Raw genomic sequence first — 281,630 nt, 5'->3', positions numbered from 1 at the left:
TTTCCTTCAGAAACAAATGAAGCAAGGAGAAAGTGCAGTAATCTGTGTCAACCTGAGCCACAGGATCAGCCAGACCCAGTTTAATATCCCTTGTGACCCCAGAGTTTTCAAGGTGTGTGTTAGAGCCACAGTTTGAACACGGGCTGTGCTGGCAGCTGCTCTCACCTCCAGCAGATCCTGTGTCACCCTGGGGCTGCTCAGGGGTCCTGGCAGTGCTCAGGGCTGTGACAAGAGCATTGTCACCCTGGGGCTGCTCAGGGGTCCTGGCAGTGCTCAGGGCTGTGACAAGAGCATTGTCACCCTGGGGCTGCTCAGGGGTCCTGGCAGTGCTCAGGGCTGTGACAAGAGCATTGTCACCCTGGGGCTGCTCAGGGGTCCTGGCAGTGCTCAGGGCTGTGACAAGAGCATTGTCACCCTGGGGCTGCTCAGGGGTCCTGGCAGTGCTCAGGGCTGTGACAAGAGCATTGTCACCCTGGCCTCCTCTCCTGGCAGCCTGAGGGAGAGCCTGGCCCTGTCTGGGAGATTAAATACAGGAAATAGCTTTCCTTTTTTGAGAATGCCCTGCTAAACTACCTGGTTGAAAGACTCTTCTGCTTTTATTGAATTGTTTTTGTGACTGTTAAAACCACTGTTCATTTCAGGATCATGGGAATTCCTTCACGTACACGGGGAGTGGGGGCCGAGACCTCTCTGGGAACAAGCGCACGGCGGAGCAGTCCTGTGATCAGAAACTCACCAACATGAACAGGTTGGCAGCGTTTGTGCTCCATTCTGCTTCAGCACCTCAGCCTGTCAGCACGAGGGATTGGGATTGTTTGGGCTGTTTGCATCCAAGGAAGCTGGAAAAGGCTCCAGGCTGGGTCTGTGGGCTGTGGTTCAGATCAGCTGTACAATGGGAACCTCCTTCAGAGCACTGTGATGGGGCAGAACTGGGAGTGGTGTCGGTGTCACGTGCAATACTGGCTGAAACTTGAGGGACAGAGCAGTCAGTTGGTGTAGGAGCTCTCCTGCTCTCTCCTGGAGACATTTGTGGCCCCTGGTCACCTTGGGAGACCAGAACATTTGTAATTCTGAGCTGTAACTCTCAGTGATGAGCCTGGACTTGAGTGGAGGAAGCGATCTGGGCTGGTCGTGGGGGTAATGCCGTGAACAATGAGGAGGCCCTGAGTGCAGAGGTGTCACTGTCACACGGCTCACATGGCAGACATCAACTCTGGCCTCTCTTGCAGAGCCCTGGCTCTGAACTGCAGTGCCCCCATCAACGACAAGCAGGGGGCTGAGGCCAAGGACTGGCGGGCGGGGAAGCCGGTGCGGGTGGTCAGGAACGTCAAGGGAGGCAAGCACAGCAAGTACGCTCCTCTGGAGGGCAACAGATACGACGGCATCTACAAGGTGAGGAGGGCTGGGCTGGGCTGGGCTGGCTGGGCTAGGGCTGGGTGGTGGCCAAGGGGCTTGCAGAGTGTGATGGACTTGCTCTGGCTTTTGCAGGTTGTGAAATACTGGCCCGAGACAGGGAAATCTGGGTTTCTGGTGTGGCGATACCTGCTTAGGAGGGACGATGAAGAACCTGCTCCTTGGACCAAAGAGGGAAAGGACAGGATGAAAAAGCTTGGCCTGACAATGCAGGTACTGCCTTGGGATATCACCTGGACTCTGAACTCGATGGAGAGCAGGGATTTTTCTGTTACATGTTCTTACTGAGGATGATCCTTAGTTAAAAATGGAGACCGAGAGGCACATAAATGCTTCTGGTCTGCTGGGTTGTTTGTTTTTATACATCAGGAGACTAAAATGACAAAACTCACTTCTATTTTTTTAGTATGGAATTTCTATAGGCTGTGAAGTGCTTCCCCATAGCAGGGATCTGTTGCTTAAAACAGATTAAAACTGCCCCTGGAACAGTTCTCCAGAGGTCACTCTTGGACCTGTCTTGGTCTGCAAGTCTGACCCCGTGTGTTTGCATTGGATGCTCTTTGTTTTGTTTCCTGCAGTATCCTGAAGGATATTTGGAAGCTGTTGCAAACAAAGATAAGGAGAAAGAAAATAGTGGAGATGATGAGTTTGATACCCCAGGGAAAGGGAAGAGGAAAAGGAAATCAGCAGGTTTGTGGAGTAGGCAAGTGGATATAGAAAGCCCTGGAGGTTTTTGTACATTTTACTTACTCTTTTCTGGTGTTTTTTTGGCCGGTTTTTAAAAAAATCTTTGTCTTTTCTTTCAGATGGGGAGGAAAAACTCATCACCTCTCCAGCAGGGACTCCAAAGAAAACGAAAGTTGAGCCATACAAGCTGACATCCCAGCAGAAATCTCTTATAAAAAGTGACGAAGCCAATGAAAAACTGTGGAATGAAGTCCTAGAGGCTCTCAAAGACGGACCGGTACACTGGGCTTTCCCCCACCTGTAGCTGGGCTGTCCCCAGACAAATCCTTGGCCGAGTTAAGGAGCAGCCTCAGACCTAAAATGATCTTATTTTAGAGTAAACACCCCCAGCAGGTTTAATGGGACAGATTTCAGATGATAAGATTTGTTGAGACTCTTTTTTATGATCAAATAATCCCTTGCATTGACTGTTGGGGGGTTGGGTTAATTTAGGTGTCTTTCAGCACTAAGTGGAGTCATTCACTTTGCAGAAATTCCTGAGTAAAGTGGAGGAGGCCTTTCTGTGTATCTGCTGTCAGGAGGTCGTGTTCCGGCCGGTCACCACCGTGTGCCAGCACAACGTCTGCAAGGTGGGCTGGGCTCTGCTGGGCTGGGCTCTGCTGGGCTGGGCTGGGCTCTGCTGGGCTGGGCTGGGCTCTGCAGGGCTGTGCTGGGCTCTGCAGGGCTGGGCTGGGCTCTGCAGGGCTGGGCTGGGCTCTGCAGGGCTCTGCAGGGCTGGGCTCTGCAGGGCTGGGCTGGGCTCTGCTGGGCTCTGCTGGGCTGGGCTGGGCTCTGCTGGGCTCTGCAGGGCTGGGCTGGGCTCTGCTGGGCTGGGCTGGGCTCTGCTGGGCTGGGCTGGGCTCTGCTGGGCTGGGCTGGGCTCTGCTGGGCTGGGCTGGGCTCTGCAGGGCTGGGCTGGGCTCTGCAGGGCTCTGCAGGGCTGGGCTGGGCTCTGCAGGGCTGGGCTGGGCTGGGCTGGGCTGGGCTATTGGGAAGGAATCGTTCCCTGTGAGGGTGGACAGGCCCTGGAGAGGAATTCCCAGAGCAGCTGTGGCAGCCCCTGGATCCCTGGCAGTGCCCCATTCCGGGTTGGATGGGGTTTGGAGCAGCCTGGGACAGTGGCAGTGTCCCTGCCGTGGCAGGGGTGGCACTGGGTGGGCTTTAAGGTCTCTCCATCCCAGCCCAGGCTGGAATTCCCTGATCTCTGCTGTGTCCAGCAGGAATGTTCCCAGTGGCAGTGCAGTGCTCCTGTTCCCCCGGGGCCGTTCCCCAGAGCCCAGCCCCTGTCCCTGAGCCCGCTGGTTTCTGTCCCCAGGACTGCCTGGACAGGTCGTTCAAGGCGTCGGTGTTCAGCTGCCCCGCGTGTCGCTACGAGCTGGGCCGCAGTTACAGCATGGAGGTGAACGAGGCCCTGCAGAGCGTCCTGGCCCAGCTCTTCCCCGGCTACGGCAGCGGCCGGTGATCCCCCAAAGCACTTCTCCCTCCCTCCCTCCTACCCTGGGCTTAATTTAAAACAAAAAAAGGTAGTCTGTGTTCCCCCAGCCCCCGCAAACATGGTTTTAAGTCTTCCTTGTTTTTAAAAACAAACTGTAAACTCCAAGGATTATCCTTCTGTATGTTCGTGGATTTTGTTTTTGTTCTCTATGTTGAACTTTGCTTTTTTTTTTTTTTTTTTTTTCATCCCCTCAAACCTGCCATTCATCAGCACAGAATTATTTGTTTTTAATGGACTGAAAGTGCTTCCGGTGAGGCTGCTAATGATGAGGAAAGTTCTCAGAGTGCCCCTGTGTCCCCTTTATTTTTATTTTTTATTCCAAAAATGGCTTGGTTGCTAGAACAATCTTCACTGTCTGGGGATTTGGCCATCAAGGTAGACTTGTGCATCACCTTGGCAGCATTTTGATACTCAATTTGTACAAGATGGTTCCTGGCTTTGTGTACCACAAGTGGGTTTTTGCTATTTTTTGTAAGAACTGGGTTTTATACATTTGACAGAAAGCCATTTCCTGCTAATTTTGTATCTCAGAACCAGAAGGCTGCTTGCTTAGAGCCAAGTGGTTGGAGCAATATGAAGTACTACCTCACTGGACTTCTCTTAGGGAAGGACTTGTTCAGCCAGGCGCTGTCCCCTATCCCGAAATGCCATTGTGGAATATCCTAAAGCCATTCTTAAGTGCCTTTTGTCCTTTGCTGGAAGACTGGGCTCTGAATCACCATCAATGTCTCCTTTTTTTCATAAGCACTGAATTGTTGGGACTTGCCAGCCGGATTCTTTGGGAGCGTGGATCACTGTAGCTGTGTGTGATTAGTGGGGATTTGCAGAGGATCAGGTTTCCTAGTCATAGCTATATTGGGGAGTTTGTTCTTTTTTACGCTGCATTTCTACCTGGAAATGAAAAATAACCAATTCTGGCTTTGTAATGAACTGTTTTATATTGGCCATCCCTGGAGAAGGCTCCCTTGGTCTCCCTCTAACATGACCAAAGTTTGCAGTTCCATACCTCAGCAAGACAGGGATGTTTTAAATCACACTTTTCTGCAGACAGACTGGAACAAATGTGCCTACTTTTGGTTTCCTCAGCTCTTACCCTTTGGAAAGTGATTATGTTAATATTTTAGGGAAAAAGACCCCACAACATTTTATAGTTTTTTTTCAGTGAATTTGTCAATTTTTTGTATAATGTGCAAGTCGATGTTCTCAAAATAAATATCTTTTCAAATTAATTGTTGACTGTTCTCCTTCACTTCTTTTGATCCTAAGTGGGTTTCCAGACCCAGTTCCTTGTGCAGGAATTTGATTTTATGTCCCATTAGCCCCTGTCCCCGGTGTCCCCCCAATCCCCGGTGTCCCCCCTGTCGCCCCAATCCCCCCCAATCTCCGCTGTCCCCCCAATCCCCGGTGTCCCCCCTGTCCCCCCAATCCCCCCAATCCCCCCTGTCCCCCTCAGTCCCCGCTGTCCCCCCTGTCCCCGCTGTCCCCCGGTCCCGCCCGGCCGTGAGGGGGCGCGCGCGCTCGCCTCTCCGCCATTGGCGCAGCGCGGCCGCAGCGCCCCCGCCCCGCGCTGTGCGGCTCCTCACGTCCTCACCGCCCCGCCCCGCGCTCGACGGGCACCGCGCGCAGCCAATCAGCGCCCGCCCGGTGCGCGCCTCGCCCAATGGCCGCTGGGGGCGGGCCGCCGGCAGTCGATGGCTGCGTGCGATTGGCGGAAAGCGCTTGAGCGACGGGAGCGCTCCCCGCTGCCCCGCCCGTCGCTGGGCGGGCCGCCGCTCCGCGCCACGGGCCAATCAGAGCCCGCGCTCGCCTTGTTATTCGGCGAGCGGCCTCGCCATTGGCTGGACCCGCCGTCCGTCCCCGGCGGGGCGGCCAATGGGCGCAAAGGCGGTGCCGCTCGCGACCAATGGGCGCGGCGGGGAGGCGGGCGCAGGTGGTGGCCGCGGGGCGCTGCGCTCGCCTGGGCGCCCCCCCTTCGCTGCGCCCCCCGCGCCGCCGAGGGCCCCGCGCGCAGGTACGGCCGGACCGCGCCCCCGACCCCGGCCCCGGCCCCGGCCCCGGGCCCGGCCCGAGCGGGCCCCGCCGCCCCCGCGCCCGGCACCCCGCACTGCGCCCCCCGCGGGGCGCCGGGCCCGCTCCCACCGCCGCTCCCGGCCCGAGCCCCGTCCCCGCCGCTCCCGGCGCGGCCCCGGCGCTGCCGCTCCCTTCCGGCCCCGCGGCCGCAGCCTCTGCGCCGCCGCTCCCGCAGGCCGGGCCGGGCCGGGCCCCGCCGCGCTTTGTGTGGGTGGGACCCCCGAGCCCCCCGGGCCGCTCGGGGTGCGCGGGCCGAGGGCGGCCCCGGCTCCCTGGAGCCCCGCAGCCCCCGGGGATTCACCGGCACCGCGGGGCTTTGGGCCACAGGCGTGGGCAAATGGCGATCCCGGGGCTCGGCTCGGGGCCGTGGGCTGGGGGCGAGCAGAAGATGCCGCTGGCTCCGCGATTCGCTGCGGGCGCTCCGTGCTGGGAAGAGCGGGGGCAGGAGCGTGACACCGGCGAGGGGTTTGACGGTTTCATCTCTGCTCTCCTCCTCCGGAGACTGACAAAGTCTGGGGACGAACCGAAGCTCTTTTCTTCCGGTTTTCTTTAAATCCTTGCGTTACTTGTCCGTGTGTGCGGTGCTGTCGGCAGGAGCGGGACCCCCGGCGGGGCCGGGAGCTGCAGGGTTTGTGTGTCCAGGCACAGTTCGGTGACTTGCCCGGGTTCCAGCTGCAGGGTTTGTGTGTCCAGGCACAGTTCGGTGACTTGCCCGGGTTCCAGATGCAGGGTTTGTGTGTCCAGGCACACTTGGGTGACTTGCCCGGGTTCCAGCTGCAGGGTTTGTGTGTCCAGGCACAGTTCGGTGACTTGCCCGGGTTCCAGCTGCAGGGTTTGTGTGTCCAGGCACACTTGGGTGACTTGTCCGGGTTCCAGCTGCTCCTGTTTGCAGGAACCTGGAAGATGGATGGGATGTGGTGGAAGGGGAACTCTTCAGAGGGGCTGCAGAGGGGCAGGGGCTGAGCTCTGCTCTGGGACAGGACCCAGGAAGGGCTGGAGCTGTGCCAGGGCTTGGGATGGAGCTCAGGGAAAGGTTTTTCCCCGGGGGTGTTGGACACTGAATTCCCCCAGGAACAGTCCCGGCCGTGCCAGAGCTGCAGGAGCTCCCGGGGATGCTCAGGGTGGGATTGCTGGGGCTCTGTGCAGGGCCGGGAGCTGCACTGGATCATCCCTCCCAGTTCAGGACATTCTGTGATCCATCCCAAGCTGGCTCTTGGCTTTCCTGGAGCTCTTGGTTTGGAGCTGTTTGGGAGCCAGGGGTGTTGCAGAAAGGCTGCTGTGGACCCCTTGCCCTGAGCAGTGAAAGTCAGCAGTGAGGTTCATTTCCACCTCGCTCCCTCTGTGTTTGACTGGAGCTGCTGCAGGGGCTGTGCTGCTGCTCTGGGACATCGGATGTAAATCTGTGTTACAGCAAGCTTGACCCTCCCAAAACAGTTTCCTTTAAGAAAAAGAGTTAATTTTAAAGAACTCTGTCCGTCTGAAACCTGATCGCATTTCACCCACAACATTGCTTCTTTCCTGGGAACTTTTGCTTTTTTCTCCTCAGTTTCCTTTTCCTGTTTCATTGAAATTCACAGGCAGGGAAACCTTAAGCCTAGAATTGCAAACTTACAGTTACATTTCAGCAATTGCATCAGGTAACTGTTGGAGCTCTTGGTAATTGCTCTGTGACAGCAAGTTCCCAATTCTTGGGTTTCCCTGTAACAAGAGAAGAAGTTGGGGCAGGTTGTCCAACTCCTGCAGGGGCAGAAGGAATCCTAAAGGAATCCTGAAGGAATCCTGAAGGAATCCTAAAGGAATCCTAAAGGAATCCTAAAGGAATCCACGGCTGTTCCTGTCTCATGAGAGGCAGGAGTTCCTCCCATGCAAAGGAGATGTAGGTGGATTTAAAGTAATTCCTTGTTCCAGAGCTGATATTCATGGATGAAACATTCTCTGGAGCATCTTTTGACAGGAAAATTCTGTCTAACACTCTGTGGTGGATTGTTCTTTCTCCTTTTTATTCTGGTTGGAAAGAGATAATTCCCTTAACTGGTCCAGTGGAACCAGAATATATATGGTCTTATGTATAAACATTATGTATAAAATATGTAATATATATATATATGTATATTCAAAAGGACATAAATATATATATATAAGATATATAGGAGTCAGAACACTTTGGTAAAGACCCAAAGCACACAGGTCTCATGTTCCAAGTTTGCCTTTAGGATGAATGTGGGCTATTACAAATAAAACCTCACACACATGAGGGGTTTCATCAGCTTTTGAGGGGAAGTCAACAGCAAAATTCACTTTCAGGGAGAGTTCCAGGCATTTCCTGTAGAGAATCCTGGCTGTTGGCCCATGGGAAATGTTCACCTGTCACCCTGAGCTGTGGGGACAGGGCTGCTCTCACCTGTCATGCACCAGAGGAAGGTTTAGCAGATAAAGTGAGAGTTCCACAGCTCTGCAGGTGTTTTGGATCACCCAAAATGCAGACAGCTCGAGCTATTTCCATATAAAAGGTCGCAAGAAATCTGATGTGAGTTGGGAAAACCAGTTTGGCCAGCCCTGCTGGAAAGGCATGGGAGCTCTGTGGGCACTTTACATTTATGCAGGGTTGTGTTTTATTTCCTCCTGGGATGTCCAGCTGCACTACAACAAACAATGTCAGCATCAGGAGGCTCTGATTCACCTTGCCAGTCTAAATCTCATGTTTGAGAGCAGGGAATCCACCTGAGAGCAGAAATAATCACTGTGAACTGCAGGCTGAGCCACCCAGGCAGCAGGGAGGGAAAGCTCTTGGCAGTCAGGAGAAACTTGGTGTTCCTTAATTAATTCTGGGCAGTCAGGAGGACCCGGGACTGGTGATTTCCCCCGTTCCTGACTCATTCAGTGCTCGGGGTGTGCTGTGGGGAAGGGTTTGCAGTGCCTGTGCTGCTCCACGTTCCTTCACTGGAGCATCTGTTAATAGCAAAGATGGATGACAGCTAAATATGTCACCACAAGTGAGGGATTTGCTTAATGGGTTTGGATGCCACCGGGATCCTCCGGGGCTGCACAAGGCGCTGCTGGAAATAATTATTTGTCATCTGGTAGAGAATTCAAGAGGGTTTGTCCGTTTGCAGGAGCAGCTGAAATCTTGGGGTACTGCAAAATGTTGGCAGAAATCCTTTCATTTCACCCTGGTTGGGGGATATTAATGTCTTATCTCTGTGGGATGAGAAAGGTGATTTTCCATTTCCAGTGTTCTCCACTAAACTGATCGTGGCTTAATAAGATTTCCTCTTGTTAACCTTTGTTCTGGACCAAATATGTTCTGTCTTGTCACAACTTGGGGATAAAGTAATTTGCTACCATGGCTTAATTAAGGTACTTATTTTCATTTATATTTTCATTGGGTAAATCACTCTCCTTTATAAATGAAGCAGTTCCTCAGTTATGTTCTTAATGGATTCCACAGGAGAACACATTTGTATTCTGCCCTTCCTTGGGCTGTGCGTGCCTCAATCATGGCAGAAGTGACCAGAAGCTTCATTATTTTTATATTTCTTTGCTGTTTCATGAAGTTCATGAACAAGCCACAGTTCCCAGATCCTTAGAGATTACAAGAGTGTCCTTTAGTTCCCAAATCTGTTAGAAAGCCTGCTTTTGAATATGGCCCAAGAAGTGAATGTTGGAAGTTGGTGGGGGGTTAAGGTGATTTCTGAGGTTTTTCTGATATTCCTTCACAATTTTGGATACACCCCCAGGGCAGTGGAGAGGCCTTTGGTGAGGTTTTGGTGCAGATAAGAAGTTTTTGTGAAGTTTCCCATATTTGATCTCGGTTCAGTTGGCAGAAGAAGCTGCTTTTCCTGGGAGGGTGTGTCAGGTTTGGAGCTGCAGCTTCCAGAGGGACCTGGATAAAACAGAGCTGGGAGAGATTCAAATTGTCTCGTTTCACCTTGAAGCTTTGGGTTTAATTTAGGATTTAGATTGGCACTGCTCGAGCTGCAGGTTTGGCTGAGAGGTGTGGAATGGGTGTGAGCTGAGAGAGGCCTGGGGGGCTGAGGTTCAGGGGGTACCTGGCTGAGTGAGTTGGGGCTCTGGGGGTCCCTGGCCAGGTGAGTTGGGGTTCAGGGGGTCCCTGGCCAGGTGTGTCAGGGCTCAGGGGGTCCCTGGCCAGGTGTGTCAGGGCTCTGGGGGTACCTGGCCAGGTGTGTCAGGGCTCTGGGGGTACCTGGCCAGGTGAGTTGGGGCTCTGGGGGTACCTGGCCAGGTTATTGGGGTTCAGGGGGTACCTGGCCAGGTGAGTCAGGGTTCAGGGGGTCCCTGGCCAGGTGAGTTGGGGTTCAGGGGGTACCTGGCCAGGTGAGTCAGGGCTCTGGGGGTACCTGGCCAGGTGAGTTGGGGCTCAGGGGGTCCCTGGCCAGGTGTGTCAGGGTTCAGGGGGTACCTGGCCAGGTGAGTTGGGGTTCAGGGGGTCCCTGGCCAGGTGAGTTGGGGCTCTGGGGGTCCCTGGCCAGGTGAGTTGGGGCTCTGGGGGTCCCTGGTCAGGTGAGTTGGGGTTCAGGGGGTACCTGGCCAGGTGTGTCAGGGCTCTGGGGGTCCCTGGCCAGGTGAGTTGGGGTTCAGGGGGTCCCTGGCCAGGTGTGTCAGGGCTCTGGGGGTCCCTGGCCAGGTGAGTTGGGGCTCTGGGGGTCCCTGGTCAGGTGTGTCAGGGCTCAGGGGGTCCCTGGCCAGGTGTGTCAGGGTTCAGGGGGTACCTGGCCAGGTGTGTCAGGGCTCTGGGGGTACCTGGCCAGGTGAGTCAGGGCTCTGGGGGTCCCTGGCCAGGTGAGTCAGGGCTCTGGGGGTCCCTGGCCAGGTGAGTTGGGGTTCAGGGAGTCCCTGGCCAGGTGAGTTGGGGCTCTGGGGGTACCTGGCCAGGTGTGTCAGGGCTCTGGGGGTCCCTGGCCAGGTGTGTCAGGGTTCAGGGAGTCCCTGGCCAGGTGTGTCAGGGCTCTGGGGGTACCTGGCCAGGTGTGTCAGGGTTCAGGGGGTACCTGGCCAGGTGTGTCAGGGTTCAGGGGGTCCCTGGCCAGGTGAGTCAGGGCTCAGGGGGTCCCTGGCCAGGTGTGTCAGGGCTCAGGGCTGCAGGGCCATGCCAGGCTCACCCTGTCCCTGCTCCTCAGGATCCCCAGGATGTGCTGGCAGCTGGAACTGGGTCAGTGTGTCACACCCAGCCCGGGCACACACCCAGCCCAGGGCTTCCTTTCCCAAGGGCCTCAGCCAGCCCCAGCCACTGAGATTTTTGTTATAAAAATCCAAAGGAGCTTAGAGAAGTCGAGCAAATTACTGAGAACTGCAGGCTTTTCGTTCTGGCAGGGCTGTGGAAGGAAAACTGGGAATTAGTCCTTATTCAGGTGTGAATGTGAAGCAGGAATCACCTTTTGGGAAAGCACTGCACTGCTCGAGGTTCCTGGTTGCTTTGCAAGGTTTCTGATGCCATTTCCCATAATACAAGAGACTGTGGGATGCTTATTTTAACACTTGTGGTGCTGCTGCCTTGGATTGAGGTGCCATGGGTTAAAACTTGGAATGCTTGTTTAGATCCAATGGCTCAGCCCACATGAGGTGCCTTTTTTAATGCTTATTTCTCAAGTTGTTTTTGAAACACTCCTGAAGCCTTGCAGTAAATGCAGGGAAGATAATAAAATGCAGCAGAGAGAACTCGTGCATGCAGCAAACGGAGGCTCCTGCAGTCCTTGGCCAGGCTGGGCCTCAGCTCTGGTTTGAGAATGGATTTGTGAGGTTGAGTTTATCTTGTCTGTTCAGTCAAACTTGAGTTTTTGAGGCTCTGATCTGGATTTAGTCAGAAATAACCATTACATGTTAACTACCTTGCCTCAGGCAATAATAAACTGTTTTAAAGTCATCCAGATTTATTGCTCTTAAATGTAACCACTTTTTCTTTTAAATACTGTTTGTGACTAAATAATTTTGTTGTTAGAGAAATGTGTGAGCAACTGTGCACTTCTACAGCAAAGAGGGTGTTTTGAGGGAAAATTTTATTTTCCCTTAATGAGCTACATATGCTGCTTGATTTTGAGTACAGGGGGATCTGGAATTGCGGAGGAGCCTTGTGGAGTGTAAAATTTAATAGAAAATAACTCTCAGTTTGTCAGATCCCAGGCACTGTAGATCTCCATCCCTGTGCTGGATGGGATTGTTGTCTCTGTTCCTCCTTCCCAAATATTTCCTCTGTTATGTTTACTTAGCCTTTATGGAGAATATACAAAACTCAAAGCAATTTGAATGTTAAAAATGTAATGAATATATAAATGTTTTGGGGGGAAAGGTGTTAGTTTAAATCCTCGCTGTAATTGTACAGTTGTTTAAAACTGGGCTGAGCAGCAGCAAACTTCAAAGTTTACACTTTGTGTGTCTAAATGTTGGAATCTGATTCTTGGGAAGGAAGGAAAGTTGTCTCAGATATCCTTACAGCACATAACCATTATAGCTGGAATATATATAGCTTTTAGTAGTCTATTTTATACACAGACCTGATGTCTTGTGAGAGTTTGTCTTTGGTTCTGCTCAGAAACCTTGGATGGAGCCTGATCCGTGAGAACTGATGGAAATGAGAGTCATTGTTGGCTTAGTGAGAAAGGAAGTAGATGGAAATAGAAGAATCTGCCCTCTGTGTTCCAGCCTGATTCATCCAAAAATGCCATTTCAGATAAACACACGAGGTTTCCATGAATGTTTGTGCCTTAGGAGTAAAACAATGAGTTAAGAGCAAGTTTGAAGGAGCTGCTGTGGTCCAGGTCACCCCTGGCTCCAGCAGAGGAGGAGCTGCCAGCAGAGCAGTGGGAGCTGCTTGGGAACCCCAAACCTTTCCTGCAGGAAGGATTCCCAGTCCTGCCAGGGCTGGAACAAGCTCCAGGCATTCATCTCAGCTGGGGGCTTGGACCTTTTCTCTGCTGTACAAAGGTTTCAGTCAACAGGTGCAGGATTTCAGTCACAAAAGTGTCTTGGTTCACATCAGTTTTGGAAGGGAAAAGTCTCATGTAAAAGTCACTGAAATTAAAACTCAGTTCTTTGTGTGCACCGGGATCGTCCCTCTGGAGACAAGGTTTAGAGCTTCCTCACAATGGTTGGAAATTAGAAGGTTTTCATAATATTTCAGTTACTCTCTTACAAAGAAACAGAATGTATCCAGCTGAGAAAAATACCTTCACTCTTCTTTTCAGGAGCTAATGGGGGCTCTGCCTGCAGAATCCTCCTCCTCAGCATGGAGAGAGGGGTTTGTTCCCATCTCATCCTCACCCGCAGCACTGCTGGGGCTGGAAGGGGCTCTCGGTGTTCTCAGAGCAGCCTCTGAGTCTCTGGATTCTGCTCTGGAACCTTCCCCTGGTCTGGGAGCTCGTTAGGGCACTGCTTAATTGAGGCCATCTCCTGAAAACCCCGGATGGAGCTGCAGGCCTGTCCTGCTGCCTTGGCTGAGTGTCCTGAGTGATCCCAGGAGCTGGGACAGAGGTGGCCACGAGCCCTGGGCCAGAGGTGGCCACGAGCCCTGGGCCAGAGGTGGCCACGAGCCCGGGAACAGAGGTGGCCATGAGCCCTGGGCCAGAGGTGGCCACGAGCCCGGGAACAGAGGTGACCATGAGCCCTGGGCCAGAGGTGGCCACGAGCCCTGGGGTGACCCTGCCTCCTGGCACTGCTCTCCCAAAGCAGTCACTGCTGCCATGTGGGGAGCCCTTGGCAAGGAAATTCTTTTCTCCCCAAGTTTTTCCTGTGGCCTGGCTGTTCCCAGCTCTTGGGGCCAGTGGGGGAAGCTGCCACATCTCACTGAGGTCCTGGATCTGATTCCCCCTTCCCACCAGCTCTGTGGCCATTTCATTGTAATATCTTAATTTATTTGATTAGCTGAATGTACATTATCTGGGGTAGGTGTTGAAATGTTCTGTAGATGGGACTGCACATGGAAAAATCTTGTGCTTTGCTGTCTCTGGACTAAAGAAATTCAGAGTGCCAGGTGATGCTGCTTGTATTGAGGCAGTAGACCTTTTAATTAATTAATTAAGCTTTGGAAGAAGTAGTTTTATCCTTTAATTAATTGATTAAGCTATGCATGAAGTAGTTTTTGATCTCCCTTCCTTACTGGAGTGTGTATTTTCACTCTTTGCTGAGTTTATTGACTGAAAATTGGAATTTTGTGAGAGAATCTTGAGGCAAAGATGGGATAAAGCTTGGCTTTGGCTGTTTGTTTTTCCCCCTGGTTGTGGGTAAAGCTGCAGATCCTGGGCAGGCTGTGTGGAGCAGATGGTGCTGGCAGGGCTCCTCCTCAGGACGGAATTCGGGCTCCTCTCCCGAGCCAGCTCCTTCCCTCGGCCCTGCCATTTCCAGACCCCGCTCAGGAATAGCTGCAGGATTCCCAGCAAGGCTGGGGCAGAGTTTGGGATGTTTTCTGTCCCTGTCCCACTTCCAGCAGCCCCTTTCCCTCTGGCTCAGCCCCGTTTTGGGGGTACAGAGCAAACCCCTGGCAGATGGACCCCAGCTCATCCCAGGGATTCCCTCCTTGAGTTCCTGCTGAACATTTGTGTAGGGAAGAGTTCCCAGGGGCAGGGATCAATCTGCTGCTTCTCCTCCAGTGCTGACCCTGAAACAGCCATTTTTGTTCTCAAAAGGCAATTTTTGTTCCTTGCTTGGCAAGGTTGGGAATCTCCTTGGGCAGGGCCACCCTGAGGATGGAGGGGTTGCTTAAACGGCCCTTTTGTTTCCAAGCTGCAACAATTTCTCTTGGAAATTGGAAGTATCTTGGGGTGAAAGGGGTGAAATGGTATTTTTCTCCCTCAATTGGTTTTGCTCTGGGATTTCCTGCAATACTGGGATTCATAATTTGATTTTATTCTGGACTGGGTTCTGCATCTCTGGCTTGGGAAGGGCTTTTCTGACTGTGAAAAGCTGTGATTTTATGCATAAAATTCCTTTAAAGACTCCTTGGGGAAGGATATAAGACTTGCAGATCCTTGTTTTGAAACAAATTTGCATAAAAGTTACTGTGTAAAATTCTAATGTTTTCTGGTTTCTTAAATTTCACTCAAAACCGTTCATGTGCCTTTGAAATGGAAAGTTTTACCCAGTTAAAATGAAACCTTGGTGCCCTGGGTGTGGGATCTGTCCGCTGGAGTGTGTGCTGCTGGTTTTATTTCCAGGATTAATTCCCTGGGGCGAGTTCTGTGCCACACTCCCCCCTTCCAGCACAGATCCAGGAGTGCTCCCTGCTTTACTTTGTGTTTTCCTAACGCTGTGAGTGCTTCCAGGAGCATCTGCAGTTCTTCTTGGCTGCTCTGAGATCAGTTTAAATGCACAAATGCTTTTCTTGGATGTAAAAGTCTCGCTGGAGCCGTTTCCTGCAGCTCCATCCTCCCGCAGCCCAGCACTGCCATCTGCAGCTGAAACTCCACTAAAACCTTTTACTGCCCTTACAGATTTCCAGCATTACCTTAAAAAAGCCCATTTAAAAAATTGTGATTTCATCCTGAATAGTTGGAGAATTTGTTCTGGATGTTTTGGAATTGTGCATCTGTATTTCTTGTAAGACTTGCCTGACACTTTATTGTATTTATGTACATTGCAAATACAAAACCATAATGAAGCTACGTTAAAAAAACCCCTTAATTTTATAATTTTTAATGTAGTCTAGCACATGAAAAAAAACAAACCCAAACTGGGTAAAGCTGTTGGGTTTGAACTTAAGCAGAAAATGGAGCATTCTGGTGGAACACTTGCAGGGTGGCAGGTTGTACACACTGACAGTGCTGAAGGTGGTGAGAAGTTGTTATTTTTGTGACACCATCCTGATGAGGCACCACTTTCTGTGGTGACCTGGGGGGAGATGTCAAGCCCGTGCTCTGTATTTAGCCCCTGTCTGAGCTCTCGGGTGATCCTGCTGTCAGGAGTTCCTGACTAAGTGGATTTTTGGTTGGAAGCTCCTCATATCCATGTTAGAGGGTAGTTCCTACAAACAAAAATCAAACATCTCTCCAGGCTCTCAGTGGAACTCATTAGAGCTGGGAGTTAAAACCAAGATTTTAACCAGTATCTTTCTCTGCCCCTTTCCTTGCCGTGTCCCCTCTCAGGACTGGAACTATGGGGTCGGAAAACCCGAGCCCGCAGAACCCTGGCTGCAAGATCATGACCTTCCGACCCTCCCTGGAGGAGTTCCGCGACTTCGGGAGGTTCATCGCCTTCATGGAGTCCCAGGGAGCCCACAGGGCTGGGCTGGCCAAGGTGGGGATGGACAGGGATGGACAGGGATGGACAGGGTGGGGATGGACAGGGATGGACAGGGTGGGGGGATGGACAGGGCTGGGCTGGCCAAGGTGGGGATGGACAGGGCAGGGCAGGGTGGGGATGGACAGGGCTGGGCAGGGTGGGGGGATGGACAGGGATGGGCAGGGTGGGGATGGACAGTGATGGACAGGGTGAGGGGGGAACAGGGCTGGGCTGGCCAAGGTGGGGATGGACAGGGCAGGGCAGGGTGGGGATGGACAGGGCTGGGCAGGGTGGGGGGATGGACAGGGATGGGCAGGGTGGGGATGGACAGGGCAGGGCTGGCCAAGGTGGGGATGGACAGGGATGGACAGGGTGAGGGGATGGACAGGGCTGGCCAAGGTGGGGATGGACAGAGCTGGGCAGGGTGGGGATGGACAGGGCAGGGCTGGCCGAGGTGGGGATGGACAGGGATGGGCAGGGATGGACAGAGTGAGGGGATGGACAGGGCTGGCCAAGGTGGGGATGGACAGGGATGGACAGGGTGAGGGGATGGACAGTGATGGGCAGGGTGAGGGGGGAACAGGGCTGGGCTGGCCAAGGTGGGGATGGACAGGGATGGGCAGGGTGAGGGGATGGACAGGGTGAGGGGGATGGACAGGGTGAGGGGATGGACAGGGCTGGGCTGGCCAAGGTGGGGATGGACAGGGCAGGGCTGGCCAAGGTGGGGATGGACAGGGCTGGGGTGGACAGGGTGAGGGGATAGACAGGGTGAGGGGATGGACAGGGCAGGGGGGGACAGGGTGGGGATGGACGGGGATGGACAGGGATGGGGTGGACAGGGTGAGGGGATGGACAGGGCAGGGGGGGACAGGGTGGGGATGGACGGGGATGGACAGGGATGGGGTGGACAGGGTGGGGATGGACAGGGATGGGCAGGGTGAGGGGATGGACAGGGTGAGGGGATGGACAGGGTGAGGGGATGGACAGGGATGGGGTGGGCAGGGTGGGGATGGACAGGGATGGGCAGGGTGGGGATGGACAGGGATGGGCAGGGTGGGGATGGACAGGGATGGGCAGGGTGAGGGGATGGACAGGGCAAGGGTGGACAGGGTGGGAGGATGGACAGAGCAGGGGGGGACAGGGTGAGGGGCTGCTGGTGGGGTGGAGCTGCCTTCTGAGCCCTTTGTGCTCAGGAGTTGAGCTGGTTTGGTTATGGAGAGAGGGAAGGAAGGAGCTGCAGAGCTTTTGTAGAGCCATGGAATGTCCTGAGTTGGGAGGGACCCAGGGATGATCCAGTGCAGCTCCTGGGCCTGCACAGACACCCCAACAATCCCTGGGAGCTCCTGCAGCTCTGGCAGCCTCGGGGCCAGGACCATTCCCTGGGGAGCCTGGGCAGTGCCAGCACCCTCTGGTTATGAGAGCTTCTCATGTGAAGCTTCTGGATTCCAGTACCTGACACAGAACTGCTTGGAGAACTCCAGGACTAAGTGATTAGAAAGGGTGTTTCTGTGGCCATGTCACCACAGGCTGATGAGATCATTTATTCTGACAAGGACTTGTTAGGAGTGGTATTTAGCTGGCCTTAATAAAGCACAGTGGAGGAATAAAGCTGTTAGGCATGAAATAATTCTGATTTCTTCTAAAACATAGGTCAATTACTGGGTTTATTGCTGCTCTAAAGAGAGCTGGCTATTGATGAAGAGCTCTCTGTGGAATGTTTCCTTGTCCACTCAAGTGTACAAGCAATTACCTTGCAGGACTCTGCTAGGGAGATTATTTTAATAAAGCTTGTTGGTGACTTCCAGATGTTGTAAAGAAATTACTTTACTTGTAGGCTTAAGTTGAGCATTGCAGGTCAGCTGTGTGTCCCCTGCAGCTGCAGTTCAGAGCCCTGGAAGGGGAGTGGAGCCCATCCAAAGCCCACAGCTCCAGTGTGTAACAATTCCACAGCTTCTGCTCTCCCCCATTGCAGGTGATCCCCCCCAAGGAGTGGAAGCCGCGGCGGACGTACGATGACATCGATGACATGGTGATCCCAGCTCCCATCCAGCAGGTGGTCACGGGCCAGTCAGGGCTCTTCACCCAGTACAACATCCAGAAGAAGCCCATGACCGTGGGCGAGTACCGGCGCCTGGCCAACAGCGAGAAGTGCGTGCCTGGGGGGCTTCCAGCTGGGGAGGGGCTCCTGGGGAGCTTTTCCTTCCAGAAACTCGCTCACTAGGAGATGCAGCCATGTGAAATGTGAAGCATTTTGGGGGAAACTGCTTCTCCTTGAGTCTCAAACAAGTTTGTAGCTTGGTGGGTTTTGGTGTATCTCAGATCTTTTTCTGGGAGCTGGTGTAGAGATTGTTCGAGGTCAGTATTTGGCTGAGAATCTTCCTGAAAGGAATGGCTTGGGACCAAAAAAGGATCTTGGCTGTTCTGGAACAGGTGTTCTGTGGTTGGGGTAGAAACCCAAACAGCTTGGAGTGCTTGGGCTGATACTGGTGACACAGGTGTCAGAGGGACTCTGCAGGACACTGGGGTCAGCTGGGCTGTGCCACCTGCAGTTCCATCCTGTTCCCAGAGTCTGGAGTTTCCCAGAGTTCTGGAGGACCCTGGGGTTTTATCAGTACTGAGTTTATGCAGTCCTGGCTTCAAGCTGAAGGAGGGTGGATTTAGATGGGATCTTGGGAAGGAATTCCTGGCTGGGAGGGGGACAGGCCCTGGCACAGGTGCCCAGAGCAGCTGGGGCTGCCCCTGGATGGGCTTTAAGGTCCCTTCCAACCCAAACCATTCCAGGATAATCAGCTTTGGAGCTTTTCTGGCCCCTGAGAGCTGCAGCTGCCCCCAGCGCCCTGTGGGATAGCATCAGCTGGCGTTTCCATGGGGTGGGGACGTGGTGCAGCACAGCCTGCCCCGGGAGGGTTTGTGCAGAGCTGGAGAAGGCAGAAAATTCTGTGAGCTGAAGGTGAAGTGCACCCTCAGCAGCTGCTGTGCTGCTGTTGTCAGGACTCCTGACATCCCTGTGTTCCCTGGCAGGTACTGCACCCCTCGCCACCAGGACTTTGAGGACCTGGAGCGCAAGTACTGGAAGAACCTCACCTTTGTGTCCCCCATTTATGGGGCTGATATCAGTGGCTCCCTGTATGATGCAGTAAGTGCAGTGCTTCTCCTTTATTCGTATCAGACACGGACACTGACTTCCTTATTGCACTTTTCTCATTAAGGAGCAGTAATTCACAATCTCATTGATGTAGCCACCCTAAAAAAACCCCAATACCTTTGGTTTTTTCCCCTCATTACAAAAGTGGGACTAAACTTCCCCTGAGATTCAGGACAATAGTCAGTGGAAGCTGGCTTTTAGTAGAAAAATGGGGAAAAGTGTGATTTAAACAAATTCTTATGCAGAATTCTTATTCTGTGGCAAAAAAATGTCTATACCTTGGGTTTTGTTTCTTTTTTAAGGGAATAAAATGGAGATTTCTGCTGAAGCTCCTTAGAAAGCCAGAAAAAACGAGCATTTCAAGGAAATGGTGCTTCATCAAAAATAGTTTTGATTCTTAACATGTATAAATTATTTGCATTTGGATTTTAAATTATTTGCATTTGGGTTTTTTCTCTGTAGGCAGCTCCATTAGGATACAATGCACCTGCACACTGAATTATTTTACAATTCAAATTGTTTAAGCTTTTCCATGGTGAAATTTTCCAGGTGAAATTTCATCCTCTGCTTCAAGTAATTCTGTAATGATAAAGGTTTCTCTGTTCTTACTCCTTTTAGCCAGATAACTTACATCTCTTCCTCTGTAGTTTTCTTTTGAGTGGAAGGTGGCCTTTTTTTGAGTACTCTCTGATTATGTGTGAATGTAGAGTGTCTTTTTATTATCAGTATGGTTTAATATGGGATTAATTAGAATAAGCAGAGATACGAGGTGCTGAGAGCCATGGACATGGCAGGGGTGCAGAGGATTTGGTGCTTGGCTGGGAGTGTCACATCTTTTCCCTGCTGTGCTCAGGGTGGGACACAGCCAGGCACAGACACAGCTGTTCTCCAGATGTTCTCCCTGTTCCTACCTGCAGCACTGAGCTGAGGTAGGAGGTTCTGCCCCTTTGGCCACACTGAGGTGTTTCTGCTCAGGGGAAGAACTTCTGAGAGGAGTGTGTTTTACCCTGAGTTTATGCTCTGTTCCTTACCAGAATAGTTAATTAATGCTGGGGTGTTGCAAGAGCCTCTTCAGAGTTCTGGAGCTCCCTCCTGCCTGTGGAGCCTTTGAGAGGAGCAAATAAACCTTCCTGGGAGCTGAGGGTGTCCAGTCAATGAGGGAACTCTTACCTGCACTGGGAAGGAGCTGACTGCTCCTGACACTGCCAGTACAAACCATTTCTGCTGGATTCCAGGACGTGGATGAGTGGAACATTGGCAATCTGAACACCCTCCTGGACATGGTGGAACACGAGTGTGGCATCATCATCGAGGGTGTGAACACTCCCTACCTCTACTTCGGCATGTGGAAGACAACTTTTGCTTGGCATACAGAGGACATGGATCTCTACAGCATCAACTATTTGCATTTTGGGGAGCCCAAATCCTGGTAAGTGAGGGCTCTTAGGCACCACTGAAATATCCTTTCCCCAGCTCTACCAAATTCCATCAGGTTTACCTAATCTCTCAGTTCCCATTTTTTCTCTCCTCTTCCCTCCTACTCTACATTTAAAAGCAATTTCACTTTCTTTCATGCTGGCTTGCTCAGAGGCCTAATTCCTGACTTTCAGCAGGATTAGGGAGACTTGTTGACATCACGATTAAAACCAGATTTCAACACTTGGGGATTTTTGCAAACTAATGCACAGGAGAGCAAATGGGGATGGGAATGTGTGGATGCTTGAGAGGCACTGTAATAGTGAAACACTGTTGTTCTTGCACTGTGCTCTAGGCAGGAAACATCTGTTACTTTCAAATTTCCATGATTTAAATACATAAATACGTTCACAGCTCCAGGGACAAGTTCAGTGAAAAGGTTACTTTTCCGTGGTCATTTTTTGGCATGGTGGTAAAGCATTTTTCAACTCTGTTGATGCATAGACTGGCTGGAAGTAACTCTCCACAAAAGCAGTAGATAGTTAAAGATGAAATAAAGAATGTAGGAAGTCTGGAATGAATTACCAAGAGCCAATATGCTTCTTTTTTAAGCAATTTAAAAGCATAAGTGCAGAGACTCAGCAACCCAGGGGAGCTTTGCCGAGGATTTTGATGTGACTAATAAATATTGACATTTGCGTGCAAATTAGAGCAGAAATGTCACAGGGAGGCTCTGCTGTCACCATGCCCTGGCAGTGGCAGATGAGATCCTCCCAGCTCCCGGGGCTGTGGCTCCCTGGGGACTCCGAGTGGCTCTGGTGGTGCTGCCTGTGGCACATAAAAGCCCCCAGGAGCTGGGAGGCTGTAAATGGATGGCTCCAGTGCTCTTTTCCAGTCCTGGAAAGGGGTGGAGGGAGGGGCTGGCTGTGAAACATGAATGGGAATTTTAAAAACCTTTCCAACATGTCATGAAATCTGTTTCCCAACATTCCTGATCCTTGGGCTCACCGTCTGAGGCAGATGCACGAGGATTCCCTTGTGATACCTCCGTAAAACAAGGCTGAGCTTCAGAAATGTATTTCTGGCTTGGCTGGGATGTGACTGATCTTCCCCAGAGTGCTGGGGCACTGACCAGGGAATGCTCACAGCCCCAAGGCTGCCACAGCTCCAGGAGCGTTTGGACACTGCTCTGGGACAGGGTGGGGTTGTTGGGGTGTCCTGGGCTGATGATCCTGTGGGTTTGCAGCTCAGAGTATTCCATGGTTCAGTTTGGATCCTGTCAGTTTTTCCTCCAGAATCCCTTCATTCCAACCCATTTTCCTGGTCCCATGTCCAGCAGATGGTGCCACAGCCCATGGGAAGCTCCTCATCCCCTTTGCTCAGAGAGCTCAGGGACCCCAGCACAGCCCCAGCAGGAGCTCAGGGACCCCAGCACAGCCCCAGCAGGAGCTCAGGGACCCCAGCACAGCCCCAGCAGGAGCTCAGGGACCCCAGCAGGAGCTCAGGGACCCCAGCACAGCCCCAGCAGGAGCTCAGGGACCCCAGCACAGCCCCAGCAGGAGCTCAGGGACCCCAGCAGGAGCTCAGGGACCCCAGCACAGCCCCAGCAGGAGCTCAGGGACCCCAGCACAGCCCCAGCAGTGGCTCAGGGACCCCAGCACAGTCCCAGCAGGAGCTCAGGGACCCCAGCACGGTCCCAGCAGGAGCTCAGGGACCCCAGCACAGCCCCAGCAGGAGCTCAGGGACCCCAGCACGGTCCCAGCAGGACTGGGCTGCTCCAGGAGGGGTGGGAGCAGCTGGCCTGAGGTTTGGGTGGGGTTGTGCCATCCTTTCTCCAGCCATCCTGTGTTGTGGGAGTCACTCGTTCTCTAAAGCTGCCCAGCTGGGGGAGAATGAGTGTTTTGAAGACAGGCCATGTTTGGAGCAGGAGCTTGTCCCTTTCAGTGGAGTTTCCATAGGTAGGTGGCAGTGTGTGACACAGAATGTGACAGGATGCCACTGCTGCTTTGGCAGCGCCTCCCTGCTCTTCCCTTGAGCCTCAGGCAGGAGTTTGCCACTTCCCAAGGCACTCCTCCCTGGTTCTGCACTGTGACAGCTCCTCCTAAGGAGTTCTCAGGCTCTCCTCTGAACAAGCCTTGGCTGCAGACAGTAAATGTGAATGCTCTGGAGCAGGTCTGGAACTTTGCAGGTACCTGAGCTGTTGTGGGAGTGACTGCAGGCAGCGCAGAGCTCAGCTGGGGGAGCTCTTGGACTGCACTGCTGCAATTCTGTGCTCAGGGATGGCTGAAATCTTCACTCTGTTTTGCTGGCACCACCTCTGTGGAAATTTCCCAGCTTCCTTCATCCTTTTTATAGACTCCGTGGCTCTGACAGTGATCATCTTGGAAGCACCTCAGGGAATAGCAGGAGTGTGGAGAGTTACAAAGTCTACCAGTTTGGGGTTGAGCTCTAAAATAAGAGGCAGAGTTATTGTTTGGCTGTCAGAGATATTTATTCAGTGGAACCAAGGACTCTGTATATTGGTAGTATCTGCTTCAAAACTGCCTGTTAAAAACCGTAACTCTTTCTTTGTGTCTCCCATAAATTATCTTGATATGCTTCTCTCCAGGCTGTGGGAAGGGTGAGGAGCCACCAGCCCTGCTGTCTTCTGAAGGGAGGGGAGAAAGGAGCTGCTTCCCTCACAAACCTCATTTGATTGGGTTTTAGGAAAAATCTGTGTTTATTTCACAGAATCCCAGCATTATTTGGGTTGGGAGGGGCCTCTGGAGACTCCCCAGTCCAAGGTGGGGTCACCTGGAGCAGGTGACTCAGGAAGGTGTCCCGGTGGGTTTGGGATGTCTCCAGAGAGGGAAACTCCATGGGCAGCTGTCCCAGAGCTCTGCCAGCCTCCATGGAAAGAAATTCTTCCTCAGGTTGGGGTGGGACACCATCCTCTGCCAGCCCCTGGGGATGTTGGTGTGGATTGATGAGGTGTTGGTGTGGATTGGTGGGGTCCTCTCTCAGTTTTCCCTGAGGCCCTGGGCTGGATTTTCCCTCTGTTCCCAGGCACAAGCTCTGCTCCTCAGCCTGTTCTCACCCTGTGGCTGTTCCCAGCTGCAGGATCAGTCTGACAGCTTGAGGAGGGAGCTGTGGGCACGTCCCATGCAGCACCCCTGGAATTGGGAGCAGTTGTGTAACCTCGTGTGAAGCCCCTCAGGCAGGGAGCTGCCAGATCCAGCCTTTCACTGGTTTTTTTTTTCTCAAATTACAGTAAAATATCCCTCTCGCGTTAGGAATTTAATTGCCACCTTTTCATAGTCTCAAACTTCTGAAAAAACCAAAATGTATTTAATTCTGCAGCCCCATATTAAACCTCTCGTGGTAGGAATTTTTGCTGTATCAATTATACATATTATGTATAATTACCTCATACACTCCTGTGTGAGATCTAAAATTGAGCATATTGTCAAACGGTGCAAGCAGAAACTGATTTTATAATGACAGAAGCAACAAAGCTGAGTGCCAGGCCTCATTCTTCATGGTTATTATGGCATTTTATTGAGGAATGGATGTGGCTCAGCCTTTGAAATTCCAAAGGAATATTTTTAGATGCTGAGGTGCTCCTCCAGCATTTCCTTTTATCTCCATAAAGATGTGCAATCCCTACCTGGAGGCTTCCTGGGGTGGGGCAGTGCTGCAGGAAACCTTGAACCTCAGTATTGTGAATTTTCCAATACACTTTAGGAGTGGAACATCTTTTTTTGTCAAGTGACTTGACTGGGTAATAAAGTTATTTGGTAATAAAGTTATTTTCCTTGGATATTTTGTGAGTGATCTTGCTGTACAGCAACAGTATTTAATTTACCCTCTCTGAGTGCTGCTGGGATGTTACACTCCTCCTTCTCTCAGAAACCGCAGGTGTTAAACCTGACTGACACTGAGGAAGGTAATTGATTTTTATAAAATGTCCCTTTTCCCTTATCATGATGGATGTTTAATCCCCTTTAATTAAAACAGGGAGCCAGCTTTAGCTTTTAAGTTATATCATCTCCTCTCCAAAACACTCCCTCGCTGGAAGTGGATCATGCCTAATCTGTTTGACTTTGATATCACAAAGTACACTTTATGCCAGAACAGCAGTTTATGTGGAATTAAGGACAAATTACTAAAGGAACTTTAAAATAATATGATTAGTTGGAAGCAGTGGTCACAGATACAATTACATTCTAGGAACACTTCTGGAATTCTGTCTTGTGAAAGTCTGAGGACTGCAAACCTGAGAGTCCATGGAGTTACCCCAAACCTTTTTTGGTTAAAATATTTTCAAATTTCTGCTTTCTTCCCTCCAGGTGCCCCAGTGAGGCTCCCTGGGTGGGGCATCAGGCAAGGAGGGCAGATCCTCCTCGTGGCTGTCCCTGCACCCCTGGCGTGTCCAGGGCCAGGCTGGGACAGGGGGTGTCCCTGCCCATGGCAGGGGTGCCACTGGCTGGGCTTTAAGGTCCCTTCCAAGCTCGTGGCTTTCTTGTACCAGCTGCAGTTCTGCAGTTTGTGGTGGTGCTGCTGTCAGCAGGGACAGCTCAGCTTTCCCTGCAGGTCTGTGAGGGGGAGATTGAGCCCAAGGAGCTCCCTGGGGAGGGCATTCCCAAAGGATCCTCTCTGGCCTTGGCCAGGAGCTCCTCCAGGAGCAGCAGCAGGTCTGAAGTGCTGAGGATCCTCTCTCTTGTCTGCAGGAACTGCAGCTTTCTTTGCTCAGCTCTTGTCCTCTCCTCCCCTCAGGACAGGAGACGTTAATCCCTGGAAAACTGCCTTGGAGGGGGAAAATGACCTGATACAGTCACGGAGCTGAACTCTCCCAGCTTCTCTGCTCATTTTCCGTGCAGGATGCTGCCCCTTGCTGCCTCTCCCCGTGAGGCTCTGCTCTGTCCCCCTGCTTTAACACCCTCCCAGGTGCTGTAACCCCACTGCAAGCAGCTGCTTTAGTGTTTGGTACAGAACTGTGTGGCTGCATTGACTCTTCATCATTTATTGCCTCCTGCTGTTCCCTCCTCTCAGGGGGCACTGCCCAGGCTGCTGGGGTCACTGCAGGGATCAGAGGGCACTGCAAGTGTTGGTTTTTGGGGTCTCAGTAGCCCTGGCACCCTGGAGATCCTGAGATTCCTTAGGCTGCATTAGCTGGAATCACAGCTGAGATTTGCCCTTGAGGGAGCTGATGCTCCACACTGAGAATTTTAATTTTTCTGAGTTTTGCTTTTCCTGTTTCTCGGTGTTAGGGAATTCAGGAGAAGATTCTGCCTTTCCTCCCTCAATCCCCAAGGTCTGCATCATCTTCCATGGGAAGTGTGTGAGGTGTCCTTGCTCCTGAAAGTGTTCCAGGCCTGGCAGCAGAGGTTTGGAGGCTTTTTGGGTGGAGTGGGGAGAAAGGAGAAGCAGGGAAGGCCATTTGGCCATGATGGCAGCTCCTCACAGCTCCCAGATTTCCTTCCTGCCTCTGCTGTCCCATGTAATCTCTTTTACAGCTCTGCAGTTTTGGATGGAGAAAGAGCAGAATTTATGGTGATGGTTGATTTATAGATTAACTGCAACACCATTTGCTCTCAGGCAGATTTGGCAGAGCAAGACCCTTTTCTGTTGATAAAAGGGAGAGAGAAAGGAACAGGGATATTCATTAAAAGGGATAAAAGGAAAGTGAGATAAAGTATGGCCAGGCAGAACAGCTTTTCACTCTCCTGACTCTTCTAAAATGAAGGTGAAATCTGCTTTGGAATGGGCTTTCTGCACTAAGAATCCATGTGCATGTGGGTTTGCTGGGAGGTGTGTTGGGATGCAGAGCTGTATCCCCCTGTAATTCCCTGATAACTGAGAGCAGCGAGTCATTAACAGCCCTGCAGTCATTAGTTAATCAGCACAAACCACTACCCAGCTCCCCAGCCCTTCTTCCTGGAGCTGGGGGAGAGGGATGAGGGGATGGTGCTCACTGCTGCTTTGCTTTCAGAATCCATGGGGTCAGCACGTGGTCCTGAACAAGCTCTGGCTTGGATTATCTTCCCAATCAGGTGCTGCAATTGGAACAGTGGAGATTTCTCTTTTTAATAGACTCAGGTTTCTGTGGTCTTTCATTAGGCTGTTGTAGACAGATTATGAAAAGGTCATTTTTCTGCTGCAGAGGAGGCACAGAATTTGGGGAGTTAGGACTCAAGTATTGCCTTTCTTCATTCACCCTCATCTAACTGAGAGAAAAAGCCATGAAGGTCAACCCAGACCCTGGGATTGATGGAATCAGCTGTGGGACTTGTGTGAGGAGGGACAGATGGATTGGTCTCAGCCACAGCCCCCCTTTCACAGCTCCGTGCTGTGTTTGTGCTTCCCCCCCAGAGCCCTCTCTGGTTTTTATTCTCACCCAAACCCACTGCAGAAGGCATGGAATTATTCTGTGCTCTGCTGCCATTTCAGTTTCAGTCTGTGCATTTTATGTCTGTCTTTACTGAGCCTGTTCTATTGGTTGAAATCAGAAATCTCAGAGGCTGAGGTTCATCTGTGAGCTGCTGTCCCTGACCAGGCAAAGAGAGGAGACCCTTCCCAGCTGTGCTTGCTCTTGGCACTTTCCAGAAGGATGCTGGCAGGAGGAGGTGCTGATCTGGGGTCACCCCCATTCCACAGCAGCATCTGGGGTGGCTCCTGCCCTGGTCCCTGCAGCTCAGGAGGTGCTGCCAGCCCAGGAGCCCCAGCTGTGCTGCCAGGAGCAGCTCTTGGATCCAGGAAGGCTCTTGCTCCAACCCATCCCTGCCTTCTGAAGGTGTCTGCTCAGAGCTCAGGCCTGCTTTGAAATGAAGATCTATGGAAGTCTGACAGGATCACAGATTGGTTTAATAACAGAGGCTTTTGAGCAGAGCACTGAGACTGGAGGGGAGGGAGATGTTCTTCCATGCTCCATCTCACTCCTTCAGCCTGATCTGACTCGGCCCCCTGGGACAATGAGCTTGCAGATTCCAGCCTGGCACAGAGCTGGCAGCAGGGCTGGGGAAGGCCAGAGGAATCAGGAGTGGTGCTGCAGAGCTTTGTCTTTATTCACATTTTGTTAACACGTTGGCAGAAATCAGCGGGGAGGTTTTTTTTTTCTTTACTCAGCAGAGAAAATTGTCGAGGGGTGATGCCAAGTGCAGCACAAGTGAGGTTTAAAATAAGAGGAGCCCGTAGTAATGACAGCACTTAAACAGCACTGGTGCTGTCTGAGAGCTGTGCACTCCTTAACCCCTTCATGCTCCAAGGAATAAATGTGCTGGCTTTGCATCCCCTTGGTTCCCAGCTGCCCCATCAGCCACACAGAGGGGATCAAACAGAAGAAATAAAGGAAACTTTACAAACTGTGTCAGTGATCTTTATCAAATCTCAGCTACAACACTTGTGGCTTTGATGCTGACAAGAACACAGCTCTCACTTCAAAGCAGCTGTAGTTGGGAACGCTGCAGTTTGATGGATGGGGAGCATTAAACCTTTGGAATGCTGGATTTTTTTCTCCTCAGAAAAGAAAAGTGTGTGTGTAGAGGCATTGCACCTCTAGCACAAGGGGTTTCCTAGTCTAAGAATATCTTTCATTACTCATGAGCAAATTTCTTTTGTTCTGCTGTAGGCAATTATCCGTGTTTTTCTCAGGAATACGTGTTGCTGTGCCCGGTGAGGGAGGCAGCTCACACAGGTCACTTGGTACAAGGCACAGATAGCTCTGATCTCCCCTGGTTACCATTTTCCCCTTGTTTCTGGAGCTGAAATGAGCTATTATTTTAGAATACAGGCTCTTTGAACCATAATCTTTGCTTTTCTTTCTCTTTGTATGGTATCCACTATAAAAACAACCAGTAATTAATAATCTGATTGCCAGTTTAGGGAAATAAATCTGATGTGAACAGGTTCTTCCAAACAAATAACGGGGAATGGCAAGGGGATGAATCTTGTAGTCATTCATCTCTGTTGAATTGTGTACTAATTATCTTCTTGGCTAAACTGAATGAGTAAATGACTTCATAATGTTTTTCCCCAAACACCTTTTCTTAGTGAAATGGCTCCTTCATGCTGCTCATTCACTGCAGGCTGAGGCAGGCTTTGGGTTATTTTTACACGTGGAGGGAGAGACACTCCAGTGTGCTCTGCAATTTTGGGCTTTGTGCCTGGCACTTGTGCTGTGGAGCTGACTGGACTGGGGCACTGAGAGTCCTTCCAAGAGCAGATGGTTGTTCACATTAAACTCTCTGCTTTAAAAAAAAAAAAATAAAAAAAATTAAAATTGCATTTGGAGTTCTGGAAAAATCTCTTTGTGTTCGTTGAGCTGGGGGTTAGTGAATCACTGAAAGTAGCCCATTGTGCTAATCTGGGAGCTCAGTTGTACCTCTTGAAAATTCATATTGCTTTAAAATCAGAATTTTAAAAAGCTCCTGTCTAATGTCACTTCTGGAAACTAATGGCTCTTTAATCCTATTTCTAGCTCAAGGCAACTGTAAGGGTTGAAGAGTCTTTTAGAAGTACATGATTGGCACAAGTTAGGCTCGACTCTAATCTTCCAGGACTCAGTCCCCAGGGATTTGATCCCAGCTTCAGAGTGACCTGAGATATTCTGCTCATCCTCACTGGCAAACAAATGGAGAGTTTGCAATCCCAACTTCGGTTTCTTTGGGGAGGGAGGGAGTTCTTCATCCTGCTGCTGTTCCACTGGCAGCAGAATCGCTGCCATTTCTCCATATTGTGGCTACTGAGGAAGGTCTGTGTGTGAGAATTGATTTTCTGCAGTGAAATGGGTCCTGTGGGTGGGTGCTGGCTGTGTGTGGTGGGTGCTGGCTGTGTTTGGTGGGTGCTGGCTGTGTGTGGTGGGTGCTGGCTGTGTTTGGTGGGTGCTGGCTGTGTTTGGTGGGTGCTGGCTGTGTGTGGTGGGTGCAGGCTGTGTGTGATGGGTGCTGGCTGTGTGTGGTGGGTGCTGGCTGTGTTTGGTGGGTGCTGGCTGTGTTTTGGTGGGTGCTGGGTGTGTTTGGTGGGTGCTGGCTGTGTGTGGTGGGTGCAGGCTGTGTTTGGTGGGTGCTGGCTGTGTTTGGTGGGTGCTGGCTGTGTGTGGTGGGTGCTGGCTGTGTTTGGTGGTGCTCAGACCCTTCCTGAGCAGGTTTGCCCTGATTTTCTCTCTGTGCTGGTTCCCCAAGGGTTGCAGTGAGCAGCTGTGGGAGGCAGGTGGGTTTTGGTGCTGTCAATACCTATTTGCTCCTAATTACGGCTTTTGGAGTTGATACTCCCGGCTTCAGGTGTTTATCTCTCACCCTGGGTGTATTTCAATAAAAATGTCATTATTTGAAATCGTTGCCACTGCTGGTTGAAGATACTGAATTCCATCACCCATTGTCCTGTGAAGTGATCTGTTCAAGATAAAACCTCAGGCCCTTGATAAAGGTTCTTTCCCAGGAGCAAGGAGCTCTCTGATCCCTGTGTGATCTTATCTCCAGGCACTGTTTGCCTTCCTGATGGAAGGAGGCAGCAGAAGGGACAGGAGAGGGAGGCCAGAGATTCTCCCTTCCTAACCAGGATGTTGAGAAGGGAAACAGGAGATTTCCATCCCATTCAGTGTGGGCCAGCCTCAGATTTGATGAGGAGAAGAAAGGGAGTTGATTTCAGTATTTTAAGGAATTGTTGGGAGAGAGGGATGAAGGGAGGTTAATTATGGAGGAGGGCAGAGGTGACAGTACTACCAGCAAAGGAACAACCAGTTCTTCTTGTTGAAATATCTCTTTTCTTTTCTCATACAGGCAAAACAGCTTAAAAATAGTGTTGGGCAGCAGGAGTTGGACTGTGATCCCTGTGGGTCCCTTCCAGCTCAGGATATTCTGGGAGCTTGTAGCGTTCTGCCCACTTTTACCCTGAGCTTTGCTCTGACACACTGAGGAGATGTTGTTTAATGTTTTACCTTGTAGAAAAATGAGGCCTCAGGAGCAGGATCTGAAGCTTGCAGGGAGGGGCCAGCCTGTGCTAATGCTGTTCTTAATGGTTCTGCTGGTGATAAATATTCCTGATGGACCAGGGGCTTTTCTTTGGAGGCTTTGCTGCTGTCATGGGGGCTAAAGATGTTGAAGGTCAGGGTTCAGATTCTGGGTTTATGGGCACCCTTTGCCTTACAGAGACTGGAATAGCAGCTTTTCATTCTGCCTGTCGTGGCTGAGAGCAGGTTGGCATTTGAATCTTAAAGGGTCACTGTTCTTGGCACAATTAAATCTGCTTTGAAGACAGATAACTCACCCCAGCTTGACACGTTGGCCTGGGTGTTTTAAATGTGCTGCTCCCGTTCTGTTTCTGTTCCTTATTCCATAATTATGGTGTGTTAAACTGTGTGGGGCCTGCTTGGGCAGACCTTGTGCAGACACTGTGAAATTGAGTTTCTTACCTTCTCCCAGGAACGGCACTGGAGTGACATTTCCAAAGTCTCGTGGTTGAACCTGCCCCTGCCCGTGGAGCCCAGACTCCCAGAGAGTGGGGAGTGGGATTTGGTGAAATAATCACTGCTTAATTGCTCTGTGTTGGTGCAAGAGACTGGAAATGAGGTGCAGAACAAGGTGTAACTCAAAAACTCTGGGAGCAACAGCTGGAACAGGAAAAGGTCCTGGAAGCTTTGAGGGATGTTGGGTGGAGGGACAGGATGGTCTGGTCCTCTGCCAAAGGCAGGGATGGCTTCAGGTGAGAAAAATTCCTCTCAAATAAGGAGAAGACAGCTGGGAGCAGGCCTTTGCTGTGGATGGAGTTTTAGTTCTTTGGCCACTGGAAGCCAAAACTGAGCTGACTCCCTTTGAGAAGCAGCAGTGAGGGGAGAGCCTGGGACTGGGAGGTCCCTGAGGAGCAGCAGGATCTGGGAGCTGCCCAAATGAATTCCTTGTTACATCATTCCCTGGTGGCCTCCAAAGGGGTCCCTGCATCCCAGGATGGCCTGAATGCTCCTTTTTACTGACACACTTGTTTAATTCTTAATTCACAAGACATTTGCTTATTTATTCTCATTGTTCCTGATAATAATTCTAAGCCATTAGAGGGGAAAATTGTATTCAGAAATGCTGTTTCACACTTTATTTGTTTGATGATTTAGAGCGATAGAAAATAGCACATTTGCTGGCTTTTATAGTCTGATAATTATCCACATCCATCAAGCCCCATTCCAGGGGAATAAACAAAACACCAAGAAAATTACTCTATTAATGATATCCTATGATGGCAAATAGGACAGACCTCTCTTCTGTGTTAAGGGTAGAGAGGGAGCTGTCCAGTTAAACTCATGTTGGGAAGGAATTCCTGGCTGGGAGGGGGACAGGCCCTGGCAGAGGTGCCCAGAGCAGCTGGGGCTGCCCCTGGATCCCTGGCAGTGCCCAGGGCCAGGCTGGACAGGGCTGGGAGCTCCTGGGACAGTGGGAGCTGTCCCTGCCATGGCTGGGGTGGAAATGGATATTTAGGATCTCTTCCAACCCAAAACACTTTGGGATTCCATGAGTCCATATTAGCAAAAGCAAGGCACCACTCCAGGAAGATCATTCTCTAATACATTTATAGCTCTGGGGCAAAACCTTTTGGACCTGTGATCCTGACTCAAGAACTCAGAAAATGGAAGTAGAGGTCAGAAATGCTGGAATTAAGTTTCGTGAAATAAATTTGGAAGCTGAGAGTCTTTCCCACAGAACAGCAAGTTCTAGATGTGTACAAGTAGCACTTGATCCACTTCAGGGATTTTCTGTTGTTTTGGTGGAAAGTAGAAAAAGGTAATTTAAAAGGCTCAGTATATTACTTTCAGGTTGTTGACTTGGGGGTAAGATGACATTTGAGTCACAAACTATAACTTTTTGTATCTTGAGCTGGTTTTTCTTGCCCTGTTGTGTAAATCCTGTGTTCCCTGGCAGAGCAGCAGCACATTTTTCCTGCTGTAATCCCCAAACTGCTGAGTGGCAGGGTTTGGGGTGAAGCCTGGCCCTTTGTCTTGGTCACCCTGGGCAAGTTTTGGAGCACAGACTGGAGGGGGCTTTGCAAGCCCAGTTCCCTGGGAGTTTGATTTCTCTTCTTGCAGCTGTGGGTTTGTCTCTGTGGCCATGAATGTCCCTTTGCCTGGGGACAGATCCAGGTCGGTGTTCCAGCACTGGGGGCTGTTGAAGTCATGCCTGTAGAAAAGGAAATTCTTGGATATTTTTTACCGTGCCCAGAGCTGTGGGTTGCCTGTGGAATTGAGGTTTTGCAGCTGAGCTGAGCCCCAGGGATGGTGACAAATTGAGGGACACCAGAGCTTCTGTCCCTCCTCACACGAGCAGGGGTCGGTGGCAGCGGTGGCACCCAGAGCCAGCCCTTCCTGCCTCTTCATTGCTCACTGACTGCCCCCTTGGGCTGCAGAATTTTTCATCTTTCCCTCGTTCTTCTGCCTTGTAATCAATCATTTTGTGTGTAGATGGAGCTCAGTCTGTGCTGTACATGCAGGAGCCTTCTGTTTCTCTTCCTGGTTTTAAATAGCAGCCCAAATTCTGTCTTTATTGCCTATCTTCATGTAAATCAGTCAGATCTGTGAGCAGAACTTAAATCAGAATTTGACCTACTTTTAATTCTCTTCTGCAGTTAATATTTTGAATTCCTAAGAATAAATGCAGAGGGATGTGTAGGCTCTGCTTCCTAAAGGCTGGCCCAAAGAAAAAAGTTAATTTCTAAAATTGGAGTCAGCTATTACCATTCTGTGCTGGGGTATTTTGATTTGTATATTATTACATATAGTTCTTTTTTATAAGCTGGAAATTCCTCCTCTCTGGCTGGTTTCTATCCAAGCAATTCTTTTTTCTTTGTCTCTCCATGGGCTGTTCTCTAAAGCCTCGCTTGGCTTTTTGCAGGCTGCAGTTTCAGATAACACAATAACCATGTTCCAATGTATTAAACTTTTAACATCCTCCAGATTCAATTAATCTTATCTTTACAACTCCCAATTACAGGCACTAATTAAGTGAAGGTTGCATTGTAGACTGGGGATATTACATTAATCATCAGCAGCCTTGTAGCCATAAATTAGTTCTTTCCCAATCCTTCAGCATTTTTCCCAGAAGGAATGGAATGTCTCATTTCCCTGTTTTAAGGGACATTAATCCCACAAAGGAGCTTTGGATCGGGATTAGTTTTATCACATTTATGTAAGTGATGAATGGTCTTTGTAAAATAAAAGCCACTAGCTTTGTCCCAGACAAATGAAATTGAATTGTTTGATAATTATGCAATTTAAGGCACTGTCAAACTTTGGTCAGGGGATGTTGTGAGTCCATAGCTGCATTTATTATTTTACAAGATTAGGTGCTACATGGTATTTGGCCTTAAATTTTTTTTAAGCCATCAGTTGAAATCAGCTTAGTGCCTAAACCCTGCAGGCCCTGGGTGAGATTTGTGTGCTGTCATCCCCTCCAGGCCAGCCCAGGTGTGCTGGATTTCCTGGCACAGCTTGGGCCTTGGAGCTGCTTCTCCCCAGTCCTGCTCTGACACTTGAAAATGCAGAATTTGTCTGGCTGAAATCCCCCAGAATCAGGAGCATTGGGAGCCCCCAGCCCAGTGCTGCAATATCCTGATCCCAGCGTGGGGTAAGAGACAGGGTGGCTTTGGCATCTTTATTGGAAATAGCAAAAATAATGTATTTTTTATTATTCACTTTGAAGAGAAGTTATAGCTGGCAATAAATGCCATTCCCACAAATGTAAATTCTCAGAATTCTCTGTCACAAAAATCGGGGAGAGCCATATTTAATTTGCTGCAGAATGTAACCAATGATTTACAGATTTCCATTGGCAATATTATTGTGTGTCATCATGTTAAACACATTTAAATGTATCCTGGTATTCAGTTCCCCTCTTATAACCTGAACAAATAAATCTCTGTCACCTGGGCTTTGCTCCTGAGAATACTGGGAACCTCAAAGCACTGAGAGAACTAACAGCTTTTGGGAAGAAAAAGCCATTGAAGCTTCCCTGGTGTTTGTACGTGCTGGGCACACCCAGCCCTGTGTCTGACACCTGTGGGACACTGGATTGTTTTTCCAGAATTATGTTCAATAATTTGCACTAAAAAAAAAAAAATTCCAATCAAATTCTTTTGCACTTTGTTGACCCCTACTCTAAGAAATTGTTCTCTACACCTTTTAATGATGTTTTCATCAGCAGACCCTGCATTTTCAGGGTCACCTCATCAAGAAAATTGTTGAATACTTTAAATACTTTAATTCGATTTTTTCACATCAGACACTGAAATCCAGCAGGGACATAAGGATTGAGCCATGACTCCTCGAGCTGTGCTGAAGAATATTTACTTTTTTGAATAAATGAAAGCTGTTTACACAGAAGGTTTATTCTTTTCCAAAGCACACAGACCCTCCTTCACACCTTTTCAGCCCATCCATTTCTTGCTTATTGTTTAGCACAGTTTTATTTTGCAGATATTTTTCCCCATGGAGAACACACCTGCTGTTCCCTGCACTCAGTTAATCCTGAGCTTTCCAGTGCTGTATCACTTTGTCTTCTCGATTTTCCTTCTACCTTGTGAGATCTTGTGATGCTGTTTGAGAAAGTGGCAGGAAAATCACACACCTCATGTAACATGTCTAAGGACTCGTAGTAAATGCTGTTTTTTTCCCTTGGACTGTGTGTTACTGATGTCTCTCAGACACAGAGAATTTTGGTTTTATTGCCAGCCATTGTGTGCTGTGCTGAGGGTGATCACCCCACTTGTTGCCAGCCTTTTCCTTTCAGTGTTTCACACCAAGAGCTGATGTTTTGATTTCTGTTTCCTCCTGCCAGGTATGCCATTCCCCCGGAGCACGGCAAGAGGCTGGAACGCCTGGCCAAAGGTGAGCTCTGCCCTGGGGCTGGCTCCTGCTGCTCCTGCTCAGCCAGAGAACTCAGCACAGGATTCTGCTTCCCACTCCTCCCTCCGAGCCTTGGACTCCTGGCACAGCGTGACCTCAACTAAAATTCCATGAAAAAAACCTTGAATTTTGAGGCATTGAGGCCAAACCCTCATGTCTGGGCAATGGGTTTAATCCACAAGGATTTGGGTTGGAAAGGACCCTAAAAATCCTTCCATGGCACCTGCCATGGGCAGGGCACCTTCCCCTGGAGCAGGAAAGCTCCCAGGGATGGGGCAGCCACAGCCTGATCCAGTGTCTCACCACCCTCACAACAGACATTTTCTGAACCTAATATTCCTGATACTGAACCTAAATTTCCCCTCTTCCAATTTGTACCCATTGCTCCTTCACCCTATAAATACATTCTGTATTTGCTGGCTTTCCTTTTATTTTAGCTTCATCCTCTATTTTTTAGTGCCATAAAGTTCATCTTAAAAAGAAACAAAAAAAAAACCAAAACAAAGAAAGGGAGGGAAAAAGAAAAGGAAAATGGAGGTGGGGAAGGCAGAGTTACTTTGAGCTGTGGCAAACTCCCACCTCTCAAGCTTCAGGGAAGATGTCTGGCTGCAGAAGTGGATGTGTTTTAATTTGTTGGTGTTGTTTCTATTTTTGTTCACTTGCAAATGTTCAAGGAGCTGCCCAGCTAAAAAAAGCTGCTGGCCCAGAATAATTAACTCCAAATCTCCATGGTTCATCTCCAGTGAGGCAACTGGAATGGTTTAAATCTGGTGGTGAAGGTAGGAGCAGGCAGGGAAATCTGGAAGACTTGGATGCAAAAGAAAAGAAGTTTTAATGCTGATTTCTCAGAAAAGAGGCAAATTCCTGTACTGCCTTTTCCTGCTGAGCATGCTCCAGGGTGTCAGGGGGAGCAACTGATTGTGTGGGGAAAATGCAGAATAACTGGGGATGAGTGTCCTGGGGCTTGGTGCTGCTGTTTTCCTGGGCACTGAGCTCCGTGATCCCTAAATACAAATAACTCTGGAAATGGCTGCTCAGAAATGTTGCATTTCAAAGCTACAGCTCAGTCATTTGCCAGGTTTTAATAGATGAAAGAAGTAATTTTTATAAGAAGTCAATCAATCAGATGACTTGTGCTCTGCAGACTCTGAAATACCACTCCAAGTCTGACAGGAGCAATAATAAGTTTCTTGCTGTTTGTAACTAATTTTTACGGATGATCAATTTTGAGGCACGGAGATGGTTTGTGCTGCAAAACCAGGGGCAAATTATCAATGATCTGGTCTTTATTTTAGTTTCCTGTCTCTGGAAGCTGGGTGAGTGATGATTTAACTCTGCAAAGAGCCAAAATTGCTGCCTGGCCATTCCCCTGTCCTGTGCATCAGTGGGGAGAAGTTTACTATGGAGAAATGAGTGTGCAATTAATATGGAAAATGAATAGCTGAGCTGTAAATGGGCTCACTGGGAGAGCCATGGAGCCCATGGAGAGAATGTTAATGTGTTGCCATGTTATTGGTGCTAATCACTTAAAATGTGCTTCTTTATTAGTGGCTTTAATGAGAGCCACTTAAACTGTGCATTAAAAAGAGGAACTGCAGAGAGGGACGACAGACTGGGTAGCAGACAGTCATAATTTTAATTGAAATGCTTTTAGTACAAAAATATAAGAAAACCTGGAATCCAGTAATCCTTTTGACTTTCTGAAACCCCTTCCATTATGTCTCATCAATTACTTTTGGTTCCAGAGCTTGGGTTATTTGTTTTCCTGAACTGTGATGGGTTTGAGTCCCTCTAAACACACAATCTGTCATGGAATCTGCCACTTGGAGGGAAAGCCAGGTTACACTGGCTGAGCTGCCACTGAGGGGTTTGGTCAGTGTTTACCACTGTTTTATTTTTCTGATTATTATTTGTGATTTGTTTCAGTAACTCAGTGTGGACCTTGGGTGGAATTTAACACTTAATGGTGTTGAGGTGCTGACTGGGTCAGGTCCTGCTGCCTCTGCCACTTGTTGGTGACCAGTGTGAACGTGTCCCTCGTGCCACTGCCTGGGATGGAGATATTTCCTTCCCTTTCACTGAAAATTAACATTTTTTCCCTTTAGGTAGTGCTATGTAGGGCAGGATGATCTGGAGTTTGACAGTTTGTATTGTTTTCCCAAGAACAGTCCTGTAGTGATGCTCCTCTCTGAATGTCTCCACAGGATTTTTCCCAGGAAGCTCTCAGGGATGTGATGCTTTCCTCCGGCACAAGATGACCCTCATTTCTCCCTCCATCCTGAAGAAGTATGGCATTCCCTTTGACAGGGTAGGTGCAGGGATGCAGGAGAGCCTGCAGGCTCTGGGGAGCTCAGCTCCTCTCTCCTGGGGAGTGGATTCAGCAGAGCCTGGGGGGAGCTGGCTTCCTTTCCAAGGGCATATTGAGTGCCTGCCTGCAGAAAGGAGGCTTTGGGGTTTGGCTGAGACACTGGAGGGAGGAGAAGCTGTCAGTGAACAATCTCTGGCAATTAGGGAGCCTCTCAGGTAGAGAGGGGTGAGCTAATTAGGGTGTTCTGGCTCATCAGGTGCAGCAAAACCCACTGGAGATTGGGAAACACTTCTTTATTTTCTTGTGGATCCAGCATGACCCAAAGAGGAGCTGGCTGTGCTGGTTCCCTGTTGTGTAAGTGTTGGTGCTGCTCTAAGCCTGGAAGGATCCCTGCAGCTCTTAAGCCCTGATTTGAAAAGAGGGGTCATGTTTATTTGGTATGATCGTTTTAATGTGCTTATTCTTAAAGTCTTGTGGCAAGAAGTAAATCTCCTCAGGCGAGTGTGGTTACAGGGATTTGTATCTGTGCAGAATCACTCAAACTGCTGCTGCTGCTGCTGCTGGGAGCTCCCAGAGCTGCCTGTGCATGTGGGAAGTGTCAGAGGCCTGCTCCAAACTGCTTTCATGGAGCTGTGGAGTGGGAAGGGACCTTAAATCCCAGGCAGCCCCACCCCTGCCATGGCAGGGACACCTTCCACAGTCCCAGGCTGCTCCAAGCCCTGTCCTGAAACAGTGGCTGTTGGAAGAGGATCACTGTTATTCACAGGCAGGGAACAAGTGCCACTTCTCCTCAGGAATAGAGATAGGATCCCTACATCTGAATTCTTGGCAGATTTCAATGAAGTTGAAATGGGCAGCATTTATAAATCTCTATAATGCTGTTCTGGAAAAAAAGAAACAGATCAATACTAGGGCTTTTTAATAATTAAAAATGTGTATTTCTGTAATCTCCTATTGATTTCTCCATTTATTCCTCAAGAGCTTGCAGAAGTCAGTAAATTTGGGGCTTTCTTCATGAGTGGCAGTTTGTGCTGGCTTTCCTTCAATAGTTATTACTTTTCTGCATGGCCTATCCATCATCTGGAGTGTTTTCTAATTTATTGTGGGATAATGTTGACAGCAGTGCCATGGATGATGTGGGCTTGAAATGGAGACACCGGGATGTGCTTTCAGTGACAGAAACATGATCTGTTCATCTTGTGAAGGCAGCAGAGTGGCACTGCTGGGGTGTGTGGAGGGGATGGATGCAGGCTGGACTTGAGCACCTCCTCCTGGGATGCTGCAGGAGCCTCGAGTGTATCACAGCAGCTTTTATTCCCTCTTTGCTAAAATAATGACATCAGCAAGTTGAGATGTTGGCCCAGCTGAGGGGGAGATGTTTGAACTTGTGTCTGTTTACATTTTGCATTTGGCCCCATCCTTGTGTTTGGAAGTGCAGTCCCTGGAGCCTCTGTGGGCTCAGAGCTGGGAGTTCTGGCTGTGGGAAGGAATCCAGCTGGAATTCTTGGCCTGTGACAGCTCTGAGAGGTCTGTCAGCACTGCTGGCTTGGAAAGACAGGGAAGGTCAAGCTTTGCCTCTCCATACCCTGTGGAGGGGAGGTGCTGCTGCACGAGGGGCAGCTGGGCTGGGAGTTGCTCCTGTGCTTCAGGCCATGCTCTTAACAATTCAACTTCTTTTTTTCCCAATGGTTTTTCTGCACAAGATATAAAAAGAGGGCTTTTTCAGAAGCATCAAGATTGATTTGCCTCTGGTTCCAGCTGTGATCTGTAGAGTTCAGTTCTTGTTAATAATGTCTGTAATGCTTATTGTTGTTTTAATTTTATTAAAGTTGGGTCACAGGATGGTTCATGTTGAAAGGGACCTTAAAGCCCACCCAGTGCCACCCCTGCCATGGCAGGGACACTGCCACTGTCCCAGGCTGCTCCAGCCCAGCCTGGCCCTGGACACTTGCAGGATCCAGGGGCAGCCACAGCTGCTCTGGGCAGTTCCCCAGGCAGACAGAAGATGGGCTGTAAGCTTTAGGATGTTTCACTTTTGGGTGAACAGGTGTGAGTGAGGCTGATAAATGTGAGTGGGGAAATAAATACAGGGAGGGCAGGAGGTGCTTCAGAAGGACCCTGCCATGCAGAGGGAATGTTAGAAGGGAAATCCAGGGCTCTAGGCTGCTCTGGCACGGGTGTGGGGATGAAGGTTTGGAGCTGCCATGAGCCAAAGTGGTCACATCAAAGATTTATTGATCTTTTGGAAAGTTGGAGCCTGAGACCCTTCTGTAGCTGGAGCCTGCAGGTGTAAATAGTTCAGATCATGCCCTTCCATCTGCTGTTCTGAGCTTTTCCCTTAAGAGAAATTCTTGAGGATTCCTGCAGTTCACCAGGAACGTTCCAGGCTCAGCCAAGAGCTGGCAATGGCTGCTCTGCCGACCCTCCAGTGGAAAGAGATTTAATCAGTGGGGTTTCTTAATGGGTCTCTGTTCTCAAGCTGCTGCATTAAGTGACCTGTGGGGTGTCTCCTCCTTTTGCCTTTGTTTTTCAGATCACCCAGGAAGCTGGGGAGTTTATGATCACATTTCCTTATGGTTACCACGCTGGCTTCAATCACGGCTTCAACTGCGCCGAGTCCACCAACTTCGCCACGCTGCGCTGGATCGACTACGGCAAGATGGCAACACAGGTGAGTGAGCTGGGGCTGAACACAGAGCCCTGGGGCTGAACACAGAGCCCTGGGGCTCAACACCCAGCCCTGGGGCTGAACACAGATCCCTGGGGCTGAACACAGAGCCCTGGGGCTGAACACCGAGCTCTGGGGCTGAACACCGAGCTCTGGGGCTGAACAGGGATCCCTGGGGCTGAACACAGAGCCCTGGGGCTGAACACAGATCCCTGGGGCTGAACACAGAGCCCTGGGGCTGAACACAGATCCCTGGGGCTGAACACAGAGCCCTGGGGCTGAACACCGAGCCCTGGGGCTGAACACAGAGCCCTGGGGCTGAACACCGAGCCCTGGGGCTGAACACAGAGCCCTGGGGCTGAACACAGAGCCCTGGGGCTGAACAGGGATCCCTGGGGCTGAACGCAGAGCCCTGGGGCTGAACACAGAGCTCTGGGGCTGAACAGGGATCCCTGGGGCTGAACAGGGATCCCTGGGGCTGAACACAGAGCCCTGGGGCTGAACACAGAGCTCTGGGGCTGAACACAGAGCCCTGGGGCTGAACACAGAGCCCTGGGGCTGAACACAGAGCCCTGGGGCTGAACACAGAGCCCTGGGGCTGGACACAGAGCTCTGGGGCTGGACACAGAGCCCTGGGGCTGAACACAGAGCCCTGGGGCTGAACACAGAGCCCTGGGGCTGAACACAGAGCTCTGGGGCTGAACACAGAGCCAGGGGCTGAACACAGAGCCAGGGGCTGAACACAGAGCCCTGGGGCTGAACACGGATCCCTGGGGCTGAACACGGATCCCTGGGGCTGGACACAGAGCCCTGGGGCTGAACACAGAGCCCTGGGGCTGAACGCAGAGCCCTGGGGCTGAACACAGAGCCCTGGGGCTGAACAAGGAGCCCTGGAGCTGAACACGGAGCCCTGGGGCTGAACACAGAGCCCTGGGGCTGAACCCAGAGCCCTGGGGCTGAACACAGAGCCCTGGGGCTGAACAAGGAGCCCTGGGGCTGAACACAGAGCTTTGGGGCTGAACACAGAGCCCTGGGGCTGAACACGGATCCCTGGGGCTGAACACAGAGCCCTGGGGCTGAACACAGAGCCCTGGGGCTGAACAGGGATCCCTGGGGCTGAACACAGAGCTCTGGGGCTGAACACAGAGCCAGGGGCTGAACACAGAGCCCTGGGCTCTGCCTGCTCCTCCTGCCTCAGCACAGCGTGGAAAACGCCTCTGCTTTGGGATGTGCCCTCTCACTGTCCCACACTGCTGGCTCTGCCTCTTGATCATTTGTTTTATTCTGAGGGTGTAGGAATGGCTTCCTCAAGTGTTACATTCACCTTGTGAACAGCTTGTTTTGGGGTTGGTAAGTTGGAATGAGTTTTCTGGTGCATCCAGAGTGTGTTTCACGGTGAATAAGGTGACTGATGTAACTGAGCACAACTCATTAGGTACACACTGGAGGGGAAGGAATAAGCTGGAAATACTTTTAAGCTTTAATAACACTATGGTAATAACACTCTGAAAATACCCAAATTCCTCCAATCTGTGCACTCAGTTAAGTTTGGAGAGTTACATTTGTGTGGTTATTTCTCATTAGGGCAGATTCCTGGTGTGCTTTGGTTTGTGACAGCACTCGTGCTCTCCTGGCTTGAAGTCTGCAGAATAACTGCAGCAAAGCTCATTCAGTAGAATCTGGGAAGTTTTGCCATGGGCAGGGACTCCTTCCACTGTCCCAGGTTGCTCCTGGCCTTGGACACTGCCAGGGATGGGTCAGACATTTGCATTTGTTAAAGGGATGGTAAGAAAAACCTTAAACTGTAAGAGGCCTCAAATCAGTGTCAGGTGTCTGAAACTCAAAAATAGCCAAGCAACCTTGGTTTAAAAATGTAAAAAATGGTGTTTGTCTGCTGTGACCTTGTAAAGCAGGTTTATGTGTAGTGAGTGGTCATGGTATTCCACCCCAGAAAATGGGGTTTATCATGGAAATTCAGACAGACCCTTAACTACAACAGAGCCAGCAGGCACCACTCGAATATTAAAAGCAATTTTGGGTTCAGCCATGTGTTCACAAACAAGTGACATTTGGGAAGTGCAGTTTTAGATGGAGCCTCCATGCTTACATTGTTAAGCAGCGTAGCGTGAAATTACTGAACAAGCAGCAGCAGAGCTCGGAGCAGATCTGGGGACACAAAGTGGAAGTGTGGAAGGAGATGCCCAATTTATTCCCATTGCACTCCATGGCACTTGTCTGTTCTGAGCTTCCTGGTTAATATTGCTCTAAAGCACGTGTTAATTAACCCTGGGATGCCTGACTGGGGGTCCCAGCTGAGGGGGGAGTTTGTTACACCCTGAGGCCAAAGCTTTCTTCAGATCTCACTTGAGGTTAAGCAGGGACCTAAGGAATGATCAGCTGAGGGTGTGCACTGGAGCTGCCTGCACCTTTTAGTTAACTACTGCAGCTTTCCTCTATTTAAAAAATGGCTTTATTGATTTATCTGCTCCCATGCACACTTAGATTATCCTTGCTCACGTGCAGGCAGGTTTGGGGTTTTTTCCTTACCATATACTCATTTATAAAAGTTCTTGGGAAGTGTGGGCAAGGCTCTGCAGGCTCCTGCTCTTCCTGCAGTGACCCTGAGAGTGATTCCCTCCTTTCCTTGTCCTGCCAGCACTCAGGAGAATGGGGACAAGGGAAGGTTCATAATTAGCCAGTTGTAATGTTCTCCTGGACATCATCCTGAGGAGGAGATTTGGATTCTGCTGTGCTGAGAGCTGTGTGTCAGTGGTGCAGTGCAAGGGAGGAAGGTAAGGGTTCACCTGGAGAGCAGAGCTGTGCTAATTGCCTGCCAGATGGGTGCAATGTTCTGCAGCCCACAGAGAACCTGCCTGGGCTGTAAAAAACACAGAATAACCAGCCTGGAGTGTAAAGATCAGCTTCTGAGACACCAGTCCTGCTCCAGTTGTAGAACAAGTGTCAGGATTAGCAAAAAAAGTAGCAATGGCTGCAGAGTAGTGTGGGAAACTACCAGTGGGTAAATCCACTTGTATCTATAAATTAGTAACCAGGATGGACAGATCCTTAAAAATTCCAATGGAAACTGGTTTGGTGAATACCAAGTGAATAATCTAAGCTGTCCTGTCTGGTTCAAAGCTTTTTGAGAACGTGGTGTGAGGTTTTGGAGTCTTTCTCTCCTTGGCTTTTTAGTTAGAACAGGTGCTTTTGTCCCTTGGGTCTGATTTTCTGATCCTCCTTTTAATTGCTCCTCCAGCCCCAGTGCTGAGTGAGGTTTGTGACAGACAAATTTCACGTTGTCTTTCATGATGTGCAGAATTCTTCAGGGCTGGATCTCTGTGCTCTCAGCAAGTGTCAGACTCAGAGGAAGGTCTGACCTCCTCCTTCATGGCATTAATGCCGTGGTGCTGCCCCACTGGGAGGGGATGTGTCCCCTCCAGCTGGACACTGTGCCCAGAAGTGCAGGAAATAACAGCTTTTAACTGTTCTGCCATTTATTGCTGATGTAAATGTCTCCATCTGTCCTGGAGGAGCCTCGTGCTGCAGCTCCCTCCCAGCCAAGGTGACCTTGAGCCCAGGCTCCGCTCTCCTCTTGCACCTGATCCTGGGGAAAGCTGAGCAGCAGAGCCTTGTTCAGGGATGGGAGAGAGCTCCAGCTCCTGGGGCTGGAGGGACAATCCCTGTGCTGTCAGCAGCTCTTCCCCAGGGCCTGCAGGGGATTCAGCCCCTTTGCAGAGCTCTGCCCTGTTTGGAGTGGGTGTCACTGGCACAGGACACAGAGACCCCCGAGAAGGGAGTTCAGAGGGGCTTCCACAGCGTTGGAGATCCTGGCACAATGTTTCAGAGTCAGCTGTAATCCAAATATTTGCTTTGGACTGCAGCATTCCTGATTCAGTGCTACAGCTGAGGAGGGATGGGTTTATTTGTCTGTACTACAGTTAATGTTTGCCTGCATAGGCAGAGCTTAGAAATTCAGGAGAAATATTTCCCTTTGTTCTCTGTAGTTGGAGTTCCTCAGTCATTTGTCTTCCATTTGTCATTTTTTTTTTTTTTTTTTGGTTTGGTTGTTGAAAAAAGCTGCTGAGTGAAAGGCAGGAAATTATAATTTCCATTCCTTACCATCTTTTTTTTTTTTTTTTTTTTAATTTCTTTTTATTTTGCACTATGAGCCTGCAGTTCCTGCCTGCATTCCTGTTTTTTTTTGTTTCTGAAAACCCTTGCATGCCCCCACCAGAGGATTTTAACAGCTGTGTCTTTGCCCAAACAACCCTTTTAAACCAGGGGTTTCAGGAAAGTGCCCTCCTGTAGCTGAGGTGGTCTGTGAGCCTCCTGCTCTTCAGAGACCCTTTCAGAGTGTAGAGTTTTAGCAGAAATTCAAATCCCAGCCCAGCTTTTCTGTTTCTTTGGCAAACTGAACTGAAAATAAGTGGATAGGAGGGGAGCAATTTCTGCACTTTGAGTTAAGTGCAGCCACTCCTGGAGAAGGTCTGGGTTCCTGCTGGCTGCCACTTTCATTCCTCCCTTTATCTCCTGTTTACTCCAGAGAAGCTGCTGGAATTCTCTCTCCCAACATCAAACGGAGTCAGGCTGCCCTTCCTGGCCAAACCCTGCACTTTGGGCTCTGAAATAATCAACCTTCACCTCATCCCAGGCTGGGGAGGGGGACACAAAGAAAACCCCTCCCTTTGGATTTTCCTGCTGTGCCATGAGAAGGGACCTTTTGGATCCCAGCCTAGGATCCCTTTCGTGGTTTGCTGCTTCCAGACCTTCTGCTCACTCATTTTTTCTGTACTGTATGAATAATATAGAAATAATCTCAAATTTCTACTTGGAATATCTGTGATTTAACGTTGTCTGGCATATAATTTTCCTGGTAAAACTGAAGCTTTGTTCTTACTATTCACATTTTAGTAGATTTTTCCCTTCAATATGTCCGTATTTCCCAAGAAAATAAAACTCGTGAGGTTTTTGCAGAAACCTGTTTGGTAATACTGCAAAATTGGTCCCAAAAATAATGCAAAGCAGAATTGTATTTTTGCATTACTTTGTGTCTATGCCTCAACTGACTCTAATTAGACCTTTTAAGCTCGGAACACATAAAAAAATCTATTATGAAATAGCATTGCCATAGTTTATTTTTGTCAGACGTTCAAAATTGCTCTTTTACTCTAATTAGACCTTTTAAGCTTAGAATACATTAAAGAAATCTATTATTGAATAACATTTCCATGGTTTATTTTCGTCAGACAGATTCAAAGTTGCTCTTGTACAAATTCTTCCACCTTTCTTCATACTTATTTTCTTGTATTATTTGTAAGCACCCCTAATGCCCTGCTCTTGATTCTGTGCAAGAAAAAGGAACTTTGACAGTTCTTTTTTGTGCTGAGGTGGAAAGGGGGTGGTTATTCTTTGGAAACTGCCTGGAAGCTTTGTTTTATCAGCTCTTTTCCGAGCTCCTCTCCTGAAGTTCTGGCTGGGAGGTTCTTGGCACGATTTTTGTTAATGAAGGAAGAAGGCTGGGGGTTGAGAATCAGTCCCTGGATTTGGGATTTCCTGGATCCCAGTGCTGGGGGTGCTGCTGGATGGGGTGGCTCAATGTCCCTGGGGGTGGATCGGTGCCAGCAGCTCCTCTGGCTGCTGGGATGGGTTATTCTGTTTGTTTAGGCTGGGACAGTCCCAGAGCGTTCCTGTCACCCAGAAATGCTGGGTGTGACCCAGTGGGGTGACCCTGCCTCCCCCTGGCCCCGCTCCTGCACCCCAGGAACCCTCAGGGAGCTTTTTGGGAGCAGGCAGGGAGGAATCCAGCCCTGCAGCCAGGGACAGGGGGAGTCCATGGAAATCTTCCCTGATTGTTTTGTTTGTGAAGCTCTGGGAGGGGTTTCCAGTGCGTTTCCTAATGAACTGGTTTGTTGTTGATGCTGGTAATTACTCTGCAAACGGGGGGGGGGTCAAAGCTCATCTTTCCCACAAGCTTCCAACCACCAGCCATTAAACACACAAGCTATGCAGTTTTGGACTTTTTCCAGTTTTTTCTCCTTCTCCTCAAAGCTGAGCTCCTCACTGACTCACAGAATTGCAGCCATTCATCTTTCAGGAACATACTGGGACTGGCTGAGTGGAAGGAAAAGGAAGCTGGAGCCCCAAACTGGTTTTTTTCTGGATCCCAGTAGCACATCTGTAACATGGGAACAAAGTGGATTGCTGCTGCTGCTCAGAAGCATTGATTATTCTGTGATCAATACATTGATTATATCTTTGTTTCTGCCAGAAGCTGAAACTCTGGGGATGTGCAGGGGAAGGTGCAGGGTGCTGTGTTCCTGGAACAGCAAGAGTTCCTCTGCTGCCTTTCACAGAACCACCCCTCTTTCCCAGGAACTTGTTTTTAGGCTTCATTGTTATGGAAAAGCAGGTAGAAAAGCAAATATTTTGGTCTGGCATTTAAAAGCTGGAAGAATTTCAGTTTTGAGCACGTTGGGTTTTGTGATGGATAAATTTCCATTAAGGCTCAGCTGAGCCTTACCAGCTGATTTCATCTGAATATGAAGGGTTTTTCCCCTGAAAACAGAGGTGCCACTTAAAATCTGTAATTTTGGTGGCTATTTCTGCATAAGGAAAGGCTTATTTTCCATTAACCTTTCCTGTGTGATGGAACTGCTGAGGTTCAGTTCAGTGTTAATCGTTGGGAATTGAGGGAAATATCCTCACAAAACTGTTGCTGAAGGTTGAAGTTGAATCAGTCTGCACTTTTCCATAAATCATTTGATTTTATGACTTCAAGGACACAGTCATTTTATTTGACTGTTATTTTATATAGACTTATTTGTGTTTTTATGTTTAAAAATATTGCAAATAAGATAATGGTTGTACATTCAATAGCCACAAATTCCCCCCATCAGTCTTGGAGTTAGAATTGATGGGACAGGGCTCCTGGTGTGGTCACATATTTTACCACAGGCTCCAAATTAGAGTTGCAGATAATAAAATAATAAGGAAAGGAAGAATGTTGGGGTTTAAAGCTGGAAAAAAGCTTAATTGTGCATTTCCTTTCCATATGCTTATAGTTAATAAAGCCATTAACTTATGGGAAAGGAGAGGTGAGGCTGGGAAAAGCCTTCAGAAGGTGGAATAAGTGAAGTTCCTGCAGATTTGGTGAATATGGAAACTCCTCTCTTGTTGCTCTTTCGGGTCTCAGCTCCCCTGTAACCGAAGGCAAAGAACTGACCCTAAAGCTGTTGATTTTTGGTTTGTTTTTTCCACTGCCATTTTCAGGACTTGCAGTGGGTCCCTGGGGATCCCAGTTATGAATATTCCGTTGTTTATTCCGTGTTTGAGCTGTGGCTGTGCCAGCCCTGCTGCTCCCAGGAGGGGCTGGCAGCCAGACTGGGAATGAGGGAGGGAGAGGGGAAGGTGCTGGATGAGATCTCAGAGTCCTGGAATTTCTCACCTGTCATTTGGACAGGTTTGTGTTGCAAATTCAGCCCCGTGTTTGGGTGATCATGTCACCCTGAAATCCTTCCCAGGGCTGCTGATCCACAGGAATTCTGTGAATTCCCAACCTGGAGTTTTGTGGTTCGGTTTTGTCTCACATAAAGGAAATGAGGTTTCATATCTCCCTAGTGCTGGTGTTTTAGTGTTGACATGTTCATTTCTATAAAGTTTAATAATAGTAGAATACAAAAGTGTTAGAATTTGAGGGAATTTGGGAGGATATATTCTGCAGAAATGGTGGGGGTGTGGGTGTAATGTCTTTTAGGAAATACATGTGTTTATGACCACAGTGAGGTGCTTTGAAGGAAATTCAGCTCTGTGTACATGGAGGGGGGAAGGCAGGGTGTGGGACTGGAGGTCATTGCCAGGGAACAACCTTGCTGCTTTTTGTCCTGCTGGAGTGGAGCAGAGCAGGGAATTTACTGCAAAGGCAATTTCTTACCCTTCTCTACCCTCACTCCCCTCCTGCTCTCCCCCATTCTCCCTCTCCAGCTCTGTCACACACAGGAACATTCCCTTTTCCAGCTGTACTGGAAGCATCAGCAGGATCTCACTGCTGGCTGAGGGGAGGGTATGGAAAAATGTCCTGGCCATGCTGGGAATGTGGCTGTGACACAGCTGCAGCAGCTGAGGAAATATCACTGCACGGTCCGGAAGGAGCCCCAGAGGAAAGAGGCTTTGTAAATTATTCATGCTGGCTGGTGTGAAAGCAATAGAATGAAATTAAAATTGAAATATAAACATACATCATGGTAGATTTGTGGACAGAAAGGAGCTTGGCTGGTGCAGACTGTGGGATGTGGGAGATGGAGGCCAGTGCTGAGCCCCAGCCCAGGAGCATCCCTGGAGCTCAGCGTGGGCTCCTCCAGCTCTGGCCAGGGCTGCAGCTGGGGGATGCTCTGCAGCTGCTGGTGCTTGGAAACTGCTCTGGAGACCTCTGGCCACGGGTGCCTCGGGCTTTGCTGGCAGATTTGAGGGCGTGGATGTGTCTGTGCTGCACCTCTTGGGTCCAGGGCAGAGCTGGGGATGCTCTTCTGTGTTCCTCTTTGTAGCTCTGCACAGGAGCTTTTAAACTTTGTTAAGGCAAATCTGCTCAGTCCCTCAGGCCAGGATTGATGGAGATGCCGTGGGAAGCTCCAGCCTGGGCTGGGATGGGAAGCTTGGGTGCCATCTGTGTTCTGTGGTGCTGTGGCCAAATTGCATTTCCAGCCTTTCTGGCCTCAGCTGCTTCTCATTAAATGGAGTTTTCCTGAAAGTGCCTGTCCATAACTGCTCCTGCACACCCGGGTTACCAACACTGCCCCAGTCCTTGCACAGGGAGAAACAGGAGCTGGAGGATGTGGGATGGTGGAGAACTGTACACAAGGACTCTTCTCTCTCCCTCTCTCAGTGATTTCTCAACTATGGCCATAAATTATTAGTGATGGTGGTGAAAAGGGAAGGGAGAAAAGGGAGAAAGCAGGTTTAATTTAATGCATTTCTGCCAAAAGAATGGATAGAATGGTTTTGAAAAGGTGTGAAAACCAGTCCTGCAAAGTGGCTCCAATTACCTCAGCCTCAGTTTCGAGTTGAAAAGCAATTTAGTGCAAGCAAAGCTTTGCACCTTAGAGCAGAGCCCCTGAGAGAGCTGTGGCTGCAGCCCCCAGAGGCACCTCAGGGGTTCCTGGGTCCTTTTCCATCCTCTACCTTCTTTTGATTAAGTTTATAGAGGCTGACTCTTTGAGACTGGTATCAGTGCCCAGGGTGAGAATCCCCTTGCTGCACTCAGTGTGTGGATTCATCACAGCAGAGGGATTCATCCAAGGAAAAGCACCTGGGAGTCCTCTCTGTGCAATAGCAGGGGTGTAACTCCAGGTTAGTTTTAATGAGCATATGCCAGTTGGAATGAGTAAAGCACATTTTCTCCCCTTGAATGGTTTGCATGCAGGTTGTAGTTACTGCGGGTTTTTTATTTCTTCCCTTTTGTGCAGGATTGCTGTGCTGTGTCAGGATGTGGCATTATGAAGTTTAACTGCCCTGTGCTCTGGGTCAGGCTTTGGTTCCTGTAAGGCTTTTCTGAGTTATGAAATGGCACCAGTAATATCTTTTCAGCCTGGAAAACTCTGCCAGAGAGAGTGTGAAGGAGGGAACGTGGGCTGGAGGGCAGACTCTGAGCTGGGCTGGAGCAGACAGAGTAATTGTGTGTAATGCCTGCAGCACAGGAGCCGAGCACTGCCAGTCCCAGGAAGCTTTGGCCTCTTGGGGGGCTTAGAGGGGGAACAAATCCTCGGGAACAGTTTTCCAGTACCCTTGGAGAGTGGCAGCTGCTTTTCCAGGAGCAGGTAGAGCCGAGGCAGACCCTTGCAGAGGGTGTGAGGCAGCTGTGGGTGGTTTGTGTGGGGCAGGGGAGCTGATGTGTGCGGGGTCTCTTGCAGTGCACGTGCCGCAAGGACATGGTGAAGATCTCCATGGACGTGTTCGTGCGGGTGCTGCAGCCCGAGCGCTACGAGCTCTGGAAGCAGGGCAAGGACATCGCTGTCCTGGACCACATGAAGCCCACGGCCCTCAGCAGCCCCGAGCTCGATGCCTGGAACGAGACCAAGGCAGACCTGAAGGCGAAACTGCTGCGCAGGTAAAGACAGAGAGTGCCTGAGCCCTGAGCTGGAGTTTCACTGGGAGCTTGTAAATGCTACAGTCCTTCCCTGGAGACACTTCAAACTCTTCTTCCTTTCTTCTTTCCATACAGTTCCTCGTGCCATTTGTCTGGGGTAATGTGTCCCTCACGGTTCTGTTTCCTTCCCATGTTATAAAAGCACACACCTTTCAAAGTGGGACACTTTGTGCCCCCTCACATCTCATCTCTTATCCTGGAAGACCAAAAAGTCTGTAGTGAACGTTTAGAGCTCCACTGATCAGAAAGCAGGAGTTAAAGAAAGCCCATTGGTCGCAAAGGGGATTTTATGCATGCCTTTCTGTGCTTCCTTTGATCTTTTTATTAATTTTCTACAAGTCTGTGATTTTTGTGTGTTACAGCATGCTTGAATTGAAAATTTGGCATGCTAACCTTTTCCTGTTGGAATCTTGCTTTATAGGATAGGAGATGAGGAAGAGGACAACAAACACCGGTATGTGACTTCCCTCAGCAACTTCAGTCACTTCATTCTTTTTCCTGGCAAGTTTCTTAAAATAGCAACTCTGGGACTCTTTTCCTCTGTCACTGAGTTTTTTGTGAAAGCCCCCAGGAAATCTTTGGGCCTCAAGGTTCCTCAGACTTCATCTTGGTTTGGGTTTCTGTGATCTTCTTCCATCACTGGACAGCCCCAACTGTCTCATGGCTCTTCTGGTTTTCACTCTTGAGTTTCTCTCCTGGGCTGGCAGGGATGTGTGGTGGTCACTGGGTGTGGGGAAAGGGATCTGGTCACTGATGAAAGTGCTGCTGCATTTTTGTGGCTGTTCAGGGCTCCTGGTGTGGCTGATGTTTGCACAGTGTAAGGTACTGTACGAACACCAAGGATTATTTTCCCTCCCTGAGCCTATTACCCAGCAGAGAAGCCTCTCTCAGCCTGAGCCTATTGCAAAAGATCCAGGTACTTTTTTTGCTTATCTGTTCAGTGTTTCCTGGATTATTCCAGCATTATCCTGAAGCAGTTTTGAAGCTGTTCAATACTCCTTAGCAGTACTTTCTCCTGTGCTTTTGTCTTTCCAAGACATCGTTTTACTTGAAGCCTGACTTTTCTCAGCAGGATGGAGGGATGGGATTCACCTCTGCCCAAACCTTCACAGCTGTAGCTACTTAATTTAAGTCACTTTGTGGTCTGTTCTTCAAAGAGTACAAATGCTGCTTTTTTGTCAGCTCTCTTGGAAAAATGGTGCTTTTAAACTCTGCAGAGAGGTGTTATTTCTTCTCTAAGGTCAGTCAGACTTGGTTACCTTAAAAAACCCGACTTGGTTTACTTTATGGCTTCAGCAAGAGAGTGTTTTAGTCCAGTCCCCACCAGCCCATTTCTGGTATGTGAATTCTGTCAGACACAGAGCAGCTTCACTTCTGGAAGTGCTCAGCCTTCAGCCTGTAGTTGTGGAATCACTTTCTTGAAATGCTGAGCTTTCTGCCTCTCTCCCCCACAGCCCAAGTGAGAAGAGCGCTGCAAAACAGATCTTTTTTACTCTCCTGCAAGTATAAAGCTCTGTGCTGTAATTTTTGCTTGGCATTTCCACACCACAGGAATAAAACACACTTTGCTAGAACCAGCTTGTAACACTTGACTCTACTCCTCCTTCAGCTACGGAATGTTCCAGCTGCAGTGGCAAAGTCTTACAGCTTTATCTTCACCTCCCACCCTACGTTCCCCTCCCAGGGAAGGTGTTCTTGGAATATGGGTGAAGAGCAGAGCTGATCCTTCTGGGTTCAGTCCCTGTTCCTGCTAATGATGTCCTGCAGGTGTGAAGGCACCAGCTCTTCTTGGAGGGCCACCATCTGCTCAGAGTCTGGCAATTAGAGGTCCCTGTGCATATGGATCAACTTGCTTTTCTATTCATCATTCATCTCAGGTTGAATTTCTTTCTCCCTTCTTTGTCAGTTTAGGGGCTAATTAAGGGCTCTTAACTCTGTTGTGCTCCAAATCTAATTAGCAGCTGAGTTTTCTGGGCTCTGAGGATGGGGAGATGCTTTTTGGCTTTTCTAGACTTCAGGACTGATGAGTGAAGTGTGTTTTAGTCTTTGTCACACGATGGTGGATGCGAGGCCATGAGGAAAATGCTGCTTTCTACCAAGGAAGTGCCTACGTGCTAAAAATGGGGTAAAATCACAACTTTCTGAATCAGTCCTTTTGGAAAAGGAGAGCTTGTTAGATTTAAGCCTGAAATTCAGGAGCAATTGTACAGATTCTGTAAAGCCCTGTGCTGGGGCTGGCTGGGATGGAGTTCCTGGGATTTGGGGCTGCACCTGTGCTCAGGAGGCTTTGGAGTTTGGCTGTTGCTTGCACAGTGTCAAGGCTTTATCTTGTCCCAGTCTGGCCCAGTGGGACCCTGGGGCTGGGTGAGAGGTGGGGAGGGGACCCAGCTGGCCCTGAGTGGCAAAGAGGAAATTCTGTGCCGTAAAATGTTATGGGGAGCAATAAAAACTGGGAGAGAGGAGGAAGGAGGAGTTTGGCTTCTGAGGTGCTGCTTTTGGGGACTGCCTGGGGAGGTGGTGAGTGGATTTCCTGGGCTTCTTTCTCTCTTTTTCTTATTCTTTCCTCCACCTATTAAACTGCATTTGTCTTGACTTACAAGTTTCTGACTCTTGTTCTTCCAATTTTCCCTCCCTGTCCCTCTTGAGCAGTGGGGAGTGTCTGTGAGGGTACTTGGCTTCCTACAGTTCCCAACCCAAAAATCTTGTCCTGGCTTCTGAATTTCCATTTCTCTTTGCATTGTGGCTCCTGTAATCTTTGACTTAGTAGCATTGACTTTAAAAAGAATGAACAGCGTTGCTATTGCCTCGTTAGTATTTGTCTCTTCTTATTAATATGCATATTTTTTTGTTAGATTTCTTCAAGGCCTTGGACCTTCTGAATTTACTGCTGAAAAATCACAGACTGCCTATTGATTTTGCTCTGAGCATTCATTATAGTGTGTTTTTGGGAACTGGCAGTGCTGGGTAATGTCTCAGAGCTGGAAGATGATGTTTTGCAGACTTCCAGCAGTTTGCCAAAGGGAGGCATGGACAGAATGAAAAAAAATAATGGAATGGAGGCAGAGGATGAAAGAGAGATTTAAACAAGTTTTCATCTGTATTTTGAAATACAAGCAAAATAGATTGAAAACACAATTAAAATCACTTTAACTGCAGCTTGTGAGCTTACATTAGTAATGGTAGGAAAAAGCTCTTCAGGAAACCCAGACAATTAATGGCTGCTGAATGGATCTTAAATGTTGTGTTATGCAAGGTTCATCTGTTCCCTTTCAGATATCTCTTTTGCCCTGTAGCTATTTTAGCTACCTTGTGTTTTCTCTCCAAAGAAGATCCTTTTGTTTTGTATTCAGCTTTTTAAGTCAGTGATGGTTTTCTGTGTTGAAGGCTGTTCTTTTATGTCAAATCACACTTCTGTACTTCCAGGTCTCACAGAAAAAGGAGTCAACCCAGAAGACACAAAACAGAGGATCAGAAGTCTCTTGGGGATGTCATGGCTATTGAAACTGCCTTGGAAGATGTGAAAGTGAAAGAGGAGCTGAAAAGGGGGCCGGATCTGGAGGAAGAGGAGAGAAGCAAAGGGATGGAGGGAGAAGGTGAGGCCAGGCCAGTGAGGAGCTGGGGCGAGCTCTAGAGCACCTCTGTGAATAACTTGTCTGCTGCTGTTTATTTCTGTTGAAATATCAGCAGAGTTTTCCCCAATATTAAATCTCTGTTCACTGAAATATGTCATCATTCACAGCAGCAATTGATTTTTCCCTCTCTTTAAGGATTCAATCCAAATAGCTTTTTTGGCAGGGCTTGAAAATTCTATAGGCCCGAACTATTACAGGATTGTAAAAACATATATTATGTGAGGAATATTTTGAATTATTTCATAGAGAAACAAATAAATGTATTTTTGTGTCCTGCTCTGAAAAAGAATGATTTGTGCACTGCCTTGTGCAATTCATCTTTCCTCTTCCCCTCCCTTTGTTCCCATTTTTCAGAGACTGAATGCAGAGAGCCTCAGTTTGGGTGGGGTCCACAGCTGCTGCACGAGTCCCACTTGGGTTTCTTCAAGTTTAGCTGGAGCAGGAAAGCTTTTCAGCTTCCTCTGCATGAAATATAAAACCTTTGCTGAAAATAAAACCAGGCCATGACAACTCCCTGTCCTTTGGGATTCCTTCTGCACATCCAGACACCCTTTGTGCAGGGAGCTCTTTCTGTGGCACCTTTTTCTTGGCTGTGTAGAAAAGGTTGGAGTTCTTGCTGAGAAAAAGCTGCTTTTTCCCCCCTAATGTGTGGTTAAGTGGTTTTTGTGTCTGTGATGCACTCACCCCCTCTTGGAGGCTTCTCCAGCACTGCTTACAGGGAATTAATTTACATCTATTGTATGTATCCATTATTTGTTTAGCATTTGGAGAAACTGATGCTGCCAACTGTTTAGAGAACCTCGATAATGATCTTAAAGGAAATCTGTGGAAGCTCTGGGAGGAGAATTGAGGGCTTTGTTCAGTCTCTCAGCTAGGCAGTGTATTTTCTCTTTTCATGGGAAATAAGGAGTTGGAGAACCATTGTTGCACAGTGCAGATACTTAATTTCTATTGCCCTAAGCTTGAGAGCATCAGCAGTGTGTTAAATTGTCTGCTCTTAGCTCTCGTACAAGTTTAACACTTGATGCTTGTAATAAATGGCCCGAAAATGCTGATTTTTCTTCAGAGAGGAGAGATAAGTGACAAGGACAGATCTGAGATCATTAGAATGGCCAAGGAATAATAAAAACTCTGTTCTAGCTGAATGGCTTCCAAATCATACACTTCCAGTACTTCTTAAGAGCACTGTGACTGTTGGCTCAGGAGGGAAAAGCTTATTTTCAGCACCATTGCAGAAGTGCCACTGGAGCAAACTCCAGCTTGGTGTGGCTGCTCACAAATATTCAGCTTTCCTACTGCAGTACAGCAATTAAATCCCAATGGCTTCTCTACTTTTCCACATCCTGCTGTCTGCATTGCCTCTCACCAGTGTCTTAGGGTTTCATCTTGAAGAAGAAAACAGCATCTGTTTGGATGGTCCTGCTCCCACCACCTCCTGCACTTCCTTTTTTTTATTTCCCTGGTTTTAATTTGACTTTATTTTCTATTACACCAGAAGAGATGACCTTGAGAAGGAGAAAAAATGAGATTTCAAAGTAGTCATGGTTCCAAAGTAAACCTTGTGCTTTGTGTTGGTTATTTGGACAAGCTGAGTATTTATAACTTGAGGTTTTCAGGATTTCTGACCCAGATCCCTTACGGTGTTTACTTTCGGTTTTTATGACTCAGCTTTATATTCATTATTTATTATGTTGCTATTAATATATTTAGAATTCTTAGCAGGTTGTCTTGGGACGTTAGGGAGGAGCGTGCTGAGGCTTTGCCCTTGCCTGGGCGTGCTGAGCAAATCCTGCAGTGAGTCCACGGCTGTTCCCTGTGGGGCTGTGCCCGGGAAGGGAACTGCAGAGTGCCACCTCCAGGGCTGGGGGCTCCAGAACTCCCTGGGCAGCCCCTTCCAAGGCCTCACCAGCCTTTCCAGGGAGAAATTCCTGCTGCTGTCCGTGCTGAGCCTCCCCTGGCCCAGCCTGAGGCCGTTCCCTCTCCTCCTGTCCCTGTTCCCTGGCAGCAGAGCCCGGACCCCCGGCTGTCCCCTCCTGCCAGGGACTTGTGCAGAGCCAGAAATTCCCCCTGAGCCTCCTTTGCTCCTTCTGAGCCTCCTTTGCTCCTTCTGAGCCTCCTTTGCTCCTTCTGAGCCCCTTTCCCAGCTCCCTCAGCTGCTCCTCAGTTTCCTGAGCTGTGCTGAGGGTTGGGTGTCCCTGTGTCCCCTGTGTCCCCCTGCCATCCTGCAGAGCGAGGACAGGAAAGACATTCCTCTCTTAACCTACCTGTGCATTTGTGCCTTCAGATCCTTTTCCTTCCTGGAAGTGTTCAGGATAGCCAGATAGGCTGTTGGAATTTTGCCTCCCTTTCTCCTGGCTTCTGATTCCATAGATTCACTTGCAAACTTGTTTGTTCATCTTAATGCAAAAACTTTCAAGCACAGTTCTCTGTGCCAGCTGCTGTCAAATTACCCTTTAGAAGTCAATAAAGCTGGTGAATGGCATTTGTGGTGCTGTTGGGGAGAGAATTCTTGGAGTGTATAGAGAGTAAATATGATCTGGTTTTGTGCAACTGGGGAGAAATCCAATTTGCCTTTCATTCAATATGTTTGTTTCTCTAAGGAAATTCAATATTCCTTTCTCTGTGATAGAACAAACCAGTTTATCTGAGGGACTGCCTACACGAGTACAACTATAATTATTTGAGCTGGACTTGTTCCCATTTTTATAAGTTAGTGTAAATAAAGTCATCAGACTTCTGGGAAATGCTGGGGTTAAGGTGATCCCTAGGGGATTTCAGCAGGGACTCTGGCACTTTATCCTGTTGTGGGATTATTCACCCTTCTTCATGCAGAAAGCTCTAATATGTGATGGCTATTGTGATTTTCCATTCACGGGTTGGCCTGGGTGGGTTGGGGTTGGTGAAAGTTCTTCAGTGGGGTGAGCAGGCTGTGTCTGATCATCCCCCTCAGGGGAGAGCAGGAATTTTAATCTCTGCTGTGAAATGGGAGTGTGTGGATCCCTTCCCAGGGAAGAGAGGTGGGGAAGACTTTTACAGGCCAGTGGTGCCTCTGGTGACAATCCTGAGATGTTTATCTGCTCAAGAAGTGTTGTCACATCCATGAGGGCTGTGCAGATAAACTGAGTGACAGTGAGCTGGGAGAAACAAGGACATGGCTGTGAGTAAAGGATATCTCAGGATCCAGCTGAGCTCCGTGCTGCACCTGATTTATGCTTTAAAAGCATTTTTGTAAAAAGCTTGATAGCAGAAATCTTTGGGCAATAATGATTCAGGTATCTTCGTTCAGTTCTTCATTTCCTGGGGCTGTTGGGTGCATTGACACACAGTAATACCCAGATAAGAGCTGTGCTTGCAAACAGGGAGCAGCAAACTACTGATACAGAATGGGGGGCTCCAAACTCTTTTGATTGCACCTCCTTATCAGCAAAAAAATTCTCAGCACGCCTCCTGATGTATGTCTTTATTTATATACACATTTATTCATCTATAGCACAGGAATACACATGTACACGTGCATTTTTGTGCTAATACACCCATTATGAATATACAGAAAAACAGGGATTAGAAAAGGCATAAAGATAAAAAAAAATAGTTTGAAATATTTATTTTATTAATGGTACAAAAATATTTCATTCCTGCACCCCAGTGGATGGTTTTGTGCTCCTGACTTTGGAGGACAAAAGACTTGAAACACAGAGTCAGGGCTAATGTGACATATTACAGGTTTTTGGCACACTGTCCAGTTTCTTAGGGATTTAGATATTTTCCCTCCAGGAAACGTTGTTTTTAGCAGCCTTTGTGCTCCAGTCAGGAATTCAATAGTCCACAGAAATGACACAAGTATTTTCTTTCTGAAGCGGCTTCTCGAGGTGAGTGCTGAGGCCCAGCTGGAAGTGCGAGCCCGGCTCCGGGCCGGGAGCCGTGAGGGGAGCCCCGGATCCCCGGGAGCCGTGAGGGGAGCCCCGGTTCCCCGGGAGCCGTGAGGGGAGCCCCGGTTCTCCGGGAGCCGTGAGGGGATCCCCGGGAGCCGTGAGGGGAGCCCCGGATCCCCGGGAGCCGTGAGGGGATCCCTGGTTCCCCGGGAGCCGTGAGGGGAGCCCCGGATCCCCGGGAGCCGTGAGGGGAGCCCCGGTTCCCCGGGAGCCGTGAGGGGATCCCCGGGAGCCGTGAGGGGAGCCCCGGAGCCCCGGGAGCCGTGAGGGGAGCCCCGGTTCCCCGGGAGCCGTGAGGGGAGCCCCGGAGCCCCGGGAGCCGTGAGGGGAGCCCCGGTTCCCCGGGAGCCGTGAGGGGAGCCCCGGTTCCCCGGGAGCCGTGAGGGGAGCCCCGGTTCCCCGGGAGCCGTGAGGGGAGCCCCGGAGCCCCGGGAGCCGTGAGGGGAGCCCCGGTTCCCCGGGAGCTGTGAGGGGAGCCCCGGGAGCCGTGAGGGGAGCCCCGGAGCCCCGGGAGCCGTGTCTGGGGGCTCAGTGTCGCCTTTCTCTCCAGCAGGGGAGGGCAAGGCCAAGGCGCGGCCCCCGAAGGCCAAGGGCGAGCGGAAGAAGAAGCAGCAGCCGTTCCCCCCGCAGCCGCCTGTGCTGCCCGGGCCGGGCCCTCAGCAGCCTGCCCAGGCCGGGCCGGGCCCAGCGCGGCCGCCCCCGGCCCCGCTGAACGTGGTGCAGCCCTCGGAGGCCGCCGAGGAGGAGGACTTCAAACCGCGGCCCATCATCCCCATGCTGTACGTGGTGCCCCGCAGCAAGAAGGTGGTGTTCGACAAGGAGCACATGTCCTGCCAGCAGGCCTTCGAGCAGTTTGCCACGCAGAAAGGGCTGGGCTGGCGTGAGCAGGGCCCGCTCCAGAGCCCCGGCAAGGACGGGGCCAGCGTCGAGGCGGAGCGCGCGGAGCTCACTGCGGAGGTCAGTGCTCGAAGCTCGGAGATCACCGTGGAGCTCGGTGTTCAGAGCTCAGTGCTCGGAGCTCACCGCGGAGCTCGGTGTTCAGAGCTTGGAGCTCAGTGCTCGGTGCTCGGAGCTCACCGCGGAGCTTGGTGTTCGGAGCTCGGTGCTCGGAGCTCACCGCGGAGCTCGGTGCTCGGTGCTCGGAGCTCAGTGCTCGGAGCTTGGGGCTCAGTGCTCGGTGTTCGGAGCTCAGTGCTCGGTGCTCGGAGCTCACCGCGGAGCTCGGTGCTCGGAGCTTGGGGCTCAGTGCTCGGAGCTCGGAGCTCACCGCGGAGCTCGGTATTCGGAGCTCAGTGCTCGGTGCTCGGAGCTCACCGCGGAGCTTGGTGTTCGGAGCTCGGAGCTCGGAGCTCACCGCGGAGCTCGGTGCTCGGAGCTTGGGGCTCAGTGCTCGGAGCTCGGAGCTCACCGCTGCTGGCGGCAGGCAGCCCCAGGCCAGGCTGGGCTGGACGATGTTAGCCTGGCCTGCAGCTGGGTTGGAACTGGATGGTCTTTCGGGTCTCTTCCAAGCCAAACCAGTCTGGGATTCCGTGATTCACAATTTCCGTGGAGTTCCCAGCTGTGCATGTGATTGAGCAGGTTTTTCACGAGCTGATGGAATTGGCAGCTTGCAGATGTTCTGAGGCTGTCCTGATTTGAAGAATACTCAGTAGTTTACCCAACTTCTTAAGAGTTAGTGTTGGCTTTTATCTGCTGCAGGAATTGGCTCGGAAGGCTTCAGTAGTTCAGCCAAAAGGCAGAGGAAAGTTTGCCGTGTGAATCCAAGAGCTCTCTAAGACAGGGGCTCTGCCTCTCTTGTCCTGTTCCCTCCTTGGGGGTGCCCATCCAGCTTGCTGTGCTTCCTTCCAGGCTGCTTCTGCCTTCTCCAAGATGAAGATGGAGATCAAGAAGAGCCGCCGGCACCCGCTGGGCAAGCCCCCGACGCGCTCCCCGCTGTCCGTGGTCAAACAGGAGACCTCGAGTGACGAGGGTGAGTGAGCAGCACCAGGGACGTGTGCGTGCCCCTGTGGCCCAGGGAATTGCTGAAGCCTTTGGCAAAACTGGCCTGAAGCTCTGTGTTACACGTAGCTGGTAGGAAATGCAGCGTGTTCTGGTTTTGATAACCCAGCTGGAAACAAAACTCCTCCGTGGGAGGTGTCACTTCTCACTTCCCACCCTTCTTCCACTCAAGAAAAATATTTTGCTGGCTGCAGAATGAGGCAGCATTTTGGGCAAAGAGAAAAAAGAGTTTGCAGAAAAAATCTTAAAGGCAAAGCTCTGTCTTGGATATTGCAGTGGGATAAGATCGGTTCCCCTTGGAGGCAGTGGAGGTCAGGCCTGCTCTCACATGTGAGGAAAGTCAGTTCTAACCTTTTGCTTGGCTCCTAATTCATGTCAGTGTTGGGGTCCAACTTTCCTTGGCAGATGCAGAAATGAGAATTAAAATGTTTCTTGGTGTTTAACTGGATATAACTGATTCTTCTTTTCCCACATTCGAGTCCCAGTGTTCCATTCCCAATACGCTAACAGTCTGGACCAAGGGGAGAGAAAAGATTCTTTCCTCTCTGTTTTGTGGTGTAATTTCCCACTTTGGGGCCTTTCCCACATTATTCAGAATATGGAGCAGCCCCCAGTAAGGAGCTTTCATGTGCTGGGTCGGGCACGTGGGCGTAGCTGGCAGTCCCTGCTCACAACTCCTCATTCCAAAGGACAGCATCTTCCCTGCTCACTCCTTCAGAAATGCATCCATTGATTCTGGAGCAGCCTCCTGCAGGAAGGGCTTCTCCTGAGCACACAGAGCTCCTTTCCTCACCAACGAGGATGCATTTGATGCCTTCCAAGTGTGTAACATGGAGTAAAGCGTGCAGAGGCAGCTGAGACTCGTTATCTTGTTTTGGTGTGAGACCTTGGAACCAGCTCTGTGCTGGAGGATCCTCATTAGGCAGATCCTTCTCACTGCTTTCACTTGTTGGATGGTGTTTGGGGACTTGGCTGGTGGAACAGGAGCAGCTCTTGTGGAAGCTGGCGTTTCTTGGGGACTGATTTACAGCTCTGCTGGGCAAAATCTGATCAAACATTCTTCCCTCCTCACCAGGGAATAGAGGCAGCTCTCTGCACCCCGGGCTTTTTCAGGGAATGATGTGTGAGGATGATCTGCAGGAGGAACAGTGAGCATGTAAATTAAAGGGATGCTCATGTTACACAGGGATTCAGCCCAGACAAATTGTTTGCAATGTGGGAGCCATCCTGAATGCCGTGTGTCCCCCTGGATCCATCCTGGGAGGAGTGAAGGTCACAGAGTCATCCCCTTTCTTCTCTCCCTTGGTCACTGGGTTAGGCTGCTGGTTTCACTGATTTCACTGGTGTCAGAAATCCTGGACTGTCACTTGATGTGCCTTGACAGAAATGTGGAGAAATGTGGGTTTTGATTCATGTCTTAAAAATAAACAACATAAGACACTTTTTAGGAAGTAACCCTCATATGAAATGTGACAGAGCCACACAGCCAGCACTCATCACCTCAAAAAAGGGATTCATTAAACACAATAAAATTTCCACATTGTCTGACAAATATGTTATGGCAACATTTAAAATCTGAGATGTAAACTCAGCCATAAACGTTTTACTCCAAGTTCCTTTTATCCTTCCAGGTAACCCAAGAGTCAGAAAATCTTCAAAGGGAGGGAGAATTGGGGAGGAGACTTAGACTTGTAGAGCAGAACATAAACTGCTTATTTCCAGTAATTAACAGTGAAGCAGTGAACAATTTGGTTTAATGTGCTGAGCTCTGGGGATAATGTTCTTTCAAGATGTTTTTGAGTTCCCTGTTCTTTTGGAAACTTTGCAGATTGGTGATGCAGGGAGTGATTTACACTCAGCCTTGTGTGGAAAATTTCTTTAACACTTAGAGTGACTCAAAACTCCTAAGGAAGGACTAAGGAAGGGTAAGAAACTTGGACCCCCAGACTGCCACAAATGGATTCTGCAGTGGTTTAATTGTGAAATGCCAAGGACCTTTTAAAGGTTTATAAAATAAAGAATTAGCAAAGTAATTAGCAGGAGCAGTCCCTGGCAGAGCTGTGGCAGAGGGAGGGGTGGTGGGGAATGCAGATGGGAGGTTCAGTGGTGTGGGGATGGCTGTACCAGAGCCCTGAAGCCCCAGGCAGGGTCTGTGTGTGCAGCTCTGGGATGCAGCTTGGGAGGGTTGGGTCAGGCTGGGCTGGGAGCTGGGAGCTGGCCTGGCCACAGCAGCACCATCCTCACCTGCCAGGGCATGCAGCTCCCTGCTGGGGACAGGAAAGGGCATTTCCTTACACTGCCATCATGGCTTCTGACCTTACCAAAGTGCAAATTAAATCTGCATTAAAAGGATGGTGGAGGTTTCACAGCTGGAAAGGGGAGGGAGTTACAAAGGCACTAAATCTTCCTTCTCCTCTTCCTCGTGGCTGGTTCCTTCAGGTCACTGCTCTCCCTGTCTTGTGTATCCTATCCCCAAAGGGGAGATTCTGTCCATTGAAAGAAGTTTAAAGAAGTATTTGGGGCATAGGCATATGAGAGACCATGGAGGAGTTGAATGATTTTATTTATTGCATTTCTTGTGTTGTTGAGACCTGAGCTGTTTAACTCAGCCTCTCTCCTTTTGCCTCTTCTAACCATAAACTTCTTTGCCTTTACTGACTGCCCATTGTTTTGTGATTTTTTTCCTTTTCATTCTAGAAACGTTTCCATTTTCTGGAGAGGAAGATATGAGTGATCCAGAGGCTTTGAAATCTTTACTTTCCTTCCAGTGGAAGAACAAAGCATTTAATTTCCCAGCTGAGAGGAAGTTCAATGCAGCTGCTGCCCTGAGTGAGCCATACTGTGCTGTCTGCACCCTCTTCTACCCCTATAACCAGGTAATGCCTCGTCACAGAGTCAGGGAATCGTTAAGGTTGGAAAAGACCTCTAGGATCAAGTCCAGCTGTCAATTCCCCACCACCGTGTTCCCCATAAGGCCACGTCCCCCTCTCTGTATCCAGGTGTTTTGTATCCAGGTGTATTTTGGGATGGTGACCCTGCCAGATCTCTGGGCAGCCTGTGCCATTGTCTGACCACACCTTCCATGAAGAGGTTTTCCTTAATACCTCATCTAAACCTCTGACACTGCTCAGATGGATGAATTAGGATGCTGACGTTTCTGATAGGGAATTTTGCACACCAAAGAAATGTGTTTGGATTTGGCAGTAGTTGGAGCCTTTTTTGTTATCTTTCCTGGCTTCTCTGGCTTGCTCAGTGTTCATTTTGCAATCACACTGAAGGAGCTTTGCAAACACTGTTCCATGCAGAGAAAAGTCACACCAGGCTCCTGTTTCCATACCGGCCTGAGCTGCTGAATTTATGCAAACAAGCCACAAAATAAAAATTTACTGAGTTAGCACATCCATCATCTTTTTTTGGAAACTACCAATATGCTTTGGGAGATGTTATGAGCAGAAAGGCAGAATTCATCAGACGAATTAGTTATTTGTGCAGTTGTGCATTGATTTGTTCTCACATAAAGCCAAATCTGGCTTTGTGTGCCCACCAGGAATTCCTGCCTTAGATACTTGTAGCTGTGTTGGAAGCTTTTCCTGAGGAAAGCAGAACCAACCTCCCCCTTCAATAAAATCTCTTGATTTATTATATGGACTGAAAATAAAATATCTCTTCTGATTGCTGGCTGTTGTGAGGAAAACTGGGTGCAGCTGAGCTGGTTTTATCCATTGCTTTTAACTCTGTCTGCTACCAGAAACCTTGAAATGTCCTTCAAGAGAACTTCTTGCAGGAAAAGTAAGGAAGGATGCCAAAGGGATGGGAGAGGGGGAGGGAAGGTCTTGCTTTTAGTAATATTTCCTTTATATTTTCCCTTGGTGTTTTCAGCTGCAGTTAGGAATTTAGATTTTTTGCAGAAGAAAACCAGGAAAAGCTGCTCATTATTCTGTTATTTGAGCTTTCACTACAAATTTCAGATCCTATCGATGCCTGAGGAAGAGGGGGAGAGGCGAGGTGGGGGTGGGAATCGGGATTTTGGGCCATTTTTTGGCTGCCTGGTGTCAGGTGTTGGGTGACTTTTTTGCAAGGGGAGTGCTCAGAGTGGAGAGTGAAAGCCATGGCCAGGCAGAGGCAGTTCAGTGATGGGCTTTTCTCTCCAGTCCTCCCAGGTGGAGAAGGAAGCTGCCCCGGTCTCCTCAGGGGAGCCGTCCTCGTTCCTGCACCTTTCCAAGTGTGGGCAGAAGACCAAGCCCCTGATCCCTGAGATGTGCTTTACCTCAAGTGGAGAAAACACCGAGCCCCTTCCTGCAAATTCCTACATCGGAGAGGATGGAACCAGCCCCTTGATATCCTGTGCCAAATGCTGCCTGCAGGTTCATGCTAGTGAGTGTTTCACTTCCCCAAAGCCTTTGGATCCTGAGAAACTCAGGAGTTTGTGTTCTGCTGTATTTGAGTTCCTTCTTGGCAGGTTTGTATCCTGCCACTCCCGTTTTTATCTCGCTTGGTACCAGAATATCAGGAATCCCAGAAAGCTTTGGGTTGGAAGGACCTTAAAGCTCATGCAGTTCCCATCCCCTGCCATGGGCAGGGAACCTTCCTCTCAAAGCATATCTGTGTATTCAGGTCCATCTTGATCAAGTCACTGATCTTAAAAATACACACCAATATTCTTTTTACTGCTTATTTTGTTGGCTGATTCTTCTTTGTCTCACAGAAAAGATTCTTTTGATACCTTTCATTTTTTGTAATAAAGCAGAACTCAAAGGTTTTATTGCACTCTTTCCTCTCACATATTTCCTTCCAATATTGTTCTACTGGGGAAGGCTGTATTGTTCCTGCATGCAGCAGAGATTATGGACTAGTTTGAGATATATTTTATTAGTGTCTGTGATAGTGTTTGTAGTAATGGCACTTGATTACAAAAGGGAACATATGTCTGTTTGCTTCCCTGATAGTTACGTCCAAAAGAAGATCTGATTAATCCTGGTGGAGTGTACCTTCAGTGGAGATTGAACAGCATCCAGTTAACATTTGTGACGAATTACTGTTCAGCTGTTTGATCTTGACAGATGGGGAATCTTATTTGACTTGCATCAGCTGGAATTACTTTTGTTGTTCCAATTTTAGAGTCTGCAGGTCCCCATGCAGCTCAGCAGGGCTGGGGAACTGGAAGGCAACTTTTGTTTCTGTGCTGAATCCCTGATGATGGTCATTTCTGGCTGATCAGGCCATGGGATGCAGAGCGGCTGTGAGGAGGAAGATTTCATCCTGCCTTCACAATTCTGGGCTGCTGCATCTTGTCTATCCTTAGGCCTGCAATAGTCCAGTCTATCAGAATGGTTTCTGTGGCCAAATTCTGTTTAAGGACAGAGGGGTGTGGGCAAGATGATGTTAATTTGCAGGCTGAGACCTGAGATCCATCTTATTTTTAGAAGAACTCAGTTTTATATTTTGGCTGAACAGTCCCCTTGAGGACAGGACAGGTGTTAAATCTGATGGAGGCTCCAGTGCCTGGTTGTTTCCTTGTGCTCTGTGACATCCCTTTGACTTTGCTGCAGAGAGCCCATTTGCTTTTATTGCAGGATTGCAGTGGTGAGGTGTATTTTGGCTGACTGTAAAACCAGCTGGCAGCCTGTGTGCTCTTGGGAAGTGCCCTCAAACTGTGCTGGGTTCCAGCAGCCAGGCCCTACGGAGAGGGGAAGGTTTGCGAAGGTTTCTGGGCTTTTGAGGCACTGACAAAATCAATTAAAAGAGCATATTTTTCTTTGTCTGCTTGGATTGTCCTTAGGGGACAGCCTGGGGTTCAGTAAATGTGACTGTTCTGCCCTCATAGAATCACAGAATCACTGAGGTTGGAGAAGACCTTGAAGGTCACCAAGTCCAGACGTCAGCCCAGCACCACCACCCTGCCCACCACCAGCCAAGTCCCCAGCTGCCACGTCCATGTATGTTCTGAGCACTTCCAGAGATGGTGATTCCACCTCTGCCCTGGGCAGGCTGTTCCAATGCTTTACAACCCTTTCCATGAAGAAATTTTTCCTAATTTTCAATCTAAACCTCCCCTGGTGCAGCTTGAGGCTGTGCTCAGGGTCTGGCTCTCCCACAGCTCAGTTTTGGGCTGAACACCCCTGTCCCTGTTCCAGGCCTGGGTGGAATTTGCCTCCCTGATTTGCCATATGATGAAAAGAGACCTCAGATGTGGAGAGCAGCTGCAGATCCATAGTATTGACTTTTTTTGACATGCTGTTTATCTGGTTAAGTGGATGGTATTTATAAATCAGGCTGTGGAGGCAATCCCAGTGCTTTCTGAATGTCTTCTTTTAAGTTTAATTCAGTAATTTGAGATTGCTGTTCCCAGCTGAAATTTTCTGTTGAGTTTGTTAGGATAGGTGAAGGCTGGATGGGATTTTGTTAGGAAGGATAGAGGCTGGATGGAATGAGCTGCGTGTTAGTTGAGATGCTTATCTTCAATTTTCCACTCACTTTACAAGCTTGGAGGAATCACATAAATCTATTTTCCAAGACTGTATCTGTGTCTTTTTCCCATTGTTTTCAGTGACAAACCTCAGTGCCTTTTATAGAATTTTAAGGACTTTTTTTGTTCTTATTTCCCTGCCTTTATAGTGGGCAGAGGCCGTGCTGTAACGAGGCTGTGGCTGTGTTTGTTGCAGGCTGTTACGGGATACGGCCGGAGCTGGTGAACGAGAGCTGGTGGTGCTCGCGGTGCTCGGCCGGCGCGTGGGCAGCGGTAAGGACAGCACAGTGCCCTGTGCTCACCTGCCTCCACACCCTGCCCTGTGCACCCTGCTGGGCTCACCTGCCTCCACACACTGCCCTGTGCACCCTGCTGGGCTCAGCTGCCTCCACACACTGCCCTGTGCACACCTCCACTCACTGCCCTGTGCACGCTGCTGGGCTCAGCTGCCCTCACACACTGCCCTGTGCACCCTGCTGGGCTCACCTGCCCTCCACACACTGCCCTGTGCACACCTCCACACACTGCCCTGTGCACACCTCCACACACTGCCCTGTGCACACCGGGCTGGGGGAGCATTCAGGCTGCCCTTGGCATCCCAGCTGGGGCGTGGTCGCTTTCTGGGGAGGATGAACAAGAGCTTTTGGGTCTGGTTCTGAAGGAGTTGTGTTCCCACAGGAATGCTGCCTGTGCAATCTCAGGGGAGGAGCTCTCCAGACAACCACTGATGGCCGGTGAGTGCTGGCTTTGAGTGTATTTTCCTTCCTCACTGCACCTGATCTCCTTGTCCTGTGATTTTGGTCGTAATGCTCAGTGTAGCAGCAACTTTTGGGGTTCTGGAGGGAGCTGCTCCTCGCTGACTCGGCAGGATGAGCCCAAGTGACTGTGCTGCCCTACACTGCACCAGGCTGCTCCACAGCTGAACTCCTGCTGAATGTGGTTGTTTCTCAGAGAAAAGACTTCTCAGAGAATGTTCAGCATTGTGCAAAATCGGGTGTAAAAGAAGGTTGATCTCTGTCGTTCAGTGACATTTACCTTGTGCCACCCTGATTAGCAGTCGATTGGGAACGTTGCCAGGGCTGCCAACCCCTGGAAATGTGCCTGGATGCTGAGGGAGGCAGGGAAATGTTAACTGCCCTCCTGAGCATTTCATTCAAATAATGGCAGGCCCTGATTTGTGTCTTCACTTTGCTCCCCAGGTGGGTCCACGTAATCTGTGCAATTGCTGTCCCCGAGGCGCGTTTCCTCAATGTCATAGAGCGTCATCCTGTGGATATCAGCGCCATCCCCGAGCAGAGGTGGAAACTGGTGGGTGTCTTTAACTGGGGAGAGTGTTTGGGAACAAGGGCCAAAGGGAAGAGGTGTAACTGAAAAGAAAAACATTGTGTGGGTTCGTAAAGATTGGATCTCGCTCTCATTTCCAAACAAAAGCTGCGTCGTTGGTGTCTGCTGAGCCCTGTCGGTGCTTTGACACACAGCCAGCTCTGATTTCCAGATGTGCCCTCACTCTCTGGGAGTGTGCTGTACCCTGGGCAGAGCCTGGGACTCTTCCCACCTGCACTCAGGTGTAAACTGCCTGAAAGCTCTGTTTACTCCAAGCACTGCACAGCGGGAGTGCCGAGGGACATGGTGACTAAAGAGAAGCTGACTTGTTCATCTCTAATTCATCTTTCCTTACAACATTTCTCTTTTTCTATCAAGAAATCTCTTGTAGAAACAAATAAACATTTCTGTGACCCTGACTGCAAGGCAAGACTGGAAGGATTTTAATACAAGCCCAGCTCCAAGTTGTTGTTTAGCTGTGTGGCCTCATCCGAGGGATTAGTAATGGACGATTCATTAGCTCAGAGCAATTTATCTTAATGTTAGTTAATGCTCCATCACTATAGTGTGTTATTGCAAAATAAATTGTGCTTTTGCTGCTTTTTTTGGTGCAGAAGTCAGCTGGGTGACACAGTGTGGGATGGGGAAGGTGCTGGAGCAGTGATAGATGAGTTAGCACTGATGGATTCGTTAACAGAGCTGCTACTTAGTGCAGCGAGCCTGGGTGAGAGATTAGGAGGAACCTATCCCTGCTTCCAGAGTTATTTCTCTGTTGTGCAAATGGGTTTTGTACACAAATGTGAATGTAAAAAGCATTCATTATTCAGCAGGAGTGATGGGGCAGCGCAGTGCCAGGGTGATAAATCTTGCAGCGGTGGCTCTTTATGGATCAGCTGACACTTCCAACGTGCATCCTCTTCATTACCAGCACTTGTAACGCTGAACTTAAAATCCTTTTACACAACACTCACTTGTATTGCTTAATGGAGCCTCACAAGGAAACATGACTTAATTCTTTAACCCTTCCTTGGCTGCCTGGCAGTCCTGCAGAGCCAGGGGTGCGAGGTACAGAGGGATTGTAAATGGGATCAGATTGTGTGGAGAGACTCATGAGCCGTGGTGGGGAGTTTCAGGATTCTTCATGGGAATTTGCAGGCAATTCCTGGAGCATGTGGGGAGTCAGTGGAGGAGGTGGGGGGTGTCTGTGCTTTGGAGGTGAGCAGCTGCAGTTAGGAAGATAAACCAAAGGTGATGGCATTGGAGCTCCTGACTTTGGCAACGATGGCCTTGGTGCAGCACTTGATAAAGTTGGGAAGATAACTTTTGTGGCTGGAAAAGATGGAAAAGGAGAGAAGGAATGATGTGAAGGGTGAGGACAGTTGATGTGATTGGATGGAGGGTAGTGGGGGAGAGAGGGGGTAGGGGTTATCCTTGGTTATTATTTGATTTTTTATATGTTTGTACTGCTTTAAGTTCCTGTGATGAGAGCTGAGGTACCAAGGAGTGGCAGTGATCTGGGGAGAGGTATATCCTGCTCTCTAAGCATGGACCAGGTCTCCCTGTGCAAGGACAGACTTTTCAGTCCATTGTGGGTATGGCACCATTTTCAGGACTGCAGTTTCCTGCTCCCAGATTGATGGCACATTACAGGCCTGTGCACGTAAATTATTTATGACGTGGAAATTTGGAATAATTAGCTGTCATTCCTCAGTGGAGTAAATGAATTGCAGTGTTCATCATGCAGCAGACAGCCCATTTCTTACTCTCAGCTGTGACCTGACTCTGGTGTGCATTTATTCCGAAGATTTCTCTCCTGTGCTTTGGACTCTTTTCCCTCCCACAGAAAATGCCTTTAAATCTCCATGTGCAGCTTTCCCACAGCACTTGGCACTGGTGTTTGTGTCCATCCCATCTCCCACACTTCCAGATCTGCACTGTCATACGATCCCACACTGGTTGGGGTTGGAAGGGGCCTTAAAGCCCCTCCAGTGCCCCCCTGCCATGGCAGGGACACCTCCCACTGTCCCAGGAGCTCCCAGCCCGTGTCTGGCCTTGGGCACCCTGTGCCAGTGTTTTACCACCCTCACAGCCAAGAATTGTCACTCCCTCCATCTCTCCTGACACTTCAGGCTCACTGTCACTCTCATTTATCTTTTGATCATATTTGCTGTGAATATCCCTTTGGTGCAGCTCTTGTTTCCATCACAGGGGGTTTGTGTGGGCACAGGGTGGCACTGGGAGTGTGCAAACCCTGCCTTGGCAGACTCCTGTTGGCAGCAGGAGGGATTCCTGCCCCGGGAGGGTTAATGCTCCCCGAGCCCCTTGTGTGTCAGCAGCTGTTCCTGCTGCTGGGACAAGGGGATATCGACAGGTTAATAATGGGATCTGTGCTATTGACTCCCCTCAGTCCTGCTGTGCACTTTCCTGCTGCTTATCTGCCTCTGGAACATGGTTTGCAGAGCGATAAAGGCTCAGCTTATTAAAGGCTAAACCCACGTTCTGGCAGCACTCAGGCTCTGGCTTTGAATTTCCTGGCTTTTGTTCGTTTGTGTAAAAAGGCCAAATTAATCTTTGGTGTAAACAAAACTGCCTTTGGTTAATTCATAGGAAGGAATGGGACTTATTTCATATAAATGTGGGTGGGGCAGAGCCCAGGCAGGGAGGAATAAGGAAGAACAAATCTCCTGTTCTTTGGCATCTTTTGCTTTCAAGGAGAGAAGTGTTCCTGGAGAAGGAATCACAGAATCCCAGAATGGTTTGGGTTGGGTGGGACCTTGAAGGTTTTGGAGTTCCACCCCCTGCCATGGTCAGGGACACCTTTTGTTCATTTTAACCATGAAAGGCACATTTGTCTTCTGTGATATTAATCTTGCCCTGATTTGCCTTGTCCCAGCCTCAGATAAGGTAAAGAAGCTGCCCCACCCCTGGGAGTGTCCAAGGCCAGGTTGGATGGGGCTGGATGATTGGGATGAGCTTTAAGGTCCTTCCAGCCCAAACCATTCTGGGAGTTGGTGATTCCAGATTTCTGGAAATGTTAAAAACTGAGTGGTATTTCCAAATGGATCCCTGGAAACATTATGCAAGCATCCATTCTTTAGACTGGGGTTCCCAAAATCTCCTTTTCTGTATGTCTGAGGGCCTGGAAACAAGAATTGGTGCTGTTATAGGGAGTGAGGAAATTTATCTTGTTCCCACTACAACTTCTGCTCACTGTCAGTGTCACTAGGGTCAGGATTTTTAGCTTTGACAAAATGGAATTTCTTTTTAAAGCAGTCACATATCCTACATTGATTTACCTAATAACTGGATCTGCTTTGCAGAAAATGAGTGTGAAAATGTATCCAAGATTTCAGACCTTTTTCCCCCCATAATTCTGGTGTTTTCATACAATGTTTTTATTTCTTTTGTTTGCAAAACCGACTGATTTATCTACAGTGGCTCATCTGGCATGGATGCCAATAAAATATTTATGGTTGATATGCTTATGCATCTAAAATAAACACACAGTATTTTTGTTCCATTATATGATTTTATATTCCATGAGATTTAATCGATACAATGTCCCATTAAATATAATGGAGCAAATTGCCACCCAGCTACGGTGTTCTGTTCTTTCAGAAAAATGGAAATGTTATTTTGCAGCAGTGCACCTGTGAGGATCCAGCTCTGTTGGAACTAATGAAATGTAGGTGCACTGCTGTAAGTGAGGAGGGTGAGGGTGCAGCAGTTCTCTGGTACCACTGGTGGGCGTTTGCCTGGTTCCAGTCAGCCCAGTCCAAACTGGAGTCCAGTCTGTCTGTGCCCAGTGTGGCTCTGCAGGGCTGAGCGTGACCCCAGCTGTGTTCCCCTTCAGAGCAGTGCCTGATCCAGCTGTGTTCCCCTGCAGAACAGTGTCTGATCCAGCTGTGTTCCCCTGCAGAGCAGTGCCTCACCCAGAGCAGTGCCTGATCCAGCTGTGTTCCCCTGCAGAGCAGTGCCTGATCCAGCTGTGTTCCCCTGCAGAACAGTGCCTGATCCAGCTGTGTTCCCCTGCAGAGCAGTGCCTGATCCAGCTGTGTTCCCCTGCAGAGCAGTGCCTGATCCAGCTGTGTTCCCCTGCAGAGCAGTGCCTCACCCAGAACAGTGCCTGATCCAGCTGTGTTCCCTTGCAGAGCAGTGCCTCACCCAGAGCAGTGTCTGATCCAGCTGTGTTCCCCTGCAGAGCAGTGCCTCACCCAGAGCAGTGCCTCACCCAGCTGTGTTCCCCTGCAGAGCAGTGTCTGATCCAGCTGTGTTCCCCTGCAGAGCAGTGCCTGATCCAGCTGTGTTCCCTTGCAGAGGTGTGTGTACTGCCGGAAGAGGATGAGGAAGGTGTCAGGGGCCTGTGTCCAGTGCTCCTCTGAGCACTGCTCCACGTCGTTCCACGTGACGTGCGCGCACGCGGCCGGCGTGCCCATGGAGCCCGACGACTGGCCCTACGTCGTGTCCATCACCTGCTTCAAGCACAAAGCAGCAAACCAGAACGTAGGCTTTGGGCTCGGGGTGCCTGTGCTGGGGGCTTGGACTGGGGGATTTGGGCTTTTGTTGGGTTGTTTTGTTTCTGGGGGTTTTTTTAAATAGTTTCTCCCTGCCTGTGTTGGCTCAAAACGTTTTGTGCTTTTAATGTAGAAGGATTGTCCAGGAAGCCGTTGTTAGGAATGGCTTTAATCTGCAAGAGGGCTGATTTGGGTGGGATGGTTGGGAAGGAATTCCTGGCTGTGAAGGGGTTAAAATGCTGGCACAGGGTGTCCAGAGCAGCTGTGGCTGCCCCAGATCCCTGGCAGTGCCCAGGGCCAGGCTGGGAATGTGGGAGGTGTCCCTGCCATGGCAGGGGTGGCCCTGGATGGGCTTTAAGGTCCTTCCAACCCAAAGCATTCCATGATTCCATGGAATTCTGGACCCAGCTTCTGCAGCTGTGGCTGGCAGCTGATCCTGCTGTGTCCCACGCAGGTCCCGTTCCGGAGGGAGGTGGCCCTGGGGCAGACAGTGATCACCAAGAACAGGAACGGGCTCTACTATCGCTGCAGGGTCATTGGCACCACCACCCAGACCTTCTACGAAGTGAACTTCGACGATGGCTCCTACAGTGACAACGTTTACCCCGAGAGCATCATTGTAAGGCAGCTCTGGGGACGCTCCTGTGTGACAGTACAAACTGTGCTCTGTGCCTTGGGGTGGAACAGCCAAGCAAAACTTAACTTCTTCATTTTAATTTTTAAGTTGCTGCTTGCCTAGAAAATCTCATCCTGCTCTTCGTGACAGATCTTGTTTCTGACATTATCTCATTTATTTTTTGGTTGCTTTACAAAGATGTGATCTTGCTGAATGCAGATGACTTCACAGAAAGCAATGTTTGTTCTAAGTTTCATCCTATTTGTTTTGTGGTTGAATAATCTTATTTTTCAACTGACAAGTGTGATTCATGGGGGAAGCAGATTGTCCGTGAGCACTTCTGGTTCAAAACAGGGAATTCACTTAATAGAGGGAATGTCTAGAAGAGGCTGATTTGTCAGCTCATGCATTGCCTTCCTGATTGTGCCACTGATTCACCGAGTTGCCCTGCTCGTTTTTGAGATACAGGAGATGTGATGTTGTGGGATTTGTAATGAGAAATGTCTGTGAACTGGGTGCCGTCAGCAGAAGGAGCTGCCAGAGTTGATTGCTGCTCTCTCGGGCTGCTTTTGTTTGAGATGCCCACAATTAATCACAAGTGCAGAAATGCATCTCACTGCTTATTACAGTGTTGGGTGATTTTAGCACACCTCTGGCTCCTGAGCTCTGCTGGAGGAGAGTCTGTGACCCCTCTCTCTCTGTCCCCAGAGCAGGGACTGCATCCAGATGGGGCCCCCTCCCGAGGGGGAGCTGGTGCAGCTGCAGTGGACGGACGGGATCATCTACAAGGCCAAGTTCATCGCAGCCCAGATCAGTCAGATCTACCAGGTGAGTGTGGCACAGGGAGCCCAGCCCCGGGAGAGCTGAGCCTGCCCCAGGGATGGGCTGGAGCTGGGCAGAGCACTGGGAGGATTTGGGAGCACAGATGATTTATTCCCTCTGAGTTTGTCCAGCCTGAACTGGACACCTCTATTAAACTGTGCTCTGTGTCCTTCTGCTTTATACAGAAAAGTGTATTAAAGTCTTGGGCAAAGGAAATAAGAATCCCTTAAAAACTTTTAATAGTTTTAACATTTTGCTGTGCACGTTTCCATGAATAATCATCCCTGGAACATCTGATGCATAATTCATGACATAATCAGTGCTTAGCAAAAAGGGTTTCATGGGAGGAGTTTTTTGTACCTGGCTGACTACTTCTGCTGGTTGAAATACAAATGTACTTTAGTAGCTGGAGTTGTTTCCTTGTGACCTGTGAAAATGCTTTGTTTAAGATGAAAGAAATTCTTATTACCATATTGGCCTGAATACAGGGCTGCTTTTATTATAAGTGAAAAGCTGCTTTTTTCAGGATATGAATCAAAAATCAGTAGAAATGTGAGGTGCTGGGCCAGCTGGAGTACAGATATTTTGGGATCCATGGAGCACTGAATGAATCCATTGGATAAGACAGAGGTGCCTGAACAGCACTGAAAGCAGCACTTGCTGGGTTCAGCATCCTCAGCAGAGCTTGGAGTGCTCATTCCACAGCAGCCCAGGACACCCATGGGGGCTGACCCCTTCCTGGGGGTTCTGGAGGGCCCAGCACAGGCTGGCACAGGCTGGGAATGGGCTGTTCAGGTGCTGGCTCTGAGTTCATCTCCTGCCTCCCTGCAGGTGGAGTTTGAAGATGGCTCCCAGCTAATGGTAAAGCGTGGGGATATTTATACCTTGGAAGAAGAGCTTCCCAAGAGAGTCAAGTCTCGCCTGGTGGGTACCAAAATAGCAAACAATAAACCAGCTGCAGCTTGCAGAGCCCTTCACATTTTCTTCATGTATTTTTTAGACATTAGGTGAATGCAGCCTCCAGTTTCCGTGTCTGTAAAACTGCTTGTCATTCCCAAAATACACAGGGTGGAAGAAATCCTGGCCATGAATGCTCGAGAGGCACAGAAATGATTTTCCCTTGCATGTGTTCAGCTCAGAGTTTTCTTTTCTCTGGTTAAAAGATTATGTTCAGATCATTTGACACCACATGAATTCAGTTATATGGAGTCATCCTGTCCAAGTGTGAGGTGAGCTGGGCTGCAGCTCAGGGGTTTCTGGAGAACTGATTATCACCGTGGGACCAAACCCCCTTTTCTCACCAAACTGGAGACTTAAAGTGTGGCTCTTACCTATAAATCTCTTAATCTACAAGATGAGGCTGTCTTTAAGTGCATGCAGTGGAATTACTGAGCCTTGAAAAGATGAGGGATTTATTTCATAGCTTTTTTCTGGTTCCAGACCTGCAGGGTGTTTTCAGTCCTGGTGCTTTACCCTTCAAGGCCATTTCATTTAACCAGGGGATGGGGGTGGAGCATGTCCAGACTGTTCCCAGCCCGAGGGGACTGTGGGTCTCTCCCTGTTTTCCTGCTGTGCCCCTGATGGTTGTTCTGTGTCTCCTGCAGTCCCTCAGCACTGGGGCCCCTCAGGAAGATGTATTTTCGGGAGATGAAGTGAGAGCAGCCAAGCGTCCCCGGCTGGGGAATCCAAGAAATCCTGAAGAATATGGACAAACCCCAGATTACTTGGCCTTTATGGAGAGCCTGTTGCAGACACAGTACCAGCCTGGGACTCAGAGCAACATGTTTTAACCAGGATTCATTCAAAAGATTCAATTAACCCTTTTTGAGTTTGTGGAAAAATAAATAGGAAACTGTGGAATGGAAGACCAGCCCTGTGCAATAGTCTGCTGTGAATTTCTTTCATCTCCTCTTGGTTTGGACTGCAGGAAATCCCTGTCTGGCCGCTACCTCGACCTTGCCAGGAGTTGCTGACCAAGAGCTGGGGAGCTTGGAAACCCTTCAGCTTTTCACACGGAGACTTTGGAAGAGTTTCTACAGATGGAGCTTTGTGACTGGTTCTTTTTTATGAGGATAGGGTTAAAATTTAACAAAATGACTTTTTCAAATCTGTCAAACTTTTGTCTTTCAAGGTGCTATTACATTGACTACTGAAGCAGCCTTTGGAATCGTGTTTTCTGTACATAGACGTCACCTTTGTGAAGTTTTCTATGAATGAGCATTATTAAAAAAAAAAAATCAAGCAAAAATAGGAAAACTAAAGTTTCCACAAAACATTTTTCTAGATTATGGCTTTAAAACAGAAAATAAATTAAATCCTCCCTCCTCACCCCCAAATGAATTGTGACTGATGTTACAGCGGGGAGAGGGAGAGTAAGAGCAGATGTCCTGGAATGTTCTGGGTTCTTCTTTTGTAAAGAAACACTATCTTTGTAAGCTGGGGAAGGTGGGGGAAGAAATGTTCACAGCTGGGATGTTTCTACCGTTGGCTCTCTGGAGATGATGTTGGCATCGCTGCCTCGGCACCAGGGAGGGGCTTAGGGAAGAAATGGCCAGGTTTGGGTCATTCCCATCATTTCCTTCCCCATCTTTGCCATCACAGTTGCTTTCTAGTTCAGGATCAGCATGGCTTTGAGTTCCAGTGTGCCACCCTGGTTTGGCAAGTGTTCTGTTGCTGCTTGTGTTCGCTCCCTACGAGCCGCGCTGGCTCCAGCACTTCTCCCTTAGGAGCTTTTCTCTTTCTTTTCTCTCTCTCTTTTTTTTTTTTTTTTTTTTATTTTTATTTTTTTTTGAGTTGTGCTCCTTCCAGTGTGAGAATCATTCCATGACAGAAGCTTGGGAGGTGTTTGTATGTTTTTCTTTTATCCTATTAAAGAAGAAATTCCCCAAACATCTGATTGTCGTGACATCCTTTCCTTAAGTAAAGACTGAGCCTGTAGTTCCTGCTGGGGAAGAGAAGTGCAAGCGCTGCCTTTGAGTGGACTCAGCTCCCTGAGGAGTGAAGGAGCATCCAAGGCAAGCCCTGAAGTGTGGAGTGGGCAGCTCCCACCTGGACGCTTGGAAATGCCCCCGGGCCGAGGAGCTGATGTGGAGCGGTGCTGGGGAAGAGCCCGATGCAAACGCTGCTGGTGGCACTGGAAAGTTCTGCTGTCTTTGGAGGACCTTGCTCAGTTTGGAGGGACAGGAGGCAGTGCTGGGCCCGGCCTGGACAGGGGCTGTGCCTCCCTGCCGAGGTTCAGGTGCAGGGGGAGAGGGATCCCGGACCCTCCCTCCCTCCTTCCCTCCCTCCCTCCGCACCCTCCGGGCCAGCGAGCGACCTGGAATGCTGCACTGCAATCTTTTCCACTTAATTCCCTGAAATGACTGGATGGAGAGAGACAATATTCTGGTTTTTATTATTATTTTTAAGCCCCTTTGCAAGGTGGTCGTTGTTCCGGGAGAGGCTGTTAAGCAACGCTCTGGCTGGATCTTTAAGGGAATAAGTGGGAAGGATTTGTGGGCTAGCAGATGGTAGATTAGCATCTTAAGAGACTCCGTGGGTATTAAACTGTCCTAGTGAAAGAGTGGAGATAGAATAAAGCAATTTAATTTTTTTTTTACTTTGGTTTTGTTCTCCCTTGAGGATTGGAGTTCCCATCCTTTCTCCTGCCTCTGCTACGGGTCCTTTTCGTGTGCGTGGCTGCGCGTGCGTGGTTGTGAGACCTTGGAAACGGGGTTCTGCTTTTGGGTTTTTTTAGTTCTGAGTTTTTGACGTTTTCAGTAGATGTCTCCACGAATAAAACCAAACTGAGACTAATAAAAGTTTAAAAAATTGGCAAGGTTCTCCCGAGCCTCGGTTGTTCCTCCTACAGAACTGTCTCCTGTCGGTTAAAATGTGATTCAATAGAAAACTTGCTGTATAAAAGACTAAGAATGTTGCCAGGCCATGAGAGAAATATTTAAAACAATTGAAAGAGAAATTTAACGAGCAGAGGATTTTTTTTGGAGGTGGGAGGGGAGGGTGGGATGGGATGAGTGGTTGTGAGTGACGGGGAATTTCCTCTGCATGTTCGAGTCCTGCAATAGCACCGTTGCTGTATCCATATGTAGTACCTTTTCCAAATACTATTTATATTGTAAAAACAGAAGTGTGTTTCCTCAACCCATATTCAGATGCTGAGTTATGTTAAAACATGAACATGGAACTATTGAATGCCCTTTCTTGGTGCAAGGGTTTTCTCTCTTTTTGTTGATTTTTAAATCCCTCTTTTTGCTTTAGGAATGACTTGTGCAGATTCAGGATAGTGGCCATATCGATGGTCTCTGGGCATCAATTGAAAAGGAAATAGGAAATGCACATTCCTACCCCTTCCTCCAGTGAAATATATTTGTAAATGTCTGATTATGTGCTATAAAAATAATGATTTTTTTTTTCTTTCTCCCCCTAGACTAAGGCTGTGATGTATTTTTTGCCTTTTTTTTCTCTGCCTCTAGGTTCAAAGTGAATTAAAGGCTGTTGAGCATTTCATAATGACACTTTTTGGGGGGTTCAAGTCTCTTCATTTCTAAGTTTGAAGTCTTTGGTGCAGCAGGAGGTCGTTGAACCTCCTCGAACAGCATCTCCCTGAAACTTCATTTAAACATCTTTCATTTCCCATCCGGAGCTTTTTGATGAATTCCTCTCCAGTTGCTGCAGGATGAGGCTGGTGCTGCAGGTTATGTGAAAGAAATCTCCGACTTCCAGGCTTTTGCAGCTTTACGGTTTTCCTTGACGCGATCCGAGGAATCGCCCGGTGGGGAGGAACTCCTGGAATTTACAGCCCCTGCAGAGCTTTTTGGGGTCCAGGCTGTGGCTGCAGCAGGAGCTGGGAGTCTCTGGAGATGTTTGAGCAGGGGCTCGGGCAGGGGGATCGGCCCCGCAGGTGGGACGGGCACGGCCGGGGCTGCCCGGGGGGTTCCGGGGGGTTCTGGGGTGCCCGGGAGGTTCTGGGGTGCCCGGGGGGTTCCGGGAGGTTCTGGGGTGCCCGGGGGGTTCCGGGAGGTTCTGGGGTGCCCGGGGCGGTTCCAGGAGGTTTGGGGGTCCCTGGGAGGTTCTGGGAGGTTTGGGGGTCCCCGGGAGGTTCTGGGGTGCCCGGGGGGTTCCGGGAGGTTCTGGGGTGCCCGGGAGGTTCTGGGGTGCCCGGGAGGTTCCGGGAGGTTTGGGGGTGCCCCAGGGTCCCCAGGAATGCCAGCAGGGCCGGCTGTTGTCACAGGAGTGAGTTTAACCCTTGCAATGCCAGCAGTGTCCGAGCCAGGGCACCTGGCACAGGTGGGACCCGTGGTGACCCCGAAGTTACAGGGACAGAGTGAACAAATTGCTCGGGACTCCAGGGCAGAGATTCCCGAGGAGCCCCTCGATTTCTGATTTCCAGCCCCAAGTTCAGGTCACATCTTGTTCCTTGTCCCCTGAGGCTGCTGGCACAGGAACACAAAAAACGCAGTTTTGGCACAATCCTGGGACTCAAATGAGCTGGAGCTGTTGACACAGAATTATTTGGCAGCTTTGATAGCAGAAGAGAAGTCCTTGGGTTACTTGCTCACTAGTAGAAAAGCACTGGGAGTTATTTATTCTGCATGAGAGGAGCAAAACAATTAAATTTTTTGGTTTCCAAGAGGGGAAATGTAAAGGTCACTGTGCAAATACTGTTTGGAGTTCCACAGCGACCACAGCTTAACCACTTTTCCTGTGGAACAAACAGGATTTGGGCTCTGTTTCAGCCCAGTTCACTGTGGTTTACCTCTCCACCCCAGCCCTGCCATTGCCGATGCCAGCTGCTAACACGAGCTCACAGCCAGTCTGTCCCTGAAACAGGAGAGAGGCCCCCCCTGTGCCCCAGATCAGGGTTTAAAAATACAGGAATGGCCAGATCCACTGTTCATCTGCTTCATTGAACGGAGCCATCTCTGGAAAATGCAGCAAATTGTCTCTGATTAGGAGAGAATGGTCAGTTAGCCATGATCCAGGCCAAGCTGCTGCCAGAGAGGAGCAGGGATTCATGTGCCTGACTAAAGAGATGAATCTCAGTTGATTGCAGGTGCAGGAGGGTCGCTGGGCACTTTTCTGTGTGGAGAAGCCACGAGATGGGAGAAGGCTCTGATTTCCTCGAGGCTCTGCTCAGAGCTGAGCTTTCCTTCTCTCTGTTACCTGAGCAGCTCAGCACCACTTGGAGCTGGAGACGTGTCTGACTAATCTGGGATTCAGCTGTGACATGGAATTAACGCTGCAATCCAGGAGCTTTGTGGCCTGGGTTGGGCGATTAGTGTGAGATTTTTGTCAGCACGAAGTGAAAAATCTGCCTGAGCACAACTGTGTGAGATCCCTCAGCTCGGGGATAGGTCTGGGTTCCAGGAGCAATTTATCATCACAATTTTCACTAATTCAGCTCAGAGACAATTGGCTGCTTGTTAAACGCTGTGATTTCTCTCACTTCTATCATACTCCCAAATCAAGGGCTCGGTCCATTTTGTCCATGTAAATTTCCCTGCAGTTTTTCTCAGGAGTGAGAGATGTCCCGGGGATTTTTCCAGGCTGGGGTTCAGGTGTTTGTGCTCAGGCTGGAGTGGTGAAACACCTGTAGGTGACATGGGCATGGTGGAGCTCTGCTGTGAGCAGCAGCAGTGACGGGCACAGGGAGTTGTGTGAGCCTCCTCTGGCAGGGAGCTGATGTTCTGCTGCACCCCTGGGCAGGGCTGGGAGGGGGAACCAGCCCTGGCTTCACCAGGGACCCCCGGTTCTGCCTCCCCTCCTCTGCAAGGAGCAGACAAAAGCCAAGATCTGATAATAGAATCTGGTTGGAACAGCTGTCTGCTGACAAGTATAATAAACTGTATTAATGGTGTCATTATTATTCCCTAATTAAAAGCTAATAACTAAGAGTTAATTGCCTTTAAAAATGAGGCAGCGCCATGGCAGGGATTTATCTCTGTTTTTCTTTGCTTGCCTGGCTGTGCTGATATTTTCAGGCTAATTAATTGAATCAAATCTTACTGAAAACTAATAATCTCTCTGTGTCGATTCAGCCAATTGAATTAAAAGGTATTTGCTGTGTGCTGGGCTTAAACAGCCCCTCACCTGTGTGTAAATCTGTATCTGTGTGTGTGCCCTTGGCAGCTTGTCCCCTCGGGTCACAGGGCCAGCTGGACAGCCCTCAGAGGGAAAACATTTGATTGGGAAATTTTCTCCTCATGTTCAGAGGAGGGACATGAAACTTCCACAGCTGGAGGCAGGGCTGGATGGGATTTTGGGAGGGAATTGCTCCCTGTGAGGGGTGAGGCCCTGGCACAGATCCAGCAGCCTGGGGCAGTGGAAAGCAGTCTGCCTTTCACAGACTCAGCTCCGGGTTCTGCTGGCCCCCTGTCCCCAGCCCTGCTCTCCCCATTTCCCCAGTTCTGCTCTCCCCATTTCCCCAGTTCTGCTCTCCCCATTTCCCCAGTTCTGCTCTCCCCATTTCCCCAGTTCTGCTCTCCCATTTCCCCAGTTCTGCTCTCCCATTTCCCCAGTTCTGCTCTCCCCATTTCCCCAGTTCTGCTCTCCCCATTTCCCCAGTTCTGCTGTCCCATTTCCCCAGTTCTGCTCTCCCCATTTCCCCAGTTCTGCTCTCCCCATTTCCCCAGTTCTGCTCTCCCCATTTCCCCAGTTCTGCTCTCCCATTTCCCCAGTTCTGCTCTCCCATTTCCCCAGTTCTGCTCTCCCATTTCCCCAGTTCTCCTCTCCCCATTTCCCCAGTTCTCCTCTCCCCATTTCCCCAGTTCTCCTCTCCCCATTTCCCCAGTTTTCCTCTCCCCGTTTCCCCATCCCTGCTGGCCCTGGAGGTGTTTTTGGGCTGCAGGTGCAGTCACAGATCCGTGTGTGAAGGGACCCCTCTGCATCCCCTCCGTGAGCTCCTGACACTCGTGTGGTGCCAATTGAAAGGAACCAAATGTTCTCTTTGGAAGTTCACTTTATCAGTGTTAATCTTATGTGTGGAGTAAATTTTATTAAGGTTCCCCAAAGAGCAAATTGTAAATTCATTAGTGCCCATTTTGGACTGCACCTTCCCTCATTTTGGGTAAAAAGGAGATTAGAAGTCATCTGGGCTCCGTGATAATTAAAAAGAAGATGCTCAAACATAATTCTTAATTAAACAGTAATGAGATAAGAACTTGTGTAGTCTGCTTTTGGTCTGTTGGAAAGATGCAGAGGTTCCCATTGTAATTATGTGATTTATGATCTTCCACACAAAGATGTAATTAGTTTTTTCTCCCCCCTTTTTAAAATTTAAATATTATTTAGATAAAAAATTGTGCAGCAATTTGAATCTACTTTTCCTGAGGGGATAGTAGTTTGGTTTGATTTATCTTTAGGTTTCAACCTAAAAACATTATTTGTAGCTAAAAGGGGATATCCTAAACTCTGACCCCTCCTAAGGGTCCTGAGCAGAGGGAGGTGGGAGAGGGGACTGAGACATCTGAGGCAAAGGAATTGTGAAAACATTTCTTCCTGCTTAAAAAGGTCAACTTTGTGTTTCAGGTGTCGCTGTGGGAAGTTTGGGGCTGTGACACCAAGTGCGGGATTTGTTTGGGGCCCTGCAGGAGCCCTCAGGGCTGGCCCAGAGCCCGCTGGGCCCGGCCGGGGCTGCCCCGGGCGCTGTGGGCTGGGCCCGGCCGGGGACCCCCGGGCAGGCCCAGCTCCAGGGGCCTCCCCTCCCCAGCGGCCAAACCCGCAGGGCCCTCGCTGGGTTTATTTTAGTCTTTTGGTTTTTTGGTGGTTTTCACCGTTTTCCTGGCTGTGTGACTCTCTGGCCCCGCGGGAAGGGGTCGCAGCAGTGAGGGTGGATGTGAGGGTCCGTCCGGGCCTGCCCATCCTTCTCCTGAGCCTCAGCACACGGGCGGACACCTCAGGGAATTGCAGGATGGTTTTTGGGCTGGAAAAGCTGATCTCATCCCAACCAGGGGCAGACACCTTCCACTAGACCAGGACACTTGGAGCCCCACCCAGTATGAGCCTCAAGCAGGGTGTTTGCTGTCCTAAACAGCAATAAATATAAACAGTACAGTATAAATAAATATAAGAATACATCTATTGATTGGGTGTGGGTTCGTGGTTTGCTCACAGAGGTACCAAGTGCCATCCTCACCCTGCCCTGGTTATTCCCCTGGGAAGTGCTGCCCAGCCCCGAGATGGGAGAAGGTGGAAGTGGAACCTGACTCTGATCTTCAGCAATTTCCTGAACAACACCTTGCACGGCTCAGGCAGAATGTTAGATATTTAAAGAAAAGAGATTTTTTTTTTTTAATCATTTGGACACAATTTTTCCCCCCACGGGTTTATTATCCTCAGTAAGCCCGGGATAAAGCCCTTGTGTAACCCATTAATCTGGGATTGCCATCTGCACTCTGCGTGTGCCCCGTGTGTGCACGGCCGGGCACGGACAGATGGAACCAGCCCAAACTCCTTAATCAGGAATTTCTCCCTCCCTCTGGAAGGGCCTTTGGTGTTTCAGGAGATGGAGAGACGGTGGAACCAGGACTTGGGGCTTTGATCCCTTTTGCCAAGGGATCCTGCTGAGTTCCTGCTCTGCAGATGGAGGGATGGATGAGGAGACAATGGGAAAACAAATGGGAGGGTAAAGCTGGACTGGGGTGAAGACATCAAATGGTTGGGGAGAGTGAATGGTTATCACACAGCGAGATAACGCTGCTGCTCAGGCTACAGCCACATTCCCAGGTCACCCCCCTGCCAGGGACAGGGACAGGGACAGGGATGGGACAGGAACAGGGATGGGACAGGGACAGGGATGGGACAGGAACAGGGACAGGGATGGGACAGGGACACCTCCCACTGTCCCAGGAGCTCCCAGCCCTGTCCAGCCTGCCCTTGGGCACTGCCAGGGATCCAGGGACAGCCCCAGCTTCTCTGGGCACCTCTGCCAGGGCTTGCCCCCTCCCAGGCAGAAATTGTCACTTCCTCCATCTCTCCTTACACTGTGGCATGATGTGACATATGGTTCCTGTGGTGACCCTGCGGGGGAAGTGACTGAACTTGTGGTTCCCTCCTGGGGAAATCTGGGAGCAGGCTCCCTGTATCCCCTTCCCAGAGGATGAACTTGTAGCAATAGTAAGACAATTTTCTCAGCACCTCTGAGGGTATTTACTTTTTCCATTTCAGTTCTACATCTGTTCACTTGCCGACTTGGAATTTGCAACCATCTTATTTAGGAGAAGGAATTGATTTCTCGGTCTGTTACTGCTGCTCTTGGTATAATTAAAGCATATTGCAACGTGAGGAATTTCTCCTGGCCTGGGAACTGCTTTGCCACTTGGGTAATTCTGTAAACCAAGAAAAGCTTTTCCTCTGGAATGTAAATTCCACTTACAGCTACTTTTAAGCCTTTGTTCTGCTGCAGGAGACAGGGGTCTCTTGGTTTAGGGCTGTGCAGGGGCCTGGGGGCTTCTGCAAATCAACCCCTCAGGGATTTGACATCCAGGCTGCTGCAAATTCCAGCTGAGGCACAAACTGGTTTTGCCCAACGTGGTGTCAATGGGACCTGGGACAAACCTGCTCCCTCCAAGGCCCCGGAAGGGCTTTTTTGCTCTGAGCTTTGTGGGGCAGCCCTGGGGGGGTCGGGTGAGCCTCAGGCAGAGCCAGGGCTTGCGGGGACATCGATCAAACTGAGGAGAATCCCTTCAGGGGATCCTTCAGGCTTGTCCTGGGGCCCCTGGAGATGGGACCAACACTGGCCAGGGCTGGGGGCAGCTCTGGATCCTGCCAGGAATGTTCCTGCCTGGATCTGCTGCTTGGAGCAAGCACTGAGCCATGCCCTGGGCATTCCTGAGGAAAACCCGAGCTGGAGGGGTGGCTTTGGCTCTGCTCTCAGTGTCATTCTCTTCTTTAATAAAAGAGGGCTCTGAGATCCCTTGTGAAACCTGTCCATGCCTTAACCCTGCTCCTCTGTGGGGAGCAGGATCTGTGTAGATCTGGAGCCCTGTGACAGCCCTGATCTGTAAAATATTATCTGCAATGGTTCACTCCTTCCACCCCTGCTCACATCTCTAACAAACTCTCTGTCAAAGCTCATTTGGAGCTCGTGTGAGAGAGAGAGAAGAGAGAAATGGAGAGAGGGAAAAAGCCCTGGGATCAATAAAGAGCAGAAGCCCTCCCCTGCCCTGCTGCATTCGGGCATTAATGGGCCATCACTTGGAGTTTAATTAAAACCAAAGGCAGCCCCGTGCCAGGTTTCAGGCTGCTGCTGTCTGGCACAGCAAACCTGGAGAGGCTGAGCTTGGAGCAAGAATTCCTCTTTCATTTGCTCTTTGCACCTGGGATGGGCCCCAGGTGTGGTCGGGGTGCACTGGGCACACCCCAGAGCCTGGAATCATTTGTGCTATCATTTATTTTACCAGTTCTTTTATCATTTCTTAATCCCTCCATCAGGCTGTCACATTCAAAAACTAAAATTGAGATGTAATTCCAGGAGCTTCTCCTGGGACTGCTCCCCGTGAGCCTCACTCTCGTTGGGCACTGAATTCCCCCAGGAACAGTCCTGGCCCTGAGGCTGCCAGGAGCTCCCAGGGATGCTCAGGGTGGGGTTCTTGGGGTGTCTGTGCAGGGACAGAGGCTGCACTGATGATCCCTGTGGGTCCCTTCCAATTCAAGATATTCCATGGTTCTGTGAAAAGATTTCATCCTGTATTTGCTTCCCTAACTGGCTTCCTGTGGAGTTGGTTGGGATTTTTTGAAAGATTTACTTAGCTCGCAGCTGTTGTTCCAATTCTCTTTGCCACTCACCTTCCTGTGCTCCATGTGGAATTTATTTCAGTTCTGTGAGGGGTTTGCGTTTCAACCCAGGGGATGGTCATGCCAGCTCAGAAAAGGATGGAACCAAAATAAGAGCCTGGGGAGCAGTGATGGGGATGATTATCGTCACAGAGAGACAGGAATAGCAGTGCTGGGAGTGCAGGGGAGCGGGGAGGCAGCGAGGGAGGCAGGGGGAGGCTGAGAAACAGAGCTTAGAAGAATCAGATTTTCCTTTCTACTCTTCAATGATAACATAAAGTGAGCATCAAAAATCCCCTCCCTGATGGGAGGCTGGTGAGGTGCCTGTCCCGTGGCTGGTGGCTGAGCTCTGGAGCCACTCGTGCCACAAATTTCCTTTGAGTGCAGATTAGGAAGTCAAAACTCATTACTATTCCCAGACTGCCTGGGGGGACACAGGCATGTGAGACGTGGTTATAAACCAGGAGATTTCTGGAGTTTATTCCTCTCTCTTTTTTCCTGTGCCATCAGGGTCGCTGCTGTTTGATGTGTGCTTGGCTCCCTCCCTGCTCCATCTCTCACATGGAGTAACAACATTTTGGAGGTGATGTCATTCCCTGGGATCTCACTCACCTGATGCTGATCATGGCTCTCTGAGAACCTGCTAATTAACTTTTTGTTCTTTTCTTTAAGCTGGAGTCAAACTGCTGCTGGTGGTGTCAGGGCAGTAGGGAGAGGGGGAGCTGTGGAAGGGAGGGAAGGATCCCAGATCCCAGAACAACTCTTCCATCATTCTCCAAACCCCCTGTTCTCACCAGCCTTTCCCTGCCAGGCTCCTGTCTGGCCTAAGGTGGGTGAGGGGGGAAGCTCAGGCTGGACTGGGTCTACCTGTGAGCAGCAGTCAGGCTTGGGAGAGCCTTTGGCTTGGCTTAGGCTCTGGATCAGTGGGACAAGGGATTTTCAGGAGCTCAGAGGACCCCAGAGTAGTTTGGGTTGGTTGGATTTGGGAGTCCCTGCCCAGAGCACAGCTCAGCCCTGCCCCTCCCACACACACAGGGCTGCAGCACGTTCAGACAATCTTCCTTTAATACAAAGTCAATATATCTACATACACCGTGGTATGAAAACCACTTACTGTTTCAGTTTGAAATAACAGTGTGAAAGCAACAGCACTTTGCTCTCATACAAAGAAAAAAACCTCCCCCCTCCCCCCAACTTGTCCAGTAAGATTTTGCTGCAACATACTTAGAAATTTGGGCAACTTTCACACAAATAAGTAAAATCTCGAAGAAGCCTTTCAGTCAGTTTTTTTTTTTTTTTCTTTTTCTTTTTTTCAGTTAAAGACAGGAAATGGGTTGTGTGGGGGGTTCTGGGCAGCACTTGATGGCCATGATTACCCCTTCTAGAAAAATAAAAAGAAGGAGAGGGCAGAGGTGAGCAGAGTTTGGGGCAGGGCGGCTTTTCTCAGATATCCTGTGCTCTGTGCAGGAAAACTCCCAGGCACTGGAGCCACAACCAGCACAGAGACAGGCAGGGCTGGTACCTGCAACACACCTGGGATGTTCAAACACCTGATGGGTCTCAAGGCTCCAAAATCACATCTCTGTCTCCAGTCAGCAAAAGCCACTGGTGCTGCTGAATGTCCCAGTTCAGCCCTGGCCCTGTTTGGCCACAGCTGAAGGGGAGGGAATTGGCACTGCCACCACCCCTCCACCTGCTGCTCCCCACCCTTCCAGGGACGTGGGATATGTCTGTGATTTAAAACAAGAGAACCCAAAAAAATTAATAATAATAATAAAAAAAAATCCGTAAAGGACATTTTGTTCTTACATGAGCAAGTTAAACCTTTTAAATGGTAGAAAAGCAATATGTAGAAGTAGCAATTTGCACTGCATTTTTATATATCACAGCCATTACACGTAACATTTCTACAGTGAAAAAATAGACTGTCTTTGAACATAATATGAACAAATAAGCAAATTTTTCTTTTAAATTCATTGACTGATATTCTTTGTCTTTAAAAAAAAAAAGGAAAAAATACACTATTTAAAAAAAAGGTAATGTCACTTGTTACAGTTACATCGATACTTTAAAGAAAGCCACTCACAGTATTTGCCATTGGATGCACCTTCCTGGATCTTTCCCAGTTCTTTTACAGCTGGGGCATGTTGGGGACCGTGGGATGTGGGAGATGTGCAAGGGGTGCCGTGGTGCTGGGCCAGTCCTGGAGCAGCTCCCGAGAGCTGCCGAGTTCAGAGGCGAGGGGCTGGCACCAGGAACCAGCTGGATTCTGGAAATCAATTTCTGCAGGTGTTTCTGGGGCTCCTGGCAGGGAGATGCTGCTGGCAGGAACAGGGGGACACAGCTGCTCAGGGCAGCAGAGGGGTGTGGATGTGCAAAGAGCCTGGGGAAGGGGCTCCCTTTCTTCCCAGGACGTCCCACCCTGCTCCAAGGAAAGCCAGATGTGCTGGGAGGGGGCCCAGACCCAGCAGGCAGAGACCCCAGCCCAGGCACAGGGAGGGGCCACCCCCCACAGCCAGCTCTGGGGGTTGTAACTCTTGCTCTTTCTCTATCCTTTTAAATACCCTAAAAAATAAATTTTGGAATTAGAAGAAATGAGGAATGTTCCAAGTATTCAAAATGTGAGCTATAAAACCTCTGGCGTGGCAGGGGCATCCCGTGAATGCTGTTTGCAAGGTGCCTGCAAGCCCAGAATCATCCCAATGCTGATACTGAGGTTATTAAGACTCCAGCTAGAAGAACTCCTGACCCTAAGTTTGCCTAAGTGTTGAGATTTAGTTCCTTTTCTTTCACAGAACACCTTCAATTCTGCAAGTGACTTCCTTTAAAGACTGCCAACTATATTAGTAAATAAACGGAACTCTAATGATGTAACCAAAGTCGGTTTTTCCTTCCCTTCTCCAGCAGAAACGGTTCCCAAGGTGTGTTGTAGCTTTTGGATCAGTTTCCCCGTGTCCATCAGTCCTCCCCAGCGAACACCTCCTGAGGTTCCAGAGCAGTTCTGAGCAGCCCTCCCGAGCTGCCCCCGCGAGGGCCGGGTTACAGCACGGACGTCCCCAGGGGTGTTCCTTCCAATCCTCCCCCCTGCTCCCGATGCACTGTCCAGATGAAAAGGTTCTTCTTCTGAGTCAGTTTTGTAAGTTCAAGCGCTCCTCCTGGGTCAGAAGAGGCCTTCCAGGACTGAAGTGGTTGGTAGAGTCTGCACAACGATGGCTTTTTATGTTGCATAGTGATCAAAACTTCCCAGATACTCCAGAGCTGCCTGGTAACAGAACTGGTATTCATCCTGCCAACAGCAAAGAGAAACAGCCTCAGAAGTGGGAATGGCTCCTCAGCATCCCTGTCCTGCTTTCCAGGCAGCACAAAGCTGAGCAGGAACCTCTGTGATTCTCAAAGAGCTGAGAACTCCTGGGAGAGGGAAGTTCCAGCTCTTCCCTTTACGTCTGTGCCTGTCAGGTGCTGAACATCCCCCACTCTCCTGTCAGCCCCACAGCCAGATTCTTCTTCTTGGGTAACAATCGAGGCCCCAGACTGGGATGGAATCTTTAAGGGGCTTTCTAACAGTAGGAATTTTATTTATTTTTTTTAATTTAGTTTGTATTTCTTAGGTGAAGTCAGCAGTGCAGCCTGGGCTTGCTGCAACCTGGGCCAGTGAAGGGAGTGAAATGAGAGGGGCTTGAGGTCCCTCCCAGACCAACCTAACCCATTTTATGATTCCTGGGACAGGACAGGGCCCCCCTCACCTCTGTTTGCACCATTGCAGGTCGTTGTGTTCGCAGCATCTTCACTGTCTGGAAAATATCTACAACCCCCTCGTAGCGCATCCGCTCCAGGACGATGCTCAGGGTGATGAACACTCCTGTCCTGCCCACGCCAGCGCTGCAGGAGGGGGAGGAAATAAACAGGGAATTGTGTGCTACAATGCCCAAATGTTCCTGTAAATGCTGGGAGGGGTGGGGCTGAGCTGTGCCCTGGGAACATGTTGGAAGTGGAGAGCCTGGGTCAGTCCTCCAGGAGAGATACCCAGAAATAACCCAAGTGCCAGAGTGTGACCCAAAAAATGTTTGAAATTTCAAAAGTTAAAAGCTTTGGGTTGTGGTAAACAGCATTCAGTGGCCTAATATGTACTACTGGGTTTTTGAAATGGATCATCCTGTCCTGCCTGTGGGTAAGGAGGTACAATTCTTGATAGCAGAAAACACAGCCCAGCTGTAAATTGGGTTGAGACTGGTAAAAAATACTTCTAATTCTGCAGGTCAAATATTATAGACATTGTATAGACATGGTATATATAACACTGTGGTTCCCATCTCCTTCAGAGGTATTTCATACCTCTCCTCTAAATGCAAAGGGTCAAAAGCCTTGTGGGCAGTGCTAGGGAGATCAGTTTGGCTGGCAGAGGCAAGTCTTTGGCACTGACACCCCCACAAAATCTCCCTGCAAGGATGGGGTGGGAAAGGGGGGATATCTGGATTTTAATTTCTTCTTCTCTCTCACATCCCATCTGGGTGAGGTGTGTCCTTGTGCCTACCTGCAGTGGACAGAGATGGGGCCATCCTGGCCAAACTGCTCCTTGGTCTTGTGTACCTGCCCAATGAAGTCGATAAAACCTTCTCCTGATTTTGGCACGCCTTGTTCTGGCCAGTCAGTGAACTGGAACTGACGAACAGTTCGTGACTGACCATCCTGGGGGACAAAACAGGAACAGTCAAACATCTGCACTTGTGACGACAAACAGAAAAGACAAAAAACCCCCCTATTTTTGTTGCTGGTTTGTTAAAGGGCATGAAAAGTTGAGGCAACTCAGTGTTGTAGCCAAGTACACCCGTATTTATTATCCAGCCCCACCATGATGAAGCTGCTGGTGCTGCAGCTTGACGTTCCTGGAGTCAGGCTGTCAGCACAGATCCATATCCTGGCAGGTGCTGAAAGCTCTGACCAGTGCAGACAGCACAGATGGAGTCTTCAGCAAAGGAACGTTCAAGGTGAGGTGTTGGCCTCTCTAATCAATCTTCACAAAGAATTGCCACAGTGTCAGAATTACAGCTGACAGGAAGATAAATCTTGTTCTACGAGGACTGATGAGGCATCCTCCTCCTCAACCTTGCAAATTGAATTATCAGGTTCTGGAATACTTTGGCAACCTCAAAAGCTGTGCTGTGAGAGGGAGGGTTATGTTTGTTACAGAGATTTCAGGAGGTATTGAAATGTTCCTTTGGATGAGAAACCTGACATTGAATTGAAGATTATTGGAGTGAATTTGTCCCTTTGAACATGACTGACAGTGGCTCCTCTCCCAGCCACAGAAGTGCTATTTTCTGTAGGGTGCAGAATTTGCAAGATTTTTATCAGCTTTTGAGGGGGAATACTTTCTGCTTTCACCTCAAATAATCTGCAGCTAAACCCCAAAGCCAGGCACATCTCTAACAAAGCAACTCAAGGCAGTGAGATAGGTTTGAAACTACTTTCAGTTTTTAAGAACAAATATTCCAGTACAGTCTGTGTATGTGTGCTCTGTTCCTCATCACAACTGAGCTCTCGGGCACATGGACTCCAGACCCCCCTGGGCAGCCCCTTTCCCTTCCCACTTTCCATGAAGAAACTCCTGCTGATGTCCAACCTGAGCCTCCCCCAGCACAGCCTGAATCTGTTTTGTCTCGTCCTGGGAGCAGAGCCCGACCCCCACCTTGTTCTGATGATCCTCGTGGGTCCCTTCCAACCAGGATATTCCAGGAGCTCTCCTCCACTGATAATCCCAGAGAAAGTGTGGACATCTGAGCCCACCAAAGCCTGTGTCTTCTGCCAGCCCCTCTCCTCCCAGTTTGGCCTGCCCCATCCCAGCCCACACCAGCACCTACCCTGGCATCCGTGACCTTGAACTCCCTCAGGATGTACTGGGGCATGTTGTACTCAGCCATGGGGTCCACGACGAAGTACTGGTACCGTGCCGAGCGCTCCGCGGGCCAGTACTGGTGGCACTTTTCCTGCCCAGGGCAAACAGGTCCCTGTTAGTCCCTGTCCTGCAGGATTCCCCTCCCAGCCCCTCCTGGGCCCCCACTCACCCGCCCCATCTCGCGCAGCTTCGTCAGCATCACCACGATGGTGGAGTCGTTTTCCCAGAGCATCCTCCAGAAATCCTCGGTGGTCTCTGCCAGCGGCCCCTGCGTGGCTATGTAGGCCCTCTGGTGCCTGGGGAGCCCAAGGCAAGGAGGGGTCAGGGGGAGCACTGCACGGGCAGCAGCTTTGGGAAATGCACAGAAAGGCTGGAGGCTGGGAGAGCAAATGGAAATGCTGGGGAAGGACTAGGATTGCACAAGGTCTGAAGGGGTTGGGATGTCTTTGGTGCCAGTGGTCAGAAAAGAAAAGAGCCAACAGTGAGGCTCTCCTTAAATATCACTTCCAAGGGGTAAATCCAACCTCCAGGCATGGAGCTGCCCTAATCCCTGCTGGTCCTGGACAGGAGGAAAACCTGCACATGGAGTTGCTTTGTTCCCTCCAAACCCACCCATGGAGGGCTGCAGCTCCCAGGGCTGGAGCTTCCTGGGGGAAGCTTTGGGGATTGCAATGCCCTCAAATCACAAAGGTAATAAAAAGGCCAATCCATATTTAGAAACCTCCCAACAGCAAAATCCACCCCTGGCTGACCCTCTGTGGTCAGGATCTGCAGCTGAGGAAGGGCTGCGCTGCTTTAGGGGATCAGTAATTTAAATTACATGGGGGAAAATCTTCTGAGCAGGCTGGATTTGGGTGTGGGGTGGGATTTGTGGGGTGGGATTTTCCCCTGGCACCTGTGCAGGGTGGCCTGGCCGTACCTGTAGCCGTCGATGAAGCTGGCGTTGATGTAGTCGGAGCCCTCGACGCCGCGGATGGGCTTGAGGCACACGCGGGTGGTCTCGTAGGGCATGATGTTCACCAGGCGGTTCTTGAACTTGTTGCAGGGCAGGTTGGCGCTGATGAAGCGCGAGGTGTGGGCCTTGGAGTTGGCGAGGCGCTGTGGGGAGGGGACACCCATTCCCTCAGCTGGAGGGTTCTCCTGACCCTGTGCCAGCCCCTTAACCTGCCCCCCCTGTTCCACCTCTCCGTGTGCCCCCCTGGCGTTTGTTTTTGTGGCTGGGGCACAGAGACTGAAGCCCTTCCCTAAGCAAAACTTCCAGAAAATACTACTACTACTACTACTCAAAAAGTTAAAAACCCCTCCAGTTTAAGAGGGAGTGAATTCAGTCTGGATCTGGAATGAGCAGGGAAGCTGCCTGTGGTGCTGGGCAGGTCTCCCCTGGGAGCTGCATAACTCAGCAATGTAATTACCTCCCACACAGAACGAGCAAGGTGCCACCAGCCTGACAAAGGCTCTGTGTGACCACTGAGCCCTGCCATCCCATCCCATCCCATCCCATCCCATCCCATCCCATCCCATCCCATCCCATCCCATCCCATCCCATCCCATCCCATCCCATCCCATCCCATCCCATCCCATCCCATCCCAGCCTCACCTTGAACTCCAGCTCCATGCCCGTGACGTGCTCCCTGGCCTCGATCTGTGCCAGTTTCTGGATGTAGCTGTAGAGGTTCCGGGCCGGGACCTCGGTGTTGCCGCAGGCCACGGCCTCGAGCAAGGCATCGTGGATGAAGCTGTACTGGTCCTCTGTCTGCACCATGTAATTGCGCTGGGACCTCATGAGGGTGACGTGCCCGTAAATGTCCACGGTCTTCTCGTGCTTGATCCTCTCCAGCATGGCGTCAATCACGATGAAGCAGCCGGTGCGTCCCACACCCGCGCTGGGGACAAGGGACAGGTGATGGACTGGCCTTCCAATGGGCAGGTGCCTCTTGCTCCTCCACCTGCTCTGTCCCTCCTCCAGTGCTGTGTCCTGTCCCCTCCAGTGCTGTGTCCTGTCCCCCCTCCAATGCCCTGTCCTGTCCCCTCCAGTGCCCTGTCCTGTCCCCTCCAGTGCCCTGTCCTGTCCCCTCCACTGTGACCCCCGGGCCAGGCACAGCTGTGGCAGCCCGAGGCTCCAGCAAGGGGCTGGTAGGATCTGAAGGCTGGCACAGCCTGTTTGATCTCTCAGCCCTCACCACTGAAGTTGTAACAGAACCATGTGGCTCCTCTCTCCCTGGATGTTTTTGTGCATGGAGGTAACAGCAGACCTGTGTGTAATGGCATTTGCACCTCAGCAGGGTTCTGTGCTCTCTTGTGCCACTGCTAATAAAGGGTTTCCTTTTACCATTCCAGCGCTGTCCCTTTTTTCATCAAGCCCCCTTGATCCCTGTTAATTAGACTGCCTAACACCTGAACCAAGCAGGTGACTGGAGCTTTGGCAAGAATTTAGCAGCTGATCTGGGAGCTGGTTGTGAGCTGACAGCTCTTTATTCATTTTCTGAGGTGCACAATAATTGCCATCTGCAAGGGTAGTGATAAGTTGCCCACTCACAAAGACTGTTTAAATGGCATCCTCCAGCAGAGGCAGGATTAGCTTCCCCAGCAGCCTGTACAATTCAGATCTTCCCCCAGTGCCCAGGAACCCGCAGGCTCCTCCACACCCTCCTGAGGAGCACGGGGATTTATCTGCATTGAGCCTTCAAGGATTCCTCAGTGGCTTGTAAATTGAATTAGGGAATGTTACCTGCCTTCAGCCTGGCACTATCAGAAAGGCTGCAGAGCTCAGAAACCCCCTGTCAATCACTGTCAGCTCTGCCTTGGGCAGCTGAGGCAGCTCTGCCTCCCAAACACCTCCAACACCCTCCAAGGTCGCACCTGATCCTCCTCCTTCCTCACTGTGACCAGAGACAGCCCCAGCACACAGAACCAGACACTGCTGCAGCACCAGGCACTTCCCACTGCTTAACAAGATCATCAAATCCCAGCATGGTTTGGTTTCAAAGGGACCCTAAAGCTCATCCAGTCCCACTCCCTGCCACGGTCAGGGAGCAGAACCGAGCCCTGTCCAGCCTGGCCTGGAACACTCGATCCAAGTGATTTGGCACAAATGACACCCCTCATCATCTCAGGAAATGCCATGGTCAATGGAATCCCCAGGTTTCCTTCTCAGATGCTGCCTGGGAATCCACCTCTGGCTAAGAGGGGTCCCTGTCCCCAGGTAAATCCGCAGCCTCCTGAAAAGCCTCCCTGTGGCAGGGAAGGGAACCTGTACCTGCAGTGCACCACGATGGGCCCGGCATCAGGGGGGTTGCAGGTTTTCACCCGCCTCAGGAAGGCCAGGAAGGGCGTGGGGTACTCGGGCACGCCGTGGTCAGGCCACGCTGTGAACTGGAACTGCCGCACCTCGCGCTTCTCGCTGGAGCCGTTCTGTGGGACAGGGAGCACAGGGCTCAGGGCATGGCAGCACCCCAAAACTGCCTGTGCTGGCTGTGCAGAGTGGGCCACAGCCCTTCTCCAGGGAAAACAGCAGCAGGAGCCAGCTCACCTTGTGAAGGGAGAAGGTTCGGACACAGAACGTGGCCAGTTCAATGGTGTCCAGCAAGATCACCTGGATCATTCCGTAGGTGTCTGAGCCTCGGCCTGGCCAGTACTGGTCACACTTTATCTGCAAGACAGGGGGATGGCTCCTGGGACAAACCCTTTGCTGGTGAGGACACTCATTCCCAAAGTGCCCTGTTACAGGTGAAGATGGGCTGCTGGCAAAGGCACCAGGACAGGGACAGACCCATCAGGAAAAGCTGCTACTGACTAAACACAGACTTTGATGCTATGTCAATCCCATAGACAACAGACTGGAATGATCCTGAAGATTAGAGGGAATGTTCTGAGGCTTGTTAAACAAGAGAACTGAATGTGAAGCTTGCCACATGATTAACTCCAAGACAGACATGCAGTGGGATCCAGCAGCTTCTTCTCCTGGAGTTGCCAAGGAGGCTGCAGCTTTCCATGGTGAATGGTTTGTTTTTTCAAAAGCAATGAATCACTGAACTTTCAGGGTGCTGGCAGAGCAGGCAGAAATCCCCCCCTGGCTGCACATCAAAGGGATTTGCTGCTCCCCCAACTCTCCCTCCAATCCCCCTGGATTATGACTAACCAGTCATCCCTCTCATGCATCTTACCCGTGATTTCTCCTCCAGCTTAGTCATCATGACAATGGTGGCTGAGCGCTGCTCCCACACCATCCTCCAGAAGTCCCCAAAGGTCTCTGGCAGGGGCCCCTGCGTGGCAATGTAGGCGTTCTGCTTCCTGTACCCATCGATGTAGTTGGCATTGATGTAATCACTGCCCACAATTCCTGTGTCAAATCAGCAAAAATCAGGGAATTGCACAGGACTTCACACAGCTGGAAGTATGAGGAAATTTTTGCTGTTAGAGAGAAGCCCCCTGCAGAAACACCAGTGCCTTGGTGGGTCAGAATCACACAGGCTCTCGGCAAAGTTTTCCCAGCTCAAGCTCCTGCATTGCAGAGAGACAGTAACTCCTTGCAAAAGATGTTAAAGAGACCGAATATCAGGCCTTGAAACTGTGCTGTTTTTACTCATGTGCTTAACAGGAGCAAAGTCCTGGCCTGGGGTTCCTCTGCATCAGTGTCCAGTAGGACAAACCCAAGTCCTTGTCCCAGCCCGCCCCAAGCCCAGGCAGCAAATGCACCTGGTCAATGACTGTGGTCCAAAATGTAATCCCAGGCACTGAGCTACAGCTGGACAGAGTAAACAATAAAGCCAGGCTTGATTTAGCCAATGAAGGCTTTGAAATTACAGGCTTTGACTCGCTGTAAATTGCCCGCTGTCATTTTTAAGAGTGTTTTTTTTTCCTACTCGCATGAGTTACAGGCTGTTGAGTTCCAGCTGCTCGCCTGGGTCTCTGCTTGAGGGTTTGGGATGAGCAGGAGGCACTGCCAGAGTGAAGAGGTTGATTGGGACATGGCAGGAGAAGCTGCTCTGAAGTTAAAACGGGCCCTGGCACACGGTGCTGCCCAGGTCCAGCTCCGGCGCCTGGCACGGAGCAGCCGCACTCCGAGCACCTGGCAAGGCTGGCAGGATCTGCAAAGCCAAGATTAACTCGGTGCAGAGCCCTTCACTCCCATCTCCAGGGCAGCCAGGGGTGGGGAACTGGGCTGCAGCAATCGGGGCTGCTGCTGCTGCTGCTGCTGCTGCTGCTGGCAAGGGGCGAGCCCAGAGCAGCCTGCCCGTCCTCCAGGGCACTCAGGAGCTTCAGCTGCTGGAAAAAGGATTTTTGATTAAATTTCTGGAGGGTTTCCTACCCTTGCTCCCTCCCAGTCTGAAATTTCAGGAGGGAGAGAAGGAGGCTGCAATGGCAGGAGTGTGTTCAAGGCTGAGCTTGAATTAATCTCCTCTCCAGCCCCCTGGGGTTCACTCTGTCATGTGAAATGGTGGCCATGAGCTCCTGCAAGGTTTTGCTGTGACAGGCCTAGCTTCAGAGAAGTCACAGAATTAAAGCCACTACTTCTTCCTGACCAAGCAGCCAGTGACAATCTGCAGCCTTGACAAATTCAGATTTAAAACAAAGAGAAAGCAACAAAACTAATTCCTCAGGCTCCTTTCATCCTCCGGCCTTGAGCATAAAATAGAGCCCGGTAGGAAGGAGCACACCAGCCAAGACATGTCAGAACCTCTCAGATGCTTGAAAATTCAGCCTTGGGCCATCATCCTTGCTCTGTTGGCCCCTCACAGAGCCCTGGGCAGAGCTGCTGCCTGCATCCAGCCCCAGATCCAAGACCAGCCCAAGTGTCCTTCACTCCCACACTTGTGCTTTTCTCCCCTCCCCTGAATGACAAAGCAACTTTTTAAAGCCTCTGCTTTCCTTGGCTCATACAATATTAATCCTGGAATTAAACCAAGGCAGAACACAGTCAGCTTCACAAGGAGAAACATTTAAAGCCCTCTAATAGCAGACCAGAGCAATCCAGATTTGTGCAGTTTTTTGGCAAATCAGCGTGCTCTGCTGCTGCCTCAGCTCTCCCCCTTCCCTGTGCCCCTCAGAGCTACCGTGGCACAGGGAGATTATTTTAGCAATTCCCTGGTCTCAAAGGCTTTGGAATTAACCTCTCCATTCACCAGGCAGTTACCAGGACATCCCACATCCTCTCTGCTCTGATGATCAGCTCTTGGCAACGCAAGACTGGCCTTGAACGCTTTATCCACCCGGCACAGCCACATCCTGAGCCCATGAAACTCCAATATTATCTCAGCAGCAGCAACCCAAGCAGGTGCCCTGTTCAACTCCATCTCAAGCCTCTCTTATCCTGGCGTGCACTGGAGCAGCTCTGTCAAGAACCACGAGTTGTGAAATTTAATGTAAATTTTCTGACTGCACCATCACTCACATAAGCAGCTCAGGAAACAATTTATGACCTGCCAGGCTCGCACTAACCCCTTCTTATCCCGAGCCTTTTAAGGGCCAGGGCTGCAGCAGGGGCTGCATATTGAGTGATCTTTGTGCCTGTACAACTCAGCAGCCACATCTCTGCTGCTGCTGCCTCTCACATTTGTACAATCAGCCCTGGCCTTGCTCCCACTCGTCCCTTGCAGCCCCATTCCAGCTCCCTCTAAAGCACCGTGGTCTGAACTCCTCCTGTTAGTCAGAGATGTATCAAACAGGCATCTCCAAGCAAAGGGAAGGCAGTTTCTTGATAAACCAAACCTTGATATGAGGGAGTGCAGCTCCAGCTGAATATGTCAGTCACCAGAATTTAACAAATGCTTGGTTTACAGAGGTATCTCCTGCTTGCCAAACTCCCAGGGACACGGTGAAAGAAGAACATAGAGAGGAGAGAAGGGCAGGTGTGCCGTGTTCCCTGCAGGAACTCCATCCCAGCAGTGCCTGGAGGACAGGGGATGCTCCTTACCTTCGATGGGCAGCAGGATGACCCGCGAGTGGTCATAGGCGATCACATTCGCGTAGCGGTTCTTGGGCTTGTTCACTTCCAGGTTGGAGTGCTCCCAGGTGAACTGCTGGCCAGGGTCGATGGACTGCAGGGATTGGGAGAGGAAATGGGACAGTCAGTGAGGACAGGAGCAGCAAATGCAGTTCTGAGCACTTGTGGCTCTGCAGGTCTCACTGACAGCCCAGCGATCACTGTTTGCATCCCTCAAGAACCCAGCTTTGCTGTGGGAAAGCCCCAGCCCTGTGGGACAGCTGATGTCCCATCTCCCCTGGCCCAAGGGGAATATCTGAGGTCATTCCCCCTCTGCACCAAAGGTTTCCCAAAGCAAAAGGGGAGGAAGCCCCACAGGAGCCTGGCAGGGACAGGAGCACATCCCCCAGCACAGAACAGGGGTAAGGACCCCAGCCCTAGGACACTCAGTCAACAGGGATTTTTCCTGGAAGGGATGAAGGAATAAACAATAAAATGCACTAGAGAGAAAAATCCCCTCTGCCTGTCCTAGTGATTTATGCCAGGTTTGGTGGTCGGGTTTTTTTCCTCTCTAAAGTCCAGCTGTCCCAGATATGGAAATTAGGTTAATTACGTTTACCTCTAAATCCTCAGCCAGAGAATTAAATAAAACAAGGGCTTAATTCCTTCATCATTTTGCAGAGCCCTTGGGGTTTGCCTCAATTGGAGGCTTGGCAGGAACGTGCCGAGCTGTGTTTGCTGCTGCTTGCTCTCGCTTGGACTGCCACCCTTTGGGGACAGGGTCCCAGATCCCAAATCCATCCCTTTGGGGACAGGGTCCCAGATCCCAAACCCATCCCTCTGGGGACAGGGTCCCAAATCCATCCCTTTGGAGACAGGGTCCCAGATTACAAATCCATCCCTCTGGGGACAGGGTCCCAGATCCCAAATCCATCCCTCTGGGGACAGGGTCCCAAATCCATCCCTCTGGGGACAGGGTCCCAGATCCCAAATCCATCCCTTTGGAGACAGGGTCCCAGATCCCAAATCCATCTCTCTGACCATCCCCGCTGCCCTCGTGCCTGCTCCCACCCCGGAGCTCCCACAGAACGAACTGTGAGCTGCGGCACTCCGGCTGAGGAGAATTCCTAACTAATGGGTATTTATACTATTGTAATGTGTCTGTTTGCTCTCCATCCCTCTAATCACGCCTCGCCTTCACTTCATTAGCGATGTTTGTTCAGCTCTGGCTCTCCCTCCGGAGGAGGCTGGGCTGGCTCCCAGCCAGGGCACTCGGGATGTGCCATCATGCACAGCAGCCTCTGGAATTTGGCTGGAGCACAGAACCAGCTCCGCTGCCCCCGAGACCCCGGCAGAGCCAAATGTGCCTCCTCCAAGGTGTGACCCTGCTCCGGGTGTGGAGCCGGGAGAAAGCATCCTTTGCTTTGGAAAACATCCCCTCGCTCCCTGCCTGCAAACACACCCAGGCAGCCTAGACTCGTTATTAGGCTGAAAATACCAGGGCATTTGATGTTTCAACAACAAAACCAAGAGTGGAGAGAGGCTTTTTACAAGAGCACGGAATGATAGGACAAGGGGCTTTAAACTGAAAGAGGCTTTAGATTGGATATTAGAGAGAAATTCCTGGCTGTGAGGGGGACAGACCCTGGCACAGGTGCCCAGAGCAGCTGGGGCTGCCCCTGGATCCCTGGCAGTGCCCAGGGCCAGGCTGGATGAGGATGGAGAAGCACAGCACTCACTCTTGCTCATACCTCATACTCTTGGGATAATTTCAGGTTATCATTAGCTTTGAGATGCTCTGTGTGTTCAGCCAGCTCAGAAATGGAGATGGGTGGGTGGCTGAGCATACCTAAAAGACAAGACAGCAGGAAAAGAATCTTATTTAATAATAACTAAAATTCACAACCGTTGCGCATTTTATAAGAAAGAAGGAACAAGAAAAGAAAATAAATTACAATGTAAGATCTGCAATGAAAGTAGGGAGGTTAGAAGAGAAGAATTCAGGGCTCGAAATTGTGTCCTTGGAAGTAAAAAATAAAAATCAAGGAAATAAAGAAAAAAAACAGTAAAATGAGAGTGTTCCCATGATGGCCCAATTTTCAATGTGGAAATCAGAGCAAAACAAAAAGGAAAATCCAAAGAGCAGATGCGTGTTAGCGATTCCAAAGTGACTTGGAATGAGCAAACGCTGCCAGAGGAACCCACGCAGCAAATGGCACAGCACCCGCCGGCATCGGGAACCAGCTCCAGCAGAAAGGGAGGCACGGGCAGGATCCAGCCAGCCATGGAGATGTGGGCAGGAGATGGGAATATGCAGATGGGGGGAAGCAGGGGAGGCTTTTCAGGAACTGGACCCGATGATCTTTAAGGTCTTTTCCGACCTCGGGGATTCTCTGGGTTGTTTTTTGCGCAACATCGGCTCTGGAAGTTCTCGGTCTGCTCGTGGACCCTGAGCTCTGAGCTCCACCATTCCCAGAGCACCCAGCTGGCTCCTCTTGCCACTCAGGCTGTGGGTGATGTTCCTCCCACAGCCCTCCCTCCCTCCCTCCCAGCACGGTGGGTCAGGCTGGAGCAGCCCCGTCCAGGCTCTGTTGTCCCCTCGTGGGGTGGACAGGCAGGGGATCCTCCTCAGGCAGGGGATGGAACAGTTTCCTGCAGGGCCTGATGCCCTGAGCTGGTTCAGCTGCTGCCCCTGCAATCCCCCCAGCACTTTGCACGCTGCTGTGGAGGAACCAGAGCTCAGGGAACTCACTGGGGCCATACTGGGAGGCCCCACTGGGTCAGACTGGTCCAGCTGGGGCACACCTCAGCCACCACAGGGGTGAGCAGCCACGGCTGACTCGCTTCTCAGCCTGGCATTTGCACATCCTGCTCTGAAAGGGGCAGCTGCAGCTCTGGGAAGGGCAGGGACCGTTCCCTGCCCACAGTCCCTCAGTGGCTACGCTACAAACCCAGCAGGAAAAGCGCTCCGTGCTTTGCTCATCTGCATCGGATTATGTTTCTCCAAAGGCTTCCCATGCTGTCTGCAGCCTCTCCAGAGCCCTGCAGAGCAGCATTCCGAGAAGCCCTGGGCAGTGCCCCCGATGAGAAGGACAGGAGTGGAGAGGAGATGGAAGCCAGGGAGAATTTCGAGCCCCGTGGGTGTTGGTGGGTGACAAAGCAGCGGCGTGGCAGCAGCATGGTCAGATACTCTGAAAACTCAGCACAGAGATGGCAAAGCAAGCATGACATCCTCAGTTTTACAGTGATGTGGGAGAGGTGCTGCTTCCCCCAGGCCTGGGCATGGGATGAATCTGCCATACCTGGACAGGTTTCTCCTAAGCTCACCACACATCTATTTTCAGCACAAGGAAATATGGCTGAAAATAGAAGAAGAGGGGAAATATACCAAAAAACTCACAAAAATAACCCTGGGAGCTGTGCTGGCTCCACTGCAGCCTGCTGGCATCAGGGCAAGAAACCTCTCTTGGCTCATGGAGGAAAAACTCCCATTTGGTCTCTTGCTGTCCTGTCCCATCACACCTGGAGGAGGATTATTTCTCCACCTGGATGGAGGGGGGCTGCTGTCCACCCCAGCACCAGATGCAGACTGGGGTGCTGGGAGGAGCTGCTCCTCTCAGTGTGGGATGGGGAGGCCACCCTGGGTCAGACCAAACCAATTCAACACCACCAACACTTGATGAACATGTAGGTTAAAAGGAGAAAAGAAACAATCTGAAACCCCAGTAATAAAAATCAAGAAAAACCCCAGGTTCTCTTTGGCTCAGAAGTCATGGAGCAACATGTACAACAACCTCTGAGCCAGGGGGCTGCCTGGGGGAGGCCCACTGTGCCAATCTGGAATGAGGAGTCACCTTCCCCTTGAAGGAGTCGCACAAGTTTCCTTCATAAAAGCTCCAGGAAAATCCCAGAGTGTGCCCAGCAGCTCTGCCCTTTGCTGGGGTCATCCTGCTTCCCCTCCCACCCTCCCTGCACAGAACCTGGCTGGGAGCACGTGGGAACTCGCCTTGTTCTGCAGCTGTTAAGGACAGAAACTCCTTGTGGGATCGATTTCTAGGGCTCTTTGGAATAAAAGAACCTCTGCAGCAATAAACACTTCCCTGGTCAAAATGCCAAGTGCATGGGGTTTCCAATAGGATCCAGGAGTTTGCTGTGAAACGAGGCAGGAGCGGCTCTGCCTCGGCTCAGCTGCTCTTCTGTCCTTTCATTCAGGAACTCATTTTGGGGTGTGAAGGGCTGAATTCAGCCAGGAAAACACCCACAACCCCTCTGTTACAATGAGGGGTTGAGGGGACAATTGTGCCATATTCCATACCAAAGAGACCAATATTTGGATTAAACTATCCAGGGAAATATCCCAGCCCTCACATCTCCGAGCACAAGCAGCATCTGTGACTCTTCACATTTGTCAGCTGAAACCTCACATCCTTCCCTGCCCAGTATTAAAAAAAAAAATCCAAGCCCAAAGCACCCAGCAAGGCTGGGATCTTGGCTCCTAATGGGATGAAATCTTTTCGAGCCAGTCTCATCTAACATTTCAATCACTTGAATCTCTCTAATCTTATCACAAAAGACTTGATTCTCTGTGCACCAGCCAAGTCACCAGAAACGTCACCCTAACATCTGCTCCGTGGGCCAGAGCCCGTTTATCCTGCACAATCACCGTGGTGGAGGCACTCCTGAGCAGCCCTGGTCTCTGTGCTCCTGGAAGCACCCGGTGCCAAGAGCAGGCACCAGCCACAGCTGGGAAATGGCCCTGAACAAAAGGTGAGAGAGGGGAACCAGCAGCTGCAGCTCCAGGCTCTGTCCCTGCATCACAAACACAAAGCACAACCCCCAGTGACACCAGTGCACGAGAACAGGGGACACCGAGGACATGGAGCCAAGCGCCAGCGATGGAACATCTTCCACAGCGGGGAGAGGCAGCCCTGGATCCTCCTGGGGCAGCGGGAGGCAGCGAGGGGAACCTGGGGAACCCGGGGAACCTGGGGAACCTGGGGAACCTGAGGAACCTGGGGAACCTGAGGAACCTGGAGAACCTGGGGAACCCGGGGAACCTGGAGAACCCGGGGAACCTGGAGAACCTGGGGAACCTGGGGAACCTGGGGAACCTGGAGAACCTGGGGAACCTGGGGAACCTGAGGAACCTGGGGAACCTGGGGAACCTGGAGAACCTGGGGAACCTGAGGAACCTGGAGAACCTGGGGAACCCGGGGTACCTGGGGAACCTGGAGAACCTGGGGAACCTGGGGAACCTGGGGAACCTGGGGAACCTGGGGTACCTGGGGAACCTGGAGAACCTGGAGAACCTGGGGAACCTGGGGAACCTGGGGAACCCGGCTGCCCCCGCTCCTGGCCTGAGAGGGAAACTGTAAAACTGGAAGCGCAGTTCAGACAAACAGATGGCACAGAAAAGGGATGAGATGGGCAAACACCGCAGGAACACGGAGAAATCGGCAGAAAATCAAAAAATAGGAACGTAACAAGAATTGGAAAGGAAAGTGACAGAAGAGGAAAATAATAATGGGGGGAAAAATGAAACCAACAGGAACAAAAACACACAGGAACTAACTTTCCAAGTCAAACTCAGGGTCACTGAGAGGGCTGCTCAGACCAGAATCTGCAGAAAACAGTAAAAAAAAAATAAATAAAAGATACACTTTTGTAAAAATTTCATGCTAATAAAAAAAAAAAAAACCAAACCAAAAACCAACATAAATCTAAAGAGGAAAAGAAAGGTATTTGTTGTGCTGATTAGGACAGGATATCTAAGGTGTGCTATGCTTTCCCCTCTCTGAGCTGCACATTCCCATTCCCAAGTCCCTCCTCTGTTTCACTGCTGGGGACACCATGGAGATTCCACCTGGGGTCACCTGTCTGGAGAAGAGCCCACAGGCTCCTTCTCAACCACAATATATTGAATTTAAATGCCTTTAACTCAGAGACCACCTGTGAACTCTTCACCTGCAAACTGCACCACAACCTCTCCATCACTGCCAACACACTCCAAGCTCGTTTTTCCATCCATTTCCATTTTCACCCAATGTTCTGTGGGAGGCAGGTGATCAACTCCCCCAAATCCTCTAAAACCTTTTAGTGCTTCACAGATTATAGAGCAGAGTAACACCAGGTAGGTGAACTCTGGCCAGATAAACTTGGGAAGGGCAGCATCTCCTAAAGCCAGAGCAGACACAGGCAGTGTCTTTGGGGATCTGCAGAGCCTTAATGCAGGTTCTGATGTCTCAGCTACCCTTCACACCTCAGAGGCAGAATTCAGAGGTGCAGCGTGACCAAAGCAGTGACCCCATCACCTGATGGGGCAGCCTCAGCTGACTCTGCTGTGCTGTGGACACAAACTCCCACTCAGGGAAACACATGAACCAGCACTTCCAGCTGCTTCTTGCACCACGACCAAGCTGGAAGGCCACCACCTTTTATTCTCATCTCAGCACAGAGTTTTCATCTGAGGGACTGCAGCTCCTTCTCTTGGGTCTCCCACCTGCCTCCACCTGGAGCACAAACGCTCCCAAAGGAAGCACCCAGACAAGGGCAAAGTGCTGCTGAGCTGGGAGCACTCAGAAGATCTCAAACACCCTCAGACTCTCCTGCAAGAGCAGCACTAAGAGTTGACTTAGGGACCTACCTGTGCTCGACTGCTGTCCCTGCTGCCAGCCCTCAGCTGAGCATGGTTCCTGGGCCTGGGCTGATCCCAGCAGGTGCTTCCCAGCTCATTTTGGTCAGAGCCCTTCAGCTCAGCGTTGCCTTTGCACAACCCCTGTCCCCTGGGTCCCTACTGCCAGCCCCACCCTGAGGAAACTGGACAACGCTAAGGACAGGACTGGGATGGGAAGGGCAAACAGGAGCTACACAAACATTACTAACGAGCACAAAACAGCAAAAAAAATACAAACAAACTGAAAACAACAGCCAGCCCCCAAAAAGCACAATAAATTCCCTTCCAGATCCTCAAGCACCGGGAAGAAGAGGCAGAGGTGTCACCACGTGCCTGCCTGCGTGAGGACGTGCCGCGTGTCGCTGGTGGCTGCAGAGGTGCCATGCAGGCAGCTGGGACGTGCAGGGACATGGGGACACCAGTGTGCAGCAGGGAGGGTGCCACAGCCTCTGCCCTGAGCTCAGCCCTGGCAGTGCCCAGGGCCAGCCTGGACAAAGCTTGGAGCAACCTGGGCAAGTGGAAGGTGCCTCTACAGCAGAGGGTGGAACTGAGTGGGCTTTAAGGTGCTCCCAACCCAAACCAGTCTGGGATTCCATGACAGCACCTGCACCAAGCGAGGAGATGCTGCCCCACCTGCCCCAAGCTCCTTTCTCCCTGCAGGGCCCAGGGGCAGGCCTGGCTCCCAGCAGGAGTGGCTGGGCACCAGAAAGAGCCAGTTCCAGGTGTGTCTGGAGCAGGGGGTGCTGAGCAGCTGCCACGCTCCATCTCCCCACCCTGGAGCTCCCAGCTGCGGCACGGGGCAGCTCTGGCATGTCTGGCACAGCCACGGCTTTGCAGCTCAGCCCAGAACGCACCAATTTAGCTGGAAATCCAGGAAAACCCTTCTTCTGCCTTGCCAGCACTGGGCACAACCTGTGCAAGGTTCTTGAGCATCCCAGCAAAGGCTTCTTTCAGCATTCCCACTTGGCACAGGCAAGGCTGGGGCTCCTTGGCTGTGCCCAAGGGTAGCTCTGGGTCTCCAGGTGGTGCCTCAGCAGCTCCAGGCAGGCAGGGAGGGCTCAGGGAAGGGGCAGGTGCTCTGCTCCTGCCTTCCCAGCAGGACAGGCCGCTCAGCAGCCGGTTACCTGGAGTCTGGAAGTTGATTCGTCTCATTTCCACGGGATCCTTGGGGTGGTGGGGGGCGATTTCAGCGTTGTTCAGGAGGCACTTGGTCCTGGGCTCTGAGTCTTTCCGTTTGCTTCACAACAAACCCAAAAAGAAACAAAAGAGACCAGACAGAAAAAGCAGCTTAGCTTCTGGGCCTTGTGGTCTCAGCTACTCAGCTACTCATGCTCAGGCACGAGCAAAGCTCCCACCGAAAATCAAAGGTGCAGCCAAGGGTGTAAGTACATATCAGAAAAGGGATGAGGTTAGGAAGGCTTGTCAGTGCTATGTTCTAGGGGTTGACAATGGCCTGGGAGCCCCTCAGCAGCTTTCAGGAAAGTCTGGAAGTTCTCCTCTTCTCCCAGTAGCAGCACAGACTGGCAGCCAGGAGCAGCTGAGGTGCTGTGAACTCATTCCTCACCCTCCCTGCTCAGAGCAGCCTTCACCGAACTCTGCAGAGCAAAAATGTTCCAACTCTGGCCAAGCCATTTCCAGCCTGAGAGAACCAGAGCCAGCAGAATCATCTGGAAAAGTACAGAGCTCCTGGCTGTGACCTTGGATGTCGAGCTCTGATACTGCTGTTGGCTTGTTCAGGAGCTCTCAGAGCTGCCCTGCTGCAGACAGAGAAGTCAGAGCAGCAGTTTTCAATCTTTTTTGAACTGCAGAACCCTAAAAATCTGGGTTCAACAAACAGAGTAGACACATCCTCTCCCAGTACAGCTGTGCCTGCTGAGATCCACCTCTCCTTGCCAGGAGCCTGCTCCAACCTGCCAGCTGAGCTTCCTCATATATTCTCCTCCAAATGGGTTAGGTTAGCTTAGGCAGCTGAAAAAGTCTCTGTGACCTGCCTCATTCTCCTTGAAGAGAATTCAGAAGCAAAACCAACCAGTGCTGACCTCAAGATGTGATAACTTCTTGCAAAGGAACAGTGTTGAGCTGCTGGAAGCTGCACCTCTCCAGGGAGCAGAGAATGTCACCCCCAGGCTTGGAAAGGAGTCCCAGCCCTTCCAGAGAGCGGCTGGGGAGCTCCTCACCTCTCCTGCTCAGGACACACAGAAGCCTCCAATGATTTGCCTGCAGCAGCAATGGCAATTCCTTAGGCAGAGAGGAGGTTATCCAGGACATTTTTAGCTGTCTCTTGATGTCATTAATAGCCAGAAGAAGTGGTCTGAGCCCTGCCAGCACTGCATGGGGCAGCATTTTGGAATGACACCACTTTGCAGTTTGGGAGCAGTTGATTTTTGCTGCAGTTCTGAAACTGCTGATAACAGTTCATGGCCTGAGCCCTGCAGTTACTTCCACTGAAAGCTCTTCCAGTCTTGGAAATGGCTGGGAAAAAGTCTCATTCCTGCAGTCATAAACAGACTCTGCCAGAAGCCCTTGGCTGAGGGGGCAAGAGCAGCTTCTGCCATGGGACAGGGACAGCTCAGCCAGAGAGAATCCTGCCTGCAGCGTGCCAGTGGCTCAGGGACAGCCTGTGTGGAGCAGCCAGACATGCAGAAACCCACTTTCACCTCTGACTGCCACACAAATGAGAGCTTCTCTGCTCCATTAACCCAACACTTTATGAGCCATTTACTGTCACTGCTGCTCAACCTGAGAAAGGGCCATTTCATTTAGGAATGGACAAACAGGAGAAAACTCAGTTTGCTTTGCCTTTTCTGCCCCAATTCAAACATGGTCCCAGCTAGTCTGACATCTGTGAGGACAGATCTAGAGGTGGGAACTGCACCAACCAAGTCCCAACACCGCACAGCAAACACTGCTTAACACACAGCAAGCAAGAACCTGAAGAAATGGCAAATCTGGTGCTCTTACCTGTCTGGTTTGCTGTCCAGGAAAGCAGTAAGTGGAGAGAACACAAGACAAATGTTCAGGTTAGAAAGGACTTGCAGAGGGAAGGGGGAGCATTTGCTCAGCTCTAACCCTGGCAGCAGAGGTGGGACCAGCAAAGGTCACCCAGCCAGAGGGACACCAAGGAGCCCTGAGCCCCTGCCCCAGAGCAGCCTCACGTGCTGGGAGGCAGAGGCCACACTCCTGTGCTGCTCAAAGATGGAGCAGGGCTAGGAGAGCTCCCCCCACCCTGGGAATCAGCTGTCCCAGCTAAGGACACCTCTGCTGGCCACTGCCACCTTTATTTACTTTGCTCAGCCCCTGCTTCCCCTCCTGGCCCCTTCCCTTGCCTTGTGTGTGCTCAGGGGACCCCCAGTTCTCACTGTGAGCTGCTCAGAAAGCCAAGGGAAAGGGAGACACTTCCAGGGGCTTTCCCTTCTCCCTCCTGAAGACTCACACCCTGCTCCTGTCTCCCAGCTCCAGCAGAAAACCAATCTGGGAGCAGTGGAGGTCTCTGCTGCCCCACGGCTCAGAGGTGCCTTCCCTGCATCCCCCTCACTGCCCACGGGCACAGGGAGCATGGGAAGGGGAGCCTGAGGCTGCCAGCAGCACTGCTGGAGTCCTGACACACCCACTGCACACAGCAGTGTCCGTGGGACAAGCACAGCTCTCCTGACAGTGCCATGGGGCAGAATCTGCAGCAGCAAATCCCTGCAACCCCCTGCTAACCCCTCCTGTGCTGGGCACACTCTCCCGTTCCAGCACTCGTGCCTCCTCTCCCCAGTGCCCAAGGCAGGATTTCCCCTGACCAGGACAGAAATTCCCTTCAGGGAACCCTGGGGACACTCAGAACCATCTCAGGTGTGGGCAGTGAGCAGCTCTTACTTTTTGTAGAGCAGGATGGCGATGACAATGCAGATGATGAAAACCACGGCCAGGACGGGCCCGATGACCCAGATGAGCCCCTCCTCACCATCGATGATGGGCTGGGGGTCAGGGTTGTCCAGCTGGATGGGGTCAGAGAAGGGACTGGCAGCATAGGTCTGGAAGACAGGGAACAGGGTGGAACACAGCTCAGGGATGGGATGGGCACTGAGGAGTGGGTGAGCACACGATATTCCACAGGATGAGCTGCTGCAGAGGATGTCAGCTCTCTGCAGCACAAACCAGTGGGGACAGGGAAAAAGCCCTGCTCAGCCTAGAGAAAATTCCCTGTTCCTGAGCTCATCAGGGCTATCTTCCACTTCCAATGCTCCAGTGAGACACCACGGAAAGACCACACTGATGGGAAGCTGTAGCCTGCCCCATGCCTGTGGCTCACTCTGCTGTTAGAGATTCAGCTCCTTCTGTTCCACCACAGCCCTGAGCCCTCAGCGCTGCCACAAACACACAAACACCTTCCCCAAGCTCTCATGTAACCATCTGGATTTTGACAGTCAAGTGGGATTACAGAGCAAGAGGGAAGGGATTAAAACAAGAATTAACGCTTGGTCTGGTGACTGAAACAACCCTGACAAATAAATATAAAGTAGTAAAACACTGTGTGTGTCCTCTGCTGCCTCTGCAATGAGTTGGGCCCTTGAGGAGGATCAGAGGCACATTCAAACCCTTCAGAGTCCTGACTAAGGGTGAATTCCCATCCTGCACAGGAACTCCAGAAGCTGAACAGCACAGAGAACTGGCATGGCCTGGTTTGGGAGAGCAGCCAGGGACAGGACAGGAACAGGGGCTCTGGGTCCTTGAACTCCATCAGCTCTGAGCAGGCTGGAATGCTGCTCCACTCTCAGGAGCTGCTGTGGATCCAGGCCACTGAGAGTGAGTCTGCAGCACCTTGTTCTAAAGCAGAAATTACCTCAAGCTGCAGTAATCCGATTGAGAAACCCATTCAGGAGCGTGTCAGCCTAATCCTTTAATATCAAATACACAACTAAATATTTATTGGGGGAAAAAAACTCTGAAAACCCTTAATTTCCAATAGTTCCCTGCTACAATTCCATAGGGGGATTTAAAAACAACAAAGTATTAGGCTGTTCCCCATTGTGTGTGAGGGAGGAGGCAGGTAAACATTAAAACAGTTGTTTTCATAAAGCCATATACAGCCCCAGTGAAAACAGCAGAGATGCTGAATTGGTAGAGAGAACTTGTAATTTTCCATCAAAAAATGCTCCCCTCTGTGCTTGGAGATGAACCCAGCAATGCCCAGAGTGTGACAGGCTCTTGGAGCAGGATGTCTGCGGTCATTGCTCTGAAGAGTTATAGAACAGCCTTTAAAGGAAATTATTGCTCAAGAAGGGGTTTGAGCCAGGGCTCTCTGAACTCTTGTGCAGTCCTGAGGGGACAGCTCAGTGCTCCTCCCCTTTCTGGACTCCAGTCTGGAGCCACAAGTGTACAAGTTCTGTCCACAAGGACTGGGACAATCACAGCTGCTCGTGTCCTTGGTGCTTGGAAGAGACGAATGCAGGCACAAGCACAAGCACTCATCAAGCACAAGAGCCACATCCAAAAGCTCCACAGCTGGAAGGAAAAGCCCCTGGAGGATGCCAGGAGGGCAGCAGGGCTGTGGCAGCTCCCTGCTCCATCCCAGGGATGGGAGAGGCTTGGGGGAGCAGGCAGCACTTACAGCCTCGGGTTCCTGCAGCACGGCCAGGATGAAGAGCACGTATTTCTGCCCCGGCTCCAGGGCTCTGTTCTCAAAGTTGTCGTAGTGTTTCATGTCCCCCAGGATGAAGTGGGAGGGCAGGGAGCGGAAGCGGGCGGCGATGTAGGGCTTGGGGAAGTCCAGCTGCCGGGAATGCCGCAGGCTCCGGCGCCGCAGCCTGGCGATGTTCTGGACCAGCTGGAGGAAGCAGAGGAACAGCCTGAGACCCTGGAAAGGAGCAGCAAGGAAAGCCAAACCAGCCCTCCCAAGACTGGCTGCTCCTTGGCTGCCCTGAATGAGGAGCACAGGTAGCACAAATGTCCCTCCCAGCCCTCAGGTCCCCACCCCATTCCAGCTGTTCTCTCTCCCCCTAAGCTGAGTCTGGTTTCACCCACACTCACCTCCTCCAGGTCCATCTCCTCAGGGCTGCCCAGGGGGTTGAGGAACTGCCCTCCCCGGGACTTCCTCAGAGGCACCACCACAATGTAGAAAGCTCTAAACATTGGGAATGATTAGAAGAAACAGAATGAATTAGCCACAAAGAAGGGAGTGCACACACTGAAGTGAGTTTGCCCAAACTTCCCCACTGGCTCAAGCCCCTTATTTTTTATTCAGCACAGTTGTTGCTCCTGGAGTGAGCTGGATTCAGTGGCAGCCCCCTGGCTCCTTGTGTACTCCCTTCACACTTCTCTGGCTTTCCCTGTTAGTTGTGGAAGTGCCTCCAAGAGGAAGCAGTCAGGAAGGCTGGAAATGCAGGGATCACCCTCCAGGTGCTGCCCCTCTGGATCTGTGGTGGTCTCCAGCCACCAGGGCTGACCCCCAAAACATGAACTAAGCACCCACCCCTGCAGTTAAACAGAAACCTACTGGACAGGCACAGAGCTCTTCACGTCGGGGAGAATCACCACCACGTTGCCATCAGCATCAGGCTTGTGGGTCACCTCTGGCTTCTTGGACAACATGTCAGCAGCAGTCCAGGCTGCCACGTTCTGCTGCAGCCCCCCCATGCTGTTGCCCTGGTTCATCAGCACGAAGTTGTAGAAGGTGCGGGGCCTCAGGTGCGTGATGAGTTTCTTGGTGGTTCGTCCGTCCACGTCGACGTGCAGCCCGTTGTACTGGATCTGTGGGAGGGGAGGAGGTTGTTCCCTGGGCAAGGCTGGGACTGCTCCAGCTCCCTCCTCCCCATCCCTTTGCAGGGAACACGGAGCACCCAGCCCTGCAGAGCTGGGGTGAGCTCGGGGAAAAACTCCTGCACTCCACTTGCCTTGTACGGGGTAGGAGAGTTGTAATTCTCAGGGAACTCCCAGCTCAGAAGGACAGATGTCTTTGTCACCATCTTCACCTTGAAGTTTTTGGGTAAAACTGTGGAGAAAAAAGTGAGGAGGAAGGGGAGAAAGGAGAAGAAAGGCAGCAGAGGGAAGGAAGAGCAGGAAAGAGAAGGAAGAGAATGTCAAGTGCTGGAAGAGGGGCCTGCCAGGCTGGGTCTGGCTGCGGCTGCAGGAACAGAAGGGATCGCTCCCTCCTCCACTGTGCTGGAGTTTTGCCAAGGTCCATTTCCTAGCGCTCCCTGTCCCCATGCCTAACCCCAGGAGGGCGCGTGGCTTTGCCCCCACACTCTGGGCCTGGGTGGCTGCTGCAGGAACGAGGTTCTGCCTGGCTGAGCATGCTCAGGTGAGGAAAAAACCCATCCCAGGTCACGGCTTGAGGGTTTATTTTTTAAAATTGTTGCTCTTTTCTTTTGGCTGTTTGCAAAAGCTGAAGAAAATGCTCTTCCCACCTGTGCAGCGACTGGCCCCCCCCTTCAGGTGCCAGTGACAGAAGGTGTCCGGACTTAACTTAGAAGAAAGCGGTAAAAGGGACTTACCTGGCACAAGGCAGAGAGGAGCGGAGGGACTGAGTGTGACACCAGAGTGCTTTGCATTTACTCACGAGCCTGGCTGAGCCTGGCCTGACCTCTCCAGCTCTCTTGCCTCCCGGCACCAGCCCCGGATACAAGGGGACAGAGGGAGGAGAAACCGGTGAGTCCTACCTTGGTCCAGCTGGAACGTCCGATACTGGACGGTCGGGCTGTAGGGCCCGGGGCCTTTACTGGTGTGAGCACGGATTTTAACATCATAGGCGGTGTTGGGTTTGAGGCCGTTGAGGGTGTAGGAGTTCTCTGGGGAGGGGGGCAGGTCTTTTTCCAGCAGGTTCCCGGGAGAACCGGCCTCCCGGTAGGCCACGGTGTATTTGACGATGGCTCCGTTCCTCTCGGCCAGCACGGGGGGCAGCCAGCCGAACTGCACCGACATGGCCGTGACGTTGCTCGCCTCCAGGATCTGGGGGTAACCCTTGGGGACGTCTTCGGGGGTGGTGAGTTCCTGCACGGCTTCCTCCCCGAAGCCGGCCCGGCTCTTCACGGCCAGCTTGAACACGTACGTGGCGCCCTTGTGGATGCTGGGAGCGAGGTACTTATCCTCCTGTGCCGAGAATTCCAAGGTGGCCAGAGGGTCGATGTCCTTGCGGCCGAACTGGAGCCGGTAGCCCAACACCTGGCCCTCCGCGTCCAGCGGGGGCTCCCATTTCACCAGGAGAGTGTTCTCCTCTGTCTGGTGCACAGACAGGATGGGCTTTCCTGGGACTGGGAGAGAAGAGAGACACCTTCAGCCAAGGCTGGGGCAGGGGAGAGGAGCTGCAGAGACTCTTCTGCTGTCCCCACTGCTCCCCAGGGCAGGGAAGAACCAACCTGGGGTCCCCAAAGTCCCAACTTCCCTCTCTCTCCCTTACACAGCCCAGCTCATGCAGAGACTGGAACAGACTGGCCCAGGCTGGGAAGCCCAGAGCAGCTGAGGGTGAAGCAGTGAGGGATGGAAGGAAGCCTGGGCAGCCCCAGGTCCTGAGCAGCAGCCACAGGGCCAGCTCACACGGCTGGCAGGCAGCTCATTGCCCACCTGGGCACAGAAGGAAGCTCAGGCAGAGGAAGCAGAGCCCAAAGTGTGTGAAGCAGAGGGCAGGGAGAGCTGCTGCTCGCTCTGTGCTGCTCCTCTCCTCTGGAGGAAGGGAACTCACAGTGCTGGAGCATTTTCAGTGAGATCCTCTTTACCTGTCAGTGAGCTCCCCCACGTTTGGGGGTTCTGGGGAGCTCAGCAGTGCCACGTCTCTGCCTAATGAGCCCTGGCACTGCCTGACTGCTAAGCGAGCCCACAGCCACAGTTAAATGACACGTGCAGGCCCAGAGATTCCCAAAGCCAGAGAAAGCAGAGCATTAATTCCAGCAGCTCACGCGTCATTGACACTCAGCTCCACCATTAGAGACCTAATTTCCTTCTCTCCGCCTTGGTATTTCTCCTGCTTGGACAGGAGGAGAGAAAACGGAGTTGGGAGAGATGCCAGCCCTCTCCCACAGCACGAGCCTGCCCAGGGCTGAGGGAGCAGGGCAGGACCTGCTGTGCCAGGGATCCTGGAAGGGTCACACTGGGGAACCTCTGACACCTCAGTGGGGATGAGGGGATGCTGTCCCTGAAACAAGTGCTGTACTCCTTCCAAACTGCCAAAGAACGGCAGGGACGGTGCTGGGAGAGCCAGCCTCCTCCCTTGGGAATGCCCATGGAACACATTAAAGAGAAAAAGAGTGCCATTACCTTTATGTTTCACTTTTTATCACAAATGTTACTGTAATCAGCTGAGCTTGAAAGTATTACATCTGCACAACAAATATTGTTTGGAAAAAAGGTGAGAAGAAAGTGCAGAGAGGGAAAAGTGTTTTATTTTGCAATTGGTTTGGACAGTAAAGGAGAAAATTAGATGTATTACTGTATTTAAATTCAGCCCCCAGCCCTGAATGATAAAGAAAGAAATCTCTCCTCTCAGAAGGTGTATTGACTCAACACTGCAAAGAAGGGAAGAGTGTTACAGAGCCATTTGAAAGAGTTTTTTTAAAATAGCTATTTCAAGTCAGGGAAAATTGAGTTTTGGGTAATAGCTGCTGTGCTGGAGAAAACATCCCTCTGTGACTGATCACCTAGACTGCAAATCCTAATGGGAAGAGATGAGGGAGGGTGACAAGGGAGAGTGACAAGGGAGCCAGGCAGAGAGAAAGGCTCCAGGAGAGGAAAACAGAAAGGGTGGAGAGCCTCGGGAAGAAGGAAAGCAGAGAACCAGGGAGTTAGTGGGGAGAAACGTGGGCAGAACTGGAGGGGGAGCAGAAGAGGGTGAGTGAAGGAAAGGACTTTGGCTGATGTGTGCAGGCAGAGCCCAGGTCCCAGAAATGGGAGCCAGGAAAGGTCAGGACTGTCAGAGCTCCTCCCTGAACACAGGGCAAGTACACAGACAAGAGAAGAGTGGGCAGGACAAGCAGCACTGTCTGCCTGCTCCTCTTCAGGCCTTTGCAAGTCACCACCCTGACAGCAGAGCTCTCCTGTCCTCAGCGTACCTGCGTGGGCCACCTGCAAAGCCACAGGCTCAGTCAGACCAGGAAGAGTCACTTTCCTTCTGATACACTGGAATTTGCAGCCCAAGACATTAGAAGTGACAAATTCATCCTCTGTTGTGTTTCTGGCTGTGCCTGGGCTTTCTGAAGCACTGGACAGAAAATTGTGACATTTGGTGAGGGCTGCATGTGAGGAATTAGGAGGTTTCTGCCTTATTAAATCTAATTTTGCCTTTGGGGCAGCCTGGCTCTTGCTGCAAGTCTGTCCTTCAAGAAGAGAGTGAGATGCAAGAAGGTGAGTCTGGAGAATCTGCTTGGCTTTAGGAGCTGGGTGAATGAGGAAAGGCTCTCACCTGCACCCTTGGTGGTGACCACTTTGGGTTTGCTGCGAGCACCATCTCCCTTCATGGTGTAGGCGGCCACGGTGATGGAGTAGGCAGTCTCTGGCTGGAGCCCAGCAATGATCATTTCCTGTTTGCCAGATGCCAAGGGGAAATCGTGTCAATACTCAGGCCCACACCCAAGAGCAGCTCTGTCCTCCTTGCAGGAGTCTCAGCCCTTTTCCAGCATGCAGGAGACCAAACCCAAGAGCATGAGACGCTCTGGGGGTTCTGTGGGAAGTGGCAGAGGGGGAGAGCCCTGTTCCCCTGGCGAGGCACTCCCAGCTCTGCAAACACAGCCTGGCTCTGCAGGGCCCTGTGCAAGGCATCCTCCTCCAGACCTGCCTCTCACACATTCCCTGTCTTCACACAAACCACTTCAGCATCCTTCAAAGCTTTCCTCTCCACTCTGCGGCCTCAGAGGAGGCTCAGAGGTTTCAGGGAGATTACATTTTTTTCACCATTACCCCTCTCTTCTCTCCTCAGAGATATTTTTAATGCCTTCATAATATTAAAGGGATTGCTTGAATGCAAAGTGCAAGACGACACATTCCGCTCACGCTAAAGCTCCCTGCTAAATCCCACCCCCTCCTTCCCCATCCTCTATCAGCCTCCCCACACCTGGCTCCCAGGAGCTTTTGTTGAACACTGGCCTCAAGAACAGCCCTTCCCCAGGAGGGATCCAGCCTTTCAAAGGGCTGTGCTGGAAAAGGAACACCCGTGCTAAATCAAACAGGATGACAGCACATGCAGCAGGGTTTTCCCCAAGGCCCCAGAAAGGAGGGAGATGGGAATGTTGTGCATGTTTTATGGCTTTCCCCTCTCCTCACCCCTTTGTGCTTTCAATATTAAATCTCAGGACAGCACTTGGGAAGAATTTGTTATTCCTGTAACTATTTCCCCGATGGTGAGCTGGGAGTGGAACAGCAGAGCCTTGGAACAGTGGGATTTTGATCAGTGACTTTGGAGGCCGTCAGGTGCAGGGACAGGTCTGGCTTCTGGAAGTCAAGAAACCTGTTCTGCTCTCACACCTGCCACTGAGCTTTATTCAGATTTCAGACAAAGGGGCTTTGCCTCCCATGAAACTCATTCTCCATCCCTCAAAGGGAGGCCCCTCACTTGTGCAGGGCACCTGGCAATCCCCAGGAGACAAACACAACCTGTTCAGTCGTGTGTTAGCTTAGGACCCTGACATTCCAAGGAGAAAATGCTTTCTCCTACTGCTTGGTAGCTGTAGGATTTTGAAAAACATTTATCATTTTAGCAGGAATAGGAAATGCCAAACAGCCAAGCTGACTTTAAGGTACTTCAAAGGTAAAAGCACCAATAATGACTCATAGCTTTGCATCAATGAGTTTCTAAGAATCTTGACCCTTTGAAAGTACACATTATTTGTTCATGCTGTGGCAGCTCAGGACTCATGGATTCTGTATTCCCAATGCTTCCCAGGCTATCTTTTCCAGACCCAAAGCAGCCCATCTGAGCTCCCAGGTCTGGTGGAAGGTGTCCCTGCCCCTGGCTGGCAGTGGAACAAGATGGCCTTTAAGGTCCCTTCCTTAATACAAACTATTTTAGGATTCTCATATGTTTAAAGCAGTCCCAAATTCAATATTCCATCTGCTTCCCCATGGAGGAGCAGCAGACCCATCTTTCCTTCCGAGCCAAAGGGAAAACCCTGTGGGATTGCTGCGTGCTGAAGAACGACACGATCACAGAGGGTCACAGAGCAGTGACAGGGAGGGGACAATGCATGGGAACACCAAAAACAGGCTCCAAAACAGGCACACTGGCACTGCAAAAAAAAATTAAAAAAAAAAAAAAAGGAAAATATCACACCACAACAGGAAGTGGGAGAAGGGAAGAGGCAGAACCAGCATGGGAGGATTTTTATGTTTTTACTTACGTATTCAGCAGTGTCATCTGTTTCCCACTGGGCAGAGAACAAGAGAGGTTTGGCACGTGAGAATACAAGAGGGGAAAGAAGGAAAAGACAGAGACACGGCATGAGGAAGGAGTCCCTGAGCAAACAGCCACACAAGGTGAGAAGTTACCGGGCAAGCATGAGGGAAGAAGTAGAGTGGGAGAAATTAGTAGATTCCAGTGTGGCCTTGGCCTGAACTGAAAGACTTCCCCGACACAGCGAGGGTGGATGGATGGATCTTTATCTCAGTGCTGGGACAGCAGCTCACACTGCTCACAGTAACTGTGTGGGGCACAGCCGAGGGGCAGAGACAGCCACAGCTCGCCCCAGGTGCCCGCTCTGCAGAGCTCCAGTGCCCAGGATGAGCCCCCACCCCTCGGAGCCCCGGGGGCTGGGGCAGCTGAGCCCTTACCTGGGCGTCGGCCAGCATGATGTCCTTGATGTGGGGCAGCCCCCTGGCCTCGCCGTTCTCCATGCGCACGTAGTGCACCTGGTAGCCGCGGATCTGGCCGTGCTGGCGGCTCGGCACCGGCGAGCGCCAGAACACCTGGATCGCCGTCGAGTTCAGCACCTCCACCTCCACCTTCCGCGGCGGAGCGCTGGGCACTGCGGGGGCAAGCGAGGGCTCCCGTCAGCTGGGGCTCAGGGCACAGCCTGTCCCTGCTCCTCTGGGACACACACACTGTGCCCGTGAGCCCTGAGCACACCCAGCACCCAGCACCGGCCCCCAGGGAGTTGTGTGGGACCTGACCTGCGTGGGCTGCACACACGGATGGGAACAGCCCACCTCATCACCCTGCCAGCCTCCCACAGGCTCCTCTGTGCCCAGTTGGCTCAGATGGGAGGAACCTTTAGAGCTCCAGGTCTCGTTCTGAGGGCAAGCCAATCTCCAGGGAGCCAGGAGAGCCCTGGTCCTGCCCGTGGGAAGTCAGGGTGGAGAGGATCAGGAGAGGGCTTGTCCGTGGTGTTCCCTCATTCTGGCAGGACAGGGGGCTGGGAGCTACAACCACTGTGGAATCTCAGTACAGGAAACAAGAGATGGAATTTGGGTTGAATCTTTGGAAATACTACAATTACTAATAGGGCATGACAGCTTCATCTACCAGGAAATCACACTTTCTGAGCAGGGTACTCTGTGTGACATTTGGATGTGGGCAGAGGCTCAGGGAAACAGGATTGGCACTGGGGACAAACCTGCTGCTTTTTAAAAATTCTTTTTATTTGGAATAGATGAAGAACACCTGAAAAATTCAGGACTTCTATATGTTATTTACCTGAGCTGTATTATTCGAGGTCTTACCCTCACAGTGAGGGTGCTCCTCTCCTTCATGCACCCATTCATGCTTTTCCCTGGTTTTATTTTACTGTAGAAAAACCAGGAAAATTCAAGTCTCTGAACTGCTGTCACTCAAGATTTTTGAAACTTTAACAGAGTTTTCCTTTTTATGACTGACAAAAACTCTGATTTAAGGAGGAGGTTGTAACAAGGAATGTGTGGGAAGAACTCTTTAGTATTTTAAAACATGTGCTCTCAGGCACAGGGTGGGATTCTTGGGGCTGTCCCATGCAGGACCAGGAGCTGGACTTGGCTGATCCTCGTGGGTCCCTTCCAGCTCAGGATGTACAATGATTCCAGGAAACCAAGTTCTGGCAGCAAAGGTTTCCTCAGAGCAAAGGTTTTGATGCCTTGGCTGCTCCTGTCTCAGTGAGAGCATCTTTTCAGGGGGAGTGGTGCAGACAGGACTCAGAGCTATTAAGAAGCTGCCATAAATCCAGGAAATGCTCTAAGGCAGGGCAGGAGAACCCTGCAGACCCCAGTGCTCAGAGGGCTCGGGGTGGTGGCACCAGAGGATGCCACACAGCTCAGAGCTCGGATCCCACTGCAGCTCTGGCCTGGCAGCACTGGAGAGCCACGGGAAGGGCCTGGCTGTGTCCTCCTGGCACGGGAACAACCCCCTCCAGGGACAGGAACCCCCAGGAGAACACAAAAAGCTCCCTCACCATCCTCATCCGTGCGGACGATGACCGGCGAGCTCTCCGGGCCCGGCCCCACCTCCGTGTGAGCCACCACGGTGACGCGGTACTCGGTCCACTTCTCCAGGGCCTCCAGCAGGATCTGACTGGTGGTTGGGGGGATATCATTCACCTCCTTTAGCTCCGTGTCCTCCGAGTCCAGCGCTCGATAGTGGACGCTGTAGCCGGCCAGGACGCCGTTCTGGCTCTCGGCCGGAGGCGGCCGCCAACTTACCAGAATGGCGGTGGAGCGGGTGCTGACACATTTTACATCTTGAGGGGGGGCAGACGGTTCTACGAGGGGGGAAAATTCAGGAGCGGGAAAGGGAAAGAAGGGAGAGGGGAGGGGGGAAAAAAAACAAAAGATGGGAAAGATAAAAGAAAAAAAAAAAGGAAAATGATAACAAAAAAATCTAAAATAAAACGTACGAAAGTTTGGTTTAGGAAGATAAAATTAAAAGAGAAGAGAGCTTTTTGTTGTTGTCTTTTTTTTTTTTTTTTTTTCAAAATGAAGAGGTTTTTTAAAAAAAAAAAAAAAGCCAACAGAAATTAAATGGGGCATCAAAACTGAAATGGTGTAAAGCAAAGGACTAAACCAGCAAGCGGGCCAGCCAAGAGGGTTCCTGCTGCTTCCACTAAGTTGGCACCAGCTAAGCACCCAGCTGCACCCTATAAAAGCCCTTTCCTTTGGCTCCCTGTTTTACAGCAGCCTGGCAAATCCTGCTCTGGCTGGGAAGGCACTTCTTTCCAACCTCAGTCTCTGGGATCTCAAATTCCTTTGAAGGGATCTGTGAAAATTAAGTAAGAAAAGGAAATCTTTTGCCAGGAAGCTTAAATTTAAGAGTCTGTACCTCCAGATGGAAGTGATTAGCTGTCCCCAGACTGGAGGAGGCCAAATCCCACACTGGGAATGCCCAGGACACTGCCAAGCAACCGTGTTTAAAGAGGAGGGTTTTGAGAAAACACTTGCAGGAGGGAGGCAGTGGGTTTGGTGAGGTGTTCAGGTATCCAGGGGATTTTCCAAAGCAGCAGCAGGTCTAATTCCCACTGCACTCTCTGCCTGGTGTTTCTAAACATCCTGGCAGAAAGCCTGGGGAACTGTGGCCCTACCCAGGCACCTTCTCAGGGTGGCAGCAGACGCCTGTCCCAGGGTGACCAGGAGGTGGGAAGGTGGAACACACAGCTCTCCCTTGAAGCTCCTCTTGTTCCATCCCCTGCTCTGGGCAGGAACAGCTTCCACCATCCAGGGTGCTCCTTCCTGGCCCTGAACGCTGCCAGGGATTAGATCCCACTTCTGCCTGTCACTAATGACAACTGATACATTGTCAAGGCAAATGGATAAATCCAGCATCACACAACTGCAATAAAGAGCTTGGAACTCTCTGCAGACAGCGCAGGAAACTGGGCTGAACTCACAAGCCCCCCAAGTATCATCTGCAAGAAGCAGAAGATCAGTGCTGGTCACTGCTTCTCATTCCTCTGATGCTTTTTAATCAACAAAAAGCTCTTTTAGTGAGGAATGATTGTTTTCAAACCTCTTACTCCCAGTCCTTGAGTCAAACCCAGATGTTTAGGCCCAGTTTGCCTTGAGGACTCTGCTAAATCCAGTCACACTTAGCCCAGCTGGCACTGAAGTGAGAGCCACACACTTTCCAGGAGCCTCCAGGAAACAGAGGGAAGTGGCTTTTCAAAAAGGGCAGAGATAACCCTTCCACTGCTGTCTGAGCACCCTGCCCAGTAGGACATTTCGGGTGTTTTCCTTCCATTTTTATTCATTACTGCTGTCTTTAACCTGGCAGAATGACCCCCTTCTCCCCAGCACTCCCAGTCAGGAGGCTGACAAGCCCTGGCCATGGCTGGCCACGCAAAACAACACAGAAGATGTCAAATGAACCAAACCAAAAAGAACAAACTGGAAAATAAAACATAAATCAAGCCAATAATTTGAAACAAACAAAAAAAACCACCAGAAAGGAAATCATAATAATAAAATAATACTGATACAAAAAGTGACTCCTTCCAGAACATTCCCAGTCTGTTTACCTACCTTCCACGCTTCAACTGCTAACTTATAAGACTTTCTTACAAGAGAACAAGAGGAACTGAGCTACAAGGCCAGACCAAGCTCCTGGTGGGTTTCTGTACATGACTGGCTTTTAAAATGCCACTCTGCTCGTGATGAGTCCTCCCCTCACCAGCAGAACCCCAGCTATTGCAGAAATGGCAATTTGGGACCCCAATCTGCTCTCTTTTGCCCAACTGTCAGCACGAAGAGCAGGACAGCACATTCCCAGTGACAGATCTCCTTCCCTCTGGCTCTCCATCTGCTGTGAGTGCTGCACCACCTCTCCAGGACAGAGGTGCACTGCTCATCCCGTGTCCCAGAACCAGCTCAAGGATGGTTTCAGGGTATGGAGGGACAGACTCAGCCCTCTCTCATTGCTGCCATGGTGCTGTTCCCTTCTTTTTTTTGTCCTCATCAGAGGCTGGGCATGCTAACATCCACCTTTCCTGCTTAGTTCCAGCCAAAGCCACCACAGCTGAGAAACCCACTGCAGAGAGGGTCTGACCTGACCTACCCTTCATCCTGCACCTCATTCTGAAAGCCCCAGGAAGCAGAGCTCAGCTCCAGCTGGCACTGGGGTCACTGTCTGCGCTGCCACGCTCGCTCACTCACCCTCTACGCTCCAGCACAGGGACCTACAGAGAGGCCCTGGGGTGAGGCCTCCTTTTGGGATGGTTTTGCACTTTCTCTGGTCCAAAAGACGGGGTGGGGGTGGGTGATGGGGGAGAAGGCTCAGGTCCTGCCCGGCCCCCTCCCCGTCACCCCTGGACTGCAGCAGCAGAGGAGAAGAGCCAGGGTTGCTGGCTGGCCACGCTGGACACGTCTCTGGGAGCTCATGGCACTGTTTCCTTCACAATCCAGCCCAACCTGTGTGACCCTGGGGACGCTGGGGACAGGAGCCCCGTGCCACCAACCCCGCCAGGGCTGCCAGCTCAGCTCAGCCCTTCCCTGGGCAGGGAACCAGGCACAGGCAGGAGCCCCCAGCCAGGAGAGCACGGCCTTGCCCTGCTGGCTCTTTTCACCAGCGTTTTGGGACCCCTCCCCACCCTCCCAGGGCTCCAGGACATGTGGGAGCGTCTGCAGAGCCACGAGTGGTGAGCCTGCAGCCACAGGGTGGACTGTATTTGTGAATCTGCTTGAGACCAGCCAGTACTCACCTGAGCTGCACCTTTTACATGCTTTAAAGTTGACTGTCCAAGCCACAAGAATGACCCTTACTGACCTTGCACAATATCATGTTTTTTAACCCTTTAGGTACCATAGACTTTGGGTATTTCATTCACTTCACGTACTGTGAGGAGGGGGACAGGAGGGAGAGCGGAGCTATGCGAGGGGAGATCCTTTCTTGGGCAGGAACAGAGGGTGAGGAAGCCCCATTGTTCCTCTACACCTGCACATGCAGCCTCACAGCACCCACCCTGCCACCCCTGCCTGCTGAGCACGCTTTGCCCTCTGGAATTTCGTGTGGGAGAGTTGCCAGGGGAGCCTGGGAAGGTCATGGCTAACCAGGAAGGGCAAACCAGCTTCTCCCAGCCATGAGAGTCTGTCAGTTTTACAAGCTATGTCTCTGGTACTTGAAGAGTTAAAACCCAGCTACTTCAAGAAGAAAAAGATACTTTACCTTTAGTTTAATGGATTTTACTTTGGTTATGATGCTCAGGAGGAGCCACCCTGGCAGGGAGGTGCAGGGAGGGGCTGCCACATGCGGGTGGGTGCTGGAAGGGGACAGCAGGAGCGGCAGGAGGACCAGGGAGAGGCTTTGTCAATCCAGAGACAAGATGCCATCGTGGTGTGACATCGCCCAGCAGGGACAGGGACAGCAGGGAGCTGGCTCACAGGTGCAGGACATGCAGGCAGGCAAGCAGAGAGCAGAAGAGAGAAGAAAGAAGAGGCATGGAGCGGGCCAAGGAGGAGCTGAATGGAAAAGGAGCTGAGGAGGGAAGACACAAAAGCCTGTCCCGAGCCAGAAGGTCTGTGAGCCGAAGGATGTCACCCGGACCAGGGAGAATTGACTCGTTCCTCCAACAGCCAGCCAGGAAAAAATGTTTCACCGTGTTACAGGACACTGACAGCTCCCAGCTGATGTTCTTAAGAGCATTAAATTAATGAGAGTCTCCCTATGAAAGCTGAGCTACAGAGAGAGAAACCCGTCCGTGTTCTGGGCAGATGCCAAGTTAGAAAAAGCCCCAAAGCCTTCCCTTTTCCCAGATCCCCTTTCCTTCACCCTTAAGGGACAAATTTTCACTAAGCCCTACTGCCACCAGCTCCCACACCCCTCTTCCAGCTTGTGTTATTGAACCAGAAAGCACAAATCCCAGACCATCTTTGCCTCCCGTCCCCACAGGTCTCAGGGAGAGAAACCCCTTGGAAAACAGAAGCAGAGTGTAAGTTTAACACTTATTTTTCAGGTCCTTTCAGTTCATTTCCCCCACCCCACAGAGATGCTCCCTCTGACAGTACCACACTGGGATCAGAACCAGCAGATGTGCAGCAGTCAGGAAAGGATTTTCCTATGAAACGTAGAGAGAGTATGGAGAAAAAGAAAAGAAGGAAAAAAGGGGAAAAACATTTGAAGGAAACAAAAGCCAAAAAATCTTTGAATGGAGTGGAGGCCTGAGAAAGCCCCAGTAAGGAATTCTGTCTGTGCAGAAACAGACTCCCCTTTCTTCCCACTCCTCAGGGGACAGAAAGAGAAGGAGACAGGGAAAGGGAGAGACAGCAGGATGTGACAATTAAAAAGCCCAGCTGAGAGCCTGCTGCTCCCCCTTGTTAGGGACTCTGAGGGATGGGAGCAGGGCTCTCCCTCCTCACACTGGTGACCAGAGCCACTTCTGAGTTAGTTCTGCTCCCGGCTACTCCAAACTGCAGCGGAGTGATTTAGTAGAGATGAGAGGAGACAGAAAACACAAAGAACAGCTGCCACAGCCACTCATGCAGTGAAAAAACACCTCATTTAAAAGCAAAGATCTGTGAAAAGCCCAGGTTGAAATATTGCCATCCAGGGTTATTGTCCCCAGGGCAACAGCGAAGGGAGACAATCCATTAAACTAAAACCAGCTCGTTTTGGTTGCACACACTCCATCCTGGTATCATCAATATCCCCCTCGCAGCCTCCACAGGGCTCCTCTCTCCCAGAGCCCAAACAGGACCATTCCCAGAGCTCCAGGCCTTCCTCCCCTTGGCTGCAGAGGTGCTCATGGAAGAGAGCATGGGGACTGCTTCCCCAAAGGCTGGGGAAGGCTGGGCCCGTGAGCAATCACTTTCCCTTCTCCTGTCCCTCCCGCTGCCCCGCTGGGGCCGTTCCTGCCCGCGTGAGGGACGGGCTGTGGCTGCCATCCCCTGTGCATGCTCAGCTCCACGGCAGCCTCACGGCCCCCACCACCCCCAGAGGACGGCGCTCCCCCGTCCCCAGAGCCCAGCTCCGCTCCTGGCTCAGGTCCCAGCTGAGGAGCAGGTCCCAAAGGTGTCCCCCCTCCCTGGAGTGAAACAGCACCCCCAGCTCCGTACCCCTGTGCCCACCATCTCTGGCTCCCTGACTGGGGTCCCCTCAGAGAAGGGTGGGAAAGGAGAGACACCTACTAGACTGCAAGGTGCGCTCTCGGACCTCCGGGGTGAAGGCCCCCAGCCCCAGGGCCGAGCGGGCGGCCAGCCGGAAGACATACTCAGTGTTGGGCTTCAGGCCTTCCACCGTGAACGAGGTCGTGGGCTCAAAGTTCTTCAGCACCTGGGATGGGCGAGGGGGGAAGAGAAAATAAACCCAAACAACAGGCAGAGAGCAGAGGTGAGGCCTGCCCAGAGACACCTGCCCTGCTCCCCTCGCTCCGACACCGCAGGGAACGGCGCGGCCGGGGAGCTCCTCAGCCCCAACCCTGCTCCGCTTTGGACTCACCTCCTTGCTGCTGTCTCCTTCCTTGTAGAGGAGCTCGTACTTCACTATGATCTCCTGGCGTGGGGGGCTCCACGACAGCACAATGCTCGTCTCGGTCTTGGCTTCTGCTCGGAAGTTCATCGGCTGCCCGGGAACTGGAGCCGATGGGGCAGAGGAGACAAGATGAGAAACAGGAGAAACCACATTAACTTAGCTAATTAGGAGGCTCCTGCCCTGTTTTCTTCAAAGCCTGTGTGGGAAGAGCACGTCAGCAGCAAAATGCCACACTGCAGCGTGGGCAGGGCCTGCCTCTAAAGCTGTGGAGTTCCATCCCATTGCAGGACTCCAGCACATCCAGGGCTGCTGGAGATGGAAGAATCCCAGTGGATCATATGTCTCTTTCTCAGCAGTGCAGAATACAACCTTTCCTATCAATCCCAGTATTACAAGATTCTGGAGGTCGGAAGCCCATGAGCAGCCCATTGAGGACACGGGGTTTCCTCCCATACCTCATGCCAAAAATGTGCTGGGTGACAGCCCATGATAAATCACCTTGTGTTTGCAGCTCAGCACTTAAGGCTCATTCCTCACTCATCTCTGACAAAGCAGTTCCTGGGTACTTCAGGCAGAGTTAAAGTGTCACCCCTGCCTGGGCAGTTTTACATCTTACATCTTTACATGGAATGGTTTGAGTTGGAAGAGACCATAAAGATCATCCAGTTCCATGGGCAGGGACCCCTTCCACTATCCCAGGTTACTCCAAGCCTTGTCCAACCTGGCCTTGGACACTCCAAGGGCAGCCACAGCTGACCATGTGCCAGGGCCTCCCCACCCTCTGGGAAATCCTTCCCAACACAGCATCTAAATCTCCAAATGTCAGCAGCAGCTCTCCTCCCCACAGCCCAGCTCAGCACACGGGCGCTCACCTCCTTGCTGCGTCTTAACCTGGATGGGGTCGGACAGGGGCCCGTCCCCCACGGAGGTGAAGGCCAGCACTCTCACGGTGTAGGTCTCATCCTCGAGGAGGCTGCCCACGGTGGTCAGCAGGCTGTCGTCCACGTTGTGCTTCTGCCAGTTGCTGACGGGCTGTTCGGGCTCCATGGTGTAATAGACTCGGTAGCCTCGGATCTGCCCGTTGGGCTCCACCGGCTCTTCCCACTGGATGATCATGGTGGTGCTGCTCAGCATCCGGCCCTGCACGTTGCGGGGGGCACTGGCGGGAGCTTGTTCCCCAGTACGGGTGACCACCGACTCACTGGGCGGGCCCTGCCCGATGCTGTTCACTGCAGAGACCCAGATCTCGTACTCGGAGTTGGGGCTGAGCCCCCCGATGCTGTAGCGCGTGGTGGTGATGTCCTCCTTGATCTGGTATGGTCCATCCTGGCTCTTAGACTTGTACTCAATGACATAGTAGGACACGGGGTCTGGATTTCCAGAGTCCCAGGTGATGGTGATACTCGTCGCTGTCGTCTCTGTCACCACTGGCGTCCCAGGAGCCTTGGGAAGTGCTGAGAATCAGGAAGAACAGGCATTTAAAATAAACTGCAGATGCTGAAATGGTGCCTAATTGGTCTGGTTAGGGCTGCAGGAGCTGGAGGCACAGCACCAATCCCAGCAGCTCAGGAAAGCGCTGCTGGAATATGATGAACCTAGTTATCCACTCTATTATCCTCCTTAAACTGCTCCATCAAAGGCAAAGCGTTCAGCTAAACATCTGGAATCATTAGCACAGGCTTCAGCTGCACTTCCACCTGCTCCGGGGGCAGGGAGGGAGAGCAGCTCCTCAGCAGCTCCTTCCCAGCACGTGCTCACACCTCTGTGGGCAAGGAATGGCACAGGGAGTGCTCTGCTCTCCAGAACAAACGCCCAGAAATGCTGGGAGGGCTTCCCTGGAGCCACAGAGCTGTGTTCATCCCCATGTCCCCTCTCCCTCGCCAGGGAGTCCCCCCTGAGCCTGCTGGGGACTGCAGGCTGCTCAGCACTTTAACTGCACCTGATACATGGGCTAACTTCAGCTGTTCTCAAGCTTTATGTGCTGCCCTCACTGCACACTTCTGACCCTTTTCAACCTTTCTTTTCAACCTCTTCTTATTTATCATGGAATCTCAGAATGCTTTGGGTTGAAAGGGGCCTTAAAGCCCATCCAGTGCCGCCCCTGCCATGGGCACAGACATCCTCCACTGTTCCACGTGGCTCCAAGCCCTGTCCAACCTGGCCTTGAAGCCAAACTTCTCTAGACCTGATCACAGTGAAATCTGAACTTCTCCTTTCACCTTGTGCCCGGGAGAGCTGCAGGTGCTCACACACAGGAGCAGAGCAGGGAACAGGATCCAAACAAAATCACAAAAGACAGAAGATACCAGCAGAGTGAAATTCCCCGTGTGAGGAGCTGGAGAGCTGCAAGCAGAAGCAATCTGCCCTACACAGCAGCTTTTCAGAATGAGTGGGTAAGACATGGAAAAAAGGGAAGGGAAGAAATACTCAGGAAAACAAAGAGGACCTGAGTCCAGCCCCAGGCATCCTTCTGCTGGCACGAGAGCCCCACTGCCTGTGCAGAAGCTCAGAACGGGTCTTGTGCCAAGAGTCTCTACTCATTTCTCCTGTCAGACCTTCCTCAGACAGATCACTGATACAACAGCATTGTTTTTTCTTATCCCTCCCTTTCTCCCAAGTGTTTCTCCTCTTCCCCACCCGTGGATCCTTTCCCACCCCTCCTCTCCCAGACCCCTCACGGGCAACACCGGTACTTGGAGCAGACACCAGCTCACACAGAGCTCTACACTCACCCAACCTCAGGGGTTCCTGCTTGGGTTTAATACTCCCCTGCTGAGGACAGAATAGATTGAAGATGGCACCTGTGCTCCTCTTGGGAATCACTAGCTGGAAGCTTATTCCCCATCTTGCTGGGGCAACAATGGCCACTAAGATGCTGGAACTAAGCTCTACTGCCAGGGTGCACATGCCAGAGGTCCTCAGGGCCTTGGCTGAATCTCAGGCCTTGGAACAGGATGGCATGCAGGCTCCAAGCCATCCAAGGCTCCTTGCACAGTGCCCAGCCAGCCTCACGTCAGGACAGACACAGCATGCGGGGGTTTCAGTCACAGTTTTCTTCGTAACAACCTGCTCAGGTGTCCTAAAGCGAGGGAAGGTCTCCAGCCACCAGCTTCCCCTCCCCTGTGGGTTTCCCTGTGTGTGGGACCCCTGAGGACACATGCACAGATCCCAGCACGGGGCACTCATGCTGCACAAGCCTGTCCTGCCATCCAGAGCTCCACGTGCACACACAGGGAAGGACAGGGACTGGCACCCAGGTGCCCACAACAGCCACAACCGGCCATGCACACACACATCCCAGCCATGCACACACACATCCTGGTCATGCACACACATCCCGGTCATGCACACACATCCCACTTGTGCAGGAGCAGCAGGACATGCAGAACTGTCCCTGGCCATGCACACACATCCCAGCCATGCACACACATCCCAGCCATGCACACACATCCCAGTCATGCACACATATCCCAGTCATGCAGGAGCAGCAGGACATGCAGAACTGTCCCAGCCATGCACACACACTCGTGCAGGAGCAGCAGGACATGCAGAACTGTCCAGCCATGCACACACACTCGTGCAGGAGCAGCAGGACATGCAGAACCATGTACCCTGTGTGGGTCAGGCACTCACAGGCTCCCCCCATGCAGACACACCATGACACAGGCACAAACCACGGGCCATTCCCGCTCTGGTGACACGTCCCAGCATCGTCCCCATGCACGAGCAGGACACGTGCCCCCTGTCCCCTCCCTCATGCTGGGACGCCGGGCTCTGGCCGTGCCCGCTCCCACTCGTGCAGTCAGGACCCCGCTCCCATCCCTTACATTTCACCGTGATCTGGGCAACGGCCTCAATGACTCCCAGGCTGGACATGGCCACGCAGGTGTAGTTGGCGGAGTCCTTGACGTCCGTGAGCTCCAGCACGTTCCTGCCCACGGGCATGTCATCCTCGGGGGTCAGGTCCTCTGCTCCCTGCATCCACTTCACGTAGGGCATGGGAGACCCCACGGCCACGCAGGTGATGTTGACGTTGCCCCCGGGCATGATTTCATGGCTGACAGGGAGGATGGAGAAGCGAGGGGCCACACGGCGAACTGTGGACGAGACGCACAGAGGTAACAAAAAAACAAAACGGAAAACCAAACCAAACCAAACGAACAAACAAAAAAACAAAGAGGAAAAAAAAAACAAACAAAAAAAAAATAAAAAGAAAGGAAAGAAAAAGAAAGGAGAAAAAGAAAAAAGAGTAAAAGATAATTTAAATATAGATGGGGTTTGTCATCATTTACTTTCTTCCTTCATTAAAAACAAAACAAAAAACCAAAGAAATTAAAAAATCAAAAACCAAAAACCAAAAAAATAAACTCCAAATAAATTTGTACTTCACAAACAATATATAGAATATAGACATAAAAGCGATATTTCATAGCAACAGGGTTCCATTGATCAAGATTAGACCCATCACAGCACAGATAAATACACAAAAATTTATTAGCAATTTCTCATCTTTACTGGCAAGAGCTGGCATGGCGAGCGCCCAAACTTCTCCTCCGTGGCCGCTGGGGCCCCCAGCTCCCCGCTCCACACCCCGGGAACCTGCTCCTCCCTCTCGCAGTCCCGGCTCCCCTGCTCCACCACCCGCCGTGGGCCAGGGCTCCCCTCCGGAGAGGGGCCCTCTCCCACCCGGGGCTGCTGCCGAGGTGGGGTGGGGGGCCAGGAGAAGGTTGGGATGGAGATGGAAACTTCTCAACGTTTTGCCTTGTTGGACCCAGAGAATCCAACAAAGAGAGAAGTAGCACATCCCCAAATTGCAGCTGCTCCACCTGAGACGTGGAAGGCAGAAGGATAAACGAGGGAGGAGAGGGAGTCCCCGGAGCGGGACAGAATTTAGTTGGTGTCTGCGTGTGAGAAGCGTCCAGGGGAACACAGCCCCCCTGGAGCGAGAGAGAGTGTGGAAAAGATGAGAAACTCTAATGAAATTTTTGTGGTTTTCGGGTATAGAAACCCTAACGAAGCCTCTTTAAGATCTGACACGGTTCCATCGATAGATGCAGCTCTCAGAGTCACAAACATCATGCAAAATAGGTAAAAAAGAGAGAGAGAGAGAGAAAGAGAGAGAGAGAAAGAGAGAGGAAAATGCAGAGAAATATAATTTCTGGGCAGCAGCAAATGCCCACATGGATACTGGATAGAGAGTGAGCGACAGAGAAAGGAAGGAAGACCAGGAGAAGGAGAACAAGAGGGGAAAGGAGAAAGAAGAGAGAGAGAGGGAGGGGAGGGGGAAACCCACTTTAATGCTGCATACTTTTTCTAGCTGATGTGACTCAATGTGGTGGCTCACATTGTCACATCTCAGCCCTGGCGGAATAATAAATAGAATAGAATTAATAAGAAAAACAAGGTAATGAAACTTTTAACGTTGAGAAAACAGTGACATGTTCTGTGCATCTCCTTAGCAGAGAGGTGGATGCAGCTTCCAGACCTTACACAGGAAGAACATGGACGCAAAGGGGAGGCTGTGGTTTCCTTGGCTCCATTTTCTGAGCTACCTGGGCTGGCTGGAGGGATGGTGGATGCCCTTCCTTAGAGGGGGAAAGCAGGGGAATGGACAAAGGAGAAGGTGTGTGGATCAGAGAGGGCCTAGGGAGGGGGCTGAGGGAAGGGTCTCATCCCACAAGAGAGACAAAAGGATACAGGAGCCGGGGAAAATGCAGGAACCGCAGCAGCTGCAGGGGAGCAGGAGTGCAGGATTCCTCCAGCTTCAGGGACAGCCATGCAGGAACTGCTGCAGGCAGGGTGGGAGAGGGGACAGGAGGGTCTGGAGCTCCCTGTTCCTGCTGTCTGCTCCCAGGTAACCCCTGCACAGCCTCTCCAAAGCTCGGTGCCGCTGCCTCATTCCAAAGCAGAGCAAAGCACAGCAGAGCTGAGCCTGCCACTGTCCCTCCCAGTGCCTTCACATGTCCCCTGGAACTGTCTTGGGGCTTGCTAGTGTTTATCTTGCAGCTTTGTGGATCTTTTCCAAGGGGAAGGGCACTGCCAGGAGAGGATGAGGCTGTTTGCTGTTTTTTGGGGCTTTGGCAAACAAAAGTCAACTGCAGCCCCTGCATCGTCCTGCAAGGTGACAAGGGACACGGTCACAGCAAGGTCTGCCCTCCCCTTCGGGCTGTCAGACCCTTTTCTGTGGGAACAGTAGCCAGGGACCAGCAGGGGGAGGCAAGGAAGAGAAGACTTCCAGCTTGGTGGCAGTAGGAGCTGCGAGGTGGCAAAAGGGAACTCCTGCATGCACGGATCTGCAGAGAGAACGGAGAGCATCCTCAGCTGGGAGAAGGATGGGGATGTGGAGGGAGGGGCTGCAAACTCACCTGGCCACTGACACTAGAAGGTGATTTCTACCTGCACAAAGGTGTAGGGGGTACCACAATGTTTGTTGCACCTCAGGCACCAGCACTGGTTCAAAGGATCAGGCAGCCTGCTCCTTGCTCCCTCCTGCCCCTACGGAGAACACTCAGCCCTGTTCCCTACTCCATCCTGCTTCCCACTGCTTCCAGAGGTGCCACACTTCAGAAAATGGAGCCAGGTGGAAACCACACCCGTCACAGTCGGAGACAAGATGGAGAGAACTCGGAAAGAAACAAGTGGGGTCAACATGCAGACAGATCTGGGGTGGGGATGACTCTTCTGAGGGGGGCTGGTATGTGACCTTCTGGAGAGGGGAGGCAAGGTGGGAAAGGTGAGGAGGAATGGGGAGACACATCCGGACAAGATCCGGTCAGCAAACAGCATCAACAGCAACAAACAACGGCAGGTGGGATGCAAACACTGAGTTGTCATGGGAACAGAACAAGACAATCCAAACCAAGCTAATCGCAAAGAAATGAAACCCAACTGAAAGATAAAGGGAAAAAAAGAAACAAAGGAAAGAAAAGAAAAAGAAAGAACAAACCAGAATTTAATAACTGAAAAGCATCATCTGATGTAGGGCGGAGTGCTGAGAATCGGAGTCTGAAGGGAACCGACTGTTCCTGGCTGTGGTTTTGGGCAGGGAAGGAGAAATCCACTCACAAAACACAAGCTCAGGGGCTGTGCAGAGCATGTTCCCAAAAGTGCAGAGCAGCCCTTCCCTCCTCCTGACAGCTCCCAGGGGTGCAAGTCAGCCCTGGGCTCTCAGGGATCCCTGCTTTGGGCTGGGGCATTTGTCACCCTCCAGGGGAAGCACCCAGCACCTCTGGTGCCAGCCCTCAGCACCGCCCGTTCCACAAGGAGGGAGAATTTGGATTGGGGCTGGTACAAGCCCAGAACAGGCAGCAGCACTTCCTTGGTGCATCCTGGTTTAAAAAAAAATAGATTCTCCTGTGTGCACAGTTATACCAGCATCCACACACTGATCTAGGATGGGAAGAGAACTCCAATTGAGTGCTGGGGACCTCAGAGAGTCCCCTGGATATAGCCCTGCGAAGGCTCAGTGCTGTGACAACCACAACAGGTACAGGGTTCACCTCTGGCTACCCAGAGCCGTCAGGCTGCTGTTTATTTTAATTGTGACAACATTTGCATTTGGCTGGAGACGGGGAATTCGTCAAGCTCAGAGTCTCTGGGTCAGCCTTTAGGTCAAGGCCCAGGAGGAGGAGAGCTGTGGTGGAAAGGAAGCTGGAGATGGAATCGAGACCAATCTCAGCTCTGGGTCCAGCTCCACAGCAGCTGAAGAAGGGGAATTTTACGAGAAAAAAATCAGGTGTAGAGATTCCTCCCATTTTGCTATTCAACACTTTCAAAGGATTGGGAAGAACAGAACTGCCCTCTGGAAAGGAAACATTGGGATGGGGCAGCCAGGACTCTGCTTCACAGACACTTGTCTAATAATACTTTTCCCAGTTTCTGATACAAGAAGGACTTTCCCTGAGTTCCAGGGGTGTTTGGTTCCAGGACAGCTTTGCCAGACCCTGCATGCGTACACGGATGTGCATGCTCCATGTGCAACAGCTCCCGACAGACACACACAAGCAGGCACACACAAACAGACATTGTCCATGGCCAAAAAACTCTCAGGAGCTTTTTTTCAAACAAGGATACAGCTTGTTACGGGTAGAATCAGATTCCAGGACTGGAGCTGGATGTTTGGGATACAATTAAATTATTTCAATGCAAAGAAGCCATTTCAGAGGCACAGAAAAGTTTCTTAAGTGCAGTTAGTTATGAGTCTGTTTAATTGTTGGATAAGCATTTCACACTGCAAATTCACATCCCAAATTGTGCTTTTTTAGAAACAGAACAGATCCATAACTTTTCACACCCTTTGGAAGCCAATTGGTTTTGTTGCTGCTCATGGAGGCAGAGGTTGACCCAGTTTGTGTTCTGTGAGTGGCATTTTTGGCTTTTTTGGTCCCCATCAGCACAACTCAGGTTCCCCACCACCACTCAGGGTGAGAGGTGTTTTTGCAAGATTTACAGACCTGATTGGAAGAGACACTCTGAGATCCAGGGTTGACTTTTGCAACACCAGAATCCATCCTTAAAATGTGTTCCCATGATGCTGCTAATGAGAGAAACCTGAGGACCAAGCAGTTTGTGCTGAGGAACCCCACCAGCTGCTCTTTTAAAGCCCCTTCCAGATCCCCTCAGAGAGAAAAAACGTTGGAGGAGGAGCAAGGTGGGGAAAGGAGAATGTCCTGGACAAGAACATGTCACTTCAAACCCCGATTCACATTAAACCAACTCAAAGAGAAATGCATCTTATACCTTAAAGAAGAAATTAATTGAAAAAGGAAACAAAAGAAAGTGAAGTGGCTGGTTGAAAGCACCAAACAAAACCAAATGGTATTAAACATTTTGACACTCAGCAAGCTGCTGCTCCAAATGAGGTGAGAAGGCGGACATTATTGGCCATTTTGGGGAGACAGGAGTCATTCCGTCTTGCTCCAAAATGAGGAGGGGTAGGGGAAAGGGTGCCAAAATAATGTGCAGCCTCTACATTATTAGTGAAGCTTAGATTACACCTGTCCTCCCTCCCAAATGTGGTCTGTCCCTGCCCCTGCATGTCCGTGCAGCCGCCTCTGCCTCCTCCCTCTCCCATTCCAATTCTGGGCCGAGACCTTTCGGGGTTTGGATTCCCGACCTCGCCCCTCCACAGGACGAGAAGCTTCCCTGCTCCTGCCCATCTCCTTCCTCATTTCCTTCATGGAGAATAAAACAAATACGGAAATAGGTAGATAAATAAAGAATGAGACCAAGGCTTGGATTTGGTCTGGAGGAAATCCATTACCTTCCCAATAATTGTTACTCTCCACTTAAAAAACCACATTAGCTGAGCGACAGGCTGGCTGAACATCTCTGGTCTTTTGCAGTTCTTTTTTTTTTTCCTGTTGTTTTTTACAGGATTGAACAGAAAATAATCAGAATCCAATTGTTTTTCAAGCAGCTCTGTAATTTTAAATAAAGACTTGACTGTTTTAGTTTTTGTTATTTTAATTTGACAAGGTGTAATCTAATTTTTTCCCCTAAAACAAAGAGAACAGCGATGCAAAAGGTGTAAGAGACACAGGCAGGCAGAGATTTCGAGATCAGTACAGCACAGTGTTCCTGCAAAGTGCCCTCTATAGAGAGATAGTCATGTATATACATAGATATATACACACTTTGGATTTTTTTTGATTGTTTTTTTTTGGGGGGTGGCTTTTTGTATCCATTTCCATTTCCTGATACCCTTGAGAAATCCTTCTGCAGAAACACAGTGAAGTTTTTGTTTGCTTTGTTTGGTTTGGAACTAGAATTTCAGAGCTGAGGACACCCCAAACATGGACAGGGCGCTCCCCCACCCGCAGAAGTGATAAAATAACCCTTAAAAATCATCCCAGAACTCTCCATCCCTCAATTTTAGCACCTGCAAACTGGGCACTGCAGAGGCAGCTGTACAACCCAGTGGTGGTTCTGCCTCCCTCCTTCTCCATTAAAGAATTTATCAATCTAGTCTAAAAAGGCATTAAAATTCCTACAGTTTAAAATACCAATGACTGCTTTGACCTTGTGGCTATTTGTTAAATCTCTAGTGCATGTGGAATTATTTCCTTCAACCTCTAAATGGGATTGAAAGGGAAAAGCTCAGCAATGGTTCCACCTGGAACCAACCAGCAGCTCTGGTCTGATGGTCAAATTACTCATGTGCCAAACTTAACCCAGACTACAGGCTAAATTATTGCTTGAATTAGTCACATTTTAACCTATTTTGAAGCTTTATTTCCTGAGGTGCTCGGCACACTGTCCCTGCCCTTTCTGTGGGTTTTATTTTAATTAATTTCCCCTAGTTCAGCTCTTCCATGTTTTGCCCTGGCCTGGTTTAATCTTTGGTCTCTCAGTGAGCTGAGGTTTTCCAGAGAGCCTTGGGAGCTCCTGGGAATGTTCTCAGCAGGAGCTGGGCTGCAGAGCCTGGCTCGGGGTGACAAAGCTGGTGCTGGTGGTGACAAGCAGCAAAGGCAGGGCTGAGCAGGCACTGGGCTGCTTTCAATGCCTGCTGAGCCATTTCCAGCTCCCTGGGCTGGAAAAGAGCAGAGCCACAAGAAGCTGGAGCCAAGAGCAGGAAGGATTATCCCTGCAGCATCCCAACTGCTGCCTTTTCTACCTCCTAACAGGGCCCCACTGGGTGAACAGGGGAAAATTCCTATTTCTGCTAAATTCAGCCATGACAAGGTGTCCTGCAGCAGCAGCAGCAGCAGCAGCAGCAGCTCTGCACGCTCAGGGAGCTGAAGCACAGCCCACACAGCTCATCCTCCTTCCTCTGGGACACCGAGGAGCACAGGGACACCAGGTCCTGGCACACACAGGCAGCAGCTGCATTCTGCCATCAAAGCACAGCAGCCCAGCTGGCTCCTGCAGCTCCCCAGACTGAGAGACTGAGAGATTGAGAGCTGCAAAGGGCTCCATTGCCAGGGGGAAAAGCAGCTCTGGCCACAGGTCCTGGCAGAGGGGACACAGGTCCTGGCAGAGGGGACACAGGTCCTGGCAGAGGGGACACCGACCTGGCTGAGGGGACACAGGACCTGGCAGAGGGGACACAGGACCTGGCTGAGGGGACACAGGACCTGGCTGAGGGGACACTGACCTGGCTGAGGGGACACAGGTCCTGGCAGAGGGGACACTGACCTGGCTGAGGGGACACAGGTCCTGGCAGAGGGGACACAGGACCTGGCAGAGGGGACACTGACCTGGCTGAGGGGACACAGGTCCTGGCAGAGGGGACACAGGTCCTGGCTGAGGGGACACAGGTCCTGACAGAGGGGACACAGGACCTGGCAGAGGGGACACAGGTCTTGGCAGAGGGGACACAGGACCTGGACTTTTGAAAGCCAGGTGAGCTGTGTGGCTCCCAGAAAAACCAGGATTCCCACCGAGGTGCTGACTTGCCCCTAGAACTGTGTCCTTCTCTGCACTGACCACAGGGGAGCCCTGGGTGGGTGGCCCAGCCTAAGCTGCCACACTCTGGGGTGGTGGCAGAGGTCACCTATCCTGCCTCTGACCTGCTTTTGTGGTCTCCAGAAAGAGGCTTCTGCCTCTGACCTTGGGCATCCTCTGTTAGCACTCTGTTATTCTGGGCCATGGCATGATCTGACCTGCAGTAACACGAGGCAAACCCTTCACCAATGATTTCAGGACCATGGTTTGGGTTGGAAGGACCTTAAAGCCCATCCTGTTCTCACAGGACACCTTCCACTAGAGCAGGTTGCTCAGAGACAGTAACTTTAGCAAGCCACACAAACTCATCTAGCCAGGTATCAAATCTCTATTTCCTCACCCGGTGCCATTCCAGCATGATCACATCCCATTTAGCTTTAGTTTATTGCTGTTGATATCATTATCATTAATATTATTTTTATTGGCTCTTAAGGAAGAATTTAATCTTCAAGCCTTCTCAGATCACAAGAGATTCTTAGCAGCAGCAGTGCACTTTGGCCATGTTAGAAATACTTTATAAAGAGAAAATAAACAAATAAAAAATAATGGTGTATAAATCCCTTTTTAATTGCACCTAAATCCTGAAACTCAAACTCCTAGTCATGGAGGAAAATCCTGTAATTAGGAGTGATTATCACCTTTTAGTCCTAGGCAGGAGGGAGGTGGGATGGGAAAACCTCGTTTCAAATGCTATTCCTTTTTTTTTTTAATAGCACAAGCAGTTTTTCTTTTTCTTTTCTTTAAAAAGAGCTTTGGGACTGGGGGATGTTTTTGGCTATTGTTAGCATCCAAGTCAGAAGAGCCACAGCTGGTCTCTTCCCAGAGAATTATCAAGAGCAGCATTTGGGAGTGGTACCCTGGTACCTGCGGGGAGGGGGACTCGGAAGGGGAGGGGAGAATACCAGCACTGAGGGTCCGAGCACTGAAATCTCAGCATTTTAAGAAAAAAGAGAAGGACAGACAGAGAGAAAGAGAGAGAGAGAGAAAGAGAGAGACAGATACTGTGTCAATACTGCACTGGATTTCTCAAAAATCACACAGCTTTAATACCTGTGCCCTAGGAAAGCCACTCCTTTGGCAGCTGATGGAGAGCTGGGGGCTGCGGGCAGAGGGAAAGGCATAGCCAGGGAAGGGCTGGCATTCACTTCTGCACAGGGAAAGCACCAAGCACCACTGGGACCACTGACACACTGCAAACCCCCTGTGCACGCTCCCATGTGCCTCACCCGCTCGGGATGCACACATGGGAGGCAACAGGAGCTTCTTGGGGACAAACAGGGAGATGAGAAGAGGGAAAAGAGGCATTTTCAGCTCCAATGTCACTGGCCAGATTGCTGGTTGCTGTTTGCAATAGCTGCAGCTGCCAGATGTGCCCCAGCACTGTTGCATGCCTGCACAGCTGCATTCTCCTCACACGCTCCCGTAGGAAGGAGGCTGTGCCCGGCTGGGTTTGGAGGCGCTGCAGCAGGCAGCACAGGATGGATGGATCCCAGGGAAGGGACAATGGGGACAGGCAGAGCCAGGAGGCAGCTGCCCCCCTGCCCTTCCCTCCCAGTGCTCCCAGCACCAGCTGCCACCTCCTCCAGGGGACCCTGCCCGGAGCTGGGGCACGGCCTGGCCACGGGCTCCCCGTGCACTCGTGGGTGCTCCAGGAGAGACGAGCGTGGGATTTGGGAAGAGCAGGGAGCTCTCTGTCAGTGCCACGCTGGGCTGACAGCCCCCTGCTCCTGCTGCTACTGGAGGGAACTGGGCAGAGACCAGTGAGCGAGCTCCCGTGGCTGGGGAAGCCTCGGAGCAGGGTCAGGGCTTTTCTTTGTGTGCAGGAGGTGGAACAAGAGCCACACCTCAAGAAATAAATGAGCAATAACGTGACCCAGGGTCTGCTCTAACTCTTGGAATGACCCCCTGGGTTCTCACCATCTTTTCCACTTCCCAGATCCCTCCCTCCCCCAAAACAAAGGCTTGTCCCAAATAGCAGGGCTTCCATGGACAGGCGTTAGAGCTGTGTGACTCCTTTCCTCCTGGAGGGATTGAGGAGTTCAGTTACCACCGGGTGGGCAGGAACACTGGCTTCTCACAATGCGTTTGGAATAAACTACAGCACAGCATAACCAATCAAAACAGAAACAGGAAATCAAGAGAAAGCAAAAAACCCAACAGAACCAAAAATTTGGAAAGTAAGAGTAAATCCACTTCAAAGAAACCAGAATTGTATAACGAAAAGAAACTATACATATTTATATATCGAAAAAATAATTCATAATTAATTTAAAAAGTGGCATGCAAAGAAGATTGTTACATTCTCCTATCATGCATCAGGCCCAATGTCCAAACGGCAAGGTAACCATGACGACAAAAAAGTGCAAGAACTCAGCAACATTACCAAAGGATGCATAGAGAGGCCCACAATGCAACTCAACTCATCTCCGTGAGACCCGGGAACGCGCGGGTCTCGCTCATCTTAAAGATTTCTTGCTTTTTCTCTTTTCATTTTTTAAAATTGTTTTTCTTTTTTTTTTTTTTTTCTCTTACGAATGTAAAAATGTGGGTAAAGAAAGTAAAAAAGAAAAAAACCACACCAACCTTCTCGTAGCTCTGAGGGATGTTAAGGGGGTTTGATGCGGAACACAATGACATGAGGAGAAGAGAAAAATAGGGGAAACACAGAGAGAGTAAAAAAAGGCCTTCTCAAGGCTGTCAGCTGCAAATTGATTGATTTTTTTTTTCTCTTAACCAAAATAAAAAGAAAGGAAAAAAAAATGAAGGTAGTAACGACCCTCTTTCCTGCCTTCCTAACGCTCCCCCTCCCATCCCTCGCAGCCCCAAGCTCGGCAGGGAGGCCAGGCTGGAGCAATCCTGGCTCAGCATCAGCCCCCAGAGGGTGCTGAGCCCAGGCAGGATTGTCCCTCCCTGCAGCCCCTCTGCTCCTCGGAGAGGGGGAGCGGAGCCCGCCCGGGCAGAGCCCCGCGCTCCCCCCAGCCCCACACCCAGCCCTGCTCACTCTGACTCCACCATGGGACCCAATAAGGAAAAAAAGAAATAATTAGAAGAAGGAAAAGAAAAGCAAAACCAAACCAAACCATTTCCTTGCAATGTTCAAACTTACAACTCCTATCCCAGGTGGTCTATAGAGACAAGCATGTTATGGGAGAAACAAGTCAATTGGAAACACAAGAGTGCTGGAGACTCTTTTAAAACAAAAAACGGGAAGAAAAATGTGCATGAACTCTCCCTCCCACCAAAGCAAATCCATTTCAGAAATTTGTTACCTTTCCACGATATTAACACACAAGAAACAAGGAATTAAACAGCATGAAAAACACCCAAAGCACAGGCCGAGCTGGCAGCGCTGTTTTCTGCACTCTCTGGGCAGGTTAGTGCTGGTTTGCAGGCAGGCCCAGAACACACGGGCTAACTGGGGTAGGAACGGGGCTGTCACCTGGAGCCCTCTCATCCAGGTGTGGAGACAACACCCAGTTACAACCTTTGTCTCCTGGGTACTTTCCGAGTGGCCAGAAAAGTAGAGGAAATTTATAAACAAAACAATAATGAAAAATCCCCACATTTTTTCCTGTTTCTTTTCTTTTTAGTTTTTTTTTTTTAAAAAAAGAACCCAAACCATTCCAGCTAAGCTGTCTGCAATGGATTCAGCCCTGAATTAGTATCGGATCCAGATTTACGTTCCCAAAAACGGAATTTCGGGGCCCAGGCGACAGGGCAAATTTCAAACGCAATTTTCCAGCTGGCCACAAAAGGCTATTTAAAAATTTAGCTTGGAAACATTAAATTATTAAAAGCCTTCTCTCCATGTGCATGTGATTTAGTGAGCGTGAGACACGAGAGAGAGAGAAAGAGAGAGAGAAAGGAGTGCACACAGGAGCATGGCTCTGCATTGGACTGCAGATTAACGGGGGTGTAGGTGGGAGGCGCCTCCTCTGTCGATGGGATGGAAATGGGAACAGTTTGCAGGGATGTAACTTCTCTTTTTTCCTCCCAATGGTTTTTTGGGTTGTTTTTTTTTGTTTTTTCTTTTTTTTTTTTCCCAAATTGAGAAGGACCAGCCCTGCTCTCTTATTACCAAAAGGGCTTCTGCTGTGGAAAGATGTTAAGCCAAAGCTACACACAAAATATTACAGGTCATAGAGAACAAAAGAAGAGAGAGTGGAGAGGCTGTTGGCCGCTGGGCTGGGAGAACATCGAGGGGCAGGGATGTCATTTGTCGCCCTGCTGTGGGGTGAAGGGGCTGTCCCTGAGGCAGGGGTGGCTGCTGGTGGCCCCAGCTCCGTGCCCAGCGTTTGTGCCCAAGGAACCAGGGACAAATTACTGCTGGCACAGGGAAAAGCAGCCGGGAGCGAGGGGGGAGCGGTGCCAATGCAGCCTCCTGCTGCAGCCTGGGGGGATCCAGGGACCCTCCCCTCCTCTCCAGCACAGCAGCAGAGCTCAACCCAGCCGGCTCCAGAGAGCAGGGAGCCTTTGGGACAAACAAAGGGGAATCGCGGTCCCTTTGGGACAAACAAAGGGGAATCGCGGTCCCTTTGGGACAAAGGGGAATCGTGGTCCCTTTGGGACAAACAAAGGGGAATCGTGGTCCCTTTGGGACAAACAAAGGGGAATCGCGGTCCCTTTGGGACAAACAAAGGGGAATCGTGGTCCCTTTGGGACAAAGGGGAATCGTGGTCCCTTTGGGACACAGGGGAATCGCGGTCCCTTTGGGACAAAGGGGAATCGTGGTCCCTTTGGGACAAACAAAGGGGAATCGTGGTCCCTTTGGGACAAAGGGGAATCGTGGTCCCTTTGGGACACAGGGGAATCGCGGTCCCTTTGGGACAAAGGGGAATCGTGGTCCCTTTGGGACAAACAAAGGGGAATCGTGGTCCCTTTGGGACAAAGGGGAATCGTGGTCCCTTTGGGACAAACAAAGGGGAATCGCGGTCCCTTTGGGACAAACAAAGGGGAATCGCGGTCCCTTTGGGACAAAGGGGAATCGTGGTCTCCAGAGGTGCGGCTGGAGGGATTTGCCCCGGCGGGTTTGGGGTGCGCTGCCCTGGGTCGCGCTCGGCAGCTCCGGGGGCTCGGGGACAGCGGGACCCCTGTGCCACCCCAGCTGCCCGGGAGGGGAGCACGGGCCCGGAGGAGCCCCGAGGAGCCCGGAGGAGCCCCGAGGAGCCCCGAGGAGCCCGGAGAAGGGTGGGTGCAGTGAGCCGCTGTGCTCCCTACCTCTCACGTAAAGGTTAGCGGGGGATGAGTAGCGCACCCCGGCGCTGTTGCTGGCCACGCACTCGTACTTGCCCTGGTCCGTCTCCTCGCTGCTCTCGATCTGCAGCCCACCTGTGAGGGGACAAGAGACGGCAGCACAGACACATGGTCACGGCTCTGCTGGCTCTGCAGGCAGGGCACCAGCTCTGCTCCTCCGACCCCAGCCATCGGAAAATCCAATCCCCCCTCTCCAGCCCGTGCTGCTCTTTGTCCTCAACTCATCAGCAAAAGCACCAAGTTTTGTGGCTTCTGCAATGCAGGCGTTCTGCACCAGAACTCCCGAAATCAGCCTCAATAATCCATATTACTGTGATCCCCAGAAATCCATCAGCAGGCAGTTGACTTTCCCCTGCTCAATTTGAAGCGGTGACCATAAAAGTGAAAGGCTTTGTCACCCACTGCCTGGGGAATTTCCATCACCGCTGCCTTTGTTTTGTGCCCGATACCTGCTCCTCAGGAAGTCTAGGGGAGATAAGAGCCCCTGTGAAAAGCACCTTACTGATAGTAAATATTCCCCAGGGAAAACCCTATAAATACTGCATTGGAACTTCAAAATTGCCTGCATGGTTTACATCATCTGGGCCAAAAGGATTAAGGTTTTTCTTAAACTTGTGTATTATTGCAGGCTACAGGAATATACCCAGAGCCCAAACTAAAGATTCCTGTCAGCAAATATGCAGAGAGATGCAGCATGGAACTACATGGAAGAAAATTGCCTCATTTACCTCAGAAGGCTTCATCCCTGCAAAACTCCAGTTAAAATACATACTACATAAATAATTCAACAGGCTCTCAAATGTTTTATGTATTAGGAGTACATGATTACACTACAGATATGGACAGAGCTCACATGTGGTAAGATTCTTAACTCCCATCTCTGGAAAAAAACCCCACCTATATATGAAAACCAAACAATTCCAGCTCAGTGTAATAGTATTGATAAAATCTTAAGTGAGAGGAGTGCAAATGAGATCATTGTTGGTTGCAGATACAGCCTTTTCAGGGAGGAAAAAGCAGTGTGTTCACAGAGGACACAGAGCTCCCGTTCCTCTGCGTGTGCGAGGGTGGGAGCGATGCTGGTGGGGGACGTGGGGCTGGGAGAGGATTTGGGACAGGGCTGGGGTGTGAGTGCAATTCCCCACAGCATCCCCTGTGCCTGGGAGTTCCTAAAGGCAGAACAGAGGAAATGAAACCCCAAAATACCCCCACCCAGGCCAGTAAACCAAACAAAATCCATTCCAAAAGAATCTGCGGGCATTTCAGCACAACAGGAGTTAAAACCCAGACTGACTGGAGCTTCCCACTGAGCACCCAGCTGAGCATATTTCATATGGAATTACAGCTCCAGCTCTGCTGTTGGAGAATGGAAAAGCTGGCTGCTGAGTTTTCCCAGAAATTTCTGTTAATTTGGACAAATCTGTGGGTTGTTCCCATTGGTTCCAGGTACATTTTCTGTGCTGCTCATGAGCATCACTGGTCTGAGAGTACCCAGGGGAGATGAAGCCCCGCTCCAGAGCAGGAAGGGAACCAAGGGCTGCAGTGGGCAGCATTCCCTGGGGAATAGGGACTCAGCCCTCCCTCCCTGCCCACTCCTCACCCCTGCTGGACAAGGCAATGGCAGAAATGAGGCTGCAGAGAGGGTGAGGAGTGTTCAGCACTTGTCAGGAGCCAACGGAGATGATGTGTGAAAACGTAAATCTCACCTACAGCACCTCCTGTTGCTTTTACCAGCAGAAAATTATGGAATTTTAAATGTGCCAGTGGAGATAAAACCAAAGCAGGGTGTTCCAAGGGGTGCACACCCAGTTCCTCCTGCCTTTGAGGTCAATTTTGGACTCCATTAAAGAGACAGTGCAGAAGCTACTTACCACGGATCTTTCCAGAGAAACCTAAGGGTAAGAGAGTGGGGAGGAAGTGGAAAGAGGCTCTGGAGCCAAACAAATGAGTACGCTGAGATGGTAAGTGCTGAAGATCTGCCTGAGCAAAGGACTGGAAAACTCTCATCACCATCAGCAGCTTGGGAGCACTTTGCACCAATCAAGAGAAAGTCCTAAGTATTTACCAAGCTTTGATAGCATTTAATGCTTGAGATAAACTTCAGTCCTTCATAGTCCTGGAGAGATTAGCTCTTAAAACTCTGCCATAAATCTGAGGCAGCGCAGCCGGAGACGTTATTAAAATAACAGTATCAGTATTACCAAGTGCACCCAGCAAACAAAAAAGGACATTATAACCATAGATAAAATAAAGACAGGTATAAAAAAGAAATATTCAGAGGTGAAGCAGGACAAGAAAACATAACAACAATACGAATCTGTACTGAGCACAGGGCAATGAAACGGGATCTGTGTGGAGAGAAGTGTTTGGAGAGTGGGTGAGTGAGTGAGCTGGGGGTGTCTTACCTCGGATCGGTGTACCTTCTGCAAAGAAAACAAAGAAAATGAGTGAAATGACTGCAAAACCCCAAACACCTGCACTGCCCGTGGGAAAAGGACCTGAGTCAAGGAAGACAGTTCCCAGTAGGAAACTTGGTCTATCTCAAATTACAGGACACTGAAAAGGGCTCGGGGTACTTTAGGTGGGGTGTCCTTTGAGCAGCCCAGTCCAGCTGGCTCTTTGCAGAGTCTCTGTGGCTCTTGGCTTCAAAGGGCTTGAGACTGGCTCCATTTTGTTGTAGGAATGTACAGAAACCTCTCAGGCTCTCAGCAAACATCACTGTTGGCTACTCACTGAGCACTGCATTTACCTCAGCACTGCTGGGGACAGGAATGGGACAGGGCTGGGGACAGGGATGGGGACAGGGATGGGGACAGGAATGGGGACAGGGCTGGGACAGGGCTGGGGACAGGGATGGGGACAGGGATGGGGACAGGAATGGGGACAGGGATGGGGACAGGGATGGGGACAGGGATGGGGACAGGGATGGGGACAGGGATGGGGACAGGGATGGGACAGGGCTGGGGACAGGAATGGGGACAGGGATGGGGACAGGGATGGGGACAGGGCTGGGACAGGGCTGGGGACAGGGCTGGGGACAGGAATGGGGACAGGGAGAGGGACACACGGCGCCTGGCACCGCACTGAGCTGCAGGTCTGACCCCACCTTGCCCAGCAAATCCCCAGCTCCACACGGCAGCTCTCGGCACAGACGTGACAGAGCTCAGAGCTCAGAGCTCAGAGCGTGCCCTGCTCAGCACCTCTGGCCATCCCTCAGGGCTCTGCACAGGGACTGAGGCAGGTCTGGGCACTGGAGAGGTGACAGGGCTCCCTGGTACCTCCTGCAGCGGCTCTGGAGCCGCCCTGATGCCAGTGAGGAGGGGCTGTGTGGAGAGAAGAGCCCTGCTGCCCTTGCCTGCTGCCTGGGGGATTTTATTCCAAGCCCCTCCTGTTGTCCCTCAGGGCCCAGCCTCGGGCAGGGGGCAGGGAGTGACAGCCAGGGGTAAAACCCCTGTCCCCACCTGACCTCCTGGGGCTGCAACCAAACCATCTTCCCTTGAAAACACGGCAGGTCCTTTTGCTCACAGTGGCATTCAAAACTTATCAGAGAAAGGGGTTTAGCTGGTGGGTTTTTACCCCAATCCTGAGAACAGGGCAGATCCCGCAGTGCCAAGTTTTGCCTCTCCCTAGGGAGAGATGCACGAGCTCCTCTGCAATGGTGACACTGCTGCCACTCTGCAGCACTCCCAGCCAGGGCTGTGGAGCACATCAAATGACAAATATCAGCCTCTCACCCCCTCCTCTCCCCTGGGGAGGAACAGCAGAGTTATCATCCTGCTTTACACATGGGGAAACTGAGGCAGAGGTGAAGCAACTTGCCCAAAGCCACGGAGGGAAGATTGGCACAGGCAAGAACAGGAGTCAAAGCCTCCTCCGTGCCAGTCTTCTGCCTTAACCACCAAAACCCCCTTCCCTCCTTATCCTTCAGCCCTGCTCATCCTCCTGCTGCGGTTCAATCCTCCATTCTCAGGATAGAAGGTAAAAATACAGAGATACTAATTAGAGTTCACCTTTATTTTTCAAAGGAGCTAAGGCAACAGAGGCATTATAGTGTTAGGGATTAGACTCTAGTTAGACTCAGCTTCTAGTTATGAGGTTAGGTTATTAGCTAGAGAAAAGTTAGCATCTAGTTAGGGTTAGGAACTAGCTAAGGTTAATGAAGCAGGTTGTTAGCTCTCAGGACAAAAGTTGGAGAGACAGCGCTTGGAAGAGGTGGGGGAGCATGGACTCGGGGAGATCACCACCCAGGAGGTGGCAGGAAGGTTTAAAAAGCAAGAGAGAGAGAGAGAGAGAGAAAGCAGCAAAAGGTCATAGATCAACTCAGTGGAAATATAAACAGCCTCTGATACATCCTTCTGTCTCAAAATTGGAGTGAAAATCTGCCATCTGTGGCACCAATATGGAACAAGGCTAATGGGAAGAGGGTAGAGGAGGGGAAGAGATCCCAACATCACCCATGGCTCAAAAGCTTCTCTGGCCTTGGCTAAGCCTGGCAGTTTCCTGTGAAAGTTCACTCTAATTGACAGCAGAAACGTGCTGGAAGTCAGAGCTGTGCAAGCCCAGACACAGCATCAGCACAGCAGCCTCTGGTGTCACTGCAGGTTTGTCACTTGTGGCTCCTGTGAACAGCAGCCCTGCCCTGGGAAGGGGCTCTGGGCACAGCCTGGCCAGGGGCCAGGGCTCTGTGAGAGCCAGCAGTGCCAGCCTGGGCTGCCCAGCCCCAGCTCTGGCACACGGGAGGGGCTCCACAGCACCAGATGATGCCCCACACCAGAATTTGAGTCAAATGAGCTCGAGCAGCACTTTGGGTGGGGGCACAGACACAGATGGGAGATTTTCCACTGTTGGAGTTTCACATCTAACCAGCTCCATGTTCAACACAGGGGCAGCAGGAGGGGGCTGGAAGGGGATAATTAATTATTAATTAATTATTCTGTGCAGCTCTGACAGGTCCTGAAGGGTTTGATACGGGGTCGTGGGGGTGCAGGGGAGGCTCCTGCAGCCAGTACTTGGCTTGCCTGGCATCCCACACAGGGCACGAGCACAAGGCTGCCAGGAGCGAGGGCACAGTGAGGACACAGCTTTGCAGGAAGGGCTCACACTGGATGCTGACTTTTGGAGTGGAAAGCTGGTTTGGGATGCTACGTGCAGACTCCTCACACTGCCTTGCACAGCCTCTCTGGATCTCCAGATCTGCCTATTTAGGGCAAATTTTGAGGCTGTGTGAGCCCAGATGGCCAGCCTGGGGTTTAGCAGCAGAGGCAAAAGGCAGCTTAAAGGCCTTGCCTGTGGATTATAAAGGCCCAAGATGGTGCCAGGCAGAATTCCCTGTGCAGGTGTCCCCTCTGTCACTGAGGATGGGGTCTGCTCTCCCACCATCCCTTCCCTGAGCTGCCCACGGATTCTGGGAGCCTCGGGAGGAGGAGGAGGAGGAGGAGGAGGACAGTCACCATTGCCATGGCAATGACACAAACACATCCCCACCTTCTGCCAGGCCACGTGTGGGAACATGTGTGTGCTGAGCTGCTCTCCCCAGGGCTGGAGCAGATTTCTGCTCCACACAAGCAGGAAACCCTCGGGGTCTCTGCAGCTCTGCCAGGCTGGATCCTGGAGGGCAGCTGCAGCCTGACATCCCAGGAACAGGGAACAGGGAACATCCCAGGAACAGGGAACAGGGAACATCCCAGGAACAGAGAACAGGGGAACAGGGAACTGGGAACAGGGAACAGGGGCCTGACATCCCAGGAACAGGGAACAGGGAACATCCCAGGAACAGGGAACTGGGAACAGGGAACAGGGAACAGGGGACAGGGAACAGAGAACAGGGAACAGGGGCCTGACATCCCAGGAACAGGGAACAGGGAACAGGGGAACAGGGGAACAGGGAACAGGGAACAGGGAACAGGGGCCTGACATCCCAGGAACAGGGAACAGGGAACTGGGAACAGGGAACAGGGAACAGGGGACAGGGGACAGGGGACAGGGGACAGGGAACAGGGAACAGGGGCCTGACATCCCAGGAACAGGGAACAGGGGAACAGGGAACAGGGAACAGGGGAACAGGGAACAGGGAACATCCCAGGAACAGGGAACAGGGGCCTGACATCCCAGGAACAGGGAACAGGGAATGGAGGGGACAGAGGAACAGGGGGGAACAGGAGGAACAGGGGGAAAAGGGGGGACTTGGCCCCCATGGGAACAGCAGCTCTGGGGAAGGTCCTGCAAGGGCTCTTCCCTTCCTCAACCCTTCCCCACAGCCACCAGCCTGTGATTTACAGCCTCAGTTTGGAAATGCTGCACCCCCAATTCTCCCTCCTCAAAATGCCAATAACTCCGTTAGATGTGAAACTCCAAGACCTCCTGCAGGTGTGAACACAATTACCACAGTTCCAGGGTACAAGCTATTGTGTAATTGGGGAATTCCAGGACAACTGTTGCTAAGATACAAAAAAAAAAAAATCTATCCAATGTTAGGAGGTTCATATTTAGCTGTTATCTCTTTATAGAGATAAATTAATTAGAATTATTATTACTATTCTTTTTTTTTTGTAGCCTGCAATGCCCCTGCAGAAATTAATTTAGAGGGCAGAACATCCCTACTGAAAGAGTTAGTAGAAGAAATGCAGAGCATGCCTCTCAAGAAGCAGTTACAAAGGAATTAGTTTAAAGGGCAAGGGTTACAAATCTGCACATTAGCAGGTTTGGGGTTTTTTGGTTTGATTTGAAATTTTTTTTTAAATTTAATAAACTTACCAAAGGTCTCTGAGTGTTAAATAAAAAGTGAAAAAAAAAAAAAAGAAAAGAAAAGCTTGTTATAGCCAGTTATTTAGAAAACAGAAGACACACACAAGACACAAAAGGTTTTAGTGTTTGAGTGCTGAGGAAGGTGGCTGAAGGCTGCCTCCTGTGTCCCCCCTAGATGGCAGCTGAGCAGAGGACATTGGCTTTGCCTTCTGCTTTAAACCTCCCAAGATAAGCAGAAAAATCCATTTTTCCAAGGCCACTTAAACTCTTGTCCAGCCTGATCTCTAAGACTGAGATGTTCATGATGTCTGAGGGAAGCAGGAGCCCAGACAGAGCTTCCTCCCATTCAGGCCTCTCTTTGCAGAACCTGCAAGGTTTGGAAGGCCACGAAAGGAGATGAAATTGGAGAACTGGGAAGTCCTGACTGCCCAAGGATCTGCACTCCCTGACATACAGGCTACAGGTTTGTGCCCTGAAGACAACAGGGATGCTTGAGGATTCCACCAGTTTACTAATTTAAAGCAGCTGTAAATGAGATTAAATCTCAGCAGGTATCTTCTATTTATCAGAAGGGTCAAGGGTTCACTCTGAGGTTAATAAATTCACTGGAATAAAAAGGAAGCACTCAGGTGGCTTCAAGGAAAACACCAGATCAAACTGAGCTAAAGAGTAAAGGCATTCTAGCACGATGATGAATGTATTAAAAATAATCTGCCTGTGCATTACTCACACTTCAGATCATGGTCACAGAGCATGATATAATTCTAGTTTACTTCTCATTATTTATGCTGAGTGATTTTTTTTATTTGCATTTGCCTCAGCTGTTATGATAAAACAGGGAGGTCAATCTCATCTGCGTTCGTGGGATTCAACAAGCCATTCTAATTCAACAAAGCAGTTTAAGGATCTGCTTGTAACTTTGCTTCACTGAACAAGGAGCCATTTATGCAGGTGTGTAAAAGCTACATTAAACTGGAGCTATGCTGAAGCTTTCCCACTGGTGGCCCACAGAACTAAAAACTTCTACGTAGAATCATCGAGCAAGAGAAAAACCAGGTGTTTCCATGCCTTGCTGTCCAGCTCCAGCAGGACAGAGTCAGAAGTGATTTCTCCAGGGCCAGCAGAGATCTGGGCAGGAGCAGTTGCTGATCATTGGAGAACTTGTGAAAGGTCTCATATGAACAAATCAACTCCAGTCGCCTCACCAAAGCCTCTGCTTTGCCTCTGCCTACAACAATGCCTTTCTTTTGCCAAAGAATACTGAAAAATGGACCATGGACACCTTTCCTCTAGGCTGGGTCAAAGCACTCAGCCCCAGTAGTTTGTGAAAAGGATTATTTCTTGGGTTAGTTTTTGTCAAAAGGTAGAACTTGCAAAACTTGTTTCATTTTTGCAGCTCTCAATGGAAGTATTTTATCAGCAGTACTCAGCAATAAATCCACCTATGTCCTCCTTGCACAGACTCTCACACAGAGAACTGGCAGGTTTAACAAGTACAAAACCAGCTCCTGAAACGTGAATATTAAGAGATGTCACGTTGCCACACACACAAAACAGCAAACAGAAAACAAACAAGAGAGACAGATGGACAAGCAGATGGGGAAAGATGGAAAACTGACAAGAGCCACGGAGCTGGGGTACATCTGTTGGTGGAGATGGACTCCACGGGCAGAGGCAGCGAGGGGTCACTCCAGAACATTCCCAAGTGCTGTCCAGCGATGGCTGCAGGGATGTGATGCTGGGGACATCCTGCACGAGCTGTTCTTCAACACCAGCTTTGAGATTTCACCACCGTGCTTGACAGCAAGAGGCTGCCTGACCACGGAGCCTACAGCAGGTGTGTGTGGCATAGAAAGAAGTGTCTGCCAGGGTGGTTCTTCCTTCCAGTTCTTGCTCTGAGGAACAAACCCTCAGCCCCCATCCCTGGAGTCTCCCCTGAGCTCAAGAGTACCGTGGTCCAGGGAACTTGTCTGGGTGGGTGCCAGCTTCCCTGTTGTCATTCCCTTCATGTCAGCTGAGCAGCAGAGAAGAACAGGAGGGCTAAAACTGGAAACTCCAACTGCTCTTGGTGTAAAAACCAAAAAAACTCAAATGCCCCAATCCACAGCAGTGGAGGCTGCATCTATCAGCCCTCTCCTCTGCCTCAGGCCCCTCTGAGCAGTCTCCTCACGTCTCTATTTGCTCTCAACTCCTCCAGCCTCAGCCCCAGCCCTTACCTGATCTCAGCTGTTTTATCCTGCCGTTGCTGGCGCTGGGGTCCACGGGCAGGAAATCCTTGAACCAGGTGATCTCGGGGTCGGGGTTCCCGCTGGCCGCACACAGCATCGTGGCCGTCCGCGTCCGCTCCACCACCTTCAGCTGGGGCCCCATGTCAATGTTGGGGAAGCCAGGAGGTAACTGGTCCTCTGGGGGTGCAGAACAAAGGGAAGGGCTTCAACAGGGGCCAGGGCTCAGTGGAACAGCCCAAGGAAAGCACCAGGCAGACACTGCCCTGTGCAATGCAAGTTCAAACACTGAATGCTCCAAGATGGAAAACATGTGACCCAGTAAGATTTACCAGCTTGGTAAATTCTGTGTGACTGTTTCAATGTCCCAAGATTCTACATTCAAATGCAATATTTTAAAACCCTTTGTGGGACAGCAGAATAGAATTAGAGAATCATTAAGGTTGGAAAGGACCTCCCAGATCCCCAGTCCACCTGCCCGCTAAACCATGTCCTCGAGTGCCACATCAACTCATCTTCTGAACATGTCCAGGGATGGTGACTCCACCAAGCACTCTGTTCTATGTTTATTCACTCTTTCAGTGAAGAAACTTTTCCTGCTATCCAAGCTGAACAATTTGGAGCAACTTGAGGCCATTTCCCCTTGTGCTATCACCTGGGAGCAGAGACCAACCCACACCTGGCTGCACCCTCTTGCCAGGGAGCTGCAGGAGTGAGAAGCTCCCTCCTGAGGCCCTTTCCTCCAGGCTGAGCCCCCCCAGCTCCCTCTCCTGCTCCCCAGAGAGTTTGTGCTCGAGTCACCATGTCAGAGTTTCTCCCTGGAAGCTCTGCCAGGGCAGGGGCTGGCACTGGGGGTTTGCAGAGGCTGAGCGAGGATCCCTGCACAGAACACTCTGAGCAGTCACAGGCAAAAGGAAGAGCTCACCTTCCCCCTGCAAAGCTCACAGTACAAAACACACTGCACAAGAGAAATAATGGAAGAACCCACGTGGAAAGGGCTGTCAAACACAGTGGGACTGGGAGAGAAAGGAGAGGAAAAATCTCCTCCTTCAGCTGCAGTGACCAGAGGGGACACAACAACAACAATATGCCAAGTGCTGTCAGCCAGGCTGTGATTTTCAGATTTATTAATTCCGAGTGCTGCTGCCCTCCAAGAACAGTGGCACCAGCACCCAGCAGAGAGGCTCAGCTGAGCTTCAACTGAGCTTCCTTTTCCTCTCAATCCTGCTTTTGCCTTCACTAATGAGGGTGAGGAGGGCAATCCCAACAATGCTGACTAATTTGTGGTAACTCCTACAAAACCCCAGTGCTTCCCCAGTAACATCTGACACAGCCCCTCGCTCCCATGGGGTGGGGAGAGCTGGCTCGTGCTGCCTGCCACAGAACAAGCCCCAGGAAGGTGTCTGGGGGAGGGCAGTGTGGAAGGAGGATGCCAGCAGCAGGGTGAGATTTGGGAGGGATCCTCTGCCATCTCCAATGAGCCGTGTCAGGGAATCACAGCCTTGGGAGTCTGTGCCATGGAATCCATCCCAAAAGCAGGTGAGGGAACAGCAGGGAAATAATGCAGGGAATTAAAAAAAGGTGGGATTCTTAAAAAACAAACATCCATCACAAGCAGCCCCCCACTGACACTGATGGGAGCTCTGACAGTGGCACTGAGATGGGGCTGGCCTTGGCTGGGAGCCATCCTGCAAACACACCCAGAGCTCCTTCCCTAAGGCTGGCACACGATGGGTGAGGAGGAATGGAGCCAAATACAAATGGCAGAACCAGCAGGACAAGGGAGAAATACCTGGTGTGGTGGCTGCTCCTTCAGAATCCCAGAATGGTTAAGGCTGGAAGGGACCTCAAATCCCCCCCAGTGCCACCCCTGCCATGGCAGGGACACTGCCACTGTCCCAGGAGCTCCAGCCCAGTGTCCAGCCTGGCCTTGGGCACTGCCAGGGATCCAGGGGCAGCCCCAGCTGCTCTGGGCACCTCTGCCAGGACCTGCCCACCTCACAGGGAGGAATTCCTTCCTGGGATCTTTCAGTTTAAAGCCATTTTGGTGCATCTGAAGCATCTCTAAACCAGAATTTCGTATTGTAAATTGGAGCTGTTCACACACATCTTTAACTAGAGACTGCCCCAGCCCTCTGAGCCCCCTGGGCTGTGCTGGGGCACTGCAGGACCCCCCAAACCGTGTGTTCCTGCAGCACCCCAGGCCCCCAGCAGTGATGTCAGGCCAGCACAGGGGCTCTGGGAATTGCTGTGCCTGTGCAGAGCTTTCAGCCAGGCTTTAATGGTCCTCCCTCCCCTCCTCTCTCCCAGCAGTGGGAGGGTGAGGAGCCAGAGCCGCATTGGCTGCAGATGACATCACTATTGATCCCTGCTTTTATCCTGCTCCCTGGTGATGCTGCTCCACCTGCCTCCAGCCCTGCCCCTTCCTTCCATGAGGCAATTCATCCACAGAGGGAATAACCTGTGCCTGCTGGGATGTGTGCACATGTGTGTGTGTGTGTGTGTGTGCTGGGGGAGGCCGGCTACAACCATTATTACCAAGTGTTTCTAATTAAACAAAAATGTTAATCTTGCAGCACAATGTGCAGAATTCCTCTGAGTTTAATTAAAACAACTGCGACGAGAGGCGTGATCAGATTTGAGGATCAGCTGAGCAGAGGAAGCATCTCTGAACATCACAGACTGCTCCAAGTGCTCAGATTTCCTTCCTGCCAGGGAAGCAAAACTCCTCCATCCCCAGCAGCTGGGTTCCCTGTAAGGAAGCAATTACAAGCTCATTGCAATCCCCACAAGACCTGCACACACCTGCCCTGCCACCCTCCCCACCCATCCCAAACCCCCCAGACCTGTCCCAGATAAACCAGGAATGGTTCAGGCTGTGAATTCTCTTTCTGAAAGCAGCTCAGGCAACTGCAGGAACAAAAGAACCAGGAACAAGCTGGAGATGCTTCAAGGGCACATCTGGGCAGCTGCTGCTGCTGGAATCGTGCTGGCTGATGCAGACAAAGCTTTTCCTGAGGTGCAGCTGCCATAGAAAGGAGAATCCCAACACCGTGTCCATCCCTGCCTTAGAGCCAGCTCCTCACAGCCCCCTGAGCTGCTGGATCACCTCCAGGCCTCACTGAGCAAAGGAGGGTGAGGAAGAACAGGGAGGAGAGATGGAGAGAGGCAGGGGAAGAGAGAGGAGCACTTCAGCTGTCATTTATAACAAATGCTGCCCAGGGACGTGCCTGGGCCCAGCTCAGGCTGCCACACACAGCGAGGGTCCCCAGCCCCAGCCAGGGGACAGGGCTGCTCTGTCCCCTCAGCACTCTGCAAGGTGGCAGCTCTGGGTTCAGCTAATTAGCTGTGCTGGAAATGAGGATGATTAAGGAAGATAAAGCGGGTGTTGCTGCTGCTCTTCTTCCCGCAGGGTGTACACAGTTGTTTAATAATTTAGAGGAGGAGGGTGTGAGCGTGAGCAGACGTGCCATGGAGTCGGTGCAGAAAGCCTCGAGGATGCTCTGAAGGGAAGAGGAGGAGGGATTTTTCACTCTGCTCTGGAGATGTGGATGCTGGCTGGTCTCTACAGTCAACTGTCCTCATTCAGGGTGGAAGAAGCAGGAACACAGAGATGGAGCAGCTCAAGTGACACAGATTTTAATCAGGATCAAAATCAAAATCCAGCACTCTTGAACCTGTCCCTGTTCCTTTCATTATGTTTATGAACACTTGAGCTGCCCTCTCCCTGGGTACCCTGGCACTTTGTGCCTTGTGAAATTACATCAACAAGTTATTTCCACCCAAGTGTCTGTGCCTGTGTCTCAGTTCTCTGTCTCTGCCCAGCCAAAGCCCATTTCAGTGCAGGGAGGAGTCTCAGTAATGTGCTCTGTCTGTTGATTCCATTTCATGGAGCTGAAAGTTTCACTATGGAAACAGTAATAGCCTAACAATGTCATTAGAATTTGTGGGCTTGCAGGCAATAAATGCCCTCAGATATGTGTGCTGCACCCCAAAGCAGTGCAGGTAATGCCTGTGTTCCCTCCACCAATGTGTCCCCACGTACCCTCCTTCTACAGGCAGTTAAAATGACTTTGATGTTATTCAGAAGCTACAGAATTAATCTGCTGTCAATGTCACCCAATTTTCAGGTCACTACAAGAAAAGCAAAACAAGTCAAGTTTGAAGAAAGACTGCCAGGAATTTTCCAAATGGCAAGGTAACATTTCAGAGGGGGCAGCTTCCCTTTCCATGTGCTCCCGTGGGACTCTGCTCAGCATCCAGAGCTGCTTCTTGTTTACCTTTTGTGATTTAAAGCCAACAATTACAAAAAAACCCCAACAAACCACAGGGATCTTGCTAGAGCTTTACACATTCCCACACCAGATGTGCTTTTGGAGTAGGAAGTGTGTGAGGGAGATTTCAGGCTGGAATTGTTAAAGAAATGTCTGAATACTTCATGAAAGGAAACCAAGAGGGAAACTCTAGAAGCTGTGAAAGTCTGTGCATGGCAGCCCCAGTGAGAGCCCAGGAGGGAGCCCCTTCTCCCCCGGGCTCTGGAGTGCAGCAATCCCAGGAACAGACAGCACTGCACCAGATTCTGCCCCTAACTCTGGACTGGACCCATCACTGGTTTCTGTGCTGCATTTACACCACAAGAATTCCCTCCACCAGCTTCCACAGAGCAAAGGACAGAGCCAGTCTGGTCCTTGTTTGAGACCCAGCCCCTGGCTCCCGTGGCTGAGCAGGGTCCCTGCCCCTGAGCACACTCAGCTCTGACAGCACAGGAAAGCCTCCACAGCCCCAGAACCCCTCTCAGGCTACCAAAGGTGTGGAGGGAAAGGATAATCTGTATACAGCAAGGAATAAAATCATCATAATATAGACAGAGATGATAGAGATATAAATGTAGACACAGATAAAATTCCAGGATGGTTTGGGACAGAAGGGACCTTAAAGCCCATCTCATTCCACCCCTGCCATGGCAGGAACACCTTCCACTGTCCCAGGCTGCTCCAAGTCCTGTCCAACCTGACCTGGGACACTCCCAGGGATGGGGAGTCCACAGCCTGTCTGTATCTATCCCAAGAGATACAGATATAAACATAAATATCTTTTTTGGGAGTGAGCAGCTTAGAGAATCTACACCAGCTGGGGGCTGGGGTGTCTGTGGTAACTACCTTCCTTCCCACCTAAGTCACAGCAAAAAACAACAGCAGCTGGAGTCAAAAACAACTGGAAAATGCTTCCCAAATCCACTTTCTCTGAGCCCTGCAGGAGTCAGGTTTGCAGGCACTCTGTCTAGCCAGCTGTGGAAAGAACAGCCCTACCAAACTGGGGTCCCTGGAGAAGCAGAGCAGGAAGGACAAACAAGGCAGCAGAGCTGGTGTGAAGGGACTGTGTGAGTTGAACAGTGTCCATCACAGCTCTGCTCCTCAGAAGCTCCCCAAGGTTCCCTCTCCTGCAGTTTCCTGTTTTCAAGTGAAGCCATGTGGGTTTCTACCAGGGTCTGCTCCAGGAGTCATCACGTGCATAAGCAAGAGGGGTTTTTGCTCAATCCCTTCAGCAGCTGCATCTAGCAGGGAAGAATGTATTGTTTCCTCTTTTGAAAGAGGAAATATTTTCTGTGTTATTTGCTGCTGGGAGACTGCACTGGTGCTGGGGAAATGCTGCAATGCTGGTGCAGGAAGGTACCCACAGGTCTGTGTGGGATCACAGCAGCACAAACAGGGCACAGCTACCCCAGAGCCCCCCGTGCAGTTTGCAGCAGCTGGGCCCACGTTTCCACTCTCCAGAGTGTGCCAAGGTAGCAGGTTCTGCAAATGACAGCTCCCATCCATCTCCAGGCTGGGGAGCAGCCCCCTCCCTCTGCTCAGCATCAGTTCTGCAAAGGAGAGCAGAGACAGAGGAGGAGGCTGAGCAGGGAGAGAAAAGACAAACAGGAGAGTGGGTGAGTGCAGAAGAGGGGAGGAACAGGAGAGGAGTAGATGCCAACATGCTCACTTTGTCATTGTGCAGATCAGTGCATTTGGCTTGGTGCTTTTAATTTTCCCAGCTCTTAAAAACGCAGGCAAAGAGGAGACAAACTCTGCTGTGTGAGAGCTAAGGGGTGATGAAGGATGGAAACACCTCAGGCTGTGCCAGGGGAGGCTCAGGTGGGACATCAGGAGGAATTTCTCCACGGAAGGGTGGTCAGGCCCTGGCAGGGAGGTTTGGAGTCCTCATCCCTGAAAGTGCCCAAGGAACAACTGGACATGGCCCTCAGTGCTCTGGGTGGGGGAGGAGGTGGGGATGGATCCCAGGCTGGGCTTGGTGACCCTGGAGGTCTTTCCAGCCTTGGTGATTCAGAGATGCAGAGATCCCACACTGCAGCTCACTGCTGGTGGCCAGTGCATTAAAACCACGGAAGGCAGTGGGAGGAGAACCCTCCCTTGCCACTGCTTGTAGCTAAATTCAAGGGGTACAAACTTTGAATATGACTGCAGGGGCCCTTCTCCCAGGCTGTCACAGCTCCAAGGGAATTCATGGGAATAAGTGTGAAGAATAAGGCTCCCACCCTCTGGGATAACCACGGTTAGACACACTCCTGTCATAGCGTGCTGTTCCCAGCTCCTGACAGCTCCATCCCACCACGTTCCTCCAACAGAAGGTTAAATGCCATGCCAGGCACAGGAGCTGCACACACATCTAAGTCACCTACACAAATCTGTCAGGCATGACTGGACCACGGGCCCCCACGCTCCCAGGCAGCCAAAATCCTGACAGCACAGAGCCCACAGCAGGGATATTCCCAGCTAAAGAGGGGGCTTTGCCATGTGCCCTTCATGTCTGGTGTTCATTCCCTGCTGCACACTGGGGAGTCACACACCAATTTTGCTCTGCCCTATGAAGGACGTGCTCGCTGCCTGCTCAAACAAAAGGATTTAAGCTGCTCCTGGAGGGAATGCTGGAATTGCTGAAGGAAAAGCAACTGGTCCATAGGCACAGCTACCCCTTGGCCCTGTGGGGCTCCTGCCTGGAGCTCCTAGAATTGTTCTTAGTCCTGTTCTCTGCAGAGAGAAAGCCTTTTACTGCTGCTGCTGCTGTTCAAACAGCCATGGCTTCATCCACAGCCAAGCTGAATTCCCCTTGGGAGCTCTCAGGCAGTTATCCACCACCCCATTCCCACCAGGATCACCTGCACTGCCCTGTGGTTTGAACACAGAACATCACTGATGGCTGTTCCAAACCCTAAAATGGTTTTAGCACCCAGCCCCACTCAGTGCTTGACACAGTGATTTTAGGGATCTCCAGGGCAATAACAGCAAACATCCAGAGGCATCCAGAGCAGCAGCATATTGTTCCCTCCCCCTCATCCAGTTCAGGGAGCATATTTCAAACAGATGACATGAGGGAGGCATCCATGTAAACATCCTCTGTAACGGGGACAAGTGGGAAAAAGAACAAGAACAAAATGGAGAATGGAATTGTTTTCTTGGAGAGTGCACAGAGCCAAGGACCTCTGGGAAAAGGGGAGAAGCCCAGAAAGGCACAAGAGGTATCCTGCACGAGGAGAAACGTTTGCATTGCTACTGAATGTGTGAAAGCCCATGCAGATCCATAATCACCTCAACCCCAGCCCATTAAAGTGGTTCCTCAATGAAGAATTCCTGGAGCCACATTTCTGTGTGTACAGTGGGGAGCTCTTGGTGCTGTTCATAAACCTGGGGAAGGAATTTTTGGAGGGGAGGAAGATCAAAAGAGTCACAGGACAATTAAGGTTGGAAGGACCCCCAGCACATCATCAGTCAAACCTCAAGTGGTGCAGTTTTAGCTCTGTTTCTCACTCTCTGTTTCTTACCTCTCCGGGGTGAGAACAGCAAACAGATCTGACAGGTCAGAACAAACCAAAGCAAAGCAAAGCAAAGCCAGGAGGACTTGGTGCCTTAGCCATGAATGTTTAACAGCTCCCCACGCAGCTGAAGGGCCCCTTCCCCCTGGTCAGGTTCTTTACCTCGGAGGACGGTGAGCTTGGCGTGGACAGTGACCTCCCCATGAGGGTTCTGAGCAACACATTCGTAAATGTTCTCGTCCCGGGGGGTCCGGAGGGGCTGGATCCGCAGAACAGCACCTGCACTTTCATCAAATTCAATGGTCTGGGGGATAGAGACAAACACACACACACAGTCATTGTCCTTGGGTTGCTGCTTCTCAAGAGACACCAGACACAAACCCACTGCAAACCCTCCTCAGCTGCCCCTCAGCCCCCACACGTCACCAACCTGGCTCTCCCCGAGCTCCAGGTGACAGAGGTGTCACAGCCAGACCCTGCCAGGGACACTGAGCCACCAAAGCCCCAGTGGGCACCTCAAAGGCTCGGAAAGAACAAGCCACAGTGACGGGGTGTGGGGTGAGTATTCAGAGCACAACTGGGGCGAAGGACAAAACAGAGCAAAGAAAACAAAATAAAAATGAACCCCTGCCTTGTTCCTCCATCTGCAGGGGCAGCTGACACCACAAAGCTCCTCTCAGCACACAGCTGCCTGGCAGGGCTGAGTCCCACAGCAAATTCCACAGGATGACCTCCCAGTCCTTGTTCCTCTGCTCTCATTTCTATCTAAACAATGCCAATTGCTTGGGTCTGGTTGCCAACAATTGCAGTGTTTACTCCAGACTGTCCCAGGATTAAAATGCTGAGCCATGGATGGGTACAGAAGTATGAAGGGTGCATTTACAGAGCTGAAGTACCACCAGCTTAGCTGGGATTTCTTAGGAAAGCAGGAAGTTATATCCCAGGAAAGGAAAAACCCAACAAAATAAAATGAAAATCTTCAGCAACATAATTGAACCAAGTTCTCTCTTGCTTTGGAACAAACACAGCTGTTGACAAGGCCAAGAGCTTGCATTTCACTCCTCCTGCTGTCAAAACTCCCCCCCTTCCAAATTTCCCTTTATTATCGGGTATGAGAGTGGCTGAAGAGGAGCAGGGGCTGCTTTGTGTCAGTCTCTCTTTTCACAGAGACACCAGAATTCAAGGACACCTCTCACCTCGAACCTCTGAGAGTTCACTTTCTTCCCTTTCTTGTTCCAGGTGACCCTTGGCTTTGGGTCTCCGGTGGCTTGGCACACGAAGGAGGCCACCCCTCCTGACACACCAATTTGGTCCACAGGCTTCTTAATGAACACAGGGGGACCTTGAGGACAAAAAGGAAATATCATCAGTGGCAGTCACAAACGCTAATAAACACGGTTTGTAATTAATAGTAGTGTTGTTGCTGCTATTCTTAATGGTACCACTTGAAATTAAACCTCTTGGCCTTTTTCAGAACAGCCTTTACTTCCATTTTACATATGAAGTAGCTCCAGCAGAAAACGATTAAGAGCCTGATCCTACAAAGATATTTCAATGTTGCAAACCCTTTTAGTCCTGAAAAGTGGACTTTTAAATTGTTTTGTACAGGGGAAATTGTCCTTGCAAAACCCATCTAATGAGCATCACCAAAAGCTGGTAGAGCTGAAAACAACCCTTAGAAACAGTGGACTGCACTTCCCAGCTCCTTGGAGATGACCAAAATACCAAGGAATGGGAGGAGATTGATAGAAACAGAGCCAGGGAAGGAGCCCATATTGCCCCCACCCACTGGGAATCCTCCTTCCTTGCTCTAACCTGCTTTCCTTGCACCGTTTCCTCTCATCTAGTTAGTTTAAAATTTATTGAAATATTTAAATCACAAGGCCACAGCTGTGTTCAAATAAAATCACTCACATCATAAAGTTGCCGTCTGTTTTCTTGAGAAAAGCAGAGCATGTGACTCTGAAGAGTGTGTATTTATCTGTTCATACTCAAGAATCTATAAAATAAGATGCAAACAGACTCCCACGGGGCTCGACAGGAGGACAAATGGTAGATGAGGAGAAGTCTCCAGGGTCTTTTAGGGGTCGAAAGACAAAAGGAAGCCTTCTCCCCTTCCCTGCCTGCCGTGGCCAGCAGTATATAAATAAAAGGCACTGAGCAAGCTCATGTGATGCAATCAAGCATTTGTTTCCATGCTGGAGGTAAATACAATTTGCTGGAGCTGTTTACGTCCCACCGAATGCTGTGTGTACAAAGCACCGCATTTATAAATATCCAAATCTATATTTAGAGGTCAGAGTCTTCTTTGCAATGTTACAGCTAAAGGTTATCAAGCAAGTCCCACTGGAGGAACTGGCACTGGGGGATCTGCCTTCCATCTGAGAAAGGTAAAACCCAAATTCTGCTCCAGGCTAAAATATAAATGCTCACTGTGCCCCTGACTTCCTTCCTCCCCTCCACTCGATATCTGAAGAGTTTGCAGAAGTCAATTCTGAAGGTACAGCTAAAAACATCCAGGGCTTTTAAGAACACTTTATTGATGCAAGTTCATTTCCTAAAATAAAAGCCCCAAATAAACCTTAATGTCACGTATACATTTAAATGGGTGCAGGCTGCATGATGAGAGCGCAGCTGAGGAGAAAAACAAGGTTCTATTTCCATCCTGAAGGAAGGGATGGTGCTCCAAATACCCCTGAATCTGGAGTCCTTGCTCAGCATCCCTTTGTGGGGTCCTGTGTTGCCTCAGTGTGGGCGATGGGGGAGCTGAGCTGTCGGTGCATGGGGCTTTTCCTGAGCTCCTGCAATTCCCAGCTGCCTACAAGGGACTCACCACAAGGAGCCAAACAAAAATCCCCACCACCCAACCGATCAGATTTTACTCCTCACCTGGAAAATGGGGGAGAATCAGAGCTAAGTTGTTGATTTGAAAGTTGCCCAAGCCCCTGAGCTGCAGATTTGATTCCTCCCCCCTCGTGCTCTCCACCTCTGCAGCCCCAGGCACTGCAGCGTTTGTCTCCAGCCCACGCCGAGCACTGAGCAGCCCTGACCCCTCTGGGGAGGAGAGGGACAGTGCCCCACAGGCACGGTGCTGGTGACACAAGGGACAGGTGACCCAGGGGACAGGTGACCCGGGGTGCTGGTGACACAAGGGACAGGTGACCTGGGGGACAGGTGACCCGGGGGACAGGTGACACAAGGGACAGGTGACCCAGGGGACTGGTGACACAACGGACAGGTGACACAAGGGACAGGTGACCCGAGGTGCTGGCGACCAAAGGGACAGGTGACCCGGGGGACAGGTGACCTGGGGGACAGGTGACCCGGGGGACAGGTGACACAAGGGACAGGTGACACAAGGGACAGGTGACCCAGGGGACAGGTGACACAAGGGACAGGTGACCCAAGGGACAGGTGACCCGGGGGACAGGTGACCTGGGGGACAGGTGACACAAGGGACAGGTGACCCAAGGGACAGGTGACCCAGGGGACAGGTGACCCAAATCTGGAGCCACCCCTGTGCTGCCTGGGGCTGCCTGGGCTGGGCTGTGCCGGGCTGGGAGGGAAAGGCTCGCTCAGAGCTCAGCCTGCAGCTCTGCAGACAGGGACAAGGTGCCAGTGAAACCCTGTCAGCCCCCTCGGGGGCCCTGAGGTGTTTGCCCTCGTCTGCCAAGACTGCAGGGCCACGGCTTTAAAGAAATAAATAGAAGTCAAAGAAACACATTTTCCAGACACCATACTGACAGTGCAGGGGATTTTGTACCACTTCAGCAGCCTTCCCTCACGGCCAGCTGAGAACAAGTCAGCTTTGGAAAGGCTGACTTCCATCAGCCCAGCGTTCACAGAGATAATTTTTCCCCCTTTCTCCCCCTGCAAAGTAGAAAACCCCATTTTTTTGTGCAGTATCAAAATGGCAATGGAAAAATCTGGAGCTTAAAAGAATTTTCCTACTACAAGAGGCTTCCTGCGGGGTCTGGGTCTCCAGAGGGAAGGTTGAAAAGACCGGATGGCTGCTGTGTACCTGTGATCCTGCTCCACAGCTTAATGGAAAGCCATCAAGTCAAACCCAAGCTTTCACTCCTGCCCACCGCCCACACACTTCCCAAAAACAACAAGCACCAGGCTGGAGATCTGCCACGGGCTGTGGGGAACAGAGAGAGATCCCTCCTGCTTCCCTGCTCTGCAGCTCTGCTGGCACATGTGTGTCCAGCCCCTGACCATCCCTGACCATCCCTGACCACTCTGACCACTCTGACCATCCCTGACCACCCCTGACCATCCCTGACCACCCCTGACCACCCCTGACCATCCCTGACCACTCTGACCACCCCTGACCACTCCTGACCATCCCTGACCATCCCTGACCACCCCTGACCACCCCTGACCACCCCTGCCCCGGGGTCCCACACACAGATCAGCTCCTGTGGGATTCCCTTCCCAAATCACAGCCTGGGGAGCCTCGGGCAGCACCAGCTCCACAGGGATGTGATGTGCAGGTGCTGCTGGGATTTTGGGTTTCTAACGCAGGCTTGGGGGAAGGCTGCCAGGTGAGAAGGGTGGGGGTCTCCTCCTCATCCCCCAGCCCTCGGGTGAGGGCTGCACACCCACACTTCCTCACAAACATAAGGACACTGCTGCCTCCTCCCTCCTCTCCTTCCCTCCTCCGTGTGACACCAAAGCAGGAAAAGCTCTTTGAGCACAGTCATGTAAAAACCAGGCAGCATCTCCCTGCCGAGGGGATGACACAAGAGGCTGAGAGGCTGTGCAGCAGGGAGGCTGGAGAGATGCAGCAGTGGGGACAAGGAGAAGGATTTAAAGCCAGTGTCCCTGGGGAAGGGCTGCCACGCTGGATAGGCGGTGATGGACGAGCAGCAAGGGAGACAGCCCAGCCACCATATGCCCATCTGAGACATCAAAAGCCAGAGACAGGGAGAGAGGTGGAGAAACCAGAGATGGTTTGAGGGGTGGGAGAGAGGCAGGAGAACAAATGAGCTTCACATATCCGAGCTGACAGCTGATGGGAGCGGGGGGAGAAGCAAGGGCCAGTTACGGACGTGCCCTCCCCACACCTGGACGGAGCCAGCTGCTCTCCCACCACTGGGTTATGGAGGAACAGGAGCCTGGGGAGGAACTGAAGCTCCCTGACACACCACAGGGCAGGAGCAGCTTTCTCCACAGCACCCCAAAACAGAAAGCTGCTCCCATGTGGATGGGGACAAGTCCCTTTCCACTCACTCTCCTTAGTCTGGCCCCACAGGTGTGAAGGAACAGGCTGGAGTCAGTCCCTGAGCAGCAGCGTGGGGGACACTGTCCCTCTGTCCCCCAGGCTCTCCCCGAGGGGGCTGCAGGTGCCTCTGCACCCTCCTGACCCCAGCCCAGCTCTGCCCTCATCTCCAGCCCCAGAGCAGGGACAGCTGACAAACCTCACCTTCACACCCATCACCCTCTGCCCCCCCGGAAAGCGCCTCAGCCATGAGCTCCAACAAACACAAACCCACTTGTTTTCCATCTGGCCTCAGCACAGAGCAGCAGGAGCCTGCCTGAAAGGGCCCCTCGCCCACAGCAGCAGCAATCCTCGGAGACAAAAGAAAGGCAGCCACCAAACACGTATTTTGAAAGGTTTTTTCCCATTTTTGGAGCTCCAGTGCCCGCTGGCAGCTCTGTGGAAGCCCACGCGCCCGTCCCGCCGGCCCACACAGAGCTCCATGAGGAACCCTCATCCTCCCAGCCCGGGGAACAGCAGGCTCCGTGCTGGCCCCAGAGAGCCACAGGAGCTGGAGCTGTGCTGGGACACGGCAGGAAAGGCATTTTCCTGCTGCTTGATGAGATTCCCTGCACACGAGCACTGCTGTCCTTCTGCTCATCGTTCCCGTTCCACCCTCAACAAACGGCCCCTGGTGCTGAGCCCCCCATTCCCCACGGAGCTGCCCACCTGGGAGCCTGTCCGTGCTCCAGGAGAGGCAGAGACAGCTGCAATCCTCACTCAAAAACATCCAGCAGAGGAAATTCACCTTTTTGTGCACACACACACACACACACATGCACCTCCACCTTTGAGAACAAAGGTAAAAAGCGAGACCATGAAGCCATCCATGGGTAATGTCATTTTGCTTTTAGCTGCACAGCCCAGTGTGCTCTCCCAGGCTGCAGATCATCCCCAGAACTGGATTCAGATCTCTGCCTCTGCTGCAAACTCGGCTGACCTTGGGTGCTCGCCCTTCCCACAGCCCCGGCTGCCACACGTGGAGGGGAGGTGACAACCCTCATCTCTCACTCCCATCTGTCTGTCCTGCTCCAGACACCTCACGCAGGCTGGGAACAGACCTGCCCGACTCTCAGCACCCCGGCTGGCACCGAGCACAGCTGCAGCCTTGGAAGACAGAGAAAAAAACAAAATAACCACAAAAAACCTCAGGAGAGAGAACTCAGAGACCTTCCCCAACAGGTGCTTCTCGGGGAAAGGAGCTTCGCTTCCTTCACTGCAAGGAAGTGAAGATTAGATGGAGGAGACAAACCACAGAGCAGATGAAAAGAGGAGAGAGCAGCCAAATCTGAGACAGATGGAGAGTGGGGAGCAGGGATGCGCTGTTTGGAACGGGTCTGTGTTCCAAAGCAGCGGCGCTGGGGAGCGGGGGAGCTGCAGACAGGGGTAGAGCTCCAGAATTCACATTTTGCTTCAGGACAAGTGAGAAAGCTGCAAACTGGGAGAAGGACTGGGGAGGAGGAGTCTCTATGGAGACACTCCACAAGATTGAGGACAGCCCTTGGAGAGGTCCTGCAGAGACTCCAGACCCCACGAAATCCAGGGTTTTATTGACAAATTTTGCACTTTTTCTTTCTGAGGGCTGTTTCTCAATGCCTCACAAATAAAATTAAAACGAGGGTTTTCTGACAGAACAAACAAACAGGGAGTGAATTATATTCCATTTCCCTGTCAATAACTTCTCCCCAACCCAGCTGTCTTATCATCATAAAAAGTCCATTAAGCAGTAATTGGGGAGGCAGGAGAAGGCAGGGCTGGTCCGGGGAGCAGGAGCAGCTCGCTCCCCAACTGGCCTTTTCTGGGAAGGCAGACAGGATAATTATAGGCTTCAGATGGAGACTTCCTCTTACTGTCAGCAGCTCTTGGCTCCCTTCAGGGAGACAGGACTGGCAAGGTTGGGCAGAGGAGGGTAAAAAAAGATCCAGGATGTTTTTTTAGAAGTGAAGTACTTCCACCTGGCTATTCCCCTGCTGCTGAGCCACCAAAGCCCTCACCTGACTCAGAGGAGCTGGGCTGCCACAGGATGCAGCCTGTTCCTCTGTGGGCACAGGGAATGTCACTTGGAGGATTTCCCCCTCTCCTTTCCTGCAAGACCCCAGAGGAGGAAGGACAGCAGCGAAGGATGGCACCAGCACAGGAGTTAAAACACACAGATTATGGTGAGGAAGATGAAGAACTCGTTTAATACACCTTTACTACACTGGATGTCCAACAACCCCAAGCTCTGTGCCAGCTCCCCCTCTCTCCTGGGCTGGGATGAGGCAGCAGATCCTTCCTAGCCAGCACAAGCCAGGCTGTTCTCATGGGGACGGTAATTTGGGGATCTGGCACATCCATTCAAGCTCCTGTTTGCAGTGCACTGGGATCCAGACCCTTTGGGAGGGAGGTACCAGCCTTCAGCACCGAGGCAGGAGGAGACTGAGGCTACCCAAAATCTGGTTTTAGTTCTGACATCCAAGGTGAGTAAAACCACGTTATCCTTCCTGCTGGAGGGGTGCATAATCCTCCCTTCTGGCCTCTTTAAACTGCTGGTTTTCAGGGATGGGGCCGTTCCTTATCACATGGGAGCAGCAGCTGGGATGAAGTCATCCCATTCTGACAGGACTCCTCCAGGCTACCCTGCACATCTCTGTGCATGGAAAGGATCCACCTCTCTCCATGGCAAACAGGATGAGCCCCAGCTCCAGTGACTGGCACCTTGATACAGCCCAGGAAACATTCTCCCAGCTGTGATTTACACAAAGGGACAGGGCACGTGGAGAGATACACGGGATGTGAGCTGGGACAGGACAGGGGCTTGTGTGGCCATTCCACAGAGATCCTGATCCACACCTCAGCTCCCCACATCCCTCACCCATCCCAATGGGCAGCTCTGATAAAGCTCTGCTCTCTTACTCTGTAAATAAAAGCTGTGTTCCACTTACTGCTTCTTTCCTTCAGGCAAGAGAAGGAGGCTCTTGGTCTACAGGAGCAGGGCAAGGTGCAATTCCTAGAGCCCAGAATTTGGGGTATTTTCAAAAGATCACCATTTACACCATTCCTATCTGATCCCTCTCCCTTTCACTGCCTCGAGTGGCAGCTACTGAATTAATCACAGTTAGCAGATTTTAGAAGAAAAGGGGTGTATCATAGTACTCATACAGAAAAAAACACACAAGCCCCCACAAAATCAAGCAGATCCTCCCCAGACAGACAGACAAAGGAAAATGAGAGCTGGAGGATATTCCTGGCTCCCTGGGAGATCACTGGAGCCAGTCTCAAGGTGATCTTTAAGAGCTGAACTGAAAAAAACCTTGCACCATCTCTTCAGAAATTCATCCAAACAAATCAAAGTCCAGGCTAAAGATTTGTAAGTGTTGGCACTCCTAGCAGCATGCTCAGACTAATTTATGAATAAATCCATGGATTCCAACAGAGGTGAGCGAGGATGAAGACACAGTCAAATTAATTTTACTTTATTAATTAAAAAAACCACCAAGTTTCATCACCCCACCACTCTTTAGAGGTTGTGTGAGAGTGGGGGGAGCTGTGTTCATTAATTATGCAGAAAATGCAAAACTATCATCCTCTGAATGAGTTTAAAATAAGGAGAAACCCTTTCAGAATGGGGAGAAATTACTCCCCAAGGCAGCTGAAATTTCTCTTGCAACTTCAAAGGACAATAAATTATTCAAATCACTCGCGCCACTCGCACGCTCTCTCACTCTCTCCCCTTCTCAATTTTATGCTCCTGAGTCAATTAAAGATTTGGAGGACTCAGAGAAACTTTGTAGAATGCTAAACCAGTTGCAGCTCCTTCTATTTATTTTTTTTCCCTCTTTAAAGCTTTGCTTTTCCTCTCGGCCTCAAAAGGAAACAGAAATGACTGGGTGCATTGCAGATGAAACGAGCAGCGCTGGTTTCCACCAGGCTTGCATGGAACGTTTCATGTCTGCACCCACCAGGCCAGGACATGCTCAGAGTTCTGTGTGCAGCGATTCTGTGAAAACAGGTCAGCCCAGAGTCCCTCCTGTCAACGCTTTAAATCATTCATCCCAATATTCCCTTTCAAAGTCAAAGCAGCAGACATCCAAAATATATTTATACTGCTCTCTCCTCTGGTCTGGGCGAGCCGTGATCGCTGCCACATCCTGCTGAGGGTGTGGAGGATGCTCTGCTCCTCCAGAGTGAAGCCTGGCTGCCCCTGGGCTGTGACTCTGCTGCCAGAGCCCTCACCCTGCTCGGGGTTTGCAGGAGGAGAACAGGGTGGTGTCACCAAACCAGCCCTGGGGCTGATCAGGCTGCCCAACAACACGGCAAGAGAAGCCCCTGCTCAGAAAAGCCAATCAAGGCAGAAAGAGGAGGGTTGGGAAGGTGCAGTCACAGAGTGAGGATCCCGACTCCCTGGCCTGCAGCCCGTAGCCTGGTTACCTCCTCACACACAGCAGATGGTGTAAAACGTGACTATTTTCATGAACTTTTACAATCCCCAAAAAATTAAAGGCAGCTGCAGTGAACAGAACATCACAGCTTTCTAAGGTGGGAACTGGGACCAATTATGCTGCAAGAGAACATCCTTGACTGGAGGGGAAGAGTGGCAGAGTAAATAAAACTGTTCTTGGGAGATTGTGTCTCACAGGCCAGCTCGAGCCCAGATTCCATCCCACGCACGGAGGAACGACATTCCTCTGGTCGGGCGTCCTTGAGAAACACTCTGCTTGCCTTCTAAGAATAATGTTGGGCTTGCCAGGCCACAAAAAGGAGGAATCCCTCACAGATTCCCTTTAGTGACCCAGGAGAGTCACACTGGGCTGGTCTTGAGAAGACACAAGCACAGAGACCCTGCCAGACAGAAGAAAAGCCGATGTGACCCAGGGCCTGGGAGAGACTCTGGAAAGATCCCGTCCTTCCTGGCAGCAAGTGCAAGAACTGCCGGTGTGAAAAGGACAACCAAGGGGAAAAGCCATAAAGAAAGAAGTCCTGGCTTCTTGGCAAAGCCTGACACAGAGAAACAGCCCCAGTTTTGGCATCCAGGTATGAAGACAGACATTTCCTCCATCCCAATCCTCTGCAGGTGACATTTTCACACAAGCCACTTGCTTACACAACAAACAGATGCTCTTTTCCCCTAACTTAACCATCTAATGAAGCTGAGCAGAAAGAGTCTCTGGTTGGGAAGAGATCCTGCAGCAGGAGACACCCATGGCTGGGTCCCAAGCACCGTGGCTGCCGCTGTCCCCAGGTGCTCCTCAGCAGAGATTAATCCAAGGAGCACTCACAGTGTGGGGCACAGCTGAGGCCTGGGAAGTGACAGCCCCCCTGCCCCCAAGGAAGCTCTTTCAACAGATGATTTATTTCCTCTCTGGGTCCTACAGAAGACACAAACTTTCCAATCTGAGTTATGTTTAAAAAAGAAAAAAGAAAAAAAAAAGGAAAAGAGATACATCACTTGATCCAGTCAGGCAAGGTTTAATTTAATCAGGCACTTAAACAAGGTGACATAGAAGCTTAATTCAGTGTCCTTGAGTGAGACAACAACCAGTCCAGAGCCCTCAGCAAGATCGCAGCTGGCAGACGGAGAAGGCAGCGAAGGAAAGGGCAGAAGGCAACAAGGACAGGGAGGTGTCCCCTGCCTGCAAAGGCAACTGCTGCCAAGGAGCAGGAGCAGCAGGTGGATCTGGGCAGGGAAGCAGTGCTCTCTACCTTTTCAGGATTCAGCTACTGTCTCCTCTCTCAGACTCCACTCACTGCAGGGACAATGTGCAACTCCAAGTGAAAACTCCACCACACTCCAATCGACCTACTCAACAAAACTTCCTCTGTGCTCCCACCTTAAGTTCATAAATTCTCCCCCTTCACAAATGCTCCCTCTCCATCCCAGCCACCAAGGGGGAAAAAAGCCTTTCTGCAGCATCTCCCTGGCTCCTCAGCCCCGCAGGTTCCCTGTCCTTTTTGGGGTCCACAAACAATCAGGGTCTGTGACCCAGCCTGGGACAGCTCAGCCTCACCACACTGCCACACCTTCCCTCTCCTGGGCTGCTGCCTTGTCCCGGATCCACCTCAAACACCTAAAACTGGAGCAGCTTTCCCCCACCATGGAGAGATTTCCTTCCCACTGATGTCGACTTAACGTGTCTATCAAGTGCTAAGATGGAGCCTCCTTGACTTTTCCTCCCATCTCACCTGACAGCCGCTGCCTTGGCCAGGAGCAGATCAAAGCCTGGCCCCCAGAGCTCAGTGCAGCAGGGATGCAGATGATGCTGCAGGGATGAGAGCACGGGAGGGACGTGCAGGAGAGGAGGCAGACACACCTGGGAGTGCCTGGCTCTGGATCCCCGTGAGCCAACCCTGCTGCCAGGCACCAGCTCCTGCCCCCGTGGCACAGAGCACACACCTTCCACACCACACCCTCCCCGAGGCACAGCTCCCCAAAACACAGCCTGAACGTGCACCTGGAGGAGCTCCACTCCCATCCCATCCCATCCCATCCCATCCCATCCCATCCCATCCCATCCCATCCCATCCCATCCCATCCCATCCCATCCCATCCCATCCCATCCCATCCCATCCCATCCCATCCCATCCCATCCCATCCCACGTGTTCCATCATCTCCCTGAGCCCCACACGCTGCAGACCTGGCTGCTGTCCCTGCCAGCCCCAGGGATGCTCACGGAGCACGAGAGTTCCCCTCACATGCACCTCCCATGAAGGACTGTGTTCTGCAAATTAGTGATGGAGCAAGGGCAATTAAAAGGAAAGAAAGCCAGGGTAATGCATCATAAAAGGGGCTTTATTCTTTTATTTTGTCAATTGCAATTTAGATTTAATTATTTATGGTAATACTTCAGAGTGTGCTAGTAAGGGTTCTATACCGTGATTTATAAAGGAAGGAAACGTAAGTAATAAGTAATGTTCCCTGCCCTTAAATCTTTGCTGGGGTGGAGAGAGCCACGCACCAGCCTTCTGTGTATGCAAAGTGCCAATTAGCAAAGTGCTATTGTGAAACACAAAGGTTTAATCAATGAGAAAAATCCACTTGAAAACAGCGAGCATGCTGATTCCAGTCAGAAAAACGGCCACATTTCCATGCAGTAAATGGCTTTTATGTGCGGCTGAGGAGCACCCAGAGCTGTTCCTGCGGGTGGCAGAGGAGGGCAGGGGCACCTGAGCCCTGCCCAGCCCCTCGGGGCTGCCTCTGTGCACTCACAGTGAGATGTTTTGGGCTTTATGGCTCAGGCTGGGTGTGTGAACAGCAAACAGCAAGGCTTGGTGCTGTGCCCAGCTCCATCAGCAATTTGGGAACTGTTCCTCTCCCTGGACTCATCTCCAGGCCTCGTCTGTCTCTGTGCCTGCTTTCCCCCAGCTCCGAGGGCACATTTGGCTGTGCAGCTCCTGGGGAGGCCTCCCCAAACTTCCTGCAGCGGTGCCAGTCCATGGCACTCACACAAACAGCAGAATCCTTAACAAAAGGATGATACTTTCCACCTAATGACACCACTGAAAATAATAATGGAATTAGTAATTTCTGGTTCCATGGCTGCCTTTGACCATATGGAAGAAACAAAGAAAATGCCCATATGCAACCAGAGAAAAAGAGAAAGAACATGTCTATGTCACACCTTTCAATTATTGTTCTCTGCAGCTTCCCAAGGAGGAACAGCAGGAAGAAAGTAGTGTGGTGCTTTGGGTTTTTAATTTAAATGGCAGTTTCCTTTAAATAGAATGTTCCTGCCACAGAAAGATTTAAATCACTGACTGAGATCAATTAGCCTCGGAAACAAGGGAAGTATTTTAATGGTCCTTTGACTGCAGAGGCCGCAGCTCCTCCCTGGGAGAGGAGGCGAGTCCAGCCCAGGCCCTGCCGCACCGGGATCCGCTCGCTGCCAAGCTGGGAGGGTGATGCCCTCCAAAAGCCAAAATCCCAGGGCTTTCCCATCTCCAGCGTGGGCTTCCCATGGCAGGAGGGCACCAGCAGCGTGTGCCCGGGGGCTGCAGGGCCTGGGGAGAAGTGGGGCAGGAAATGGGGTCAGCGCCGGCCACATGGACACCGGCCAAGGGATTACGGGAACGTGGCAGAGCCCAGGGCCATCTGATGGGAGAGGACATTGTCACAACTGTGACAGCTCCTCACAGGCTCTGCAGCTGTGACACACAAAGCTGTTTGCTGTTTGCAGGGCTCAGCGGGGAGTGGCACAGAGCAGCTCGGGTGCTACAGGCTGAAATGAGATTCCCAGGACTCGGGATCCTCCAAAGCAGAACGATCAATTCCCTGCCACTGATCCTCACCAGGCACAGCAACAGCTCCAGAGCAGCTCACACAGCTGGTACCAGGGAGCATCCCCAAGGGCACAGGGCAGGGAGGTGCTGGAATGCTCCACAGGTCAGGAGGAGCAACAACACCTGGCCCAACATCTGCACAACAAGCAGGTAAGAGCAGCCACGTCTCAGCAACCTGCAAAGTTCCTGCACGGACATCTGTGAGCAGCCAGAGGGAAAAAAGCACAAACCCTCACAGTTCAGGATCCAAGGACACTGCAGAACTACAGGAGAGAGAAACTTGGCTGCAAGCAGCAAGGTGTCTGCAGAGCAGTGACAGATTTCAGCAGGGCTCAGGCCACACCACCGCTGCATTCTGTGCTTGACCAGCACCAGCCCTTCCTGAGGGCACATTTTCCCCAAAAGGGCTCTGCAGCAGTCAGACAGCACGTGGGATCACCCACCCCAGAGGTGAGGGACAGACAGTAAGTTTGTTGCTTCCCAGGAAAATGAGAAGCACAAGGGAACGGAGGTCACACAGCCAGGATTTGGAGAAGCCACGATTCTGCTGTGCCCACTCCCAGCACTGAACACACCGGCCTGGCTGTGCACTCAGACTCCAAACAGAGCCCTCAGGTATCACTGGGGATGGATCAGGGCTCTGCTCACACAGAGAGGATGTAGAGCTGCAGATTTCCACTGATTCCCCACTCCTGACTCCACTGCACAAAGAGCCAGGAACGGAGATTCCCAGTGGCCACTTTCACAAGCCAACAAAGCCACCCTGAGCCCACAAAGCAGCACTGAGCAACTCTGGGTGCTCAGAAAGAGCATCAGCTCCAACACCAGAGTAGGACCCTGGATAAATCCTTGGGCAAAAGGCTTGTGGCAGTTCCCTGCTGCAGTTCACTGCTGCTGCCACTCAAGACAGCTCAGACCAAGCTGTGGGTCTGTCCTTCTGGACACCAGTGGTGCCATCTGAGCTGCAGACTGACACCCACAGCCAACACTTCACCCTACCGTGAACCTCCTGGAGCCCAGCTCCCTTCCCAGGCTCATGAAATGAAAAAGAATAAAAGAAAACATTATCTTTCTGCACAAGTGTTTCTCTCTGCAAAGACGGATTAAGCATGAACCCAGCAAAACTCAGGAGAGAGGCAAGGGAAAATACATCCCCACTTGCCTACTGCAGAGAGGACAGAGAGCACCGTTCCAAAAACATCTCCCAGCAACAAAAGGTCGTGGATCCACTCAATCCCCAGCGAGTTCATCATCGTAATAAACCCCGATAACGAAGCGATTACGTGAAAAGCTGTCAAGGGCTACGCTGACCAGAGCAGCCCTCTCACCAGCTTCAAGAAGCTTTGCTGGGGAGGAAAAAAAGTCATAATTCAAACAGCTTGGAAAAGTCTATTCCCCACTGATCCCAAGCGATCAGCCTTCATGTCGAAGGAACATTACATTCAAGTCGCTGAAGATTTTCACTCCTTTTTTTTCCTTCTCCTTTTCATTTTTTAAAGCAGGAATTGAAAGGCAGCAAAGATAAAAACTGTGTTGAACTGGAACTGGTTCACTCAGGGGAAGGAGAAACATAATACTCTTTCTTGAAATGCTGTTTGGACTCCAGCCCCAGAAAGTAACACGACAATGGTCAGCAGTGTCTGGCAGATGCTGAAAGGCAGGAGCAGGAGAGGACAATAGGGGTGAGCTGGGTGGAGATGGGGCCGGGGGAAGGTGGGGGAAGGCTCTGGCAAGAGCTGTCAGGCAGCTCCCTCCCTTTTCCCCATCTCTTTGGCAGCCTTGGGGGAAAGCTGAAACTCAAAGCAGGCTGTGAGGATCCAGCTGCCCTGTGTCCCTCCGAGGCGGGGCTGGGAACAATAGGAAGGCACTGGTGGAAAGTTAAGGATGCTGGAAAATTAAACACTCCATCAGGTACTGAGCTTCACTTCCTCCACGATGAAAAGGAGAAGGGTGAAAAAAGGAGCAGGGGGACAGCAGAGTCACTCACTTTCAGCAAGGCAGTCCATCAGCAGCACGGAGAGGACGTTCACGAGGGAGACCAGCGAAGACATTCCAGGGCTGGGAAGGATCCTCATCCTCTGCAAAGGCCTTCGGCCCCAGCCAGGAAGGCTCTGGCTCAGCGGGAACTGCAGCGTCTCCCCAGCCTTGTCAGCACCTGTGGAGCACAAAGGGACAGCTCTGAGGGGGAGCCGGGTGGGCAGCGGCCGAGCAGAGCCCGAGCGGCGACTGCAGCGCACGGTCCCTGCAGGGACACGGGGCACCCTCCCCAGGGCAGCAGCGAGCCCCTGCTGGCTCCATGGGCCAGCTCCAGCTCCCTGGGGAGAGCCCAGCTCCATGGGTCAGCTCCAGCTCCATGGGTCAGCTCCAGCTCCCTGGGGTGAGCCCAGCTCCAGGGGCCAGCTCCAGCTCCATGGGGCGAGCCCAGCTCCATGGGGTGAGCCCAGCTCCATGGGCCAGCTCCAGCTCCATGGGGCGAGCCCAGCTCCATGGGGTGAGCCCAGCTCCATGGGCCAGCTCCAGCTCCCTGGGGTGAGCCCAGCTCCAGGGGCCAGCTCCAGCTCCATGGGGTGAGCCCAGCTCCATGGGGTGAGCCCAGCTCCCTGGGGTGAGCCCAGCTCCATGGGCCAGCTCCAGCTCCATGGGCCAGCTCCAGCTCTATGGGTTGAGCCCAGCTCCATGGGCCAGCTCCAGCTCCATGGGGTGAGCCCAGCTCCAGGGGCCAGCTCCAGCTCCATGGGCCAGCTCCAGCTCTATGGGCCAGCTCCAGCTCCATGGGTTGAGCCCAGCTCCATGGGCCAGCTCCAGCTCCATGGGGTGAGCCCAGCTCCAGGGGCCAGCTCCAGCTCCATGGGGTTTAGCCCAGCTCCACGATGGGAGCCCAGCTCCATGGGCCAGCTCCAGCTCCACGATGGAAGCCCAGCTCCCTGGGGTTTAGCCCAGCCCCACGATGGAAGCCCAGCTCCATGGGGTTTAGCCCAGCTCCATGGGGTTTAGCCCAGCCCCACGATGGAAGCCCAGCTCCATGGGGTTTAGCCCAGCTCCATGGGGTTTAGCCCAGCTCCATGGGGTTTAGCCCAGCTCCCTGGGGTTTAGCCCAGCTCCATGGGCCAGCTCCAGCCCCACGATGGAAGCCCAGCTTCCTGGGATTTAGCCCAGCCCCACGATGGGAGCCCAGCTCCCTGGGGTTTAGCCCAGCTCCCTGGGGTTTATCCCAGCTCCATGATGGAAGCCCAGCTCCATGGGGTTTAGCCCAGCTCCATGGGATTTAGCCCAGCTCCACGATGGGAGCCCAGCTCCATGGGATTTAGCCCAGCCCCACGATGGAAGCCCAGCTCCCTGGGGTTTAGCCCAGCTCCCTGGGGTTTAGCCCAGCTCCCTGGGGTTTAGCCCAGCTCCATGGGCCAGCTCCAGCTCCATGGGGTTTAGCCCAGCTCCCTGGCAGGGCACAAGCCTGGCAGGGCTGGGCAGTCTCCGTGTTCACCCACGGAGGGAGGGCACAGCACGGGAAGGAGAAGCGCAGCCGAGGCACCACCAGAGCCTACGTTTGAATATTTGGAGTTTAACACCCATCAGGTTCCCTCCCTCCCCAGCACAGGAGAGGCAGCGCTGGCCGAGCAGCACCGAGCAATGAGGTGTGAAGGGATCTGACCCGACAGGGCCCAGGGACCCTCGGAAAGGGCGATTCTTCCACAAAAGCACAGCGTGAAGAAGCGAAGCTGAAACCTCACACATGAAAAACCCAGCAATGACGGAAACAAATCCTCCCCAAGAGGGCAGATAAAAGAGGAGATGCCTTCGCTGGGTCCCCTTTTGTCTGCTGAGGATCCGTGTGCCCAGGCAGGCTGTGATTCCCCCAAGACAAATACCTGGAGCAGGGGTGCCACAGCTGATCCTGATGCACCACGCAAACGCAGCCTCCACAGGAGGGGAGAGATTTTCTCCTGACCAGCTCTGCCCTGGACGTGGCAGAACGTGGCAGCAGGACAGAACCAGCAGATCAGCAGGGCTGTGGCTGGGGAGATCCAGCCCAGCACCAGCCTGCTCCCCTCACCCTGCCAGCACATTTCCATGGAGACAGCTCCCGGCTCCAAGCGGAGCTCCCTGCTTACAGCTTTATCCTGATCCCTGCGCAAAGCTGCAATGGCATTAAGCAGCTGTGTTTCTAGCCACCGCCCCAGAGGTGAGATCTGCCCCAGAAGGGCTGAAAAGAGAGTGAAAGCTGCAGCCACAACCTCCTCACAGGGTCAGCAGCTCAGAGGTTTCCCATCAGCCAGACGCTGAGCAGCGGGATAATGGGCCGGAGCTGTGGAAGGACGCTCTCAGATCTGACAGATTCCTTCCCGCTATCGTTACTCCAATTAGAAATCAAACCCAGGGTTTATCACCCTTTGGAGGAAAGCCAGGTAGGAGATATTGTACAATGATCAAAGGCTTTGACAGGACTAAGGGGATAGTGAGGCTGTTTAAGCTTTCTGACACACATCAGGGTGGGAGACCGTCGGGACAGGCAGTGTGAAGGGGCATTTTAATCTTTTTCTGTCCCATTAACTCTCCAAGGCTGAACTGTGCAGAATTAAAAGAAAAGCCAGGATAAACAAGAAGTCCCCATATGTACTCAGCCCTAAAGAACAACTTTTCAGAGAGAAGCTTTGGACTTGCACTTTGAGGATTACAAAGCCTCTGCTGTGTGCTCTGTGCTAGCCCAGATCCACCGTGCTCCAGTGCCGGCTCATGGAAAACGAGCATAAATACTGAAACAAAAAAGAGAAAAAAATCTGAATCCCATCACTGGGAATCTCTTCAAATGTTTGTTCTAGACACACTTAGAGAAACACAAAGAGGCTCCAGCCAGCCCTAGTGCGGGGTTCGCAGGGTTCCAGGGCACAGAACAACGCGTTGGGGTTTCTTTTGTTGCTGTCAGGGCCGAGCAGAGAGTGGGAACATGGTGAATAGCTGTGATGGGAACAGTTAATTAAACTGGGGATGTGGCATCCATGCCAGCACAGCAAATGGAGCCACGTTGCAGCTCCCTGGCTCTCTCTTCTTCCTCCTTCAGTCACGCAGCTCCCGTTCCCACCAGCAAGGCTGGCGTTGGAGAGAGCCAGAATCCACCCAACTATTTTAGGTGCCTCTATTAAAAAAAAAATCCAACAAACCACGCTGGTCCAGCCACCACTTCAGAAGCTCTTATTTTTCTTTATCACAGCATTATATCCACCCCTGCCAGTGCCAAAAATGCCCCCAAACCTCTCCTCGAGCCCCGTGTGCTCCCCTGAACACGGCAGCAATGATCCTCCACAGCTGTGAGCCACTCTGCAGCACATCCCCAGCGTCCCCCCAGGATGGAGCTGGAGGAACCGAGTGTCAGGGAAATGTTCCTCCTCCTGCAGAGAGAGGAGCCTGGCAGCACCACTCTCCCCCAGCCAGCACGCTTTCCATGCCACATGGGCTCTGATGGAGAAGGTCTGGTAACGGGGATGCAGCAACAGCTCCAAGATTAGAGAAGGAGATGCCAGAGGGTGACACTTCCGCTCCGGTGCTAATGTGCTTCCCGAGCCCTTGACGGAGACAGAAAGTGCTGGCAGAGATATTAGGATATGTCAGCTCCAATCCAGCGACTCATCCTTCAGAGCAGGTACGTCGCTGGCTGTCCCCCTCACGGGATTTTCAGGACAGACTGATGTCACCCACCCGGCTCCCCTGCGGATGTGGAGGCCAGGCTGGGGCAGAGGCTGCTCTGCTTCCTTGGGAGGGCCCTGGCAATAGGAACAGACTCATCCCCTGCACGATTCCTGCCTGCTGGAACCCAGCTGCCTCACTGAAATCCAGTGGGAATTGTTCTGATGAAAGCTCAGATCCCAAGGGCTCTGTCACCCATCCTCTCCCCTCCTCAGGGCACAGCTTACCTTGTCTGTCTCTCTGGAGCAGGTTTGCTCACCCCTGCCTGTCTCTGAGCACCCAGCCAAGCTCCTGGCACCAGCCAAGCCAGCATAATGGCACTTTTCCTGTGCTGCTCCACGAACCCGCGAGCCCTCACTAAATTCTCTGGCACAGGATCCCCTGCAACACAAGCAAACCACCTAATAGACCTCAATCCTTGCTAAAGAATGCAATTAAGTGAAGCCATGGCCCCCAGTGGGGTCAGATTTGTGCTAGATACGGTCACATTTCAGGAATAAGATTAATTCTTACAGTAAAAGAGCTCCTGTAAGACATTCATTCTTGTGTGCTGCCTAATCTCCAGCTCTAAGCAAGGCCATGTGTGCAGCTTGTAAGCACCGAGCACGGGGTCTTGGAGGGCATTATTAAAAATAATAAAAGTGAGAAGTGTTTGCAGGAAGCAGCTTCCCAGAGCAGCTCCTGCAGCAGGACTGAGCTGGGACCCAGGGGAGCGAGGCACAGAGGGTGAAATGCTCCCAGCACCTACATTTCTTAAGAGCTTAAGTTCCCCCGGAGTCAAAGGGACTTAACCTAAGCCGCTAAGATGCTTTTGAAGATTTTTCCCCCCAGCAACTCCCATTTCAGAGGGTGCTGGACACCTAACTCCCTTAAGCTACTTTGAGTATCGAGGGGATACAGGAGCAGGAGGGGTTTGGCTGCCTTGGTCCTCACTGCTTAGAGAGGGAAATGCTGCTCAAAGCACAGTGACAGACACTGGGATGGGTCAGAACTGTGCAAGGATTTTCACAGAAACACAAATGCTTTGGGTTGCAAGGGACCTTAAAGATCCTTTTGCTCCAATCTGCCAATGGCAGGGACACCTTCCTCTAGAGCAGCCTACCCTGTCCAGCCTGGCCTTGAACACTCCCAGGGATGGGGAGTCCACAACCTGTCTGCACAACATTTTGCCATATGTTACTTGTTCTTAGCCCCCATGGAGCTGGTAATTGAAACATTTGCTCTGCATTTGAAAAAAATCCAAGAGGGAGGAACCACGCATTCATTTCAGATTCATTACAATATGACAATTTGGAAAATAAAATCACAAAAAAAGCACAATTGTGCTTCTTTTCTGTTTCACCTGCCTGTGAAAAGGAGAAGGGCAATTTTAAAGAAATCCTCTGCTAAAAGTTCCAGTCGGATCTAGGAGATGATTAAATATCTTCATTTTCAGCAGCTGCTGTGGGAGAATTGCTCCCATTAGACACATCAATGGAAGCAAACACCTTGCAGGCAGAGGGCTGCACTGAGGGCTCTTCCTTCCAGCAGCACCAGCTTCGTTTGTGCTGCGTATTAACAGAGGTCAGTGGGTCGCTTCATTTCCTCCCAGCAACCTCTTTAAAGCCAGGAAGAAAAGCTTTTAGCACAACCACCAGCTCATTTGTCACCTCCCCTGGGGAGGGCAGAGATGAAATTTGAATTCACTGCCCCACAGTTCCAGCTTGCTCCTCTCCAAACCCCTGACATTGGCAAACCCAGCCTCAGCAGGGCTGGGGCTGGCCCAGGAGCCCACCCGGGCACCTCTGGGGAACGAGGAGATGCCAACGTGCCCTGGAGCCCTGACAGCCACACCATGGAATTACAGGATGGGCTGGGCTGGGAAGGACCTCAGAGACCTCGTGGTTCCACCCCCTGGCCCCAGGCAGGGATGTCAGTGAGTGGAGCAGGGTCCCCAGGTATCCACCTGGCCTGGAGCGCTTCCAGGGATGGGGCAGCCACACTCACTGCTGTAGGTGCCAAGCTCCACCAGCTGTGCAGAGCTCAAAAGATGCCTGATCCTGCCCAAAAAAAGGGGAGGTGAGGGAGCATTTCCAAGTCAGTGCCTTCCAGCCCAAAGCTGCTGGACACAGTTTCTCCTCTGGGCTCAAATGCAGCTCCCCAAGGCACTCCCGAGGGCAGGCCAGGGGTTTGGCAAACACAATTAGAGCAGGCAGCAGAGATCCTTCAGCATGAAGCAGGGCTGTTTATCTATCACCGAGTTCCTTAGATCTTAAAAAAATATTTACAAGAAAGAGGCAGAGTATTATCTTCCATGGGGAAACAAACACAGATGGAGGAAAAAAAGAGCTTTGATCAGGACTGTCTCCGTCCTATTCGCCGCTTTTCATCCCCAGATCTCCAAGTGCTTTAATATGACAGTATTATCCCTTTTTACAATGTGGGAAACCAGAGGAAGCTGCACACTCAGACAGCTCTCTGTGTTAGCACACACACACACACACACACACACACACACACACACACACAGAGCCCCCCTCTCTCCCTCTCCTCCCTGTGGCATTTCTGCTCCTCCCGTGTGTGTGGAGCAGCCAGCCCCGTCCCCAGGCAGCAGCACAAGGGGTGTTCTGGGGTGTTCTGGGGTGTTTTGGGGTGTTTTGGGGTGTTCTGGGCTGTTTTGGGGTGTTCTGGGCTGTTTTGGGGTGTTTTGGGGTGTTCTGGGCTGTTTTGGGGTGTTTTGGGGTGTTCTGGGGTGTTCTGGGCTGTTCTGGGGTGTTTTGGGGTGTTCTGGGCTGTTCTGGGCTGTTCTGGGGTGTTTTGGGGTGTTTTGGGGTGTTCTGGGCTGTTTTAGGGTGTTCTGGGCTGTTCTGGGCTGTTTTGGGGTGTTTTGGGCTGTTCTGGGCTGTTCTGGGCTGTTCTGGGCTGTTCTGGGCACGGGTGTGTGGGTGCTCCCGGAGCTGCTGCTCCCTGCCCGGGGCTGTGCTGGCACAGCCAGGGTTAAGCTGTGCTCACTGCAGGAGAAGGGAGCTGGGAGAGCTCCAGGCTGGGTGAGGATGGTCAGCAGGAATTGATTTTGCCCCGCAGTGACAGCTGTGACAGGCAGGGACACGCCAGGAGCGTTCAGCAGGTGCAGCCCAGCGCGGACAGGGCACGGGGGCAGCGCCAGGGGAGGAGGAGGAGGAGGAGGAGGAGGAAGCACAGCTCCCCTGGCCTGGCTGCACCCTGCTGGGGGAGCTCATCCACGCCCTGGGGGCTGGGGGATGACCCCAAAGGACCCCCCTGCTGAAAACTGAGACGGAGGCAGCACCAGAAGGAGCAGAAATCCCAGGAGCATCCCCTGGGCCGGCGCAGAGCAGGAGATGTGGCTCCTCTGCAGGGCTGGGCTCTCCTCCAGGATGCACAAAGGGAAGGATCTGACCCAGGACCACTCTCCCCATCCCCTTCCCCTCGCTCCCACACAAGCACACCCCATCCTTCAGCGTTTGCCAGCAAAGCATCGCAATCTCCGCCCGACAGCATCAGAAATCCTCAACTAAATTGCCGTGTGGTTCAGGGTAATACTTCACATTTCTTTTTCCCTGCCTCTGAGCTTTATTTATTTATTTAGGAAGTCATTCATCATTAGCCCCAGCTTAGCTGCCTGACAGACTGGGAGCTCCTTGGGGCACAGACTGCATCCCATCTCCTGCTCACCACGCACACCGCCAGTGTAAATATAAAATATAAATATATAAAAGTATAAAATAACTGTCTGTCAGCCATGTCCTGCAGCATCCCTGCTCAGCCAGGGGAACCAACACCACCTTCTGACAGAAAGCAGTGCTATAATCACCAACATCCCCCTCCCAAAGCACCTGCACCCCAACCTGGGCCGATGGCTGCCACTGGGTTACTGCACACAGCAGAGGGAAAAGAGATAAAAACCCAACAAAGAGCCCCAACAATCAGCTGCTTTTGCTGCCCACACCAACCAAACTGAAACAGCCTCTCTCGTGTCTGGAGCCCAAGTTAAGGAAAAGCCTTTTTCTGACATCAAATGCAGCTTCAGATCAGCTCCACATTCCTGGGGAGGAAAGACTGCCTGGCCTCACATCTGTGTCCAACTAAGAACACATGAGAAAACCCCTGAACAGCGAGGAACTGGTGCTTTCCTGCCTTGCAGCAGGGCATGAAGATGACCTGTACTGGGAAGAGCCCATCCAGATGGCATCAGTCCCTCTGACCAGGCTAATCCCTCCAGCTCTGCTTTCTGCTCCCTTCACACAGAAATTTGGATGCTGCTGCATCTTGTGACCTTCTCCACCCTCCAACCCGCTCTGCCAGGTCTGCACAGGGACTCCCTTTGTGTTCAGCAGGAGGGAACAGCAGCCCCCAACCCTGCAAGCAGGGGGGCAAAGCCCATTGCTGCTCCTCACTGACAGGAGCTCACCTGCTGACAGACCTGGCCCTCCTCCAGCTCCTACATCTTCTGCAGCCCTCTGAGGACAACTTGAACTGGTTTCTCACAGAACAGGTGGTTCTCACCAAAGAGCCTTGTGCAAACCATCCCCTGAGGACAAGCAGTGGGTTCCCAGCCCCAGCAGCCAGGCCAGGAGCCCGGGAGGTCAATCCCAGCCCCACAGGGATCCCCTGCTCTGGGCAGGAGCACGAGAGGGAAACCTCTTCCCCTGCTGCTGGAGCCCAGACAGAGCATCTCCCACCAGCCACAGCCCCAGCAAAGGAAAAAAAGAGATGAAAAATGGAAAGGAAGAAAAAGCACTCAAGAAAGTTAATTAGGAACATGAGGGTGCTTTATCAGCTCTGGCTGTGAGTGCTGGACGGGTGTAGGATGTCACCAGCCCTCGCAAGAACGACCTTCTCATTAGCGGTGATCGCTGATCGATCGCTGATCGATCGCCTCCCTCTGCGTCTCCATCAGCACCTGCTCCTCTCAGAGCAGCCTCAGGGCACCAGGACAGAGACCCTGGGCAGAGCCACCAGGACAGAGCCACCAGGACAGAGCCACCAGGGCAATGGCACCAGGGCAGAGCCCCTGGGCAGAGCCACCAGGGCAATGGCACCAGGGCAATGGCACCAGGACAATGGCACCAGGACAATGGCACCAGGACAATGGCACCTGGGCAATGGCACCTGGGCAATGGCACCAGGGCAGAGCCCCTGGGCAATGGCACCTGGGCAGAGCCACCAGGGCAATGGCACCAGGACAGAGCCACCAGGGCAGAGCCACCAGGACAATGGCACCAGGGCAATGGCACCAGGGCAATGGCACCAGGGCAGAGCCCCTGGGCAATGGCACCAGGGCAATGGCACCAGGGCAATGGCACCTGGGCAATGGCACCAGGGCAATGGCACCTGGGCAATGGCACCAGGACAATGGCACCAGGACAGAGCCCCTGGGCAATGGCACCAGGACAATGGCACCAGGACAATGGCACCTGGCCATTGGGCACCCTCCTGCTGCTGCCTCCAGGACCCTGCCCCAGGGAGCTGAGCACAAACAGCCCCAGCCTCACTGGGATTTTGCACAGCTCATTTTGATCCCCAGGCAGAAACAATACGAGTTATGAGTGAAATAACAAAAAAAATCCCCAAACTACACGCAGGCACACACCTCACACCAAAACCAAAATACGAAACTCTCTCTAAACACAACCTGGAAGACTTTAACCAGGCACAGGCAAGGACTCTGCTCCCTCCCAGCCCACTGAACCCAGAGAGGTTTCCATGGAGGTGACAAAATTGGTCTGGATTTATGCTAAGACAGAGGACAAATTAACCCCCTGCTTATCATCTTTAGGGTCCCCCATACCTGAGAGGAACTGTCCCTCCTTTCTCATGAATTCCAGCCCAGGAACACCCTGAGCCCACAGGCAAGCCAAGACCCTTGGGGAACAAAAAAGAAAAGAAATAAATTTCCTTTTTACAGCCTGTGAGCCTCATGGCCACTCTTGTCTGCACATCCCTGGGCACCAGGCTGGGAGATGCCACAGGACTGCTGCAGGATGAGCACTCTGCTCATCAGGGAAAACAAATGACAGCAACTAAAAGTAGTGAAGCAAACACGCAGAGTTCCTCCTAATTGCTGTTTGATGGTCAGTGAAAATCGCTGTGGCAGCTGATGAGCTGTTTGCTGTCCTCACACCTGGAGGAAGAGGCAGAGCTGTGCTCCAGTGGGGAAGGGACACAGGAGTGGGAGGGTGAGGGCACCACACAACCACCCCAGTGAATAAATCCTCCTGCAGGCGAGGCTGGGATGCTGAGCCGCAGTAAGAAGGATAAAGAGCCTTGTCTTTCTTTGTCCCTGGCGCAGAGCTGCCTTCATCACCACGGCTTGCATCGTGCTGATTAGTGACCAGCAAGGAAAGCTAATCAAGGTTATTAGGAAATGTTGCCTTCCCCAGGAGGAGATGGGGCAGCACAGCAGCTCCCACAGCCCCAGCCCAGCAATGCTGCAGCTGCCCTTGCCCACCCCAGCCCTGGGTGCCATCCTGAGCCTCCCCTCTGGAGCTCACCCTGCCTTCTCCTCCAGCACCCATGCCCTTCCCACGTGCCAGGCGCTCCAGCCCTGCCAGCCAACACAGGGGGTTAAATTCCATAAAGAGGATTTGGTTTTGAGCTTGCAAGACAGAAGATGAGCAAATCCCTTCCCTTGCTCTGGCAGGAATCCTGTGTCTCAGACCCACCAGCCAGGGGAGATTAGGAAAGGAGGAGAGAAAGAAAAAACCCCATCCATCACTTGCTGTCGTGATCTCATCTGAATTTAAGAGCTAAGCTGGGAGGATGCTGGGTCACTGCTTGGGCTGGTGGAGCCCTGCAGACCAGGAGACACCAGAACAGACTGGACAGAGTCAGGCTGCAGTGCTCAAGGTCAGCAGCGGGGTCAGGAAGCCACGTCCACGCTCTGTGCTTGCTTTCCCTCTGATTTCATTCCAGGCTGGCTGGCTGGGGAAGCCTCTGGCTCTTGTCACATCCTTGCAGAGAGCCCCAGCTGCAGCAGGCACCTCCAGAAATCCCCTCAGGCTTTGGCTGAAGCCCCAGAGGCCACAGCAAGGTGCAGAACCCCCAGATGGCACAAGCCAGGGGCGCTTCGAGCCCAGCGGCTCGGCCAGGCAGGGCTCTGCTGCCATTTCCATCTCCCACAAACGATAACTGGGCAGGAACTGGGACTAACACCATCCTCCCAGTGCTGCAGCTCCTCCTGAAGCCTCATCTCACCCAGCCAGTTCACTTCTACTCAATCTGGCATTCCTCCCTTTCTGCTCCAGCTCCCAGCCCAGAGGTGGCAGCTCCCACTGGCTGGGACACAGCAGCCATGCACAGCCCAGGCACACCAGGCATGCAGCAGGGGTGCCTGGAAACATTTACAAGTGTTTGGAGATGGATAATGTCCCTGCTGGAGCAGGCTGCAGGAAAGGAGCTTGTGAGCACCGTGGGAGAACCTTCCCATTACCCAACACTCAAAAAGCCTCCACCTGCCTGGCTCGTCGTTTCATGTTTTACTTTAAACCAGCACAAGGGCTTTTCCTGACAAGCTGCTGAGAGCATCTCGGTGTCTTTGTAGCAGTCACTCAGCAGAAGGATCAGGCAGGGAGATTTTTCTGAGGAGGCCGTCAGAGCGTTCACGGCGATGTTTCTGCAGTGCCATGAATTAAACATGCAATAATATTTCCTGGGCAGGTGAGGCCCATCCACAGGCCAGGGAGGAGGGTGCTGTGTGTCCATTTCCAGCAGGGCAAGGCACAGCACTGCCTCACATCAGCAGATTCTTCCCCTCTTGCTCATCACGGCTGCAGGAACTTCCCAGGGCCCCCGACCCTCAGCAGTGACTCGTCCATCTTCAGGGGCACCGAGCCAAACAGGAACAGCTCCAACAGCAAATCTCTCCTTCGGACACACAGAAGCCACCATATTGCAGAAAATGGCTTTATTGTCACTGCACCATCTGGAGCCGCCAGGAAATGCAACTTTTTTGTCCCCATCAATTACTGAAGGGAGAAATCTGCTGTCCCCTGAAAGGCAAAACTTCCAGCTTTGGTGAATGGGAGCTGAGCCCCCCCAGCACCTCTGGGATTGATAACACCCTGTACCCAACTCTCTCTGCTTTTGGGAACTGACCCAGAATCCCAGAGGGGTTTGGGTTGGGAGGGACCCTAAAGATCCTCTGGTTCCCATCCCTGCCATGGGCACGAGGGGTCCAGAGGGGTGCTTGAAGCATCTCCCAGAGTGAGGACATTGCTGGAGCCCCATGGGAGAGGCTGAGTGGGGCTGAGCCAGCAGTGGGGCCACAGGCAGGGCCCTGGGAGCAGCTGGGGATGGGAACAGCACCACTGCAGGTTTTTGGGAAGGCCAGGCATGAATCTGCCTCCAACGACTTCCAAACGCTTGGTGCTGCCCTGGGCCAGCGAGAGGGACTAATTGACTTTCCAACCTCCCTTCTGTCGGTACTTTCTGTGATTTTACAACCTCTCTAAACGGTTCATTTATCCTGAGTGAATTCCTGCTGCATCCTGCTCATCAGCCAGCTGTGAGCACCTCGCTTGTGTGAGGGCAAAGCTGCTGCAGCTCCACGGAGGGACCCAGCACGGGCCAGGGCACAGGAAGAAAAGCAGGGGGTGGGAGGACCCCCAGACAACTCTTGCTGAAAGAATGTTATTAAGAAGCATCTTAAATCCCTCGGCTTCAGGCCTGTTTACTGGCCTGGACTAAGCCCAGGGGCTGCAGGTGATACCTCGTGGCCAGGCTGCTCTTGCCTGGAAGGGGTCAGTGATTCCAGCAACAAGGACACCAATTAAAGCTTTTAACGATGCGAGGCCAGGACCCTGCAGAGCCCTGAGCAGCCTCTGCCCAAAGCTCTCTCTGTTAATAACCCTGAGCCGTGGCCGAGCGATGGGTGCTGGGCTGCCTGAAATATTTATGGCAATCATGGGTTGCTTCTCTCCTCCCCGGAATGGAGCCCCCACGCCCCTCCCCAGCAGCAGCCCTGAGTGCCTGCCACAGACCCATCTCCTCCCAGAGCCCCCGAGAGCATCACACGCCTCTGGAGCAGCGGGGCAGGGTGCCAGGGAGGGATTTTATTTTGTTTTTAAAGCCTCCCCCCAGCCCTTTCCCACTACAGCCTCGGCTCGAGCGCTCTCGTTAATCTAATTGTTCTCCTAATGAAGATCTGCAATTCCTCAAACATTAATTACCAACGGCAGCAGCAGCAGCAGCTGTGGAACAAGAGCTCCCTGTTCCTAATAATACGCTTCACACTTTCGCCTGCCACAGCTCAATTTAGCTTTGCGTGATTTGGCTGGGGGCAGATAAATAATATTCCAGCTATGGGGCTCAGCAGACAAACCCAGGAGGAGGCAGAGCTCTCCCCACACCCTGGAGCACAGCAGGTCCTCAGCTGGCTCTGAAAGTCCCTGTTTTATTCCACCTGCAGCTCTGTCACGGCACCGTCCCCATCCTGCAGCTCTGGGCAGGGTGAAGGGCTGGGCCAGGAGCCCTGGAGGGAAGAGAGGGGCTCCAGCCCCAGCTCCAGCCCCATTGAGCACCAAAATGAAGCAGCTGGAGGTGAGAGCACAGGCAGGGATGGAGCAGACAGCAGAGGATGGGCTCGGGCATCAGGGGATGGAGGAGGAGAGGAGAAGGAGAGCAGCTGAGGGAGGGCCAAGCTCCAGCCATTATTTGTTTCACTCACAGTAAAATGCAAAAGACATGAAGGAGAAAGTTGGTGGCAATGGGGAAACTCAAGCAGGAGCGAAGCTGTGGCTGCCCCAGCCCTGGGGCTGTGCCCAAGGCCAGGCTGGACAGGTTTGGAGCACCCTGGGATAGTGGAAGGTGTCCCTGCCCATGGCAGGGGGTGGCACGGGCTTTAAAGTCCTGCCAAGCCAAAGCACTGGGTGAGTTTATGATTTTGGGGGCAGTTGATCTCTTCCACACAGCCCTGTCCCACCGTGACCCACAACACAGGAATGGAACAACCCTGCTCATGTTCACCAAGGTCAATCCCTTCCTACCCAGCCCAGGCACAGGAGAGCTGCCAGGCAGATCCCACCTTACAAAAGAGGCTCAAAACCACGGGTCAGGAGCAGCAGCTGGAACGACTGGAGCCAGGAAAAGCTGTGGCAGCCCCTCTCGCCAGCACTGTGCAGCCAAAAATACACAAGGGGAACAAAACAACGCACACACACACACAAAAAAGCCCACAAGAGTTTTCAATGACAAAAGCAAACAAATAGATTTGTGAATAAATATTGATTTGACAGGAAGTGAGACAAACCCTTCCAAAAACACTCGCTGGCACCAGGTCCCTCTCCCAGCACAATGAGCAGTCGTCATCATTTCCTGGGTGCCTTTGCACGGTCGGCAGCCTCAGCTGCTTTGCAAGGTTTTGGTTTGTCAGGGATTTTGGTCTCCCCCGTGCCTGGAATATCTTGAGAGATCCCAAGAAATAAATTCACAGCCTAAGGAGCCTGTGCTGGGCAGAGCGAGCAGCACAGTGAGCAAAAAGCCCCCCTATTCACCCTGCTGCCCCTCCAGAGGCGGCCACTTCATTCCCTCCAGCCCCAGAGGCTCCGTTTGCTCTAAAGGAGCTTCAGCCAAACCTCAGGGCTGAGTCAGACCCAGAGTCAGAGGGCGATGGGATGCGGCTTCACTCGCTCCTTCCTGACCACAAACACATCTGCACACACCCCCCCAGGCACACACACGGCCCTTTCATCCCGGGAAAACCCCACAGCTCTGCTGCTTTGCAAAAATTCATTAACGTGCCCATGCGGGGAATTGCAAGATGCGGTTCCCACTACAAAGCAGGGGAGTCCGGGGGAGGAGGCTGGGAGAGGGGGGCACTGGTTCCTCCAGGGCAGCACTGGGGGGAAACCCCGACCCAGGGACCCTCTGAGAACCCCTGGCTGTGCATTAGTGAGGGTCCTGCAGAGCCACTTCTGCCCCTGCAGCCCCCCAGAGCCACCCTGCTGCACCAACACCAACACCAGCACCAGCACTGCTCACACCTGCTGGCTCCCCACTCAACTCCCAGCCCTGCTCTGCCCATGGAATCCACCAAGGTGGCAGATTTCACCTGACTGAGCCCCAGAGCCACCGCCTCGGGGGGTTTCAGGTGATGGCACACCAGTGGAGCTCCATCCTGGCCAAGGTGGAGGTGCTGCATCCCAGAGCTCAGCAGGCACACACCTGACTGCGGCCTGAGCATCTCAGCATGGATCCTGCACGCCTCCAAAAAAGGTTTTTCTTTGTTCAGCTTCCTCCCAGCACAGAAATCCCAGCGCCGTGAGGGGCCGGTGACGCCGCTCGCAGCTTTCCTGCTCATTTCGTTTTCAATGAGTGAATTAGCAGGCAGCCAGCTGACTCCAACATCCCCTTATCTCTGCACCAAGCTAGCTGCCGAGGATTTGCATAATTTTAATCTTTCCCACCAATGAGCATGAAAAAATTAGTTTTCCACTATTTTATCTTCTATTTGTGTTCAATAAACAGAGCTGGCGGCTTTGCTCCATGTATTTATACTGGGAACGGTGGGGAAGGAGGGGGAAATCCTCCCTCTCCAGCACTCGGCCATGTGGAGGGTTAAACCAGGGGAGGGAGGCTGGGGGAAGGCTCTGCAAAACTGCTCCACAAACTGCAGCTGGAGATGGATTTGAAGCCCAAATTTCCTTATCCAATCCCAGTTGTTTTCTCCAGAGTCCCTCTCCTATCTCCCAGCTCCAGCTCTCAGGCTTCCTCCCATCACCAAGACCTCTGATCTCCCTCTCAAGCAAAGGTTGGCTGGACTCGCCCCAAATACCGGCTCCAGATCCCAGGAACATCAGGACTCCAGGGATGGGGTGGGAAGTGCCTGAAAAACGAGGTCCCACCTGGAGGAGCCTCCTTGTGCAATCACAGGGAACCATGCAAACGTGGGGACACGCAGAAAATTGCCAACGCAGAGCTTCAGGGGTTTTTAATTGAGTGCTTTAAAAGAAAAGCACACCCCAAATATTAACTTGTCTGTATTAAAATAAGGCACTGAAAAGAAAATGGTCCTGCTTTACCCTTTCTGCTGTGGAACAGGAAGATGATTTTGGGCAGCACACAGAGGCAAGAGGCCCCTATCCCACATGGTGCACATCTGGATTACAGCTGGAAATCAAGGCTGCTTGAAGGAAAAGCAGAGGAAACTGAGGCTGTCCTTGCAGGTTCCCCAGTCACACATAGGGTGGAAGGCAGGAAAGTGGAAACACTTTTTAAATGTCTTTCCTCCCTGTGGAGCCAAGTGCAGGTCAGGGCACACCCCAGCCAAAGGCAGGGGCACATCTCCACCATCTCCAGAAAACCTGGACTGGCCTTTGCACTCAGCTGTTGCAAAATGTGGAATATAAAATTTTCTTAAAGTGAGAATGTTCTTTGATGTTTGGTCTTTGTATATTTTCAAGCCTAATCAACAAAAAGGGAGATTTAATCCATGAAACAGAGTAGCAAACAAGCCCTAAGTGATATCCAGGTGTTAGAAAAACAAATTACTTGTTGGTAGAATTGCCTTGTTAAAGTCTAGGGCTGGACATGCTCCTGGTGATCTCAGACCTGGAGGGAGGCTAACAAAGCTCGGAAAGAAGGATGTACCACTGATAATGGACACAAAGAATGCAGAATTTACAGGCCACAAGGACATCTGGCAGGGCTCCAAAGACAAGGAAGAAACCAATAAAGCCAAGTCAGCAATTGTGCTGCAATCAGCTCCAAGTGGGTAAAAGGTAATTCTGGCAGGGGCGAGCACCACCACGGCTTTTGTGGAAGCACAGGCAGGGCCCAAGGGCGGCTCTGTCCCCAAAATGCAGGAGCAGTGACACTGGGGTGACTCCCAGGGCTGGTCCCCACCTCTGTGGGGCTGGGGGTGTCCATAAGCACCACGGAGAGGATGAGCTGTCAGGAACCAGGGGGCAACTTTAGGGGCAATTTCCAGCAGTCCAAGGAGCCCATTTCCCCCTCTCCCTGCACCTCTTCCCACTGAGCCTGGACTCCACACGGCCTCTGCCTGAGCCAGCTCATCTGCACCCACAGCTGCAATCACCTTCCATGTCTTCTCCAGCTATGCTCTAGGAACCATATCATTTTCTACACCAAAAACATAATTAAAGAGTCCAAGTGCCTTGGAATGGAGACCTCTCTCCTGCCACCACTCTTATCTTCTCTAAAAATACCCCGGCACGGCAGGGCTGAGCCACAGGAGGAGGAGCAGCCCTGCTGTGCCGGGTGTCCTGCAAGGGGAATGCACCCAAATGCTCCCACTCTGGCCCAGGAAGGGGCTGCCCCAACAGGAACAGCTTTGCTGCCACTGGGCTTCCAGGGCTCGCCTGTGCAAGGAGAGGTTAATTCAGATTTAACTTCTAATGCGCTTTATCTAACCAATTTTAAAGCCTTGGGTAGACAGACTAATTGAGAATTAAGGGACTTTAATGATCACTGCTCTCCCAGCAGAACAAATCTGGAGTTGCACCCAGTTTATTCCAAGATAAAGAATGCAGCTCTGGCAGCTCAGGGCACCACGGAACGGGCTGGGATGGACCCTGCAGCTCATCCTGGGGTGAACACTGGGGACACAGGGAACTGCTCACCATGGCCTGGGACACTGCAGGGACAGGGCACAAACACAGCACAGAGCACAGGAGATGGAGATCCATGGGTGGCACAGACCTGGCACTGCCAGCAGGATGAGGGGATGAGGGGATGAGGGGATGAGGGGATGAGGGGATGAGGGGATGAGGGGATGAGGGGATGAGGGGATGAGGGGATGAAGGGATGAAGGGATGAGGGGATGAGGGGATGCGGGGATGAGGGGATGAGGGGATGAGGGGATGAGGGGATGAGGGGATGCGGGGATGAGGGGATGAGGGGATGAGGGGATGAGGGGATGAGGGGATGAGGGGATGAGGGGATGTGGGGATGAGGGGGATGAGGGGATGAGGGGATGAGGGGATGAGGGGGATGAGGGGATGAGGGGATGAGGGGGATGAGGGGATGAGGGGGATGAGGGGATGTGGGGATGAGGGGATGAGGGGATGAGGGGATGAGGGGGATGAGGGGATGAGGGGATGAGGGGGATGAGGGGATGAGGGGGATGAGGGGATGAGGGGGATGAGGGGATGAGGGAATGAGGGGGATGAGGGGATGAGGGAATGAGGGGGATGAGGGAATGAGGGGATGAGGGGATGAGGGAATGAGGGGGATGAGGGGGATGAGGGACTCGGGGTCCTGCAGCTCCTGTGGCACCACACGGGCGTGGGGAGGTGGAGGGACAGAACAATAACAAGGAGCAGGGGCAGGGAATGAAAAGAGAAGCAAAACCCAACTCTGAAACAGCCCTGGGGGAGAGTCACTCGCCCAGACTTGCTGTAATTACACTCCTACTGCTGGGTACAAAGCTCTTGGCTTGGCCCTCTCATAAAGTTGGAAGAAGGAAGGTGAAAGAAATATTTTTTAAAAAAAAAATATCCCGAAGGGTCAAAACAACCTTTTAACTTGTCAGCTAGCAAGTTCAAACAGGACTGCAAGTACTGCTTTCCATGGCTTCCAGGGAGAGCCATCCAGAGCAGTCAGCTGAGCTCAAGTCCTCCAGGCCCTTAGAGATGTTTCGACAGCCAGAAAAATGAAGGTGAAGGTATTGGCAATCGACACCAAAACCACTTCCCAACAGGAGCACCAGCCTGGACACACAAGAACCAGAGCTGCCCAGCTCCAGCCCAGCTCCAGCCCAGCTCCAGCCCAGCTCCAGCCCAGCTCCAGCCCAGCTCCAGCCCAGCTCCAGCACCCCATGGCCTTGGGCAAACCCTGCTGCCTTTCAGTTTTCCACATCCTGCCCTGTAATTGAGTCCTTCATGGCCTGTTCTCGCTCTGTGCCAGCGTGTGCAGCACCATGACCCTGCCAGCACAGATCCATGGCCCAGCCACACAGCAAAGCTGCCCCATCCCCTCTTCCCTGCTCTCCTGCACCTCTGCAAACGCTTCAGCCAAACCCACGCAAATCCCCACGAAAAGCAGCTCCTGCAGAGCTCCAGGGCTGGCACGGCTTTAGCAAGAGCTTGTTCGAGCATCACCCAGCAGCCAAAGCACACATGGAGCTCCCGTGAGCCAGGCAGGGAAGGAAAAGCCAAAGGACCCCACAAGTTCTGCCTTCATTTGTTAATTTACAGGAAAATCTAAGTCTGCTCCTTCTCCTGAGGCTGCTCAGCCCATACACAACCTCCAAGTAACTGATGAGCACCTGAAGGAGAAATAAACAGCATCCACAGAGCTTCTGGTGCTTCCTTCAGTAAATTCACACCTTCCTCAGTTCCCCTTGGCTTTGTGTGCCGGGTCTGTGCACCATTCACACCACCCCAGTGCTGCTGCTCTCGCTGAAACCAGCAGCAGAAAACTTTCTAAAAACACTTTCATTGCTTGAAGCGTCGGCTGCCTTCCCTCTGCTGCCCTGGTCCTCATCTCCAGCCTCGGGGATGTCCTGCTGGGCTCCAGCACAGCACAGGCTGGGTGCTCCTCTGCCCCTGACCTCATGTGCCCTTCAATACCCCAACACCATCCTTCCCTGTCAGAGACTGCTGAATCCACCTGAAGAAGGACCAGAGGAGTCTGGAGGTGCCTCCTGAGGGTGCTGAGCCCCTGCTCTGTCCCCACAGACCTTCAGAGGAGTCACCAGACTGCTTTAAAGGTTAGGATGGGTTCCACAGCTCTGTCCTTGGTGCATCTGTGGGGATGCATTTGCAACACAGTCCACAACAAAGCTGATTTTCAGGTTCTGGAGTGATTAGAGAGATGCCCAATGAGGACTTTTTGTGTTTTTCTATTTGGCTTCTTACACAATATTTACAAGGGAAAAAAGGTGTCTGAAGCAGCAGCTTAAAAACACAAGCATTTCTGTAAATCCTCCTCCCACTTCCAAGATTGTATCAACAAAAGAAAAGAGGAGGCAGAAAAAAAACATAAATAGGAGTTTCACATTGACAGAGTCTCTTTGAACAACTTTCAAAGAGCTCCACTACCTGTTCTCCCATTTGATTTTGGTTTTTTCAGAATATCTACAGCGTGTTCCTCCACATACCAAAGGAATTCACCAGCTCAGGTCCCTTTTCTGAGCTGTTCCTTGAAGAAAGCACCCCTGGGTCAGCAGCTCTTCAGACGCCTGCCCAGGACCGTGGCTGTGCCAGGATCTGTTTCAAGGGTTGCTCAGGGATTGCACCTCGATGCTGAAGATCCTGGAGCTGTTCCCCCCTCAGCTGCTGTGCCTGTTCCCCTTCAAGGCAGAGCTTTGACTTCCACCAAGAATATCCAGCATGGACAAGAGCTGAGCCTCTCTCTTAGGTGGGATTATTAGGGGTGAAAGCAAGTAGAAATCTTGAGCACACACCAAATTTTGGCAGCTGAAGTCATTTAAAGCATTGCAGCCCTTTGCTGGATGCCATGACCTTATTTTTAAATGAGCACTTCTAGGTATTGACCTCCTACATCAGGACTTGTAAGAACAGGTAAAGAAAAGAAGAGTCCGCAGATCCCATCACAAACAGATTGGAGAGACCAGGGAGAAATCACCCCTGAAATCAAACACTCCTAAGCCAAAGAATTTGTGCACCATCAAAGTGGGGAAATAATTTATTAGCCTAAATGCAAGGCATGAATTTGACATGGAGCCCTTTGTGGGGCAGGGGCTGTGCTGAAGCTGAGGGCTTTGTCCTGCTCTCAGGGGCTGGCAGCTGCAGCTCCCTGCAGCCCATCCCAATCCCAAGGTTGATGCAGTGCCTACACACATCCCTCCCTAGCCTTCAAAACAGAAAATAAAATTAAAAACCAACCTGCGTGAGAGGCAGCCCAGGGACCTTCTCAGCTGATGCTGCAAGTGACAGTCAAGTCCAAGGGACAATCAAGTTCTGGATTATGATGGGAAAGAAGAGCTGCATACACATGAGCACAAACCGTAAATAAACTGGAAATAAATCCCATGGATATGGTGACAGCAGCCCACAGACAGATCTTTACAAATTGCCTTTTACAAGGAAATACCATTAGATCAGGGTTTATGGGCCTCCCTGAGACGGGCACAGGCAGAGCTGTAAATACTGCCACAGCAGCCAGCAGGCAAAAGGCAAATCCAGGAGGAATTCTTGGTGCCCACAGCTCCTCAACAGCTGGGGAAGAGGAAAGGAACACGATCCAGCACTCCCAGGCACTGCTGGACAGGGCCATGTTCCATTACACACCCTGTGAATCAAACCCCCACTTCACCCTTCCCATGGTGAATCAACTGCCCAAATCATTCTGCCTCAGTTTCCTCCCGTGCTCCACGAACAGAGGATGCTGAAGAGCTTTTTAACACCACCAAGTATCTAATTCACTGAAGATGATTAAGTGCCTTAAAGATTTCTGAAGGAGCTGCTATAGGAAGGCATTAATTTAAATATCTACTGGCACAGAACATAATGCCAGGCAGATTTTCTTCCATTCTTTTATAATAGCTTAATAATCCTCAAAATAGTTTCATTGTTAATACTCCTGTTGTGTATTTTATTAGGGCTTTTTAAATTGTAAAGTAAGGTAAACACTCCACATTTCTCTAACACCTACCAAAGAGCTTCTCAGAAAGAATTACTCAATCTTCACAAACATCCGTGTGGGGGGACCCGTCCTAATCCCAACCCAGAGCATCATCCCCTTTTCATCCAAAGGCAGCAGGATCCTGCTGAAGGCAGCGAAGGCTCGCTCCTCCTCCTCCTCCTCCTCCTCCTCCTCCCTGGATTTCCTGAGCTGTCCCCGTGGGCTCTGCGGAGCCTCCTGGCCGTGATGTCCCTGCTGGGCGAGCAGGGGTGACACATTTATTCCAGGGACACCCGCATTTCTCACCCTTCAAACACGGAAAGCTCGGGGCTGTTGAACAGAGGCCAAAGGGAGCCGTGCTCTGCCTTCCTCCTGCTCATCTCCATCAGCCCCCAGCAGCTCCTGCTGCTTTTACCACCTGGAACACGCTGGGCTTCCAGGGACCCCCAGAACCACCGAGCCCAATCCCTGCACACCCCAACGATCCCACCCTGGGATCCTTCTCCAAGCACCCCTGGAGCTCTGGCAGCAGAGCTGTGGCTGGAGAGGAGTGGGAGATGTTCAATTTGTACATCAATGGCAGCTTAAGATAGGAAAAGAACCCCAACAAACTAACAGGTTTGGCTCTCTTGAGAGGAAAAAAAAAAGGAGAAAAATTTAAAAAAGCAAAGTTTTCTGAGGTCTACAGTGAAAACCACCCTCCCCTCCAAGAAAAAGAAATGCAGGATCAGCCGGAGTTGCTGGTGGTGAGGCCCCAGGGTATAGTTAGTTATTGAAGTTTTGCAACATAAAGCCTAAATTATTTATTATTATTATTTTTTTTTCCTAGAAAAAGAGAGGAACAAAGCATCTCCCTCCTCAAAAGTTAACAACTGTGCGACATCATCTCCACATTGTCTCCCTGTTTTATCGCCACAGCACAGCTCGAGCAGATTCCACCCCAGGGCAGACACAAAACCACAGGGCCACGGTTTCTAATTATACCCTCTATTCTCAGGGAAATGGTTTATTTATTAGCTCTTTGAGCTTCCCTTTCATTCATTCTCAGTCCCAGTCCCGGCAGCGAGGGGCTCTGACAAGAGGAAATTTATTAGGTTTTCTCTGCTCTCCCACCCAGCCTCTCCCTCCTCTCCCCACTCAGCGGCACCGGCAGCCTCATCACTTTTAATTCAATAACTCGCAGTATAATTACTCCGTAATAACACCATTATCTTAACATTTACTCAGCAGCTGCGATCCCGCTGCAGCGAGGCGAGGAGGGAGAGCAGGAGGGATCTGGGGGCTGCTGTGGTGGAGAGGGGGCGGCTGCAGCCCCTGCCCAGACCCTGCACCCCAAACCCAACACACCCCAAACCCAACACACCCCAAACCCATCCCCAAACCCATCCCCAAACCCAACACACCCCAAACCCATCCCCAAACCCATCCCCAAACCCATCCCCAAACCAAACACACCCCAAACCCATCCCCAAACCCATCCCCAAACCCAACACACCCCAAACCCATCCCCAAACCCATCCCCAAACCCAACACACCCCAAACCCATCCCCAACACACCCCAAACCCATCCCCAAACCCATCCCCAAACCCAACACACCCCAAACCCATCCCCAACACACCCCAAACCCATCCCCAAACCCAACACACCCCAAACCCATCCCCAAACCCATCCCCAAACCCATCCCCAAACCCAACACACCCCAAACCCATCCCCAAACCCATCCCCAAACCCATCCCCAAACCCATCCCCAAACCCATCCCCAAACCCATCCCACCCCAAACCCATCCCCAAACCCATCCCCAAACCCATCCCCAAACCCATCCCCAAACCCAACACACCCCAAACCCATCCCCAAACCCATCCCCAAACCCAACACACCCCAAACCCATCCCCAAACCCAACACACCCCAAACCCATCCCCAAACCCATCCCCAAACCCAACACACCCCAAACCCATCCCCAAACCCAACACACCCCAAACCCATCCCCAAACCCATCCCATCCCCAGCACAGCGAGGAGAGCCCCGGGAGGACGGGACTGGACTCTCTGCAGGGACCATCAGCACCAGCTCCTGCAAAGCCGCCTCTTCAAACCAAAGATCAAGCACCGATAAATTATCCCCCCTACAAAGACTGGGTGTGATTTTCACTCCAGAAATCCTGCAGAAAGGGGTTTGCACATTCTACAGCAGCACATCTGGGAAATAGGGGAAGAAATTCTTCTAAAGCCAGACACTAAAACTCCAGTAACTTGTGCAGCAAATGAGGCAGAGAACAGCCCATTTAATATCAGCCAAGACCAACTCCAAGGCTGCCTGGAAAGGCAGAATTTCAGCCTACAAGCTTTCCCCAGCCCTGACAGAGAGCTCAGGTGCTGGCACCTTCTGTCTCCTCACTGCGGTCTGATTTGCTGTGATATTTAAACAAACAAGCCCACTGCATATTCAGGCAGAAATGTTCCTACATGCACCACAGAAAAAGCAAGTTACTACAGCCCCTGCTGAAGGCAGCAGGATTTTGAGGCCTACGAGGTGAGGTCAGGTTTACACAAATACCAGATCCCAAAATCACAGCCGAAACTCCTCACAAATGGCAGCGTTGCAGAATCCCTCGCACTCGGGTGTATCTGTTTCACACAGACACTGCAGCAGAGGGGTAAACACCGTTTATTTTGATTGATTATCCATCGTGTAATGCAGAGCTGTAATTCCATCAAGCCATCAAAGCGATTGGGCAATTATATAAATCATGGGAGGAACGTGCGAAAGCTTCGTCGTTAGAAACTCAGAATGGCATTTCCTCCCATTCTACTGCTGCATATTGGCTTGTTTTCTAATAATGCACAGGCAGATTATTTTGGTTTCAGATTTGTTTACATGCCTCTCACACACCAATTCACTGGCTACGCCAATGCCAGATCCCATCAGCATTAATAAAACGTTTCACGCCGTCTTCCACTCCACAGGAAATTTCCAAAGCAAACTCAGCCTGAAACGCAGGCGCTGTGACGAAAATCACAGCCTGCCACAACCCAGCCCCTGGAAACGGCTGGAGCTCAACAATCCAGCCCGGTGTCACTCCCACCAAGAGGAGACATCCCCCTCCCAGGATGAAGGATGCTCCAGGGAGCTCTTGCCACAGCTCAGGTTTCATTATTTATAACATTATGTAAACCCTTTACTGCTGAGCAGATCTTGTGCACGGACATGACTGTATGTATCTGCATTATCATAATTAAATCCACAATAAAGCAAATCAGCTGGTTTATGATGCATTATCCAGACCCTGTTCCTGAGTTTTTACACCTATTTCGTTCAAGCTGAGTAGAAGTGACAAGCCCCAGCTCCAGGACATTCCCAATGGCAGCAGCTGCTCTGGAGGTTCAGGTTCCTGGACATTCATTCCCTCCTCATTCCCCTCCCACAGGACCTGGGCAGAGGAAAGCCCTTAAAGCCTCTCCCAGCCCAGAAGAGCAGCAATTCCCAAAATCTGGGCAAAAGGCAGCAAAAGTGGAGCCCTGCTGGTGTCAGTGGGCTCGGGCTCAGCTGCAGACACGTCCCAGCTCCTGGTGAAGAGGAAAATCATTCAGGATTTGCAAGAGCTGATGGCAAAGCTATCCCTGCCTGTGATGGGAGCAGGTTCCATTCTGCTCCTCTGCTCTCCCAGCCCAGCAGGGAACTGCCCAGGCAGAACTCCACTGAAGTCACTGGGATTATTTGCCTTTGGAGGTTTTCTTTCTTTAAAGATAAAAATAAATCCAAGCACTTGGCTTGAATTGCGGGCCCTAAATCAGTATCCATAATCTGACTTTTAGAGTTTTTGGTGGAGAAAAAAAGGAAAGAAAAAGCCATTCTGAGCTGTGGGCTGAAAAGCCACCCAAGATAAACTGAAAAAGCACTAAACATTGAGCCATTAAGTGAGAAAAGACTACAACTTTGATGTGACACTTGGCTGTCTGCTGGCACTATAAACTATTGCACACTAAAAAAGTTTGTTAAATGCTCCATAAACTTTAACACATTGCTGAAACACTTTGAACCAAGAATTTTATTTGGCTATCCACAAACCATACTTGGTTACAGGCAAGGAACAGCAAATGCAGATTTTTCTCAAAAAGCTATTTTACTTTGAAACACTGAAATGAATACAGGTAGATTGAAGAATTTTTAGGAAAGCAGCCACACCATGTTTGTGTTAGGAGAGCCAAAGCCTCAAACAGGGATTGAGTCCTTGGGGTTCAGCCCTTTTCAGCACCTTTGACCTTTAAATTTTCAGGAACAACCAAGTCCTGGACATCAGGCAGAGCCAGGAGAATGGTGAAGCACAAGAAGAGCTCTGTAAATCATCAGGAAAACAGCTCAGGGAGTCCACACTTCATCTTTTCCCTGTGTTTGCCTAAACTCGCATTTCCAGAGCGATTCCAGATCTAAACCAGAGTACAGCCAAGAAGCAAAACTAATCTTTTAAAAAAAAATAACTCTAAAAATCCCCAGAAGTTTTAATATTAATGTTCATTCCTTGCCACAAAGAAAAATGTGTCTTTCTCCTGACTTTGACATTTTCTTCCCCAAAGCAGGAGGGAAGAAAATCATCTCCCCAGAATGGCAGCGAGGTGTGAAGCACAAGTCACCCGCTCCCATCACCTTGAACCCACCCAAATTTCACGCTGGACCGGAGACATTTTCCAAAGGAATTTTTTGCCCAACAGAACTTGCTGAAAACCCTAAAATCCCCCAGCTGTCTTAAGCATCACTGGCTTTGCATAAAACCTAAAGCCACTTTTAACATGTCACTCATCTTCCCTATTAAGCCCGATGGAAAGTGTGCCACGGCTCCCTGCCCAGGGACCGACAAGGATTTGGATTTCTGTATCCCAGAGGCAAACAGGGATCGCTACCACAGCCACCCCCAGGGATGCAGGGGACAAAAGGGGACAGCCACATCCTCCTGCCCAGGGGCTGCTGCAGTTTCCTCCTCCTTTACAGCGAGTCCTCACTGCCTCCAAAGGCACCGGGAGAAGCAGGGATAGAAACTCCTTTTGAATCACAGCTGTACCTGGGGCTAAATCCCTCTGCCAGTGAGATTTGCACATTCCCACCCCTCAGGACAGTGCAGAAAGCAAGTGTGGGGCCATCATTCACTCAGGAATATTGCTCTGAGAGCCAGGAACAGCCCTGGTGGGAGAAATGGGCTGCAGGTAATGGAGAGATGGGCTGCAGGTAATGGAGAGATGGGCTGCAGGTAATGGGGGGCTGCAGGTAATGGGGGGCTGCAGGTAATGGAGAGATGGGCTGCAGGTAATGGAGAAATGGGCTGCAGGTAATGGAGAGATGGGCTGCAGGTAATGGGGGGCTGCAGGTAATGGAGAAATGGGCTGCAGGTAATGGGGGGCTGCAGGTAATGGAGAAATGGGCTGCAGGTAATGGGGGGCTCCAGGTAATGGAGAAATGGGCTCAGGTAATGGAGATGATGAGCTGCAGGTAATGGAGAAATGGGCTCCAGGTAATGGAGAGATGGGCTCAGGTAATGGAGAGATGGGCTGCAGGTAATGGAGAGATGGGCTGCAGGTAATGGAGAGATGGGCTGCAGGTAATGGAGGGCTCCAGGTAATGGAGAGATGGGCTCCAGGTAATGGGGGGCTGCAGGTAATGGGGGGCTGCAGGTAATGGAGAGATGGGCTCAGGTAATGGAGAGATGGGCTCAGGTAATGGAGAAATGGGCTGCAGGTAATGGAGAGATGGGCTGCAGGTAATGGAGAGATGGGCTCCAGGTAATGGAGAGATGGGCTCCAGGTAATGGAGAGATGGGCTCCAGGTAATGGAGAGATGGGCTCCAGGTAACAGAGCTGCACTGGCTCCCCTGTGGGTGGGCACCATCAAACCCCCCAGCACTGCTGGTTCACCTCGGGCAGCACACCCAGCAGTGCAGGAACACCAGAGGAGGAATGGCCTCTCTGGGGGAAGCTTTTCCCAGCCCCGAGCCTGGGCACAGGAGCTGCAGCAGGACTGGCCAGGGAGCACAGGGAAGAACCTGCCCATGGCCTCCTGTGCCACCGAGGAGACCAAACCCATCAACGCTGCAGAATGGCAAATAACCGAGTTTTCTCTCCTCCACACGGACTCAGTGCTCCAGGAACAAGGCATGGATGGCATGAGAGCACTCCCAGAACAGGACCCACCAGACACTGCAAAACCAGAGCCTTCCTGGTTGCTGGAGCCCTTCTGTGAGGACAGAACCCACCTGGGCAGCTCGGAGCAGCCTCAGCTCCTTTCCAGCCTCTCCCATCGCGTGACTCTGACTCTTCCTCCTGCCTGTGTGCTGGGGGCTCCAGCTCCAGAGCAAACACCAGCTCTTGGTTAGTGACATAATCCTTTGAATCCCAGCAGCTCCCATTTCACAGGACACAGCTGTTCACTTCCCTGCATGCATTTTTACAGTCACTTCTTCCCTCCTTTCCCCCTCCCCCAAATTTTTCAGCCTTTTGCTGCTGAAGTTAAATAAACACATTTTCCGGACAGGAGTTGTAACTTTATCCCTTATTTTTCATTCCCCTGTCTTCTTCAGACCAATACTTAAAGGCTTGGCGTCCTCTGAAACCGTGCAGACACAAGGTTTGCTGCGCTGCCATGGCCCTTGGCCACCACTTTGCTCAACACAGAGAAGAAACCAAAATTCACAAGGCAGTTCAGCACCTTGACACTGTGCAACACAAGGGAGAACCAAAGATCCCACAGTCCCAACACTCCTCGTTTCATGTTCTGCAGTACCACCCTCACCTCATCCCAACATTTCCTTCATTGCACACGAATTTCCTGCATCTCCTTGCTCCCAATTTTCCCAGTTTCTGATGGAAAAGGTGTAAAGAAAATCACTCACAAGGGTTTATTTTAGAACAGAAGCAGGGAACTCCCTGCCTGGCTGTGTCTGTGCTGCCAGCCCACGCCAGGCAGGTGAGAGGGAGCTGTGGGCAGGGCATGTCCTGTGTGTCCCACGCGGAACAGCCCAGCCCTGAGCGATCCTGGCTCTCAGCAGCACCTGTGGGCACCAACAGCTCGATGAAAGACCTGACTGTGCCTCCAGGAGCCGTCACCTCCCTCCTGCAGCACTGCCAGGAGCCAAAGGCAGCAGACACAAAACCTTCTGGGCAGCTCCTACACCTGGATTTGATCCTGGAACACGGCGCCTGCCCGAGATTGGATTTCACTCTGGCTGTTCCTCGAGGTCCCCATTTTGGCCAGTTCCTGGTGGCCTTCATGGCTATGAAAATCCTCCTGCTCTTGCAGGCAGAGAAATGGCATTTCCATGGCCAGCAGCTGGCACGGTGACCTTGGGGAACGGATCGTGTGATGCACCCCAGCAAATGGACACTGCTCCTGCACCAGCAGCCGGCTTCCCCTCCCCAGGCCAGGGCAGATCAAATTATTTGCCCTCAGGGCAGCTTCTAAAAATCACATTTTTCTTTCCTGCTCCTTCACTGGAGGAGAACAGCAGCAGAAGATACCCCACTGCCCCTCCTGCTGCTCCAGAGCTGAGATCCCCAGGGCAGCACATTTGGTGAGCTCAGGGAAAGAGGGATGGACAGTGAAAAGTACCCAGATCCTGTAACAGAGCATGGGCTGCTGCTGGCTTCCTTAAATAAAGGATAAAGTTTTAATTTAAGCTGATCTCTGGGGAGAGAAGAAGGTTATTGAATCCATAGGAAGCAGCAGGGAATGAACCGAGTGACCCTGAAGCCAGGCACGAGCAGCCAGGATTCCCGAGGGTGACGAAGCTGAGGGCACAGACCGGCACCAGATTTGCTGTGGATTTTTTTCATCCCCTGCTCCGGACACACACATTTCCCTTGTGCTGCCTCACAGAGCAAACAAATGTCATCTCTTCGGGAAAACTGGAAAGACTGTTTTCTTCCCAGCCCTTCCCCCTCTGCAGCAAAGTGCCCCTAATCCCCAAATTCCCTCTCTACCTGCAGGGAGAGCTGAAACCCTACCCGTCCCCTCCCCCAGCCCTCCAACCACACTAATCCATCAAATTCCCTGGCCTTGCAGCCCACCCCCAGCCCACAGAGCAATCCTGGCACCAGATGTCCACTGACAAAGGCAGCCCCAGCATCAAAAAGCGATTTCCCATCACCCTGTCCCGACAGGGCCCTGGGCAAAAAGCGACTTCAAAGCCCGAGAGCCCGAGCAGGGTCCGAGCTCCTTCTGCCACCCCCAGCCCGGGCACACGGAGACAAAACTCCAAGCACTGCGAGCCCACCGAAGGGTTACAATTCCCTTCTTGCACCAGGGATTTAAACCAGGGGTCACTGATGGAAAACAAAGGGGATTTTATTAAAAAAAATCAAACCCTGAGCAAGACATCTGTGCTGTGCACACAGAGAAGCTGCATTAGCAAGGACTTTGTTCAAAGAGCGCTGTTGCTGCTCCAGCACCCTCCAGAAGGGCTCTGCTGGCCCAGCCACGCTCCAGATCATTCTTCTGGATCCTCTGGTTCTGCTAAACCCAGCCATGAGCCCGGCCTTTGACACAACACACCCATCTCCAGGGATCTGCCCGCAGAAGGAGGTGGAGGGCAGGACAATTTCCACTCCACGCCCTCTGTAACCTCTCAAATGCACGAGGTTTTTTACCCTTTCCTCCCTTTTCCTTCACTTTGGTACCATTGCTTCCCGTATTCAGGCACACCACAACACCAGCCTCCTCCTGGGCTGTTTGCTCTCTCAACCCCATCCTTATCCACAATCCCAACTCCAAGCTCTCCCACATTTCCCAGGACAGGCAGAAGCCTCGCCTGGAACCCATCCCCAAAACTCCGAGTTAATGGAGCCCATCCAGGAACAACACCCAGGATGGGAACAACACTTCTTCAACTAATTAATTCAACTAATTAATCACAACCACCTCCCCGGCTGCCTTCTGAAACGACTCTAATGGTTTGTAGGAAGGTGAGCATCCCTGGTCCTCCCCACGCATCCCTGCCCCACAGGACAGCCCCTGCCACCCACGCTCCCTCCTCCTCCACCACAAACCCGGGGGAAATTGGAGCTGTCACCTTCCCTCTCACCCCCAGCTTTAGTGCTGCTGCTCCAGCATGGTTTTATTTATGGCATTGCTTCTGCCGTTGTAACGATCCTACATAAATTCCACATCCCGATTCCACAACAATACTTGCTGCTATTATAATAATGATCCCATCTGAATGGCACAGGTGCCATTATCAGAAAATCTGTTTGTAATAGGGAAGCAACTGTAAAAAAAGGCATTACACCCAAATGAACTACTTAAGGATTACCATAACCAGGGGCCTTGCCTCAATTCCCTCGGCTGCTCTCTGCCTGCTCAGAAATAAATGGCAAGTCAAAATTAGCAGGTAAGTCATCCTGTGATTTGGGAGCTGGTGCTGAAACTGAGCACTCTGTGGCTTCATCACACAAACAAAATCTACCTCCGCACAGATTTAATAAAGAATTGCCGTAATGCACTTACTAAGTGCTAATGAGAGCACTCATCAGTACATGGAGAAATGGAAACACACCCTTACCCTTACCACCCCTTAAAAGTTACCTGTAAATAGCAAGGAAGGGCAGAACAGCTCCTTTAAGACTCCAAACTCACACAAGTGCACACGGGCTCATGCAAAATTGAGGCAGAAGTCACTTCAGAAGTGGCATAAGCCAGACAAGGAAAGTCAAGGTGTGTAGAGTTGTGTTTGACAGACCTCAGATCTCAATCCCTGCCTCAGCCTGTGCACGTTCACAGCTCCCAGGTGCCTCCTGATTCAGGAAGTTTCACCTACCACAACAGTTATTACTCCTACAAAAGAAGGGCAGCTACTCCTTCAAAGAGAGCTTCCAACAGATGTTTTCCCACCGTCAGCATTTGAACAAACAGTGTCTCACACCTTCCACACTCCCTAATTTTACCAGTTCATTCTTCGCCCGCAAACGCAGCATGAAATAAATTCAAATGTAACAAGATTGCACTTCCCTGGTGCCACGAGATGTGCTGCAAACTCTGCCTACTCCGACAGCAAAGCCTTGCAAGGGAACAAAATACAGCCAGGGTTCAAAATGGCTTCAAACCGAGGGCAGAGGATGGCTTGGGGGGAGCAATGGGATGCAGGGTCTTTCATCTCCAGGTGAGTTATTCCAATCCTGCCCAGGTGAGCAGCCCCCACAGAGCTGCTGCTCCAGGAGGGCTGCACAGAAACCAGCACGAAATGAGGATCGGTGGCTTCACTCCAGCTCTTGGCTGAGCCGTGCCAGACAATTTGTCACTCCTACACCTGGCACTGCAGGACAGCCCCCAAAAAAGCACCAAGGACGGGGTTGTTGTGCAAGCTCCACTTTCTCCTCCGCACGCAGCCGGGTGACACGGGCGCTGCTGCTCCTCCTGGCCTGTGCCCACACGCCACAGCCCGGGAGCTGGAGCAGGAATCAGAGCTGCTGGATCTATTCCTGGCATCGCTGCCGACCTGCGGCGGGAGCTGGGCGAGCCTGGCCCCGGCTGTCTCCTCATTCTGAGTGATTCAAACACCGCACTCAGCTCTGTTCACCGCCGGAGCCTGAAGCTCTTCCCAGCAAGGAGCTGCGCGCTGCTATTCCCATTCTGCAGACAGGGAACCAGCAGATTGCCATTCCCCCAAAGGCTGTTTTCCTGGCACGCTCCTTAGAGATTAAATCTAGTGAAATAGCTTTGCCTTACAAGAATCTGTACCCACAGGGCAGACTCAACAGCCAGGGTAAAGAAGGTGTTTGAAACTTGCTGTGATCAAGGTTAAGAAACATAATAAAACACCATATCCTGCTTTTCCAGCTCTTCAGGGTAATGAGGGATTTCCTCATATATCTGCTGCAACTGTCACCTTTGCAGGAATTTAGTACTTAATACTAAATTCACTCTCTGTCGGCACACTGAACCTTCAGCCGGTTTATTTTGGAACCTCCACCTCCCGAAAGAAACGACGCACATCTCTTCCAAGTCAAAAGTATAACTGGGCTTTCTCTGGTTTCAGTGCCTTTGTTAAATCCCTGTTTTGGCTGCAGAGCAGGAGCCCCGACACTGCCTCACTCCCTCGGTTCCACTCTGACTTGGCAGGAAGATTTGGAAGGATTCTCCGGGAGGTGAAGTCCCTTTTCCTGCCCGAGGGACCAGCGGCGATGGAAGGCAGCGACGCCCGTCCTGCCGGCCGGTGCGGAGCAGGAACACGGGGAAGGCTCCGGGGATGGAGCGCAGGGAGCCGGAGCAGGAACACAGGGAAAGCTCCGGGGATGGGGAGCGGAGCAGGAACACGAGGAAGGCGCTCCGGGGATGGGGAGCGGAGCAGGAACACGAGGAAGGCTCCGGGGATGGGGAGTGGAACAGGAACACGAGGAAGGCGCTCCGGGGATGGGGAGAGGAGCAGGAACACGGGGAAGGCGCTCCGGGGATGGGACGGTGTGGAGCAGGAGCAGGAACACGAGGAAGGCTCCGGGGATGGAGCGCAGGGAGCCGGGCTGAGCCCTCCCCCGGCCCGGCCCCACCGACCCCAGCGCTCCCGCTGCACAACACCCGAATCTGGAAGCTGCTAAAACAGCCCGATTCACTCAGATCAGATTTTTCACTTCTTTTCGGCGAAGCGAAAGCCCTAAATAAACTCCACCCAACAGCGTTCGCCCCGAAAATGCCGGGCTCGGCAGGACCTTGTGCAGCCCCACACCAACAAACACCGAGCTGGGAAAAGCGTCCCAGGGCAGGCGGTGGGTTATCCTCCCAAAGTCTCTTTCCAGCAGATGTTCCCCTGTACCATAGGGCAGGTACTGGGTTATCCTCCCAAAGTCTCTTTCCAGCAGATGTTCCCCTGTACCATAGGGCAGGTACTGGGTTATCCTCCCAAAGTCTCTTTCCAGCAGATGTTCCCCTGTACCATGTGTGGTAACCCCAGTGCGCTTGAATTTGTGATTTTTCCTCTGCTAAGTGACGTTTTCAGGAAAAGGGAAATGAAAGGATAACAAGATGCAGCCATAGAAAGCTAGAGCTATACAGGCTAGAGAATTCTCTTCTTTATTTTTCTTTTATTTTTTTTAGGAGAAGAACCATAACGTTAATGTTAGAAACCACTTTTCATATATAGCAATGATCAGCTTAATCTTTACACTTCTTTCCTTAGCTGCAGGAGAGTTCTCCAACAACGAATATAAATTTAAATTTAATTTCAACTGTTGCTGTAACTGCCTCCAGTCAGACCAACTGCTGCGAATTCAAGTCAGAGCCTTGACATAAAAGTTACCTGAGTTACCTGCAACAGAAAAGTTCTTTGCCTTTGCCAAAGTGAGAAAAGAATAATAAAGGGATAAAATGTGGTTCTTCTCAGGAAAGTTCCAGCTACACAGTTCCCGCAGCTAAATGGAGCTTCCCCCCCATCTATTATGTTTCTAAAATTACGCATTTTAGACAAATCTGCATCTTGAGATTGAGCAGGAGCCTGATAGCACTAGCAAACAAGTCATGTAAAGCCGAGAAAATGAGTTCTATTTAACGCTGGGAACGGAGCAGGGAAGTTGTGCAGTGTTTACAGTGAATAAATTCTGTCCGTTACTCAAAGGCTGCAGCCCGGTCCTGCCCCGCTCTGCCGAGAGCACCGAGCACTCCCGCAGCCCCGGGCTGCCTCCAGCTCATTAAAAATGAAAGGCATTTCCAGTAGGGAAAGGAAACACGGAGTAAGAGGGAATTTGGGGAGAAGGGCGAGCCGCAGAGCTGCTCCTCTGTAGGGCGGGCGAGCGCCCCAGCACAGGGGGATGCTGGATGCGGTTCCCACACTTTCTTGTTCCGCAGCAAAAACTCCCGTGAGCCCCCGGCCGGGAAAAGGGGGAGAGGAAACGGGAGAGGGATGGGCAGAGCGAAGGGAGGGGGAGAGGGACGGGGGGACGAAAAGGGAGCGGGAGAGGGAAGGGAATTCCCTGCCCAGCGCCGCCCCGCAGCCCCCGCTGCGCATCGCCGGCACCGCGCCGGGGCCAGCCCGGCCCGCGGGCCCCTCCGGGCTCCCCGGGACCCCTCCGGTCCCTCCGGGATCCCTCCGATCTCCCCGGGACCCCTCCGGTCCCTCCGGGATCCCTCCGATCTCCCCGGGACCTCCGCCCGCTCCCCGGCCGTGCGCGCCAAGGGGGAGCAGCTTCCCCTTGTTCCAAATGCGTTAAAGAATTGAATTTGTAAATCAAACCGACCGTGTCGGGCCCGTCCCGGCGGGGTGCGGCGGCTCCGTGGCGAGGCCGGCCCGGGGACCCCGCGACCCCTCGGCGGAGGGAGGGACCCCGCGACCCCTCGGTGAGCCCAGGGCGGCCCGGCCGGGATGGGCGGGGCCAGGCGGGGCGGGGCCGGGATGGGCGGGGCCAGGCGGGGCGGGGCCAGGCGGGGCGGGGCCGGGATGGGCGGGGCTTGAATGGGCGGGGTTTGAATGGGCGGAACCCGATGGGTGGGGCTTGAATGGGCGGGGTTTGAATATGCGGGGTTTGAATATGCGGGGTTTGAATGGGCGGGGTTTGAATGGGCGGGGTTTAAATGGGCGGGGTTTGAATATGCGGGGTTTGAATAGGCGGGGTTTGAATGGGCGGGGCCCGATGGGCGGGGTTTTAGTGGGCGGGGCCCGGGCGGGGGTCCCTTCCCGCAGCCTCGGGGGTCCCCCCGGGCTCCCCCAGCCCGGGCACCTCCGAGCCGGCTCTGCCCCCCCTCTCGGGGCCCTTTGGATGCGCTCAGACCGGGACCGGAGCAGTTGTTCGTGCCCCCGTCCCACAGAGCTCCCACAGCACTGCCCGGAATCAAAGGAGAATCCCCCTCGCTGCGCCCCCAGCACCCCTTTCCCGTCCCCGTTCCCATCTCCATCCCCGTCCCCGTTCATCCATCGCCCCAGGGCAGCCTCGTGCCCAAAGGGGAAACTGAGGCACGGCAGCGGGTGCTGGGATAACTCTTGCTTTCAGATTCATGGCAATGCTTTTGGCCATACAAAGCCCGGCACCGCTCATCTCTGATGAGATGAACTCTCACCTCTAAAAACACAAAAAAACCCCAGCAAACAACCCACAAAAAACAAAACAAAAAACCAAAACAAAAATCTATCAACAAAAGCCACAACCTTCTTCATTTATTTTTCATGGAGCTGCACAGCCGTGCTGAGCTCCTGCAGCCATCTGTAAAGGGAGAAGGTAATTCCTAGCCTAAGGACTTCAGAGTTTAAATAAGATATAAACGCAGCGTGAGAGGACAGCAAAGGGAGCGGCAAGAGGGGGTGTGCAACAAAAGGGTTTCTTAAGAGGGAGATTAGGATATCACGATTGCAACGTATACGCCTTTGCATTGACTCTATATAGGATTTCAGAGCAGCTCTGTTATCTCCAGGCAGGAACAAAACACCCCGTACTTGCTCTTTTCCAAATCATACCAAAAAGTTGGAACCAACCAGATAAAAAAAAAGAAAAATCACAACAACAAAATTCCTTCTTCCCTCTGCTCCCCTCTCAATTTTGCCTGGTTTTTTTTTTTTTTTTTCCCTTTTCCACACAGAGAGATATTTTTCTGGGTTTTTTTTTTTGAAAGCTCTGGGCTGAAAATCCTGGGTCATTTGGGAATTCTCTGAGCCAGCGGCCGAAGCGGGGCTGAGCACAGAGAGGTTCTTGGCAGGCCCCGGCGTGGGGAGGGCTGCGCTGGAGCATGTGCCTGCAGAAGGGGGGCTGCGGGGGGCAAAAGAGGCCACATACATTTTTAGAAGGAAAAATAAAAACGAGGAGGAAAAAAAAGCGTCCCCGAGGCCTGCCTGGCGCACACGCCAGCTCTGGGGGCTGGGAGCGGGGAGGAGAGAGGCTGGGTGGATGGAAGTGAGGATCCAGATTGAAAACAGATGGGATTTTTCTTGCCAACCTGACATCCGAGACCGCGGGAGGCGGGGTGAAACTTCCCTTCAGAGAGGCTGGCAGCCAAGAGATATGGTGGGGGCCCCCCAAAAGAATCCCGGTTTGGTTTGAAATCCCTTCTCGTTCCTGCTCGGCCCAGGCTCTGGGGTCGGCACAGAGGAGCCTGCTGGAACTGGGTTGTTTTTTATACTTGGAGGGGTTTGATTTTACCATTAAGTGTCTGATTCATCTGTTCCTGCCTGCTGGAGCCCAGCCCAGCCTGGCAGCTCATACTTGCCCTGGGAGACATTTTAGGGGCATTTTGCACCACCGCGGATCCCTCTGCGTATGCTCGAGAGGGAAATCCATGTGCGGGCACAGAAATAACCCTGCAGGGCACACAGGACACAGCCTGGGCCCTGGCCTGAGCTGGGATGCAGGAAACATGCTGCAGGGGGGCTGCAAAGATCCACATTTCCATATAAAAACGCACCATAAAATGTTGGAGCATCTCACACCTCTTGGCACAGCTCTGGGCACCTGGGCTGGTGGCACAGGTTTAAGAGGACCAGGATTGAGGACATGAAGGTGCTGGAGCATGTCCAGGGCAGGGAACAGAGCTGGGGAAGGGCTGGAGCCCCAGGAGGGGCTGAGGGAGCTGGGAAGGGGCTCAGGAGGAGAAAAGGAGGCTCAGGGGTCCCTCTGGCTCTGCACAATCCCTGGCAGGAGGGGACAGCCGGGGGGTCGGGCTCTGCTCCCAGGGAACAGGGACAGGAGCAGAGGGAACAGCCTCAAGCTGTGCCAGGGGACGTTCAAGCTGTTCCATCTAAAGGGTGGCCAGGCACTGGCCCAGCTGCCCAGGGCAGGGTGGAGCTCCCATCCCTGGAAGGATTTAAAAGCCGTGTGGATGTGGCACTTGGGGACACGGGTTACTGGTGGCCTTGGCAGTGCCAGGGTAATGGATGGACTCGCTGATCTGACAGGGCTTTTCCAACCTCAAAAATTCCACCATTCTAAGCTGCAGCCAAATGATACAACAGCCCCAAAGTGAGTTAGCAGTGATTCATCCAGGAGACAAACTGTGGCTGAGGCAGGGCTGGAGGAGCAGGGTCACAGCTCCTGCTACCCCCAGCCACACACCCCACTCCTCAGAGGGACTGCAAACCCCAGCAGAACGCTCCCTGGTGATGCAGTGGACACACGAGTTTGTGATGAGGGGTTTTTTACCCCATTTTGGGATAAAAATCACTGCAGGACCGCGAAAGGCTGCACAAACAGTGCCCAGCACAGCCTGTGTGCAGTGCCCAGCACATCTCCTCACCACTCGGGGGTCCCCCGGGCCTGGCAGTGACGTGGGGTCCCTGTCCCCCCCAAGATTTCACAGCTACTTTACAAACCAGAAACAAAAAGTTAATGGTGCAGGCTTGACCACATATTTTCCAGGGGCTCTGGGAGACCGGCTCTCCACAGGCCAGCTAACACACACTCTTTTCATTCAGAGCTTTAAATACCCAATTGTGTCTGTTTTCAGCACGCTCATTTTTAGCATTTTAATGATATGGTCCCCGGCTTTCACCCTCCTTGGATTGGCCCCAGCGTGGGGTTTTTTTTTTTCCTTTTTTCCCCCCTTCTTTTTAACATCTTGCAGAGCAAGAGGGGAAAGGGAAGAGGGTTAGCAAGAGGTCACACATTTCTCCTCAGCCGAGTGTTTTTGCAGCAGGCAGGGGGTCCTGCTGGGGACAAAGGCAGAGCAGAGCTGCGAGTGTCCAGGGCCAGCAGTGCCCATCCCCTGGCCCTGGGCAGCCCAAAGCTCACTCAGCACAGCCAGCCCTGGAACAAAGTCTGGGATTTGCCATCGCTTTCCCTCCCTCCCCTGCGGACAGAGCTTTCCCCGGGTCCCACCGGGGGGATTTCGCTGGGTTACGCTGCTCTCCTCAGGGATGGGCAGAAAATCCCAGCTGCAGACAGGGCTGGGGCTGGCTCTGCACCATCAGCAGCCGTCACTGCCCTGGCACAGCCAAGCTGTGTTTGTGTCCATCCCCAGCCCCGAGCTGCCCGGAGAGCCAGCAGAGAGAACAAAACCAGGATTCCCACCCGGCCCAAGCACATCCCCACTGCCTTTTGGATGTGCTGAGGGGCACATCCAGCATCCCCCGATGTCCCCAGCATGCCAGCATCCCCCGGTGTCCCCACCATGCCAGCATCCCCCGATGTCCCCAGTGTGCCAGCATCCTCCGATGTCCCCAGCATGCCAGCATCCCCCGGTGTCCCCACCATGCCAGCATCCCGTGCTGTCCCCACCGTGCCAGCATCCCCCGGTGTCCCCACCATGCCAGCATCCCGTGCTGTCCCCATGCCCTGTGCCCAGCTCTGCACACACCATGTCCCTGTCTCTCACAGGGCGCTGCAGCATCAGCCGCTCCCAGCATTTTTAGGTTTTTTTCCCGCCAAGTAATATCGAAATGATATTTATTAAATTTGCTCTCTAAGTCCCTCAATCTGCTCCATAATACAGTGAATCTGCGAGGTGGTTTCACTGATCCCGCCTCAATGAGACCAGATTAACACAGATGATCCCGGCTTTGCGGCTCCCTCGGCCCGGGGAGGGTCAGAGGTTGTGCAGAAAGGCAAAAGCCGCTGGCAGCTCGGAGCCGGAGGAAACCACCTGGCCCTGGAAAATGATTTCCGAGGTTAATTCCAGGTGGGAAGGAGGGAGCGCTCAGCAAGGACGGAAAAGCCGTTTGCCTCTGTATCCCAGCCTCTCTGCTCTTATCTCCCTCCTCAAGAGCACTGATTGCACCTGCCCCCACCCTGCTCCCCAGCAAGACGCCCATTAAATCTCAAATCAGCTCCAGAAAGGTTCATCACATCCATTATCTCTGCATTCAGCTAAATTATGAAAATCATTAAGATAAGGAGGCATGGAGCCTATTAGTTTCCTGGAGAGGATGCTTTACAATTCTTTTCCTTCTGCTTCCACATTTAATTACCTTAAGTTTCACAGTATTTAATTCCATTTATTAAACCTTTAATACGTGAAAACAAAACAACAATAAAACCCACTGCTTGTCGCCTTTCGGGAGGCTGCAGAGCCAGGGCTCGGGTGGAGGCAATCCTCCATCCATGCACGGACACTCAGCTGAGCTGGAGCTGAGCTCATGGGGGATGCAGCCACTAATTAAAAAGTGAAGGATGTGCCCTGGAGTCTGTGCAGAGGGAGAATGAGCAGCCAGCCCAGGGCTCTCCCGTGGGCTCCCCCAAGCCAGGCTGGTCCCTGAGCCGGCTGCCAGGAGCTCTGAATAACCCAGAGGGATGACACAAGAAGCAGTGGGATTGTGGAACTCTGTTTATTCTTTTCCACAGTGGCAGGAGCAGAGTTCATGTGCCAGGAAGGCCCAGTGGGGACGGTGCAGGTACCCCCAGGGAGCCACGCTCCGATATTTGGGTTATTCCCCGGGACAGAGGTGGTTTGGGGACACTGACACAAGGCCCTGGAGACAGCTGAGCCCCACGTGCTCCAAGCAAGGTCAGAGTGAAGCATCAGCTGCTCACTGGCTGCATTTTGCCATTCAGCACCGCTGGTTCCTGTCAGAGCAGCACCCAGAGCCCCTCATCCTGCACGGGCACACGGGCTGCCAGCCTCACACGGGGCTGGCTCTGCCATCTCCACAGGATAATGAAGAAAGCAAAAAAACCTGAGGCACAGCCAGGGAAGGGCTGCAAATCCACTCCCTGTGAGCACACAGACAATTACAGACCCACACACAGCACCTCCAAACACCTTCTAGCAGCAGATTTCAACATCTGGACAATTTATGGACAACTGAAACTTTCAGTGAGAAGCTGGAGACAATCATGGAGCACCTTGAGCCATTCCTGAGTGTCCAAGGCCAGGCTGGATGGGACTTGGAGCAATCTGCTCTAGTGGAAGGTGCTGAGGGTTGGAAAGCCATAATCCTTAAGGTCCCTTCCAACCAACCCAAACCAGTCTGTGATTCCATAATTCAGACACTTCTCTGCAGCACTTGCACAGCACAATTTACAAATGCTGCTGCCTTCAAGGCCTGTCCCATCATGTATCCAAGCAGGGCCCCACAGCTCCAAGCAGTGCAATTTCTTCCCATCGACATCTTCTACAGGATTAAACCTCAAACTTGGCCTGCATTTTGCACTGGGTTTCTAAATCACAAACCACTCTGGAAAAGCAGCACCAGGAAGAAAAAAACAACTTGCTAAAGTGTTCCCCAGCAGCATATCCACAGACTTTAATATAAAAAAGCTGCTGCTAATTTAAAAAACAAATGTTTAAGCAATCAAGCATGTTTATTTAATTTGTCCTTTCTGTGCCAGAGAAGGGCTGGGCTGCTCCAGCCACACAACGTTATCAAGTGCTCGTGGTGAGGGCCCTGCCTGGTGGGATGGGGGCAGCTGGAGGCTCCAACACAAGCCAGAGGCTCTTTTGGAATAATCCAGCCTCACACCCCGAGATGAAGATGGCCTAAGGATGAGACTGAGGATCCAACCCATTGCTGGCATCCAGCATGAACCAGGCTGTAGTTACGGCTGGGGCTGGACTGGCCTTTCAGATCATCCAGCTCCACTCCCCTGCTGTGGGCAGGGGCACCTCCCACTAAAGCAGTGACTCTGTGGATAATCCAGACTTCTCATGTATCCAAAAACACCTAAAAGGACCCAATTTTCAGAGTACAAACGAGTCCCCAGAGAGGCTGGAGAGCCCCATGCTGCTCTTCTCAGTGCTAGAAGGGCTCAGACCAGCAGATCAGAGTCTCCTTTCCCACCATGGCACTGACAGGAACAGAGATGTTTTGGATGGGGTGGATGTGCAGGATCATGAGGGAACCCACCATAGGCAGGAACTCAATTTTTCCCATCATTATCTCTGGCTTTAACAAATCACTCCTGGGATTGGCAGGTACTTTATTAATTTTTCTCCCATGCAGCACTGAGGATGACTGAGGAAATCCAGTGGCCTGTTGCTTTCTTTGCCTCCATGGCCCAAAACAACTCATAGTTTATTTTAAAGCAGCAGAATGTACCAAATCCTCACATCGAGGTGATAGAGCCACACACATCCACGGCACCAGCACCTGGAGGTTTCCATCCCATTCTCTGCATTGGGAAAAAGCTGGGCCCAAGTCTTCCACTTGCTCTTCAGACATGGGAAAACTGAATAAAGGGATTTTTCACTCCAGGGGGTTTCTCCTGGCAGCCACATTCCTGACGGATTCACTGCCCGCCGTGCCTGAGCTTTGTTCTGTTTGAAGGGCAGCGAGGTTTGGGTGCCTCAGCCTCAGCCCCCGGCCTGGGACTCTCCTGTGCATCCCTCTGAGGCTGGCAGCAGGCTCAGGCCAGCCCAGGTCCCTCTCGGAGCTGCAGCTGCTCTCCTGTCCCAGCGCCGTGGTCGTTCAGGAGGATTCAGGACTCGCCGCGTGCGCTCCCGTGGGATTGCTCCAACAGCAGCTGAGGACACAGACTCCTGCAACCAAAAACCCCAGAAGAAAATGCCCCTGGGGCTGTTGGGGGTGCTTTGGTGGTGATCTGGAGGCTGCAGAGGGAGAGCCCAGTCCAAGGATATCCAGAGGAAGGGACATTGCCTGCACAGCTCTGCTTCCAGCCCTGCAGGAAGGGGATTCTCAAGTCACACAACCCCAGCAGACATCAGGCGAGGCGGCTTCGCTGTCTCCATCCCATAGGGCCCCTACTGATGACCTTCATTTGTGTTTTTTTAAGCGCCATCTCCGTTCTTTGTGGTTCCTGAGAGTGTTTTCCATATGAGCAGCGCTGGAGAGTCTTCCAGAGCCTGCAGCCATCCCACGCTGGAGCCTGCTGAGCAGCCAAGCGAGACCTGCACAACCCCAGCGCGGGCTGGAAGCTGCCACCAAGGCCACGGTGCCGGCTCTGCCGCGGGACAAAGCCAGGCTCAGCAGCAGCAGGAGCAGCAGTGCCACAGCCCAGGGGACACAGACAGGGAGCCAAGGCAGCTCCCCAGTGCTGGCCCCGTGCAGGTCCCCAGAGGCTCTGGGCAGGGGCTGCCCTCCCTCACACGCTCCTTCACAGAGAGCCTCCTTTGTTGCTTCAGAGAAAAGGAAAAGGTGAGGGAAGCCTGATTTCCAGGCACCCAGGACTCCTCGTGCCCAACCCCAGAGGGGAGTTAAAGTGGATTAAATCTGAGCAGAGCTCTCCAGCAGAGCCTGACAGCAGCAGGAATCCTCCTGCATGCACACTGGGGATGCCTGGGGGCGCATCTTCTACCTGCCCCCAGGGTTACACACCCTAAATAACACAACACTCACCTGGCACTGCCCTGGCACTGCCCTGGCACAGGCAGCCCTGGGGGCACAGCCCCAGGCTGGGTCTCTCCCAGCTCTGCAGACCCACCAGGACCGTGCCCAGCGCTGCCCTGCCCGCACACACCCCGGCTGTGCCTCCTGCAGGGACTGTGCAGGCAAAAGGGACACCCTAGAGAACCTTCCAGTACCTCAAGGGGCAGCAGGAGAGCAGGGAGAGACCTTGGAGGACAAGGGAGAATGGCTCCCGGTGCCAGAGGGCAGGGCTGGATGGGATATTGGGAATTAATTCCTCCCTGGCAAGGGGGCAGGCCCTGGCAGAGGTGCCCAGAGCAGCTGGGGCTGTCCCTGGATCCCTGCAGTGCCCAGGGCCAGGCTGGACAGGGCTGGGAGGTGTCCCTGCCATGGCAGGGGTGGCCCTGGATGGGCGTTGAGGTCCCTCCCAGTCCAAACCATTTTGTGATTCCATGACTGACCTTGCCCCATCTCTTCCAAAAGGGCCTCCAGAAATTGCCGAAGACACGGCAAATATTACACTGCTGGTAACAGCTCTCCCTGCTCCTCGTGTCCCAGACACACTTTCACTCCTCTTCCCACCATCCCATCGGCTGCCAGCTGCAGAGGGGCTCTGCCAGCTGACAGATGAAGCTTCAGGTTAACAAATCCAATTTGTCAGAGACAAAAAGCCAAAGCATTTCATTTCTGCTGGCTTTTTTTTTTCATAAAATTGCTCAGACATTCTAGACTTGAAATGTCACCATGTCACTTGGTGGCAGCTGAGGGCACAGAACTGGAAAGGTCGGGAGAAGCTCTCCAAGAGTCACCAACCCTGCTCAGCTGGAGGGGACGGGGAGCAGGGCAGACAGGGCCACTGTGGGTGGGCTCATCTCCCCAGGGATGAGATGGAGCCTGGGCTCTCCCCAGGGATGAGATGGAGCCTGGGCTCTCCCCAGGGATGAGATGGAGCCTGGGCTCTCCTCAGGGATGAGATGGAGCCTGGGCTCTCCCCAGGGATGAGATGGAGCCTGGGCTCTCCCCAGGGATGGGATGGAGCCTGGGCTCTCCCCAGGGATGAGATGGAGCCTGGGCTCTCCCCAGGGATGAGATGGAGCCTGGGCTCATCTCCCCAGGGATGGGATGGAGCCTGGGCTCTCCCCAGGGATGAGATGGAGCCTGGGCTCTCCCCAGGGATGAGATGGAGCCCGGGCTCTCCCGAGGCAGCACGGAGCTCCCACTCCCACAGCACAGGGCTCCTTCCGTGCTCCTGCTGTGAGGGGGTGGCCGTGGCAGAAGCAGCTGGCACTGAGCGAGATGTGTCCCCTCCAGCACGGGCTGTTCCATCCCTGCCACCGCCTCCGTCCCCACAGCGTGTCCCACGCACCCGTCTGCTGCCTCCTGCTCCATCCTCATCCTCCTCACCCCAGCCCACCCTGCCCAAAGCCCCTCCAGGAGCCCACGGCAGCAGTGTGGGTCTGCCTGGCTCCTGCCCAGCTGTGCCAAAGCACACCCTTCCAAAGGTGTGTACAGCACACCCTTCCCTAGGTGTACAGCACACCCTTCCCTAGGTGTGTACAGCACACCCTTCCACAGGTGTACAGCACACCCTCCCAAAGGTGTACAGCACACCCTTCCACAGGTGTGTACAGCACACCCTCCCAAAGGTGTGTACAGCACACCCTTCCACAGGTGTACAGCACACCCTTCCTGAGGTGTGTACAGCACACCCTCCCAAAGGTGTACAGCACACCCTTCCCCAGGTGTACAGCACACCCTCCCAAAGGTGTACAGCACACCCTCCCAAAGGTGTACAGCACACCCTTCCACAGGTGTACAGCACACCCTTCCACAGGTGTACAGCACACCCTTCCCCAGGTGTACAGCACACCCTCCCAAAGGTGTACAGCACACCCTTCCCCAGGTGTACAGCACACCCTTCCACAGGTGTGTACAGCACACCCTTCCCCAGGTGTACAGCACACCCTTCCACAGGTGTGTACAGCACACCCTTCCCCAGGTGTACAGCACACCCTTCCACAGGTGTGTACAGCACACCCTTCCACAGGTGTGTACAGCACACCCTTCCACAGGTGTGTACAGCACACCCTTCCACAGGTGTGTACAGCACACCCTTCCCTAGGTGTACAGCACACCCTTCCCTAGGTGTGTACAGCACACCCTTCCACAGGTGTACAGCACACCCTTCCACAGGTGTGTACAGCACACCCTTCCACAGGTGTGTACAGCACACCCTTCCCTAGGTGTACAGCACACCCTTCCCTAGGTGTGTACAGCACACCCTTCTTGTGACTTCAAAAAGCCCAAGCCCAAAAATTATTTACATAGGCAAGATTTCTTGATATGGGGCTTTTTCACTCCTAAAGGACTACTCAGAAAAAAAATGGGTTTAAAATAAAGTGACTTCCAAAGAAAAATCCAAGTTGAAAGCCTTGCTTTGATTTTATTTTAAGATTAAAGCTCTCTGCAGAGTGTTCTAGGGCCCTGATGTGAGGACCACAAGCTTCTCTGATACTTCCTAGAAAAACTTGCGATTCAGCCACCCATAAATGCTCCTCATGAGAAGGTTCAGAGGGCCTGGAGGACAGCAAGGACACTGTCAGGGGACACACTGCCCAGGACACTGCCAGGCTGCCCTGCCTCGAGAGCATCTGTGTGCAGGAGGCAGAATGGAGGATGGAAAACGGGGCACGGGTAAGGGACACAGCTCGCTCAGACACTGGAAAGCGTCAAGGGTAAGTGAAGAACAAGGCACTGGGGTGGGAGATCTGGTTACAACAAGCCAGCCCAATTCCAGCCTGGCTCTGCTGGCTCAGAAGAGAGAAACCCAAGCCCATGAGCCGTGAGCTGAGCTGGCCAGTGCAGTGCTGGGGACAGTGCCCGTGGGGCACAGAGCCCTCAGGGACAGCCCCGTGTCCCCCTGCCAAGAGCCTGGAGCTTCTCCCCGACCTTCCCTTCCCTTCCCCTGTGCCCAGCACGGGCTGCTCCAGAACCCCAGGGAGCACAGACAGAACCTGCCTGTCCCCCACTTCACCAGCCCTGCCCCAGCCCCCCCAGATGAGGGCAGAGACAGCCACGTCACCTGCCCATGACAGGAGGGGACAGCCCAGTCACAAAGCACAGGATGAGCTGGGACACTGGGGACAATGCCCCAGGTGGGTCAGCAGGAAGACCCTGCCAGTCAAAAATGCACCTCCAACATGAAAACTGCACATCTTCTCTTCACCCCTTCCTCGTCACTCCTCGGCCAGCCCAAAACTCAGCTCCTTGCCACGCCAGGAGCCCAAGGCACCCATGGGAGCCCCCCCGAGCTCCCGCTCCCCTCGGCAGCTGGGATGAGAAACCTCAGCTGTGAGGGCCACGAAGGATTTCATTCACCTTTCTCTCTTACTTCTAAGAAACACTTCAGTTCCTCCCACCTTCCTTCTTTTCCTCTTTTCAAAGCAACCTTCCAGCTATTTTTAGAGCTGCACATCTCAGCGCTGCCGGATGGTGCCATCCCCCGCGTCACCTCCGCCGGGAGCAGAGGCAAAGGGATGCTCCTGCTCTCCACACCTCTGGGGCAGCTGCTCAGCCCCAGGATTCTCAAGCTGCTTTCCAGATGGAGGACTGGATAAAGCATGGAAGCTGTGATCCCACTGTCATCTCAGGTGCTGAGAGCACAGCAGGTCTGTGGTCCTTCCCAAACCCAGACAGCCTTACCCAAATGCCTGCACAGGACCACCAGCACAGCTTTTGAGGCATGCAGTCCATGAGCAGCTCCAGGGGCCAGAAATAGCACTGGTGCTCCCACCTCATGGCACCAGACAGGTCAGCCTGCTGAAATCAAGGTCCTGAGACAGGAAGGTGATGGCTGGAGCTTCATCCTCATCCCTCCCAAGGAAATGGGACACGTGGTGAGGGTGGCTCGTGCTCCTGCTCTGCTCGGAGCTTCACTGTCAGCTCAGCCTCAGCCCTTGGGGCTTCTTGCTTTGGGCTCCTGGAAAAACTGAATCTTCTCATCAGCATGGTGCAACAAGTCCTTCCTTGTGGGAAGGAGTTAGCAAAGATCTTGCTTGGCTGCTCTCCTCGGGGCTCTGAGCACATCCCAAAGCAGAGCCAGGGCTTGCCCGGTAGAGCAGCTGTCAATTCCAGATGGATGGTGCTAGGGGACTCCAAATCCAGGGATTTTCCTCTTGCAGACAAGTTTTGCAACAGGATAGAAAAAAGCTGCAAGTCTCAGGACCTGGATGCTAGAAGGGAGCAGAGGTGGCAGGAAATCCCAAAGCAGCAGCAAATTCAGCTTGTTCTGGGTGAAATGCAGAGGAGGAAGTGGAGGCAGAAGCAGAGGCAAGGTCTTTCCATGAGAGCAGCCCGAGAGGTCAGGTCCACACGAGGCTTCACAACACTTCAGTCCTGAAGGTCAGAACCCTGGAGATGGTCAGGAGCTGGGTCCCCAGAGGATGATAAGCCAACAGCTCTCCCTGTGGAAGCAGAGCAGTCCCAGCAGCATGTGGCACCAGCAGCCATCACCTCCCACTGCTGCACTGGCAACAAAATCCATCCTGGGCACAGCAGATGGCACATCAGCTTTGCTTTGGAGTGGGTGGCCGAGCTGGGACACGCTGACCCACCTGGCTGTGCCAGACAAGGAGGTGACCTCGAGTTCCCACACTCAGAGCTCAGTGCAACAGCAGCCTTTGGGGTAAAACCAGTCAGGAGACGAGCAGCAGGGTGATGATGGATGTTCCCTGGCTGCCAGCACTGTGGGGACACAGAGGCTGTGCTGGAGCCCCAAAACAGCCTGGTCCCCCCCGGCTCACACTGAGCTGCCAGGGATGAACCATTCCTGGGGTTGTGCTGGGTCCTGTCAGCTCCTGTGCTTGCTCAGGACCAGCAGGGAGAAGGGAAAACCCCTCGTGGCACGTGCCTTGCCATACACAGGGCCACCAGCCCCAGCGCTCTGCGAGAGCTGCAGCCCCTCCTGCTAAAATCCAGCTGGGACAGGGATTTACCACAGGGTGGAAAAGGCTGCCCAGCACGGGGGGATTCACTGGGGTGGTGCCCTGAACCCTCAGCCAGACAGAGGCTGCATTCAGAAATCCCTGTTGGCTATTAACAGGGACACCAGAGTGTATCCAACTGCCACCATTTCAGAGCCCTGAACCCAACAGCCACGTGTAAATACACCAGGGAAAAATGGATCTGCTTCTTGCTTTATTTATCAGCCAGGGCTGGGAGAGCGGGGACACATCCCTGAGACACCTTCTCGTGGCTCCAGAAATGTGTTCATTACTCCTGGGCTGTGTCTGGCAGGGTGTGGATCGCTCTCAGATTACAGATGTTTATCAGCAAACTATAATAAAGGTGGGACAGTGACAGCAAGATGAATATTATATTTCAGGAAAATTTAAATGAAATGATCCATCATGGCCAGCAGAGCAGTACCAGCTCCTGCCAAGGCCCGCACCGAGCGGAGCAGCTCCAGGGCTGGGGCTCTGCTTTGGAGCCCCACAGCCACCTTGGCTCAGTGCTCCAGAGGAAAGGCAGCAGGGACAGGTAAAGAGAAGCCCTTTGGATTTCCAAGGGCACACGGATAAACAGCAACATGCAACTGGCTCGGTGGCAAGGGAACTGCATCCTTCTCCAGCAGGGCAGTGAGACATCCCCAGGCAGGTGGGGACAACCCTGGCTCTGCTGACAGAGCGAGCCCCGCTCCCATCACCATCACACTCACATCAGAGGGGCCTGGGGAACGGGACAGGCTCGGGCAGGATGGGCACGGGAAGGGTCACGGAGTGGCTTTTCCCTCAAGTGAAATATTGCCAGTGGCTCAGTGGAAGCAGGAGGTTGGTCCCTCCAGGGAGGAAGCTATCAGAAACCACTCTCTCTCCCAGCATGGCTTGCCCACAATTCGCTACCTGTTGCATTTTACAATCAAGCAAAACACTGGAAGAACGTAAGAGGACATTAAAAAAGCAGAGCGGGTGCAGAGCATGCAGGGCAGGGACACCGGGAATGCTCTGAGCTGCTGCAATCCAGCCACGGAGGCATTACACATTCATCTGAATTTTAAATACAGAGCATGATGACTGGCATCCTCACAACTGCCACCGCAGCCTCACACTACAGCTTTTATGGTAATTCACAGGGAGTTACCCACAAGGCACCGCAGAGATTTTCTTGGCAGCCATCCTAAACTAATTTTTATAGGTTAGTGTACGGTTATACATAAATGTTTAAGAAAAATAAAATGGCGACTTGGAGGGAAGGACATGGCTGGGAGGTTCTGTGCCGTGGCACGTGATGGTCCAGTGTAAAATGCCCCAGGGCTGAGGTCCTCTGCTGGCCACCCCATGGCAGGGACAGGAACACCAGCTGGTTCACCAGGGTGTTTGGGGCAGCCAGGTCCCACCTGGCCAGGAGACAGCACCCTGCCTGCTCCCAGGGCACCTGCAGTGCTCAGCCCCTGTCCTGGGTGCACCAGCCTGGAGGGAATGGGAACCATCCCAAGGAAGAAGTTGATGGTGGAAAGCACAGCACCCTGAGAAATAACCCTTCACAGAACTGTGGGATGGTTTGGGTTAGAAGAGACCTTAAAGATCATCTCCTTCCACCCCTTGCTCCCAGCGGGACACAGCGCTGCCCATCACCTTTGCTTCCCACACACCCTGGCTGTGCTGGACACGGGAACTTCACTGCTGAATGGAAAGTGCTGCTCAGCCTCCAGCCACCCTCTGCAGCCAGCGGAGGGAAGGGGCTGGAGCTGCTGCCAGCGAGCAGCAGCACCTCGGGAAACAAAGGAAAGACGCAGCAGGAGGGAAACCTCGAGCAGTGCAAGCCTGGAGCAGCAGCACCCATCTGTGATTCACAGGAACCAGAACAAACACTTGATGATGTCAGAGCTGATGATTAGCTTAAAAAAGTAGAAAAACGCTGAATTCCTGCAGGCTTTGCTGCGCGCACACGCGCGTGTCGCAGCACGGAAGCAGAAGGTCTGGCCATCGCTGCTGGATCACAACAGCAAAATGGAGGGAAGCACAGTAAAGACTTCCAAGGAAAGAAGCTTTCAGACTCAAATCAGCAATTACTCACAACGCTGATTTGGATACAGGGACACCAGGAAGAAAACCATTAAACAAGAGATCAGAGGGAAAGATGGTGAGATTCAACTCCAGCAGCACAAAGAGACAAAGCACTGAATTCCCAGCTATTTTCCCAGGATGGGATCTCTGCAGTTGGAGAAGCCACACACACCACGTCCTCCCTCTCATGCTCACTGTGTCCCATCCCAGCTGGCTGGAGGTGGAGAGCACTTGGCCCCAGCTTTGTGCCTTCTGCACCCAGAGCACGAGGTCACCCCGTGTGATCCCACATCACCTCAGGTATCACTGCCCACTAAGAGAAGTGAAGGCAGGGGGAAATCCTGAAACAGCCTTAGGTAAAGTCAGGGCCTTTCTGGAGTGAGGATCTGGTGGATCTTGACTGTGAAGTTTGGACCTGGTGTATCTCAGCTCATCCCCTGATGATGTGTAAATCCCCATGTCCCTGGAGCACAGCAGCAAGTGCAGGACAGCAAATCATCCCTGAAGCCTGAGCAGAGCAGTTTTTACCTGTTGTGCTCCTAAACAGGCTGGCCAGAGGAGGCTCTGTGCTCTGAAGAGGACACCTGAGGGATCCCCACCATCACATCCCTGCACCCCAGGAGCGATGCAGAGAGACAGCAGCAGGAGAGGAGAGGAGAGTCAGGACCCTGGGCATGGAGCTCCCCAGGTACAGATTCACCTCTGAACCCTTCACTCCTCAAACCCCAACAGGCTTCAAAATCCTCCTGGAGACAGAGAGACCCTTGCAGAACCCCTGCAGGACCTGGCACATGTGGCAAATCATGTCCCCAGCTTGGGTGGGGACATCCCAGGAGCTCAGAGGTCACAGCCAAACTGCAACCCCCCGGTCTGGTGTAAAGCAGCGCTGACAGAGCACTCACCTATGAAATGGGGCTGAAAACAAGGGATTCAGCTGCTGCTGGGCAAAAACAGCCCTGACACGGCAGCAGGAGCGGAGAACTCCAGAAGCTGGGCACAAACAGCCACAGGCTTCCCAACCTAAACCATCCCACAGCCCCGATTTAATCTGATTTATGCAAATGTTAAACCAATTTAGGTGTACACATTGTACGAGTTGCCTGGCCCAGTTTAATTTGATAGGTTTTTAAACCTGTTTAGACAAACTAATATCTGCTGTCTAATCTAGAGCAGCTCTTATTTTGTGCAAATGTTGCCAGGGAACTAGAGCACGGAGGTTCTGATGGATCCTGGTTGTACAACAACACTCACACTGCATCAGCCTGAGTGATAGTAATGCATGGAAAACAGGAATTCTAAAATCCCCTCTCCCTCAGGGCTGGCCGTGCCCACACAGCAGGGCTCCCAGATCCCGCCTGCTGCTGCTGGAGCTGCACAAAGACCATTCCCAGAGCTTTCCAAGCCCACGATGCACAAGCCCAGGTGAGGCTCCAGTAGCCAGGACCAGAGCAGGATGGCAGGTGAAGCCTCCTGAGGGGCCAGCAAGTCCCAGGAAGAGGGAGAAATCCCAGCTTTGGGCTGGGTCCCCCTTTGCCATGAGCTGGGCTGTCTCAGCCTCCGATTCCTTTGGCTGCAGGGGCAGCAGAGCATCCCTGAGCACCTCTGGGTGTGTGCACAGCCCGTGCCACGCTGCTCCACCCTGCACACACCTGGGCATCCCAGACAGATCCTGCCTGTCACACATCCCCATCCCCTTCCTCTGCCCCTCCCTGGGCTGTTCCCACTGCTGCGTGGGAGCTCTCGGGAGCCCGGAGCCAAGAGGCTTCACAGATTATAAAGAAATAATAAATAAAGTTCAAAGAAACTCACACCTCCCAACCAGCTCCTTATGGAGCGATGTCAGGAAAGCAACGTGGCTTTGAAAATTCCTTTTTTTGGAGGATGCTGGGGCTGCAGGGGGACACGGCCATCTGTGTGCAGGACACGCGGCTCGGCACGGGCTCGTCGGATGAGCAAATAATCCGACAGCACAGGCAGCCCCTGCAACAGCAACGCCAAGCTCGATAAATTACCACAGCAAGACAATGATACCCAAGCTAGAAAAAAAAATAAAAAGTCCAAAAGAATTATGTTGGATCAGACCCAGAACCCTAGAGGGTTTATGAGTTGAAAGATGGGGGGAAATAAAAGACAATTTCCAGTTTCCTACGCCGATGTCAAGGAAAAAAAATAAATTGGTCAAGTTATAAAGAAAATAATCAGAAAGAGAGGAAAAGAGTAAAAAGAAAGGTCTAACAAACAGAGCCTGTTCCAGCTTATTGTGTAATAAACTTTGCAGAAAGAAAGCTGGGCCGAGCCTTAACACTTCAGGGCTCACAGGCTGAAAATCGACCACAATTTTTAAAAAGCAATACTGACATAGCCAGAAGCTGCTCAGCCCGGCTGGCTCCTTCCATTTGCAAATATAAAAAAAAATAAAATATATGTCCTGGGGGCTCTGCCCAGAGACACCAGGCCAGAGCAAAGCCCCCAGCTCCTGACCCCATTCCCACCATCCTCTGATGAAGCAAAGAGCTTCACGGATGGAGGGAGCTGGGCCAAGGGAAGGGATTATTTGAAGTACAAGTCAGGCACATTTTTCACGCTGTTGAAGCAATGATATTTAACAGAAGTCATTTACAGATTTTCCTTTTTTTGAGGAGAGAGTTATGAATAATATGCATGTTCTTATCAACTCACATAAGAAGAATTTAAAGCTCAAAGTTCAGCAACTGTGGATTAAACTACTTAGCAGCATCTTTTTAATGCAACTGAGTAACCTCTCTCCTTACCATACGCTCGCACTGCCCACACTGACTCGGGCTAGATCTGGCTTCGCTTTATCTCGGATTCCTACACTCGCAGTTTTATCTCCGCAATGCAAAAGGAAAACTGTTTCAGCTGGGAAGAGAGCAAGTCCAAATGGAGCCCGTGTGTGCCGCAGGGCACAGCTCGCACCCATCGCGGCCGCTCGCCACCCACGCGAGCCCGGCGTGGGGAGCGCGCAAACAGCTCGCCAGGCATTTACTACCTGGAGTAAGTGTGCTCCGGGAGAGCAGCTGCACAGGGCTGTGTGCCCCCGCCCAGCCAGGCACCGCAGAGGAACCCCAGAGCTCAGAGCAGCCTCAAAGTCAGCTCTGGGGTCCCTCAGAACGCCGGAGCCCTTTGGAGCTGCTCCTGTGCTCTGAGGAGCCACAAGCACCATCCCTCTCCAGCCCCAGCTTCTCCTTGGACATCCCACCTGGCTGGATCTCACCTGTCTCCCCACCCTCATTCCCACCTCTATTCCAAAGGCAGCAGCAGAATTTAGGGTCTAACAGGAATCCACACTCCTGGAGAGAGAGCAAAGACATTTCTTCTGCTGCTTAGGGAAGATGTCACACCGGATACTCCTCAGCATCCAGAAGAAGGCAGAGCAAACCTGCTCCCCTCAGGATGAGACAAAAGGGATGCCCTGGGAAGAGGCTTTGCTTACCAAACCAACATTTATCAACCAGTGAGCACCAGGGAACAGGGGCACAGAGACACGGGGGCACAAAGGACCCAGCCCTGTCCTGCCTGCGAGGCCAATGCCAAGAGACAGCCACAGCAGGAGCCGAGGACCTCCTGCCATCACCCCACACCTTCAGCTGCAGGGGACCCCTCTCCCCCACAGCCCTTGGTGGCACAGCTTCAGCTGGAAGCTCCTCTCACATTACTCAAAGTATTTATGACTTTTTCCCATTTGAAATATGGGCCTTTACCACGCACAGGAAGGAGGAGGAGAGTGCCAGCAAACCTGTTAATTTATAAATCAATCTGGCAGGGAACAATTAACAGCTTTCCCACTGCTGGGTGTGCAGAGGGGGGTATCATCCCCCCGGGGAGGGCAGGAGGGTCTCCTCATCAGCACACGCCCTGCTGAACCCAACACCCTTCCTGCCCAGCACCCTGCTCCAGCTCCATTTCCCCCACTGGGAGCTCCCACAGGGAGGAGCAGCCCAATCCCCTCCAGGTTACACAAACAGCTCCCCTAGCCAGCCGCAGGTACACAACCCCCCAAACACGATTTACAGGGAAAAACTGTATAAATCCCCGGCATTTAGTGCTGGCCAAGCCGAGGCACGGTCGGTGCTGGCAGCCGGGAGGCGCAGGCAGGAGCGGGAGCGCCGTGGGGAACATCCCCGACAAAGCTGGGAGGGGGCTGGAGTGGGGGTGACACTGCGGGCACACGCCCCTCACTCTGCAGCGTGTTCCCGCTCCGAGGAAGGGCTGAAACCCCCCAGACAAACCTGCCCTTTTCCTCCCACCTGCAGGGAGTGCTTTTGTGGGAGCAAAGCCTCCCGGGACTCGGAGAGGGTGAAGACCCCAGGAGCAGAGATGTCCCCTGTCCCCAGGGAGTCCAGATCCATCCTGCAGATCCCAGCAGCGCTCCCACGGGTGCCACCTCTACCTCCACACGGCTCCCCTTATCCCACATTTGCACCATTTGCCTGCCCAGGAGGGACAGGAACAGGATCCTCCTGGAGAAGCACAAACGTTACTAATCATGACTCTTATTGAAGGGGTGGGGATGGCGGGGTTCATTCTCATTGTGACAAATTTTGGCTCGGTGACACGGCGGCTCCGAGGCCAGCTCTTGCCTGCTGCGGGATGATCCCAGGGCTCGAGATTTCAGCTGAAATCCCCGAGGGCAGATGGAAAACACCACCTGCTGTCACCCCTGGGGTGTCCCCCTGTGACTCCGGGGCCGTCCCCAGCCTCAGAGCCCGATTCCCCTTCCAGAAGGGGAAGGTTTGGTGGAGCCCCCCCAGCACAGGGACCCCGGTGGTTTTGGGGTGAGCCGTGTCCCTTCCTCGCTACTGGCACTGAGCCACCCCACAGCCGATGACAGCGGGGCGAAAGCCACTTGCTGAGGGGCTCAGGGAGGACAAGGCACCGCCGGTGTCTGGGCAGGGAGCAGGCGCTATCCCGGGGGGACACGGCCGCGTCCCCAGGACACCGTATGGCACAGAGGAGCGCTCCGGTGGCTCCTCCGACAGCCGCACCCGGCGATGCTGCTCCGGGAGCGGCAGCGGCTCCGCCGGCGGAGCATCCCAGCGCGCCCGGGGAAGCCGGAGCCCAGCAGGGCGCAGCACAGGCGGGCGCTCGGTGCTGCTCCGTGGGAGCGCAGCCCTGAGCACGGGGGTGCTGCCGGAGCCCGCGGAGCCACGCGTGGGGCCGCACCCCGAACCCAGCGGGACCGCATCCCGAACCCAGCGGGACCGCACCCCGAACCCACCGGCACCGCACCCCGAACCCAGCGGGACCGCACCCCGAACCCACCGGCACCGCACCCGCCGGGACCGCATCCCGAACCCACCGGGACCGCACCCGCCGGGACCGCATCCCGAACCCACCGGCACCGCACCCGCAGGGACCGCGCTCGGGGGGCGCCGGGGGGACGGGGCGGGGGCGCAGCGGCAGCGAGAAAAGAGCACGGCGGGAGCCGGGGGTCCTGGAGCGGGGGGGAAGGCACCGGCAGCCGGGCGTGGGATGGAGCCGGGCGCGGGCACATCCCGGTGCGGCGGGGGACGGAGCGGGGCGCACCCCGGCACCGGCAGCGGAGCGTGGGGCGGGCTCTGCCCCGGGACCCCGGGCCAGGCTGCGCCCCCCAGGCTCCAGCGCCCCCCGGTGCCCCCGCCCGGTCCCGGGGCCGCCGCCCCGGCGCTCCCCCGCATCCCCCGGCCGCACGTGCCCGCGGTCCGGCGCGCCCCCTCCCCGCACCCCCGCTATAGCGCGGACCCTTCCCCCCGCACCCCTCCCATGCGTCCCCCCATAACACGCCCCCCATTCTCCGGTGCCACCCACCCGCGACCCCCCCCTCCGGTCGCCACCGGCCGCACCCCCCGCTCCAGGACCCCCGCCCGCCTGCCCAGCCCCTCCCGGGCGCTGCCCGCTCCAGCCATCACCCCGCCATCCCCGCGCCCCCCCGCCGCTCTCGCTACCCCCCGATAGAACGCGCCCCCTCCCCGGCGCAGCCCCCCCCCCCCCAGCGCCCCGGCCACCCCCGTGCGGGCACGGTGGCCCCGCGCCCCGGCCCCGCTATAACGCGCCCCCGGTACCTGCCGGCGCGGCCGCCCGCTCCCATGCTGCCGGCGGAGGGGCTGCGCGGGGCCGCGGCCGCGCTCCCCGCCCGCCTCCGCCTGCGGCTCGGCGCTGTGGCTGCGCTCGGCGGGGCCGCGCCGGGGCCGCGCTGGGGCCGCGCCGGGCGCGGGGACACTGCGGCGCTCGCGCCCGCCGCCCGCTCGCACAGGTGATGTCATTCCCCGGGCCGCCGCCGCGTGACGTCACCGCGGGGCGGGACACCCCGGCCACGCCCCGCGCGGGCGGGGGGCGCGCGGGGCCGTGACGTCACCGCGAGCCGCTGGGGCGCGGCCGCTCCTTAAAGGCGCCGCGCACGTGGGAGCGGAGGCGCGAGGACCGCGGGGCCCGGGGGTCCCTCCCGACCCCCGCGCTCCAGGGACCCGCTGCGACCCCCGCGGTTAATGTGTCCCAACGCTTGAAGAGTTCTTCATGCTCACCCCAGCTCCCATATCTAACGTTTAATATCGTGTATATTCCATATATCATTCTTCACGTCGATTTTTAAAAAGAGTTTTTCTCTGTGAGAAAAGGCCTTTTCCAAGGACCCCCAGAGATGCACGGAAATCCATAAAATCCGAGAGGGATCCACAGGAGCCCAGAGGAACCCCCAGGAGCAGCCAGCGGTGCCCACCACGCTGCCCTGGGGTCCAGCCCCATCCTCCCATCGCAGGTCCCTGCCCCACACGCCTTTCCCATGGTGTCCTATGTGGACCATGGTGATCCTCCGGGGATCCATCAGAGACCCATCAGCATCCAGGGATCGCTTTCCCCGCCAGCCCAGCCCCTTTCCGCAGGGCCGCTGCCAACGCCGCCTCACCGGGGCTCTGCGCTCTTAATGGCTGTATAATATTTTACAGTAATTTCCTCATTTGTCATGCAATCAAATCCTTTGATCAGACACGGGAGAAATGTAAATATCAATTATTAACCAGCCCATTCTGGTCTTGCTTGACTGGATATTTATTTTTTTATTATTTTTTGGAGGAAGGAATTGATTCATTTGCAATTCAACTCTCCAACTCATTCTTAATTTGGATGCTTGCATTTCTGGATGGGCTGTATTTTTGAAGGGGGAGATATTTGATCACTAGAGCGATCGATGTTTCCATGTATATTTTATAGTGGAGAGATAGTTGTGCAGAAAAGTGTAAAATAAGTGCGGGGTTTTAAATCCTGTGTGCAGAGAGCTGCTACGCCATGGCTCAAAATCTCAGTAGCCAAATTTGCTGCTCTACAGTCATTTATAGCCCTTCAGAGTGTTGGCATAAAATAGAGAGGTGGCCAGGAAATTTCTGACAGAATATTTTTCCATCTGCAAATAGTTCTATTTTTTTATTATTTTCTCGTGAGGGTGAGGCAATTTGTATAAACACGTTGCCTTAGGCAAAAAAAAGGCTTTGTAAACAAAAATAATAACAAAAAAAGGAAAATAAAATTAGAAGAAAGATGAAACTCAGTTGCTTTCTTTTTGGTTTCCCATTTGGAGATGGTTTTCCACCCATAGCTTTGGAAGTTTCTGGTGTCTGTACAGCCTGAAAAGTCAGGCTGGGGCTGTGACACGCATTTGTCCTGGCATTTTAGTATCCATGCTCTCCTGACATTTCACTGGTGCCAGTTTTGCAGGAGGTAATCCCCATTCTTCCCCCCAAAATCCCAATTTTGGCTTAAAACTGAGGAAACTGGGAGTGCTCTCCTCTCAGCCAGGCTGTTTATTTGCTTTCTGGAGTTTTATTGAAGCTCTGAGAGTTGCATTTTGCAAGCTGTCTTCCTCCTGAAAGCGAGCAAGCTGCGCCTCTTCCTTAATCATCTGCTTTTGTTTGCTGGAAGGAAAATACCAAATATCTCATGACTTGCCATAAAGCCGTGAATGACTGCAGGGATGCGCAATTCCTGCCTGGCCTCATGACTAATGGGTGAGTTTTCAGGTGCACGTGGAGCTGTGGAGATGTGCCCCAAATCCTGCCTGCTTTGGGTTTTTTTATCAATCTGCTGAAGCGGATGACAACATCTCCTCACAGGCCCAGCAGTGGCTGGTGCAGAGAAGCTTCTGCAGTGCTCCTGCAGTGTGAAACAGTCATGGAATTGTGGAGTGGGTTGGAGGAACCTTAAACATCATCTTGTCCCAGCCCTGCCATGGCCCAGGTTGCTCCAAGCCGTGTCCATTTGTGAGCCTTGCCCAGCGCAATAAAACATTTTAACATTGTTGTCCTGGAAATCCAACACAAACCTCCCTTCACCTAAAGGAATAAACGGTTTGGGTTCAACTTTGACACCTGTGGTTTGTGCTGGAGCCAGCTTTACTCCCAAGCTCTTTTCCACCCCTTTTTTGTTTCCGCTGGGTTTTAATCCATGTAAAAGCTGTGAGGAGTCTGAGCTGCAGCCGCTGTGCCCAGCCACGGTCACTGGTGGGATATGAAAAAAGCTCTCGATCTCCCCTGGATGGAGTTTGAATTCAGCTCTTAACTCAGGCTGCCAGAGCAGCAGGCACAGCCCAGGGTGATCCATTCCTGCTTGTTCCCGGCTCAACGGGCAGGTGCCGATCCATAAACCCAGATCCTGCGCCGTGACCCCGAGCCCAGGCTGGGAACTGCTGCCACCACTGCTGCAGATGCCAGATGGGTACAGACCTGCTCGCTTCCCATTTCCTTTCATCTCACTGGAAGATTTTGGCAGGTCAGAGCAAGCTCTGACTTCCAGAACCTGCCTTATCCATTACCTCTGGGAGAAGGTCTCAGCAGCAGCTGAGAAACCACTTCAAAAGCGATTCCCTTTCTCAGCCTGGGGTCTTTGTGAGGGAGAAGCTCATCTCCTGATGGAACTTATGGAGCAATTCTCCGTTGCTGTCATCCCACTGGATCCTGGCTCCCACGCAGCAGCAGCAGCACCGAGCAGCCCGGCTGAAGGAGCAGCAGGAAGGGTAAAGCCGAGCTCACCATCAAGAGCTTTGTGGCCTCGCCTTGTTCCCAAGTCCTTAACACGTTGTTTCCCACAGAAAAGCAGCGAGGAATGAATTCCTGCAGAAGCACAGAAACCAGAGGAGCTCACAGGGCTGCGCACCCGCCCTGGCCTCAGCACTGCCCAAAAGAAACAGAACTGCCAAAGCTGGTGAGAAAATTGAAACCCTTCTCTGGTGTTCAGCAAGAAGGGGCAGGGCTGCCCCAGGGAGGCTCAGCACCCCACTGAGTCTCGTAGAATCCAGGATGGTTTGGGTTAGAAGAGACCATAAATCCCCTCTAATTCCACCTCTGCCATGAGCAGGGGCACCTCCCGTCCAGCTCCAGCAAACCTGCCCAAAAACCTTGTGGCCATGAGACACACAAAGAAGGTCCCTGGGCTGCAGGAACGTGTTGGAGGCACAATTACCCACCTGGGGTCATTTGCAACGGGGCAAATGCCTGGCAGGGAGGGGATTTTGGGGGCTCTGCAGCTCAGGCTGGAGCAGTGCAGGGACACGGAGCCGTCCCCAGCAGCGCTGCCGGTGCCTGGGGACTTCGCTTGGGGTTAGAAGACAGGAGCGTGTCCAACACGTCAGGAACACTTGGGCACCGTCTGCTCCTGCAGAACAATAGTTACTCTTCATGTTAGTTCAGTTACAGATCAAATAATCTGCAAAATTCACAAGTGGCTGCGGATACAAATTAACTTAACAAAACATTTTGAAAACGGCGCAGTCCTGGGGAGAATACAAATGTGGCAGGCACCGGTGGGAGAGAAATCCAAGTGTCTGCGCCGGAGTCCTCCCATCAACATTTTCCCCGCGTCAGATAACACAGAAAGTGGCTAAAGCTGGATGAAATATAACAATAACGCAATCCAAGATGGAGCGATGCCATATGGAAGCCCAGGGAAGTTTTCTCCGCTCTTTGCTCCGCTGATGTTTTTCAGCTGTGTCATTGGTACTTTGCTTTATCAAGAACATTATGGGCTGAGTTCTGTCTGTGCAGTGAAAAATGACGGGCTGAGGATTTTCTCTCTATTGCACCAAAGTCATTGGTGTTGCGGGAAGGTAAAGGACAGAGGTATTTGGCTTGTGGTCACCGTTTCATAACTGCAGAGCAAAAGCTATAAAATCTTGATGAATCTTTTGAGCTTTGGAGCCTAAAACAGCTCTTTGGTTTCCAGCCTGGCTGGGTGCAAACGTGGGTGCTGTGGATGCAGGCAGGAGCATCCTCATGCCCAGTGCCACCAGTAACTTGTCACACACAGGAATTGCTCTGCTGGGGGAATAATCCAGCAGCTGGTTCCCCTCCGGGTTCACTTCCAGCAGGGATGTTCCCAGCCCAGCTGCTCAGTGGGGCTGCAGTTCACCCTCTGTGCTGTGGGAGCTGGATTGAGATCGGCTCTGGTGTGGGGAGAGGAGACTGTGGGATAAATATGGATTGGGCTAAATAAGGAGAGGCTGTGTGGGATGCTGCGAACAGCCTCGCCGCAGATGTAACCCACTCCATATGGAGGGTCCGAACTCGCCCACGCTGGGCTTTGGCTTTCCCCACCACGAGCCAGAGCTGATGAGGAGCCACAGCACGGTGGGGGGACCTCTCAGGGGGACTCCCCAGCTGGACCTGGGGCTTTTTCCTCACCCTCTTGCTTCCCCTGGGCTTGCTCCCAAGCCACGCTCACTTTCCCCAGCTCAGCGTAGAAAGATTCCTGCAGGACCGAGCCAAATCGGCCCCAGGTCCCTCTCCCCACTGCACCCCAAGGTCCCCTGAGCTGCAGTGGCCCCGTTCCTCCTGCCCTGCACTGGGGGTTCTGCACTCACAGAATGCTTTGTGCTGGAAGTGACCCCAAGGATTCTCTCGTTCCAGCCCCCTGCCATACACAGGGACACCTTCCACTAGACCAGGGTGCTCCAAAGCCCGTCCAACCTGGTCACCCCACAGAGCTGCCACCAAAATCCCACCCCTTTGGGCATCCTGAGAGAGCCGGAGCCACCCCCGTCCCCGCTGCTGCGGGAATTGCGCTCCCTGCTCATTGTACTCGCTCCTCCCCAGCCGGAGCAGGCAGCAGAGGCTTTTTGTCTGAATGAAATGAGAACAAAACTGGTTGGAACGGTGTGGGGAGATTAGTCATTCGTCATTTCACCTTCTTCAGGAGCTGCTGCTAATTGAGACACTCAGGTGCTGCTGTCGCCGGGGAGCTGAGTCACTCCAGCCCTCTGCCCAGACCCCCCTGCCGTGTTCATGGGTGTCACAGCTCGTCACCACTTCTGCTTCAGTGCTCACGGGCCCTGCAAACCAAAACGGGAGGAAGCAGAAGAGAAATGGGCTCGTCAGTCCCAAAGGAGCGTGGTAGAACCTGGCAGCACAGCCAGGCACAGCCCGGGGCTGCCGAGGGAGGAGAGGGGATCCCTCTGTGCTCCCCTGGAGGTACAACTGCAGATCAGCCCCGAGGCTGTCAGAAACCCACACCCTCCCTCCGTCCTTCCGTCCTTCCGTCCTTCCGTCCTTCCCTCCCTCCCTCCTTCCCTCCTCCTTCCCTCCTTCCCTCCTCCTTCCCTCCTTCCCTCCTTCCCTCCTTCCCTCCCTCCCTCCTTCCCTCCTTCCCTCCTCCTTCCCTCCTCCTTCCCTCCTTCCCTCCTCCTTCCCTCCTTCCCTCCTTCCCTCCTTCCCTCCTTCCCTCCTTCCCTCCTTCCTTCCCTCCCTCCCTCCCTCCCTCCCTCCCTCCCTCCCTCCCTCCCTCCCTCCCTCCCTCCCTCCCTCCCTCCCTCCCTCCCTCCCCTGGTGAGCAGTGAAGGTTTCTCCGTCCTGGAGGGAGTTTCTCTGTCCCAGAGAGCTGCAGGATGGAGACAGGACCATCCTCTTTGCAAACATCTCTTTTTCTAATTGAATTTCTCCCCCGCGCAGGTCCCGACGCTTTGCCTGTGCATGGGGGAAGCAGAGTTTAAAAGGGAATTTCTGTCTTTTATTTCCCTGCCAGCGCAGGCGGGTGGGCGGGCAAGGCACTTGGAAGGATGTTTTCCTTTCGTTTTTCAGTCTCATTGGGCCACTATATTTAGGCCAGTTTCTAATTTTCTGGGCTTAATTAATGAGCTGAAGTTTTCACGCACAGGCGCTCAAACAGCTTGGGAAGTTCAGCCTGGTCACTGGGCAGGAAAAAAATTGTCTTTCTTCTCTGCTAGCACTGGGAAGTGACCTGTAGATAACCTCAGAGGAAACATCTCTGTGGGATCACTGGGACACTCCAGCCCTGACCCCTGGGCACGCTGTGCATGACACAGGACACAGGACACAGGACACAGGTTTGTACTCGTGATGCCACAGGGCCCTCGGGCACCCGGACGTGGGGCTGTGCTGTGAGTGCTCCCTGCAGGGACCAGGGCCACAGGAACCCCTGAGAGAGGGATGAGATGTTCTCCCTGTGCTCCCTGCAGGGACCAGGGCCACAGGAACCCCTGAGACAGGGATGAGATGTTCTCCCTGTGCTCTCTGCACCATCAGGGCCACAGGAACCCCTGAGAGCAGGATGAGATGTTCTCCCTGTGCTCTCTGCACCATCAGGGCCACAGGAACCCCTGAGAGAGGGATGAGATGTTCTCCCTGTGCTCTCTGCAGGGACCAGGGCCACAGGAACCCCTGAGACAGGGATGAGATGTTCTCCCTGTGCTCCCTGCAGGGACCAGGGCCACAGGAACCCCTGAGAGAGGGATGAGATGTTCTCCCTGTGCTCCCTGCAGGGACCAGGGCCACAGGAACCCCTGAGAGAGGGATGAGATGTTCTCCCTGTGCTCCCTGCAGGGATCAGGGCCACAGGAACCCCTGAGACAGGGATGAGATGTTCTCCCTGCACCACCAGGGACACCAATACACCTGGGTGCCATCAGAGGCACATGGGATGCTCTTTCTGGCATATGTGAGCCTCCAGATAGCTCCAGAGGTTTCAGTTTCCCCCTTTCTCTGGAAAGGGTCTTGGATGCCCCATGGCTGCACTGGGCACAGGCAGTCCTGCTCCTCCCTGGCACCCGGCCTGTGGCCATGGCTCTCATCATATAAAAGGGTTTCAGAGCACAGGGTGGCCATAAATCTCTTGAGTTTTGAGCCCCTTTCCAGCTTGGAGTTGCCACCTGGATGTTTGCCAAGTGTCTTGGCTGATGTTCCTGTGGACGTGCCAGACGCTCTCGGGGCAGCTCTGGAGGGACATTGTCCGTCTGTCCCAGTCCCCTGCACGGCCTTTAGCACTCCCTGGTGTGTGATTACAGCCCCCTGCCCAGGGTGCTCGGGGGGTGGGTGCCCATCGCCAGGGTCACCCAGCCAGGCTGGGCATGAGGAGCCAGAGCAGAGCCATTCCTGGGATTTGCTGATTTTCCCTGGCTGAGCTTCTCCTCGCAGCACCCGCGGGGTTAATGCTGTGACAGCCCTGGGCTCTGCCAGAGCCAGCTCAGCTGCCCAGATGTGTTAGGGCTGCCCCACATCTGCCAGGAGGGTCCCTGCACCCCTCTGTCCTCGCTGTGTCCCCGTGGCTCAGGGGATGTGCAGGCGCTGCCCTTCGCCCCCTGCATCTCCCCCGACCCCGGGGCCGTCTCAAATGTCCCGGGAAATCGGGCTAAGGCAGGAGGAGATGAGGACTGGGAGGGGTTTTGGTGGGGTTTATTTTGCAGTTTTCTTCCCTGGTGTTGCCTCATAACCACCGTGGCATTTGAGCCACCCCTCCCTACGCCCCCTGCCCAGCACAGCTCTCACACTGGTCCCAGTTTGCTCACTGGGAATAGCGGGGGGAGCTCTCAGCCCTGTTCTCGTGTGGGGGTTCAGGGATGAAGACTCGGGAAGTGTTTCTGTGTGAGCGTGGCACAGATCCCCCAGCTCCCCATGTAAACACACGTACTCTGCCTCGCTTCCCCCGGCACCGGCACCACCTTAAAATAGATCTGCCTTAAAATAACACCTTGCTAACCCCAGGCAGATGTGTAGTTTTTCTTTTCCAGCAATCAGGAGGTTGTTTGTTGGTTTTTTTTCCAGTGAGAAACTATTTAGCTAGAAATAGGCACTGGGAGAGGGGGTTGATGGCACCAGAACCACAAACTGCACCCCGAAGTCAGTGGCTTGGTGGCCCCTGGCTGCCCCAGCTGAGCAGCCCCCGAACTCTTTTGAGCTGAAATCTCTCAGATTTGTGGGCAAGGAGGAAATTTCTGGCACAGGAGGTGCTATAGCAACCGTGTGAAGGTGCTTGGAAAAAGCTGAGAGGGGAAATAAACAAAAAAAAAACATTGGTGGAAAGTAAAGTCATGGTGAAAGGAGGAGAGGAGCAGGAGATCCCGAGGTGAAATCTGGTGCCAAAGCATCCAGTGGTATTTCTCTTGGGCACTTTTAAATTAAAAATTCCCAAAGAGCAGAATGGTCCAGGAAGGAGAAGAAGAAAGAGTGGGTCCCCTGTGTGTCCTAAATTCCCATGTAAATTCCCAGCTCCAGATCCCTGCTCGGCCTCTCCCTCCCAAGCAGTGGCTCCTGTCACCTCTTGTCCCCCAGCACCACCCAGCCCTGCACAACCCCTGCATTTCTGGGGCTGATCCTCCACCCCAGCTGGTTCTAGAGAGAAACTGGAACTGTGTTCTTGCTGCTGACAGCCTCGGGCTGGCTGCTGCTTCCCTTGCCCAGGGGTGCTGAGATGTGCTGGGCTCCACCCCGGCCTCTCGCTGAGCAGGTGGGAAAAAATCCAGAATCTGGCACCTGGTGAGCTGTGTCAGAGGGCTGGAGCTGCCCAGGCCATAGGAAAAAAACACCTTTTGACTAGAACTTCCTCTGTATTACATTGATTTTATTTTTCCCTTCTCCTCCCAGCCCTTCCCCTGCTGCCATGTTTTGGCAGGATTAATTCAAGATAAAGTTACCCTGAGTGACGGCCTTTGCTTTTGTGTTCTCCTTGTCTATTTTCCACCTCGCTAAACCTAGAAAAACTCCAGAGAAATTCTCCAGCTTCCAGCCTTGCCAGGGGGCCCCGGCTCAGCCGACACTCATCTGCCGTCTCCGCGTTCAACCGCGGAAAAAACCCACAACACCTTCTGACAAGGGTTATTTTTATTTCTAATGAAAAGCGGAGCCTGCTGTGCACAGGTGGAGTGGGACGGATGACAGGAGCCGAGGTGCACACATCAGAATGATTGAGGGCTCGTATTTCCCAGGGGAGACTCGTTTTGGGTGGTGGGGGAGACTCCCCAAGCCCCCGATGTTTCACGGTTTTGCAGCTGATTGGTGACAAAATCCCCCCTTTGTGTCTGGGAGGGGAGTGCTGGAGGGGCTGTGGCTGCACCACCGCTCCAGCCACGCCTCTGGGTTGTTCTCCTCTGCTCCCCCAGCACTGGGGGAGCTCACAGGTGTGGATACAGGACCTGGAGAGAAACTCACACCAGGGGCAGGAACAAGAGCCACGAGCCAGGGCTTGGTGTGTCTGGGCAGGGGCAGAACCTGGCAGGGTCCACGCTGGGTTTTCCTCCTTGATGCAAGGGTATCCTGCCCTGGAGTGCTGTGTCCAGCCCAGGAATTTGGTTTCAATAAATGACTTTGAGCTCTGTAAGTGTCCGAGGCCAGGAGCCTGCACATCCATCTCTAAACATTTGGGGCTTGGAGCAACCTTGTCCAGTAGGAGGGGATGGACTGGGATGATCCCTTACAACATCCAGCTTGTCCCTGCTGGGTTTTGGGCAGGGGAACAGAACTGGAACTGCTGCTGCTGCTGCCCTCACTGGGCTCCCATCCCATGAGCTCAGTCAGTTATGGAGCTCTGTTATTATTTTTAACATTTATTTCTGGACTTGCAGCAATTATTTCTCCAGCAGGGTGGAGGTTATTAGGATAACTGCTCCTGTGGTTAGTTTAGATTAGTTTGAGATGGAGGAAGGCAGAGAGAAGCTGTTGCTTGGAGAGCAGTGTGGTTATGCATTGGAAAGGGCAGCTGGGAGAGAAGGCAGGGAAAGTGCTGCTGTCCCCTGAGGCTCCTCAGGGCCACGGGAGGGTGCAGCCCCACTCCTCCCCAGGAAGGTGGGCAGGGAGGCGGCGTCCCAAAGCACTGGAGAGCAGAGCCCTGCTGGCATGGCTGTGGTGCTCAGCCACCCCAGAACTTCACTTGGTCTCCATGCAAGCCCTTGACCCCACCGAGGCTCTGCCTGCAGCCCAGGGAGGCTTTCCCAGCTCAGAGCAGGTTTCAGCAGCAGGCCCAGGAGTCAGAGTGTGTTTGCTGACACTCCCCCGCTGCCAGCCGCATTATGCAGCCCCGTAAATGCCCTTTCCATCTTGCTCTGATCATTAGCTGAGAGCATTCCGCTCCAGAGCTCTGCAATAATGAAAGGCACTGAACTTCGGGATCTCAATTAACTATAGCAAATGCTCTAGATCCTAGGAAAATACTTTGCTCAAATTATATTGCAATAATGATATGTACGTCCATTTGCTCCCCGGGAGCGTGCGCCGTGGATCTCAATCCTGCTCCCTCTCACGCCCCGAGCTCCAGCCCTTCATCTCCTTCCTGCCCAATGCACACACTCATTCCTAATCCCTGGGCTCCTCTGCCATCTCCCAAAACAGAACCGAGCCCTGATGCCACATGGCACTCCACCTCTCTCCTGATAAACGCGTTCCAGCCTTTAATGAACGACACCACATCGTTATAATTAATAAACAGACGCACCCGGTCCTTTGGCTGCCACCTCCCTGAACTGCGGGGCTGCCACTGCAGCGGGGGAGATCTTCACAGCTCCAAGGTCACGCTGCAGGTTTGGGGGTAATCTGGGGAGGGACGAGGAGAATCAGGATCTGGAGGCAGCGGTGGGGAAGGACCCAGCCTGGTCACCAGCAGCCAGCAGGGCAGGGCTGGGGTGCTGTGGGGCGAGGGCAGCAGATGAGGCCGCTGTGCCTGGATCCAGGGGAGGATGGCTTGGAGGTGCTGCCTGCTCGGGCAAAGCCCTGCCAGAGCTGTTCCCCAGCCCCACAGCGCTGCCTTCCCAATCTCATCCAGCCTGCAGGAGTCTAATAAAACAAGTCCACACGTTACAAAATCAATTTCCTCTCTATTAATTTGGGTCTCTTAAGATTTATCATCTTCTTTCATCACCAGATTAAAAGCAATTGGCAAAGTCTCAAATAACCTTTTAATCCTGAACTGGAAGCCAAGATCCAGATCCGTGGAGCTGTGTCCTCTGGAGGGGCACGGTCTGGGCAGGGTGGGTTTGGCACCCCAGTTTGGGACTGGGCTTGGGCACATCCACAGCTGTCCTGCCCATGGTGAGCCCCAGCCTGGCTCTTGCTTCACCATGGAATTAATTACACTTCTTCCTCTGCCTTCAGTCGAAGGCTGCACTTTGATATTTATGTTCCCAGTTGAGGGTTGTGGCCTTGATTCATTAAGATTTGCATAGTAATTGTTTTCTTCTAACGATCTGGGAGGATGGCACCGTGGGGAGATGAGTCCTGCACACGTGGGTGGGCGGGCTGGGGCAGAGTTCTGTAACTCCACCACCAAACCACCAATTTCTGCCACAAAATGTGTTTGGCTTCTCCTGACCATGGCAAAGTAATTTGGGCCAGCCATGTCCCTTCAATAATCCGTGAATATCTCAGTGCTCCCAGCCCTCCAGAGTGAGATTTGATCTGTGCTGCTTCCCCACAACCTGATCTCAGCTGCATTCAGCTTTTCTAGTTTTCATTTATTTTCTTCTTTCTTTCTTTTAGTTTTGTTTATTTTTAATAGAAGGGTTAAGCCTGTCCAGCAGCCTGACAGAGCAACACCCAGGCTGCAATTTATCCATGACTATCACAGAATCCCAGAATGGATTGGGCTGGAAGAGACCTTAAAGCCCATCCAGTGCCACCCCAGCCATGGCAGGGTCACCTCCCACTGTCCCAGGAGCTCCCAGCCCCATCCAGCCCGACCTGGACACTGCCAGGGATCCAGGGGCAGCCCCAGCTGCTCTGGGCACCTGTGCCAGGGCCTGCCCACCCTGCCAGGGAACAATTCCTGCCCAAAATCCCATCCATCCCTGCCCTGTGGCACTGGGAGCCATCCCCTGTCCCTCCAGGCCGTGTCCCCTGTCCCAGTCCATGGGTCCCCAGCACAGGAAGGAGCTGGAGCTGCTGGAGAGGGTCCAGGGAGACCATGGGGTGCTCCAGGGGCTGGAAGAGCTGTGGCCATGGGCGAGCTCCACATTGCTCTGAGACCAAGCAGGAGCTGCCCCAGAGCTGCAGGCTGGGAGGAGGATGGAGGTAAATGACTGCACTGGCAGGAAGAGACCATTTAAATCCAAAGCAAAGGTTAATGATATCCTGACAGTGGCAGAGGATTCATATCTCCCAGAGTAGGAAATTGCAGCTGAGTGACATCTGTGAGAGCTGGAATAGCAGGGATGGGGCTGGGCTGGGAATCAAATACCCAGGGACAGCAGCACTGTTCCAGCTGACAACCCAAAAGGTTGTGTGTGGATGACAGATGTTTATTTGTATATTTTTCTGATCAAAGGGAGGTTATTGTGTTGGCTTGGCAGGGCAGGGTACAGAGAGAGGGCTGGAATGCAGCTCTGCTTTGCGTGAGTAGCTGCAGAAGAAAGAGGAGGATGATGATGATAATAACAATAATAATAATAATTTTGTTTTCTCATCTCTGTACAACCCTTCTGTTTGCAGAAGATTTTCCCTTGGCCAGGGCAGTGATGGAGCTCTGACCAGTGATCTTGCAATGGGTGAGGTGAAGAGTTCCCGGGCGCCTCTCCCCTGTGGGAGCTACTGGGTGGGTGCTTTCCTTCCTCCTCTGCCAGTGCAGAGCTCTGTCCTCCCTTCCCGTGCTGGAGGTGACCCTCAGGTTCCCCGGGAGCAGCCGGAGCCGGGGCCAGAGGCACGGGGCGAGCACAGGGACGCTGCCCTCGCCCTCGCAGGTGGCTCCAGAGCTCGGAGGGAGCTCGGAAGGGAGATCAAAGCTCTGGGTTCGGTGTTAAAAAGAGCCTCCCCAGCCCTTCAGAGCCCTGTCCTGCGTTTTCCCAGGCTGGCTCCTGCCCTCCTCCCACCCTCATTAGACACAGCCGAGCGCTTTGCAGCCTCCTGAGCTGCTCCTCTCCAGCATCCCCCGGGACCCAAAGCAGAAATGCCTCTTCTTTGAAGGGCCCACACCAAAGCCAGGATCGAGCTTTGAACCCACCACGTGCCATTGCCTGGAATAATTCATGTTAAACATTTGCTTGTGGTGCTGTGGGGGCCAGAGCTCCCCTCGCTCCTGGGCTGTGCCAGGGAAGGGAAGGGAAGGGAAGGGGTGGGAGCATCTCCAGAGGCTTCGTGGGATGGCCCTGGATCTGCAGAGCGTTTCTGTTCAACCAGTCATTCTGGCAGATAAAATTCACTGCCGAGGTTGTACCAAGTGTGTTCCACAAGTTTTTGGGGCTGGGGTGGGGGGGAATAGAGGAGCAGCAGAAGCAGAATGAGAAGAATTCAATATTTCTATTTGTTCTTACCCAAATAAATTGAGATGTATTTGTGGAAGTGTCAGAGAAGCCCGCAGGAATGATACTATAAAATAACACAGCTGCTTCATGAGTCTATGACAGACAGCACAGATTAATGTACCGGCGTTTTTATGGTCTGTTAACAACTGATATGGGTTTTAAATATATTATCTCCCATTGTATTGTCTGTCATTTTAAAAACTGCTCATGTCTATTGTGTTTGCTTTTAAGAGGTGCTTATGGAACAATCAGCCAGTTGCTTCCTGATCTCTCCTCTTCCCTTCTTCCTAGATATATCATTATCTTGCCCTCTCCCTCTCTTTTTTTCCCTAGATAGTTTTTCCCCAGCACTTTCATGGGCAATTTATTCCAAAATCTATCGAAGCCCCCTCATGTTCCTTAATTTCAGGAGCTTTAAAAAGCTTTTCCAGCTTCACACCTGGTTATCAGTGAGATGTGGGTGAGCTGCAGGAGGGGTCAGGCTGGAGTGGGGATGGGGCAGAGGGGCTGAGGGCTGTGGAAGAGGAAGGTGGGTGCCTGTGCCACCCTGGGCTGTGCACAGGGCATGCAGGGCTCCAGGTATCTGCTCTGCTGAGCGTGGGGAGAGAGAAGGAGTGAGGTCCGGGCTGGGACAATGAGAGGATGGGTTTTACTGAGCTTAGGAAGTCATGTCTGAGGTGTGGAGAAAATCCCACACTGGCTCTCAGTGTTTGGTGGCTGAGAAAAACTCGAGTTTTCTTTTTGGCTGGGATTTGGGGAGGGTGGGACTATGAGGGACAGGGCTCCTGGCTGCCCCAGCAGGGAGGATTTCAAGCCAGACTCCTCTCAAACCTCTTCAGTGACCCCTTCACCCAGGACATGCTCTCCCCCGACTTCGCTTCCTCTGCCACTGTCAGGATATCATTAACCTCTCTCGGCCCCTTGCTGCAGCCCTGTCACAGCTGCCTGTGGCACATGTGTCACCTCCTCCCTGTCACCACCCTCCACCGCTGCTGGTGACCCCCTGGGCCCTGCACAGCTCCTCACAGGGCACATTCAGCAGGAGCAATGAGTGCAGATGGCTCTGCCCCAGACAGAGCCAGGAGGAAACATCTGCACCATGTCCCTGGCATCTGGAGCAGCACTTCCAGCTGAGCACAGTGGAAATCACGCTGCCCCCAAGCCCCAGGGCCATTCTCACACCCATGGAGTGACATCATGACCAGAGATGCTCAAGACCTGCACGGACTCATCCCCATCCTTCATCTTCAGCCCTGAAAATCTCCTTTTCCTCCACTTTGCACCCCTTAAAGCTGGGCAGCCCCAAAACAGCTGCAGGGCTCCTGTGGGAGCGCTGCTGGGACAGTGAGGGGAGGTAATGGATGTGTGTTTGTGTCCATAACTTTCTCAAAAGGCTTGAATTGCTGTATTTGGAATTATATTAGATTGCAAGAACAAAGATGCCCTTTTGATGCTTTGTAGCAGTACTGGAGATAATGAAAGGAGAGGAATTTTGATAAGGATGAAAGATAGCTTCCTTCAGCTTCCCATGGCTGATAAAGTGCTGCCCAGATGAAGAGAGTTTAGAATTAAAAGCACCACAAAAGTAAAACAAAGTAAACACTGCCTAGTGCCTCTCTAACAAGATAAAATTACACTGTGGAGAGGAGACAAGCAGGACAATAAAGAGAAGCACTCAACTCAACTCAGAGAAGGACAGCAGGGATTTGAGATGGGAACAGAGGCACTGGGGGCTGCGAGGAGGGAAACAGCAGCCAGGAAATGTGCTGAAGGTGTGAGGTTTGGGCTCCTGCATCTCTCTCTGCCATGCATGGGCAGCAAAGGGAACGGCCCCTAATGCTCTTGTGAGGAGGGGAGTGAGGACAGGTGGTGCCAGGGTCATCTCCTCAGTGTCTCAGCCAAGTGGGAACGGGCACGTGTGGATTTTCCACGACTGCTGCTGTAATTGGTGTCAAAAGTGCTGCTGGGTCTGCCTGTGGAGCAGCACAGGGGAGGCAGCTGGGTCCAGCAGAAAGCTGTGCCCAAAGGAGATGCTGGAAAGTGATGGCCAAGAACCATCTGGAAAGGGGTGGCCAAGAACCTTCTGGAAAGGGGTGTGCAGAGCCCTCCTCCCTGAGAGCAATGGCCAAGGGGCTGTGGGGAGGGGTGGCAGGAGCTCCTGGGCAGGGCAGAGTGTCCCATCCCATCCCATCCCATCCCATCCCATCCCATCCCATCCCATCCCATCCCATCCCATCCCATCCCATCCCATCCCATCCCATCCCATCCCATCCCATCCCATCCCATCCCATCCCATCCCATCCCATCCCAGGCAGGGTTTGCTCCCTGCTCTGCCTGGATCCTCGCTGAGCTCTTGGGGCTCAGTTTGGGGCCCGGCCGGGTGTGGCCGTGCTGGCCTTGCTCAAGGCACTGCCTGTGCTGCCATGGCAACCAGGGATGCAAAACTGCTGCTTAAATCCCCAAACGAGCAAATCCTCCACACCACCAGAGCCAAGGCGTCCTCTCACCTCGTTCCCCAGCTGGTTTTGGTCCTGGGAGCTGCTGAGAGCTGCTCCTGCCTGGTGACACGCTCACACCAGGGCTGTGACACCCCTGTCCCCCACGTGCCTGCCTTCCCAGGCCTCAAGCAGATCCTGTTGTGAGTGAATTTATTAAAATAGCAGAAAACAGCAGTTCCCCCCCGTGTTTTGCACTGTCCCAGACTGAGCCTTTCCCTGTCTCCCCTGCAGGGTCAAGGTTCCATCCCTGAGCTCTTTTGGGCTTCAGGCTGTCCGTGAGTGTCCAGGTGAGTGCTGTACCCTGGCAGTGATGCCAGTGACCCCCTGACCCTGCACACCTGAGCCAGGGGCTCAGGACAGGAATGCTCCTGGGGACACCGTGCAGCGTGTGACAGTTACAGCCACAGATTCCAGTTCTGGCCCAGATCTGGTGTTTATATACATGACAGCTTCTTGTTCCCCTGAAAATTGAGATTTCTTTTTCATGACAGGAAATATTCACCTTTTCACCTTCATCAGTACTCACTGGATGGGTTAAAACACCCAAAGCCAGGCTGTGTGGCTGCTGTCATCTCACCAGGCTGGATCAGATCTCCCAGAAAAGCCCATGTAGGAGGCTGCAGGGCTGCTCTGGGAGCTGCAGTAAGAGAGTTTAAACTGATATGAGTTATTCACTCCCCTGGGAATCCCAGTGAGTCCCTATGAAAGAAATCGTAAGAGATGCTTGTAATATTTAATGGGGATAAAAAACAATGGGTGTCCACAGAAATGATCCTGTAGGGAAAACAGCCCATCTTCTGTAGGAAATGAATCTGTAGAAATGCTGGAGGATCATGAAGATCTAATTGTATTTCTCTGAGTACTTTAAAACCTGGTGGGGTGAAGTGAACATGGGGAGCTTGCCTCTAATTGCATGAAGCTTTGGAAAAGAAGGTGACAGTGACAAAGTGAGCGCTGGAGCCAGAGCATCCATCAGTCTGCAAGGGGATGATCGGTGGCTGAAGGGCTCTGCAGATATTTTGGGCAGCTTTTAGGGAAAGGCCTCTGAGAGGCCACCTGGGGCTGTCCCATCTCCACTGTGACAGTGGGAGAGCCGTTTCCCAAAGCCCTGTGGTGACACAGCTGCTCCAGAGCATCCTCCCACAGCAGAGGAGCCAAGGCCTCACTTTTGGCAGCAAATGGGGCAGTGTGGGGACACTTTGCTGTCCTGGTTTGAAGTTCTCTGGTGGCATTGGACAGGTCTCCTCAGGATGGGAGGATGCTGGGGTTGCTGCAGGGACAGTCAGGCTGCACAAGGGAAATGTGATAAATATTTTCAAAGGCAACTTAGAAGAAAAGTTCTGAGCAGATTATAGTTTAATCATTTGATCTCCCAGGTAAATATTAACACTGGAAAGCCATTTGTTTTATATTCTCCAAATGCCTGAAGCATTCCCAACCAGGCAGGATTTAAACCTGTCCTTATCAAGCTCTGGAATCTGCTCTCGGTCAGTTCCTGCTGGGATCAGAAGCAAAAGGACACGACATGGGCTGGTCCCAGGCCAGCCCTCGGTCTCTGGGGTCCAGTGTTGGGTGGGGGACAGGAAAGGGACTGAGGTCCATGTGGACTTGGAGCTGCTCTCTTTGTGTCCCTGTGCCTCAGGGGAGGTTTTACTGCTCTCCCCTCTCTGGTTCACTGGAGGACCATGGGCGTCCTTGCTGCTCCTGCTGATGCCACGGGATCAATCCTACATTTTGTGGCAGGGAAAGGACACTTGGGTCTCAGCCCAGGGGACCAGCACGGTGGGGAAACCCTCTCCATCCCCCTGTCTGCTGTGCACAGCAGGTTGCAAAGCCCTTGGCAAATCCCTATGAGGCCAAAGCAAAGGGATCAGCGAAGTGATGATCACGAGAGAGAGGAATCCTGAAGAGAGGGACTGAAACTACTCCTGGAGAGAAATGATGCTTCCTTCGGTACCTCCTCAGCCAACCCCATGCTCCCATCACTCCCAGTGATGGCATCAAATGGAAAATTAAGTTATCAAAACCTTTCTGCACTGATTTCTTCAGACCTGTCTCCTGAAGTTCCCATGTGCTTGAGAACATGTAAAAATACAGAGGGAATAAACAGCAGAAACAGTCTAAACAAGCCCAAACAGATTGGAAACCTCAAATCTCACAAACCTTATGCAGCTTCACGCTTCAAATCACCTTAAGTATTTGCAGCACGCACCAGGATCTCCTTTCTATCATAATTAAATACGTCTGTCTCCGAGCAAAGGGAGGAGAGCTCGGGGGAGTTGTCACCATCTTTAATCTCAGCTGCCATTCCTCAGCAGCGCTGTCACAGCACTTTCAAAACAGGGGCTTGGGGTAAAAAGTATCTTCCAGGAGAGTCTTTGAGAAATGTCCCGTCTTTGCAGCCTGCCTTGGTGGTTAAAATCAGGACCCAGCCTGGGGAAGTGCGAGGTGGAATTAGAGCAGGAGGAGCATTTGGCAGAGTTGGGTTTCCGCTGGCTGAGCTGCGCTCCTGAGCATCTCTGGCAGCTAAAGGAGGGTGGGAATGGTGGGGCCGTGTGAGCAGGGGGGGCTGAGCCCCTCTGTCCCTGGGATCCAGCCTTGCCCAGCGCTGGGGAGCTCCGGGAGGGGCCGGAGGCTGCGCTGCCGCTCCCCGCTCCCCGCTCCCCGATCCCCGATCCCCGCTCCCCGATCCCCGATCCCCGCTCCCCTATCCCCGCTCCCCGCTCCCCGCTCCCCGATCCCCGCTCCCCAATCCCCGCTCCCCGCTCCCCGATCCCCGCTCCCCAATCCCCGCTCCCCGCTCCCCGATCCCCGATCCCCGATCCCCGCTCCCCGCTCCCCGATCCCCGATCCCCGCTCCCCGCTCCCCGATCCCCGCTCCCCGATCCCCGCTCCCCGATCCCCGCTCCCCGCTCCCCGATCCCCGCTCCCCGCTCCCCGATCCCCGATCCCCGATCCCCGATCCCCGCTCCCCGATCCCCGCTCCCCGCTCCCCGCTCCCCGATCCCCGCTCCCCGATCCCCGATCCCCGATCCCCGATCCCCGCTCCCCGATCCCCGCTCCCCGCAGCCGGGCTCCAGCCCCGGGCAGGTGCCAGCCCTGGCTCCTCGGGAGGAAGAGGAGCTGGCCGGGGGAAGGTGCCTCTGCACGGCATCTTCACCGATAAAAATGGGGCTGGCTTTGAGCGCAAATGCCACTGTGATTCCTCCAAATGGAAAATCAATAGGAGTCCAAAATTAATTAACCGTGTCTGCAGTTGGGGCAAGCAGTTAAATAAAGCTGAATGAAGCTTTTCAGCCCGCAGCTGGGGCAGGATCCAGCCTCGGTCGATGCCTCCACCGGGCCTCCTTTGGCCATCCCCCTGCATCGATTCCTCCCTCTCGCGGCTCCATCCCCGCTCCCACCGGGAGATGCGGGCGCGGATCCAGGGCAGAGCCCCAAGGTCAGCCCGGCTGCTGCTTTCCGATGGGGCGGGCTCCGGAGAGTAAACAATAATTAACCTTAAATTAAAACTGGTTGTAATCTTTGATTACCCGCCTGGTTCTGCGATGTGCCAAAGCCCATTTTGTTTCTGGTTTCCTTGGAGATACCACCCGGCCTCCCCACCCCCTTCCAGCTCTGCTCCAGCATTTTTATTTTTTTTTTAATTTTTTTTTTTAAAGCAGGTTTAAAAACAGCTATTAGGAGAGCTTGTTAATCATCATCCCAGGCTGCTAATAGCACTCTGGCCACGGTTAATCACAACGAGCTGCAAGGATGCTGAAAATGCTTTCAGTGGAATAATTGCCTCCCTGTTCCTTCCCTCCGCTGCATCCCCCTTTCCTTTTATGCAGAATTCTCTTCTCTAGCCGGGCTGGGAAATTTGGATGCAGGGTACTTCTGGCTTTTTCGATTTCGGCTTGGCCGGTGGTGGCACCCTGAGGGGAAGCTGCTGGGGCCGTGTTTGAGCTGCAGCTCCTGCGCTTGGGGTCTGCAGCAGGAGAGGGGAGCGCGGGGCTGTGTCCCGGGCAGGGATCAGCGATCCCTGGGGATGTGGATGCTGTTAATCACAGGCTGAGGCTGCAGCCTCCGCCTCTCAAACCCCCGAGGTTTTTGTCACCCATCAGTGCCCCGCGCTCCAGATGTGCTGTCACACATCTGTCACAGGAGAAAACCCGTGCAGGAGGATGAGGCTGGGGACAATGCACGGGATCCTGGGCTGCCTTCATCCCCAGGGCATCCTCCTCTCCCCCTGGAGCTGCTCCAGCCTCCTGCTGCTGCTGCCGGTGGGGCGAGGTTTGGCCTCCTCGGTCCCGAATTTATAAACCGGTTCAGCGCATTATTTTTTTCTGGGTTAAGCAGCTGCTTAAAGTCTTCCCAGCACAAGGCCAGGACATGGGGCTGGTGCTGTAATAAATGAAGTTTGTGTCTGCAGATCCTGCCGAGAGGAGATGAAGGGGCAGAGCCCCGGGGATCAGCCCTGGCCGATCCCGTTCAGCCGGGGCTGAACCGAGACCCTCCCGTGCGGCTCCGGCTGCTCCCGCTGGAATGACAGATAGGGGACAATTCTGCCGCTTGACAATAATTGTTCTCCTAATTACAGCAATGACATTTACTGCAAAGCCACTGCAATCCCATTACCTTCTTATGGTAATTTCGGTGACTTTAAAATTGCATTCCCTGTCTCCTCCTCCTGGTATTTATCCCTCTGGATACAGGCGTGTTTACCTGCAGCAGGGGTGTCAGGGATGCTCCTGGAGGGCCCTGAAGGAGATGCTATTCGTTTGGGTTTGGGTCAGGTTTTTTTGAGGGGGATTGATTCTTTTTCCTGTCTTATCCTGCATTTTTTACCCCATCACCTGGATGGGGGCTGCTGGAATATTCAAGTGGCTGGGGAGGTGACAACACCCAGGCACTGCCACCCCAGAATGAATCCATTGCATTAATCCATCATCACCCCCCAGAGGAACACAGGACACCAGGCAGGAGCAGTTTGACTGCAGTATTTCTTCTTCTGTATTGCAGGTAGCTCCCTCAAGCCTGAACATCCTCATTCTCCCCCATCACTAAGAGAAAGGTAATAGTAAATAGCCTGTAAATAGTTAATTTTTAATACTCTTAATATTTTATAAATGGTTCTAATGAGCCAATGTTCTGTTTGGCTGTTTATGTGTCATTAAGTCTGTGAACAAGATACTTTGATTTAATGTGTTGCCCTCAAAAATATCTTTTAATAAAGCACTATAGCTCTTCTCTGGAGAGCCAGCGTTTGGTTCAGCTGGATAAATGATGATGAAGATGATGTCTTTCAACAGCTTCTTCTTTCCCCTCCTCTACTTGCTTCACACTGAACCAGCTCAAGTTAGTTCTTTAAAAGGGAGGAAACTCTCACTTTTGGGATAGGTAAAGCTAAATTAGGGTCATGCACAGGAGCTGTGCCCTAAAGCTGGGCTGCCCTGCCAGGCCTCCAGCATGGTCATGTCTGAGCTGGAGTAAAGAAAGGGCTGAAATTCAGAGACAGAAGCACTGCAGAGAAACAGGTCCCTTCCTTTGTGATTGGAGAAGTCAAAAGGGTTGGCCCACCTCCAAGGCAGAGAGGAGCAGGAGCACCATCTCCTCTTTGAATTACAGTCCTCCCTTTCTGAAATAAAAAATAAAAGAGAAAAAAAAAAAGCTTTTTTCTGTCTCTAGGATGACTGCTGGGAGGTGATCATTTTTCTTTGAGAAACTGAGGCTGCCTTATAAAACTTATGGAGAAATAAGGTCATTTGTCAATTCAAGTCATTGTCTTCCATACATAAAAAACATGGCAAGTGCAGCTTTTGTAAAATCTAAATTGAAAGTAAATAGCGAGCGGGCAGTTCTTGGTGATAAAACCTCCCATTCTGTAGATTTCTGGTACAATATTTATTTTATTCTCTTTATAACTACAAGGGCTGTCTCTGTGTGTTATTAAAGTAATGCATTTGCTTAACCTGCACTTAAATTCCCTCCCAACCTTCCCTGATTGTACATCTCACTGCTACATGTTCCCAGCCTGCTGGTCTCAGCTGGACAATTATATTAACTGCTTCTATTTGCAATTACTATGAATCATAAAGCGAGTCTGAACGGATTGTTTTTCTTTATTGAAAATGTTTAAACTTAATGCATCGCAAATGTCACGGCCATGGGGCTGCTCCGGGGCTCTTGGGGAAGTGCCTGGCTGCTGATGGAGCATCAGGGCTGGAGTTTGTCACCTCCTCCCCTCTGCCCATCCCTCCCCCTGCAGTGCTGAGCGTCCCAGGCTGCTCCAGGGGAAGGTGTCCCTGCCCACGGCACGGGTGGAGCACAAGGAACTTTAAGGTCCCTACCAACCCAAACTGTCTTGGGGTTCTATTTTCTATTATACACTGCCCCAAAAATAACCCAAACCCACCAGCAGCTCCCTCGGTGTCTCTGCGAGAGTGATGAAGGCTCCCTTCCCAAAGTGCCCACAGGTCCTGGCAGTGAGCTGAATTCCGAGCAGGCTTGAGCCTGAGCTCATCCTGTGTCCCTCCCCTTGGGCTGTCTGCAGGGAATGCTGTGCTGCAGAGACCTTCTCCAGGAAAGTTTGGAAAACACCAGGGACAAGCACGAGGTCACGGGCTGCAGCCACAGGGAACGGTCCTGCTGCTTCCCACTGCTTCTTCCAGATGTTCCTCAGCTCTACCAACTTCATTTGGGGTCTCCCTTCAACGTCCCCCCGAGGTGCTGCCCCCTGACTCGGCAGGACAAAGCCTTGGGGGCCTCTGAGGCCTCTGGATATCTTTGGTGTGTGCTGGCACAAAGGCAGGTGAGTTCCAAGGGGAGGATGGATTTTGTCCAGCAGGAATTGGATGATATCCCACAAAGCACTCTCATTCCCACAACTCATCTTGCAGCCTTCAGCTCTACTTCACTTTTTTTTCAGTCCAGCCAGGACAAATTCTCCTTGTGCTTTGGCTCTGGGGTGGTTGATGGCCCTGGATTACACTGGTAAGGAAATGGAGGAAAGCTGGGAAGGATCAGAACACTTCTGGATATGGCAGGGCAGGGAGGGCAGTGGAGCTTGGACAGGGCAGGCTGTGCCTGGGACTGACAGGGACCTGTGCTTGGACAACAGCCTAAAGGAGATTCAATCAAGGAAACCTCTTGATTTCTTAATTATTATCTCTTAAATGTCACTGCAGGGGGGCTGTGCCACTTAGCTGAGAGAGCCAATGAACTGAGTACAGATGGGCCTGACCCAAATCCTGGCATCCCACAGCTCCAGGAAGGTTGGGATTCAGCTGGGATCTGTGTCAAACTCGCTCTGTCACTGTTGTCTTCTCGTTTCATGGAGCCCAGGACACCAGGCTGAGGATCCAGCTGTGAGGAAAAGCTTGGTCCACTTGGGAATGCTCTCTTGGGGTGGGACTGGGACGTGTGTGGGACACAGCCCCTTCATCCTGTGGCCTCATTTCATGGAGGAGCAGCAGGGAAGCTCTGGGCTGGGCTGGAGATGTGTGCAAGCCCTTCGTGCCCCAGAGGAGGCTCCAAGGTTTGCTTTTGTGCATTGAGGATCTGCATTTCTGACACCACAGGACTTGCACCGAGGTGGAGCCGCCCAGCCCTGAGCATCACGGGGGGTAGAGCTGCTCCTCTGAGCTCACTCTTGCTTATGCCACAAACTGGGAGTAACTCCAAGGACGTGGGAGAGGTTGGACAGTGGAGAGCTGGTTCAGGATGAAGCAGGGCTGGCTGAAAGCCAAAGCAAATCCAATTTTCCTTCCACCCCTGAGACAGAAATTTGTGGAGCTAAGTTCAGATTCAACTTCGTGCTTTGGTTCAGCTCAAAACGCTCCCTCATTTTCAGTCTCAACATCATCAAAGTCCCCTTAATAAGATTTGTATCTCAGACACTTTCCTTTGCAGCGTGTTGCTAATGCATCCAAAATGGCAACATCCCACATCCCATAATACTTGCCATTTTTGAAGAACTATATGCTTTTTTTTTTTTCCCCTTGTTTTTAAACCACTTTTTAGGTCCAGACAGAGCAAGATAGCAGTAGAGATGGAATCAATAGTAACAGAACCGATAGAAATTACCCAGCCTTAATAAACTTCACGCACGGCTTCCTATTGCAGCTGTACATCATCCCGGACAAACAGAGATGCTGCGCTGCCAGCACGCCCTGCTGCTGCCTGCAATCAGCTGCTTATTAAAAAGGGTTACAGATGACGCAGTTTTCATCTTTTTCAGGTGGTTTGGTTTCCTCCTATGCTTTTATTGTGTTCCTGATGGTTGTGGTTTGTAGCGAGAAATCTTTCCCCAGAAAATCCTGCCAAAGTCGCTGTGTTCCTGATCACTGCCTCCTCCTCCTCCTCCTCTTGGGGCTGGGCTGTGCTTGGAGGCAGAGTCCCTGTGCCCAGCCCCACTCCTGGGTATTTGTGACAGTTTTGGAGGGATCAGTGTTAACATTCACCCCAAAACGTCAGCGTCCATCTCCTCTCAGCATCCCCAGGCAGGCGGCAGCCACAGAATCAGCTCCCTCTTCCCCTTCCCGGGGGAGACGTGGGAGAGATCAACACACCAAAGCAATTAAAAAATAATAATCACAGACCAGTAGAAAAGGAAAAAGCATAAAAAGTGGGGCTAATTTTATGACAAGAAATGAGGCTGTAAAACCAGGAGCAATTAGAGCACAAAGGCAATTAAACCATTTCAAAAGGCTCAGTGAAATTTATTTACTTCTTCCTGTTTTTTTTTCTGGGAGGCTTTTGGGGACTGGAGACCTTTTATTTTTCCCCAGTGCTGACGGGATCTGGCACCAGGAGTTTCCTTTTTGCCTCCAGATCTTAACCCTGTGTTTCTGGAGTTACATTTTGGGGGTTTTTTTGAGGAATAGATAAAAAGGCAGGTGTTTCTCCTGGCAGTGGAGCAGCAGGAGCCGTCCCTCAGGGCACAGAGCTGCTTGTGAAGGTTTGGGTCACCTGCTCCTCCCAAAATCTGCCCAGACAGAGATCTGAGCTGGTTCTCCTCCTCACAAGGATGGATTAGCAGGGCCAGGAGAGAAATGCACCATGATGGGGGCAGGTCCTGGCCCAGGTGCCCAGAGCAGCCGGGGCTGTCCCTGGAGCCCTGGAGGTGTCCCAGGCCAGGCTGGACATTGGGGTTTGGGACAGTGGCAGTGGCCCTGCCATGGCTGGGGTGGCACTGGGGGGGATTTAAGGTCCCTCCAACCCAAACCATTCCATGATTTTACAAGTGATGGTGGGGGAAAAGCTTCTTCCCTAACTCAGGGGTTCTCTCAGGGGTTTTGGCACTGGGTGTGCTTGGAGCCAAGGGGCTGGGCTGGAGATGAGGATGTGGATTTAAACCCTGACCAGGTTCCAGAGGTAAAGCCTTCTGATGCAGCCAGGGAAAAGAGACTTCCCTCATGGACAGCACTGCATCAAACAGCCCTGGAAACGTGTCCTTGAGCCTCCCACCACCTATTTCAGGCATCTCATTACCTGAGTTACAGCACCCAAAGTGCATCTCTGGATCTCACCCTAAATCCTGGGAAACTCAATAAGTGCTCACATGTTATGATGATGAGTTGCCCATAACTCTCCAAACACGTCTCTAAATATATCTCCATATTCACTTACAGGATGAAACCAGCTGCCTGCAATATTTATTGCTGTGTTATTGATGCTCTGTGTTCCTGCAGGGGGGCAGGACCCTGCACCCAGCCCTGGGGTTTTGTGATCCCTGGGGGAATGTGAAGTCCTCAGCTCTCTTCCACAGCCTGTGGTTGGAAATCTCGTGGAAGATTTGTGGAAAGTCTCCAAATGACAGTCTGGCCCCAGATTTCCCTCTTCATCTGTGGTAAATGGGGACACTTAAATGCATTTGTGGACAAGTGGATGGAGTGTCCTTACTCCCAGTGAGGTCAATAAAAGAAAATGGGGAAAACATAATTTCCACATGTTTTAGGACCTCAGTGAGATTTCTTTTCTGGAATTGCAATTTCATTCAACTTGAACACACTCGGTACTTCACTCTCCTTCTCTGCAAAATGGGTCAAACCACACGGAGTGGGAAGACCTTGATGGGAACATCCACAGGGCCCCCAGGGTGCTGCTTTATCACCCTGATAACGACCCCTCCCACCTCGGTCAGCAAATTGCAGCCACTCTTAATGGCAAAGAGGCCACATCAAATCCCCTCTTTATCACAGTTCAACCCTGTCCTCTGCAGCACACACCCGATGTCCTGACTTTGGCAGCTGCCTTCCAAAATCCTCCCGCTGCTGCTGGAGATGCAGAGGTTGGAAATGAAAGGCCAGGGCCAGTCAGGAGCTCTGGGGATGCTGCAGGAGATGCTCTCTGGGGTGGACACACAAGGCTGGGTGCTCCTGTTCCAGATCCACCAGGGACAAGTGATGAGATGTTCCATAAGGGAATTCCCCGAATTTGGAGCTGTGAGCTCACAGCCAGCAGAGAACCTGCTTCCTTCCTTGGTGCCCAACCTCAATTTGCCTGAACCTCTCCTGATTTCTCTGGATGATTTCCTGGTTCATAACTAGAGGGAAATTAGGTTTTGAAGAGCCCGTAGCCTGAGATTTATTCCATTTCTGTTCCTTTTGAATCAGGAGCCATCAATAGTCATGGTGTGTCACAGGGTACCTAAATTACAACGCACCATTTCAGCTGCCTAATTGGATGAATGAATTTTAGAGAAAATTAATGAATGGTGAAGAGCTCATTTTTTAGTTCTTTTTTCTTTTTTCTTTTTTTTCCCCAGTTTTTTTTTTTTCTCCCCATGCAAATTTCTGCCGATGTAAATCAATTGTCTGCACTTGAAATTCATGAAGCGTGGAGGGGATCCCCACAGCTTTCCCAGCTCCCTCGTGGCTGCCTTGGGAACTGATGGATAAATACAGCCAGCCAAAAATGTTGATTTGCTGGAATGGTTTTACAGATGGTTCTTTGGGGTGTTTTTCCTGCTCTTTTTCTGGTCCAGAGAAGGAGGATCTGCCTCCTCCCCCAGGGCCCTGCAGCAGCCCAAGGATGGGAGTGAGGTGGGTGCAGAGAGCTCTGAGCTCAGCTCATTGCTTTGGGCTTTTGCTTGGTGTAAAATAACAGACCAGTATATAAAGGGATATATGTGTGTGTGTGTGATATATATATAGAAATGCATAAAGGGATACACCGAGTGTAAAAAGTAATAGAATATAAAGTAAAAATATCTATATGTGTGTGTGTGTGTGTGTATAAATTTAAATATATACATACAAGTATATATATATATATGTATATATATAAAATACAGGAGGTTGGAACTGGATGATCTTTAAGATCCTTCCAACCCAAACCATTTTATGACTCTCTCTCTCTATATAAAGAGCTGTGGGTTTTCACTCTGCCCACAGAGGGTCCATGTTTTGCTGCTTTGGGGCTGCTGCCCTGTTCAGGATTTTCCAGGGGGAGCAGGGGGCTCTGGATGATGCTCAGAGGCGGCAGAGGGGGCTTGGATGATTTCTGGAGCTCTCTCCAAAGTGTGTTTTCTCCTGTATTTATTTGATCCTCCTGGAGAGAGGGAGAGGCTGGGGTGGGGAATGGGGAAAGGAGGGCAGGCAGGGATGGTTCCCAGACAGGGGGCAGGAATCTGACCCATTTCTCCAGCCATAAATGTATTTATACACAGGGCCTGGCGTGCTTGTTTCCTCTCAGATTTAATGACTGAAACTGAAACAGGACCCAGATAACTGACCTGGTTTAAACCACTTTGTAGGACTTTCAACAAAAAAAAAGAAAAAAAGAAAGAAAAGTCCCTTTGGATTTAAACTTCAGCTGAAGTTTCACCACTTGGAGCACATTTGAATCTCACCAGGTAACTTCATTTGGTTTCCTTAATGAAGGCTGCGCAGCGGGGTTAATTCTGCTTTCTATGTAAAAAGATTAAGTAGTAGTTGGGTAAAACACTTCATCACTGAAGTGATTTTCAGGATGTACTCACTCCGAAGGCACAGATGTAATACCTGCTTTTAAATTCAATTAGCTCTGACTCAGTTGTGTTGCCTGAATACATTACCACAGCTTGAGACAGTCAGTGTTATTCTTTAAAGCTAAAAAAAAAAGGAAACAGAAGAAAAAAATGGAAAGAAAAAAAAAAAAAGAAAAAAAAAAAAAAGAAAGAAAACTATTTTGAGATTTCCCTAAATGTGTTTTAATTCCATCAATATGTCATGTGCCTTTACAGCTCCTGACACTCCCACCCTGGGCTTTCCCTTCCCTGGCAGCAATTTCCAGGCTGGCACAGAGCCATTGGGGGCTCTGGGCTCCCACAGGGGGGATGTGTGGTCAGATCCCCAATTCACAGCTTTTCCCTTCTTTTTGACTCTCATTTCTTACACATTCTGGGATTTGGGGCTTTCCCTCCGTGCTGGCCACTGACCAACCTCATGTCCCAGAGCAGGTCCCTGCCTCTCCCACTACCTGTTTATTCCATTTTTATGTGGCATCAGAGGGAAGGGCTATTTGAAAGCTAAATTAATTAACGCTTGTAAAACACGTGGAGATCCAGGGATGAAAGGCGCAATAGAAATGCAATTTATTTTATAATTATCAAGACAACCCTGAAAGACAACGAGGCTCCTGTTGGCGTGGGATATTTTATTTTAATTAAATCTGGGGCCGTGATGTTTCCATGGCCAGGAACCTCCTGAAGTCTGTCCAGCAAAGCCTTGCACTGGTGGCTGGCACTGGGGCTTGGGATGGGAACTGGGAGCACTGGGCTCTGGCAGCCTCCAGGTGTGTGAGGGGAAGGGATTCTTCTGCAGGAAAATGTGGGCTGGACCCAACTTTGTTTTAAAGCACAGAAAAGACAGTGGGGTTGCCTGCTCCTCCATTTGGGATGGGAACAGGCAGGGCCTTCACATGCCTCAGAATCACTGAAGCAGAAGAAAAAAATCCCAATTCATAGCAATTTATGAATTAAAAGAACAAGTGTATTTTAAGGTTATTCAGGCAATCCTGAATGTCTGGCTTTTGTTGGCCTTTCCCAGCACATCCCCTCAGTGCTTGCCTGTTTCTCTGGGCTAGAAACCATCTCTTTTCCTTCTGAAGTGAGTGCACTCGTGCTCAGGCTGCCGTGCACTCCAGGCCTCCACTCCCAAATATTTCTGCAGGGATTTGAATGACTCCCAGGGACCCTCAGCCCCTCCTGCCACCCCCCAGGGCCACCATGGACGGGCTGCTCTGTGCCTGGTGCCTTTGGCTCCTGTGGGCAGAAGGTTGGTACTTGCTCTAATAAAATTCCCAGGCTCTGGAAAATTAACTACTCTCAGACAGAGTGTAGTTAAAAACAAACCTTTTAAAATGCAATTTTAAAATGCCCCTCGTTGTGTGTGAAGCTGGGCCACATTTTGGGTGAAACAGAGTTTTTGATGCACCCACTGGTGTTGGATCCAAGCCTGAGGTGAGTCTTGGTCCTACAGAGTTCCCCTGGTGCCAAAGGGGTGCTGGAATCCACAAACAAAAGGATTGCTCCTTAAATTGTTGCCTCTGGGATTGGTTTCTGAAGGGCTCCTGCCAGTTCCCTGCCTGCCATCCTGATTTCTCCACCTTGCTTTCACTGCAGGGGGGGAGCCGAGATCAAAACGCGGCTCTGCAAACACCCTGAGACAACCTCCACTCTGAAGAGGAGAAAAGAGAAGCAAAACTTGTTAGATTGCTGGGGAAGTCGAGGCATGGAGAAATTGCCATGAGAAAAACTCCATCAGAAGCAGGAACTGCAGCTGGATCTTCATATCTTCATCAAAATTTATTCTTACAGCCAGGCTGGGTTCCTCCTCCTGGGTCTGCACCTCAGGAAAAGCCCCAGGTCCACCTCAACAGAGTGAGATACAGAGGAGCTCTTTGAAATCACTTCTCCCATCATCACTTCATTTCTCCACGCTCCTTTCTGCCAAAGACAGCGGGTTCTCTGGCTGCCGTGCCTTGGCTGCAGGAATTCTGATTAAAACTATTTTAATAGCGTTTTATTTCTGAAAGCCTCGTGGCTCGGCGCTGCAGCCGCGATCAGAGCGAGGCCAGGGCGTGCAGAGGCACTCTGGCAAATCCAGCCACAAGAGCTGCTTCCCCTAATGAGTCTCCCCGGGTTTTGTGGCTCTGAGAATCCTCCAGCACTAAAGACAGAGCGAGAGCCCCCGGTAGCTGCGCTTGTCTGAGCAGCAGGCACGCTGCCTCATTGATTTAATGCAGCTCTGCTCCACAGCTTTTTTATTTGGAGCTGCTGAGGGTCAGTGGGGGGAGGCACGAGGCAGCCTCTCCTGCTTGGAGAGGATGCTCAGGGATGTGGCTGAGGCTGGAGCAGGGGTGGAGGAGGCTGATGGTGTCAGGAACCCCAGGGATGAGCTCTGTGATGTAAATCCCATCTGAAGGGACACCTGCACTCACACAGTCTCTACCCATGGGGATCCCTGCAGATCTGAGGGGTCCCATCCGTCCTGGAGGAGCTTTGGTTCCTGGCTGCTGTCAGCGGCTGCTGCTCGGAGCTGTGTGAAGTATTTGAGGACAAACTCCCCCGTTTTAGTGCTGGAGTCCCTGGCAGGGGCAGCCACAGCTGGGTTTCACTGCCCTGACCGTGGGGCTCCCCCAGCAGCACCCCCTGCCCCTGTCCTGCTTTAGGATCACCCCAATGTCACTGCCCAGGCTCGTGGGGCTCTAAGGACCAGCCCAGAGGCGAGGAGAGCCGTGGCTTTCTGCAGCACTGGTGGAACTGGGGAGCGTGTGGCCTCTTCAGCTGCTGCAGGGGACGTTTGCTGGGAAGCAGCAGCTTTCTCCGCTGTGGAGAATCCAATTAAGCTCTTATTAAATTAATTTGCTTTTTTTTTCCTGTCCCTAACTTGCTTTTAGAGCCTTGGGCTGGAATTTTCCTAAAGGAGCCGCTAATGGTGGTGGTTGGGTCCTGGCAGAGGCTCCTGCTGGCTCCAGGCTGAGGAAGGGACGTGATGGAGCAGGAGGCTCTGGGTTCCACTCACCTGCAGACCCCACCACTGCACATCCATAGAATGGGTTGGGTTGGGAGAGACCTCAAATCCCCCCCAGAGCCACCCCAGCCATGGCAGGGACAGCTCCCCCTGTCCCAGGAGCTCCCAGCCCTGTCCAGCCTGGCCTTGGGCACTGCCAGGGATCCAGGGGCAGCCCCAGCTGCTCTGGGCACCTCTGCCAGGGCCTGTCCCCCTCCCAGCCAGGAATTCCTTCCCAATATCCCATCCAGCCCTGCCTCTGGCACTGGGAGCCATTCCCTGTGTCCCTGTACCAGCAGAATTCACTCTGAAAGGGACCAGCCCTGGCCCAGCTCCCCACCCTGGGGCTGACCTGAGCCCCCACCTCCTTCCCCTCTGCCTGTGCAAGGGATAAGGATGGAAGGAGGGGAGGATTTGAGTCCAAGCCCTGTTGGCCAGGACAGGGTGTCCCCAAACCCTAATGAAAGTGTTCAGAGCCTGACTGGAGCTTCATTGGGAGAAATATTTGATTTATGATATGAGTCAATGATGTCTCTCTGCCAAGATGCATAAAAGGTACAGGCTGATGAGTCAAAGGCAGCTCCATCTGCATAATGGACTCGTTGCCTGGAAGGGGGAGGCAGAGATTTCTCCATTAACCTCCCCGGGCCCCAAAATGATGGGATGGAGGGGCAGAGATTAGATATACATATATATAGATGTACAAACACACAAAATACACATTTAACCCAGCATTTGAAGTGCCAAAGCAAACCAGCAGCTCTTCAGGCAGAAGCACAAGCCTTGGATTTACCTTCCAATAATCCCCATGGACGCTGTTGCTGCTCTGACACTGCGTGGAATGTGCATCAAAGGGTGCAATTTAACCTCTGTCTTAAAAAAATATAATGGTTCTGCATCAGTCTCATGAATCCTGGGTCCTTTCTAATGATATTATATTTTTTTCTACCATGATGAACCTGACAGCTTTTCTGTTGTATAAAGATTTCATCTTTAAATGACAGGAAACATGATTTCCCCCAATATTTATATTAATTCTATGCCATTATTGCTTTATTTCTGGGCTCTGAAAGCAGGAAGATTTGTGTTTCATAATCCATGCAGGAAGGCTGAGTTGATATATTGGTTGCAAATGAAGAAAAGCACGTGTGGCTCTTCCCCAGTAGGTTTAATTTTATCCATCTGGCTCAATCATGGCAGCAGATTAAGTAAAAATTTTCAGTGGAGTTGCGTTGGCATAACTTGGCTTTTTTTTAAACTTAAATATTGAGGTAGTTTCTGGTCTGGGGAGAAATCTAACTCTGTATTTCTTGTTTTTCCTTTTTTCCCGTGGGTCCCAGCCGGGCACCCTTGGCTGGCAGCTGAATTCATAAGTTGCTTCAAACCAAATCCTGCACCAAAACAAGTTTTTTTTTATTAATCCAGCCCCCTTGGCTCTGCAATCCTGGGACTTGGTCCAGCATTGGGAATTATACAGGGATGTAGGAGGAATAACTCTGCTCCTTTCACCAGCACCTCTGCTGCCAAGGAGCTGCTCATTGGAACATTGAAAATGGTGAAAAGTGCCACAAGAAATCAGAGAATCCCAGACTGGTTTGGTTTGGAGGGACCTGAAAGCCCAGCCAGTGCCACCCCTGTCACAGCAGGGTCACTGTCACTGTCCCAGGCTGCTCCAAACCCCATCCAACCCGGAATGGGGCACTGCCAGGGACCCAGGGACAGCCACAGCTGCTCTGGGCACCTCTGCCAGGCCTGGGCCTTTTCTGTCTGTCCCCACTTTGTCCTCCTGTCCCCTGGGTGTCACAGAAGGGGCTATAAATGGCAGTGGGCTTTGAGAGTTTTTGTCAGTGGTCACCACTGGAGCACGAATTGGGAGATTCAGGACCTCCCTCCAGGCTCTGCACAATACTCTTCTCCAAGTGCTTAAAGCAGATTGTTTGGACGAGCTCTGTGGATTATAATATTTAGCCTGTGATGCATATTGAATTAAAATATTTATTTTAATATGGGAAGCCAAACCTGAATCACTCAGTGCTGTGGAAATAAAAGGTCTCCAGGTCACCGAAGTCCAGGGAATGCAGGGGACACTTCAACCTTCTCCCTGTCCATTGCACCACACCCAGCACCGTTTCAGAGTCCCTGGCTGTGCTCAGAGGTGGCACCGGGGGTCCCACAGCCCAGCCGGGGTCCCAGTGCTGCAGAGCATCCAGAACCTTCCACAGCCCTCACCGCGCTGCAGCTGGAGGCACTCGGGGCTCCACAGCACTTCATTACCTTGCTGGGGAGCAGGAGGATTTTTTATTATTATTCCAGCTTCCTTTCCTTTCTCATTTTTGCTGAAAGCACAAAAACTTGTTCTGATTTAGCTCCTGCCACAGCGGGCCGAGGTCCCCAGGCAGCCACAAATCAGCAGCGGGACCGGAGCGGGTGTGGAGCGGGGCCAGGGATGCGGGATGCTGCAGCCGGGGCTGTCCCCCCCGGGGGTCTGGGGGGTGGCCAGGGGTCCCCAGCATCCCTTCCTGGGGACCTGTGACCGGCTCTGCACCTGCTTCGGCTCCGATTGTGTTTACTGGGGTGACTGAGCCCGGGCAGGGGGCGAGCGGGGTCCCGGCTCTGTCCAAGGATGCTGCTGTGCCCAGGGGTCAGGATTGTCCATCTGGGGCCCAAAGCGACCCCCGAGAGGCTCCCAGCGTGGGGGGCTGCGCTGAGCACTGCTGGGGGAGCCCCTCAAGCTGTGGGCAGGGAGAGGGGAAAGCCCATCCCAGCTTTCCTGCCTGTCCATGGTACCCCCGGCACCCCGGGCAGCCGGGAGGGAGAGCCGGGGGCTCCTGCTCGGGAATGAACATTTGTGCGGAGCCGGGAGGGAGAGCCGGGGGCTCCTGCTCGGGAATGAAATTTGTGCGGAGCCGGGAGGGAGAGCCGGGGGCTCCTGCTCGGGAATGAAATTTGTGCAGGGCCAGGAGGGAGAGCCGGGGGTTCTTGATCGGGAATGAACATTTGTACAGAGCCAGGAGCCGCCGGGGGGAGCGGATCCCGAGGCACCGGGCGTTCATTAAATCCTGACAAGTGGCGCTGGAGCCATCAGTGCCCGTCCATCCCCTCCACCCCGGCGCTGGGACCCGCAGGAAGAACCAGCGAGGCAAAACTGAGCCCAGCCTTAACTCCTGAGAGCCCGAAGCCTCTGCCGGGCATTTTGGAGCGAGTCCTGCCTTTAGCTCTCACCTGGATGATGAATTTCCAGAGGGACCCCTGGGTCACACGGGGCAGCTCTGGCTCCCTGAGCCAAACCCTGCTGGATGTGCCTTGGGGCAATTGAAGAGGTTTTATTGCGTTTCTGGCTTTGTTCCAGTGCCACCCTCTGCTCCACCTCACACCACCCCTGAACTCCTGCTGGAGAGGAGGAGCCTTCAGGGGCTCAGCCCCTCATCCCAAACTGGAGTGTGAGGAACCAGCCCAAGCCTTGGAGCTGGAGATTTAATGTGCAATGGGAAATGTTTGTTATAATTAATTATAACTCTGAAAACTCTTCACATAAATAGACAGGCCCTTTTCTTCCTAATTTCATTCAATTTAGCCGTCGTTCCATAAATTTCACAGTCAGTTTTGCAAAAAGCTGCAGTTTCAGTAGAGGTTTTTTTTTTTATTCCTGTTATTTATTTATTTATTTAATTAGTAATCACTTTTTTTTTTTTTTAATCAGTGAACTAACTTGATTCTTAGGGTAAAAAGCAAATCAGATGATGAAAGCTGATCCAGAAAGCACAGGAGAATACATAAATATGGGGGTACATGCAGGAGTTCTGCCTTTATTGGGCTGTGGTGGAGGGTGTTGTTTCACCCCCAAATCCACCCAAGCGTCTGAGAGCAGGATCTGGCCTCTCTGCTCAAGGCTGAACACTCCTGGCGTGTTGCAGATGTTGTGCTCTCAAGCTGCCTCATCTGAAATCGAGATATTTTTCCTCTTTAAGAGCCAAGGCATGAAATAAATAAAACTCCACGTCCTTCTACTTTTTCACCCAGTAAGTACTGCCCCCCCTCCCCTTCCTAGCGGGTTATTAACCAGCCCCGAGCTGGGATGGAGCTGCGCCTTCCCCTCACTGTCCTCACGCCTCGTTGCTCGTGATAAATCACCGGCAGCCGCAGGAAAGTGGGGGTTAACAACGCGTGACTCCGTCCTCCATCATCTCCCTGTCCTCCATCATCTCCCTGTCCTCCATCATCTCCCTCTTCTCCATCTCCCTGTCCTCCATCATCTCCCTGTCCTCCATCATCTCCCTGTCCTCCATCATCTCCCTGTCCTCCATCTCCCCATCCTCCATCATCTCCCTGTCCTCCATCTCCCTCTTCTCCATCTCCCTGTCCTCCATCATCTCCCTGTCCTCCATCATCTCCCTGTCCTCCATCATCTCCCTCTTCTCCATCTCCCTGTCCTCCATCTCCCTGTCCTCCAGCATCTCCCTGTCCTCCATCTCCCTCTCCTCCATCTCCCTGTCCTCCATCTCCCTCTCCTCCATCTCCCTGTCCTCCATCTCCCTCTTCTCCATCTCCCTGTCCTCCATCATCTCCCTCTTCTCCATCTCCCCGTCCTCCACCTCCCTGTCCAGGTCTGGGAGTGAGGAATGGTCACTGCTTGCCTGGGAAAGGCTAAAATGGGGCAGCCAGGGAGGTGCAGGAGGTGGGAGGCTGGGGCAGGGGGCATCCCTCAAATCCCCCAAATGCAAATGTTTGAGATGCTCCAATGCTGTTGTCTCATCGATGCTCTTTGCTGGCCCTTTTGGCAAGATGATCTAACGAGTCAGAAAAAGCAGAGACTGAACAAATATCTCAGTGACAGAGTTACCTGGGAAAAGAGGCTAAAACAACAAAAGACAATTATAGAAGAAAAACAAGGACATGATTTTCCTAACGTAATTTCAGTCGCTCAGAACAGTCCTGGCCTGATAAGCAAATCTTTTACTTCTATTTCAAGTAGCCTTTAGCCACAGAGATCAGATATCTGTTTCTGCTGCTCTTATTATCAAAAGAAATCCGTTTTAGTTCAGTTTTTCCTCGGAATTTGAGAAGAAAACGTTTCCTTCCCGACAATTTTATATATTTATCCCTTTGGCTAAAGCCTTTGATTCTGCAAAGCGCAATTAGCAAGTGGCGGGTGTGCAGTTTGACTTCTAACCAGAGAAACTCCCAGTGCAAATGGAAAGCAGGGCTTTAATGAAACGCAACATTTCCTCTCCCTGTCTCTCTGTAATTTATTCTGACCCACAGACACCTGAGCCGGTGGCAGGCGTGAACAGGCAGGAGTGTATAATAAAAATAATAATAATAATAATAATAATAATAATAACGGTGTCCTTGTCAGCCACAGCCCTCCCAGCAGCACAGAAAGCAAAGGCAAACAGTGCAGAGCACAGTCACAGAATTGCAGCCCGCTTTAAGGAGATATTTTTTGGACACTTACAGTGATGGGGCAGCCACAGCTTCTCTGGGCAACCTGTGCCAGGCCCTCACCACCGTCACAGGGAGGAATTCCCTCTCAATATCCCGTCTAACCCTCCTCTCCAGCAGTGGGAAGCCACTCCCTGTGTCCTGTCCCTGCAGACGCTTGTCCAAAGTCCCTCTCCAGCTCTCCTGGAGCTCTTCCCAGAGCCTTCCCTTCTCCAGGCTGGACAATCCCAACTCTCCATCATTCTTCACAGGAGACATGTTCCATCCATCTAATCATCTCTGTGCCCCTACCCCAGTTATTCACCTGGAAGACAAATCCCTCCTGGGTGGGGAATTTGGTGGGGCGAGACCCCCCTGCAGCTCCACAGAGCCTGACTCATCCCTGAGCTGGCAGAGGGACCGGGAGGAGAAAATCCCTGCGAGTGAAGAGCTCCCTGCTGAGATGACAACACAGCAATCCCCTCCAGGAGAGCCAGGGACCTTTGATTTAGTGAGGGATGTGTGAGACAGGAGCTGACTCAGGCAGAGATGCACTTCGGGCAGCAGAACAGAGCAGCACATTCCTGCCCAGTCACCTCCAGGTGCCACTGAAACATCTCCAATAACCCCCATCGCCACAATTCCCAGTGCAAGGGAGGAAATATGATGGATGAGGTCAGCCAGGATGATTGAACTCTCTCTCCTGGCCTTAAACCCAGGAATTTATTGAACAATTTCAGCACAGTTGATGCCTGTAACTCTGGTGGGGTCTCCCTGCAGGTGATGTCCTCAAATTGTTCCCTGTCAATGCTGTCAACTTTATTTGTGGCATCTACAAATTATCTGGGGCCTCTTGTGACAGCTGAGACCTTTTACCTGGGCAGGGGAGATCTGTGTGTGGGGTTTGTTTGGGCTTTTCTCCAGGAAAGTTCCCTTCACCATCCAAAGCTGGGTGTTCTTGGTGCAGCCAAGTCCTCAAACCTCTGGCAAGTGAGATGGAAACGGGGATCGAGCAGAGCTGCAGGAGGAAATGCAAGTGGTCCATGGTGTCCCCTGTCCTTCCTCCCCTCTCTCTGGCTTTGCTCAGACCCTCCCCAGGGCTGTTTCCTCCCTCCCCAGCTCAGCATCTGCTCCAGGGCACAGCGTGGAGAGCACAGAGGAGCCTCTGGCTGTTTGCTGGGGCAGGCACAGCCCAGCCCTGACCTAACTCCCACTTCTGCTGCAAAACCACCTTTTCTTACCCTCAGCCTCCACCTCCAGCAGAGCAGCTCAGTGGGAACCTGGCTTCTTTCCAGGAGCTTGGAAATCCAGAAAGGACAAACACTGTGGTGCAGACTCATATCAACACCTAGCCTGAGCCTTTCCATCCCTGCTTCAGTAAAACAGAGCCCAGAGCAGCACACAGCTCAACCCCCGTGTCTGTGCCGGGCACTCCAGGTACCACGGCTGCCTTGTGCTGCTCTGGGGAAGAAAAAGCTCTCCCCAGGTGTACAATAACAATGACTTTGCTCCTTTGTATGAGGCCACTGTAGCTTGGCTGGGAATAAAGGGGCTGGATTGTTTGCCTCTGGGATGGGAGAGCAGAGCTTGAAGCAGCAGTGACTCAGAACAGGATTTAGGGGTCATGGGTGTATAACTCCCTCATCATGAGCTCCCAGCTCAGAGCTGCAGGAGAAAGAGAAGTTGATGTGATCCTTGATTGAGCTTTAAATAAAATTTAAAAAAAAAGGAAAGGAAAGGGAAAAAAAGCTGAAAAGTGTTCTTGAGTCTGCCTGGTGTGCAGGGGAACACGACTGAGGCAATCTGCCCAGATGTTGGGCCAGCACTGCTCATCACACCAGAGGGTAAAGGGGCTTCCCTGGGCGTGGGAGGCTCGGGGTTCCCTAGGAGAGGTTGGAGAGCACTGGTGCAGAGGAATTGAGCTCCTCTGTGTGTATTGGGCTGGAAGCAGAGCCCAGAGCCTGTCAAGCCAAATGCTGGAGAAGCCCTAATTGCTGGAAGCTGAAGGCAACCTTGGAAGAGGACACACTGCAGGGCAGTGGGGGCTGATGGAGAGCAGGGGACCAGGGATTTACTGTTGCTCAGAGCCTATCAAATGAGATTTGATATTGCTACAAACCAGAGGCTTTAATTCAGCTGCTGGAGGAGAGGAATAGCTGCAGAGTTTGCATTTGGGAGGAGAAGGAGGAAGAGCCACCGTGGCCTTCCTGACCTTAATTCATAAATCCCTCCCGCTCCTGCCCTGGAGAAAAGGCCGTCCCGCTCTGCCCTGGAGATGCTCACAGCACTTGGAGCTCTGCGGCAAGGCCACGGCTGTAACTTATCCTGAGCCTCCTCCAGTTGTCTGCAGCAGTCAAGGAGAAACAGTTCCCCAGGCACATCTGGCCAGCTGTGCTCCCAGGTGCCCAAAGCACAGCGGGTGGGAGGTGGGAGGCTGGCTGGGCAGCAAACGTGGCCATGGGGCTCCTCCCCAAGACACACTCGCCTGCCAAATCTCCCTGAAGTACTTGATTTGATTAACAGACTTGAGATCGGGAAGGAATTTTCCACATGTCACTCTGGCAGGAGCCAGGGAGATTTTTGCCTTCCTCTGTATCACAGAGTGGAAAACATCTGGGCACATCAATTACCCGTGACTGCAGGAGACGTGAGCATCAGCGACGCCTCGGGCTGCCTGGGACATCCTCGGGGGCCCTGCACAGCCCCTGCGCTCACTCTGGGGCCATCACCCCACCCACACAGAGCTGGGCTGGGGATGCTCCATGCACAGCACCTGCACAGCTTTCAGGTGCCTCACAGGACTGGAAAGTGCAGAAATAATCCTGAGGATTAATAACTGGGGTTAAGCCTAACTGGGATTACCAAGTTCCTCCTCAAGGCTGTGATTTGATTTAACGCGTCCCAGGTGTGCTAACTGACCTTAAATGAGCTGAACAGTCTCACCTGGAGCCGCACCTGCCCGCCCACAAATTCTATTCTGGCGCTACCTGGAAGCGCAGCCCAGGCCGTGTTCTGAGTTTGTTCCTCTCCAGCTCTCCTCTGTGGATTACCTGGTGCCTGGTTTCCAGTCTTGTCTCCCTCCTCCCAGGACCCTGGAGCTTCTCCTAGAGGTGGCTGTCACCGTGCTCAGGTACCCACAGTGTGTTCTGTATCTTTGTGTGCACACAAAGCCCTGTTTGAAAACCTCTCTTGGTCGCCGTTCAGGTATTTGATGCTAAAAAAGTTGTTGTCTGTTTCCCCAGTTTACTTCCAGCCAAAATCTGTGCTAATTTGGGATAAACTGACCTTGGTATTCCCAGTCTCCACCAGCCCAAGGCAGCACTTGCCTGCTTGGTCATGGTGCTCTTGTGTTACTCATCTCGCAGCACAACGAGCACTGGCAAACACATCAAGCAAGGAATGAGCTAAAGTTTCCAAATCGTCACTCAGTATAAAATGTGACTTGTTGGAAAATGTCAACATGGCTGTTTTGACAGACTTTTTTCCATCTAAGCAGATTTGTCAAAGCCATCCCTCTGCCTCTGAACGTGCATTGTTTTCTGCTTGTCCAAAGGGAAGAAGGGCTTCATGCAGCGAGTCCCAACCCAAGTTTGTTCCTTATCCTGCCAAGGTCCTACCACATCTTCTTGAGCTCAAACATTTCTCCCTCCAGGAGTCAAAAATTCAGTGTCAAGCTAAAACTTTGACTCGTTGGGAGGAACCTGTGTCTTTGGTTGAAGGATAAAAGCCAAGTGGTGTCCCTGAGGTTCCCCCAGACCAAAGGAGAGGAACTGCTCGTGCAGGGTGGGGATCTCCAGCTGCTTCCCAGCCTGCAGCTTTCATCTCCTGGTTACTCCCTCCCCTGCCACCCACCCCCTTCCATGCCAGCCTCCTGCCTTTAATTACGTTGTAGAAAAGTCTCACAACTCAGCGATTCAAGGTGGCATTTGAGAGAAATGATTCCCTTTAGCATAGCTGACAGCTAATTTGTGTAAAGTTTAATTACAGCTAGCATTAATTAACTGGCAGTGTGTTGCGATACTAAAGCACGACCATCTGTTCTTTAAACTGCCTCCCCCAAATTTCAGCCCTAATAATTCTGGGGCCGGGGAGGTTGCTCGGGTGGCCCCGGTGTAGCCACAGCTGCAGAGGGAGGGCGTCACCCACTGCTGCTGATGGAGCACGGAGTGAATCAGCTCCCAGTGCTGTTGCTATGTAGGGATCAGCTCTGGAGGATGCTCTGGGAGCTGAATCTCGTATTTCAGTGAAGGATCAGCTCTCACCTCGCAGCAGAGGGCTGCTGGTCCAGCCACACGTGCCAGTGGCTGGCGTGGGAGCGTTTGGTGTTTGCTGCGAGGAGGAACGTGTGAGATCTGAGTGCTGAGGCTCCAAGGTTGGCTGCCCTGCTGTGGGACAGGGCTGTGCCAGCGCTGCTGGGGGTGCACCAACACCAGCCCTTCTGGAAAGGCAAAGCTGGTAATGAAAACAGAACCTGAGTGTGTTCACAGGAGTGTGCAGTCCCCAGCTGTGTCCCACAAGGTGGGCTTGCAGCTGGTCCTGCTTTCAGTCTGTCCATCCCCTGAGCAGACACGAATGGCCTTAGTCTGTAGCAGCAAAAAACAAGCACTGGGAGCTCGTTTTGGCATATTCTGCCAGAGGCTGCTGTGTGGAGGCAGATACAGTGCTGGGAGATGAGTGGCACTGGGTGCACACAGGTGGGCTCCAGCAAATCAGCCCAGCTCATCCTTCAAACAGATCAGGACCCCACAGGTGAAACTGGGATGGGAAAAAACTCTACAAGCAAATGCCCCAGAGCTCTGCCCTCAGTAAATCCAGTCTAACCTCAGTGCAGCTGCTTTGATCTCATCGTCTCATCATGTAAATCTAGCTGAAAACAAATACATCCTCAGTGAGAGACAAGCTTGTCCACCAGGCTCTCGGCCAGGCCTTTGGATTTGTGACTTTGAACAGTGCTCGGCAGCTGCTGGTGGGAGGAATTGCTTTGGTCAAACTGCAGCTCCCAGCTTGTGTCAGCTGCTGGTTTCAGGGTCGAACAGAGCCTTTCCTCCCAGCTCCCCAAATGTGGAGATAATTTAGTCCCTCAGCTTAACACCATGTCTTGGGTCCTGCCCTCGTGCTGGCTCATGGAGTGAATTTTGGTGCAGGGATGGAACCTCTCTGGTGGCCTCTCACAGAGATATCCAGAGCTGGAGAACAGGTCTGGACAGGGAGCTGCTGTGCTGGGGGTAGGGATGGCCTGGGATAGGACAGGAGTTTGGGATTTGGATGGCTCAGGTTTTGTCCCTGCTCTGACACGAGCTGCCTGTCCGAGCCTGCTGGGGCTGAGGCTCTGATGCCAGCCCGAGTGAAATCCCAGTTTCCTCAGCTCTGCAGCTTTCCCCGCGTTCCTCAGGCACAGCGTGCTGCTGATGGCAGGAGCCGTGTGCTGTGTGACACGCTGCCAGACGTGGACACACCTGCTTCCCACCCACGCTGTAACCAAACACAGAGAGAGAGGGCTGAGTGAACCCTGCTGGGGGGAAAGGGTGAAGCCTTGACTCTGCTGATGTCAATGTGAATCCTCTGTGGACTCCCAGGTGGGAGTGAGGGTGAAATCCCAACTGTCCACAGTTCCACCTCTTGTCACGGGAGCTGAAGTTGTGGTTGCAGGCAGTCGGGTCAGCCCAGGATGGGCAGTTCTGTGCCTGCCTGCTGAGGATGCAGCATAAAATATCACTTAACACCACACCACAGTCATTACCCTAATCCATTCTGCTCTATAAGAGCCCTGGAGATCCCTGCAGCTCAGCTGATGGGAGACAACTCACAGCTCTGATTTTTGTACTGCTCTTCCCCCAGAATCTGTTTTGCCAGGCCTGCTGCGATCCAGAGCCCAGCAGTGTGCAGCTGCATGAGCTGGGCTGCTCTGAGTTGATGCCTGCATCCCATGGGCACTCCTGGCTTGCCAGCCTGGAAGATGTTGCCTGTGAGCAGTAGGATCTCACAAACCTGCGAGGATGATGTGCCTGGGTGCAGAGAAGCTGCAGCAAGCACAGCTCAGGGAGATTCCCTGGGGTGAAGGGGATGGTGCCTTCCCTGCTCTGCTCCCGAGGATTCCCCTGCTTGGAGGGGTCAGAACTGGGCTGTAGTGGAGGAAATGTCTGCTGGTGCAGTGATGGGGGTGTGGGCAGACCTCTGGCAAGCAGGAGTGGTAATTAAATGCTTGCTGGTGTTTAAGGTGTCTTTATGCAAAACAGCCTGGCAGAAGGTTTTGGTGCTACATGGAGAGCATCTTGTAATTGCTGCCACAAGCTGGAGGTGGGCAGAGGGAGGCAGAGCCTGGAAGGCTGAGGGACAAGCTCTGGGTGGGACCCAGGAGAGGATGGTGGGGGGGTGAGTAGATTTGTAGGGTCCCACATTAAGGGGAAATTCAACACAACTGGCTGAAAGACATCCAAAACTCAAATGTTTCGGAGCCGTTCTTCCTGAGCATGCCATCATGTCTGGAGCCCTGGGCTGCCTCTGCCTCCAGGGATAATGCCATCCCGGAGGGATGGGGCCAGCGGTTCTCACCTGGGCTGTTCGCAATTAGTCTAATGAAGCAGTTCGTGGGATATTGTTGCCCTCTATTGGGCCCAGCCTGAACGGCTGGGACGGTGTTGATGTGGGGAAGGGTCTGGGGCTTTTCCCAGCTTTGGGATGGGAGCAATGCTTCCCCAGCTGATTGTGCTGGAGCTCCTTGGAGAGGCAGTTCCTTCCCAGAGCTCTCGTGAGCAAAGAGCCAGAGCTAATTCCAGCTGGAGGTAATGAGCCTTGCTGTGGACTTCAGTGGAATTTGGATCAGACCATTTGCAGTCTCTGAGTCGGTTCTGCAGAGCTCTAGTGATGGGCTGGAAGCGTGCCTGAGTTATTTTCAGAGAGGTTTGTAACAGGGGCTGGTCCGAGCTCCCCTGTGCCGCCCTTTGAGCGGCAGGTGAGGGGTCTTGGGGTGCCAGTGCCTGTCTGTGGTGCTCCCTGAGCACCCTGGGGGGCTGCAGCAAGGCCAGGAGTCCTGCCCAGGCTCTAGAGACCCAGAGCATCACTGCAGATGGGGATGGCAATGCACCTCTTGCAGTTCTTCCCTGACCTGTTCGGGGTCTGGCTCCTGCTGCAGACACTGGGAGCGTGTGGAGGAAATCTGGATTTAACCTGGCCACGGTGGAGTTGTTTGCAAGGGCCCAGGGGAGGCTCAGCTGGATGTCACCTGCAGGCTGTGACACCTGGAGGTGTCCAGCAGAGCAGAGTCTCCTCTGCTTTGCTCTGGCCCCAGATGCTGCAGAGGCTCTGGGCTGGCCGAGGCTCGGGGTTTGGGGGGTCTCATCTCAGTGAGGTGTGCGTGGGCTGGCCCCACAGGAATACTGGCACAGTGGAGAGAAAACCTTTTAGTGGATTGATTCAATATTGGTTTTGAACTCGTTCCCAGTGCAGGGAAGCAGAGGTTCACCCATCAATGCCAGGGTCCACACGTGGAGCACAGCAGGGCTGCACAGCCCCTGGCTGGGATGTGCAAGGTCAGGCAGGGCCAGGGGGCACCTGAGGAGGTTCCTCTCCTCTCCATCCCTCCCTTTGGGGCTGTGCTCTGTCACTGTCACACTGGCAGGATGCTGAGGGGTTACAGCACAACTTGGCACTGCTGCTCTGGAACAGAAATGCCCTGTGGAGCTGGGGAAACTGCTCCCTGAGAGCAAAGGCACCAAAACAAACAACATCTCCATGAAAATTAAATAGCCAGAACTAGAAATGGCTTGCTTCTCTTTCTTTCTTTTAAGTGAGAAGAAGTAGGTAGAGTTGGAATAGCTGGGAGTGTTATAAATGATGACATGCCTTTGAACTAGCAGCTGGGTGAATGTCTCATCCCACGCTGTCTATGTTCGTGCTCCCCTGTCATCTGCTCGCGAGGACTAATAGAGATAAAACAATCCAAGGATGGATTTCCAGGCGGAACCGTTCTGCCAGGTGTCTCCTCGTGCTGTAGGGAGGGACTTGGAAAAGAAAGGAGAGGCAATGGTGCCAAAATGCACCTGGTGAAGGTGAGGGAGTTACAACAGGGTAACGAGGCCTTGGGAAGGAGGAAATGGATGGTTTGACCTTGTGCTGCAGAGGGACACGCTGCCATCAAAGCTCCCAGATCCTGCCCAGAGAGGGAAATGTGTGCCTGGTGTCAGAGGATGAGCTCAGGTGCTGATGGACAGCTTTGCCATCCGGCTGGAAGGACCCATGGTGGCTGCAGAAACACGATTTGCTTTGCATCTTGCAATGGCCTCTTTAAAGACCTGAACAAATATTTGTACAATGTTGTTCCTTGAGCACCACGTCACTGCTCTAATTCCACGGAATTTGTTCTGTGGAGCAGTTATTCCTGCACTGGGAATCCCACAGTGGGGCAGACACTGCACCCCACAGGGTCTGTCTGGGTCTGCCTTTGCACCACTGCCTTGAGGCCAAGAGCTTCCAGGACTCTGTCCTAAATAATCCACACCAGGAAGGTTCATTTGAGGTTCAGAAGAAAAGCTGAGCTGGGAACCTCTGACCAGAGGCCTCATGGATGTCAGCAGCATTGGGCAGTGCTGGTTAGACCAGAGCTTTCCTGAAAAGGTCAGGTCAGGATGAAGATTTAATATATTTATTTCATTGGCCAAAGCAAATGCCTCTCAAATACTAATTAAATGTATGTTACTCAGCTAGGGCTATTGCTGGGGTTGTTTTTCTTGCTCCAGTGACGAACATGGCCAATTAAATCAACAGTATCTCTTTTCTTGCATTAATTCTCTCTCCCCATCACATGCTTGAAGGAGAGCAAAATCAAACTGACAGCTGAAAGGGTTTTCAAATCCAATGGGCAAAATGCTTGGAGCTTCTTCCTTTGGACTGCAGGGTTCTGCTGAGGCTCCCCCTTCTCTGAATCAAAATCTCCATCTCAAGCCTTATTTCATCCTATCTCCAGTCTCTGTTTGATTTCTACCTGCTGACCTTCCATGCTGGCCTTTGCTGTCTCTGTACAAGAGCTGCACCCCAGTCCTGCAGCCGGTGAGCTGAGACCTGGCCCCAGTAACCACTGCTTTTGTCCCTGGTAATGGTGGGGCCAGGGCTCCTGCAGCCCCAAACTTGACATGAACAAGCTGAGTCCTTAGGAATTATCTTTGGCACCTCAGTTCCTCACCTATTAAGTGGTGACTTCCCCTGCTTTGGTGTCCCTGGATTTTCCTCTGTTCCTTCTGCCAGACTTCTCCACAGAAGCATCCACAGCCCCTGATTTCTGGGGGAGAAAAAGACTTGAGTCACTAAAAGGCAAAATTTATTTTTTTCTTTCTTTAGGATCACTGTCACATGCTGGTCTTGGCTTTTCAGGCAGGAGATGCCTCTGTGGGAGATACCTCCCCACACCTCTGGTGTCAGGCCAGCTTTACCCAGGTTCCTTCCTTCCCAGAGCTGCTGTGGGATCTGGCAGAGGGGAGACATTTACCTTGTTGATAGATCATTTCTTAAATTTTGGAGTAGCATCTCTGGTGATTTCAAGAAAGCAGCGAGAGATTTGTGGAGAAAGAATGTTTTTGGGTCAGGGAAGGAGTCTCGTACCTGCTCACGCCTCATCTCTTTGAGGGAGGTGTGGAATCAATCTTTGTGATGAAGTGGGAGAGCAGGTAGCTTGAAGCCTCTGGGGCTTTGCAGTCTGCTCAGGTCCTGGTGCAGAGGCGATGGGAAGAGCTGGGTCTTTCTCTTCCGAGAGCATTTGAAAAGGAAAAGTACCAAAGAGCAGAATTGTTCTGGTGCAAAACCAGACAAGAGCAAGAGTGTGATCTGTGCTGATACCCAGAAAGGAACAGGAGCAACACAGCAGAGGTGTATCTTCCTCCTTATTACCTCAGCATGGAAACATCACACATTTCCATTGGGATAAGGCATTGGTGCTCCCAGTGTGGGATTGACCGTGGGCTGCTCAGCCCCAGCATTGCACCAAAGGCTGCCGTGGTACAGAGGATTGGGAGAGTCAGGCTGCTTTTCTTTCAAAGCACTGATCCCATTTCCTTGTATTCTTAAGTAGCTTCAATCCATCTTAGTGCATTACAGAAACTGTGTTGATTGTTCTGCTGCAGGACTAATAACCAGCCGTGCTCTGCAGATTACCCTGGAGAGCCGAGCTCCTGCTGGGCTCCAGCCTGCCCAGGAGCAAAGACTGGGGCTGGGAAGGGCCCCACAGATTTCTCTGTGAGCAGGAGAGGAACGGGAGCATTGTGAGATGTGGACAAGAAGTGAAAAGGGCAATGGGTTGGTGAGAGGGAAAACCAGGGGTCAGAACCTGGGGTGGGAAAACCTGACCTGGAAAAGGAAGAGGCTGAGAAACAGAGTGGATGAAGGAAGGTGTAAGAGTTAGAAAGGGCCAAGCCTATGTCCCCACAGATGTTTGGGGAGGAACAGGGAGCTGGGTGAAGGTGAAGCTCCCTGAAGGCCATTGCATCAGCCCCATCCTGCTGTGAGGGGAGCAGAGGCATTTTCACCACTGGTGGGCTTGGACATCTCTAAGGAAGGTCCTTCAGCTGAAATGGAGACGGTGTCTGCCCTGCAAGAAAAACCATTCTGCAGTGGGATTGTGTGGGGGGCAGGCCCAAGGAAGGAAGGAAGGAAGGTTTCTATGCACATTGCAGCCTTTGGAGAGCAGAGGCTCCTGGCCCCATGGGCAGGCATATTCTGTCCTTCATCTCCATCCGAGATGGATTTTGGAGATCAGAGGTGAGGCTCTCTGCTGCTGTGATGCTGTTGATGTCAGTCAGGTTGTGCTGGAGGGAAGCTGGCTCTCTCCTTTTAATTACAGTCAATATTAAATGTGAGTGCTCAAGGTTGAAATTCCTACCTTTGCCTGCTCAGGATCTATAGATCACTCAAATCTCACCTCAGCTCTCAGAGTAGTTTTTATATGTTGTTGTCAAGGCTTAGTGCTGGTTCTCCACAAGGAGGAGAATGTCTCCAGTGGACAGGCTGCACATGGGGCAATCGGCCACCCTAACTGCTCCTGGGGATCTGTAAATTAAATAAGGTGACAATTCAATTCACCTTGGTGTTCTGGTGGCGGAGTCAATAGCTCCCAGTGCTGGATCACCAGCTGCTCCCCTCTGGGTCACAGTCTGGTGACTCTCCCAGCAATAAACTGAACCGTGTTTGTGCAGGAAAAACCTGCAATAAAATGTGCAAGAAACTGCAAAGAACTGCCTGATAAATGAGGTCTGTAAGTCATCCTTTGAGGCCATGCTGGAACCTGGTTATTGCTTAATAGAGTGGGTGCAGTGGAGCTTGGTTTATGGGGTAGGAACTTCCTACAAGGAGGGAAGGGCTCCTGGCAGCTTAGTTCAGCACAATGTTGGGGTGCTCCCCCTGGGCAGAGCTATCAGAGGAGGTTCCACATGGATTGTTCTGGTGCACCCACTGGTGCTCTGATGAAAAATGAATGTGTGGAGCAGCCTTGGCTCTCCTCACCAGGGCTGTGGTGGGTTCATTAGGGCTCTGGCTGCTCCAAGCTGGCTAAACCCATGAGACTGCATTCCCTTTCCCCATCACTCCCAGTAAATTTTCTGCATGGGGCTTGTATCAAATATTTCAAGTTATCCTTTTTTTGGCATGAATTTGAAACTCTGCATATACCATTTCCCTTCTGCCTGAGCTCTGGGACGTAGAAAAACCAGGGCTTCTTTCCCAGTAGCTACTGTCTTCTCATCTCTTGCTCTTCTGTGTGATTTGGTAACAATTAACTCCCTGCCACTGCATCATTTCTGCCTGTACCACCTCCTAGCACGGCCCTTTCCAGACCTCATCTATTCCTTAACCTGCCTTAACTTCCCTCAGCTTCTCCTCTGTTGCCAAGCAAACTTCAGCGCTGCTGAACTGGGGCAGAGCCATCCCGAGGTGCTGTGGGATAGATGGGATGCACAGCTCCATCCCGAGGTGCTGTGGGATATATGGGATGCACAGCTCCATCCCGAGGTGCTGTGGGATAGATGGGATGTACAGCTCCATCCCAAGGTGCTGTGGGCTATATGGGATGCACAGCTCCATCCCGAGGTGCTGTGGGATATATGGGATGCACAGCTCCATCCCGAGGTGCTTTGGGATATATGGGATGTACAGCTCCATCCTGAGGTGCTGTGGGATATATGGGATGTACAGCTCCATCCCGAGGTGCTGTGGGATATATGGGATGTACAGCTCCATCCCGAGGTGCTGTGGGATAGATGGGATGCACAGCTCCATCCCGAGGTGCTGTGGGATATATGGGATGTACAGCTCCATCCCAAGGTGCTGTGGGATAGATGGGATGTACAGCTCCATCCCGAGGTGCTGTGGGATATATGGGATGCACAGCTCCATCCCAAGGTGCTGTGGGATAGATGGGATGCACAGCTCCATCCTGAGGTGCTGTGGGATATATGGGATGTACAGCTCCATCCCGAGGTGCTGTGGGATATATGGGATGTACAGCTCCATCCCGAGGTGCTGTGGGATAGATGGGATGCACAGCTCCATCCCGAGGTGCTGTGGGATATATGGGATGTACAGCTCCATCCCAAGGTGCTGTGGGATAGATGGGATGTACAGCTCCATCCCGAGGTGCTGTGGGATATATGGGATGCACAGCTCCATCCCAAGGTGCTGTGGGATATATGGGGTGCACAGCTCCATCCCGAGGTGCTGTGGGATATATGGGATGCACAGCTCCATCCCGAGGTGCTGTGGGATATATGGGATGTACAGCTCCATCCCTGTGCTCACATCAGCAGCACCCAGAGCCGTGTTCCCCTTTTTCCCTCTCAGGTTTTGTGTGCTGTGGTTTATTTTAAGCGCTGGGGTAGTGCTGGCTCCAGAGAAGTCAATAATCCTCCTCCAGCTGTGGGGTCTGTGTCCCACCCAGCAATAAACTGTGCTGGGAGTGCTGCTGCAGGGCTGTGGGGCTGACAGCTGTAGGGCTGCAGGTCAGGCTCACTGTGGCACACATTCCAGATACAGCACAGAAGGCTTTGATAATATTAAGAGCAGCAAAGGGTTTTTCTTTCTTACCCAGATTCTGTTCCCTTTCTTGTTGCTCCTTTTTAAATTAAGGCACTGCAGTGTTGTGTTGTAAGAAGGATCTATTTTTCTACTGACCCATTTCAGTAAAATTTCAGCCCATCTAGAGCATATGCTGCTTGTGAAGATGGAAAGAAACTCACAGATATTAAGGACACTGAGATCAACTCATCTCACCTCATGCATAACAGCCTGGAGAATTTCCCCCAGGACTCTCCTCTGCAGCTGGATGACACCGTGGCTGTTTGTGTCATTACCAAGAACCATCTCAAGGTCTGGCTCTGGGGTCTTGTTCAGCCCATTCCCCTTCTCTGGGCAGAGGTGGGACCCCTGCAGCAGGAGGCAGCAGGCAGCTCTGGCCCCTGGTGCCAGCAGCACACAGAACACCCTGGCTCTTCAGCCTCCTCCCCGTGTGGCCGCAGCTTCGCTGCCTTCTGAGAGCTGGGGCAGGGAGAATGAGGGCAGTGAGAGAGGGCTGGGGGTGCTACCAGCACCTTTCCTTCCATTCCTTCCCTCGAGGGGGCCATGGGCACAGGGAAGATCTCAGATCTCCAGATGCTCAGCAGTGGATGAAGATGATGCTTGTGCAGCTCAGCCAGGCCAGCCCTGTCCTAAACTCTGACAGCAGCTACCTCCAGAGGGCAATTAAAAACCTAAATGAGCTTCCTGCCACTCATCACCATCCAGAGGACCTGCCTGCTTCCTCAGAAGGAGACAACAGCCTCTGTCTTCTCAGATGCTTGGAGAGGCCTTGTGCTGCAATGGAAGTGATTCATGGTCCCCACCAGGCTGCACTCCCTGCAGGAGATGGCAGTTTTCTTGGGAACTGACTTTAAAATCATTTTTCCCCATTTGTTCCACAAATGAAATGAAACAGCTCAGTCTGAGGACTTGCAGAAAGACTTGTTTCCATCAAGCCCTTGGAAATGCTGTCATGTTTCATTCCAGGAGAAATTGGTTTGAAACTTCTCCACCGCCAGGAAAAAAAAAAAAATCTGAAACTACATTTTCTTCTCTTCCTCCCACCTGAAGCTGTCTGGATTGCCTTGGGCCAGAAGTGATGAATTCAGGTCCACTTTGTCAAGGGCCAGTGCATGTATTCATGTATCTTTTCCAAGCCTGAATAACCCGGGTGCTGTTATTTTCAGAAGTCACAAAGGTTTCTGTGTTGTGGAGAGCATTCTTCTCAGTTTTGCAGGATTACATTTTCAGACTGTATTTTCCTGAACTCCTGGCCTTTTGAGTACTAATGTAACCACTAAAAAAGAAAATAATCTAAGGCAAGAATCTTACGATGGCCACAATTGTGTCATCTTGTTGCGTGGTCCAAGAGTGATCTGAAGACAGCCCACTCCTTGGACAGTGCCCAGGAGAAATAGGGTGGTTTATGTTCTAAGAAGAGCCTTTGATTTGGGAGTTCAGCCTTGGTACAGCTGTGCAGGTTTGATGTCTTGGTCAAAGTATGTTAGAGCTGCTCATTTTCTTAATTTTTGGCATTTACTAAAGGCGGTTTGTGCCTTTTATATGAGATTAAATGCTAATAGTGGTTTTGTGAGTGTTTCCAGCTCTGCATCCCCATGTGCAGTTGGGGGCTTGGCTGCCTGCCCCATCCCCAGTGGGTGTTGGAGCCACAGGAGCCAGCCCAGGGAGCCAGAGCTTCCTGCAGCTCGTGCTGTGAGCAGGGTGGAAACGCATCCAGAGCCTGCCCAAACAGGACTCCTGTACCTGCTGTGTCTAGAGAAAAGATGAAGATCTGTTTGCATCGTGTTAGTACATAAATCCAGCTCCCCTTAAGGTGCTTAGGCACATTTGGATAATGACCTGGAACAACCTGGGTAGCAGGAGGTTCCGTGTAGCTGTCACAGCAGCTCTGGCAGCGGGGAGATTGCCAGCAGGCAGAGGCAGCCAATTATGCCACGCTCAGAAGCATTTCATTCTTTTTTCCATCTCCTCAGCTCCACAAAGTGAATCCTGCTGTAGAGACCTCTGCCTCCTGCTGGCATCACCTCCTGTCTGAGGAGACAGTGTGGAAAGTGCCCTCAGTGTTTGCAGTGTGGTTTTTCTGCTCTGCAGTTGGAAGCTGCTCTCCTCTGCAGGGGACTGTTCCGAGCTGCCCTGATGCTCAGGGACAGCCTGTGACTGTCCCTCTGCCTGCTGGGGGCTTCTGGGCTCTGCTCTTGCTGGCAGAGGGAGGAGTTGATGGCAATTGCTTCATATTTTGCCCCATATTTTTTCCCCTCTCTACTCACCAGGCTGGGAAATGATTCCTGCTGGCTGTGACACCTCCCAGGTCCCACAGATTTTGGGGGATTGCCCTTGGGTAACACTAAACAACAAGATGCAGTGTGTG

General features: G+C 52.1%; 3 protein-coding genes and 1 long non-coding RNA gene across 24 annotated transcripts in view; 3 read left to right on the top strand and 1 right to left on the bottom strand.

Annotated features, from left to right (window-relative positions):
- Nucleotides 1-4,863, top strand: part of UHRF1 (ubiquitin like with PHD and ring finger domains 1) — a 12,608-nt gene extending 7,745 nt beyond the window's left edge. Inside the window, exons 10-16 of one of the 2 annotated variants that reach the window (XM_058858743.1) lie at nucleotides 642-748; nucleotides 1,230-1,392; nucleotides 1,489-1,626; nucleotides 1,992-2,103; nucleotides 2,220-2,377; nucleotides 2,631-2,729; nucleotides 3,455-4,863. In XM_058858743.1, the coding sequence (XP_058714726.1) occupies nucleotides 642-748; nucleotides 1,230-1,392; nucleotides 1,489-1,626; nucleotides 1,992-2,103; nucleotides 2,220-2,377; nucleotides 2,631-2,729; nucleotides 3,455-3,601 (924 nt within the window). In that variant the 3' untranslated portion in view covers nucleotides 3,602-4,863. Of the gene's footprint in view, nucleotides 1-641; nucleotides 749-1,229; nucleotides 1,393-1,488; nucleotides 1,627-1,991; nucleotides 2,117-2,219; nucleotides 2,378-2,630; nucleotides 2,730-3,454 lie in introns of those variants that run through there. The other variant, XR_009279722.1, reaches the window with a different exon arrangement.
- Nucleotides 4,864-5,521: 658 nt separating this feature from the next.
- KDM4B (lysine demethylase 4B) lies at nucleotides 5,522-76,655 on the top strand. 9 transcript variants are annotated; one of them, XM_058858733.1, is made up of 23 exons: nucleotides 5,522-5,645; nucleotides 15,796-15,946; nucleotides 17,904-18,079; nucleotides 18,953-19,067; nucleotides 20,312-20,505; nucleotides 35,282-35,331; nucleotides 37,554-37,657; nucleotides 40,191-40,328; nucleotides 50,228-50,424; nucleotides 50,885-50,917; nucleotides 53,887-54,056; nucleotides 58,581-58,984; nucleotides 59,876-59,996; nucleotides 62,723-62,901; nucleotides 64,177-64,399; nucleotides 66,688-66,764; nucleotides 67,170-67,225; nucleotides 67,691-67,799; nucleotides 72,132-72,317; nucleotides 72,783-72,947; nucleotides 73,653-73,772; nucleotides 74,598-74,690; nucleotides 75,371-76,655. In XM_058858733.1, exons 2-23 carry the CDS (start codon nucleotides 15,806-15,808, stop codon nucleotides 75,554-75,556), a joined length of 3,237 nt encoding a protein of 1,078 aa, XP_058714716.1. In that variant the 5' UTR covers nucleotides 5,522-5,645; nucleotides 15,796-15,805; the 3' UTR covers nucleotides 75,557-76,655. The 9 variants fall into 9 exon arrangements, 6 of the variants coding, with proteins under 6 accessions (XP_058714716.1, XP_058714715.1, XP_058714717.1 ...); XM_058858732.1 differs by having other exon boundaries at nucleotides 58,578-58,984; XM_058858734.1 differs by lacking the exon at nucleotides 50,885-50,917 and having other exon boundaries at nucleotides 58,578-58,984.
- A 9,930-nt stretch (nucleotides 76,656-86,585) lies between these two features.
- On the bottom strand, nucleotides 86,586-230,052 carry PTPRS (protein tyrosine phosphatase receptor type S). 12 transcript variants are annotated; one of them, XM_058858719.1, is made up of 35 exons: nucleotides 229,880-230,052; nucleotides 174,334-174,501; nucleotides 160,023-160,168; nucleotides 158,989-159,130; nucleotides 151,008-151,196; nucleotides 142,012-142,122; nucleotides 129,177-129,446; nucleotides 126,222-126,803; nucleotides 125,317-125,450; nucleotides 125,007-125,151; nucleotides 119,351-119,656; nucleotides 117,762-117,955; nucleotides 117,332-117,358; nucleotides 115,402-115,519; nucleotides 112,670-113,260; nucleotides 111,905-112,002; nucleotides 111,508-111,761; nucleotides 111,042-111,135; nucleotides 110,623-110,838; nucleotides 108,888-109,045; nucleotides 107,988-107,999; nucleotides 106,151-106,263; nucleotides 103,926-103,973; nucleotides 100,105-100,202; nucleotides 98,345-98,468; nucleotides 95,595-95,770; nucleotides 94,961-95,080; nucleotides 94,688-94,842; nucleotides 93,029-93,314; nucleotides 92,351-92,529; nucleotides 91,601-91,727; nucleotides 91,397-91,522; nucleotides 90,070-90,224; nucleotides 89,282-89,417; nucleotides 86,586-88,824 (listed from the first exon to the last, which is right to left on the bottom strand). In XM_058858719.1, the coding sequence occupies exons 2-35, from the start codon at nucleotides 174,419-174,421 to the stop codon at nucleotides 88,756-88,758; spliced, it is 5,787 nt and encodes a 1,928-aa protein (XP_058714702.1). In that variant the 5' UTR covers nucleotides 174,422-174,501; nucleotides 229,880-230,052; the 3' UTR covers nucleotides 86,586-88,755. The 12 variants fall into 12 exon arrangements, with proteins under 12 accessions (XP_058714702.1, XP_058714703.1, XP_058714708.1 ...); XM_058858720.1 differs by lacking the exon at nucleotides 229,880-230,052 and adding an exon at nucleotides 208,772-208,809; XM_058858725.1 differs by lacking the exon at nucleotides 103,926-103,973.
- Nucleotides 166,079-166,903, top strand: LOC131589372 (uncharacterized). The gene is made up of 3 exons (XR_009279724.1): nucleotides 166,079-166,248; nucleotides 166,445-166,548; nucleotides 166,703-166,903. It is a non-coding gene; the product is annotated as an uncharacterized LOC131589372 (long non-coding RNA).
- Nucleotides 230,053-281,630: the final 51,578 nt, after the last annotated feature.

Source organism: Poecile atricapillus, chromosome 28, assembly GCF_030490865.1.
Source record: "Poecile atricapillus isolate bPoeAtr1 chromosome 28, bPoeAtr1.hap1, whole genome shotgun sequence".
NCBI lineage: Eukaryota > Metazoa > Chordata > Aves > Passeriformes > Paridae > Poecile > Poecile atricapillus.
The sequence above is the reverse complement of the archived record's forward strand: the minus strand, read 5'-3'. Positions and strand labels throughout refer to the sequence as shown.

What these genes read in the sequence shown, in the direction of transcription:
- KDM4B (XM_058858732.1), top strand. Translation starts at nt 15,806, where the DNA reads ATGGGGTCGGAAAACCCGAGCCCGCAGAACCCTGGCTGCAAGATCATG. An exon ending in CCGAGCAGAGGTGGAAACTG is followed by an intron (nt 67,800 to 72,131) that starts GTGGGTGTCTTT and finishes GTTCCCTTGCAG; the next exon opens with AGGTGTGTGTACTGCCGGAA. An exon ending in AGATCAGTCAGATCTACCAG is followed by an intron (nt 73,773 to 74,597) that starts GTGAGTGTGGCA and finishes GCCTCCCTGCAG; the next exon opens with GTGGAGTTTGAAGATGGCTC.
- PTPRS (XM_058858719.1), bottom strand. Translation starts at nt 174,421, where the DNA reads ATGAGGATCCTTCCCAGCCCTGGAATGTCTTCGCTGGTCTCCCTCGTG. An exon ending in GGTTAAGACGCAGCAAGGAG is followed by an intron (nt 125,451 to 126,221) that starts GTGAGCGCCCGT and finishes CATCGGCTCCAG; the next exon opens with TTCCCGGGCAGCCGATGAAC. An exon ending in CCCATCTCTGTCCACTGCAG is followed by an intron (nt 89,418 to 90,069) that starts GTAGGCACAAGG and finishes CCCCTCCTGCAG; the next exon opens with CGCTGGCGTGGGCAGGACAG.